Genomic DNA, 288358 nt, shown 5'->3' on the forward strand with positions numbered 1-288358 from the left:
ACATATTGTTGTGTGTGATTTGGTGAGTGAGTGCAAGCGAGCATTGAGTCGAATTTTATTTGTTCCTTTTACCCAAAGTGGGATAAAAGCGATATCTGTGGGCCCCTCAATGATTTAGTGATGACAAACGTAAATGCTCGGTCGGGCTAGGGCTAATTTGATTTGTTCAATTAGTCAGTCGTCATAAATCGGAAATCGGGAAACAACACATAGAATGAGAGAATGATTTCAATCCATGTCTCATGTCTATACGATATCTAGAATGGAGGAATATATGATGCCTTATCTAAAGGACAGGTTACTGATAAGATCAGAGTTTGACAGCATCTTTGAGAGCTACGATTGCTAATCGGATTGTACTTGCATTTATGGTTACTAGACTTATCCAAGTGGGAAACTATTGGATTAGTGTGTAAGCCTGTAACCATATTTGGTAAGTACTTGACCCAGTTGTGCATGGTCCTTTTGGGTTGCCTTCACCAAAGCGACTTGACTGGAGAAATAATAGAGAAAGAGGTTATTATGGTTTATTAATATATTATATAAATAATATATTAAAGGAGAAATCATATTTATTTAGTTAACATTGGTCAAGAATTAATTAAGAATTAATTTTATGATTAAAAGAAGTTAACTAAACTAGGGGGCTGAATTGTAATTATGTGATAGTTGCAAAGTAGGGCAATGGATGCCCTATAGGATAGGGAGGACGAATTCAAGGGGATAAGGCCTTAGAATTCGTCCATGATAAGGTTTCTAGGGTTATCCTTTGGGTTGCTTGGTGGGCAAGAAACCAGATAAGGATAAGGACTGAAACCCTAATCCCTAAACCTATATAAACACCCCTTGGCATATGAAATTCATCTATGACTTGATTCATAGGGTTCCTAGAGCCGAATTTCATAGCTCCTCTCTCTCTCTTGCCTCTCCATTTGCTCTTGGTGTTTGTGAGCCATTAGAGGTACTACACTTGTGGTACTTGCTTTCAAAGACACGAAGATTCAAGATTCAAGTTGTTATTACAATATAACAAGAGGTATGTATTTCATCCTTCTTTGTGATTTTCGAAATTACTAGAAGCATGCTAGGTTTCTTTATGTGTTCATAATGTTGTATAACTAATAGTGATAACATAGATCCAAACTCTAGGGTTGCATGCACACATAGGATTGTTTGTATAAAACCCATCAACTATAACCTAGATCCAAGTGTAACGCCCGCAGATCCGGGCTAGTCAATTTAGAGGCAATAGGGGTCGAAAACGACTTTTTGACAAAAGATTATCTAGAATAAATAATCTTAACCAAGTTGTGGAATATTTCATAAGGTTTTCGTACATATAAAGAACGCCAAAATCCGAGTTATAACGAAGAAGTTATGGCCCGTCGAAGTTTTACGGCAAAACCGGCACGACACCGGGAAGCGTAAATAGTGAATTTACGATAGAGCGAGATTTAGCCTTAGCAATCTAAATGAAAGTCGTAGAATATGTTAAAATAAGAGCGTCGATAAAAAGAACGCCCGAATCTGACTTTGTATGAGGAAGTTATGATTTTTCTAAGATTCAGCTTAGCAGTGCATGGCCCGAAACACGAATTTTTGTTCGAGCGGTTTTTGGCTTACGCGACCTAAATGAGAGTTGAAGATCTCATTAATAGGAATTCAATGGTAAAAAGATAGACGAAAACAGAGTCCGTATGAAGGAGTTACGAATTCTTCGCGGTCATTTAACAGTCTAAACGCCTCCTACTGTTAAATTTGAGATCGGTTGAGAATTAGCCGACGGAGTCTAAATGAAAGTTTTAGATCTTGATTTTACCTATGCGTTGAAAAAAATAACGTCGAAAACAGAGCTTGTATGCGAGAGTTATGATTTTTCTAAGTTTGAAGGCTGATACGCGATAAGGGTAACGTGGCACCACCAGAATTGGACACGTGGCACCACCAGAAGGCTGCCACATGCCCCAAATCGGCGAGTAGGTCCTCCTACTCGGCGAGTCCATCAGGAATTCAGCCTATAAATAGAGGTGCCGGACATTCACTTCTCTTCACACCTCTCCAACATTCTTTCTCTCTCTAGTTTCTCTCTCTAGCCTCCCAACCCCCCCCCCCTAAAGCCTAGGTAAACCCCCTAGCACCTGAAGGAAGCCCCGAGGCTCCCAGAGTCCCGAGAAAAGAGTCTTTCGGCTCGGGAACGCTGCTCCAGCGAAGCCCGGTTTTCGAGAAAACCCGCTGTTTTATCGAAGGAAAATTGTTTTGAGAGTATCGAAACGTTGTCCGAGTGCTGAGTCACCACCTTTCAGGTGAGTGCATGGTCCCTTTCATCTTACACATAGATATGAAGTATTTTATATAAATTACGTGCTATGTGTGCATATTATCTGAATACTTGCTGTTTTTGCTGGATGAACGATTTTATACATGTTTTAAATGATTTCAACTGTATATGTATTTTATATCTACGATAATGTTGGGGTAAAACATAGGTAGATGTCATAGATGGAATATGAGTTGGATGATGAGTTGAGAGGCGTTATAGATCACGAGGTGAGGGTGAGAGGTGAACGATGTGAGAAGCCTTTTCCTAAACGATGGCCCCGTCATTCAGCAGAGTATGGATGACAACCACGGACTATTCTAGACAATCCAGTGGAACACTAGCAGGCTCGCAGCCTGTAGGTGTTGTGAACGATGTGCTCACCCGGTGTACTCTAAACCTTGGCGACCATGCAGACTTGGTGCCTAAACCTTGGCGATCATGCCGACTTGATGCCTAAACCTTGACGACTATGTAGACTTAGTGCCCGTTGTGTAAACCTTGGCGATCATGCAGACTTGATGCCTAACCCCTGGTGATTATACAGACTTAGTGCCTATTGTGTAAACCGTGGCAACGATGGACTTCGTGCCGATTCCTTAGGATGATCCTTAGGAATAAATGAACGAGGAATAGCTGATTCTTAGGGTAGATCCTTAAGATTAAAGAAGATAATGGGGATGGGTAATTGGGTTGATTGTTTGATTGTTTAAACATAATAATTATATTATTGTGGGTTGAAAACCCTATTGACTCACCAGGTTTCCCAACCAGCCACTCAGTTTATTTATATCACAGGTGTCGATATGAAGTGACATTACACTGAGAGATTAAGGAGATATAGAACACTAGTGTAAATGAATGTAAGTTTTGTTTATGCTTATGTTTCTGTATTGACGATGACATCCCAAATGTTTTAAAACGAATAAAATACGTTTCTTTGGAAATTCTTTGATAACGTATTTATCGTGTTTTTCTGGGAATAAATTCCGCAACATTTTTATTAAAAAGGTACTCTGATTTTTATAAAGCATAAAAAAATCGGTCTTTTCTGGCCGAGAAAATGAGGATGTCACACAAGTACTAAGGATCATCTAGAACCATAAAGTCACCGACTTGGTGGCTTTGCATGCCCTAAAGGCCCCAACTTCAAGGTATACCATTCGACTTCCATAAAAGGGCTCAATCTCATGCATGGGACTTATACAACTCTAAAGATGCAAACTTTATGAATCTAAAACATCATAAACACCAAAAGAAGCAATTCAAAGCTTCTGGAGTGACCATAACTACAAGATCTAAGCCATGAGACAAAAAGGGACCAAAATACATAAAAACTTAGATCTAAGCTTCTAATGAGCAAGGTTAGAGCTTTATACCTTAAATATGCTAGAAATGGAGCAGAGAGCCCAGATCTAAAAGTTCTTATTTGAACCACCACCATGCACCAAGCTTCTCCTCCTTGAATGAGCTTAAAACATACACCAAAACACACACAATGAGATCGCAACTCATAAGGAGGCTTTAGGGTTTCGAGATTAAGGCTTGAGGCTATGGAGGCTGGAAATGAGGCCAACACCTGGGACTTAATGTGTTTAAATAGGGTCCAAGACCTTAAATTAGGGTCTACATATGGTCATACGAACACCCTGCATTCCCAAATCTTCCCACGTCCGCATTTCCTATGTACTCCCTGCGTACCTCCCTTGTATGCCATGCGTACCTGTTTTGGCCCAACACCCATCTAACTGCAAATGATCATAACTTTTGCATCCCTTATCCGTTTTCGACGTTCTTTATATCCACGAAAAGGTGGAGAGAATCTCTACACTTCTAACAACTCACCTTCATCTTAAAACCTCCCAAGCAAAACACAAAATCCATAAAAAGACCGAAATATCAAATTACGGTTATACCCTTGGCCTCCGAAGACACAATCGAACACTTGGATCACTTGGAACATAACACCCACACCCGAGAAGGGCCAAATTCTTCATTTCCCAAGGCCCTAAGCCTCATAACCATTGAATATTGGACCCTAGCCCCGAATAAAGAAGCAAATTTGAAACCGAGTGTTACAGTCCCGGATAGACTGCATGCCCGAGAGGCGTACCAGTCAGGTCGAAGGCCTGGAGAACGGTCTAGATAGGTTGAAGGTCCGGTGAGGCGTTCCAGTCATGCTTAAGGTTCTGTAAGCGTTCCAGATAGGGTGTAGGCCCGGTGAGGCGTTCCAGTCATGCTGAAGGCACTGTTTGCATGTTGTTTGTTATATGTTGTATGGTGGTACTTTGGGGGAACTCATTAAGCGTTGACTTAGAGTTTTGGTTATGGTTTCAGGTACTTCGGATGACCATGGGAAGGCGAAGGCTTGAGCGTACACATTCTCTTGTTTATGACTTATGATTCTAAGAGACTCTGATGTTTGAGAAAATATTTGCAACTGTGATTTGTAAACAATTTGTGAAATTAGGTTGATTTTAAAAAGTTTAAATTTATTATGATTTTATGGATGTTACATAAAACAACTACGAAACTTAATAAACGTTATAATTAATAATACATTTCCAAACAATTATTTTTATGGGAAATCTTCGAAAAAATCACAATATTTCGAGTCAGTTTACGGTTTAATCCGAATATTCAATTTTTGAACATAAAAGTCTCGAGTGTCTAATTTTATACGATAATCTGTCATTTTTGTTAAAAAATAAGAACTGTTTCATTAATTTGGGAAAAAATTAAAATAATAGAAACTTTTCTATTCAAAAAATAAAAGTTGGGATTAAACCGTTAACTGCCCAAAATATTGGGACTTTATTGGAGTTTTCGTTTATATTTATAGAAATATAGATGTTTTTTCGTAACTGTATAATTATTATTTGTTGTTAATTCTACAAAAGATTTAAAGTTATGAACAACGTTTTTTATATCTAAAAAACAAGCATTATAATCTAGGATGAGTAAAACTCTTGTATCATATCTTAAGGTATCAATACCGGCTAGCTTAGACCGAAGAGGATTTAACCTAAATGGTGCTCTAAAAACGAGGGATGGTAATTTTCGGCTCGACCCAAATCCCGACACGAACTCGGTCTAAAAATAAACGGGGTTGGTTGATATTTCTGATCCGCCCACCCGCCAAATATATAGGATTTTGAAAAAATATTTAATAATTAATAATTAATTGGTATTTGCTTTGAGCATGCTCTATAAGGCTAAAATCGAGAATCCTAAATCAATAACACCCTTCACAATTCACAATCCGCCTTTCCTTCGTCTCGTCCTCATCGGATCACCCTTTTCGTCTTGTCAGATACTCGACATGGTGCCGACGAACATGAGATCCATTATCGCCATTGGACGTTTTAGTAATTTGTCACTTTGTCAACAACATTGCTCCACATTCAATGTATATGCTTAAATGCTATTTAGTTTTTTATTTTAGAGACATGTATAATCCATATAAATTTAATACGTAAACAGTTAACTCGAAATAGACTCAATGATCATCTAACTTAAAATCAATCCACTGACCTGTGAACCTATATAACTAAATAGGTTATATGGATCGGGTCCAGGTTAATGTTTCTAACTTGCGGACCTGCAAACCTGAATAAATATATGGTTTGGGTTGGGTGGATGTATTGTGACCCGCCAACCCTAACCTGATCCGATTGCCACCCTTGCAAAAACTAATTTTCAAAAAAACCAGTCAATTTTTTCTTTTGCTTAAAAAAAACTGGTTCTTGACGTCCATCACTACATCACAAAATATTATTGGGTCGATATGGGTAAAGGATTTATTTTCAATATATATCCTTTTCTTGGAGCATAAGGCATCATCAATTAAAAAAAACTTTTTAATTCAAACATTTTATTATCTAGGGAGCAATTTTATTAAAAAAAATCAGGAAAGTGTATCAACATTGGCCGGCCGATTTAGTGAAACCTATATGAATCGTATAAAGTCATCGTTCTATTGTACCAATTTCTATTATTAGGTCGATATGGCTAAGGGATTTATTTTCAATATATATCCTTTTCTTGGAGCATAAGGCAGCACAATGTGTGTGTATTCCGCCAAAAGTTTATATCTCTTTTTAATTCAAACATTTTATTATCTAGGGTCACGAAAGTATATCAACATCGGCCGGCCCATATAGTGAAACCTATATAAACTGTATTAAAGTCGTCATTCTATTGTACCAATTTCTCGCAGAGCATTCGTAACTCGTAAGCGACAGCCTTCTTCCCGAATAACATTAGCTACGTTCTTGTGAATCGGTGACGGTATCGGTCTGTTCTTCCGCAATACTCATCCGATCTTCTTGATTGCAGTCTAATTCACCGGCGTTCCCCTTCTCCGGTGAGTGGTTTATATACCCTTTTAAAGTTAACGTTAGATTGTTTTTTGGCTTGTTATATTAATTTGTGATGACAATAACTTGTTTAGGTTTAAAAGATTCAATTTTTCAGAGTTACACCGTAGCATGTGAAAATAGAACACTAAATTAGGATCTTTATATATAGGAAAAACATGTTAACTTTATTAGGCTGGCATTCAGCATTGAATCTATGGTTAACTTGTGATTTTGTACGTGTGTCAGCCGCACGTAACTGGAATATACATCAAAACAATAGCAAAATAAGCAACAAAAAGACATCTTTTTAGAAAGAGATAAACTCTTACAAAAGGGAAAAAGCTGTTTAAAATAAGCATATTTTTTAAATTATGATAGGAAACATGATGATCTAATTCCATATTTCCTCCTACAGATATAGGATTTGTATTGAACTTTGAACAAAATTATATCAATAAAGTATATATATATATGTATATATATATATATATATATATATATATATATATATATATATATATATATATATATATATAGGGTTAGGTTATTTTGTTTTCACTATCTATTGTGTATATGTATGACTGATTTTGGACCAATCATTTTAGTTATTTTAAGAAAGTAATTAATGCATATTACATGTTAAAGATATAATGGATATTAATTACATCTTCAACATTTAATATGTATTAATTAATTTCTTAAAATAACTAAAATGATTGGTTCAGAATCAGTCATACATTCACACAATAGATAGTGAAAACATTTGAACCTAACTCTCTCTCTCTCTCTCTATATATATATATATATATATATATATATATATATATATATATATATATATATATATATAACTCTCTCTCTCTCTCTCTCTATATATATATATATATATATATATATATATATATATATACAGAGAGAGAGAGAGAGAGAGAGTTAGGTTCAAATGTTTTCAATTGTGTGCATGTATGATTGATTCTGGACCAATCATTTTAGTTATTTTAAGAAAATAATTAATGCATATTAAATGTTGAAGATGTAATTAATATTCATTTGTATGAAGATTCCTTCTTGAAAAGCAAGCAACAAAGATGGTTTGATATTTGATTACTACTACTAATTACTAATTTCTATCTTGTTGGAAAACACAGGATTACAGAAGAATGTCAGATAATTTATGTCAAGAGTTGATGGTTGAAATCTTGACAAGACTACCACCCAAATCCCTCCTCCGATTTAGATCCGCCTCCAAATCATTACGTTCTTGTATCGATAGCCCCGATTTCATCCGCAAACACACTTGTCGATCCCGACAAAGGGTCCTGCTCATACACAAAGTTAAACAAACTCATAAATACAAACGATACCGTGATGCCTCCTTTTGTACGTTACATGCAAAAGAGCAATTGCCATTGCCATTGTCATTGTGTACAACACTAGTCGTTTTACCATGCAGAAAGGCCACTCTTCTTGGTTCATGTAATGGAATTCTTCTACTGTATGAAAATGGTGTAATTAGTCTATGGAACCCTTCAATCATGCGCCAACTAACCCTCCCTGATTGTCCTCTTCAGGAATGCTTTGGTGGGATGGCGATCGGGCTTGGTTTCGACCCAATCACTGATGATAACAAGGTTGTGAGTATACTCTGGAAATACAGATCCAGAAATTATAAAAAGTTCATTTGTTTACGCCACCAAGATAGGTGCTTGGCATCCGATTGATTCTCCTATGCCTTTGTATTCTGAAGTGTTATCAAGTGCGTGTTATCTCAATGGGGTATTACATTGGGTGGTAGAACGTTATTATCCAATTTACAGAACATGGGTTCATGTTTTTGGGATGATTGCTTTGCCAAAACCTAGTTGGTACATTGAAAAACTAGCAACCATCCAAGGTTCTCTGGCTATGATTTCAAGTGTTGCTTACGATAGTTGGATTTGGGTGAGGGGTGAGGCAGAGGATTCTTGGTCTGTGGTTTCAAAATTGAAAACAAAAGATGGAGCAAAATTAAGGAAAGTGTTGGAGTTGACCAACAATGGTGATCATTTGTTGCTCGATTTCTTGCAAGAATTCTATGTTTACACTCCTAAGACAGGGTCACTATCAAGACTAGTGGACTTTTATGATGCTTCTTCCTTGGTTGACATGGATACGTATGTGGAAACCCTTCAGTTGCTTCACATAGGGACTGCTTGTGAGGAGGCAACCCCTCTTTTCTTGCAGGATTCTTCTTTCAAATGAACATCAAATTGTTTATTTTCTTTGTACGAATATATGACAAGTTTTTGGAATGATATTATTGCATCTTATATATTAATTACTACTGTTATGGGGTAATCTCAAATATTGCTTTTCATCATCAACATGTCAATCACCTTCAATATATCAATGCAATCATAAACCGTGTCAATCTTTTAAAAAATAACCCTTGACGAAATATTGTTCTGAAAGTTATATAAATAAAACTGGGAGGAAAACATAACATAGTATTAAAAACATAAGTCTGGATCTAATTTTTTTAATCTTGTAAGATTGATTATATTTTCTTATTAATCATAGCAACTTACTTACATTTCGTTACTGATATTGGAACATATATACTTCATGTTTTCGACTCAATAACAATGTACTTATATATATTTTTATCCATAGATGTAATGATATTATATTTTTCTTTACTGATAATATCAATGTACTTTATTTATCTGTATATTTTTAATCCATAAATGCGTTGTGTTTATATTTCGTTTGTTACATATGAGATCCACACCATTTGGTCGTATTATATTTAAACTTTCAATTATAAAACCGAAACATATAATCGAACTTTTATGTTAATGTGAAAACAAATGTATCAAATCTAGGAGATAAAAGATGTAATTTTGTAGAGATATACATAACATTCTAATTAATTTTTTACTATTATTTAGAAAATGATTAAAATTATGGTTATTATTGTCATTTTTCTTATCATATTCTCCTATCTTAATATGCATAAGCTCGAAATGTAATTGATCACCGTTCGGATCATAGTGGTTTGTCGACAAGTTTTTCATAGGGTAAAAGATAAGTAAATTTAACATTCTAAACATTTGGCATTTAGATCTTTAAATATAGGATTCTAAATTGGATTAACAATTTATCATAACAAAATAGTAATTGGAAATGCGTTGTTCCTATGTGATTTGCTTTTAAATTTAGTCATTTTGTTATTCATCTCTCCCTCTCATTATGATAGATTAAGCTAAAATTAATTTACTAAATATACTCATCAATTAAAAGATAATTCAATAATTAACGACTCAATCTTTATTTTTTCAATAAGTGTATCTAATTTCTTTAATTCTTTAAATCATAAAAGACATATTTTCATACAATTATGTATATTTAATTTAAATTCAAAATTGTTTCCAAAATAAAACTAATTGCTGCTCATAAGTTATTTGTCTAAACAATTTTTTCGCAGCTGATGCATTGCGCGGGTCATATATTGATTATTTTGATTATAACAATAGGTTATAACCCGTAGAAAGAAATGATATTAGGTTATTATAAAACACAAAGAAATGGAAGTATTTTGATATATCTTGCATTTAGCTCTACACTGCATACAAGTCAGAATTACACAGTCAATGGTAAATGATATTGTTTGGGTGTCAAACCAACAAATAAAAGGATAAAACAATAACAAATAAACACAAATCACTGCTATACTATACTAAAATATAGTATAGAATAAGCAGGACCGGACCACAGAGATACGTGACTTACTGTTTAACCGTATTTTCACATGACACACTAATACCAATTGTTAAAAAAGGGAATTTTGTTAACATTAAATGAAACTTCATGCATTAATTAAACAAAGATTAAAATTCAATAATAAAAAGACATTTTCGAATCCAAATCCTTTCAAGTACTATGTTGTAAGATTAATATGACTTTAATTTATGTTCAATCTAGGTTGGTAATTTAGATCTTAATAAGCTCTAATATCTCTAAATTGACAAAAATATTTTACTTAAAACATGATCTTTAAGTATACTTTATTTAGTTGATTAAATCAAAACAAGCTCTTAGATTAGATCACTAAAAGACTTTAAGGTCATACAATTAATACCAACAATGTCCAATAGTCCTCATTTGGCTTGGAAATATGAGCATCTAATTAGGAATCTAGTACCGGAAATGAAAATAAAAGTTAGCCACACATGATTAAATTGAAGTACAAATTCAACAAGTTTGATCTTGATAACATAGTATGATATCATATAGAGACAATCATATTTCATATATATATATATATATATATATATATATATATAGGAGGGTTCAATTGAGAAAAAAAAAGGTTGAGAATGAGAGAATCATTCTCAGCTACACATTTGCTTTGCCGCAAAACATTTAGGCACACCGACAGAAATGGTATATATATATATATATATATATATATATATATATATATATATATATATAGGAGGGTTCAATTGAGAAAAAAAAAGGTTGAGAATGAGAGAATCATTCTCAGCTACACATTTGCTTTGCCGCAAAACATTTAGGCGCACCGACAGAAATGGATAATGGATACATATGTGTTTTCCAACCAAACATGTTTCCGTAAACTATGCTAATCATTACCTTAATATACAAAAAAAACATTTTTTTGTTTTTTTATTTTTAGAAAACTATTTTTATCAAAAAATTATTTTAAATATAAGAAAATTCATAATTTTTTTGTAACATCTCAAAAATACGACCAAAAATTTCATTTTTCAATATAACCAAAAACCATAATCTGAGCGTCATATCATAAAACCATACGTGATGTATCCCAACATGATAAAAACACTGTGCGGAAAAACTGTATCATATCTATGCCATATCAAAATCAAAGAAACTAAATCAACTCCCAGGATAAAAGTTGAAGCTATGGTGTGTGCGATGCCATCATCCCGAGCTCTTCCCTCTGCTTGCGGAAGTACCTGAAACCAAAACTGAAACTGTAAGCACGAAGCTTAGTGAGCTCCCCCAAACTACCACATACCATACAATACATATATAAAGCACATATTGGGCCTTGCCCACTGCATCAGACCGAAGTCTGGAACTAGCTGCATTGGACCGAAGTCCGGAACTGACTGGGACCTTGTCCCCTGCATCGGACCAGAGTCCGGAACTAACTGCATCGGACCGAAGTCCGGAACTGACTGCATCGGACCGAAGTCCGGAACTGACTGATCATGGCATAGCATAAAATATAACAACTATTATAAACACATAAACTGTATACTGCGTCGGAACAGAGTCCGGAACACATAACACAAACATGCTTGTATCACAAAGACATCAAGCACTCTAACTACTGCATCAGACCAAAGTCCGGAACTACTGATAATTAAACGGGCCGGCATTGTGGCCGTAGACCCGTTCCTACCGAAAGGAAACTCACCTCGTGAACTGGCTGCTGAGTGTATGGCTCTGGAAGCTAACTGCTACTGCTCCGGTATCTCCCCGGCTACAAGTCCATAAACACACTCAATCAAATACTGAACACTGAACTGGGTAAAATGACTCTTTTACCCTTGGTCAAAGTCAACTCTCGGTCAAAGTCAACTCTCAGTTGACCTGACTCACCGAGTTGGGCCGCCAACTCGCCGAGTCCCTATTCTCACTCCTCGACCCTACTCGCTGCTACTCGTCGAGTATGGCATCGACTCGACGAGTACCCTCTCGATCCAAGAACTCAGACAATCTTCATCCGACTCGCCGAGTCATATGAACAACTCGACGAGTTGTTCTTGAGTCTAAGGAGATTGCCTTGGACTCGCCGAGTTGTATGAACAACTGGCCGAGTCCCTCCATTACTGAGTCCACCCTCAACTCACTAAGTCCACTCCACTACTCACTGGACCCACTCGACACCGCTCAAAAGGAAGAAATCGGGGACTCGCGACTCGACTCGCCGAGTCGTTCTTCCGACTCGCCGAGTCGCCGCCATGCAACTATTCTATACTCGATTCTGCTCGAATCCAACACATACAAATGATAGATCTGAGTCCAATAAGCTGATTTACCACGTAAAGTTTCCAACTTTACGTGTACAAACACATGAACAAGGGTATAAAGGCTAAAAAGGCACTTAAAAGGGGTAGATCTAGGGTTAATATGCAAAATAGCTCCATAAAGGCAATAGATCTGGGCTCTACAACTCCTAAATGAACAGATCTAAGGATATCTCGGCATAATAGAGCTTCCATCACAACATAAGGCTTGAGAAAGGCATTAACAAGATCTAGAAAGGGTTTTAAAGCATAAAAGGGAAGGAAATCTGAAGAATACCTCAAAGAGCTCTTGCTTTCCCTTGAATCTCTGCTCTACAATCCTACTCCTTGCTCCTTTCTTCTTCTCCTTCTTCAAGCCTTCACAAATGCACACAAAATCACTTAGAATCACTCAAGAACGAATTAGGGTTTTCTCACAGCTTTTGAGGGTGAAGGAGGCGAGGTTGGGGGCTATAAGGTGGCTTAAATAGTGGGCAACCCGGGGATTTAGGGTTTCTCCCAGACGGACAGACTCGCCGGTCCAGAATATGGACTCGCCGAGTCGCCAACTAACACGTGCTCGAAATCCCGTCCCTACTCGGCGAGTCAGGCTATGAACTCGCCGAGTCCCTTTAACAAAACTAAAAAAAATAAATACCAAGGAATTATCATACCGGAGACGGGTCGTTACATTTTTATTGTCTATAAATAGATATCCATGTTGATATAGTTTTAAGATAAAATAAAATTTTTTTTTTTTTAGAGTTTCAGTTCTCGTTATTCATAAATAAATAAATATTGATCAAATTTTTCTTACAATACATTCGTTATTCATTTATGAATAAAACATATGTTCAACTTTTTTATAGTTTAAGTATCATTCATATATAAATATAACACATAATAAAACTTTTTTTACCTAAAATATGTTATTTTACATCATCTTTCGTCACACGTTATATTTATATATGAATAAAATATGTATTAATGGTCGTTATATGTTATATTCATATGTAAATAAAAAAATTATCAGATTTTTGTTATAGTTCATTTGTTATTCGAATATGAATAAGTAGTATGTTAATAAAAGACGACGTGTTTTAAAATTTTAAACTACTTATTCTTATATGAATAACAAATGAATCGTAACAAAATTATGATAAATGTGTTTTTTCATATATAATAATGACTTGTGTGGAAGACTAATACACGTTTTATTCGTATGTGTTTATGACATGTGAGGAGAGCTGATGTAAACTGTAAAGAGTTTATATATGTTATATTTATATATGAATGATATTTAAACTCTAAAAAAATTAATCATACTTTTTATTCATAAGTGAATAACGAATGTACTGTAGTAAAATCTGATGCATTTTTATTCACTTATGAATAAAAAGAGCTGAAATTATAAAAAAATTAAAAATTTTATTTTATTTTAAAACTATATCAATATGGATGTCTATTTATAGAGAATAAAAAAGTATGAACTTTGATGTATTTAAAATCATGTTTTTGTTGGAAAACATATGTATATTTCTTTCGCATTTCCGCCGGTACATTGAAGGTTTTTGCGGCAAAAATAAATGATTGGTTGAGAATGATTCTCCTATTCTCAACCTTTTTTTTCTGTCAATTAAATTTTTACCTTATATATATATATACATATATATATATATATATATATATATATATATATAGAGAGAGAGAGAGAGAGAGAGAGAGAGAGAGGAATGATCATTTGAGAACTTAAAGTTTCCCGAGAATCTGAGAACTAAAAGTGGACCGTAAGATCAAAAAAACTAAAGGCTAAGATTAAAGGTGTCATTTTTGTAATTATTAGCAATTGTAATGGCATATTTGCTTTTAAAAAACAAATTAGAGGGGAATTTAGGTTTAAGAAAAAACAATTCTCTCTATCACAGTTTCTCAGACTTCAGACGTCATCTCCTCCGTCTCCACCTCTCGTTCTCTCAACACCGCTGGCGATCGATCTTTGCATCATCTCTGACGGCCGATTTGCATCTCGGCCTTAAATCCGACAATCGGTTCGAAAATCGATTGAATTACCGATCTCTCGATCCCAATCTCGGTCCACAATCTGCCCTAATCCACAACTCACACGATAAAGATTGACAATCGACCACAATCATTTTCGATTTAAAAAATAATCACTACACATTTCAACCGGAGGCACGCAATTGAAGTTAATCATTCTTCCTAGTGTCGTAACCTAAGAGCTTGTTACACATCCAGATTCTGATTTCCCTGAATAACACCATCCGTAGTCGAACTAAATCTTTGTTTTCTTCTTTTCCTCCGTTCATGGCGACAAATCTCACTTTCAGGTAATGCTTCACTTGCATTCTCGTTTTCACTGAATCGATTATTGTTTTCATTAGTTCATCTTCTTTATTGTTAATCCGAGCTTCGATTGTTGATTTTAGATTCTTTATATACTAGTTTCATTGTAATGCTACTTGAGTTTGATTATACAATGCTTATTTGGTTTTCTAGGTTGCGTCTGTGCTGTTGAATCTTCTCAAGAACGAAAAACCTGTACAAATTTCCTTCGTCAAGGGCTTGAAATGCCTTTATAGATACATGGTGGTTCAAGTGTAATTCATTGTTATATTAATGCTTAATAACAAGCTTATGATGTTTATGTAGTTTAAACATTTATGATATATGATATCATTTGTCCTTGTCGGGACTCCAGAATCTTTGGTTGCTGGATTCATGTGGCTTGGTATAAAGGATGGACGATATTTTATGCGACATGTCTGCCAAGATGCAGATGCTCTTCAAACATATGGTTGGAATAAACATAATGGAAGAGACTATGGACATCAGGTTCTAATTGATCATGACATGGCATTGACCACAAGTTTCTTGAAATCCATGGTAGATGGAAGTGGCTATAGAGGAGACTGGGCTTTTTGTGACATCCCCATTTTCACGGCCAGACAAGACCGATTTGTTTATGCTTCATTTTCAAAATAAGAGTATACTTTTAAAAAAAAGTGTTGCAGAATTTTGTTCCCAGAAAAACATGATAAATATGTTATCAAAGAATTTCCGAAGGAATGTATTTTATTCATTTTAAAACTTTGGGATGTCAACGTTAATACAGAAACATAAGCATAAACAGAACTTACATTCATTTACACTAGTGATCTATATCTCTTTAATCTCCCAGTGTAGTGCAGTTTTATATCGACACCTGTGATAAAATTAAACTGAGTGGGTCAGGTTGGGAAACCTGGTGAGTACATAGGGTTTTCAACCCACAATAATATAATTATTATGTTTAATCATCAAACAATCAACCTGATTATCCATCCCCATTATCTTCTTTATTCTTAAGGATCTTACATAATAATCAACTATCCTTCATTCATTCATTCCTAAGGTTTATCCTACAGAATACGCGTAAAGTCCATTACTGCTAATGTCATCTATTAGGCATAACTGCCAATATTATCCTTTAGGTGTAGCTGCTATGATTGTATTGTTCTCAACTAGGTGCATCTGCCAATATCATATATTAGTCGCAGCTACCAGTATTATGATGTTCTCTATTAGGCGCAACTGCCGATATTATCCTATAGCCGCATCTGCTAAGATGTTTAGAGTGCATCGCATTTCAAAATCATCTGTAGGTTGTGGTGCAGCTACTAATATTCATCTATATCATCTTTCATACCTCATCATTTTTCTACCTATGTTCTACCCAACATTTTTGTAGATATAAAATACATCTATAGCTTTAGACTTGAACAAAAAGGCTCAGATCTGAAAACAAAATACATCTACTGTCTGGATCTGAAGAAAAGGTTCAGATTTGTAAACAAGTACATCTACAACCTAGATCTGATGACAAAGGTTCAGATCTGAAAACAAAATACATCTACAGCCTAGATCTGAAGAAAAAGGTTCAGATCTAAAAACAAAATACATCTACAGCCTAGATCTGAAGAAAAATGTTCAGATCTAAAAACAAAATAGATATACGGTTTAGATCTGAAAAACAAAGAAATTTAAATATTTCATCTAGCACAGATCTCAAGTAAATTTGCACACATAGCACGCAATTTATATTAAATACTTCATATATATGTGTAAGATGAAAGTAACTATGCACTCATCTGATACAGAGTGATTCAGACAACACCTCGCTTCTAAAAATAATATTCTTTGACGAAACTGGGAAGTTTGCTTGAAAACCGGGCTCCGCATGGAAAAAGTTTCAAACAGAAATACTCTTTTTCTTGGAGACTCCGAGCTCTCTGAGGCTTTCTTCTAGTGCTAGGAGGTTTTCCTAGGCTTTTTGGGGGTTTGGGGGGGGGGGGGGGTGTTAGAGAGTGTTTAGAGGAAGAAAGAAGTGATGAAAGGTGTGAGGAATAAGGCAACCCCGAGCCTCTATTTATAGTGCTCCTGGAGCGACACCACGTCGTGGTGTTGCGTAGGCTCTAAGGTTTCCCCTGGTGCTGACACGTGGCACCGAACACAGGGGGTAAAACAACCGATTTTCAAAAATTCATAACTTTCGCATACGAGCTTCATTTTCGAGGTTCTTTATATCCACTCATAGGTAAAAATAAGATCTACAATTTTCATTTAGACTCCGTCGGCTAATTCTCGACCGGTCTTAAATTTAACAGTATGAGAAGATTATATTGATAAGTGTCTGTGTAAAATTCATAACTTCTACATACGAACTCTGTTTTTTCTTCTGTCTTTTTACCGTTGAGTTCCTATTAATGAGATCTTCAATTCTTATTTAGGTCGCGTAGGCCAAAAACCGCTCGATCTAAAATTCGAGTTTTGGGCCGTGCACTGCTATGCCAAATCTTAGAAATTCATAACTTCCTCATACGAAGTCAGATTTGGGCGTTCTTTTTATGGACGCTCTCGGTTTAACATATTATATCAAGAATTACGAAAAATAGCAACATACTTTAATCTTTCTACTACTATAAACAATGTACTTTACTTCTTACTCATTATAGCAACATAGTTTCAGAAAGGTTAGAATATTATACTAGAAGCTAATATATAAAACATAATTCCTAGAATATTTTACTACACAAATCAAAATGAGTAGAATAATATGATATATAAAATCATAATGACTAGAATATTGTACTAAACATCAATGTTTAACAATTCATCTTCACTTTCTCTATTATAGACATCTATAAGTAATTAAAAGATTACCTCAGTTTTCAACAATTCATCATCAATTTCTCTATTACTGAAGGATTATCATAAATAATTGATTTTAGACATTGATTTTTTGTAATCTCATATCAGAACATCGATTTTCAGTAATTCATCATCAAAATTTTTTGCTATTACTAAAGGATTAAAAACAATGATCAATTTTCAGCAATTTATCATAAATTTTGCTATTACATAAGGATTATCAACAACTCATAATAAATCGATTTCATTAATTCAACATAAAATGAGAATGAATACCATACTAACTCTAATTTACAAAACCAGAAGGACTAGAATATTATACTAGAAGCTAATACACAAAACCAAAAAACTAGAAATTTTTACTACACAAATCAAAATGATTAGAATAATATGTTATACAAAATCAAAATGACTAGAATATTGTACTAAACATCAATGTTTAACAATTCATGATCATTTTCTCTCTTACATACACTAATAAGGAATTTCTAGATTTCAACATTTATTTTCAACAATTCATCATCAATTCTATATTATCAAAGGATTATCGTACATGATCGATTTTCAGCAATTATTCATCAAATTTTCTATTATAAAATAAATATCAACAAGAATCAATGAAAAACTCATCAACAATTTCGATATTTAGCAATTCATCATCAAAATTAGAATGGATAGAATACTAACTCTAGCATACAAAACTCAAAATTACTATAAAAGTATACTAGAAGCTCATATACAAAACAAAACAGAATGATTAGATATTGTACTATACAAAATCAGAACTAGTAGAATATTGTTTTGAAAGAAAAAATTGAGTTTTTGTTGGAAAATAGCTTTATGTCCTTTATTTTTGAATTAACTACTTCTCTTTGGTTCTTTAGACTAGATTTCAGTACATGTTATTTTAATCACTCTATCTACTTCATATAATAACATTGGTGATTCATCTTTTATACTGAAAAGGGGAATTGGAATCTGATTCTCTCGAACAAGACATTGTTGAAAGGTGAAATCAAAGCCTTTGATGGGTATGAGTTCTAAAGTCGATTCTTAAAACTAGAATGAAACAATCTGAATAACATAATTAAGGTTTATGATTTTGAATGGTCGTCGATTCCTTCTATTTAGAAGGATAGGGTTTATGTGAATTTAAAGGATGATAGATTAAGGAAAGAAAGAACCTGTATATATGATTTTGATTCGTTAGCGATCTTCTAGGTTTGATCTTCAGTTTTTGTAAACAAGAAACCGAAATTAACTCTCTTTGGTTCACTTTGCTTCAATTGGGAGAATGGTTAACAGCGAGGATATGATCTATGGTTTTGATTTGATATAATAGGGTTATTCGACTTAGAATCTGTACAACCCAAATTATTCATCGATTCAATTACACAATCCAAAATTTAAATATCTTAAATTAATACCTGTTTTGTGAAGGAATGGTTGATAATCGAGATTGAATAAGAAGGTTGAAGTTATGAATTTGAAGTAATAAGAATTTGTTGATAATCGAGATTGACCTAGGGTTTTCTGATCGTTTTTGGCTATGTGAATCAGTTAGGATTTGTTTCGAGTATGAATCAGAGGATGAATTCGAGCTAGAATTAGAATAAAGAGCTCGACTTTGCAATCGATTTAGGGTTAATCTGAAACAAATTTGTGATGGAAGGGTTTCCGATTGATGAAAGGGTTTTGGGAAATGAAAATCATATGAATGCGTTTGTGAATGTGCCAGGTTACGTTTCTACCCCTTCGTGTTTTCTAGTTAATTACAAAGTTTGTGTTATTTACACAAACTGCCACCGGCAGTATTTTTTTTTTTTTTTATTAAATCTAAACCACATATCAGTTTTGATCAAGGGCTAAGATTTGGTCCTAGTGTCTCACAAAATATAGGTGGTCTCAAATGAACCCAACACTATATATATATATATATATATATATATATATATATATATATATATATATAGGGTGTGGTTCAAATGAGAACCAAAAAATGTTAAGAACCGTAAGAACCTCTAACTTTAGATGTTTATAAAGGGTTTAGGGTAACCCTAAACCTTAAACTGTAATGCCCGTAGATCAGGGCTAGTCAATTTAGAGACGATAAGCGTCAAAAATGACTTTTTGATAGAAGATTATTTAGAATGAATAATCTTAACTAAGTTGTAGTATATGTTACAAGGATTCCGTACATATAAAGAACGCCGAAATCCGAGTTATAACGAAGAAGTTATGACTTGTCGAAGTTTCGCGACGGAACCGACACGACACAGCGCAACATAAAAAGTGAATTTACGTTAGAGTGATATTTAGCCTTAGCAATCTAAATGAAAGTCGTAGAATACGTTAAACCGTGAGCGTGCATAAAAAGAACGTCCAAATCTGACTTCGTACGAGGAAGTTATGATTTTTCTAAGTTTTGCCTTAGCGGTATGCAGCCCAAATACTCGATTTGAGATCGAGCGGTTTTTAGCCGAAACAATCTAAACGAGAATCGAAGATCTCGTTAATAGTAGTAAAACGATAAAAAGTTAGGCGATAACGGACGTCGGACGAAGAAGTTATGAATTTATAACGAAGCTTTCCTGTCCTGGCCTACTAAAAATAAATAATAAAAATAAATTCAAAATTAGCCGACGGAGTCTATACGAAAGTTGTAGAGCGTAGTCTCGCTTACGTGTGGATATAAAGAACATCAAAAACGGAGTTCGTATGAAGAAGATATGAATTTTTTGAAGTTTATTAAATAATTAATATTTATTTATTTAATCTTAATTCGGATAATATCCGAGGAGTCATCAACCTGATCCGAAGGGTACGCCCAACGTAGCCTTCTGTACGCCCAGCGTACCTCGGTCGTATGCGGTCCGAGAACAAGCCACGATTCACCACCGAAACCTCGCCACGTGGAGCCCTATCCGGAGTACGCCCAGCGTACCGAAGCATTACGCCCAGTGTAATGCGAGATCCAACGCCTATAAAAGGGGCATGCGAGGCTTCCGATTTCTTTTGGCCAATTTCTTATTCTCTCTCTAGCTTTTGCCTCGATTTACGTGCCGTTTATACCCCGAAGCCCCAGTATTATTCCCGAGCCCCGAAGCGAGACCCGAGGCCCCGAAGATCCTGAGAAGTACGATTCCCGAGCCGAAGCTCTACCCGTGAGAAGCCGGTTTTTTGTGAAGATCTTCCAGATCTACCGAAGAATACTACTTTTACAAGCCGTAGCGCTGTCCGATCATCTTCTGATCAAGTGAGTGTGTAGTTACTTTCTTCTAACACATAAATATGAAGTATTTGCTATGAAATACGTGCTATGTGTTTATATATTATTTGTCTAATTGAGATGGATGTGGAATTGATGTTGTATACAAGTGTTAAATGATTTAAATTGTGTAAGTATTTATATCTACGAAAATGTTGGGTAGAATTTGGGTAGATGGGATAGTTGGTGACTATGGAGTTAGCGCCTATTGTATAAACCTTGACGACTATGGAGTTAGCGCACGTTGAGTAAACCTTGGCGACTATGGAGTTAGCGCTTGTTAAGTGAACCTTGGCGACTATGGAGTTAGCGCTTGTTAAGTGAACCTTGGTGACTATGGAGTTAGCGTCTGATAACTATGGATTTAGTACTTGATAAATAAACTTTGGCAGCATTGGATTTCGTACCATATCCTTAGGAATAAATGATTGAAGGATAGTTGGTTCTTAGGGTAAAACCTTAAGAAGATAATGGGGATGGGTAATTGGGTTGATTGTTTGCTGATTAAAAATAATAATTATATTATTGTGGGTTGAAAACCCTATATGCTCACCAGGCTCCCAAGCCTGACCCACTCAGTTTTCTTTGCATTACAAGTAATGACACAAGAGTATAAGTCGGTGGACTTGACGAGAGGTTTTGGATTATAGATCAGTAGTTGTAAATAACTGTTGTAAGGGCTATTTTATATTGTTTATGCTTTTGGTCTGTATCGTAACATGACATCCCGAGGTTTTATTATTAAATGAAAATACATTCTCTTTGAGAAATGTTTTGATAAATGGTTATCATATTTTATTTTGGGAACAAATTCTGCAACCGTTTTCTTTAAACGGTCACTCTAATTTATAAAACAAAGCATAAACAAATCGGTCTTTTCTGGCCGTGAAATTAGGGATGTCACAGTTGGTATCAGAGCATTAGTTTAAGCGAACTAGGAATTTGTAGGATTTCTAGACTTAAACTTAGAATGCTAAGCGATGATTGTGAGATGAGTGTCTACCATATTTTAAGACATGAGCACTAGTATATTTTAGGAAAATTGCCTAAAATGCTATTATGTGCTAATTGTTATATGTTTGCCATATATGATATTATTTGTTCGGATCTATGGTCTGTTGCCGACCGGATCTGGAAACCTTATGTGTTTAGGATTCTAAGCGTATGTATATGGTATTAGGACTAGCATGTAAACATTTCAGAGTGATAAGAATGATTTGAATATCTATTGTGGATAAAGATCTAAAATCACCTTATTCGGTGTATAGATCAAAAATGACAAGAACCAGGAGTGGAGCTGGAAACATGAACGAAAATAGGAATCAACCACCTGTGGTTGAGCGAGTGGCTGTTGTAGCAGCAACCCCTGAACCAATCACAATGGCTGGAGTGCGAGCCATGATGGCTGAACAAAAGGAGGAAATGAGACAATTGTTGCTGAACAACAGGAGTGAACCCTCAATACCAGTTGAACAGCCTGAGCTGAATGAGGGGCAGTCAGAAGAAGGGAACTATAGTGGGACCATTGGTCAAGCCAACCCACCAATAGTTCGCCGAAACAATCAGGATGGAGACAATGATGGACGTGGATGCAAGTACAAGGATTTCATGGCATCCAAACCACCATGTCTTTCTGGGAGCTCGACACCGGTGCAAGTCATGGACTGGATCTCCGAGATGGAGACAATGTTTGAAAGTTGCGAGTGTAGCAACAAACAGAAGACCGCTCTTGCAATCCATCTGTTAAAACCTGGAGTACTGAGCTGGTGGAAGTTACTGGCTGGTTCGATGCCCAAGGGGGAAGCTAGCATGATGTCTTGGGAAGAGTTCGTGGTGCAACTGAAAATGCAATACTGCTCTGAGCAAGATCTTCTGGAAATCAACAATGAGTTCCAAAATCTGAAGAAGGGAAAATTGAGCGTCACTGAATACGCTACAATCTTTACGGAGAAGATGAAGCTTATTCCATACCTAATTCCAACTGAACTTTCCAAGGTCAACAAGTTTGCCAATGGATTACCAGCGGACTTTGGTCTGATAGTCAAGCAAGCAACCACTCTGAAAGCCGCCATTTGGGCAGCCAAGAATGTTGAGACCCAAATAAAAGAAAAGGGTCTGGAAAGAGCTGAAGTTGGAGAGAAAAGGAAGCGTGAAGGATCTTCAATAATCGACAAAGAAAGCAAATTCTCGAAATCTGGGGGAAGAGAGGAAGCTAAGTGGTGTGAGAAGTGTAAGAAGAAACACTTCGGGAAATGTAGCGAGGAGATGACTTGCTACAAATTTGGGAAGACAGGGCACTACGCCAACAAGTGCGCACCTATCAAGAAGGTGTGTTATAGACGTAACGAAGAAGTGCATATTTCTAAAGACTGCCCAAAGAAAAACACACCTCCACATCCAAGGGCATTCCACATGCTCCTCGATGAAGCAGAAAACGATGGGAGGATTAAAAGATGAAGACTTCATATTAATATATAAAGTCTGTATCAGGAAGCATAGCCTGTTAGAGGCATAGTATAGGGTGAACTTGAACTTTTGTGTAATAGTTTCAAGAAATAATATAAACCCTAGTTTTGTTATCTGATATGTTGAATGATTATATGATTTATGTATGGTGACTTGGTTAACTGCGAGATAATACTTGGGACGAGTATGAGTATGTGTGAATGGTAGTAGAGATCTATACTATCGGAAGCACATGACTCACACTTGGATCATGAGAAGTCGCAAGGTTACCAAGAAGCTAGTGATTGGTCTCGTTTTACTCAAGTATGTCATTACCATTGTTTCGGTAATGACTAGTAAGATGGTTGTTATTCCGACCCTAGTGGTCATATCAATTGAGCCCGACTACGATGAGAGGTCATCGGGACACGACCCATCGGTATATTACAATAGATAAAGGAATGTATTTATCCCAGGAAGAAGAAGGAGTCTGCAATAAGGATTTATTTTGTAACTTGAAGGTTACGATTGAAAGTACAACATAGTACGAAAAGTAGATGCAAGATTTGGGCATCGTCTGTAGTCAAGAAAGCCATAGAGTTAAACACTCTTTCAAGAAAACGTAGAAGTTATGGTTATTACCTAGGATGAAGAAACAACGTGTGGAATCATTATGCAAGCCCTATTTCATTGATGATTCCGGGACGTAATCATCATAAGGGGGAGATAATTGTAACGCCCGTAGATCAGGGCTAGTCAATTTAGAGACGATAAGCGTCAAAAATGACTTTTTGATAGAAGATTATTTAGAATGAATAATCTTAACTATGTTGTAGTATATGTTACAAGGATTCCGTACATATAAAGAACGCCGAAATCCGAGTTATAACGAAGAAGTTATGACCTGTCGAAGTTTCGCGACGGAACCGACATGACACAGCGCGACGTAAAAAGTGAATTTACGATAGAGTGATATTTAGCCTTAGCAATCTAAATGGAAGTCGTAGAATACGTTAAACCGTGAGCGTGCATAAAAAGAACGTCCAAATCTAACTTCGTACGAGGAAGTTATGATTTTTCTAAGTTTTGCCTTAGCGGTATGCAGCCCAAATACTCGATTTGAGATCGAGCGGTTTTTAGCCGAAACAATCTAAACGAGAATCGAAGATCTCGTTAATAGTAGTAAAACGATAAAAAGTTAGGCGATAACGGACGTCGGACGAAGAAGTTATGAATTTATAAGAAAGTTTTCTTGTCCCGGCCTACTAAAAATAAATAATAAAAATAAATTCAAAATTAGCCGATGGAGTCTAAACGAAAGTTGTAGAGCGTAGTCTCGCCTATGCGTGGATATAAAGAACATCGAAAACGGAGCTCGTATGAAAAAGATATGAATTTTTTGAAGTTTATTAAATAATTAATATTTATTTATTTAATCTTAATTCGGATAATATCCGAGGAGTCATCAACCTGATCCGAAGGGTACGCCCAGCGTAGCCTTCTGTACGCCCAGCGTACCTCGGTCGTATGCAGTCCGAGAACGAGCCACGATTCACCACCGAAACCTCGCCACGTGGAGCCCTATCCGGAGTACGCCCAGCGTACTGAAACATTACGCCCAGCGTAATGCGAGGTGCAGCGCCTATAAAAGGGGCATGCGAGGCTGCCGATTTCTTTTGGCCAATTTATTATTCTCTCTCTAGCTTTTGCCTCGATTTGTGTGCCATTTATACCCCGAAGCCCCGGTATTATTCCCGATCCCCGAAGCGAGACCCGAGGCCCCAAAGATCCCGAGAAGTACGATTCCCGAGTCGAAGCTCTGCCCGCGAGAAGCCGGTTTTTTGTGAAGATCTTCCAGATCTACCGAAGAATACTACTTTTACAAGCCGTAGTGCTGTCCGATCATCTTCTGATCAAGTGAGTGTGTAGTTATTTTCTTCTAACACATAAATATGAAGTATTTGCTGTGAAATACGTGCTATGTGTTTATATATTATTTGTCTATTTGAGATGGACGTGGAATTGATGTTGTATACAAGTGTTAAATGATTTAAACTGTGTAAGTATTTATATCTACGAAAATGTTGGGTAGTGTCACACCCCCAAACCAGAACGGCGGAAACGTTCGGGGGCGGAGGACGTCATATTCAGTATCATAACAGTTCATAGAAAGGAAAGTACACACCACCATATATAATAAAGTTTCCAAAATGTTTACATAATTGTATTCGTTACATGTTCAAAAGTTAAATACATAAACATCTTTCAAAAGAAGTAATTAACGTCAGCACGTTAATCCCCAAAAGTTGATTTCCAAATCTGCTTAGCGGATCCCTGAGAATACAAGTTATTTCAAAGAGAAAGTGTCAACAATTAAGTTGGTGAGTTCATGAGTAGTGTTTTTGAGAAAATGTACGCCATTCGAAAGTTCGTGTATGTTTTCCAGAAAACGCAGTATTTCAAATGTAAAGAGTTATGATCCGTTGTGTTGAAAATGAATGTATTAGATCCAGAAAATCCCATATTTTCCCTAATAGTTGAGATATGAATTGATGTGTTTTCCAATAAAAACCCTTATTTTCCTATAAAAGTATGAAATGCATATGGATGTTCGTGTTATAAGTTGTAAATAATTGCACCAGGAAAATCCCTTATTTTCCTATTAGTTGTTTGGTTTGTGTACAGGAAAAACCCTTATTTTCCTAACATAACTGGCAGTCTCCAAGACCGAAAATCGCAAGCAACCGACGTGCTTGTAAGTTGTGTCATAGTTTTACATAGTAAAGCTATACGAAGATCGCACTTGTTAGATGAAGAATAGTTTTAATAGCTACTCGTTCATAAAAGCATAATACCATAATAATTGTATATCCGGTGAGTTTTATAACCATACTAAACATAATATGCCTGTAGCAACGTTCTTCAGGCGTCGTAGCGTTATGACAACTGTCACCCCAAAAGACGGATTGTAGCTAACAGTCAGGGAGCGGGATCATGACTTCCCGTATAGATCTATACACATTTGACACGTTCTCCGAACGAGAGACTCTGGTTATAGACAGGACTTAAAGCGATACCTTTTAGCAAAAAGGTAGTATTTGAAGATGTACACGTCTCACGGATTCTCAACTAAGTCTGTATTAAAGTAGTAGTTTTGTATGCAAAGCTTATCCTTTTTCACAATGTTTAACAAAGCATAAATCATAAGTTCTTTGAATGCATAAAATGGTTTAGCAAAGATGGTTACCCTTGATATAATGTATTTGTATGTATACGTATAAATAAAACATATTTCTATTTATAAACATATTGTATCCCAAGAGGGTAAAGTTGTGTTGTGAGGTGTTTTGCATGATAATGACTTCATAAGATAGTTAAAACAGCAGTATGAAAAGTATATAAAAAGATCGATGTTTCACACGATTTTAGTCGTGTGTTTACTTGTATTCCCCCCCTAAAAGAGTATAAAAAGCATTTAAAAACGTATTAAAAGTGTGTTTGCAGGGGTATGAACTCACTTGGAAGTTTGAAGATAGCGAGATGGAAAACCGGGCAGAGTTTCGTCTCGGGAAACGGATTTTTCTCGGGATTCTCGGGAATCTCGGGGGTGTAAAACTTTCTTCCCACCTTGGATATGAAAACCGGGCCTTTGGGACGACTCCGAGGGTTGAAACGCAGAGCTTCGGCGCGAGAAAGGAAGGAAATTAGCAAATTTGGCCGACACCCTCGCAACCCTTTTATAGGGGCTGAGAGGCCTCGCGTACGCGGGGCGTACGAGACGTCATCGCTTACCGCATCCTCGGAAGAAACATCGGAGCAACGTGGACAGTTCGGAGCCCTTGATTTGAGTACGCGATGCGTACGAGGGTACGCAGGGTGTACTCCGGTCCTATCTGCTGACTCCTCTTCGGATATTATCAAGGGTTTTTAATTATTTTTATATTTATTTTAAATAAACTTCTAAAATTCATATCTCCTTCATACGAACTCCGTTTTCAACGTTCTTTATATCCACGCGTAGGTGAGACTAAGATCTACAACTTTCGTTTAGATTCTGTTGGCAAATTATAAAATTATTTTTATTATTTATTTATTAAAATGACGTGATTAAGGAATTTCTTTAAAAATTCATAACTTCTTTATCTGACGTCGGTTTTTGCCAGAATTTTTACCGCTGAAATACCATTGACGAGACCTTCGATTCTCGTTTAGGTCATTCCGGCCAAAAGTCGTTCGATCTCCGATTCGAGTTTTTACGTAACTTCGTATTGCCGGTTTTTGTCGGAAAACTTAGAATGGTCATAACTTCTTCGTTATAACTCGGATTTTAGTGTTCTTTATATGTTTGGAAACCTTAAGACGATATCTATTACATAGCGTATTCCAAACAGAGCCTTTGAATACTTCATTTTTCGATGATATTCTAATTACTTTTTTTTGAGGTTACAAGACTCGAATTTCAAGGACCTGAAATGACGGGTTGTTACAGGTAGAACTTGGGTAGATGGGATAGTTGGTGACTATGGAGTTAGCTCTTATTGTATAAACCTTGGCGACTATGGAGTTAGCGCACGTTGAGTAAACCTTGGCGACTATGGAGTTAGCGCTTGTTAAGTGAACCTTGGTGACTATGGAGTTAGCGCTTGTTAAGTGAACCTTGGTGACTATGGAGTTAGCGTCTGATAACTATGGATTTAGTACTTGATAAATAAACTTTGGCAGCAATGGATTTCGTACCATATCCTTAGGAATAAATGATTGAAGGATAGTTGGTTCTTAGGGTAAAACCTTAAGAAGATAATGGGGATGGGTAATTGGGTTGATTGTTTGCTGATTAAAAATAATAATTATATTATTGTGGGTTGAAAACCCTATATGCTCATCAGGCTCCCAAGCCTGACCCACTCAGTTTTCTTTGCATTACAAGTAATGACACAAGAGTATAAGTCAGTGGACTTGACGAGAGGTTTTGGATTATAGATTAGTAGTTGTAAATAACTGTTGTAAGGTCTATTTTATATTGTTTATGCTTTTGGTCTGTATCGGAACATGACATCCCGAGGTTTTATTATTAAATGAAAATACATTCTCTTTAAGAAATGTTTTGATAAATGGTTATCATATTTTATTTTGGGAACAAATTCCGCAACCGTTTTCTTTAAACAATCACTCTGATTTATAAAACAAAACATAAACAAATCGGTCTTTTCTGGCTGTGAAATTGGGGATGTCACATAAACCCTAAACCCTAACCCCTAAACCCTAAACCCTTTATAAACACCCTAATCCCTAAACTCTTTATAAACACCCTAAACCCTTTATAAACGCCCTAAACCCTAAACCCTAAACCCTAAACCCTTTATAAACACCCTAAACCCTAAACCCTAAATCCTTTATAAACACCCTAAACCCTAAACCCTAAACCCTTTATAAAACATCTAAAATTAGAGGTTCTTACGGTTCTTAAACCTTTTTTGGTTGTCATTTGAACCTTTACCTATATATATATATATATATATATATATATATATATATATAGAGAGAGAGAGAGAGAGTTAGGTTCAAATGTTTTCAACAAATATTATGTGCTTATATACACCAATGAGAATTCAAGAAATAATAAATAATTAAATAAATCAATAAAGGGTATTTTGGACCTTTTGTACTTTTAATTAAGGAAATCATTTAATTGAAATCCTACAATTATGGAAATAAAGTAAATATATTTGACCTAATCCTTCACCTTCATTTCTTGCCTGGAACATCACCACTACAAAGAAGAAATTCAACGACTTCCCACCGCCGATTGCAGCCCTTCCTTGCGATCGATTAAGAGTCATTGACCATTTTCTGAATGTTTGTGTGTTTCTTTCTTCTGCGATCAACTGAGGATCGAAGTCTTTCCCTCCTTGCATGATTGTTGTCGGATAGAATGAGCAGCCGTCGCTGCCACTTGACGGCAACACTGCTGCCTCCGTTCCATTCCTTTCCACGATTGGTGGCTGACGGAGACGGAGATAGTGAACCAAGGGAAGCCTGCCAGAGATTAGATCTCCCTTCCTTGCGATCTGTTCAACCACCAGTGAACCCATTGGAGATGCATTCAGGGGCTTTTTCATGGAAGTTGTTCTAACACTATATGTAAGTGTTTGATTTTTCCTAATTTTATTTACCAATTTGATACTATATTCTTGATTTTTTGAGATTCATCATATAAAGATGGTGAAGCCTTCAGTCAATGATTCACTTGCTCAACCTGAATTTTACCAGTACATTAAAAAATCAGATGGTGAAGTCATCCAACTTCAGGCACATAGAATTTTAGAATAGTTTTAGATAACCTATAAACAATTAGTTTATCATGTTTGTATTCTATCTTGTAGAATTTGATATTTGAAAAAGACATTGATGAAAAATTTATTTCTTATCTTCCTCATGAATATCAAGCACCAAAGGAATAATCTTCAATTAGTAGCAGTAGCAAAATCGTCTTAGTATCTAATATGATGAGGGAAATTCTGCCAGAATGGAATCACGAATTCCAGTTTTGTTAGAATGAAATCTAATATGTTGGTTTGATAAAATGTTCACTTCAAATTATTCTACTTATTCTAATGTATGTTGTATAAAATCATGCTCATGTTTATCTCCTTTTTGCAGCTCCTTGAATAAAATCATTCTCATGCAATACAATTCTGACAGAATGCCAATCGCACAAAATGTCAATCTCATAGAATGCTAGCATATTTTGAAGTGGCTTAGAGGTCAAACATACACAAAATGTCAATCTCACAACAAATATATTTGTTTAACTGGTAATGAATTTGTGATACTTTATGGTTGACTTTATAGTCTCTACTACATTCTGTCAGAATTTATAGTTTTTATTTTTCTACTATATTCTGTCAAACTTTATAGTCTTTAATACATTCTGTCAGAATTTATAGTTTTTATTCTATTAGAATGCATTGAATTGTTTAATTTTTGAAACTTGATTATGTCTTCTTTGTGGATTTAGGTTTTGAAGAGGCTAACATTGATGTGGAGAAGGAAGAAAACATATAGAACGAGAGTGTATTATACCAGAATGTGTTATGCTACAATGTATAAAGTGTTGCTTAAAAATCATTTCTTTCAGAATGTTGTTATTATTCAATGAATCACATATATACAATGTAATTATTTGTTATATTATTAGTTCAAGAATTGATTTTGTGTATTCTTTTAGAATATATTTACTAGTTTATGGTTGACATTCTGTCATTCTGACAGAATAAAATCGAAAAATATATTTACTAGTTTATGGTTGACATTGTATCATTCTGACAGAATAAACCGGATTTTTAAATTTGAATTAATTTAAAATATTCATATTTTTAAAAAAGAAAGGAATTAACTATCCCTAAAAATCCGAGAATTTCCTTTTTTTAATATAGGGTAATTGACTAAAATGCCCTTATGCTGAAATTTGTGTGATTATATGGTACATGTTATCCTATTCTACTATCATAGACCCTCAAATCATGACCTTTGATTATATTCCATCCGATGGTCCAAATCTGTGCATTCTGGTACACAATAGTTAGTAAAAACAAAATAAGATAACCATATATATATATATATATATATATATATATATATATATATATATATATATATATATATCTCCCTATCTAATAAAAGAATAGTTTTATTCTCCTTTTGACATGTGGCATCTTATTAAGCCTCCTAATTAATGCATATTTTATTCTCATTTTGCCATGTGTCATCATATTATATCTCCTAATTAATACATGACATTTGAAAACCTATTAATTCTCCATTTCAAATTTCAAATTTTAAATTTTTCATTCTAATTATATTAAATTAATAACATTAAAATAAAAATTAAAATAAACTTAATACACATTATAAAGTGATATAATTTCACATATTTATTTAAATCAATGATTAAAATTTATATAACTAAAAAAATCTCTTAATTAATAATTTATTTAAAATAATTAATTAATAATTTTTAGTTTTATTTTAAAAATTTAATTAATTGTATAATCGTGGTTCCCACGATTATAAGTATATAGATAACCTTGGTAACAATTTTGTTAACACTAATTAGCAAAGTATATTGGCAAATAATAACTTCTCTAGTTAACGTACTGTTTGTATTGAAACAAATAACGAGCCAGCTCATTTAGTTGAAACCTATGTGAATTGTGAAACATTCCGACTTCAAAGCCCTATAAACCCTTGCACCGACCGGTACCTTTTCCTTGATCGCACAACTGTACCAATTTCGCCCCAGCATTCGTAAGCGACGGGATCTTATCACCTTCTTCCCAACTTGCATTTGCTAAAGTGGATCCACGTTCTTGTGAATCGGTCTATTTCTTCCGCAATAGTCCCTCATTCCTCCGATTTTTCTTAATACATGATTGCAGTCCAATTTACCGTTTCTCTTCTCCGGTGAGTGATTTATCTACCCTTTTAAAGTTAGATTTTCTTGGCATTTTATATTTGTGATGATAATCATTTGTTTAGGTTTTAAAGATTCAATTTGTTTAGGCTGGCATTCAGCTTTGAATCTATGGTTAACGTGTGCTGTTGTACGTGCTAATGTCAGCCTTAGGTAACTGGAATATACATCAAAACAATAACAAAATAAGCAACGAAAGACATCTTGTAGACTTTTACAAAATGGAAATTATTGTTTTAAATAAGTATCTTTTTAAAAGTATGATAGGAAATATACATGATGAAGTCCTTATCTCTTCTGTATAGATATAGGATATATCTAATACAAAATCACGTGGTAGAAATAAGATTTATATTGATCTTTGAACAAAATTAGTTCACTTTAAGTACATATATAAATAAATAATGCAACAAGTTCTCATCAATCCATTTTATCTTTTTGGAAAACGCAGAGTTACACAATGTTAGATAATTTATGTGAAGAGTTGATGGTTGAAACCCTTGAATTGCTTCACATGGGGACTGCTTGCCAGGAGGCAAACCCTCTTTTCTTGCAGGCTACTTCTTCACTCAAATGAAAATATCAAATAAATTATTAACAGACACATTATTGCATCATTTGTCATAGTTACTTTTGGAATGATCCTTATTAGTGTGCACATTATTGCATCTTATATATTACTGTCTTGGGGTAATCTAAAATAGATATTATATTTCCGTAATGCAACGTGTTTGTATTGCTTCTTTGAATTATGTTACATATGAGATCCACACCATTTGGTCGTATTTTCTTAAATTACCATCAAGGTGTCATTTAAGCAAAAGAAGAGTTGATCAACACAATTAGGAAGGAGTCATTTTAGAAAATGACATAATCTCACCAATATGCTTAAGTGAGGAGGAGTATATCGCACACCAAAAGATAAAGAGAAAAAAAAACAAATAAAACCATAAACCATAAGTAGGCTGCATAAAAACCGTCAGACAATACTATAATTGAGCTTTTTTCTTATTAATTTTTTTATGTTGAAAGTACAATGCTATAATTGGGTGGATTTTCAAAGTATGTCTGATTATTGCATTGTACTTTAATGCAAAATAACTTTCGAACATAATAGTTGGACCGTTTTCCTCATTATTTACCAATACCAAAAAAATTGGGTCAAAAAGTAACTTAAAAAATATATTCAATGCAAGAAATAACAACACACTTTGCTTATTTTTTGTATTTAAGTCAAAATGGTGGGGTCAAAAAAATTAAATGCGACAAATACAAACGTACTTTGTATATTTCTCACATTTAACTCAAGAAATAACAACATATTTTGTCCTTTTGTTTATTTCTAGCATTTTACTCATGAAATAGCAACATACCTTGATTTCAAATCCTTTCTTTGCACATAATAGCAAGATACCTCAATTTCACTGTTTCTTACATCACTATAACACTATTTTACTATTTTTTAGCAATGTACTACTACTTTTTATGTGTAACACCTCTTTTAGCAATTTCACTGTTTATTAAATAAAGTATGTTACCTTTCTGTGTAATTTAAGAGATACTGGTGAACCTGAACTTGTAGGTTTTAATGTTTCCTTCTGTTCCAAAAAGTTAAGTTATATTCATATTACAACCAAATTAACAATATAGATACATGCTACATGATATCAGGGGCATTTATTAGCTCAATATGCTTGAATCACTTTATGTATTTCTTTTCATGTTGTGATATTTTTTTTAACTTTAAAAATATATAAAAAGAAAATATCTCATAATAACATCGTAATACAATAACTAACAAATATCAACAACATTTTTCAACAAAATATGTAATTTTATCACTTTAGTGGTTTAACTAATTATTAAAAAGAAAATATCTTATATTTCGATACTAAAACAGTTGCATCCGTTTGTAGTGATGCCACCACAACACACACAGTGACACATATACACACACATTAGGGACATATACACATAAGAGTTCTATTTGATGTTTCAATCACGTGTTAGTCTCCTTTTGGACAGCATTTGATCATATAATACTTTTTTTTTCTCTATTTGGATATGTTAAGCAATAAGTACAAATTCTATACACTTGCTTGTTCTTAAATGATGTTGTAGTTTCACATTTCCTTGAGCGAGGTGATATCATAAGGCCATATAAGTTTTATCCTATATTATAATCATTAAAATGGGAATACCAAAAAATAAACAAAACAATTTTTCCAAAAAAAAAAACCCAAAATTCAAGATAATGGTCGAAGAGTGAAGAAACATATATACTTGAAATTTCTTCAACTCACTAGTGAATGAAGTTGGCAGAAAATCTGCAAGTTAAACATCTTTGAAAAAAGAGTCATTTGTTTTTTCTTCAAATTAACAAACAAACCTTTCAATTGCACATCTATAGGATTTATCTAATATAGTAGAACCAAACGTGTGTGCTTTTTCATCTGAATCATGGAGATAAGTTCGAAATATCGGTTTACTAATGTATTACTTTCTCTTCCTATTAAGGAGGTATCATGATGCAATCTTTTATTCAGCTTTTATGTTGTAATTATACAGATATCAAAGAATGACCTGAGTAATGGAACTTGCCCCCATTGTTCTAATATTAGATGTGGTCTGCTAATTATACCTCTTGCTAATTATACCTCTGATGGGCCATTGCCGCCCATCCATCCTATAGGCTGTCAGAATGTCGCCAGCGGGTCCTATTTCATCTCCAAGCTTGGTCTGCTCCAATATGGTTTTCTCGATTGAGTCTGCTGCAATTACGACCTTTCTTATGGTTATGTTTGCATTGACCTTGACTCATTTTACAAATAGACTTTATTTGATTTTGTATATCGGAAAATAAATAAATAAATGAAGGGATGTTGTAGCACATGGTTCTTGGTACGTGTTCTTTTTATTAAATCTTTTAATAATTTTGCATTTGGCCTTAAACGCGGCGAGTTGAAGGACCAACTCGCCGAGTAGAAGCGGGATGAGGCGCGGAGTTAAGTTGTGGACTTGGCAAGTAGGTTGGGCAAAAACCCTAATCCTAGGGTTTGCACCCTATTTAAACACCTTAACTCGGCCTCCTTAGTCCCAATTGCTCCCAGAAGACCCCCATAGCAAACCTTAGCCGTTATTGAAACAATCTAAGGCTTTTGGAGTGATTTTGGTGCTCTTGTGATCCAAGGAAGGAAGGAAAAGCTTGAAGGATCAAGAGGAGGCTAGAAGGATTCGATTTTGAGCATCATTTGCTGACTTCAGAAGGTATAAAGTCTATACCTTGCTTGCTCTTTTGATAGATCCCATTTTGTGGAGTTTTAGAGCTTTTCTAAGCCATTTTGGTCACCAACCATGATTGCAAGCATGGTTTGAGATTGATGTTTCAGATCTAGGTCCTTTGAGGGGTTACAAGGCAGAAAGGAGTGACTTTTGCACTCAAAGAAGGCCCCATGCATTGTGAGAGCTTGTTTTAGGACCTTTTGAGCTTAAAGTCCCATGCAAGCACGGAAAGGTTGTAACTTTACGTGCTAGATCGATTGTAGAAGCTTAGATCTACATTTTGATCAAGTGTTGTACATTAGAAAGCAAAGATTCAGCGAGTGGTTGTGACCAACTAGGCGAGTCCAAGGTTATGTCCCATATCAGTTGAGGGTCATAAGGACCCAGTTGAGTGAGGAAAGGTTTTAAGGGGGTCCCAAGGGGTGAACCAACGTTCTGGACTAAGCCATTGTTCTGGAAATTCATGGGACTCGGCGAGCGCATGAACAGATTCGGCGAATCCAAGGCAATCTTCTTAAGGATGAAGATAGACTCGACGAGTTGTTCATACAACTCGGTGAGTCAAGGGCAGGACCTGAGTATCAGTTGATGATGAACTCGACGAGCTATTCATACAACTCGGTGAGTCGGATGAGGATTCGGTCGATGTTCATTTAGAAGGAAAACTCGTCGAGTCATCGCTAAACTCGACGAGTAGAGACGCGTATGAGGTCTAATGGAAGGATAGGGACTCGGCGAGTTGGCGAGCCAACTCAGCGAGTCAGGTCAACTAGAAGTTGACGTTGACTTTGACTTGGTCAGGGGGTAAAATGGTCATTTTACCCTAAGAGTAGATGTCAGTTTCTGACTAAGTGTTTTGTGGGAATTTTAGCCGGAGGATTTCTGGAGCAGCAACAGCAGCAGTCAGAGGATTCCCGCACAGTTCAGCAGCTACTACGATGTGAGTTACCTTCCAATATCGGTGGGTCTACGACCACAATGCCGGCCCACCAGTAGGGATCGTATGCTAGATGTTTGTCTTTGTGATATTCATCTGTGTTGTTACTACTTGATATGTTATATGCTAGCGTGACATGGTATGTGATAGTTATAGAGTTCGGTTGTTAGGACCGAAGGGTAGGTTAGGCACCCCAAATATGCCTAACAGTATGTTATGACATGTTTAGCTGCTAGCATGATATGTTACATGAGATAGAGGTAGTAGGAAGGGGAAGAGTCCCCGAGATTCGGTTGTTAGGACCGAAGGGTAGGTCGGACACCCCAGATATGTCTGAAAATAGATTATGCTATGATATATGTGATAGTAGTAGTAGGGGGTGAAATAGTCCCCGAGGTTCGGTTGTTAGGACCGAAGGGTAGTCAGCACCCCAGAATGGCTCGACATGAGTAGGTCAGCGCCTCATAATGGCTTGACACGGGTATGACGGCACCCCAGAATGGCCGTACGGGTAGGTTGGCACCCCAGAATGGCCGTACCGGGTAGGTCGGGCACCGTAGAAATGTCTGGCAGTATGTATATGATATGATTGTATGGTATGTGGTACGATGGGGGAACTCACTAAGCTTCGTGCTTACAGTTTTCAGTTTTGGTTTCAGGTATCTCTTCAGCGAAGGGGAAGGAGCTGGCGCGGTAGCGGCACATCATACACACACACACTTTGGTTTTCCGCATTATGAGATGTTTTGGGATTGTACTTTGACATTATTATTATTTTCATGTTTTGGGTTTTCAGACACGAGATATGTTTTATGAAATGATATGATTGGATGATGTTTTACTACAAATGTTTTACAAACAACTTAATTTAAATGAAATTTTTGGGCGTGAAAATTGGGTCGTTACAAGTTGGTATCAGAGCCCTGGTTTGAGGGATTCGGACACACCTTCGGGGGCATCTGGACTCAAACCGAGGGATTAAAAGATTTTATAAGAAAGTGGTTTTCTAAAGAATAAAACAGAAGAGCTTTTTTAGAAAGAACAAGTGTGTGATGTGCACAACCGGCCGAGCTCAAGTAAGTATTCCCCAGAGTACCCTTACAAGCTTATGTTACGTTTATCAGTTTTAGTAGAACAGCATGCTAGAATAGGACTAAGGATCTAGGAGTGATGCTTTATATGCCTGCTTTATGTGCTTCAGCTTATGAGAGTTGCATGCTAGAATTGAGTAGACAACAGTAGGATAGCCTGACTAGGTTATGCCTGATAGTATGAGCTTAGCATTGTATGCTAGTGCAGTTCTTGTTATGAGGATAGAGTTGCTTGATATTGTTCCCTTTTTGTCCGAATGGTGTTTGCTTTGTGCCATGAGGGCTTTGAGTGATGGGAGTTAGCTGTTAGGTGAATACGTTAAGGTCACATGTGATCAGGGTTGAATAATCTCAGTGTTGGATTAGACCCTATTGCGTAGCTCTTATTTGAGTCCTAACCGTTGTAGGGATGAGTCCTTTACTCGAAGGATTATCCGAGCCTCGTTGCATGTGATTGTATTAAGGTAATGGCTAATTGGCATTACAAATAGACCTTCAGCAGCTGAGGACTGGGTTGGGTGGAGTCAGAGGTTTCCTAGGGTAAGCCTAGAATAAGAGTAGCAGAGACCAGCAGTGGTAAAAGGGATCTGGTGGAGTCAAGGCAGTCCTTGAGGAAGGTACGGATAGATGTGGAAGGTAGTATGGGCCCGTACTATTGAAAGCAGGGATCCGTACCCGAATTGAGGAAGGCTAAGACAAGACCGTGGAACTTGTAATAGATGTGATCCCTTTAGAGGTATCAGTATCACTATTACTTGCCTGTATGTATTGCAGAATGGTGGTACTACGTCAGAGGCCAGTAGTTGGCAGTTCTGGAGAGGGATCGGGTTCGGGATCAGGTTCCAAACCAGTAGATGAGAGGCTACGCGACTTCATCGCGTCAGAGATCACCAGAGGCATCCTTGAGTCGACCCCATCATTTTCGGGTTGATCAAGGAAGGGATAGTTGAGCTGATGGAGGACCGCCTCAGGGCGTTTAGGAGTGACATGGCATCTGGCCAGTCAGGATCTCGCACACTGTCCTTTAAGGACTTCAGGGGCAGTGGTGCGCCGGATTTCCATGGGCGAAGGACCCCATTGCTGCCAGACAATGGATTGTCTGCCCCGAGGGGTCGAAGGTGAGATATGCAGCAGGATGTTTACGAGACTGAGCTAGAGATTGGTGGGAGTCCGTCGGTGACTCATTGGGAGCCTCGGTTGTTGAGGCTATGACCTGGTCGGACTTTGTGACTAGGTTTAGGGCAGAGTTTGTGCCGGCTGTCGAGCTTCAACAGCTGGCTAGGGAGTTTTTAGATATGAGGCAGACGATGGAGACTGTGGCGGAGATCACCGCCAAGTTCCGGGAGATGGCGTTGTTAGTGCCCTAATATGCGGGGGATGAGGATATGAGGAGGACCCGCTACCATAACATGCTACAGGCTGACATCCGAGAGCATGTTAGCTTTTCAGCTTGCCCTACCCTGGAGTCCATGATTGGCACGACGAGGGAGAGGGAGATCGATCTGGAGCATGTCCGGAAGAGGAAAGTAGAGGAGGGGCAATCAATTGGAGCTTCGGGGAAGAAGCCCAAGGGATCAGATGGTAGGCCGAAAGACCAGTCAGGACCGGGCCGCTGCAGGAAATGCGACAGGCCACATGAGGGGGCGTGTAGACTGGGATCGTCAGGCTGCTACAAGTGCGGCAAGACGGGACATTTCAGCAGGGATTGTACTGCCCCTGCACCGGTCATTTAGACGTCTGAGTTGTGTTTCCACTGCAACCAGAGGGGCCACAAGAAGGCCAATTGCCCCCAGTTGACAGCAACATCATCGCCAGTGAAGGCGCCAGCTCCAACGACCCTACGGATCACTGATGGCAGGCAGGGCAAGGCAGAGGCTCTAGTGGTGAGGAGCCGGGCATTCCAGTTGACTACCGAGGAGGCACGCGCTACACCCGATGTGGTGACGGGATCGTTCCATGTGAACGATATCCCAGTTCAGGTATTGTTTGATTCGGGTGCTACCCGATCGTTTGTTTCTCTTGCGCTCAACAAGAGATTTTCCGAGTCTTCAGGCATGTTGGATTGCACTCTAGACGCAGAGATTGCAGATGACCGTTCGGTGCGAGCATCGACGGTGTTCCGAGATTGTGTGCTGAGGTTATTTGAGGAGCGTTATCTGGTGGATCTGGTTCCCATACCTTTGCAGGGGAACAAGGTTATTATTGGTATGCATTGGCTAAGCCCTAATGGGACAGTGATCGACTGTGCGCAACAGTTGGTGCGGATCAGGACCCCAAGTGGGGGAGAGTTGGTGATACAGGGCCAGAGGCCGCAACGAGGACCAGCCCTATGTTCAGCAGCGAGAGTTAGGCGTTACCTCTAGCAGGGTTGCATAGGTTATGTCGCGTATGTTATGGATACCCGGGAGGCGGGTAGAGCGACGGTGGGCGAGGTGCCCGTAGTACGAGAGTTCGTGGACGTTTCCCCGATGAGCTGCTTGGGATACCTCTGGAGCGCCAGGTGGAGTTCAGGATCGACCTAGTCCCTGATGCAGCTCCGATAGCCAAGACACCCTATCGGTTGGCTCCTCCCGAGATGCAGGAGTTGTCTACGCAGCTGCAGGAGCTGCTAGACAAGGGATTTATCAAGCCAAGTAGTTCACCTTGGGGAGCCCTGATTCTGTTTGTGAAGAAGAAGGACGGGTCGCATCGTATGTGTATAGACTATAGGGAGCTGAATAAGGTAACGGTGAAGAACCGTTACCCACTCCCGAGGATTGATGACCTCTTTGACCAGCTACAGGGAGCATCTTGGTTCTCCAAGATTGATCTGTGTTCAGGATATCATTAGATGAGGGTCAGAGAGGAGGATGTGCAGAAGACTGCGTTTCGGAGACGCTATGGCCACTACGAGTTTGTGGTGATGCCCTTCGGGCTCAATAATGCTCCTGCCGCGTTCATGGACCTCATAAAACCGCGTGCGTAGACCGATGTTAGACCGGTCAGTGATAGTGTTTATTGATGATATCTTGGTTTATTCCAAGACGCAGGAGGAGCACGAGGAGCACCTGCGGGAGGTGCTGGAGACTTTGAGGAGGGAGAGCTTGTATGCCAAGTTCTCCAAATGTGAGTTTTGGTTGCGTGAGGTGCAGTTTCTTGGGCACCTTGTCAACTAGAACGGGATTTCAGTAGACCCGGCCAAGGTGGAGGTCGTGATGAGATGGGAGGTTCCGAAGTCTCCATCTGAGATTCGGAGTTTCCTGGGATTAGCGGGCTATTATCAGAGATTCATCCAGGATTTCTCCAAGATAGTCGTACCATTGACCAGGCTAACGAGGAAGGCCGTGGTCTTTCGTTGGGGGTTTGAGCAGCAGGCAGCGTTCGAGACACTAAGACAGAGATTGTGCGAGGCGCCAATCTTAGCCCTGCCAGATGGCATGGAGGATTTTGTTGTGTACTGCGATGCGTCCATCTCAGGTTTGGGCGCGATGTTGATGCAGAGAGGGCATGTCATCGCCTACGCGTCGAGGCAACTGAAGCCTCACGAGGCGAATTACCGACGCATGACTTGGAGCTGGGGGCTGTTGTGTTCGCCCTCAAGATTTGGCGTCATTACCTCTATGGGGTTCGCTGTACCATTTACACGGACCATAAGAGTTTGAGGTACCTCATGGATCAGCCGAATCTAAACATGAGGCAGCGTCGGTGGATGGATGTGGTAAAGGATTACGATTGCAAAGATGTATAGGGATCTTCGTCTGGAGTATTGGTGGCCCTGCATGAAGCGGGATGTGGCATGGTACGTGGAGCAGTGCTTGACCTGCAGGAAGGTCAAGGCCGAGCATCAGAGACCTCATGACAAGATGCAACCATTGGATATCCCACTGTGGAAATGGGAGGATATTACAATGGATTTTATCACCAAGCTTCCCAGAACCGCGCGAGGAGTGGATTCGATATGGGTCATCGTGGATCGATTGACCAAGAGCGCCCATTTTATCCCAATTCAGGAGAGCATCTCGGCCGAGAAATTGGTCGATATCTATATCAGAGAGGTGGTGGCCCGACACGGAGTGCCAGTTTCGGTGATTTCGGATAGGGATGTGCGGTTCACATCCAGGTTTTGGAAGAAATTCCATAATGAGTTGGGTACTCGTCTGCATTTCAGCACCGCCTTTCACCCACAGACGGATGGCCAGAGTGAGCAGACCATCCAGACTCTGGAGGACATGCTGCGGGCATGTGTTTTAGACTTCGGAGGTAGCTGGGATACCTACCTTCCATTGGCGGAGTTCTCGTATAATAATAGCTATCATGTGAGCATCAACCGTCCTCCCTTCGAGATGTTGTATGGGAGGAGGTGCAGGACCCCGATATGCTGAGGCGAGGTTGGCCAGAGGGTCATGGGGAGCACCGAAGTAGTGCTCAAGACGACAGAGAAGATTCAGCAGGTCCGGGGCAGGCTTCAAACTGCTCAGAGTCGGCAGAAAAGTTATGCCGATAAGCGTCGATCAGAACTAGAGTTTCAGGTCGGAGATATGGTTCTCCTAAAAGTGTCGCCTTGGAAAGGCGTCATTCGATTCAGGAAGCGGGGCAAGTTGGGCCCAAGGTATATTGGACCGTTCAGGGTTATAGCCCGGGTGGGCAAGGTGGCTTATAGGCTGGATTTGCCAGCCGAACTCAGTCAGATACACATCACTTTCCATGTTTCTCAGCTGCGAAAGTGCCTGGTGGACGACTCAGTAGTGGTACCCTTGGAGGACATTCAGGTTGATGGCAGCCTGAATTACATCGAGCGGCCTGTAGCAATCCTTGACCGGAAGTCGAAGGATCTGAGGAACAAAAGAGTAGAACTCGTGAAGGTGCAATGGCAGCACCAGAAGAGGTCGGAGTGGACTTGGGAGCCCTTGGATGAGATGATGGAGCACTACCCCGAGCTGTTTCAGGATCGAGTAGCAGACTTCGAGGACGAAGTGTAAAATAAGTGGGGGAGATTTGTAGCAGCTGGTTCTTGGTACGTGTTCTTTTTATTAAATCTTTTAATAATTTTGCATTTGGCCTTGGACTCGGCCAGTTGAAGGACCAACTCGCCGAGTAGAAGCGGGATGAGGCACGGAGTTAAGTTGTGGACTCGGCGAGTAGGCCCTGTTTGGGCAAAAACCCTAATCCGAGGGTTTGCACCCTATTTAAACACCTTAACTTGGCCTCCTTAGTCTCATTTGCTCCCAGAAGACCCCCATAGCAAACCCTAGCCGTTATCGAAGCAATCAAAGGCTTTTGGAGTGATTTTGGTGCTCTTGTGATCCAAGGAATGAAGGAAAAGCTTGAAGGATCAAGAGGAGGCTAGAAGGATTCGGTTTTGAGCATCATTTGCTGACTTCAGAAGGTATAAAGTCTATACCTTGCTTGCTCTTTTGATAGATCCCATTTTGTGGAGTTTTAGGGCTTTTCTAAGCCATTTTGGTCACCAACCATGATTGCAAGCATGGTCTGAGGTTGATGTTTCGGATCTAGGTCCTTTAAGGGGCTACAAGGCAGAAAGGAGTGACTTTTACACTCAAAGAAGGCCCCATGCATTGTGAGAGCTTGTTTTAGGACCTTTTGAGCTTAAAGTCCCATGCAAGCACGTAAAGGTTGTAACTTTACGTGCTAGATCGATTGTAGAAGCTTAGATCTACATTTTGATCAAGTGTTGTACATCAGAAAGCAAAGATTCAGTGAGTGGTTGTGACCAACTACGCGAGTCCGTTCTTGGAATCGACGAGTCCAAGGTTCTGTCCCATATCAGTTGCGGGTCATAAGGACCCAGTTGAGTGAGGAAAGGTTTTAAGGGGGTCCCAAGGGGTGACCCAACGTTCTGGACTAAGCCATTGTTCTGGAAATTCATGGGACTCGGCGAGTGCATGAACAGACTCGGCGAATCCAAGGCAATCTTCTTAAGGATGAAGATAGACTCGACGAGTTGTTCATACAACTCGGCGAGTCAAGGGCAAGACCTGGGTATCAGTTGATGATGAACTCGACGAGTTGTTCATACAACTCTGCGAGTCGGATGAGGATTCAGTCGATATTCATTTAGAAGGAAAACTCGTCGAGTGATCGCCAAACTCGACGAGTAGAGACGGGTATGAGGTCTAATGGAAGGATAGGGACTCGGCGAGTTGGCGAGCCAACTCGGCGAGTCAGGTCAACTAGAAGTTGACTTTGACTTTGACTTGGTCAGGGGGTAAAATGGTCATTTTACCCTAAGAGTAGATGCCAGTTTCTGACTAAGTGTTTTGTGGGAATTTTAGCCGGAGGATTTCCGGAGCAGCAGCAGCAGTCAGAGGATTCCCGCATAGTTCAGCAACTACTACGAGGTGAGTTACCCTCCAGTAGCGGTGAGTCTACGGCCACAATGTCGGCCCACCAGTAGGGATCGTATGCTAGATGTTTGTCTTTGTGATATTCATTTGTGTTGTTACTACCTGATATGTTATATGCTTGCATGATATGGTATGTGATAGTTATAGAGTTCGGTTGTTAGGACTGAAGGGTAGGTTAGGCACCTCAGATATGCCTAACAGTATGTTATGACATGTTTAGCTTCTAGCATGATATGTTACATGAGATAGAGGTAGTAGGAAGGGGAAGAGTCCCCGAGATTCGGTTGTTAGGACCGAAGGGTAGGTTGGACACCCCAGATATGTCTGACAATAGATTATGCTATGATATATATGATAGTAGTAGTAGGGGTGAAATAGTCCCCGGGGTTCGGTTGTTAGGACCGAAGGGTAGTCAGCACCCCAGAATGGCTCAACATGGGTAGGTCAGCACCCCAGAATGGCTTGACACGGGTAGGTCGGTACCCCAGAATGGCCGTACGGGTAAGTCGGCACCCCAGAATGGCCGTACCGGGTAGGTCGGGCACCCCAGGAATGCCTGGCAGTATGTATGTGATATGATTGTATGGTATGTGGTACGATGGGGGAACTCACTAAGCTTCGTGCTTACAGTTTTCAATTTTGGTTTTAGGTACCTCTTCAGCGAAGGGGAAGGAGCTGGCGCGGTAGCGGCACATCACACACACTTTGGTTTTCTGCATTATGAGATGTTTTGGGATTGTACTTTGACATTATTATCATTTTCATGTTTTGGGTTTTTAGACACGAGATATGTTTTATGAAATGATATGATCGGATGATGTTTTACTACAAATGTTTTACAAACTACTTAATTTAAATGAAATTTTTGGGCGTGCAAATTAGGTCGTTACAGATGTACTCTCGAGTTCTTTATGGTTACTATGATGTGATTGCTTTTGGTGGTATGTGTGGTGTAATGGTAGATAAAGCGGTAGAGAATTTTAGAGGTTAGCCGATGATGGTGGTGCTGGAAATGGTGGTAGGAGTTAAGTTTCTATATAATGGGAGGAGCTTGGAAATTGCAATACTTTACATGAGATGGAATCGTGTAAGAAACCCTTTTAAAAACTGAAGGTTGATGTGGTCAGCCTTCAAGCACAGTGTTCTTACATTTACTTTGATGTGCTCTTATCTAAGGATACTGAATAAATAGTTGTCCCAATCATATTGGTCAAAGGATGAAAGTTTGGGAAGACTCAAAGTTTATAAAATGAGTCTAAAACATTGGTTTCAAAGCACCCTAATCATGACATTTCAAGTGTTTGATTTTTTATTTTATTTTATCTATTTATTATTATTTTTATTTGTTGTTGTTGTTCTTTAAAGTGTAGAAAGTGTTTGTCAAACTTTGGAGATGTGAGTGCAATATTGGGGGAGACTTGGAAATGAAATTGATTTATCATATTTTCCACAAAATCAATTACTTAAACTATATTCTTGTTGAATATTTCGATTAATTATTTTTAGGTATTAACTAACATCCATTTATTTAATATATGTCATTCTATACCCTTAGAATTGAAATAACCTTACAAAAAATAATTATTGAGTAAAAAAAAAAGATAACATCGTTAATTGAAGGATTTTCGGGTTGTTACGTGATTTATTATATCAGCATACTCTCATTACTTCTAGAACAACGTTAGACTCATTTTTTTTCTTACTACGCCATTTCACTATGAACATTCTATCTAGAAATAACATCATACACTTCATAGGCCATGTAACATCACATTTAAGATAGAATAATTAAATAATAAACCTGAGAATCCAAGAAGTAATTTTATTATTATTTTATATTATTACGGTCCAAAAATCAAATAATAATTAGTGGGGTGTTGGTTTTGGGGAGTCAAATGGCATGATTTAGAGTTTGGGGGTTAAAGTGTGATTTCGGGACTTATTTTGTAAGGATTTATGGAAACAAGGGCTAAAGAGTAAATTCTGGACCTAATTTGAAAAGGATTTGTAGAGGGAGGGGCTACTTGGTAAAATCCGGCCTTAAGTTGTAAAGGATTTCAGGAGGCAGGGTGTAAATGGTAAAATATGGATCTGTTGTGAAAGAAAAGGGAAAAGGAGGAGCTAATGTTGCCATTGTAGGGTGTAGTTTATTAGAACCGGGTATATAACCCTCAATCTTCCGTAACACTAACCCTAACCACTTTATGCTTCAGCCGCCATCTCTCCTTCCTCCATCGTCCGGCCGCCACCACCCTTCACTCCCGTCTCGTCTTTTAGATCACCCAAGAGAACCGCCGTCAACCCCCATTCTTCCCCCACGTCGGGTTGGTTCAAGATTGTCGTGGAGTGGCAGACCACGAGTGCCACTGTTCCATCGGCCACCGGTATCATCCGAAACCTCGCCGCCATGTTGACCCGTCGTTTTCACGTCGTCTTCTCGTTGCTGGCGACGACTCGGAACGCAATGGACGGACGTTTGTTATGCTGCCGCTACTGCTACACTTGGAAGGAACCACAACACCGTGTCTTTTCTCTATTTCGTTATGCTATCGTACCCTTGCCGCCGCCGCCGCTGCCCCAGTCGTCGTTTACCACCCAAAGTGGATGAGGTGGGTGCATGCTTCGCGAATGAACTTGGGTTGTGAGGGTTGTTGCTTCACCGTGTCGTGCTTATGGGCGTTCGCTTAGTCATAAAAACCCGAGACAATCCACCATGGCCACCAACCATGGTGGCTGTCGTCCTTAGCCGCTACTGTGTCGCAGTTAACACCGCCGTTAGCCACCTTCTTGTGTCATTATCGCCGCCATACGCTACCAGGTGGGTGGCTGGGTTTGTTTAGCAAACATAAGAACGTGTTGTATGAGGTTTCATTGGCCGTAACTCACGAGAATAGCCACCACCACCACTGTGAGGTGGTGGCTGCCACTATATACCACCATAAGGGTGGCTGTGTGTGTGTTTATATTAGTGTGTATGTTATCGGGATTGTGTTGTAAATTGTAATCGGTGTCAGAATGATAATAAAAACTCAAAACCACCACCGTAGAGTAGTGGTTGCCGCCACCAGCCGCTGTGTTGGGTGGCGTTATGCCTCGTTTATGTTTTGACTCGTTTGGGATGCTTGGATAGAATGGGCCTAATGAAACCCTAGTGGGCCCAATGAAACCCTAATGGGCCCAATGAAGCCCTAATTGACCTAAAAGCCTAACCATGTGACTAATGGGCTAGTATTGGGTTGGAAACCCTAATTAGGGTTTGGAAAACCCTAATGACATAAAACCCTAATTTTGCAGAATTATCGGGACCCGCACTTGAATTAATTACCAAACTGAAAACGTTAATTAATAATCATTTGCAAATTAACCTAAGGCAATATTGGACTTAATGGATTAAGTCCTTAATGGGTTAAGTAGGAACACTTAACCCTAATTGTCATTTCATGTGAAAACCCTAATTTCACTTGGGCCTTCCTATTGAGCCTTGGTGATTAGACTATTGATGGGCTATCCAAGAACAAGTAAATGGACCAAAATAATTGGATGAGTTTTAGGATAAGGCCCATGTGAAGGACTTGGGCCCAATTTGAAAAATTAGGCCATAGGTGGGCCATAATTGGGCCTTGATGATTATGTGCTATTGGCCCATGGGAATACCATGAGTTTGGACTAGAATAATTGGATGGGCCTTAAGGAAAGACCATGTAGAGGTCTAGGCCCAATTTGGAAAATTGGGCCATATGTTGGGCTTTGGCCCATTACTTGACTATTGGGCCTTTGGGGTGTGAGTTGGACTTTAGGCTTGGAACCCAATTATTAATTGGGTATTATTTGATGTTGACAGTTCGGGAATCCGTCAAACAGCAGCTGGAGTTTTATTCACGTGACTTCTACAGAGCTAGGTAAGTTATCCTCACTATACTAAGGGGTCGAAGGCACCAATGCCGGCCTATTGGATATTATATCCTAGCAGTTGGTATTATGTTTAGTATGAGTTAGTTATGCATGCTAGTTGATATGCCAGTTTGGTAGATCAGTAGGATTACCTGTGTTGTTACCTGATTATCTGTATGTGCATTAGTTCTGATATATGTCAACATATTATGTGGGTTGGGTTGAGGTTGTACTGCTCCGTGCGGTAGCCAACAAACCCTAGAGTATTCCAGATATGAGCTGAGGGCCGGGCAGGGCATGCCAGACTCATACTGAGGACTCGGGAGCATTCCAGATACGAGCTGAGGGCCGGGTGGGGCATGCTAAAATCGTATTTTGGCCTCTGGAGCATTTCAGATATGAGCTGAGGATCGGGCAAGGCATACAAGAGTCGTATTGTGGGCTTAGAGGCAATCCAGATGTGAGCTGTGGGCCCGTAAGGCAAGCCAGACTCACACTATGGGCCCATGGGTAATCCAGTCTGTAAAGTTGTGGACCCAGTAAATGCTGTTATTTGTATATGTTTTATTTGCAGTGTATCGGTATTTTGGGGGAACTCACTAAGCTTTGGGCTTACAGTTTCAGTTTTGTTTCAGGTACATCAGATGATCGTGGGAAGGAAAAGGCGTGATCATATAGCTCCTCACTTTTATGACTTTGTTTATGGGATACTTTAATATTACACTATTTTGAAAACAACTTGTGTAATGATTAATGGTGTTGAAATGTTTTAAAAAGTTTAAATTTGACATGATTTTTATGGGTGTTACAGGCCATGTAATGTCTTGAGGAACTCTTCATTTATCCGTTCGTGTTTTTCCTGGTATGGAAAATTTTGTGAATTACCTACATGTAAAAGCATGGTAGAATAAAATGTGTGTTTTTCATCAAGATCTAAATAAGCCTAAATGGTATATGAATCATTAAAATCTAATATTTGAAATTAGTTAACAATACTACCTAATTATAATTAATTGTTTTATAATGAATATATTAAATGGTTTTAAATTTCTATATAATCGGTCTTCCCATAATTTTTGAATTATATATATATATAGATATATATATATATATATATATATATATATATATATATATATATATATATATATATATATATATATATATTCTATAATTATTGTGTGCATGTATGAACCAATAAGAATTTATAAATAATTAAATAATTAATAATTCATATAAGGGTATAAAGGTTGGATCAACATAGAACCAAAATAAGTCATAAAACCATGGAACCACCTACAAAAATCAAAATCTATTAATTCTATTTAATTACTATCCAAAATAGTAGGAGATCATTAAAATACTCATTTATGAACACACATATATGTTCATTTCTAAACATATGTATGTGTTCATATCCAAACATAAGTATATGTAAATAACTTGTTGTCAAATTAATATTCATAATTGAACATTTATAGAAAAAGTCATAATTAGTCAAGTTCATACACTTTCACTTATGAACATTTATACAAAAAAGATAAATTAAACAAATATACAGTAGATTAATGCTCATAATTGAACATTCATATTCATATACATTCATAAGTGAACATTAAGACAAAATCATACATGGTCATACAAAATCATGTGTGTTCATAATTAAACATTTATACAAACTCATACATGTTCTATATTCAACCTTTGTTACATTACTAACATATATACGAAATCACACATGTTCATAACCTGAAAATTGGTCATTTTCATACATGTTCGTTATCGAACATGTATGAATATAACCATCATATATGATATTAAATATATACAATGTGTCTATGTTAATAATTGAACATCTATACAAAAACATAGAAATTAGTAACATTCAGTTATGAACATTTATACATAAACCTAAAATTTGGTGATTTTATACATGTTCGATGTTGCACATATGTTTATCGATGAAAATATACTCATAGATGAGCATATGTTTATGGACAACGTAGGTTCATGGATGAAGATTGTAATTGCGAAGATAACACATATGTCCTAAAGTCTTCATTTCAGAATTGTTGTTGCAGAAACTAGACTGAAGCTCACAACTTGCATCATTGGTATCGCCTAATATATCAAATTGTAGCAAAATTAATATAACAAATATTGTTAATGATATAATCAAGTAAGGAAAAGAAGTAGCTCACATTGCAATTGCTTTTCTAGTTCAACCAACAAAATCTCGTTTGGCATCTCCTAGTCCCCTTTTAAGTCGCATCACCTGCTATTCATTCATACACAAAATCAATCTATATAAATCACTGTTGAAATACCTAGTCAACAAAAAAGTTGAAAATGTGGTTGGAGTCCGTCGATAGCATTAGGTGGGGAAATGTTGTCAATTAAGGACCCGCTTAAAATCAATAAAAAAGAATAAGAAATCGATTAAGGATACCCCAGAATTTTTGCAAGGTAGAAGGATAGACTAGAGAGAGATAAATTAGCATATGAAAAATCGATTATTTTTCTTATAACACTAATCGATTGAGCACACGCCTGTTGACCCAGAACCTACAAAGCAAGAAACTAATCAGATCCAGAGGAGTTCGTCGACGAGAATGTGTTAGCGGTGACGTTGTAGAAGTAACATCAATTGTATATGAATAAAGTGGTGTTATCATGTATTCACACAACTTAAAAATCAAGATCTTTTGGGGTTTGATCTTTGGGGATCTTGATTGGTCTTGTTGATAAACACAACAAAGGGTTCTTTGGTTTGGTATGGGGCAATTTGGGAGGAGTAAATAGAGAAAGCTTAAAGGTTATAATTTAGTTAATTTCTTCCGTTTTTAATTACCTTTTTTTAGTCATTTAATGTTCGACTTCATTGAAAAAAATTATTATTCTTATTATATATAGGTGATTCAGTGTATAATGGTCTATGATATTATTATGCACCATTATATTCTAATCCCATGATTGATAGATGTAAGGGCTAAAAAATCAGTTCTATGGTTCAATGAGTTTTTTATAGTTCTACATTGATCCTTCATCTAAGGGTATAATTGTAGTCTTATCTTTAATTAATTATGGTAAAAACTAAACTCAATTAATAACCATCTAAATCAGGGTATCAGTTTTCACGAACCCTATAAACAATATCACCATCATCATCTTCACTCCCACAACCGTATTCTTCATCTAATCATCTTCTTCAAAAAAAATTCTAAAGAACACTCTTCAGTCTTTTTTACCTCACCATTGGCTACAGCCAGGATCTCGTCATTGGGAATTTTTGGCCAAGTGCCTTCAACCTCGACGATATATATATATATATATATATATATATATATATATATATATATATATATATATATATATATATATATATATATATAGGGTTAGGTTCATGTGACACGGCCTAATTTTATGAGACCGTGAGACACATTTTTTTATTTTTTTATTTTGTTTTTATTTTTTTTAGTTAATTCAAGTTCCGAAAATAATATTTAAAAAAAGAATTTTTTGATTTTTCCATTTATTTTTCATTTTAAAATTATTTTTAGAATATGTACAGTGTAATATTCTATTTAGAATATGTCATGTATTTTAAAAAAAAATAGAAATTTTTTATATTTTTATATTTTTTTTAGTTAATTCAAGTTCCGAAAATAATATTTAAAAAAAGATTTTTTAGATTTTTCCATTTATTTTGCATTTTAAAATTATTTTTTAGAATATGTCAGTGTAATATTCTATTTAGAATATTTCACGTATTTTTCAAAAAAAAAAAAAAACGGGATTTTTTCTTTATTTTCTTTATTTTTTTTTTAATTTTGTTTAGTTAATTCAAGTTCTGAAAATAATATTTAAAAAAAGAATTTTTGGATTTTTCCATTTATTTTGCATTTTAAAATTATTTTTAGATTTGGTCTCACAGTCTCACAAAATTAGAATGGTCTCAAATGAACCTGAACCTATATATATATATATATATATATATATATATATATATATATATATATATATATATATATATATATATATATATATATATAATAGGCTCGAACGAACACATGCTCAATGATAATGAACTGAATAATAGTTTACCATATACACACAAATACCAATAAAAATAAAATCAAAAAAATTACTAAACAACAAATATAAACATTGTATAATATTAAAAAACTTTGTACATTACAGAAGTAAGACACAAATCTAAAATAATTAAATCCATATATCCTAATTATTGAATCAAAAACATTTATTAATATTATTCATTCGGTTCGATTTGTAGTGATTCGGTTATATCAATTAATTTGGTTTTGCTTAGTTTTTTCGATTAATATGTTCACCCCTAATTCGCTTAGTGTGTGTGTGTGTGTATATATATATATATATATATATATATATATATATATATATATATATATATAGAGAGAGAGAGAGAGAGAGAGAGGGTAAAGTGAATATATGACTATCATGTATGTACTATTAGATATAGAACCATCAAAATTGACTTCATTTTGCTTTAAAAACGCAATTTTCTTTCATTGTTAGCTTCTTCTTATTGCTTTCGAACTCATATTATTTATGATTTTGTGATTCATCCCCAACAACTGTGTATTTCGAATGTGTTCTTTTATTACACGTGTAATAGGCTTCATAATTTTCTCTGACACCTACCTTATGTATATTTGCATGTTTTTTATGGGTTATGGAAAGAGGTTTATTGAGTTTTTTAATCAACACTTCCAACCTACCTTTCACCGTAGTGTTTTATATTAAATTTCAATATGGAACATATAGGTAGTTGGTAAATATTCTTATACACGATTTGTGATGTAGAAATTAAACTTATAATATTCCATAAAAAGTATATACGAAGCCAATCATAATCTCTAATGGAGGATGTAGGATAGATACTAGGGAAATTTGATTGCATTTTGTGAAAACTAAGTAGTTTTTGATGGTTCTATACCTAATATTAGGTATATAACAACCACATATTCCCTAAGCCTATATATATATATATATATATATATATATATATATATATACTAGGTGTGAGACCCGTATATTACACGGGTTGATTAAAAAAATAATTATATATTAAAATATGAATATTAAGTATTTTTTTAAAGAAAATGTTAAATATCAATGTGTAAAAATTTAATATTTTTTAAAGTGAAATTCAAAATATATACAAACAAAATGATGAATAAATATATAATTTAATTTATACTGATAAACTACATAAAAATAATTATATTTTGGCCATATAACCATTTTTTTAGTTTATCAATAAAAAAGAACAAAATTTGATTATTTTTTACATGTAGACCATTTTGCGTAAAATGATAATGAACTTTAAAAAAAATATCAATTTTGAATTGTATATATTGAAGGAATTAAAATTTAAAAATATAAGGAAACTAATTAATAGCACGTTAAGTACTTTCTATAACATAAAAATTAGAGTAGTTAATTAAGAAAAATCAAAAATTACCACAAAAAAACAAGTGGAAATTAATTTTCTAAGAATTAACTACAAAATTACATGTGTCAAAATACATGAAAATGTGACATGTGGCAAAAAGAGTTTCATTTATTAGTAGGGATATATATATATATATATATATATATATATATATATATATATATATATATATATATATATATATATATATATATATATATATATAAAGGTGTAAACATTAAGCTTTTTATAGTAAAATTATGAAATAAATACAACCGAATGAATAGGTAAGCACTTTAATGTATACTAATAAAAGAACTATTCACAGATTTTTAAGAATTGTTCGGAATCACAAATTTTCAAAGACTTATTTGATTACAACATTAGATGTCCTATTATTAATTTGTTTTTCTCTTTCCTTTGGCTAGTTTTTTATATAAAAATCTAGTTAAAAAAAGATGTCATATTGTTAAGCTTACCGTCATTGTCTAAAATTAATATTTTTAATCCATTTCTGTTTTTAACTCTAGAAAATGTATCATACAACTACCCATGAGTGATTTTAGTCGGGGACAAAGTAAAACTACGAAGCTTAATAAACGTTATAATTAATAATACATTTCCAAAAAATGATTTTTTATGGGAAATCTTTGAAAAAATCTCATTATTTCTAGTCAGTTTACGGTTTAACCTAAACATTTAATTTTTGAACAGAAAGTTCTGATTATCAATCTTTATACAATAATATGTCATTTCTGTTAAAAAATAAGAGTCGTTTCATTAATTTGGGCAAAATTTAAAATTATCGGGACTTTTATGTTCAAAAAATAAAAGTTGAGATCAAACCGTTAACTACCCAAAATAATGGGACTTTATCAAAGATTTCCTTTATTTTATAGAAACATAGATGTTTTTTCTTAATTGTATAATTGTTATTTAATCTGTTGTTAATTTCACAAAATGTGAACAACGTTCTTTATGTCTAGAAAACAAACATTATAATCTAGGACCACTAAAACTCTTGTGTCATATCTTAGGGTATCCATACCGGCTAGCCTAGACCGAAGAAGATTTAACCTAAATGGTTCTCTAAAAACGAGGGATGGTAATTTTTGACCCAATCCAGAACTCGACACGAACTCAATCTAAAAATAAATCGGGTTGGTTGAGATTTCTGACTCGCCAACCCACCAAATATATAGGATTTTTAAAAAATATTTAATATTTAATAATTAATTGGTATTTGTTTTGAGCATGCTCTATAAGGCTAAAATTGAGAATCCTAAATCAATAACACCCTTCACAGTCTACAGTCCGCCCTTCCTTCGTCTCGTCCTCACCGGATCACCCCCTTCGTCTTGTTCGGCACCGACGAACACAAGATCCATCATCGCCATCAGACATTTTAGTAATTTGTTACTTTGTCACCAACATTGCTCCATATTCAATGTATATGCTTAAATGCTATTTAGTAATTAATTTTAGGGAATGTATAATCCATATAAATTTAATATGTGAAAAGTTATCTCGAAATAGACCCCCTGATCCTCTAACCTAAAATCAACCCACTAACCCGCGAACCTGTATAATTATACATGTTATGGGGGGGGGGGGGGGGCAAAGTGGGCAGGCGTACAGGGCTTAATGTTTTTGGGGCCCAAATTATTTTATTTTATTATATATAGTATATATTTATTTAAAAATAAAAATTTCTAATAGTGATAAGGACCTTTTTTTTCTGACTCGTCCTAAACATTTGAAAATATTTGAATCTTCAGCACCGACCCTGGTAATGTGGGTCGCGTCCGGTTTAATGTTTCTAACTTACCAACTTGCAAACCTGAATAAATATATGGTTTGGGTTGGGTGGATATATTGTGACTCGCCAACCGTAACACGATCCGATTGTCACCCCTGCTACAAAAACTGATTCTCAAAGAAACCTATCGGTCTTTTTCTTTTGTTTAAAAAAAAAACCGTTCTTGATGTGCACCTCTACATCACAAAATATTATTGGGTCGATATGGCTAATGGATTTATTTTCAATATATATCCTTTTCTTGGAGCATAGACATCATCCATTTTAATTCCAATATTTTATAATGTAGGGAACAATTTTATTAAAACAAACCACGAAAGTATATCAACATCGGGCCGGTCCATTTAGTGAAACCTATATGAATTGTATAAAGTCATCACTCTATTGTACCAATTTATCGCTGAGCATTCGTAACCCGTAAGCCCATTCACCGGCGTTCATCCGATCTTCTTGATCGCAGTCCCATTCACCGGCGTTCCCCTTCTTCGGTGAGTGATTTATATACCCTTTTAAAGTTTAGCGTTAGTTTTTTTTTTGGCTTGTTATATTTGTGATGATAATAACTTGTTTAAGTTTTAAAGATTCAATTTTTCGGAGTTATTCCGTAGCATGTGAAAATAGAAAACTAACAAATTAGGATGTTTATAGGAAAAACATGTTAACTTTGAAAAGCAAGCAACAAAGATGGTTTGATATGTGATTACTACTACTAATTTCTATCTTTTTGGAAAACACAGAATTACAGAAGAATGTCAGATAATTTATGTGAAGAGTTGATGGTTGAAATCTTGACAAGACTACCACCAAAATCCCTCCTCCGATTTAGATCAGTCTCAAAATCATTATGTTCTTGTATTGATACTTGTATTAATAGCCCTGATTTCATCCGCATGCACACTTGTCGATCCCCACAAAGGATCCTGCTGACACACAGAGTTAAACGAACTCTAAAATACAAACGATATCGTAATGCCGCCTTTTGTACGTTACATGCAAAAGAGCAATTGCCATTGCCATTGTCATTGTGTACAACACCAGTCGTTTTACCACGCAGAAAGGCCACTCCTCATGGTTCATGTAATGGAATTCTTCTACTGTCAGACGCAGTTTATGGTTGTGGAAATGGAAATGGTGTAATTAGTCTATGGAACCCTTCAATCATGCGCCAACTAACCCTCCCTGATTGTCCTCTTCGGAGATGCTCTGGTGGGATGGCGATCGGGCTTGGATTCGACCCAATCACTGATGATAACAAGGTTGTGAGTATTCCTGCATATGGAAATACAAGAATTTTAAAAAGTTCATTTGTATACGCCATGAAGACAGGCGCTTGGCATCCGATTGATTCCCCTATGCCTTTGTATTTTAAAGTGTTATCAAGAGCACGTTATCTCAATGGGGTATTGCATTGGGTGGTCGAACGTTATTCTACTGATTCAAATTACATAAAACTTGGTTATATAATGACATTCGATTTGAGCAGTCATGTTTTTGGGATGCTTGATTTGCCAAAACCCGGTTGGAAAACTCAAGAACTAGCAACCATCCAAGGTTCTCTGGCTGTGATTTCTAGTGTTTCTAACGATAGTTGGATTTGGGTGAGGGGAGAGACAAATGATTCTTGGTCTGTGGTTTCTAAATTGAAAACAGAAGATGGAGCAGAATTAAGGAAAGTGTTGGAACTGACCAACAATGGTGATTTGTTGCTCGATGTTTTATTGAAAAAATTCTATGTTTACACTCCTAAGACAGGGGCACTATCAACACTAGCGGACTTCAATGATGCTTCTTCCTTGGTTGACATGGATGCGTATGTGGAAACCCTTCAGTTGTTTCACATAGGGACTGCTTGTGAGAAGGCAACCCCTCTTTTCTTGCAGACTTCTTCTTTCAAATGAATATCAAATTATTTATTTTCCTTGTACGAATATGACAAGTTTTTGGAATGATCCTTATTAACTGACACATTATTGCATCTTATATATTACTACTGTTCTGGGGTAATCTCAAATATTGCTTTTCATTATCAACATTTCAATCATCTTCAACATCAATGCAGTCATAAACCATGTCAATCTTTTAAATAATAGCAATGTAATTTATTTATTTGTATTTTCTTAAACTATCATCAAGGTGACATTTAAGCAAAAGAAAGGTTGATCGCCACACACTACAAGAATAACCGGCAATAGCAGCGACGCCTTTAGCGGCGGCAAAAAACAAACGCGTTTTTTGTTGCCGCTAAAGGTGTCACCGCTAAAGGCTTATTTTGGCGATCCGCGTCATTTCAATCTCATCCCTCGATTTAAGAGATGATCCTACGACTAGGATGACATAAGAAATCCCGCGTTGTTTTCCCTCCGGTCTGTCGCCACTAAAGAGTGTGCGTCGCCGCTAAAGACTTATTTTGGCGATCCGCGTCATTTCAATCACATCCGTCGATTTAAGAGATGATCCAGCGATACAGAAAACCCCGCATTGTTTACCCTCCCATGTGTCGCCGCTAATGAGTCCCCGTCGCCGCTAAAGGTCGTCGACAATAAATCCCCTCTCTGCTCCATTTTTTTGTGTTCTCCCTTCTTCTTTCTCACCATTGACGACCTCATCGCAATTTCACCCATCTATGCTCCATTATCTCCTTTTCCTTTTCCTTTTCACTTCTCCTTACTAAATTTCTAGCATTGATGTGTATTTATATGTGTATTTTGTATTTGTAGATATGGATGTGTATTTGTATGTGCATTTGTATGTATATGTGTATTTTGAATGTATTTTATGTATGTATATGTGTTTTTGTATGTGCAATCCTATGTATATATGTATTTTTATGTATAAGTTTGGGTATTATGTATGTGTATGTATTTTCGTATGCATATGTGTATTATGTATGTGTATGTATTTTCGTATGTATATTTGAATTTTGTATGTATATTATGTACGTATATATGTATTTGTATGAATAGAAATACATATTAATAGCAGCGACGCCTTTAGTGGCGACGGAGAGTATTAGTGGCGACGCAACTTTAGCGATGACGAATAGAGCATCAGCGGCGACAAATGGAACATCTGCGACGAACCAACAGCGACGACCCTTTAGCGGCGATGCCTGTCGCCGCTAATACTCTTATTTCTTGTAGTGACAATTGGGAAGGAGTCATTTAAGAAAATGACAGAATCTCACCAATATGCATCAAGTGAAGAGGAGTATATTCGCACACCATGTAGATAAAGAGAAAAAAAAACAAGTAAAACCATAAACAATAGGTAGGCTGCCTAAAAATCATCAGACAATACTATAATTGAGTTTTTTACTTTGCTTATTTTTTGTATTTAAGTCAAAATGGTGGGGTCAAAAAAAATTAAATGCTAGAAATACAAATGTACTTCGTATATTTCTCACATTTAACACAGAAATAGCAACATCCTTGATTTCAAATCCTTTCTTTGCACATAATAGCAAGACACCACAATTTTACTGTTTCTTACATAACTATAACACTATTTTTACTATTTTTACTATTTTTAGCAATGTGCTACTAGTTTCATGTGTAACACCTGTTTCTCATAGTAGCTAATATTATGAGGGGGTGTAAGTTAAATGAAGTATGTTACTTTTCTGTGTAATTTTAAGAGATACAGGTGAACCTGAAGGTTTTAATGTATTCATTTTACAACCAAATTAACAATATAGATAAGGCTACACGATATCAATGACATTTATTAGCTCGATATGCTGGAACCACTTTATGTATTTCTTTTCATGTTGTGATATTTTTTTTGAACTTAAAAAATATATAAAAAGAAAATATCTCATAATACAATAACTAACAAATATCAACAACATTTTTCAACAAAATGTGTAATTTTATCACTTTAGTGGTTAACTAATTATTAAAAAGAAAATATTTTATATTTTGATATTAAAACAGTTACATCCGTTTGTAGTGATGCCACAACACACACAGTGCCACACGTACACACACATCAGAGACACATACACATCAGAGTTCTTATTGATATTTTCATCGTCTGTCAGCCTCCTTTTGGACTACATTTGATCATATAATACTTGTTTTTCGTTACCATTTGGATATGTTAAGCACAAATTTTACACACTTGCTTGTTCTTAAATGATGTTGTAGTTTCACATTTCCTCGAGCGAGGTGATATCATAAGGCCATATTAGTTTTATCCTATATTATTATTAGATATCGCTGTATTTCAGCATGTATATCCTGTAGAATATTTCAAATATTGTAAAGATATTGTAGATTATATTGCCTAGCTAATTTGAAATATTCACAACTTCATTCCCATCAAACTCGAGATGGAAAACAGCTCCTACACCACCTGGTCCGAACTCTTTAAGATTCATTGCAGGGCCTTTGAAGTCATCGACTTCATCATCCCCCCTACACCTGCTACCTCATCTTCTGAAAGAGATAAAGAAAAAGCACCGGCTGATCTTCAACTTCATTCCCGCCTCAATGCCCTAGTACTTCAGTGGATCTACAACACCATCTCCCATGACCTTCTTCACACCATTCTTACTCCTGACTCCACTGCTGCCAAAGCCTAGGCAACCCTTGCAAACATCTACCAAGACAACAAACATTCTCAGGCTGTTTATTTGGAACAAAAGCTGACCACCACCCGCCTTGACAGCTTCTCTGATGTTACATCCTATTGCCAAGCCATGAAATTACTTGCAGATCAACTTGCTAATGTGGGAGCTCCAGTCTCTAACAAACGCCTTGTCTTACAAATCATTGCAGGTCTCTCCGAGCAATACGATGGGATTGCCATGCTGGTTCAACAATCTGATCCTCTTCCAGATTTCTATGATGTCCGATCCAAGCTTATTATGGAGGAAACCTGAAAGTCCAATCAAGCATCCAACACGACTTTGATCTCCACTACTCACCCGGGGACGTGGACGTGGTAAAGGACGAGGCAGCAATGGGCGAGGTCGTGGCTCGCAACATCAATACCAACATTAGGGGTCGTTTTCTCAAACTCGTGGACCTTCAACAATCCGGACAACAACTGGTACATGGATATGGGTGCCACATCCCACATGGCAAACAACTCAGGTACTATCTCGTCTTATCTTAACAATAATACATTAAATGATATCACGGTTGGTGACGGTTCCAGAATACCCATACACGGATCCGGCCATACCATCTTAAAACCCTATTTTCCACCTCTTAAACTTAACAACATTCTTCACTCTCCTCATCTCATCAAAAATTTATTATCAGTTCGTCGATTCACAACCGACAACCAAGTTTCCATTGAATTTGATGCTTTTGGTTTTCTTGTGAAGGATTACCGGACGCGGACACCTATCCTTCGATGTAATAGCACCGGAGATTTGTACCCGCTTCTTCCCTCTTCAATTTAAGATATCACTCCTTTTGTTTTTTCAGTCATCTCTCAACAAGTCTGGCACCAATGCCTAGGGCACCCGTGACTAGATGTACTTTGTCGTTTAAACAGAAATAATGTTATCACTTGTCAAACTACTTCTAAAATTCCTCGTTGTCACTCATGTATTTTTGGCAAACAAATAAAAATGCCCTTTTATGATTCTATGTCATCTATTCACTTACCATTTGACATCATTCACAATGATTACCTGTACCATCTAGTGGAGGACACAAATATTACATGTTATTATTAGATGATTACACTAATTTTTTGTGGACTTACCCCCTAATCCGCAAGTCTGATGTATACAACATCTTTAACCAATTTTCCACTTATATCTCAACTCAATTTGAATGCAAAATTAAAACTTTTCAATGTGATAATGGAACCGAATACAACAACGTTTAGTTTCACAATTTTTGCAAACAAAACGGAATGATGTTTCGTTTTTCTTTTCCTCATACATCTCCTCAAAACGGGAAAGCGGAAAGAAAAATTCGCTCTATTAATAACATCATTCGAACCCTTCTATCCCACTCCTCCGTCCCTCCCTCGTTTTGGCATCATGCCCTACAAATGGCTACCTATCTTCTTAACATACTTCCCACCAAAACCAAATAATATTTAACTCCTACCTCCATCTTATATGGTAAACACCCATCCTACACCCACCTACGTACTTTCATATGTCTTTTTTTCCCGCTCAACCCCTCTTCGTCCATTCATAAACTCGAAAATCGGTCCTCCCCATGTGTTTTCCTTGGTTACCCTTCAAACCACCGGGGGTACAAATGCTACAATTTCGCCACTCATAAAATGATAATTTCCCATCACGTTGTGTTTGACGAAAATGTTTTTCCTTTTAAATCATCCTCTACTCCCACCCTGTCCTACTCTTTTCTTCAAACCGACCCACACCCATTTTTATGGTCCTCCGCTGCCCCAACAACCCCTAATACCACCCCTCCATCAGCCGAAATAGATCAGGTTGCCACCTCTCTTCCTCCATTGCTTCATACTTACTCTCGTCGCCCAAAAATCACCACTCAAACACCTCAAACTGCTGATCAGCGGCCTCCTGTCTCGCCTATTCCTCCCCTCACTAAAACAGCCCCAAACCCACCTCCGCCACCTCCTACCCGGACCATTCATACCCGTTCCATGTCCGACATCACTAAACCAAGCCAACCACTCAACCTTCACACCAACACTTATCCCGAACCCATTCCAAAAACTCCTGTTGCTGCCCTCTCTAGCCCGACCTGGAATAAAGCCACTCGTGATGAATTTAATGCAATTATTTCTAACGAGACTTGGGAACTTGTACCTCTTCAACCTAATGTGAATGTAATCAGATGTATGTGGGTTTTTAAGCACAAATTAACTTCCGACGGTCACCTTGAGCGGTACAAGGCTCGTCTTGTTTGTGATGGCAGGTCTCAACAGGTTGGCGTTGACTGTGGTGACACTTTTAGTCCGGTCGTTAAACCGGCTACTATACGGATTGTACCCACTTTAGCCTTGGCTCATTCATGGCACACTCACAGAAACCGTTTACATGCATCAACCTTATGGTTTTCGGGATCCGTCCTATCCGTCTCATGTGTGTCGTCTACGAAAGTCTCTATATGGTCTGAAACAATCCCCTCGGGCATGGTATCAACGTTTTACTAACTTTGTGTCTTCTATGGGCTTCAATCATAGCCAATGTGGTCACTCATTATTTATTTACAGCAAAGGCGATGACATGGCTTTCATTCTTCTATACGTTGATGACATCCTCCTCATCACATCATCTGACCGATGAATTTGCAATGAAAGATCTTGGTCGCTTGAGTCATTTTCTCGGCACCTCCGTTACTCACACACCAACCGGCCTATTTCTCTCTCAACAAAAATACGCTTTGGATATCCTTGAACGAGCCGACATCTTATCATTTGAGCCAGCCCTCACTCCTGTTGATGTTAATGGTAAACTAAGTGAAAACGACAGAGAACTCATGGACAACCCTACATTATATCGCAGCCTGGCAGGGGCCCTCCAATACTTAACCTTCACCCGACCAGACATAACCTATGCTATTCAACAGGTTTGCATGTTCATGCATGCACCTCGCATTCCCCACTTCAATGCCCTGAAGAGAATCCTTCGCTACATCCAAGGCACCATCTCCTTTGGTCTTCACATGACAAAACCTAGCAACATGTCTCTCAGTGGCTACACGGACGCCGATTGGGTTGGTTGTCCAGACACACGAAGATCCACATCAGGCTATTGTCTATACTTTGGGAATACCTCATATCATGGTCATCTAAAAGGCAAACCACCATTTACAGGTCTAGTGCGGAAGCCGAGTACCGGGGGGTAGCTAACATTGTCTTCGAGTTGTGTTGGGTTCGTAATCTGCTTCTCGAACTCCATCACCCTCCGCTTAAAGCCTCTATTGTTTACTGTGACAACGTTAGCGCTATCTATTTGTCCAGCAACCCAATTCAACACCAACAGACAAAACATGTTGAAATTGACATGCATTTTGTTCGGGAGAAAGTCCGCCAAGGCCAAGTTCGAGTTTTTCACGTTTCCTCTCGGTTCCAAATTGCAGATATTTTTACGAAGGGGCTGCCACGTGTTCTGTTCGAGGATTTTAGGTCCAGTCTTAACCTCCGATCTCCTCCAGCTACGATTGCGGGGGCGTATTAGATACCGATGTATTTCAACATGTATATCCTGTAGAATATTTCAAATATTGTAAAGATATTGTAGATTATATTGCCTAATTTGAAGGCACTCTGTAATTGTATTTATTCAGAGGATAATGAAATCAAAGGCACGATTCCAAAACCTATTTTATCAATTATAATAATTGAAATGGGAATACCAAAAAATAAACAAAGAAATTTTTCTAAAAAAAACTAAAATAAAATCAAGATAGTGAAGAAACATATACATTGGAAATTTCTTCAGCTCGCTAGGGAGTGAATTTGGCAGAAAATCTGCAAGTTGTACATCTTTGACAAAAGTGTCATTTGTTTTTTTCTTCACATTAACAAACCTTTCAATTGCACATCTTTTGGATCGATTTATCTCATATAGTAGAACTAAACGTGTGTGCTTTTTCATCTGAATCATGAAGATAAGGTCGAAATATCGGTTTACTAATCTATTGCTTTCTCTTCCTGTTAAAGAGGTATACAATCTTTTATCTGGCTTTTATGTTGTAATTCTAAAAATATCAAAGAATGACTTGAGTGATGGAACTTGCCCCCGTTGTTCTAATGTTAATAAATGTGGTCGATCTGCTAATTATACCTCTCATAAGCCATTGCCGCCCATCCATCCTATAGGCCGTCAGAATGTCGCCAGCGGTCCCGCTTCATCTCCAAGCCCGGTCTGCTCCAATGTGGTTTTCTCGATTGAGTCTGTTGCCATTAAGACCTTTCTTATGCTTGTGTTTGCATAGACCTTGACTCATTTTACATATAGACTTTATTTGATTTTGTATATTGGAAAAAAAATAAAGGGATGTACTCACCAGTCTATGATGTGATTGTTGTTTGGTGGTGTGTGTGTTGTGCAATGGTAGAGAATTGTAGAGGTTGGCCGATGATGATGGTGCCGTAAATAGTGGTAGGAGTTAACTTTCTATATAATGGGATGAGCTGAGAAATTGCATTATATTTACATGAGAATGGAGATAGTTTGCATTACATTACATGAGATGGAATCGTGTCAGAAACCCTTTCAAAACTGAAGGTTGATGTGGTAAGCCTTAAGCATAATGTACTTACACTTAGTTCGTTGTGCTCTTATCTACAGGATAATAACATTTCATAAATGTTATAGTTGTAGGTTTTAAGTTTTTTTCTTACGAAATGAATAGTTATTTCCATCCCATATTGGTAGAAGGATGAAAGTTTGAGAAGACTGTTAGTTTATAAAAGGAGTCCAAAGCTTTAGTTTCAAAGCACCACAATCACTACACTTCAAGTGTTTGATTTTTTTTTTGTTCTTACAATGTTGAAACTGTTAGTAAAACTTTGGAGACATGAGTGCAATTTTGTGGGGGTCTTGAGAGATTAGTCTAAGTGATTGTAATATTTTATCATATAGTGGATCATTCCCATTGGAAGCTCGTGGTTTTTCTCATGTTTTGGAGTTTTCCATATATATTCTTATGTCCATTATTTTCTCTATTATTGTTATTGGGATGGTTGTTAGGGATCTTTGAGGTCATCTTCTCAACAATACCATACAATTCGGTTTCTAGTATTTTTTTATTCCCCTATTATTGGTACCGTTCCACCTTTTTGATTTTAGACTTCCAATGATTTTCTCCATTCATAACATAGTTGAACATTTAAATGGCAATTTCATAACATAGTTGAACATTTAAATGGAAATTTTTAGGCTTGGGAAATGAGAAAATATTTTCTATCTAGCTGCTACTACATATGACCAAAACCTTGAGGGGCCCTTGGAAGGATGGGCCATGGGTAGTCGCAAATGTTGCCTGTTTCGGACTACTACCTGTGTGGATTTTATTTTTGGTCTTTCTGTGTATGAAGCTTTTTTGCTCACAACTTATACCGGTATGGTATTTTTTTTGGAGAAGATGAGACAATCCTTAAATTGGTTTAAAAACCATAATTACCAACTGATATATTCCATTAATTGTTAAGTCACCAATTCTATATTCAATACATAAACGCCGAGATATTAGAATTGTTTCTTTTGAATCTTTGTTTCAAGATAACTACAAAATAACAATTAAATCGTAACAAGGTTGATGAGCGTTTACGAAGAGCTATCAATTTTGTTGATGGTCGGTCAAAGTTCGTTCTAATGGAAAATGAACTTATGGAAAATGAACTTGTGGGAAGATGTATCCTTCTTTCAGATACAAGAAGTATATGACAACGTAGTAGAAATATTTGATCACTTGCCAACCATTTTTTCGAGGTCTTTTGAGTCTCCATCGAACTTTGATCCACATGTATATGCAACAAGACATTTTGTTTTGAATTTGTACAGAGTCTAGAAATAAAACTGCCTACCGAGTATGTGATATGTGCATAATTAGTAATTATTTAGTATACATTTTTATTCATTTTTAACTAATTATGTGAATAATATGGACAAAAGGTACTTAATATTGTTTAAATTTTGTTTTCAGTTCAAAAGATATGCTTGGGAGTAAAAGGGAGCGAGGGAAAGCAATTAAAGACCAAATAATGAAGATCGAGGAACAAAAGTCCACCTACTCGGCGAGTACACGCGTCTACTCGGCGAGTCCAGCTGAATATTCCAGAAGATAGCCACGACTCCTGATCTAAGACGGATAACAACGAGTCTACTCGGCGAGTTGGGTCTACTACTCGCCGAGTACTAGGGATGAGATTTAGAACCGGAACCGAACCGGAACCGGACCCGTTAGAACCGGAATATATAGAACTGGGTCCAGTTCCGGGTTTAAAAATTGGCTTTATCCGGGTTCCGGGTAATCCGGGTTTGGGTCCATTGGGTCCGGGTAAACCGGGTCTAAAATCCGGAACCGGTTTTTGGAACCGGAACCAGTTTTAGGGCCGGAACCACTTTTTGTGAAACGTTTACAAGGTGCATATCTTATTCGTTTCAACTCCAATTGACATACGGTTTTTTCCAACATGTAGTTTAGAGTTTGTACATGATTCTAGACTATAAATTTGTCATTTTTAGTTTTATATTCATTGACTTACAATCCTCAAAAGTTGAGATACCAAAGCTGAAAGTTTTTAGTTTTTTAGTTTTTTTGTATTCGGTGAAAGTTTTAAAACATGCATATCTAATTCGTTTGAAGTCGGATTGACATGTGGTTTTTTCCAACTTCTAGTTTACAGTTTGTACATGAGTTTAGACTATAATTTTGTCATTTTTGGTTTAACATTCAATGATTTACAGTCCTCCGAAGTCGGGATATCAAAACTGAAAATTTTCAACTTTTCAGCTATTTGTTTTTGTACTTTGTATTATGTGAAAATATTAACACAAGTATATCTCATTCGTTTAAATTCGGATTGACATGCGGCTTTTTCCAGAGTGTATTTTAGAGTTTGTACATGAATTTAGACTCTAATTTTGTTAATTGTGGTTTCGTATTCAATAAGTTACAACCCCCAAAGTCGGGATACCAATATGAAAATTTTCAAAGTTCAACCCACTAAGTAGTAAGTAATTACCAAAAAATTCCGGTTTTTTCGGGTTTTCCGGGTCTAAACCCACTTTATCCGGTTCCAACCTACCCACTTTGATGTTTCCGGGTTTTCCGGTTCTAGACCCACTTTACCCGGAACCATACCCGGAACTGAACCGGAACCAGTTCCTATATACCGGTCCGGTTTCCGGTTCTATAAAATCCCGTTAACCGGTTCCGGGTTTTCCGGGTCCGGGTCCATCCGGTCCGGGTTTGGACCCACTTTCATCCCTACCGAGTACCCCCTGTTTTGAGATATCTATAAAAATCGAACCTTTATCCGAGGAGAACACACTTTTGGCGATTTTGGAAGACCCTTCTGCGATTAAGAGCACTGGAAGACGCTGAGGAATTCTAATCTCCAACCTTTTGAAGAATTGAAGCAACTAGGTTAATCATTCCACTTAGCTTTAGGATTTAATGATGTCTAATCTAGTTAAACTTGTTTTTGTGTGTGATTTTACTGCAACTATGAACTAATTTCGTTTTTGTTTCTGTTTGGGGAATACCAAGGACCTCCTATGGTTTAATTCTAAGTTTTGATTAATTGTTTGTTGGTGATCTATTAAATTAAGTTTGTTAAAGACCCTTATGCATTAATCACGATTGTTTTCTGTTAATTGGAAGACAATTAAGCTGCATGAACATCTCTTAGTTGTTAACCTCATATGTCTATGTGAACACCAATTCATATGCTTAGGAATAATGATTATGAAACTAAGATTAATAAGGCAATAATTAGATTAATGTGTGAGCTTGTTTGAGAAACCATCAACAAGAGGTTAATTGATTTACTAAATTGATTTACCACTACAAATCTTATTTAATCCAAATCATTAATCTAGGGAATTAATTAGTTTAAACATTTGATCACCGCTTAAATTAGTTAATTGTCTAAGGGCTAGGAGCAATGAACATTAACCTAACCACTTTAATTGGTAGCCAATAACAATTAATCTATCATAAATACAAATAACCATAGGAGTGAATTGGTTGAACCTAAATAGAAACATCTTTATCAAATTTGGTGAATTAGTTGTTTGTTTTAGTCATTTAGTTAATTAGGTGTTACTTAAGTTTCTAGTCTTGTAAAACTAGAAGAAAAACCTTTTACTTTCATTAATTGTTTTAGTTAAAGTTAGTTGTTAGTTTAATTTTCCGTTCCCTGAGTTCGACACCTTACTTACTAAACTATACCACTAAAAGACAGGTTCACTGCCTTTGTGTGCTAAATATATTAATAAAAGTAGGGAATAAAACAAGTGCATTCAACACACATCAAGTTTTTGGCGTCGTTGCCGGGGAACGGTTCTAAATAATTAATCTAATTCCTAATTTTTTCGATCCTTTGTGTGAGTTTACTTGCATAAAGTTACTTTATTATAGTTTAGTAGTCAGTAATTAGGTTTTAGCATCTGTTTTAGTTTTTAATATTTAGTTATAATTTTTTCAAAAATACACTGGTACTCGCCGAGTGCAGTCGCACCTACTCGGCGAGTAGCAGCGTAATCAGCAGTTAAATTTTCGATTTCTTTTAGTACAATTTTTTTTGTTCTTTTTACGCTTTTATTCTGTTTATTTCAAGACTTTCATGACCAGAGGATCAAACACCCCGCTGGGTACCCCCGTTTGAAGATCCCGAAACCGCATTGAAAAGAAACAAGGGAAAGGACGTCGAAAGTTCAAGTACACCAAAGAAGTCACCCTTGTCCAATTTGAAGACTGTTTTTGGGAAAAAGAAGAGCAGTAAATCAGGAGCATCCAGCGCTTCCTTAGTAATTGACGAACCGGCTAAGGAGGATATCGAGTACGAGACTGAGGAAGAAGAGGACCCGACATACGAGCACGAAACCGAGTCCGAGGAAGAGTTAGCTGTCACAATGGCTAACATTGATGAAATGCCCATGGGAGAATGGAAGAAGAGGATGCGGGACGACACTGGCCCGGGACTTGTGCAACCCGCAATTCCCGCGACTGCTACCTTCGAGCTAAATGGTCATATCCTAGCGTTACTTAAGGAAATACCTTTTTATGGAAAAGACCATGAAGATGCCTACAAACATTTGGATGAAGTCAATGATGTAGCTGATTACTTCAATGTTCCAAATGTGCCCCGCGAGACTCAGCTACTTCGTATGCTTCCGGTGACATTCAAAGGTGCTGCAAAAGACTGGCTCAAGTCACTCCCCCCCGGATCAGTCACCACTTGGGCCAAGATGAAAGAAGAATTCATTGATCACTTTTGCCCACCTTCCAAGATAGCCAAGTTGAAGAAGGCCATTGCTAACTTTGAACAACAAGCTAGAGAGTCGCTATATGAAGCATGAGAGAGGTATAAGAGCTTACTAAGAAACTGCCCACACCATGACCTTAACAGCCAACAAGAAGTATCCATCTTCTATGATGGAGTCAATGTCACAACCAGGCAATTACTAGACTCGCAAGGCCCGCTCACAAAGAAGCCACCCCCGGTGATCAAAGAATTGATTGAAGAATTCTCTAAACACTCTAGAGAATACCATAACCCTAGGCATGATGTCACTAGGGGAGCTGCTTATGCAGCTACTGAAGACTTATCCGCGGTCATGGCTATGCTAAAAACAATGGATAGGAGGATGGATAAGATGGATCAAACAATCCATGCTATTCGGGTGGGTTGTGAAAACTGCAATGGGCCTCACCTCACTAGAGACTGTGATTTAGATGAGAATGGCAACAAGAAGGCGCAAGTGTGTTATTCAAGTGGAGACCGATACGATGAAGACTGGCGCAAACAAAAGAAAGATTGGCTCCCTTATGAAGAGTACAAGAAAGCCAAGGAGGAAAGGTTTAGGCAAAAAGGGAGAGGGTTATACCAAAAGGAGGAGCCGATGCAAGAAAGGAAGCCCAGCTTGGAAGAAATGCTCACAAAATTTGTAGCTGCTTCAGAAAAAAGACATAGTGACCATGATGCTGCAATTCAAGAAACAAGGACCATGCTAAGGAACCAGCAAGCATCTATCCACAATATAGAGACACAGCTTGGACAACTTGCTCAACAAATCAACCAAAGGTCACCGGGCGAACTTCCTAGCAAAACTGAAAATAACCCACGAGGCGCGCAAATAAACATTGTCACAACAAGAGGTGGGAAGATAATCACTCCCCTGGCACCTATTCAGACTGAGTTATCCAAGAAATCACAGAAGGAGGAGGCAGAAAAGCAAGCAGAAAACCAAGAAATGCACTCTGACAGTCCTACTCGTCGAGTACCATGTATGGACTCGGCGAGTACATCACAAAATCCCACCGCACAGGTTCCTGAAAAACTTTACCAGCCTCCCATGCCATACCCAGCCCGAGCTAAGAAGGAGAAGCAGGAAGAGGAGTATCAGAAGTTTCTAGATCATATCAAGACTCTTCAAATCAACATACCCTTCATTGAAGCCGTCATGCAAATGCCCAAGTATGCAAAGTTCCTTAAGGAACTTCTCACCAATAGAAGGAAAATGGAAGAAGTGAAGAAGGTAGTACTCAATGAAAACTGCTCAGCTGCTATGCTAAATAAGCTACCAAAGAAGAAAGGCGACCCGGGGAGCTTGACCTTACCTTGCCAATTTGGCACCTTGACCATCATTCATGCCTTAGCCGATTCGTGAGCAAGTGTGAATCTAATGCCATATTCGTTCTTTAAGAAGCTGGATCTCCCGGAACCAAGGCCAATTCGCATGGCAATACACTTGGCAAACAAAACAGTCACCTTTCCAAGAGGCATATGCGAAGACATACTAGTCAAGGTCGACAAATTTGTCTTTCCCACTGATTTTATCATTCTAGACATGGAGGCGGATCCACAAGTGCCAATCATCCTTGGAAGACCCTTCCTCAACACGGCAAGTGCCATAGTAGACATGAGGGACTCAAAGATCACCTTGCGGGTAGGAGAAGATTCAGTCAGATTCGGAGTGGACCAAGCCATGAAGTATTCAAGGAACAGTGACGACACGGCATTCTCAATCGATATGTTAGATGAATTACTGGAGGAAGGCATAGCTGAAGATTCCATCAAGTTCACAGCTGAGGATGAAGAATTTGATCCAGAAAAAGACTTGATGGAAATTGAAAGACTGCTGGAAGAAGACGACTACGAAGAATTGGTAAAGAGCACAAACAGTTCTACTCGCCGAGTAGGACCGATATACTCGCCGAGTACCTCTGAAGAAAAGGCAGAAGTTGTGAATACAGCCACAAACTCGCCGAGTACCCTACCTGCACTCGGCGAGTCCAACAGTTAGAGCCAAAAATCGGAGCTTAAAACTTTACCAGATCATTTGGAGTATGCTTTTCTCGAAGAAGGCAACCAAAAGCCAGTAATTATAGCCTCTGACCTAACCAATTCTGAAAAAGAAGAACTCGTGCAAGTATTGAAGAAGCGGAAACGGGCCATAGCATGGAGCATCACCGGCATCAAGGGAATAAGTCCATCCTATTGCTCCCACAAGATCAACCTGGAAGAAGGAGCAAAGCCGGTTGTACAGCACCAAAGAAGACTGAACCCGAATATGCAAGAAGTAGTCAAGAAGGAAGTGGTCAAGCTTTTAGATGCAGGAATTATATATTCCATTTCCGATAGTCCATGGGTGAGTCCGGTCCAAGTGGTGCCTAAGAAAGGAGGGATGACGGTCATAACCAATGACAAGAACGAGTTAATTCCGACACGAACGGTAACCGATTGGAGAGTGTGCATCGATTATCGAAAGCTAAACGATGCCACTCGTAAAGACCATTTTCCCTTACCTTTTATTGATCAAATGCTAGAAAGATTATCGGGCCATAGCTATTATTGCTTTCTAGATGGATTTTCGAGGTATTTTCAAATACCCATAGACCCAATGGACAAAGAAAAGACCACATTCACTTGCCCAAGTGGGACTTTTGCTTATAGACGCATGCCTTTTGGGTTATGCAATGCACCCGCGACTTTTCAAAGGTGCATGACATCTATATTCCACGATATGGTGGAAAAATTCATGGAAGTTTTTATGGACGATTTTTCCGTATTTGGATCATCTTTCCATGATTGTCTCACTAATCTTGACTTAATGCTTGCTAGGTGTGAAAAAAACCGACTTGGTACTAAATTGGGAGAAATGCCATTTTATGGTCAAGGAGGGTATAGTGTTGGGCCACAAGATTTCCAAAATGGGAATTGAAGTGGATAGGGCAAAGATAGACACTATTGCCAAATTACCCCCACCAACCAATGTGAAGGGCATTAGGAGTTTTCTAGGACACACGGGTTTTTACCGGCGTTTCATAAAAGATTTTTCCAAAATAACTAAGCCTCTAACACAACTACTACTAAAAGATGCACCATTTAATTTCACTAAAGAGTGTTTAGAGGCATTTGAATTTTTAAAGGAAAAACTAACTAATGCCCCGATCATTATTGCACCAAATTGGAACTTACCTTTTGAGATTATGTGTGATGCTAGTGACTACGCATTAGGAGCTGTCCTTGGTCAAAGGGTTGATAAGCACTTTCAACCCATATATTATGCTAGCAAGACTCTAAACCCAGCCCAAGAAAATTACACCACCACTGAAAAAGAATTACTAGCTGTGGTGTATGCCTTTGACAAATTCCGCCCCTATTTAGTTTTATCTAAAACCACTGTTTTTACTGACCACTCGGCTATCAAGTATTTGTTTTCCAAACAGGATGCCAAGCCAAGACTGATATCATGGGTGCTACTTCTTCAAGAATTTGACATAGAGATACGAGACAAGAAGGGAATGGAGAATGTGGCAGCTGGCCACTTGTCAAGGCTTGAGAACCCGCAATTGCAAGAAGATAAAGTTGGAGACGACTTCCCAGACGAGTACATCATGGTGACAGTGGGAGAAGAGGCATGGTTCGCGGACATAACTAATTATTTAGCTACAAAATACATCCCGAAAGACTTTAGCAGTCAACAAAAGAAGTAATTCTTTGCTGAATTAAAATATTACTTTTGGGATGAGCCATACCTCTTCCGAAGCTGTGCGGATGGGATCATATGAAGATGCGTATTTGGGAAGAAAAGCCAGAAAATACTAGAGCATTGTCATAGCGGGCCCACGGGTGGACATCATGGAGCACATTACACGGCGAAGAAGATCTTTGACATTGGGTTTTATTGGTCCACAATTTTTAAAGATGCAACCCAATTTGTCAAAGAATGTGATGCTTGTCAAAGGGTGGGAAACATTTCATCTCAAAATGAAATGCCACACATAGTATCCAAGTATGCGAGGTGTTCGACGTGTGGGGAATTGACTTCATGGGACCATTTCCCATGTCTAAAGGAAACAAATACATACTAGTGGCGGTAGATTACGTATCCAAATGGGCGGAAGCACAAGCATTACCAACAAATGACGGACGGGTGGTAGTACGGTTTTTAAAGAAACTATTTTCACGATTTGGAGTCCTGAAAGCCCTTATAAGTGACCGAGGCACACACTTTGCCAATGATCAATTGGAAAAGGCGTTAAAGAAATATGGGGTCACCCATAAGTTTTCCACATCATACCATCCACAAACTAGTGGACAAACCGAAGTGACCAATCGAGCCTTAAAGCGTATTTTGGAGAAATCGGTGGGGAGCAATCGCAAGGAATGGTCGGATAAGCTAGATGATACACTTTGGGCCTTTCGTATAGCTTTCAAAACACCTATTGGTACCACACCATATAGGTTAGTTTATGGAAAGCAATGTCATTTACCGGTGGAGCTAGAACACAAGGCGTTTTGGGCTTTGAAGAGGTGTAATTTTAACATGGAGGAATTAAAGAGCAACCGGTTAATGCAAATGAATGCTCTTGAAGAACTAAGGAATGATGCATACTCCAGCTCATGGCTATATAAAGAGAAGACCAAGATGTGGCATGATAAGAGGATCAAAGATAAACAAATTCATGAAGGCCAAAAAGTGTTGCTCTTCAACTCAAGACTAAAGCTTTTCTCGGGAAAACTCAAGTCAAGGTGGGATGGGCCTTTTATAGTGAAGACGGTGTTTCCACATGGTGCTATAGAGCTATTATCAAGAGATGGCACACCTTTCAAGGTCAATGGTCATAGGGTTTAAAAATATGAAGGAGTCCCCCGGAATGAAGGAATGGAAGAGTTGCTGTTGCTGGAAAAGATTGCAGCCACGTAGAAGGGGAGGAGTCTAGCTAATGACTCCCTAAAAAGAAGCGCTTCTCGGGAGGCAACCCGAGTTTCAAGTTTGCATTTTCTTTCCTTTTCTTTTACTTTATTTTTTCTTTTCTTTCTTTTCTTCATTTATTTTGAGAACATAACTGCTTGAGGACAAGCAATGCTTAGAGTGTGGGGTGGATGGTTTAAAAAAAAAGAGAAAATACATAAACTTTTCAAAATTGCCACAAAAATTTCAAACTGTAAGGTTTACTCGCCGAGTAGGCACGTATACTCGGCGAGTACCTACCCGAGTAACCCGAAGAAACGCGTATTTGAATATGTACTTGGCGAGTAGGTCCTTTCTACTCGGCGAGTAGCCGATTTACACGGGTGAATTATAAGTCTGTAAAAAGAGGGTTTTTCACCCATTACACCTCATACTCGCCGTGCACAGCATATCCTCGAGCAGTAGGCGATTTTCGCGATTCCAGTTCTTCGATTTTCTACTTGATTTGCATCATTCAACCAAAAAGGTAACATCTTTACACTATAAACTCCTTAAAGGTTTGATCTTTATCATGGATTTGCCCCGATTTTACTTGATTTCGGATTTGGGGGTTTCCTCAAATTCTAGGGTTTCGAATTAGCCATGAATTACGTGATATTATGATGAATTTCTTTATGATTTGTGGTTAGATAGGCTATTACAACAAACCCCTGTAAAAAAATTGGATTATTAACTGCTATACACAGGTCCGAGACAATACAGTCCCGCAGTTCATCCTACTCGCCGAGTAGGTCGTGTACTCGGCGAGTAGATGACTTTTTAGACCCACTTTCTTGTTTTTAATTACTAGGTATTGTTTGCTGGTGTGTTTGTTGGTGTTTGTATGTAGGAACCATGTTCAGAAGGGGGCAGTCTTCGCGCGGGGGAAGTCAAAATGATATTCCATGGCTTTCCTTTCAACACATAACTTCCAAGTCATTCCAAACCCGGGCTAGAAACAGGGTGGAAGCCCTCAAACAAAAGGAAATTCATCTCCCAAATGCGGTTGACTGGGGTTGGCTGGGCAATGTCGGGTTAGAGGAGGAACTTACACCATATTTGGTGAAAGAGTGTAGTTTGGGGTACACCACCATTACGTGTGATGGGTGGTTATAATTGTTCAAAATTCAGGAGTCCGTGTATGCTGAGTTGTGCTGGGAGTTTTTCGCTACCATCTCATTCTGAGGTGGTGGTGACTATTACAATCCCAACGTAATCTCTTTTTCTTTGGGTGGAGAGCTGCGACAGTGCAGCATTGCTGAGTTCTCGTGGAGGTTGGGAATTTATGATCAAAGCGTGATGTTGACAGAAGATTTTGAAGCATTCCTGGAAAACAACCACAAAGAACTTCCCGAGGCAGTGGTGGCCTCGACATGGTGGAACACAATAGCCAACCGAGTTTATATTCCGTCCACCGCTCAAGAAGGCCACATCCGCTCACCAATCCACCGCCTTATTCACCGATTTGTTGCCAGAACCATCAACCAAAGGAAGGATTGGGACAAGGTCCCAACCCTTGACATCTTCTATTTATGGAGTATCGTTACTCCCGAACCCTTTTGCAACCTCCCGTACTGCATTGCCAAATTCCTTGCCGAAGGGGCGGTCAAGGAGAAAGTTAATTCAAAAATCAATGGAGGAATGTTTATAACTCGACTGGCCAAGTCGTTTGGGATACTTGATCTACCACAAGCTAGGGCGTTCACGGTGATCCACCCTCCACCATTCAACACGACATTATATCGGTGGGCGAGGATAGTCGAGAAGTTTGGTGACTCATTCACCATCCCATATGAAGATGAGCCGGCGATTCCGGAGGAGCCGGGGAGGCGGGTCAGACAACGTAGCGAGCGGGTGCGAGAAGACCCACCGGTTATTCCGGTGGAGGAGGATAATGACGGATGGAATCAATTAGAGTACCGCCGCTACCTAGATGACATTGGGCAAGGGGTGAACTACAATAACCAATCTTTTGAATATCTTTTTCAACAAATGGATATCACCCCAAGGCCCGGTCCCGGATACCCATATATCATGAATTAGGATGAACGGATGAGGAGGAGAGCCGGAGAAGGAGGAAGTTGCACGGGAGGCGCCGATATGGAGGATGAATGATGAAGAATTGTTTTCTTTTATGTTTTTTTTATGATGTTTTAATTATGTTATGGACAAATGTTAAAACACTTGGATGATGTTTGTTTTGGTGGTTTGATTATTAGTATCACTTTTAGTTGTTCAATTTTTTAAGGAAAAAGATTAGGAGGAATGCTAAGTTGAGGATCAAAAAGGAGATTAGGAGATTTTCAAAGAAAAATGGAGTGTTGTTCTTAGGATTGAGTCCGTGCAAGTTGAGAGTGATGGAGTGTGCTATTACTGAATGAATTAGAAGAGAGGGTCAGGTTGCATTTCCAAACTAGAGTCGAATGAAGCATCAGCTGTATTAATTTTTGGAACTGTCAGTTCTACTCGCCGAGTGCACAAATTCTACCCGGCGAGTACCTGAGTTATTGCACGACATTGTTCTGAGACGAGATCTACTCGCCGAGTAGGCTTCCAATTTTCGAATTCCAGAACTGCTTTGGGCACTTTCACTGCAACATTTGACCATTTTTTGGACGAATTGTATCTGGAGATATTCTAAAGAAGCTTGTTCCTTTAAATTTTCGAGCTATCAACCACACGAGGTTTGACACCCAAGGCATGGATGCGCTGTTCCCATGCCAAAGTCAGCTGAAGTTGGAGCCTTACATGAAGAGTATCAACCTATCGACTGCTACCCCAGGGGAGTTTGTTCCAATTCCCTCTTTATTCTCTTTTTATGTTTTTATCATACATAATATGCAATGAGGTCATTGTATAAAATAAGTGTGGGGTAGGGGGTTGGTCACATAAATAGAAAATTTAGAATCTTAATTTAGGCTAATTTTAAAAAATTTGTTGCATACCAAAAATATTACTTAGAACTTAATTTAGAAAATTTTGGTAAAAGTAAAATTAGGATTCCATGTTAGAATTATGTTGATAATTGCATGATAACCCAAATGTTTAGTTGAGCCTATATACGTTCTAGTGCATTTGTGGCTTCCTTATTCCAGTGAAATCATGGGACAAAAACACAACCCCGTTCAGCCCGAGGGATGCATTATGTTTAGCAGCCTAAACCTGAAATGTATCCAGGAAGATTGTTATCGTTAGCCAATAAAGGTTGAGATTGAGCGCCCCTGCTTAAGCATGTAGGGATTTGAGTGAAAAAAGTGAGTACACGTAAAAAAAAAGAGAGGATTACAAGAAAAGTTTGAAGAATTTTTGGAGCATCAAAGTCAAATATGAAATTAGAAGATCAAAAATTCCAAGAAATTCAAAAAGTTGAAGATACCAAAAATCAAACAATAAAGGTGGTGAATTCAAAGAGATCAAAGATCAAATTACCAAAGAAAGTGAAGAATTCCAAAAGAGCTCCATAGTGGTATCGAAAAGTTGTAATTCAAGATTATGTATGTTTGGGTTGCTCAATTAAAAATACCTTGAGGGTAAGAGGTTTTCTGAGGATGGATTCGGAGGGTTGCATAAAATGAGCATAGTTCGCGATGAGTGGGCAAGTGTTTATGAGGATTGTGAGTATTTGGAGTATGGGAGGTCCTTAGGAAAAATTTTAGACACAAATGCATGCATTGCGGTCTCGGCATAATGGCTGGGTTAGATTGGAGTTGTCATATGTGATTCTAATATGTTTAAAATTTAGTTTTGCTTGGGGGCAAGCAAAAGTCAAGTGTGGGGTATTTTGATATGTGCAAAATTAGTAATTATTTAGTATACATTTTTATTCATTTTTAACTAATTATGTGAATAATATGGACAAAAGGTACTTAATATTGTTTAAATTTTGTTTTCAGTTCAAAAGATATGCTTGGGAGTAAAAGGGAGCGAGGGAAAGCAATTAAAGACCAAAGAATGAAGATCGAGGAACAAAAGTCCACCTACTCGGCGAGTACACGCGTCTACTCGGCGAGTCCAACTGAATATTCCAGAAGATAGCCACGACTCCTGATCTAAGACGGATAACAACGAGTCTACTCGGCGAGTTGGGTCTGCTACTCGCCGAGTACCCCCTGTTTTGAGATATCTATAAAAATCGAACCTTTATCCGAGGAGAACACACTTTTGGCGATTTTGGAAGATCCTTCTACGATTAAGAGCACTGGAAGACGCTGAGGAATTCTAATCTCCAACCTTTTGAAGAATTGAAGCAACTAGGTTAATCATTCCACTTAGCTTTAGGATTTAATGATGTCTAATCTGGTTAAACTTGTTTTTGTGTGTGATTTTACTGCAACTATGAACTAATTTCGTTTTTGTTTCTGTTTGGGGAATACCAAGGACCTCTTATGGTTTAATTCTAAGTTTTGATTAATTGTTTGTTGGTGATCTATTAAATTAAGTTTGTTAAAGACCCTTATGCATTAATCACGATTGTTTTCTGTTAATTGGAAGACAATTAAGCTGCATGAACATCTCTTAGTTGTTAACCTCATATGTCTATGTGAACACCAATTCATATGCTTAGGAATAATGATTATGAAACTAAGATTAATAAGGCAATAATTAGATTAATGTGTGAGCTTGTTTGAGAAACCATCAACAAGAGGTTAATTGATTTACTAAATTGATTTACCACTACAAATCTTATTTAATCCAAATCATTAATCTAGGGAATTAATTAGTTTAAACATTTGATCACCGCTTAAATTAGTTAATTGTCTAAGGGCTAGGAGCAATGAACATTAACCTAACCACTTTAATTGGTAGCCAATAACAATTAATCTATCATAAATACAAATAACCATAGGAGTGAATTGGTTGAACCTAAATAGAAACATCTTTATCAAATTTGGTGAATTAGTTGTTTGTTTTAGTCATTTAGTTAATTAGGTGTTACTTAAGTTTCTAGTCTTGTAAAACTAGAAGAAAAACCTTTTACTTTTATTAATTGTTTTAGTTAAAGTTAGTTGTTAGTTTAATTTTCCGTTCCCTGAGTTCGACACCTTACTTACTAAACTATACCACTAAAAGACAGGTTCACTGCCTTTGTGTGCTAAATATATTAATAAAAGTAGGGAATAAAACAAGTGCATTCAACACACATCAGTATGCCAAAACAATATGATACATACATACCTACATATGCTAAATTGTGCAATTCAGACTATTTTGGTCAACAATGCTAAAAACAATGGATTCTTAATACCATACATAGCTAGCAAAGTTGACATTAACAACATAAATCCATTCGAGATTAGAGATCTCTTTAGAAACTTTGTAGAATTTAAAATTTTGTTCATAACACTAAGAAGGACAAGACTTTTCTATTGGGAGATGATTGATAATAAAATAGCAACAGGTAGTAATGTGTAACAACTCGAAATGTCATGTCAATTCTTGTACCACAACTTGTAATTCGATCCGATCAACCAAATGTCATTTTCAATTTTCATATCATCTCTTGCATCAAAGCTCGAAAGCTTCTCCGAAAGGAGTGCGTTGCATTCTTAGCTCATGTGATCAACAAGAATCAAGAAGTTAAAAACCTCGCGAGCATCCCCAAGGTCTACAATTTTCCTGATGTGTTCCCTGAAGAGCTTCCAGGAATTCCTCCCGAACGTCAGGTCGAGTTCCGTATTGACCTAATTCCTGGAGCTACTCCTGTAGCAAAATCTCCGTATCGTCTAGCTCCAGCAGAAATGCAGGAGTTATCTAGTCAACTCAATGAGTTGCTAAGTAAAGGATTCATTAGGCCAAGTTCCTCACCCCGGGGAGCTCCGGTTCTGTTTGTCAAGAAGAAAGATGGATCCTTTCGGATGTGCATCGACTATCGTGAACTGAACAAATTGACCGTTAAGAATCGATATCCTCTTCCACGTATAGATGACCTCTTCGATCAACTTTAGGGAGCCAGCTACTTTTCTAAGATAGACCTTCGGTCAGGGTACCATCAGTTGCGAGTTCATGAAAGTGATGTGCCCAAAACAGCTTTTAGGACTCGGTATGGACACTACGAGTTCGTAGTGATGCCCTTCGGTCTAACCAATGCACCGGCTGTGTTCATGGACCTTATGAACCGGGTGTGCCGTCCCTTCTTAGACAAATTCGTCATCGTGTTCATTGACGACATCCTCGTTTACTCCCGAAGCGAAGAAGACCACAAACAACACTTAAGGCTAGTGTTGGAGACCCTTAGATCTGAAAAACTATACGCGAAGTTTTCAAAATGTGAGTTTTGGATACGGAAGGTAACTTTCCTCGGTCACGTGGTAAGTGAGGAAGGTATTCATGTAGATCCTTCCAAAATCAAAGCAATAGAGAATTGGTCGGCACCAAAAACACCCACAGAGATTCGTCAATTCTTGGGTCTCGCCGGCTACTATCGACGATTCATTCAAAATTTTTCCAAAATCGCCAAACCTTTAACCACTCTAACACAAAAAGGTGTACCCTTTTGTTGGAGTGATAAACAAGAAACTGCATTCCAAACATTGAAGAAAGCCTTATGTAGCGCGCCTGTTCTATCTCTGCCCAAAGGGACAGAGGATTTCGTCGTCTTCTGCGATGCGTCTAATCAAGGTTTAGGCTGTGTGCTTATGCAAAGAGGAAAGGTGATTGCTTACGCCTCAAGGCAGTTGAAAGCACACGAGGTCAACTATACTACACACGACTTGGAACTAGGAGCTGTAGTCTTTGCATTAAAGATTTGGAGACATTATCTCTACGGAACCAAGTGCACAATCTTCACTGATCACAAGAGTCTGCAACACATCTTTAATCAAAAAGACTTAAACATGAGGCAACGGCGATGGGTAGAATTACTCAGTGATTATGAGTGTGAAATCCGTTATCACCCCGGCAAGGCCAACGTGGTAGCAGATGCCCTTAGTCGAAAGGATAGTGCAGGCCACAAAGTGAAGAACCAGACAATGACCATCCATTCCAACCTACCCATGCAAATCCGAGAAGCTCAGTTAGAAGCCTTGAAATCTGAGAACATGACAACTGAAGCTTTGAGAGGGATGGAAAAGAAACTTGAGATCAGAGGTGACGGAGTTCACTGTTTCATGAATCGAATCTGGATTCCCAGATCCGAAGGATTCAGAGAAATAGTCATGGAAGAAGCGCACAAAACTAATTACTCTGTTCACCCAGGTTCTGATAAGATGTACTTGGATCTCAAGAAACAATATTGGTGGCCAAACATGAAAGCTGAGATAGCTACGTTCGTGGGCAAGTGCTTGACTTGCGCCAAAGTCAAAGTCGAACATCAGAAACCTTCAGGTCTGCTTCAACAACCCGAGATTCCTGAGTGGAAATGGGAGATGATTACCATGGACTTCATCACCAAACTACCCAAGTGTTCTAGTGGGTACGATACCATTTGGGTAATTGTCGATCGTTTGACAAAATCCGCTCACTTCATTCCAATTAAAGAATCATACAAAATGGAAAGACTTGCACGAATCTACATCCAGGAGGTAGTACGTCTACACGGTGTACCTGTATCCATTATCTCTGATCGAGATAGCAGGTTTACCTCCAGATTCTAGCAATCCATTCAGAAAGCCCTTGGAACCAAACTAGATATGAGCACGGCATATCATCCTCAAACCGATGGACAAAGTGAAAGAACAATTCAAACCCTGGAAGACATGCTTAGGGCATGTGTCATTGACTTTGGAAAATCATGGGACACTCATCTATCCTTGATCGAATTCTCGTACAACAACAGTTACCACACCAGCATTAGGGCTGCTCCATTCGAAGCCTTATACGGTCGTAAGTGCAGATCCCATCTGTGCTGGGCCGAGGTGGGGGATGCACAGTTAGCCAGAAGTCGAATTCCCGACAGTGCTCTTACTGGTCCTGAAATCATCTGCGAAACCACCGAAAAGATCATTCAAATCCGTAACCGACTGAAAGCCTCACGTGATCGTCAAAAGAGTTACGCTGATAATCGTCGGAAACCCCTTGAATTTCAGATTGGAGATCGGGTTCTGTTAAAAGTCTCGCCCTGGAAAGGCACTGTACGTTTTGGTAAACGTGGGAAACTTAATCCAAGGTACATTGGACCCTTTGAGATTCTCTCCAGGATCGGTCCAGTTGCCTATAAACTTCATTTACCTCACGAACTCAGTAACATTCATCCTGTCTTCCATGTTTCAAATCTCAAAAAGTGCCTATCCGATGAAACCCTAACGATTCCACTAGACGAGATCGAAATCGATGAAAACCTTAACTTTGTGGAGGAACCGATCGAAATCATGGATCGAGAAATCAAACGTACGAAACAGAGTCGCATCCCGTTGGTGAAGGTTCGCTGGAATGCCAAGCGAGGACCGGAGTTCACTTGGGAGAGAGAAGATTCGATTAAACAAAAATATCCACAACTCTTTTCTAATCCATGATTTGCATCTTGTATTGTGTCTTAAACTTTGAATTTCGGGACGAAATTCCCTCTAACGGGGGGATAATGTAACAACCCGAAATTTCATGTCAATTCTTGTACCACAACTTGTAATTCGATCCGATCAACCAAATGTCATTTTCAATTTGGTTTCCAATATTCGCCATTTTATTAAGTCATTAATTTATATTGATTTAAAATGACTTAATGGGTGTCTTAATACATTTAGAAATCATTTTAACACCCAACTTTAGTGATCGGAATATTTCTAGAATTACCATATTGGGTTACGTTAACTCAATCGGGTACGACCAAAAACCTCATTTAACATCGGTATCGGGTAGAATTCGATCGTGTCCAATTCCCGAACACTATATAAACATGATTTAGACTCCATTTGAAGCCTTTGGCCAAATTCACACTAAACTCTTACAACCTCTCTCCTCCAAGCTAGAATTAAGGTCCAAATTTCAAGTTTAAGGCTTCAAATCTTTAAGGTAACCTCTCTAGCATGTTATTCAACATCTTTAGCCTTCAAATTGATGAATTAATTGAGTTTTAGGGTCAAGAACATGAGTTTACGGCCAAGGAGCAAGCTTGGGCCGTAAACTCCATTTTATGGGGTTTTAAGCTCTTAAACTCCTTCCAAAACTCAATTGGACTTTAGATATGGCTAAGGGACTTCAAGTTATGGACTTAGAACATGTAAATCTTTGATTTTGAGGACTTTGAAGGAGTTTACGGCCAAGGCATAAGCTTAGGCCGTAAACTCATGTTAATGGGGTTTTTCATGCCCTTAAACCCTTCCAAATCACCTCTATGGCTTAGATATGAATTATAGGATCTTGGTATAAGCAATTGGACACTTGAAACATGATTTTTGGGGGATTAAGATGAGTTTACGGCCAAGGATAGTGCTTGGGCCGTAAACTCCCCAAAACTTGACATAAAACCAATTCTAAGGTGTTAGAAAGCCATCCAACACCACCAAAAGCTTTGGAATAAATCAAGGGACCAACCAAAAATACTTTGAAGGCCTTAAACACATCTTTTATGGGGTTTCTAAGAGTTTACGACCAAGACCTGTTCTTGGGCCGTAAACTCCAAAATTTTTGGTGTTAGAATGCAAACTAAACACTCCTATAGCCTTTAGATGAATTTTAGAAGCCCTTCTATGCAAGTTTTAGACCTTGAAACACATTATATCACCCTAAATTAGAGTTTACGGCCATGAAGAGGGTCTCATGGGCCGTAAACTCCATAATACCCCTCAAATGTCCCATAAAATTCATAATAGGTCTTAGAATAAACCCTAGAATCACATGTGATTGTCCCTTGTAGCTTAAACTAACCATTCTTGGCCATGGGTGAGTTTACGGCCGTAAACTCTAAGAGTATGGCCGTAAACTCATGTTTAAATGTTGTAAATTCATTCCAAGTGTTCCAAGGCATTTTAGATAAATCATTCTAGCATTTCCCATGTCCATATAAGCTATTTAAGCAATTTAAGCACCCAAAACCACACCCACATGAGTTTACGGCCGTAAACTCATGTATGTGTGTGTTTTGTAGTTGTAAAGTCATATAAATGTTTACTTATGGAGAGTAAACTAAAGTCCCAAGTCCCTAGTGCCTTTACAAGTCCTTAAACGCCACCCGAGTCACTCCAAACGCTCATTTTAAGGTGTTTAACCTCATTGGAGTGAAATGTTCCATATAATTAGTGAATGTATCCCTAATTGTATATATATGGACATTATTTCATTTTACATAGGGTCATCGCGAGTAATCAAACACCGAACCAACGTCTAGCACTCAAAACCGACACGTTTCCGAGTCCGGTGAGTTCATACCCCTACCCTTTTTCACTGTTTTCACTGTTTTTAGGGGGGGGGGGGGGGGAACACAAGCAAAGTACAAGGAAATTCTCGTACTCAAAACATGTTTTTAAATGTGTGTTTTATAATTCATTTGCTTTTATTACTGATTACCACAACTGATAACCATTTGAACATGCAGATCACGTAACATATACTTGTGAAATAGGTCTTTAAAATGTTATGTTTTACATATATTTCACAAATGATTTTCCACATTTTATCAATTAAAAGCATTACATAAGACATTTGAATATAATACCTGTACACTGTTTTGTCCACGGTAACACTTCACACATATATATACGCGAGTGGAGGACTATCATATTATTACTAGTAAATTTGTTAATCCTGTATAATTGGAGACACGTCCTTGGAGAACACTCCACCAAGGTACGCGAGTGGAGGACTACACCCATAAGCAGAATCTCTGGTATTTAGAGAGCGTGACTTGAGTGTATAGATCTATACGGGGCTGACTACCCCACACCTGGCTGCTAGCTACAGCCGAACCGAAATGGTTCAAGGGTGACGAAAGTCATAAGTATGTGGACGACTTATTGCCACATGTGGACTACTTATTGCCACAGGTTTTAGTCTATTGTATGGTTATGGAACTCGCAATTGGGATGACAGAGATTTACTTATAGTAATAATAAATCACTTTATACATCTTTTACATCCTTCACATCTTTCGTAACACTGTAACCAACATTCAGGAAAGTACGGGACTTTCCTGGGGAAAACATGGAAACCAACATACAGGAAAGCATGGGGCTTTTCTGGGTAACACTTACCTAACTAGAAAGAGTAACAAACTGGATAACATTACATCTTTTACAATTTGTAATACACAATAAGGAAAGTATGGGACTTTCCTGGTAACACATGATAAGCAAATAGATCAGTTTAATCAGTCAGATAACCAACTATACATTTTCACATGAATAAACATGTTTTCAATGTACAAACTTATCATACCTTTCTTTTGTGAATCAATAACTAACTATTAAGAAAATATGGGATTTTCTTGGTGCATACAACATTTCAGAAAACAGAAAGGAAACTCGAATCATGTTCACAACCAAAAATCGCTTATGAACTCACCAGCTTTATGCTGATTTTCAAACCGCTTGTGATACTGAATATGACGTCCTCCGCCCCCGAACGTTTCCGCCGTTCTGGTTTGGGGGTGTGACAGATTGGTATCAGAGCATTGTTTATAGTGAACTAAGTATATCAAAACCATTTTTGATATACAACTATAAACACAACTGGGCAAAAACACTCTGAGTAAGAGTCATACTTTTAAAATTAAATTTATTTAGTTTTTATAAAGTAGGCATGCATTCATTTCATATTAATAACAGGGTTAGAGTCATAATTAAAACAATATAGAAGTATTATAGATGAGCTGTGCAATATTGGTATGCCTTGGCATATGTAATCGGGACTAGGATAAATATAGCCTGATCAACTATATTTGTCCGAGAGCCGAACTGTGTATGCCAGGGGATAGCTACAATGGACAACAAGTCTAAAACTTACCAAACTTATAAACTTTAGAATCAAACATAACATTTAGAATACTATAGGAGTATTTTATGAATACGATAGTTTAACGTTGATGTCAACCTTGTGTGCCTTAGTTCTAGACAATCCTTATCTCCCTATTCTCGTACAAACACAATGGCTGGATTTCCACCTAGCAGGAGACCCCTACTACCCATACCAGTAGACCCTTTCACTTTAACCAACGACTAACGAAACTCGATCGATTTATCACGACAAACCCGACACTAAACCCAATTGGTTTCAAGTTTCAAAACCCCGAGGTACTCATGTGAGGAGTACTATATCTTTACAACCTTCCCGTAGTATCCCCCAACAGATCATTTACAAATACCACACATACAACAAGTCAAATCCAAGCTCAGAAACTAGGAGTGAATTTAACCATGAACTTCAGAACGTAGTTGCCCTAATGCATCGAGTGAATATGCTAACATTTAGAAGAACATAAGTAAATAAACCCAAAACCACATGATCCCGATCGATCGAAGTGATAGGCGGAGTAATGAAGATCCGCTGAAACACGCACGTTAGGATCTAGATTCATAAAGGAACAAGAGGAACAAATCGACCAGAAGCACTCACGCTTGCCCGCGAGAATTGGAGTCCCAGTCAAAATGCGAATTTCGGGACGAAATTCTCTCTAACGGGGGGATAATGTAACAACGGCAAAATTCAGGTCAAAATTTAATCTTTTATAAAACCGTAATTGAGTATACTAAGTGGTAAATATCGTAACAAGGTTTTCATACATATAAAGAACACAAAAATCCGAGTTATAACGAGGAAGTTATAACCATTCTAAAATTCCCGACAAAACCGGCAACACCGATTAAACGAAAAACGCGAAGTTTCAATACAATATTTAAAAGCCTTAAGTATCTAAATAAAAGTTATAGATAACATCAAACCGCGAGCGTACATAAAAAGAACGTCCAAATCTGACTTCGTATGAGAAAGTTATGATTTTTCCAAGGTTCGGGTATAGCAGTAGACAGCTAAAAACTCGAAATAGAGCTCGAGATACTTTTGACCAAAACAACCTAAATGAGAATCGAAGGTCTCAACATTAGTAGCGCAACGGCGAAAAGTCTGACGAAAACGGACATCGGATGAAGAAGTTATGGAATTTTATCGGACTTTTCGTGTCCCGGCCCGTTAAAAATAAATAATTAAAAATAAAGTCAAAATTTGCCGATGAAGTCTAAACGAGAGTTGTAGATCATGTTTTTAGCTACGCGTGCATATAAAGAACGTCGAAAACGGAGCTCGTATGCGAAAGTTATGGATTTTACAAGTTCGGGGTCCAAAATCCGAGGCTGTCAGGCCCCACGACGTGGCACAAGCCTGCCGCGACCCGGCAAGTGACTGAGGGCGTCCAATCAATGGAAGAGGATAGGTTTGACTCCCCACGACGTGTCCATCACTTGCCACGACGTGGCACACCCCAAAAATGCCCCTATAAGTAGATTTCAAGGGCTCCGAGTTCCGTTGTTCAGTTCCTTTCTTTCTCGCGCCGAAACTTTGCGTTTAAGCCCCCGAGACCCTCCCAAAGCCCCGGTTTTCACCTTCAAGTCCCGAAGGAAGGTTTTGTGTTCTCGAGATTCCCGAGATTCCCGAGAATCCCGATATTTTCCCGCGTTTCCAACTCTTCCTGTCGAAGTTCTGCTCGATTCTCCTCTCGACTACTTCAAATCAACCACTTCAATCAAGTGAGTTCATACCCCTACAACCACACTTTAAATGCTTTTGAAACACTTTTAAGGGGGGGGGGGGGGGGGGAATACAAGTAAACACACAACAAAAATCATGTGAAACATCAATCTTTTTATATACTTTTCATACTATTGTTTTAAACTATCTTATGAAGTTATTATCATTCAAAACACCTCATAACACAACTTTACCCTCTTGGGATACAATATGTTTTATAAATAGAAATAGGTTTTATTTATACGTTTGCATACTACATCATATCAAGAGTAACCATTTCAAATATAACATGATGCTTTTACAAGAAAACTCAACTCATCATCACGTTTTTGTAACATGGTAGAAAACGAAATCATTTCATACGAACGATTTTCATCATATTACTCGTGAACTTGTTGTTAGCAATCATGTGATGGCATATGGCTTTGTTTGTACCAAACGAAAGTCCTCACCTATAACCAGAGTCTCCTGGAGGGAGAGCGTGACAAGTTGTGTATAGATCTATACGGGGCTGACAACTCCGCACCCTGACTGTTAGCTACAGTCCGTCATTTGGGGTGACAAACGTCAACATTAGGTACTGCGTCTAGTATGGTTATGAGGAACTCACAACCCGCGGAAACAATGACTCATGCACGTAGTAATACTTAACTCAATCATGCTCGAGGGGTAATAACTATATTCTAGGGTATTATCGGCATGATCAAAACTCAGGTTAAAACACTTCCACAACTAGTTTTACTTAACAATAAGACTACACTTCATACTTACAAAACATTCGGGTCTTGGTAGAAGACTACACTTCATACGTACAGAACATTCGGGTCTTGGTAGAAGACTACATTTCACTTTTAGGAAAATAAGGGATTTTCCTGGTTCAAATACATTCATTTTGTACAATAACGATTTACAACATCATTCTTTTGAGCATGTCATAGTTTCTTATAGCTTACAGTCTTGGTCATTTGAGACTGCATTTCACTTTTAGGAAAATAAGGGATTTTCCTGGTTCAAATACATATAGTACATACAACAATCTTTCAAACTCATTTCATACATCTAATAGAAAATAAGGGATTTTCTGGAAAACATACAAGCACTTTCGAATGGCATACATTTTCTCAAAACACCACTTATGAACTCACCAACTTAAATGTTGACACTTTTTTTTCTTTGAAATAACTTGTATTCTCAGGAAACCGCTAGACCAAGTAGCAACTACTTTTGAAGAGTAACGCGCTGGCGTTAGTAACATATTTTGGATCACCATATTGTATTTGATTTCTTTTGCAAACATGTAACATATACAATCATGTAAACTTTTCAAATATATTTATATTATGGTGGTGTGTACTTTCCTTTCTATGAACTGTTATGATACTGAATATGACGTCCTCCGCCCCCGAACGTTTCCGCCGTTCTGGTTTGGGGGTGTGACATCAGGGCTCATTCGTGATTCAGAAAGCCGGATTCTTGAGAAGACTGATCAGTCTGATAGTTCTACTGAGAATAGAATCAATTCTCTTAGAACTGATTTTCTGAAGGAAGTTAAAGATTTGAAGATGATTACGAAGGAGCATCATGTGCTCTTCGTACAGGAGGTGAAGAAGGTTAGAGAGGATGTGAATATGCAGATTAGAGAACTTCGGGAAGAAATGACGAAGGAAGTTAAAAATATTCATCAGGGGTTTGAGTCAGCACATCAGAAGATCGACATCATTTGTGATGCAGTTGTTCAGTGTGTCAAGATGTTTGAACAACTCAATCCTCAAATGGTCTCTCTTTCAGCCAATGAAGTTCAACATTTCGGAGAGTTGGTGAATCTTCTGAAGGAACTCAAAGAAATCTCTTCGAAATCCTCTTCTTCGATTATCTCTCAAGAATTTCTTTCTCAAAAATTTCTTAATTTCGAAGCCATTCTTCAAAAGCATCTTACTTCGCTACTTCGAATCTCAAGCCTATTGCCAAATGTTTCAGATGCCCCACCTACTGTTACAAGGGTGCAAGGGGGAGAAAAGAGTGTTCAAGCAAAGGCTGGTGAACATGGGATGAAAACAGAAGATTCGAAGGCTCCAGTCAAACCAACAATTGTTAATCCTTCGAAAACTCCAGTCAAACCAACAATTGTTTCAGCTTCTCCAGTCATTTCGACTATGACTACAACTGTTCCTATTCCAAGACCTAGTACAAAAGGTATTGTAATTGGGAATGTTGTTTCTTCGAATGTTTCTTCATCAAAGAGTGCAGCTCCTTCGAATGTGAAAGACAAAGGAAAAGGAGTCTTGATTGAGAAGACAAACAAAGAAAAGAAAGCTGAGGTGGCAGCTGAAGTGGAACGAATGAGGCATGTAGAGAGCATTATGCGACAAAGAGCTCTTGAAGGTTTGAATGTCGATAAGGGAGATCCTTCGAAAGTTTTTAACTATGAAACTATCGAATCAAGGGTGATGTTTGACCATATGTACTCTTTTGAGAAGATTCCTAAGAAGAGTTATGTGGTGACAAACACTGATTATGGGCAACTCGACTTTCCGATTAATGAGATGATGTTCGTCATGCCACAGTTTAAAGCAGAGTCAAAGAATATGGATGTCAAAGAAGGAAACAAGATGAAAATTCGATTTCATGCTGTGTTAGCTAAAGCTCAAGAAGAAGTCTGGTACTTGGAGAAGATTAAGAAGGTGATATCCATAAAAAGGGATGTCATTTTCGAAGGAAAGTTTCAAAACTTGAAGTATGTGGTGACAAGGGCAAGTGGGAAGATACAAGAGTTCACAATAGCTGACTTTCCATTGATGAACACATACGATCTCATCAATGTTGCACTGATTCTCAAAGACAAGTCCTTTTCTTATCTCCAAGAAACAGAACCTGATGTCTTCAATCTTGGGTGTAGGCATATAAAAGTTTTCTTGGAAAATTATTTCGAATGCCTAGCTCAAACTGATATCGAGCTTGCTATTGTCAAAGGCATCGACATCACTGCTCCAATGGCTCCTACGAAGAAGCAGGTGGAGTTGAAGAAATACGAAGATGGAGAAATTTGTTTAAAGCCGTTGGGGATAGTCTTCGCTGGAAAAGACAAAGCTGGAAGGGCCAAGAGATTCTTGTTTCAAACCTCTGAAGTAGAAAGATATACAAACTCGCAATATACGAACTTAATTGTTCGTATGAATCATTGCAAGAAGAATTCAGAAGGAGACAAGAAGGAGATAAAGAAAGTTATCTCTTGGTACATGGAAATTCGAAGAGTGCTGATGTATGCTGTACAACTACTTACTTCATGAAGACTTCGACCTTTATTCCAAAGGGGGAGATTGTTAGGGTTTGTATTGTAATATGTTGAAGTATTGTTTTTGTTACGAAGGGTTGTTAGTCTTCGTAAGTTGTGTCTTCGAATGTAACGTTATATTTACTAAGGCATTTTAACGAAGCTTTATTGTGTAGTCCTTAGTATTTTATTATGCTTTTGTACGCCTATAAATAGGAGTCTGTACGATGTGAGAATAGAACTTTTTCACACACTTTACAGAGAATTCTGTTATACTCTGTAAATCAGAAAGCATAATATAAGCTGATCAAAGATTATATTTACTCTCTTGTTCATCGTGATTTTTCTTTCTTAATTCTTACACAATTTGATCTTTAAACTCGATTACAAATCTCATCAGAACGTTGTCATGATTATCATTTCTTCTCAATATCATTCATTATTGTGCTATTTTGCTTGCCAATATCATCCACGTTGTCTTCCATTATTGTGTTAATTTTCTTGTCAATAGATCCTATCTCACTGAATTGTAAGATTGGAGGGAATGATGCTAGGATTGTGTGTGCTTTTAGGTACATTTATGTTATTTATTTGTCACACAAAGGAAATGGTTTATAATGATAGACATTTATCTTCTTTATTTTATTTAAACAACTTAATTTAGATATTCACTAAAAATAATTAATTAGGGTTCGGTTAATGACAATATTAGTGTTCACCTAAACGTGTATTGCAATTTGTGAGCATATCCCAGCTTTAGTTGACTTTACATTCACAGAATAGAAAATACAATTATAAACTTTTATGTATATTTATTCGTATTTTAGATCAAGTAAAAATGTATTGTTAAGCTAAATAGATATTTTAAAATACATTTTTTTAAAGTTGGAAAATATAGCATTTTATTTAAGTTGATTTGTTTAAAATATAATTTATTCCTTATGAATAATATAGTTTTGTATTTTCCTAATTTGATCATAAAAGTTTTTTATTTCATACTTTGCCCGTAAATCTATTTTCTATTTCATATTTTGGTCATAAAACTTTTTTACATTAGTAGATTTGGTCCCTAGACTATTGTACATTGGCAATTTCTACCCGTTACTTTATAGAATGACATTTTCCACCTCTTAACATTTTTCACCCACTTACTTTGTAGAATGATACCCATTTACTTTGTAGAATATCACTTTCCACCAATCCCTTTACTTTATAAATTATCACTTTTACCCCTAAACTTGAAAGATGACAATTTCTATCCCTTCAACTTTTGTATACTATCATATTTGAAGGTTTGTTCCTAGACATTCGTACATTGGCAAGTTTGGTCTCTTACCAAAAACCGTACACATAAAACGATAAAATGATAACAGTAGTACTTCCCTTTTGTGTGACTAGAACTGTAAAACATAGTTAGTAAAAACTTAACATGTGTTCTTCGTGAAGCAAAGAGGGGGCAATTTCTAGTTGGAAATAAAAATGATAAATATATAAAATGTACTTTAATTTATTATTCTTTTTCCAAAGGAAAAAAAGGAATAAAGAAAGAAACTAGAGAAAGAAAACATAAATAGAGGAGGAGGAGAGATGCTTGATATTTGCTCGTCGAGCTCAGTAGAAGTCACACCCCAAGGACGAGGTGTGCCACTGTCCACCGTGGCAAGCACCATGGTTCACTTGTGATTTGCATGTGAATCATTTGTAATTTATATGTGATTCACTTATGATTTACATGTAATTCATATGTGATTCACTTGTGATTTACATGTGAATCACATGTAATTCATATGTGATTCACTTGTGATTTACATGTGAATCACATATAATTAATATGCGCTAACTTGTGATTTACATATGAATCACATGTAATTCATATGTGATTTACATGTGAATCACATGTAATTCATATGTGGTTCACTTGTGATTTACATGTGAATTTTATGTAATTCAAATGCTCAAAAGTTGTTGTAACATTCCAAAAATATGACCTAAAATTTTCATTTTTGATTTAAGTAAAAACATTATTCCAAAACATTGTTCATACAACCCAATAAAATAAGTATGTCAAACATCACAAGAATAAGAGCATGTCCCACAAATAGAATCCATATGGTGTGTGCGATGCAATCAACCTGAGATCTTCCTTTTGGATCTGGAAGTACCTGTACCATAAACTTAAAACCGAAAGCACAAAGCTTAGTGAGTTCCTCAAACTACCACATACCACACATAACAAAACATACACTGCCCCCCGCCATATATTGGGCCCCGCCCTCCATTAGGCGCCGCTCGACATCGAGCCCTGCTCGGTATACAAATCTGTTATTCTTAGGCCCTGCCTGACATTGGGTATCGCCCACTAAACACATGAAATACATATCATACAATCATGCTAACACATATCTTACCATAAAACAATAACATATGTTCCAATCATCGGGCCTCGCCCGATATCGAGCCCCGCCTGGCATAAATAACAATCATAACACATGTAAGGGTCACACAGACTCCTAGCATCCTAACATAAACAGTAAGGGTCGGCATTGGTGCCTTCAACCCGCTAAACCCAGTGAGGAAACTCACCTCGAAATCCGAACAATAGCTGAATAGCTCCCGTCTCGGAATATCAACTCTAACCATCACCTAATAGACAACCAGTGACCAATCCTTAGATACAAATAAGATTACCTTAAGTACCCCTTAGGTCTTACTTGGTCAAAGGGAAAAGTCAAGGTCAACAGTCCATGTTAACCCAACACACTGTGTTGTTCTTCAACACGCCGGGTTTCTCCATCAACTTCACGTCTGGAAAAACCAAGCCAACACGCCGTGTTGACCAACAAACACGTCGTGTTTGCCTGGAATCCAACGAATTAATACATTAAGCTGCCTTCATCGAATCCAAGAGCTCCAAAGCTCAGAAATCGACCAAAGTAAGATCTAGAAGGGTAAAGTTTCCAACTTTACATAGGAACCACCAAAATGGGTCCCTAGGCTTAATAGAGTGTGGGCTTAACCATTAAGCACTTAATCTTCAAAGACATAGCCCCAAAGTGCAGATCTGACACCCTAGAGTTGGAAGACCATGTAAAGTTGCCAACTTTACGTTCATGCATGCCAAAGAGAAGCTCTAAAGCTCAACAGTGGCTTAATAAAAGACTTAATGCATGCATGAGACCTAGAATCTTATAAATCTTGGACCTTTTTGCTCAAGGAGTTCAAGACAAGCTCAGATCTAAAATGACAAGACCTCAAAATGACTTTACTCCATCATCAACTCAAAAAGGACCAAAAACATGAAATAAGAAGATCTAAACATCTATAAGCCAAGGTTCAAACATGATACCTCAAAGATGTTACAATAAGTGGAGAGATTATGGATCTACAACCTTCCTTCCAAGCTAAGAACCTTCAATATTCAAAATTTCCCTTAGAAAATGAGCAAAATAACCACAAGAATCCACTCAAGGCTTAAGAACACCACCAATAAAGTTCAAAGCTCGATTTAGGGTATTAGTGACAATGGAGGCTGGTAAGGAGGCCAGCCAAGGGGACTTAAGGCATTTAAATAGGGTACAACACCCTAAAAATTAGGGTTTCCTTCCCATTAGCACGCTGTGTTGGTTCATTAAACTCCGCGGCCATGGGCATCTTGACACGCTGTGTTAAGGCTCCAACATGTTGTGTCCCAGAGAGAAAATAGAAACCACTTGGAATTAAATTCATACCGGGAAATCAAGCATTACAATTATCCTCCGTTTGAATAAGACTTCGTTCTCGAAGTCCGTCATCCCAAACAACTCCGTGTAGTGCTCCCTCACCTTTCCCCCCGGCTCCCAGGTCCACTCCGAACCCTTGTGGTGCTGCCATTTCACATTCACCAAATCAACTTCATTGTTCCTCAAAGTATTCGTCTTTCTATCCAGAATCGCGACCGGTCTCTCAATATAATTCAGGCGGTCATCCACCTAAATATCCTCCAATGGAACCACTACGGAATCGTCCATCAAGCACTTCCACAGCTGAGAGACATGAAATGTGCTATGAATATGACTAAGCTCATCTGGAAGATCCAATCGATAAGCCACCCGACCCACCCGAGCTACAACCCTGAAGGGACCAATATACCTGGGGCCTAGCTTGCCCCGCTTCCTGAACTTGATGACACCTTTCCAAGGTGACACCTTTAGGAGAACCATATCTTCCACCTGAAACTCTAAGTTTGACCGGCACCTGTCGGCATAGCTCTTCTGCCAACTGTAAGCTGTATGGAGCCTACTGAATCAGCTCAATAGTCTTGAGTACTACCTCAGTACTCCCCATAACTCGTTGACCGACCTCACCCCAACAAATCGGGGTCCTGCATCTTCTCCCGTAGAGCATCTCAAAAGGAGGTCAATTGATGCTAGCATGATAACTGTTGTTATACGAAAATTCTTCTAACAGAAGATACGTATCCCAACTCCCACCAAAATCCAACACACACGCATGCAACATATCCTCAAGAGTCTGGATAGTCTGCTCGCTCTGACCATCATTATGTGGATGAAAAGCCATACTAAAATGGAGACGAGTACCCAACTCGTCATTAAACCGCTTCCAAAATGTGGAAGTAAATCTGACATCCCTGTCGGAGACCATTGATACTGGCACCCCCTTGACATTCTACCACTTCTCTGTTGTAGACCTCGGCTAACTTCTCTGCAGAAATACTCTCCTAAACTGGGATGAAATACGCGCTCTTGGTCAAACGATCCATGATGTCCCATATCGAATCCACTCTGTGCACAGTCATAGGAAGCTTCGTGATAAAATCCATGGTGATGTCTTCCTATTTCCATACGAGAATCTCCAAAGGCTACATTTTCTGTGAGGTCGTTGATGCTCGGCCTTGACCTTTGTTAACATGCTGTCGCGCACGTATTAAACAAGTAATTATCACTGCTGGTTGCACTAAAAAATATAACAAAGGGAAGCAGGGTCGAATCCTCAGGGACATAGCCTAAAAGTCAATACCTTTTTGCATCAGGCACATCTAGTCAAGAAACAGAACATAAAAGGTGGGGGGGGGGGGGTTGATTAAAACTAATAACTAGAAATGCAGTGATAATAAAGTAAACGAAAATCAATAATAAAAATGGTTTCAGCTCTTCTGTGACTTTCCTAATCATGCAACTAACCCATATCTGATTATTTGAGATGCATTCTGTCTAAGATGGTACAGAGAAAAACTAACAAGCTCTAGTAATTTCTCTTTTACCTTATTTAGTTAACTAAAACAAGCTCTTCAATTAACCCTAACTTTTTGTTGTCTAATCAAACAAGCTCTTAATCAAGATCATAAAAGTTGCATTAAGTTCTATGTAAAATTCCCAACAATACTCAATACTTCTCACAAGCTCGGAAGCGTAAATGTATGATTTTTCAGTTTATAATAAAGTTAAATCCCAAACATGGAACCGATTTATTACTTGTTACTTTTACCAGTTGATAAGAACAATTACGCATTTTATAACTGATTAACTGGAATGATAAAACCCTAGCTAGGTGATCAGACTAACAAGAATCAAAATCAAACATTCGTTAAGAACAAAACTGAAGAATATAGATAGAAACACAAAACAAAAACCAGATCTAATGATCAATCACATGAAAAGTACTTGTCTTTGTAGAACTGAAAACTAGGGTTTTAGCCAGACATGACTAAAATCTGATAAGAACAAATGATAAGAGACATCAAACAACTAATCTTACTAATCTACTTGATGGAGATGATCCACAGTCTTCAAATCTTCAGAAATCGTTGAAATCGGAGAAGAAACACCTCCAAAATCGTATTTTCGTCATCTGGAACCTCTGGAATCACCAACTTAGGTTACTAGAAGGTTATTAGGGTCTATTTATACGTCCAACAGCAAAAACGATGCGCATGCGATCGCATGTACACAACCTGCGATCTTAGGTTTTGATGTAAACGTGTCTCATGCCTTTTTAGTGATGTAGGATACCATTTTAGCACTTTTTGGCCAACCTGCGATCGCATGTACACAGCCTGCGATTGCAGGTTTTCATTTTTTGCTTCCGGATGAATTTTTGGCACTAAAAAACCTTGAATCCAAGCTGCGACCTAACCCGCAATCGCAAAAAGGCCCCATGCGATCGCATGAATATAACCTGTGATCGCATGTTGTGCTTAAGATGTTCGAAATTTCGTCTACTTTTCAGATCATTTTGAATCGCGTCAATCGGAGTTACGGTTCTCGAGATATTGTCAAAATACTTATAGGGGGTCAAAGCTGCCAGCAACATCCTTTAACTTTAGATTGCAGATTCTTTCTTCGTGTGATCAATTCGATCGAATGTTTCTTGACCAAAGCATCTTCCAGTCATTCTGCAACATAGTCCATAAGTTCCAAGCTCCATATTAAGCTCCAAACGCACATCCAACTGGTCCTAAAGCAGTGCTCCACTCGAACTATCTGAAAATGACATAAAAACATGAGCAGTACGGGAATTCTAACGAAAGACATGAGTTGAACATTTTTTATCTAAATGACATGAAAATTTACAAAATATGATGCTAAAATGATAATGAAAACTACCCTATAAGTTGCATAAAATGGCATTTAACAACCTTCCTGTAGGTCAAGCACCGCTCCACATACCATGCCACATCTTCATCACTCCAGGATGAATGGAGAACCTCGACTTGTGGGCCTACTACATCAGAACCTGGCGTACACCTCCAAATATGACACTCAAACCCGCCGATGCAGAGTCAACAATCCACAACTATCATAATCGAAGGAAGCCACCTGTCCTACAACGCGCTCACTCTTCTGGTGCTCTTCCTTCATAGCCTCGACCTGAGCCTCGCGGATCTTCTCCAACAATGAAGTAATCACGATCATCCTCAAACATATATCTCTGATCGGAGTCGCGACCGCATTGTGGATAAGAGAATCGACCACCACATTGTCCTTCCGTGTGAGATAAAGGATCTCGCAATCATAATCCTTCACCACAACCAACCATCGACACTTCCTCATGTTCAAATTCAGCTGATCCGTAAAATACCTCAGGCTCTTAGGTCCGTGTAAATACTACAACAAACCCCATAGAGGTAATGTCACCAAATCTTGAGGACAAATACAACAGGCCCCAACTCCAAATCATGTGTCAGATAGTTCGCCTCATGAGGCTTTAGCTGCCTTGAAGCGTAAGTGATCACCCGACCCCACTGCATCAATATTGCCCCCAAACCTATGACCGAAGCATCAAAATAAACCACAAACCCATCAACACCCTCTCGCAGAGTCAAAATCGACGCCTCACATAACCACGGTCTCAAGGTCTCAAAAGCCGCTTGTTGCTCAGGCCCCCAAAGATATGTCACCGACTTCTTGGTCAGTCAGGTCGGAGGAACAACTATCTTGGAGAAATCTTGGATGAATCTCCGATAGTAACTAGCTAAACCGAGAAAACTCCGAATCTCAGATGGAGACCTCGAAACCTCCCACTGCATCACGTCCTTGACCTTGGTAGGATTGACCACAATACCTTTTTGGTTGACAAGGTGCCCCAGAAACTGCACCTTGTGCAACCAGAACTCGCACTTGGAAAACTTTGCAAAAAGTCTTTCCCTCCTCAAAGTCTCTAGCACCTCCCTAAAGTGCTCCACATGCTGCTCCGGAGTCTTGGAATAAACCAAGATATCATCGATGAACACTATCACAGATCGGTACAGCATCAGTCAGCACACACGGTTCATGAGATCCATGAACACGACTGGAGCATTGGTGAGCCCAAAAGGCATCACCACGAACTCATAATCCCCATCACGAGTCTGAAAAGCTGTCTTCGGCATATCCTCATCCCTGAACCACATCTGATGATAACCCGATCGAAAATCAATCTTGGAGAACCAAGATGCACCGTGAAGCTGGTCAAAAAGGTCATCAATCATCAGGAGTGGATAACGGTTCTTTATCGTTACCTTATTTAACTCCCGGTAGTCAATACACATGCGGTGATACCTGTCCTTCTTCTTCACAAATAGAATCAGTGCTCCCCATGGCAAACTACTCAGTCAGATAAACCCCTTTGTCTAGCAGCTCCTGCAGCTATGTACACAACTCCTACATATTAAGAGGAGCCAACAGATACAGTGCTTTGGCTATCAGAGCCGCACCGGAAATGAAATCAATCCTAAACTCCACCTGCCTCTCCGGAGGCACCCTAGGAAAATCAATCAGAAACACATATGGGTAACCTCGCACAACTGGCACATTATCCACAATTACCTCACCCTTATTTTGGGTATACATGACATAAGCGAGATAACCTAAACATCCATGTTGCCAATAACGCCTGACCCTCGTTGCAGAACATATAACCGGCCCATGTTGCAGTCTCTCCCCATGAATCCCCAACTCTCCCCCACCTGGTTCTGAACCCGAGACAAATGCTACTCACAATCGATCACTGCCCCATTAGAGCTCAACTAGTCCATGCCCATGATAACCTTGTTCCCACGCAGCGGTATGGAACGAAATCAATAGGATACTGCTCACTAAATAACTGAAGAGTGCAACCCCGATGAACCCTCGCAACTTGAATGGTCCTATCATCCTCAATCTCCACATCTAGAGGACAATCTAGCTCTCCCGGAGCCCCGATAATTCTCTTGCTAAGCGCAAGCGATACAAAAGATCGAGTAGCCCCCGAATCAAACAAAACAAGAGCAGAAATACCGTTCATAGAGAATGAGCCGAAAAATACAATACATAGAGATAAGAAGCAATACAAAATAAATAAAGAGATTAGGAGAAGATACATACCAGTCACCACATCAGGAGACGCGCGAGCCTCCTCGTCTGTCAACTGGAAATCCATGCTCTTCGCCACAGGTGCATCAGCCCGGCCCTGGCGGCCGTTAATAATCCTCAGTGTTGCAGGAGAGGGTGCTGACACCGGTCCTACTACTGCTGCTAAACTTAGACATTGGGCCTTCTTGTGGCCCCTCTGATTGCACTGAAAGCAAATCAGATATGATCCATGGGTGGTGGTGGCAGTACTGTTGGATAAGGTGTCTAAGTCCATAACTATATTTGAGATGTACTTGACCCGACCCGACATGGTACATTTGGGTTGCACTTCACCCGAACAATTTATATGGATAATCTTTTGATAATAGTAGAGGTTATGATTTATTAATATATTATAAGTTCTAATATATTAATAAGAAATCATAGTATTTAATTAGTATTGATCTAAAATTAATTTAGTGATCAAAAGTATGACTAATTAAATATGGACTCTTATATTTATATAGTGTGGGTTAATGCTTATTTAGAATAGGCTAGGCTTGCATGGTAAGGCCATGGATAGTCCATGAAGATTTAACCCATGCATCTCATGGAAATGAAAAGTCATGGGTATTAGGGTTTACATGGATGTAACCCTAATCCACCACACTATATAAAGGAGTCCTTGGCACTTGAAATGAGGCTAGTTTTTGTGTGAAAAATAAGAGGGCTGATTTCAAGAAGAGTTCTACTATTCTCTCAAGTTTCCAAGGTTTGTGGTGATTTGTGACTTCTGTTTGAGGAATTCACATTATTGGTGTTAGGCTCTCAAACTCCAAGCAATCAACCACTACTAAAAGGTATGTAACTCTACTAGCTTATTAAGTTTCAAAGTATTTAATCATAGTATTTAATTAGTATTGATCTAAAATTAATTTAGTGATCAAAAGTATGACTAATTAAATATGGACTCTTATATTTATAGTGTGGGTTAATGCTTATTTAGAATAGGCTAGGCTTGCATGGTAAGGCCATGGATAGTCCATGAAGATTTAACCCATGCATCTCATGGAAATGAAAAGTCATGGGTATTAGGGTTTACATGGATGTAACCCTAATCCACCACACTATATAAAGGAGTCCTTGGCACTTAAAATGAGGCTAGTTTTTGTGTGAAAAATAAGAGGGCTGATTTCAAGAAGAGTTCTACTATTCTCTCAAGTTTCCAAGGTTTGTGGTGATTTGTGACTTCTGTTTGAGGAATTCACATTATTGGTGTTAGGCTCTCAAACTCCAAGCAATCAACCACTACTAAAAGGTATGTAACTCTACTAGCTTATTAAGTTTCAAAGTTCTCCATGCCATGCTAGTTAGGTTAAGAACCTTGGAAAAGTAAATTTGCATGTATCATAGTAAAACATAGATCCAAGGTTTCTAGGGTTGCATAACCCTTCAGTGGTATCAGAGCCTAGGCTTGTTTATTTGATACTTGATGCAAATTGTTGAAAAAATTCAAGCTTTCTGCATTCTGCAGCATGAACTCATCGAGTCCATGGGGGGACTCGACGAGTCCATGATTAAATTCATCCAACTCGTCACGTAGGTTCGTGCACTCGACGAGTAGGAGCCCTAGAATGCAGATTATCGAGTTTTGCTGCTGGAAATGGACTAGAAAATTACCCTAAACTGTTTTGGTGTTATAAAACTTGTTTTAGATGGTGTAATGGTTATGCTAATCCATTTTCAATAGCTATTATCAAAATTTCAAGTTTTATATGGTTAATTTATGATTCTTGAAATTGTTGATATGCATGTTCATGAACTTATGAGTTTAGAAGATCAAAGGAATTATTTGTAACTTGCTTGTTAGTTTAATTCTTTATCATTATGTGTTTTAATGGAATCCATAATTTGTCCTCAAGTTATGGACTACCAAAAGTGATTCTTTTAAAGTCCATTAATGAAACACATGAGTTACATGAAATGAAAAGTCTCTCATTTTAATAAACCATTAACTCATAAGTTATGAAAGACGAAAAGTTTTGAAAGTTACAAAACTTCCCTCAAGTTTTGGAACATGTAAAGTCACTTTAAAAACTTTAGTTCCAACCCCTAGAATTTTAAAAGTTAAAATTCAACTCTTATACTTTATAATATTATAAGTTTAATAATTATTATATATGTATAAGAACAAGTCGTTTTACCGTTAGTAGGCCTCATTCACGAAGCCAGTCTATAAGGGGGGAGGTGGTACAAGGTTGCTGCCTATAAAATGGAAGTTTAATGGGTGTCCACTCTCACCCACCGCTTCCTTGATCGGTGGAGGGTCGTTAGCCGAACGAGTAAGACAATGACTTTAAATCTTCATTAAAACTATGATGAATATAAAGTAACTAAATGTTTTATAAATTCCCATCTTAGTTACTTTCGGAAAATGTGAATAAGGTGCTAACCCATGAAATTACACTTTTCACTTTGATTAAGTCATTAGTGGTGCGTGTGTGGTTAACCGACACACTAACCTGGACTTAACAAGGTAGGCAAAGGGTGGCTTAAGGTTTATCATAGGTCGGCGGTGCGCGTGTGGTTAAACCGCACATCGATTGAGTGATAAACATTAAGAGTACCAAGTAATTTGCATGGTTACTTCACACCTTGTTTTGTGATCCTCGGCATCCCAGTCACAAAACCTGAAGGGCACACTCAAGATTGAAACATGCCATTGAAAAGTTCAATGAATCTCAAAGGATCTAGGAGTTTCAAAACCAATTAAAACCTAATAATTTATTTCGTTTTTCATGGTGGAAATTGGTGAATCGTCATTCACCTACCTTCAAATATTTTATAGCTTGGATTATGGCATCCCTCTTCTAAGTTATAAAATATTGTGTTGGGTCCTAGCCTTAATATTACATTTGGGTGTTTTATTAAGGACTGTCTTTATCTAATCTAAACTCGTCCTTCTTTCTTTTCAGATATCGTCAAACAATGTTGCTTCTAGCTCAAACCTTACTGGCTCCTTCTCTCTCATGAACCTTTGTGGGAGAGTCATCTTTGATGGATCCAACTTTATGGATTGGATCAAAAACATCAGGATGGTCACTCGGTATGAGGACAAGCAATATGTGCTCGACAAGGAGCTTAAGGAACTAGAATCATCTGGTACTCCTGAGGAGATCGCTGAATATTAGGCACATGATAAAGATGCTACCAAAGTGGCATGTATCATGTTGGCCACTATGACAACAAAGCACCAAAAGTCCTATGAGGACTACTATCCTTTTGAGACGCACTAGGACTCGATGGACCGCTACCATCAGAGTGCTCATCAAGAGCGGTATGAAATAATATCCCCCATGATAACAACCCGAATGAAGGATGGTGAACCCATCACGGGCCACATGAAGAAAATGCAAAGGTATGTGGACCATTTGCTGAAGCTAAATGTGAACTTCCCTGAGGAGTTGGCAATTGACATCATTTTGCATTCCTTAGCTTCGTATTATGATTAATTTCGGATGACATACCACATGAACAAGGAGGAAATTACACTCAAAAAACTTCAAGAACTTTTGAAGACCATTGAAAGTGGTCTTAAAGGTAAGTCGGGTGTTACTACTCCTACTCCTACCGCGACCCCTGTCTTGGCAATCAGGCAAGGCAAAGGAAAGAAGAGGAAGAGCCCTTCGAAGGGTACCAAGGGTAAGACCCTTGATGGCTCCTCTTCAAGTGGAACCAAGAAAGGTTTCGTCACTCCTTCTACTAACCCTAAAGAGGCTGAATGCTTCTATTGCCATGAAAAGTCACACTGGAAGCAAAACTGCCCAAAGTACCAGCAAGATGTGAAGGATGGGAAAGTAAAACCCAACCATGCAGGTACATACACTTTATTGTCTAATAATTCGCCCCATTCTAATTCTTGGGTCCTTGATACAGGTTGTGGTATTCACATATGTATTGATTTGCAGGGACTAAGAAGAAGTGAGAATGTGGAGCATAGGAAGATAAACTTGATCATGGGGAATAGAAAAGCTTCATCTGTCACCAAGATTGGAGTTTATTCTCTGTTGCTAAGTAGTGGATTAGTGTTAGATTTGAATAAGTGTTGTTACTCGTCTGAAATGGCAAGAAATATTATTTCCTTTCATGGTTTGTACAAACAAGGTTTTACCTTTTCATTTGATAATGATAGTGGTGGTATTAATGCTTTCTTTAATAATGTTTTTTTATTTTAAAGCATTACCTTGTGATGGTGTATATAAAACTGTGCTGGTTATTAATAACCTAGGAAATAATGTATTGTGTATCGATTCTTCCACTAGTTTGGATAAAGCATCATTATGGCATTGTTGTCTTGGAAATGTAAGCAAGAAACACATAAGCCCACTCCAAAAGGATGGAGTCGTGGAGTCGTTTGACCTAAACTCAGATGATACTTGTGAATCTTGTTTGCTTGGGAAAATGACAAAGTCACCCTTCACTGGTACTTGTGCTAGGGGTGAGATTTTGTTGGACCTCATACATACTGATGTGTGTGGACCCTTCAGAACCGGCACAAGAGATGCTAACCGCTTCTATGTGACTTATACTGATGATTTTAGTAGATATGGATATGTCTACTTAATTAAGCATAAGTCAGAGACCTTTGAAAGATTCAAAGAGTTCAAACAGGAAGTGGAGAATCAGTTGGGTAGGAACATTAAGATGCTTCGATCCGTTCGAGGTGGTGAGTATCTTAGTGCAAAGTTCCTTGACTATCTTAAGGAATGTGGGATTATCTCACTGACACCTCCCAGGACACCACAACTTAATGGTGTGGCTGATAGGCGCAATCGAACCTTGTTGGATATGGTTCGTTCCATGATGAGTTGAGCTTTGATATCAATCTCATTTTGGGGGTATGATTTAGAGACTGCCACCCATATCCTTAATCTAGTCCTTACAAAGAAGGTTGCCAAAACACCTCATGAGATGTGGACCGGAAAAGTTCCCAATCTGGACCACATCAAGATTTGGGGTTGCGAGGCTTTCAAAAGGCACGAGTCTGACAATAATCTCGAACCTCGAAGTAAGAGGTGTATTTTCATTGGCTACCCACAAAGATCCTTTGGTTACCTCTTCTACAGACCTAGTGATAATGTGGTCTTTGTAGCAAGGAGAGCAGTCTTTCGCGAGAGAGAATTCATGAGCCAAGGAAACAGTGGGATGCAAATTGACCTTGAAGAAATTCAAGAGTCAAGTGGTGAAGGAACCTTAAACCCTAGCAATCAACCTGAGGAGGAAACTCATGTTGATCCAACATAAGAGTTTGTACCTCTGAGGCGTTCCACGAGGGTTAGGAATGCACCCGAGCACTACTATGGATTCCATATTACTACGGAAGGTGATACACTTTTCAATGATAGCACACTGGTAAGTCTGGATGAACCTAACAGCTACAAAGAAGCCATGGCAGGCCCTAAGGTTGCCAAATGGAAAGAGGCTATGGACAACGAGATACAATCCATGTATGACAATCAAGTTTGGAACTTGGTTGACAATGTACCAAGTCGTAAGACAGTCAGGTGCAAATGGATCTTCAAGAAGAAGATCGACATGGATGGTAATGTACACACTTATAAGGCGCGACTGGTTGCAAATGGCTTTTCTCAAACTCCGGGAGGTGATTATGATGAGACCTTTTCACCAGTAGTGAATATTAAGTCTATTAGGGTTATGTTATCCATTGATGCATTTCATGATTATGAAATATGGAAAATGGATGTCAAAACCGCTTTCCTTAATGGAAGGTTGGATGAGGATGTTTACATGAGTCAACCAGAGGGTTTTGTCAGTACTGAGTACCCTAATAGAGTGTGTAAGCTTGAAAAATCCATCTATGGATTAAAGCAAGCACCTCGCAGATGGAATCTTTGTTTCGATGATAAAGTCAAAGAGTTTGGCTTTTCGAGGAGTGAAGATGAATCTTGTGTATATGTCAAGGCTAGTGGGAGTATAGTCAGCTTTTTGGTATTGTATGTGGATGACATACTACTCATAGGAAATGGCATCCCAAATTTGCAGGAAGTAAAATCCTGGCTTGGCAAGTGTTTCACTATGAAGGACCTTGGAGAAGCTGCCTATATGCTAGCGATAAGGATTCTGAGAGACAGGAGTAAAAGACTAATTGGACTTAGTCAAAGAACCTATATGGATAAAGTGTTGAAAAGGTTCAACATGCAGAACTCCAAGAAAGGTGAGTTACCGATCCAGAGTAACGCCAGACTGAGTAAGACTTAGAGCCTGAGTATAGAGGCTGAGATAGCAGAGATGAGTCGAGTTTTGTATGCTTCCGTTGTAGGCTCGATCATGTATGCTATGAATTATACTCGTCCTGATGTGGCCTTTGCACTGAGCATGGTCAGTAGATATCAGGGGAATACTGACAAGGATCAGTGGACTGCAGTAAAAAAAACATTCTCAAGTACGTGCGGAGGACTAAGGACTGTGTCCTTACCCTCGATGGGAGTGATAACTTGAGAGTAGTAAGGTATAGTGATGGTAGCTTCCAGACTGATAGGGAGAATTTCCGCTCTCAGTCAGGCTGGGTATTTACCTTAAACGGAGGAGCAATAACTTGGAAAAGTTCCAAGCAGGAGACAATGGCCAATTCAACTTGCGAATCAGAGTATATAGCAACAAGCGAGGCAATAAAGGAGGCTATATAGTTAAAGAATTTCATCAGAGACCTTGGAGTTGTACCAGCTATAAAGGAGCCTATGGAGATTTTCCGTGACAGCAATAGTGTGGTTGCCTTAGCGAAGGAACCAAGAGATCATGGCAGATCTAGACACATTGACAGAAAATATCATTTCATCAGACACCGAATAGAAGAAGGACTCCTCGTGGAAAAGAGGGTATCATTGGATGAGAACCTGACAGATCCCTTCACGAAGGGACTAGGCAGGGTTAAACATCTCCAGCATGCGAGGCGCATAAGGATGAAGGATGATATTACTTTTAGTAGTTAGATAGCTTTGAAATGTGTAAAGTGTAATTGACATTTGATGATGAATAAAAGTTTTGTTTATTCATGAGTAAAGTATTTCTATCTTTTGTCAATTGTTTACTATCATTTTATTTGGCATGTTTTGACTTCCAGAATAATTATGTTATGATATATCATATTATTCAAATTCTCCACAGTCGGTCATATGTCGGAAGTAGATATGAATCAAGACTGTCATGTAGTTGGTTGTAGATGTCTAAGATGTAGGACATTGAAAAGTGTTGCTACAACACTCATGAGTGCTCATAAGTTCTGATTATTAGATTCAACCCACGCTCACTGATATCACTTCATGGAATTTATCTCGAGTGATCGTGAGACGGTATAATCATATAAGTCTTCAAACCTAGAGATATGACTTGTTGCCTATGAGTTGGTTATACATTGATTGTACGAAAACGCATGGGTAACTCGATGTTATAAAACATGCCTTTGTGTATAATTCAACAAGTAGTAGAACAAGCATATGATTCGAAGTTTATCTATTCCTTCTTGGATTAGAAGCAATATCTAGGCCCCTCGATGATTTTGTGTTGACCCATGTACCAGGCCCGACAGAACTAAGTTGATGTGTTCAATTAAGTTCTATGTCAAACAAATAGGAAATCGAGAAACAAACCGTTGGATAATAATTAAGACATTGGTCCATGTATTTGTCCGGCTGATATCTAGAATAGAGGATTATATGATCCCTTATCTAAAATGGCGCTTCATAGTTCAACAGAGTTTTAAGAGCTACGATTGTCGGTCGGTTCCTAAAGTCATAATTGCAACTATAGTTATTAGACTTATCCAAGTGGGAGACTGTTGGATAAGGTATCTAAGTCCATAAGTATATTTGAGATGTACTTGACCCAACCCAGCATGGTCCATTTGGGTTGCACTTCACTTGAATAATTTATATGGATAATCTTTTGAGAATAGTAGAAGTTATGATTTATTAATATATTATAAGTTCTAATATATTAATAAGAAATCATATTATTTAATCAGTATTGATCTAAAATTAATTTAGAATTAATTTAGTGATCAAAAGTGTGACTAATTAAATATGGACTCTTGTATTTATATAGTGTGGGCTAATGCTTATTTAGAATGGGCTAGGCTTGCATGGTAAGGCCATGGAGCTTTGACCCATGGATCTCATGGAAATGAAAAGTCATGGGTATTAGGGTTTACATGGATGTAACCCTAATCCACCACACTATATAAAGGAGTCCTTGGCACTTGAAATGAAGCTAGTTTTTGTGTGAAAACTAAGAGGGCCGATTTCAAGAAGAGTTCTACTATTCTCTCAAGTTTCCAAGGTTTGTGGTGATTTGTGACATCCATTTGAGGCATTCACATTATTGGTGCTAGGCTCTCAAACTCCAAGCACTCAACCACTACTTAAAGGTATGTAACTCTACTAGCTTATTAAGTTCCATCTCCAGATCTATCTCCCTCTTACTGGCTCACTCAATCATGTCCTACAATGTCTTGCAGCTGGATCGGCTCACAAACTGTTGAATGTCACTCCTCAATATATCATGATATCGGTCCTTCTTTATCTCCTCGTTTTCCACATACTACGGAACTAGAAGCCCCCTCTCCCTGAACATAGCGGTGATCTTAACTACCGTCTCCGAAGTCTGGTGAAGATCCTGGAACTTTCGCGTCAACTGCTTCACCTTGATAACTGGTGCAAACTCAGCCCGAAACTGAGTCGAGTAACCATCCCATGCCATCACATCAACCACATCATCACCCAACACACGCGCCACCTCTTCCCACCAGTCGCGAGCCTTGACATTCAAAAGGCAGGAAGCTAATCTGACCTTGTCCCCCTTGGGACAACGAATAGTGCAGAAAGTGTTAGCGACATCTACTAACACCGCATGCTCATAATGGGGTACTTCTTCCCATGATAGTCCGGAGCCCCACAAGCCTGGAACTCCCTGAACATCAAAGAACGTGTCCTTATCATTGACACCATCTCCGCACGAAAGGTGCTCAACCGCTCATCAAGCAACTCCAAGATACCCTCCTTGACCGTGCCAAAGATCACAGGAGTCTACTCTAAAATATTGCACGTAACCTCAAACACAATGAAATCCCTCATCTGCTCATCGAGATTCCCGGCTCCAGATCCTAAGCCTGATCCCTCACCAGCACCAGAGCTGCCTGCTGTCCTCTCTCGCAATGTCAGCATACTAAAAATATACCATATAAACCATTAGAATACACATCATAACACATATATCGAGGGATCACAACTTTACAAGTTCCCCGGTCTCATCGCAACCTTCCTTGAATCGAGTACGGATCCTCTGCTTTCAGTAGTACGGGCCCCTGCTACCTTCCACATCTACCCGTACTTTCCTTAAGGATTGCTTTGACTCCACAAAGTCCCTTATTGCTAATAAATCTCCCATCACTATATCTCATCCTAGGTTCCCTAGGGCAACCTCCACACCACTCTCCGCCATCAGCTACAAAAACAACTCCCGCTAACTTCCTCTAACTATCTCACAAATACTATTACATATTAATACAAAGGATAATGACCTAAAAGGGTAATGTATTTTTTTTGTACACATTTAGTCACTGACTTTTATTTTTGTCCATATTTACCCCTTCATCTTGTTAAATTGTACACATTTAGTCCTTATGGACCGGCTACTCTAGGTTAGCCGGGAAAAATGACTTAATAGGGTAATGTATTTCACACTTTGTGCACATTTAGTCCTTAATATTTTTGTACACATTTAGTCCTTAATATTTTTTTGTTACAAAATAACTCATTTTTGTTTTTGTACTCATTTAGTACTTATGAAAGATTTATGTAGATTTTTCTCACGACATCTTACGTGGGATAGCCATATGGTGGCGGGATAGGTTGAGGTGGTCCTGTTATATGTTGTAGGCCAAGATACCTGGTGCGGGCCAACTATAAGGTGTAGGCACGGAGGCTCGAGAAGAGCAGTTGGGTTAAGGTGGCATGCCGACAAACCTTGGGTATTCTAGTCTAATGACTGATTGGACCTATTGCATGTTGGCATTCCAGTCTGATAACTGATTGGGACAACGTATTCCAGTCTGATGAGTGTGGGCTCGTTATGCATGATAATACGTTTGTTGTATCGAGTATTTTAGGGGAAAATTCACTAAACTTTGTGCTTACACAGTTGTTTATGTTTTTGGGTTCTATCATTGATCGTGGAAAGGCGAAGGCATGATTGTACACACTCATCAACAGTATTGAGGATTCCGTGTTTCTTATATTACTCTGATTTTTAATAAATGTATTTTTGAATAAACATTTTTTCTTAATAATGGATTTATAATTAGGGACTTTTTCCTTATTTAGAAATGAAAATTTTTTATTGTGAAAATAAGAGGTTACACATAAACATCAATATCCCCACACACTTCATCAATGATTGTCCCATATAAGATATCGTGAGAAAAACCTAAAGAAATCATTCATAAGTAATGAATGAGTACAAAAACAAAAATGACTTATTTTGAAACAAAAAAAATATTGAGGACTAAATGTGTCAAAAATATTAAGGACTAAATGTGTACAAAATGAGAAATATATTACCCTATTTAGTCATTTTTCCCGGCTAACCTGGAGTAACGGGTCATTAGGATTGAATGTGTACAGTTTAAAAAGTTGAAGGGGTAAATATGGACAAAAAAAACTCAGTGACCAAATCTGTACAAATCGAAAAATATATTACTCTTTTAAGTCATTATCCCTTAATAAAACCATATAATTCTTCGAATGAAAGATCTCACACTATAACGGTTAGGACTCAAACAAGAGCTGCACAATTGCTTTGAAACCTAACCTTTTAAATTTATTTTGTTCCCATAATATGTAACTTAGCATATTTGCTTACTAGTTAGCTCAGGTTAGTAAGAACTCATAAAGTACAATGCACGCAACATTCGACCATCGAGTAATTTGAATCATACATAACCTAATCATGCCATTCTATGACTGAATAATTAGTACTAGCATGCAATTCTACAGGCTCATGCAACATGCATACAAATGCATCTCTCCTAGCATATTATCATGCAAAATTGAGCAAATCCTTAGCCCTAACAAGCATACAATTCACAGATTCACATATAAAATCATATCAAGTAACTTGTATGGGTAATTTGTGATAACTTACTTGAGCTCGGTCTATTGCATGCACCACACCCTTTTTCTTTCATTAAAACCTATTTTATAAAACTTTTTTTTAATTCTACCAAATCCTTAGTTTGAGTTCAGACACACCCGAGAGTATGCCCGAATACCTCAAAGCAAGGCTCTGATACCAACTTGTAACATCCCAAAAATATGACCCAAAATTTTGATTTTTGATTTAACTAAAAACAATATTCCAAAACATTGTTCATACAACCTAATAAAATAAGTATGTCAAACATCACAAGAATCAGAGTATGTCCCAAAAATAGAATCCATATGGTGTGTGTGAAGTCAACCCAAGCTCTTCCTTTTGGATCTGGAAGTACCTGAAACATAAACTAAAAACCGTAAGCACAAAGCTTAGTGAGTTCCCCAAACTACCCCATACCGTACATAACAAAACATACATTGGGCCTCCTGCCATATATTGGGCCTTGCCTTCCATCGGGCCCCACCCGACATCGAACCCCACCCAGTTTATAGATCTGTTATTCTTAGGCCCCGCCTGACATCGGGCCTCACCCACTAAACAAGCAATACATATCATACAATCATGCTAACACATATCATACCATAAAATAATAACATATGTTCCAGTCATCTGGCCCCGCCTGACATCGGGCCTCACCCACTAAACACAAGCAATACATATCATACAATCATGTTAACACATATCATACCATAAAACAATAACATATGTTCCAATCATTTAGCCTCGCCCAACATCAAGCCATGCCCGACATACATAACAACCACAACACATACAAGGGTCACACAGACTCCTAGCATATTAACATAAACAGTAAGGGTCGGCTTTGATGTCCTTTAACAAGCCGTGTTTCTCCATCAACTTCAAGTCGGGAAAAATGAAGCCAACACGCCGTGTTGACCAACAAACACGCCGTGTTCGCCTGGAATCCAAAAACTTAATACATTAAGCTGCCTTCATCGAATCTAAGAGCTCCAAAGCTCAAATCGTGACCAAAATGAGATCTAGAAGGGTAAATTTTCCAACTTTAACCCTAGGAACCACCAAAATGGGTCCAAAACCCAAACCCACGGCTTAATAGAGTGAGGTTGTAACATCCCGTTTATTAAATAAATAAATTGATAAAGATTAATAAATGAATAGTAGCCCTAAAATCCGTAATATTTATTGGGTTGTTGGTTTCAGGGAGTTGAAAGCCATAAATTGAGAGTTTGGGGGTTAAAATGTAATTTCCGAGTGTTGGCAAGGGTTTTCCCCGATGGTTTGGACGCGCTACAACTCGGCGAGTTGATGAGACAACTCGACGAGTTGAGTTGGATTTTCCCGATACTTCAGCAAGAACAAAGGAACTCGACGAGTTGGGTCAACATGGACTGTTGACTCAAGCGTTGACTTCCGTTGACTTTTAGGGTTTGGTCAAGGCATGAGTTAAGAAGACCATGGAGGGGTAAAATAGTCTTTCACCCTTTCCGAGAGTGAGAAAAGGGGTTAGCTTAACTTTTTAGAGTTGTGATTATAAAGTGTTAATTAGAGATGATTATATTATGTAGGCGGAGTCTAGACTGTTCGTGGTGTACTAGATCTACTTGCTTACTTGTGAGGCGAGTCTTCTCACTATACTTACCTGAGTGGTAATACAATGTGCCCAGAGGGTTTTTTTGTGTTATCGACCAGAGGGTCCTATGTACTTATACTGAGTTATGTGATATTATGCATTTTTGTCTTTGTGATATATGTTATATTATTTTGTGCCTTACTGAGTTAGGACCGGAGGGTCCAAACCGAGTTGTGAGACAGGAGGGTCTTCACCGAGATACAGGACTGGAGGGTCCAACACGAGCTGTGAGATCGGAGGGTCTTCACTGAGACACATGAGCGGAGGGTCCACATCGAGTCGTGAGACCGAAGGGTCCTCACCGAGACGCATGACCGATGGGTCCATGCCGAGCTATAGCCATGAGAGGCTTACTATTTGTGTATGTGGTATTTTGGAGAACCCACTAAGCTTCGTGCTTACCGTGTTGTGTGATATGTGTTTCAGGTACTTCTCATGATTGCGAGAAGGCGCCGACTTGATTGTACACACCAATTAGAGATTATGTTTTTGAGGATTCTGGGATATTACCAATCATTTGTTGGCTTGTGTTTTGACATATTATACATTTTTTGGTTTTGAGAAATGTGATATTAGGTCTTATGTGATTTTAAAAATGAAAATTTTATTTGAAAATTTAGAGTATTAAATTGATTTACAAATGTAATCTTTAAGATATGAAGGAGGTTGAGACCTTGGCATGAACTTATCTCTTCTAATGTGAGAAGTAGTGCACCATGATTAAAAATAGAGAGCTCTAGATATTTCCAATATGTGGTTTGTAAGATCAGGTTTATAGTTGTTAAGAACTTCATAAGGACTTTTAAAGGTGATGACTTTGGAAGGCATTCTGTTCATGAGATAAGTTGCAATTTTAATGCATTCACCCCAGTATGCTGCAGTTAGCCCTGATTGAAAATAGAGAGCTCTAGCTATTTCCAAGATGTGTTTGTGCTTTCTTTTAACTACCCCATTCTATTAGGTAGTATGAGGAATAGATCTTTGATGAATAATTCCATTATTAGCATATAATTCAACTCCTTCATTACTTGATCTCAATTTAAAAGCATTGGATGTTCTTATCACTTTAATAGACTTTGAATATTGGGTTTTGACATACTGCAAAAAGTTATTTATAAGAGTTATAGCATAACTCTTATGTTTTAACAAATGAACCCACATATTTCTAGTACAATCATCAATGATTGTGAGAAAAAATTTATATCCATCATGAGCAAAGTGCTTGTAGGAACCCCACACATCAACATGAATTAGATCAATTATGTTTTGAGATCTAGATTCACTTTGTGCAAATGGAAAACGATGTTGTTTTTCCTTGGAACAAATCAAACAAGGTGGAATATCATTACAATTTAAAGGAATGACATCAAGATTTTTAAGAGTTTTAGTAGGAGCATGAATAAATCGATTATGCCAAGTTTGACATTCAAATATTTATTCAAATTGAAATTGTTCATGAACACAGAATGATTGAAAACAGACAAACTTAAAGACAAATTTGATATAAGTATCCTATGATAAAACACATACAAATCACTAATATGATTCCCTACGACTCCGAGTGCTATGCTACTTTTCGTCGAGGGGCCCTGCGTTAAACAATGTTAATCAGTGAAAAGAAGAAAAGTATGAAGTTGAGAAACAAGTTTAGAAATGGATACAAGATTGAACTTCAAATGAGGAACATACAAGACTTGATGAAGAACAATGGAATCTTGTAAATGTACATCACCATAAAACTCAGCAGGTGTATTATGACCATTAGGTAGCCTAATCATGTGAGACTAATTGAATTTATGAAATGTTGAAAACAAACTCTTATTAGAGCAAATATGATCAATAGCTCCAGAATCCACAATCCATGAGAATTGTGGTTGTATTGTGAAAGAAAACATATGAACATTGCCAACAAAATGTTATGATGAATGAGATATATCTTCAATGTTGTATTCATTGTTCTTCATAGTAACATTGGCTTGAGAGAATGAATTGCTTGAATTGAACAACTGTAGCAAATGGTTATATTGTTCCCCAATGATTCCAAGATCAGTTTTGGTAGTAACATTTTGAATTGTTGACTTAGGCTCATCCTTCTTGGATTTTGTAAACTTTAAGCTTGACGGAAAACCGATGATACAATAACACTATGCCTTGGAATGACCATTATTATTACAATGAGAACATGTGATTTGTTTCTTGTCAGATCAAAACATGCATAGAAATTGAATCAAAATTGATTTGAGATGGATTGTTTATGCATCTTTGTTGTTTTTCTTGAACAATTAATGAATATGTTATAGAGACAGCCAGAAGTGTTTTCATCACTAAGATGTGGCCATGAAGAATTTTGTAGATGTCATTTAATCCCATTAAAAGTTGAATTAGACGTTGTTCTTCAAGAAATTTGTGAAGAGCTGGAGCAGTATTACATGAAAAAAGAGGTAAGTTATGGAAAATACGTAATTTATCTCAGATTTTCATCAATTTTGTGAAATATGATGAAAAATCTTTAGATCCTTGTGATAATGAGAACAATTGTTGTTAAATCTGATAGAGAAGAGATCCATTTGATTGTTCATATCGTTGATTAAGCTCAGACCAGATTTGAGATGTAGATTGAAGAAACAATATACTTTCAGGAATATTATTCGAAAGAAAATTAAGAATCTAACTAGTAACCATGGAATTAGCTCAACTCCAATTTGGATAATCATAAGCATTAATTGAGGTCTCCATAATTGTTCCATCAACAAATCCAAATTGGTTTTTAGCTAACAAAGCTATAGTCATTGAATGCTTCCATGAATTGAATCCATTACCACTGAACACAATGGTTACGAGAACAGAACTAGAGTTATCTGAAGATCCAATGAAATAAGGGCTTGAATGATTAACAATTTGATTTTGAACAGAAGTTAGAATAGAATTTGATCCAAAAAATTAGAATGAAAGAAAATTTGAAAGAGATAATTGAATCAATTACAAAAGAATAATGATCGATTCATGCTCTAATTCCATTATTCTTCATCGAGTCTTGTATGTTCCTCGTTTCAAGTTCAATCTTGCATCCGTTTCTAAACTTGTTTCTAAACTTTATACTTATCTTATTTTCACTAATCAACACTGTTTAATGCAGGACCTTTCGATGAAGAGTAGCATAACACTTGGAGTCTTAGGGAATCGTATTAGTGATTTGTATGTGTTTGATCATAGGATACTTCAATCAAAATTTTCTTTCAGTTTGTATGTTTTCAATCATTTTGTGTTCATGAACAATTTCAATTTGAATAAAGATTTGAATGTCAAACTTTGGCATAATCGTTTTGTTCACGCTCCTATTAAAACTCTTAAGAATCTTGATGTCATTTCTTCAAATTGTAATGATATTCCACCTTGTTTGATTTGTTCCAAGGAAAAAATTGTTTGCCATTTGCACAAAGTGAATCTCAAAACACATTTGATCTAATTCATGTTGATATATGGGGTCCCTATAATCACTTTGCTCATGATGGATATAAATTTTTTCTCACAATCGTTGATGATTGTACTAGAAATACTTGGGTTCATTTGTTAAAAAATAAGAATTATGCTATGATTTTTATAAATAACTTTGTGCAATATGTCAAAACCCAATATTCAAAATCTATTAAAGTGATAATAACAACCAATGATTTTAAATTAAGATAAGGTACTGAATGAGTTGAATTCTTTGCTAATGATGGAATTATTCATCAAAGATCTACTCCTTATACTCCCCAATAGAATGGGGTAGTTGAAAGAAAGTACAAGCACATCTTGGAAATAGCTAGAGCTCTTTATTTTGAATCAGGGTTGAATACAATATACTGGGGTGAATTCATTAAAGTTGCAACTTATCTCATGAAAAGAATGCCTTCCAAAGTCATCAACTTCAAAAGTCCTTATGAAGTTCTTAACAATTATAAACCTGATCTTACAAACCTCAAATATTTTGTTCTTCATAAAGAAGAAGAAAGATGAAATGGAATGATAATAGAGAGAGAAAGATTTATGAATGTTATTTCTCATTGATTTAGAACTGAATCAGTTACGACACATTTATATAAAGAAAGAAACGAGCTAACAAACTCTTGACTACCAAGACTAACTAAACATCAACTAACTAACTAAAAATAAATACAAAATGATAGTATTTCTTTTAATTAGTTAGTTCTAACATATGTGTGGTGCAATGGTAGAGAAAGCGGTAGAGAATTGTACAGGATGGCCGACCATGGTGGTGCCGGAAATGGTGGTGCCGGAAATGGTGGTTGGAGTTAAGTTTCTATATAATGGGATGACCTGGGAAATTGCATTAAATTACATGAGACTGGAGATAGTTTGCATTACATTAAATGAGATGGAATTGTGTAAGAAACCCTTTAAAAATTGAAGGTTGATGTGATAAGCATTTTAGCATAGTGTTCTTACACTTAGTATGTTGTGATCTTATTTACAAGATAATAACATTAAGATAATAACGTTTCATAAATGTTATAGTTGTTAAGTCTTTTTTTTACTAAATGAATAATTGTCCCAATCCCATATTGGTAGATGGATAAAAGTTTGGGAAGGCTCCAAGTTTATAAAAGGAGTCCAAAACATTGGTTTCAAAGCACCTCAATCACTACACTTTAAGTGTTTGATTTTTTTATTTTCTTTTTTGTTCTTAAAATTTAGAAAGTGTTAGTCAAACTTTGGAGATGTGAGTGCAATTTTGGGGGAGCATGAGATATTAGTCTATGTAATTGAAATAGTTTATCATATAGTGCATTGTTCCCGTTTCCCGTTGGAGGCCTGTGGTTTTTCTCCGGTTTTGGATTTTTCTATGTATAATGTTATGTCCATTATTTTCTCTATTCTTGTTATTTGGAGGGTTGTTAGGGATCTTTGAGGCCATCTTCTCAACAGTAAGGTACAATTCAGTTTCCAGTATCTTTTTATTCACCAATTTTTGGTACCGTTCCACCTTCTTTTTGAGTTTAGACTTCCAATGATTTCCCCCTTCATTTACAACATAGTTGAACATGTAAATGGCATTTTTTAGGCTTGGAAATGAGAAAATATTTTCTATTAAGCTGCTACTACAAAAGGCTAAAACATTGAGGGGCCCTTGGAAGGATGGTCCCTAAGTGGACGCCCATTTTGTTGTATGACCTTTTTTTCTCACTACTTCTACGAGTATGGTATGTTTTTAATGGAGAAGATGAGTCAAAATTCTATAAATTTGTTTAAAAACCATAATTACCAACCGATATATTTTGTTAGTTGCTAACGTCACCAATGCTATATTCAATACATAAAAGTCGAGAAATTAGAATTTTTTTTTTCTTTTGAATCTATGGTCGTGGGCGTAGGTAGCAAGAGGGAAGCTACGTAGGTCCTAGGACCTACCTTTTTTAATGTATCAAATATATATAACAAAAAATAAGGACCTACCTTATTTTTTTTAAAAGACCTACCTAATTTCTTTTTGGCAAAAAAAAATATGAATAGCCCGTATTTCTTATATTTAACAACCCATAATCTATTAGTTCATAACCCAATCATCCAAAAACAAGAAACGGGAAATAGAAAATAAGAAACTAGAAAGTCACATGGAGTATTGTCGTTCTCCCTGAGGCTATAACGTTGTCCTCTCACCTATGTTGCGTTCAGATCGATCATCTACCCAACACCCTGCTCGGCTGCTCCGTTCACCGTCTGACAAGGCTGCCGATTTCGTATCCCTCCAGACGTCCAAAACTCCAACGACAACAGGCCATCGGTGATCGCCTGATCGGCCAATGCCATCGATTAACACTCTGAGTATGATTCATTCGAAACCCTTTGTGCTTTGTATTTAATGATTGTATGAGTGTATGATTTATTGATTTGTATCAATTCATTGACCTATTGACCACTGATAAAATTTCAGAATTGTAAATTGTTTATGTTAGCATTTGATTAATATACATTGAAATTGCTATTGTTAACAGATTTCAAAATTCTTTATGTTAAGTGTTATTGTGTTAATACATTTCAGAGTTGTTATTGTCATTGTTTGGTTGTTATTGTATTGATTTTATGATTTCTCTATTTGATAACAAAATACTAATAATGGTTATTAGTTTGATACTTTTGTAACATTCAATTTCGTAATTCAATTTCAGAATCAAGAATGTCTTTGCATAAATTTTACAAAAAGAAAGAAGATAGTGAACAACAACATAAGTATACGAATGTTGATTTAAACTCACTACCCATTGCTCCATTTGAACGACCAAGTATAGAATTGTATCATGTAAACCAAAGAGATGAAATTAGAAGAGCATACCTGCAAAAAGGGCATTTCCAACCTCTAAATCATAAGTTCCAACCACATGATTTTGGAGGTAAACCTCGAAGATTTATTCAATCTTGGTTTGATGATAATAAATATTGGTTAGAATATAGTATAAAAGACGATGTTGCATTCTGCTTATGTTGTTATCTATTGAAATCAAGTATACCAAATCAAGGAGGGTCAGATCATTTTGTGAAAATTGGATTCAAAGCATGGAATAGGAAATCAGGAATATATAAATACAAAGAAGGAACTCCACACACTATTGATATCCAAAAGTGTCAAATATTGATGAATCAAAGATAATCCACTGCTTTTGAGAAACAAACTACTTTACAAGAAAAAGAATATCGTACTCGTTTGAATGCTTCAATTAATTGTGGTAGGTTCCTACTCTGACAAGGGTTATCATTTTGTCGAACAATGAGAAGGAAGACTCAAATAATAAAGGTAATTTTCTTGAACTAATATAGTGGTTAGCTGATTGATGTGATGTTGTAGATCACGTTGTGTTAAAGAATGCCCCAAAAAATGCACAAATGATATGTGGTGAAATCCAAAAAGATATTGTGCAAGCATGTTCAGATTTAATTTTAAATGTTATTACGGGAGATCTTGAAAATGATTTTTAGCAGTTTTAGTAGACGAGTCACGTGATGTGTCATGTAAAGAACAAATGGAATTGGTTTTGTAGTTTGTTAATAGAAAATGTGAAGTTGTAGAACGGTTTCTTGGCCTTAGAAATGTTAATGACACTTTAGCTTTATCACTAAAGGCTATCATTTATGATATGCTTTCAAAATGGAATTTGAGTCCTACTAGGATTAGAGGACAAGGATATGATGGTCCTAGTAACATGAGTGGTGCATTCAATGGATTGAAGACTTTGATTATGAATGAAACAAAATGTGCACACTTTGTTCATTGTTTTGCTCACCAATTATAGTTAGCCCTATTGTTTGTTGCAAAGAATCACACGACGATTAATGATTTCTTTGATATGGTTTCTCGGCTGTTAAATATTATTGGATCTTCTTAAAAATGACAAGATAACTTAAGAAAAAAACAAGCATATAAAGTTATGACAGCATTGGCTAAAGGTATGATTTATACTAAATTGTAAATTGTAGCTATTTTCAGTTGTTTATTCTAATTATTCGACTAAATAAATTCGGATGTGGTTTATATTAGGTAAGGTTGAGAGTGGTACCGATTTGCATCAAGAAGTCGGTATTAAACGACCATCTAATACTCGATATGGTTCTCATTTTTCATCTTTATTAAATATCTAGACCATATATGCTTCCATTTGTGATGTACTTGAAGACCTTGGTAAATTTGATACTAATCGTGATCATCGAGCTGAAGCAATTCGCATCTTAAAGTGGTTAAAATCGTTTGATTTTGTGTTATGTCTACATTTGATGGTTGATATATTGGGAGTGGCGGATCATTTGAATACAACACTACAAAGAAAAGACCAAGATATCATAAATGCGATGAATCAAGTAAGTATCTCAAAAAAGGAAATTCAAGAAATTAGGTATGTAGGATGAGAACCAATTTTAGAGAAAGTTACTTTGTTTTGTGCTAAAAACAAAGTTTAAGTCGTGGATTTGGAAGATGCATATTATAAGACGTTAATAGGTTAGTAATCTTTGTTACTATTAATTACCACATTGATTTATAAATTTATTGTCTTTTATCAATAGTTACTAATATATATATATATATATATATATATATATATATATATATATAGGGTTAACAACTTGCACCACTATCAAGTTGATATATTAAAGAGGTGATTGATATGCAACTTCAAGAGCTAAACCATCTCTTTAATGAAGTAAACATGAATTTACTTCTTTCTATTGCTTGTTTGTGCCCCAGTGAATCTTTCAAAGCCTTTGATTTAGATATATTATGAAAATGGCTACACTTTATCCGGAAGAGTTTCCATCGAAATATGATCTTCGAGTTCTTGAAGTGGAACTTGGAAATTACGTTAAAGATGTGCGAGAAGACGAACGATTTAATGATTTGAAGAGCATTGGAGACCTTGCCAAGAAGACTGTCGAAGAAAAAGAAGCATATACTATTTCCTAAGATTTATCTTATTGTGAAACTTGCATTGATCTTAGCCGTAGGAACAAAAAGTGTGGAACGCGTATTTTCAGCAATGAAGGTAATAAAGACTGATATACGCAACAAAATAAGTGATCAGTTTTGAGTGATAGTTTAGTGTTGTATATTGAAAAAAATGTCATAAAAAGTATCGGTAACGATGCAATTGTGAAAATGTTTCAAGAGATAAGACCTCGTAGGGTTCAATTGTAAAACCTTTATTATAACTATTGAATTGATGTTAAAATATTTCAGGCATGCAACCCGACCCGCCACCACTAGTATTTTTTCTCTTTTAGATTTTCACTTTTATTTACATAAGGAACCATATGGTTTTTGGTTTTAGATTTGCCACTTTTTATGGTGAAAGATAACTACAAACTAACAATTAAATTGTAACAATCCATAGATCCACCCTTCTACAATCTAACCCTCATATAAAGTTGCAAACTTTACATGAAACCATGGAGATAGAGGCCCAAAACACACTAGGGCTTGGGTTTTAGATAAAGGGGCTTCACCACAACTCAATGACTGAAACTTTATGACATCATGGACCATCACAAGCCTAGATCTGAAGTAGCAACCTCAGATCTAAGCCTCTAACTCGAAATAGATCTTAATCATACCAAAAATGCTCCAAATCTCACATGATAATAGATCTATATGCAAAAGAGCCCAAGCAACAGATTATTACCTCCAATATTGATGGGTTTGAGCAACAAGAACTTTCCTATGTGCACATGCAAACCCTAATTGCTTGGATCTAGGTTTCTCTAATTGAACATGCATTGAATCCAAGACTTACAATACTAGATCTAATGTAAACAAGTGATTCTAATCATATGATACTTCTTGATACTTCTTCTTCTTGGAGCTTAGAGTCACAATTGTCATTCCTTTAATGGCTTACAAACACCAACTAGTAAGAAGATGATCTTGAGAGAGACGGAGGAGGGTGAGAAATCGGCCCTAGGGTTTCTTGCCTTGCATGAGTGCCGATTTCCCTCACCCTAGGGTCCTATTTATACTATGAGCTACTAGGGTTTCACCTTAAACCCTAATTGAATAACTTAGGCCCTAAGCAATCCAAGATCCTCCTAGATATTAGCCTTGGACGAATTTAAGGTTCCCAAACCCTAAATTTTGTCAATCCTCATATCCATAAGGATACATAGCCCAAAACACAGCTATCACACATGTGACAGTCTATGCCCCTTTATTCAATTAACCTCTTTAAGTCACCAAATTAATTCTTAATTAATATATGACTTATATTAATCAAACAACAATATTATTCCTTTAATATATTATTCTCATAATATATAAACAATAATATTTCTTCTCTCTTAACAAATCATCCTGTCAAGTTGCTATGGTGAAGGCAACCCAAAAGGACCATGCATAACTGGGTCAAGTACTTACCAAATATAGTTACAGCCTTAGACACTAATCCAACAGTCTCCCACTTGGATAAGTCTAGTAACTATATATGCAAATACAAACCGATTAGCAATCGTAGCTCTCAAAGACGCTATCAACTCTGATCTTATCAATCTTCTGTCCTTTAGATAAGGGATCGTATAGTCCTCTGTTTAGATATTATGCAGACAATCTTATGGAACTTATTGTCTAGCAGTTGGTTTCTCGATCTCAGATTCATTTGACATAAAACTTAATTGAACACATCAATTCAGTCCTGACCGGGCCCGGCACATAAGTCAAATCAAATCATCGAGCGGCCGTGATATCGCTTTTATTCTCTTAGAATAAAAGTAACAGATAAACTTTGACTTATATGCATTTATTATTTACTAATCAACTATACACAATAATGCGTTTTATGACATCAATTTACTGATGCGGTTTCGCATCATCAATGCACAATCAATTAACAAACAATAAACCATATATCTTGGTTTTAAGACCATATGATATTATTGTCTTGCGATCACTTGTGTCACATTCCAAAAAGTGATTCCAGCAAGCGCAGGTTTATTCCAATGATCAAAACTTGTTCATAACCACTCATGCACATTGTAGCAAACCTTTGCTATGTCTAATACCCTTTTAGAAAATCTACACACCAATTCATGACAATCTTCATTCATACCTACTTCCAACATATGAATGATTGTGGACCATTCGAATAATTCAATTATTCTTAATAACTGAATTATTCAGGAAGTCAAAACATGCAAAGTGAAACAATAGTTAAACAATTAACATAAGACAGTATCCTTACTTATAAATAATACTCCTTTATTTAATCATCAAATGTCAATTACATTTATCTATTACATGTTTCAAAACTATCTAATCTAAACTAATATCGTCTTTCAGCCCAATGCTCCTAGCGTGCTGCAAATGCTTAACCCTACTCAGTCCCTTCGTAAGCGGATCTGCTGGGTATCCTCTGATGATACCCTCTTCACTACGAGGTGTCCTTCTTTTACCCGATGTCTAATAAAGTGATATTTTCTGTCGATATGTCGAGATCTACCATGATCCCTCGGTTCCTTGGTCAAGGAAACCGCTCCTTCATTATCACAGAAAATTTCCATAGGCTCTTTTATAGCAGGCATAACTCCGAGGTCACCAATGAAGTTCTTCAACCACATCGCCTCCTTTGACGCTTCACTTGCTGCAATGTACTCTGATTCGCACGTTGAATCAGCTACCGTTTCTTGTTTGGAACTTTTCCAAGTCACTGCTCCTCCATTCAGGGTAAAGACCCAGCCTGACTGTGAACGATAGTTGTCCCTGTCGGTCTGGAAGCTGGCGTCACTATACCCTCGCACCTTTAAGTCATCACTCCCTCCGAGGACTAAGAACCATTATTTGGTCCTCCGAAGGTACTTAAGTATATTCTTGACCGCAATCCAATGAGTTTTGCTCGGGTTCCCTTGATATCTACTGACCATGCTCAAAGCAAAGGCTACATCAGGGCGAGTACAAGTCATAGCGTACATGATTGAGCCAACTGCGGAAGCATAGGGTACTCGGCTCATCTCGGCTATCTCGACTTCGGTACTCGGACTTTGAGTCTTACTCAACTTGGCATTACTTTGTATCGGTAGTTCTCCCTTCTTCGAGTTTTCCATACTAAAACGTTTTAGTACTTTATCTAGGTAAGTATTCTGACTAAGTCCTATTAGTCTCTTACTTCTTTCTCTCACTATCCTTATTCCCAAAATATAGGAAGCCTCTCCGAGGTCCTTCATAGCGAAGCACTTCCCGAGCCTGGACTTAATCTCCTGCAAAGTCGGGACATCGTTTCCTATGAGCAGTATGTCATCAACATACAAAACGAGGAAGCTAACTATACTCCCACTGGCCTTGACATATACACATGATTCATCTTCACTTCGTACAAATCCAAACTCTTTGACTTTCTCATCGAAGCAAAGATTCCATCTGCGAGACGCTTGCTTAAGTCCATAAATGGACTTCTCAAGCTTGCACACTCTATTAGGATGCTTCGGATCGACAAAACCCTCTGGTTGAGCCATGTAAACATCCTCAGCCAACTTCCCATTAAGGAAAGAGGTCTTGACATCCATCTGCCATATCTCATAATCATGAAATGCAGAAATGGATAGCATCACTCTAATAGATTTTATCTTAGCAACTGGTGAGAAGGTCTCATCATAGTCAACTCCGGGAGTTTGAGTAAAGCCCTTCGCCACTAATCGTGCTTTATACGTGTGCACATTCCCATGCACGTCGGTCTTCTTCTTGAAGATCCATTTGCACCCAACCGTCTTACGTCCGGGCACATTGTCAACCAAATTCCAAACTTGGTTGTCATACATGGAATGAATCTCGCTGTCCATCGCCTCTTTCCATTTCACAGACTCTGGGCCTGCCATGGCTTCCTTATAGCTATTAGGTTCATCTAGATTTATTAGTGTACCATCACTAATATACGTATCCCCTTCGGTAGTAATATGAAAACCATAAAACTGGGGTTGAACTCTAACTCTTTCGGAACGTCTAAGAGGTAAGGATTCGTTAATTGGTTCAACCGGAGTTTCCTCCTCGGGTTGAGTGCCAGCGTTAAAGGTTCCTTCATCGCTCGATTCTTGAATCTCTTCAAGATCGATTTGCCTCCCACTGTCTCCTTGGCTTATGAGTTCTCGCTCTCGGAAAACCCCTCTCCTCGCAACGAAGACAACATTGTCACTCGGTCTATAAAAGAGATATCCAAAGGATTTCTGCGGGTAGCCGATGAAAATACATCGCTCACTACGAGGTTCGAGCTTGTCGTGAGTCTCTCGTCTTACAAAAACCTCACAGCCCCAAACCTTTATATGTGCTAACGAGGGAGCTTTCCCTGTCCACATCTCGTGAGGTGTTTTGGGAACCTTCTTTGTAGGGACTCGATTAAGGATATGGGCGGCAGTCTCTAAGGAATACCCCCAGAATGAGATAGGTAGTGAAGCACGACTCATCATAGAACGAACCATGTCTAACAGGGTTCGATTATGCCTTTCTGCCACACCATTCAACTGCGGTGTCCTAGGTGACGTCAATTGCGAAACTATTCCTCATTCCTTGAGATAGTCGTGGAATTCAAGACTTAGGTACTCTCCTCCTCGACAGTATCGAAGCATCTTGATTTTCCTGCCCAATTGATTCTCCACTTCATGTTTGAATTCTTTGAACTTTTCAAACGTTTCTGACTTGTGTTTGATTAAGTCGATATACCCATATCTTCTATAATCATCGGTGAAAGTCACATAGAAGCGGTTCCCATCCTTTGTGGTGGATCTAAAGGGCCCACATACATCGGTATGTATGAGAGCCAATAAACCCTCACCCCTCTCACAAGTGTCGGTGAAGGGTGACTTGGTCATCTTTCCAAGCAAACAAGATTCGCACGTGTCATCTTTCCTAAGGTCGAATGACTCCAACACTCCATCCTTTTGGAGTTTGGCTATGCGCTTCTTGTTGACATGTTCAAGATGACAATGCCACAAGGATGCTTTATCCATACTATTGGAAGAATCCATACACAACACATCATTTCCTAGGTTATCTACAACCATAACAGTTTCATAAATTCCATTACAAGGCATTGCTTCAAAATATAAAACACCATTTAGATAAGCATAAATCGAACCATTCTCATTATTAAACGAATATCTAAATCCTTGTTTAAACAAACCATGAAAAGAAATGATGTTTTTGACATATCTGGCGAGTAGCAACAATTATTTAAATCTAAATTCAATCCATTACTAAGCACTAAAGAATACACTCCAATCTTGGTAACAGGCGATGATCTTCTGTTCCCCATGATTAGATTTATTCTTCCAAGCTCCACATCCCTATTTCTTCCTAGTCCCTGCAAATCAGAACAAATGTGGTAACCACACCCTGTATCAAGAACCCAAGAAATAGCATGGGATGAATTATTAGATTTAATTGTGTATATACCTGCAAAAGATGGCTTGATCTTTCCATCCTTGATGGCTTGCAGATATTCCAGGCAGCTTCTCTTCCAATGCCCTATTTTGTGGCAATGATGGCACTCCGCCTCTTTTGGGTTAGGGTTGGGCTTAGCAGGATCAACCTTGGTCCCACTAGAAGAGGAACCATCTTGGGACTTTCCCTTGCAGTGGTTCTTTGAAGAAGCCTTCCTCTTCTTGTCCCTTCCCTGCCCAATAGCCAAAACAGGAGCAACAGATGGATTGGGAGATGGTGCAACAGTGTCCTTAAGGTTGCTCTCAGCAGTCCTTTGGAGACCTTGGAGTTTGCTTAGGGTGACCCATTCCTTGTTCATGTGGTAGGTCATCCTAAATTGATTATAACATGGGGGCAAGGAGTGAAGAACAATGTCGATAGCCAAATCTTCCCCAAAGTTGACATTCAACTTGCGAAGACGATCGACATACCTTTGCATCTTTTGCAAGTGCACGGTAAGAGATTCTCCACTTCCCATTTTAGCAGTGATCATATTCGTTATGATCTCATAGCGCTCTTGCCTTGCACTTTGGTGGTATCGCTCCATCAAGTCTAGATGCATCTCATAAGGATACATGTCCTCATAGGACTTTTGGAATTCGGAGGTCATAGTGGCTATCATGATGCAATGGACTTTCGTTGCATCACGCTCATGTGTCTCAAAACAGCCATTTCTTCGGGAGTAGCAGTTTTTGGATTGATCTTTTCGAGCTTCTCATCAAGAACATACTCCTTGTCCTCTTAACGAGATATCGTGCGAATGTATCTTATCCATTCGCTAAAGTTCGATCCATCGAAAGTCACTTTTTGACAAAGGCTCATTAGCGTGAATGAGATCGCAGTAGCGTTGTTTGCATTAGACATCTACAAATAGAAAGGAACAAAGTTGATTAGAGTTAAGTCCCTAATTAACACCCAAAATGGAAATTTAGGGCTAGGACCCAACAACATTATTTACATATTAGAAATGGGATACCGTAATCCAACATGCAAATAATTTGGAGTAAGTGAATGACGATTCACTAATTCTTCACCACGAAAAACATAATCTTTAAGTTTTAAATGTATTGAGAATTCCTAGATTTTGAGATTCATTGAACTTTTCAACGGCATGTTTAAATCTCGAAATGTCCCTCTAGTTTGTGACTAGGATACCAAGGATCACAAAGCGGGTGTGAATAACCATGCAAATCTACATGGTGCCTTCATTGTTACAATCACCTATTCGATATGCCGGTAAACCACACACGCTCCATCGAACTATGACAAACAATGAATAACCCTTTGCCACCTTTGCTTAGAACCAATTAGTGTGCCGGTTAACCACACACGCTCCACTAATATCTAAACAAGGGTGCAAAGTGTAATTTCATGGGATTGCATCAATTCACTTTTCCTAAAGTAACTAAGCAGTGGGTGTGAGTGTACACCCATTAAGCGCCATTTTATAGGCAGCAACCTTATACCCACCTTATAGACTGGCTTCGTGAATGAGGCCTACTAACGGTAAGACTAACATATTTAATCATATATATATATATATATATATATATATATATATATATATATTAATCTTGTAATACTATATTAGTATAGGTTGAATTTTAAACTTGTAAAATTCTAGGGTTTGAAATTTAAATTATTTAAACTTTTAATCACAAATCTAAATTTCAAAACTTGAGGAAAAATTTTAAACTTCTCAAAACATAAGGATCAAATAGCAAATAATGTAAATCATCAATTAGATTATCTCAATTTGATCTTATTCAATATTACTTGCAAAACAGTTCAACAATACAATTCAAATAATCAATTATTATCACATAAGGAAATTATTATTCAACTAATTCGTAATTATCTTTTGTTTGGTCAAGAATATACTCATATATATGGTTAAAATCGGATTTTAATGACCCAAAATAGTGAAGGCAAGTTTCCTCAAGTAAAACAGCAAGAAATCCCGAAACTCCCTCTTTCTGACGCTCGAACTTGCCGAGTTCCCACTATGGACTCGCCGAGTTGGAGCTACTCACCAAGTCCACAGTGGAACTCGCCGAGTTCATCAGGCAGAGGACCAAAAATCGAATTTTTCAAGTAACAAGCAATCAATCGATGCATCAATTTAATAGAAATCAATCAAAGCTCTGATACCACTGATGGGTTTAAGCAACAAGAACTTTCCTATGTGCACATGCAAACCCTAGTTGCTTGGATCTAGGTTTCTCTAATTGAAAATGCATTGAATCCAAGACTTACAATACTATATCTAATGTAAACAAGTGATTCTAATCATATGAAATTGGATCTAGAACAATACCTTGGATTACTTGCTTGATACTTCTTCTTCTTGGAGCTTAGAGTCACAATTTTCACTCCTCTAATGGCTTACAAACACCAACTAGCAAGAAGATGATCTTGAGAGAGAGGGAGGAGGGTGAGAAATCGGCCCTAGGGTTTCTTGCCTTGCATGAGTGCCGGTTTCCCTCACCCTAGGGTCCTATTTATACTATGAGCTACTAGGGTTTCACCTTAAACCCTAATTGAATAACTTAGGCCCTAAGCAATCCAAGATCCTCCTAGATATTAGGCTTGGACGAATTTAAGGTTCCCAAACCCTAAATTTCATCCACCCTCATATCCATAAGGATACATAGCCCAAAACACAACTATCACACATTTGACAGTTTATGCCCCTTTATTCAATTAACCTCTTTAAGTCACCAAATTAATTCTTAATTAATATATGACTTATATTAATCAAACAACAATATTATTCCTTTAATATATTATTCTCATAATATATAAACAATAATATTTCTTCTCTCTTAACAAATCATCTTGTCAAGTTGCTATGGTGAAGGCAACCCAAAAGGACCATGCATAACCGGGTCAAGTACTTTCCAAATATAGTTACAACCTTAGACACTAATCCAACAGTAGATCCTAGATCTACACCCCTCCTTTGCAGCAAACCTCTTGATCTTCAATCCCCTTTTCACCAAAATCACTTATCAAGGCTCCAAATTGCTTCTAAGGGCTCTCACTCACGATTTAGGGTTTCTAGATCTCAAAAGGGTAGCAAAGAGGCTAAGGGTGGGTTATAATGTGCTTTATATAGGGCACAACCCCCAGGATTAGGTTTTTCACTCTTCAACACCAACTCTTTGAGTCCAAGCCGCTGACTCGGCGAGTTGGCCACTTAAACCGCAACCAGAATCCCGCTCCGACTCGGCGAGTAAGCGGACCTACTCGTCGAGTCCCTTTCCTAAATTTACACTTTTGGCCCTTCATTGAACATTAGAAATTCGGGTCGATCATGCAAGGTATCATGGAGTTGATGGAGGATCGTCTTTGGATCTCCTGGGATGATATAGCTGCTAGCCAGTTAGGGGCTCGCGCACTCTCCTTCAAGGATTTTAGGGGTTGCGAGGCACCAGATTTCTTTGGGGTGAAGGACCCCATCGCAGCCAGGCGTTGGATAGCCGACATTAAGTGTGCTCAGATGATGAGCTTTTGCCTCAAAGGGTCGAAGGTCAGGTTTGCAGTAGGATACTTGAGGGAGTGATCCCGAGATTGGTGGGAGGAGGTCGGCTATACCTTGGGAGCCCCGGCCATTAAGGCTATGACCTGGCTAGATTTTGTGACTAGGTTTTGAGCAGAGTTTTCACCGACTATTGAGGTACAGCAGCCAGCCAGGGAGTTTCTTGATATGAGACAAACGACTGATACTGTGGTGGAGATCACCGCCAAGTTTAGAGAAAGGGATTTGTTGGTGCCCTAGTGTGCAGCTGATGAGGAGATGAAGAGGACCCGGTACCATGATCTGCTAAGATCCGACATCAAGGAGTTTGTTAGTTTTTCCACCTGCCCGACACTAGATGATATGATAGCCAGGCGTGTGAGCGAGAGATTGATCTGGAGCACATAGGACAGAGGAAGGCGGAGACTGGGTTGTCAGTTGGGATTTTAGCGAAGAAACCCAAGGGTTTCGACTCTAGGTCAAAGAGTCAGCATGGCTGGAGCCGTTGTGGTAAATGCGGTCGGGCGCATGATAGGGTTTGCAGTGTGGGTGGTTCGGGCTTCTACAAGTGCGACAAGTCAGGGCACTTTAGCAAGGATTGTATTGCTTCTATCATCACTACACACATCAGATTTGATTTGCTTTCATTGCAATCAGAAGGACCACAAGCAACCCAACTGCCAGAGTTTAGCATTAGGAGGACCAGTGGTAGCATTAGCCCCTACGACCCTACGGATCACAGATGGCCGCTAGGGCAAGGCGGATGCTCCTGTGGTGAGGATCCGGGCATTTCAGTTAATCGCCGAGGAGGCACGTGTTGCACCATATGTAGTGATGAGTATGTATCTTCTCCTTAACTCTTTATTTCTATTGATTTTGTTGCTTATGTTTTATGTGTTTTGTTTTAGGATCGTTCCTTGTGAATGATATCCCTACTTTGGTATTATTTGATTCGGGGTCCGCCCAAAAGGGGTTTGTCGGATCTCCAAGTGAGCTGGATCATCCATTATAGGTCGAGATTGCGGATAATCGGTTCGTTCGAGCATCGAGGGTTCATCAGGATTGTGTTCTGGGGATGTTTAGCGAGCGGTATCTAATTGACTTGGTTTCCATCCCTCTGTGTGGGAACAAGGCTATAGTGGAGATGGACAGGTTGAGTCCTAATGGGGCTGTGATTGATTGTGAGTACCAGCTGGTACGGGTTCGGACCCCAAGTTAGGGAGAGTTGGTGGTAAATAGAGATGGTGTACAACGCATTCCGGTCCTATGCTTAGCCGCTAGGGCCAGACGATATCTCTATCAAGGTTGTTTTGGGTTTGTTGTCTATGTTATGGATACCCGGGAGCAGGATATGTTGTCGGTTGATGATGTGCTGGTAGTGAGGGAGTACCCGGATGTGTTTCCAGAGGATTTACCTAGGGTGCCTCCAGAGAGGCAGGTGGAGTTCCAGATTGATTTGTTTCCTGGTGTGGCTCTGATAGCCAAGACATCATATCGATTAGCTCCACCTGAGATGCAAGAGTTGTTTACACAGCTGTAGGAGTTGTTAGATACGGGATTAATCCAACCGAATGGTTCGCCTTGGGTTGCACCGATCCTGTTTGTGAAGAAGAAGTACGGGTCGCATCGGATGTGTATTGATTACCATGAGTTGAATAAGCTAATGATGAAAAACCGTTATCCACTCCCGAGGATCGATGATTTGTTTGACCAGCTTCAGGGCGTGTCTTGGTTTTCCAAGATATCTGCGCTTGGGTTATCATCAGATGAGGATCAGAGAGGACGATGTTCAGAAGATGGATTTCCGAACTCGCTATGGTCATTACGAGTTCGTGGTGATGCCTTTTGGGCTCACCAATGCTCCAACCGCGTTCATGGACGTCATGAACCGTGTGTGCAGACCGATGTTGGATCGATCTATGATTGTGTTTATTGATGATATCCTGGTCTATTCCAAGACCCATGAGGAGCGCTTGCGAGAGGTGTTGGAGACCCTGAGGAGGGAAAGGCTATATGCGAAGTTCTCCAAATGCGAGTTCTGGTTGCACAGGTGCAGTTTCTAGGGCACCTTGTCAACCAGAACAGTATTATGGTCGATCCGGCCAAGGTGGAGGCTGTGATGAGGTGGGAGGTTCCAAGGTCTCCTTCCGAGATTCGGAGTTTCTTGGGTTTAGTTGGTCTTACCGGAGATTTATTTAGGGTTTCTACAAGTTATCGGTTCCCCTGACCCGACTTACGAAGAAGACTGCCACTTTTTGTTGGGGGCCTGAGCAGCAGACAACGTTTGAGACTTTGAGACAGAGGTTATGCGAGGCATCGATTTTGACCCCAGAGGGTGTTGAGGATTTTGTGGTCTACTGTGACGCGTCTATCATGGGACTGGTCGCGGTCTTGATGCAGAGGGGTCGCATTATTCTTACGCATCGAGGCAACTGAAGCCTCATGAGGGGAACTATCTGACACACGATTTGGAGCTAAGGTTATGGTTTTCTCCCGTAAGATTTGGCGACATTACCTTTATGGGGTCCGCTGTACTATCTACACAGATCACAAGAGCCTAAGGTACTTGATGGATCAGTCGAATCCAAACATGAGTCATCATCGGTGGTTGGATGTGGTGAAGGATTATGATTGAGAGATCCTTTACCACCCGGGGAAGGCTAATGTGATTGTCGATGCTCTTAGCTGCAAGGCAGCCACGACTCCGATCAGTGATATTTGTCTGAGGATGATAGTGATTACTGTAACGCCCGTAGATCCGGGCTACTCAATTTAGAGACGATAAGCATCAAAAATGAATTTTTGATGGAATATTATTTAGAAGGATTAATATTAACCAATTTTAGTATATGTCACAAGGTTTCCGTGCATATAAAGAACGCCAAAATCCGAGTTATAACGAAGAAGTTATGACCTGTCGAAGTTTCGCGACAGAACCGACACGACTCAGCACGACGTAAATAGTGAATTTAAGGTAGATAGATATCTATCCTTCGTGATCTAAACGAGATTTGAATATGTCTTCGATAGTAGTCCAATGATAAAAAGACAAACGAAAATGGAGTTTAGATGAAGGAGTTATGAATTTCGAACGGAGTTTTCCTGTCTCGGCCTACTAAAGATAATATATAAGTAATATATTTATAATATATTAAAAATAAAGTCAAAATTTGCCAATGGAGTCTAAACGAGAGTTGTAGAGCATAATCTCACCTACGCGTCGATATAAAGAACGTCGAAAACGGAGTTCGTATGCGAAAGTTATGAATTTCTGAAGTTCGGGGCGCGAAACCCCAAAACTGTCAGATACCACGACATGGCAAGTACTGCCACGACGTGGCATGTCTTCTGACACCTCCAGGAGTCCCCCAGATGCAACTTGAGATGATGCATGCAGTGACGACCAAGCCCACGATGTGGCAAGGGCAGATTTTTCCGTATAAATAGATTTGAAGGGCCAACCGAGTTTGGTTGCTCATTCTCTCATCTCTCTCCCATATTACATCGTTTTACGTGCAATTTTAACCCCCTGAAGCCCCGGTATCACCCCAAGACCCGAAGCAAGTCCCGAAGTCTGAAGATCCCGAGAAGAAAAGAGTTTCCAAGCCGAACCTCTGCCCACGAGAAACCCGGTGTGTGAAGTGATCCCGGTTTCACCGAAGAATATCTACTTGAAGAGTCGTAGTGTTGTCCGATCATCTTCTAATCAAGTGAGTGTGTGGTCACTATCTTCTAACACACAAATATTAAGTATTTGCTATGAAATACGTGCTATGTGTATAATATAAAGATGTTTATATGTGAGAGTGTGTGGTCACTTTCTTCTAACACATAAATATTAAGTATTTGCTATGAAATACGTGTTATGTGTTTATATATTGTTGTTTATTTGAGATGTTGGTGGAATGCATGAACTATATAGATTTTTATGAGTTAAACTGTATATGTATTTTGTAACTACAAATATGTTGGGTAGGACATGGGTAGATGAGATCCATGAGTATGGATCAGATCAAGAGATTAGTTTAGATCCCTGAGTAGGGATCAGATCAAGAGGCTAGTTTTAGATCCATGAGTATGGATTAGACCAAGAGGTTAGTTTTAGATCCGGGAGTATGGATCAGGTAAAGAGATAAAACTTGTTATTAGTTCGGGAGTATGGATTAAGACTAAGTTAATTGTCCCTAGTCCGGGAGTATGGATTGGGCACAGTTATAGATCCGGGAGTATGGATCAGATCAGGATTAGGGTATAGTTAATTGTCCATATTCCGGGAGTATGGAATTGGTACAATTATCGATCCGGGAGTATGGATCAGATCAGGAGGTTAGTTTTAGATCCGTGAGTATGGATCAAGTAGTTTTAGATCTGTGAGTATGGATCAGGTCAAAAGGTAGTTTTAGATCCGTGTGTATGGATCAGGGGAAAAGGTTACTTTTAGATCTGTAAGTATAGATCGGGTGAAAAGGTTAGTTTTAGATCCGTGGGTAGGGATCAGGTAAAGAGGAAAATTTTAGATACGAGAGTTTAGATCGTGTCGTTGTGAGGATCGATGGGGTGGGATAAGAGTTGCCTTTATATGGTGAAAATGTACAAGTTTGAATGTTTTATATTTATAAATATATGATATAACATTGTGGGATGAAAACCCTATATGCTCACCAGGCTCCCAAGCCTGACCCACTCAGTTTTCTTTTTATCACAGGTATCGATACAAAGACATATTTCACAGAGAGATTTAAAGGAGATATAAATCATTAGTGTAATTAAATGTAAGTTCTGTTTATGCTTATATGTCTGTATCGGAACATGACATCCCGAGGTTTTATTATTAAATGAAAATACATTCTCTTTAAGAAATGTTTTGATAAGTTATTATCATATCTTGTTTTGGGAACAAATTATGCAACCGTTTTCTTTAAAAGATTACTCTGATTTTAAAAACAAAGCATAAACAAATCGGTATTTTCTGGCCGTGAAATTGGGGTTGTCACAATTACTCCTCTTCTGGAGCGGTTTCGGGAGGCACAAATTTAGGCTATGAAGGAGGAGCACCGTAAGAGTTAACACATTGTGGGTTAGGTGGCTTCATTCGATATGATAGCCGAGGATTATTGAATCTATATCGGAGAGTGTGGGTTCCTTACTGTGGTGGTGTGCGTCAGGTTCTGATGAAGGAGGTGCACAAATCGAGATTCTCTATTCATCACACGGCGAAGAAGATATATAGGGATCTTCGTCTTGATTATTGGTGGCCCTACATGAAGTGGGATGTAGTCTGTACGTGGAGAGGTGCTTTACTTGCAAGAAAGTCAAGGCTGAGCGTCAACGACCTCACCGCAAGGTACATCGATTGGATATTCCTGTTTGGAAATGGGAAGATATTACTATGGATTTCATTATGAAGCTACCAAGGACTGTGCCCGATGTGGATTCGATTTAGGTCATCGTAGATCAATTGACCAAGGGTGTGCATTTTATCCCGATTCAGGAGAGTATCTCTGCGTAGAAGCTGGTCGAGGTATACATAAGGGAGGTCATAACATGGTATGGAGTGCCGGTTACTATGGTTTCTGACAGGGATGTATGGTTTACTTCCATATTTTGGAAGAGATTTCACGATGATTTGGGTACTCATCTGCATTTCAACGCAACCTTTCACCCACAGACGGATGGCCAGAGTGAGCGGACCATCCATACATTGGAGGATATGTTGCGGGCATGTGTTCTGGATTTCGGTGGTAGTTGGAATACGTATCTTCCGTCAGCAGAATTCTCATATAACAATAGCTACCGTGCCAGTATCGAACGACCTCCTTTTGAGATCCTTTATGGAAGGAAATACAGGACACCGATATGTTGGGGCGAGGTCGGTCAGCGAGTTATGGGGAGTACCGAGGTGGTACTTAAGATGACCGAGCTGATTCAACAGGTTTGTAGCAGGCTTCAGACAGCTCAGAGTCTGTAGAAAAGCTATGCCGACAAGCGCCGATCAGACTTGGAGTTTCAATTTAGGGATGTGGTTCTCCTGAAGGTGTCACCTTCTAAAGCTGTCATTCGATTCAAGAAAAAGGGCAAGCTGGGCCCCAGGTATTATTGTATTAGCTGTCTAAGCCCATAAGTATAATTGGTATGTACTTGATTTTATAGTAGCATGGTCATTTTAGGTTGTCTTCACACTAGCAACTAGACAGGATGACTATTGGAGAGAGAGAGGCTGATTTTTATTATTTGGAATAATAAATTGGTGCATAAAATTGATTTATTAATATATCATACGAATAATATATTAGAAATCATATTATTACTTAGTATTTAATAAAAAATTAATTTGGAATTAACTTCAGGATTAAAGGAACGGATTAAAAGAGCAGGGGCTGTTTTGAAATTATTTGATAATTGAGGTTTTAGGCCATTGGATCAGCTTATTAGGGAGGGCCAAAAATCCCTAGAAGGTCCTAAAGATTTTCATTCAAGCCCTAAGGAAGGGGTCCATGGACTTGCTTAGGCCCTAAGCTAAGGTATTAGGGTTTCCACATTAAAACCCTAGCTAGCCTCAAGTATAAATAAAGCCCCTTGGCTCTTGAATTCGTGCACCTTCTTGAAACCCTAGAAGAGCCAAATTTTTGAGAAAGTTACTCCTCTCTTCTCTCTCTCATATTCGTCATCTTGCCCTAGTGTTTTTGTGTGCCGTTAGAGGTACTACGCTTGTGGTACTTGTTCTCAAAAGCAAGGATCTTCAAGTTTTGGTTGTTATTACTATATAGCAACAAAGGTATGTGATCTAATCTTTCATATGTATATTTCAATTATTATATGCATATTAGATTTTTCCTTTTGTGTTCAATGCTTGTATGTCTAATAGAAAAAACATAGATCCAATCTAGGGTTGCATGCACACATAGGATTGTTTGTATAAAACCCATCAGTGGTATCAGAGCATTTGGTTTTGTTTTCAATTAGATTTGATACAATAGATTGAACTTGAAAAATTAGGGTTTATGGCAATTGAACCCTAGGGCTTGGATTTTTCGAAATTAGGGTTTCAAAACCCCACGTTCGAAATTTGATTAGGGTTTTTGAACCCTTTACTTTGACCCTCAAGATTTTGATTTTTAGGGTTTGCTAACCCTAGAAATTTTGAAAGATACTTCCCCAAGATTAGATTTCAAAAATCTAGGGTTTTGGGTATCTTTTAATTTTTTAAATGGATAATTGATGATTTTGATATATCCCTTCCAAAAAAATCGAAATCTAGGCGATAAAGGGATTAGATTAAATTATTTATTTAATTTAATGGATAATCTAATGAGATTTAATAATTTAAATTAATTGTTTAAATTTGGATAATTATTAAATCAAGGTTTTTAATATTTAAGATTTTAAATTAAAAGGTATTAATTTAGAAAATTTTAAATTAGATTAAAAACCCTAGTATTTTAAAAGTTTAAAATACACCCTTATACTATTATAATATTAAAAGTTTAATTTATATATATATATATATATATATATATATATATATGTATAAGATAAGTCAGTCTTACCGTTAGTAGGTCTCATTCATGAAGCCGATTTATAAGGGGGTATAAGGAAACTGCCTATAAGCTGGCGGTTGAATGGGTGTCCATCTCACCTGCCGCTTCCTTGATTGGTGGAGTGTCATTAGCCGAACGGGTAAGATAGGACATTAATTCTCTCATTAATATGCATAATGATAAATATAAAGTAACTAAATGTTTTTTTTTATAAATTCTCAATCTTAGTTATTTTAGGAAAATGTGAATTTCATGCGAATTCATGAAATTGCACATTGCACTTTATTAAGTCGTTAGTGGAGCATGTGTGGTTAATCGGCACACTAAATTGGACTAAAATTGAGTGGGAATGGGTAGCTCGTGAATAATCATATATCAATGGAGTGTGTGTGGTTAACCGGCATATTGATTAGGTGATAAATGACATCGAGGGTACAAGCTAATTTGCATAGTTATTCACATTTTGTTTGTAATCCTCGGTATCCTAGTCACAAACTTGAACGGCATAATCGAGATTAAACATACGATTGAAGAGTTTAATGAATCTCAAAGATCTAGGGATTTCATTTAAAAACCTAATTCATTTTATACATTTCATTTTCGTGGTGAAATTGGTAAATCGTCATTTACCTACCTTCAAATAATTTACAATTGGATTACGGCATCTCTTTTCCGAATTGTGAATTATTGTGTTGGGTCCTATCCTTAATATTTCATTTGGGTGTTATGCTAAGGATTTCCTATTTAATCAAAAACTTGTCTTTCTTATTTTTCAGATGTCTGGCCCAAACAATGTTTCTGGCTCATACTCCTCCAACAACAACTCCTCGAACGCACTCACTCCTGAACATTTGTGGGAGGGTCACATTTGATGGATCCAATTTCAATGATTGGATAAAAAACATTAGAATGACCCTATATTACGAGGATAAGGAACATATTCTTGACAAGGAACTCGTCAAGATAGATGAAGCCACTGCTACTCCCAAAGAAATGGCTGAGTATAGGGCCAAATGCAAGGAATCGACCAAAGTTTCATGCATTATGATGGCCACTATGAATCCCGACCTGCAACGGTTCTATGAGGACTCTTGAGCTTACCAGATGTGCCAGGACTTGATGGAAAAGTACCATCAAAGAGCACGTCAATAGAGGTATGAAATAGTCACCTCATTCATAACAACCATGATGAAGGATGGAGATGCATATGTATGTGGATCGTTTGCTCAAGATTAATGTCAACTTTGATGAAGAGTTGGCTATAGACATAGTATTGCACTCTTTTCCTCCCTACTATGATCAGTTCAAGATGACTTATTATCTGAGGAAGGAGGAAGTTACCTTGAGCAAACTTCAAGGGTTCTTAAGAACTGCTGAAAGTGGAATAAAAGGCAAAACTGTTGAATCCACTCCTGCTGCTACCCCAGTCCTGGATATTGGACATGGAAAGAGGAAAAGAGGAAAGCTCCATCAAAGAACTGGAAGGGAAAGTCTCATGATGGATCTTCTTTTAGTGGATCCAAAGCTAAAACTAGTTCTGCCATGAAAAGGTGCATTGGAAACGAAGCTGCCCGAAGTACTTGTAAGACATCGAGGATGGGAAGATAAAGCCCACCTTTGCAGTTATTTATGCTATTCTATCTAAAAACTCATCACATGCTAGTTCTTGGGTCCTTGATACGTGATGTGGTTTTCATATTTGTTCTGACTTGCAGGGACTAAGAAGAAGTAGGGATATGGAGCATGGGAAAATGAACTTGATAATGGGCAATAGGAAATCGTCGCCTGTTACCAAGATCGGAGTTTACTCAATTCCAACAAGTTAAAAAGGGTGGAATTTCCTTATTTCTAAATGGTTGATTATGAGATATTTCGATTTGTTTCTTATTTTTTTATTGAATTGAGTTATGTATATTTCGATACATCTAAATCGATACATCTAAAAGATCCCCAAAATAGTTTTTTTTATACTTGTTCCATATATGTCTGCTTTGACTCGAATGAATGTTCTGAAGAAACCTCAATTAAGTTATGTTATGGAAAAAGAGCATTCTTGCGTTTTTGCCCTCCTGCTGAGAAAGCATTCCGGCTCATTTCTTAAAATACTTCAATTGGTACACGCAAGAAATAGGCCAATTCAGCAGCTTTTTGTTCCATTTCCCGTGGAGTAAAATTCTCATCAGTACGAGTCAATGGAATGGCTCCCTGGCCTCTCTGATATCCATATAAAGGACATGACGAGCATAAATACCTTCTTTCACTTCTATTCTGACAGACTGAATATCTTTTATAAGAAATTGGAGGAAGACCCGACGATTTTTTCCAGGAAATCCCCAACGAAAGATACACACTATTCCGTCTTTTCTATCAAATCGATTACATAGAACTGATGTCCTTTATATGTAATTATTCCACCACTTTTTATTTATAGTATACGTAATTATTCTAAGATAAGAATAAATAAAATACGTAATAACTATAAAAAAACGTTCTGATACGTCTGTAAAAAATAGAAACTAACACTAGGAATGTTTGACGAACAGTATCAAGAATCATTATTATTTCGACACAAGAAAAGGATTTTTCACACCCCTTTCTTGTGTCGAAGACTAGGAAGACGAATAACCCCTCCCAGAAATATTTGTTCCCTTCAATTATCCGTTCTATTTTGCGTTTACTTTTATATAGGATCTAGCCGAAGTCCATTGTATTAGACTCAAATGCATTTTATGACATTTTAATCTGCCAATAGCAACATAATAACATCACCCCAAATTTTTATAAAAAAAAACAAAAACAAAGAAAGAAGGGGTCAAGTCAAATAGTCTTCTTCACAATCTACATACTGTGGCTAGGAATGTGGTACAAGGAATTCCCGGCATCTCGTAGAAAAAGAGTATAAACAAACAGAAGGCTTTTTAGAATTTTATTTTTTATCATAGATAATCATAATTACTAAAAAAAATTTGGTTCTTTTTACAAACTTGAGGTCGATAAATCCACGAGTCTAGAAATTCATTTCGGACAATTGAACCTTCTCGAACTGTTTCTTTTTAAGAACCAAAAATATTTGTGCCAAAATAACAGATGCTAAGAAGAACAAAAGGCCTTGTACACGTAATGGATCTTGAAGTACTATTTCTGCATCTCCCTGACCAAATCCGCCCACATTAGGATTACTTGTCAACGGTTGCTCAAATTTGATAGATTCGCCTTCTGAAACAAGAAGTTCTGGCCCCGACGGGATAATATCAACCACTTGACGTCCATCTGATGCATCCGCTATGGTTATTTCGTATCCCCCCTTTTCTTTTCGTAGGATTTTGCTTACTATACCGGATGCTGTAGCATTATAAACTATATTGTTACTCTTGCTCCCGTCAGGATAAATCTGGCCCCTTCCCCTGTTTCCGCCTACGTATATAGGATATTTTAAGAAGTGAATGTCTTTCTTAGTAGTGGGGTCCGGGGAAAGAATAGGAAACGTGATTTCACTATATTTCTGACCAGGAACAGGGCCTATGACAAGAATATTTTTTTGATTTGGGCGATAGCTCTGAAAAGACAGATTGCCCATCTTTTCTTTTATCTCGGGGGAAATACGATCGGGAGGGGCTAATTCAAAACCCTCTGGTAAAATAAGAACAGCCCCCACATTTAAAGCCCCTTTTTTACCATTAGCAAGAACTTGTTTCAGTTGCATATCATAAGGAATTCGAACAACTGCTTCAAATACAGTATCGGGAAGTACCGTTTGCGGAACCTCAATATCCACTGGTTTATTAGCTAAATGGCAATTGGCGCATACAATACGTCCAGTCGCTTCTCGTGGATTTTCATAGCCCTTCTGCGCAAAAATGGGATATGCATTTGAAATGGATGCACGAGTTATGATATATATCATGAGCGATACGGAAATAGATCGAGTAATCTGTTCCTTTATCCAAGAAAAATTATTTCTAGTTTGCATGGTCCAACCATTGATCCCGAAAATTTATACAATAAATTGGGGTAGGTCACTAATGGAGTTTCCTATCCACGATTCTGTTATTTACTGGAATAATTTGACTGGATTAATATATAGGATGAATCTCCGGGATGGGTAGAAAGATAAAGAGTGAGTACGATTTTCAATGCTTTGCTTATGTACAACTGCAAAGTAAGAAACATTCTAATTGGATTAGGTAGATAATTTTTCAGTCATTCATTGAATGATAAATCACTACAAGTGACGGAGATACGCGATTTAAATAACGGAAAATCCAATATTTGAAAATTGTATCTAGAATGACTGGAAAAGTGGAAACAAGGCCAGATATAATTTGCTCATTATGAACAAATCCAAAATCCTTGTAGACAAAGCCAATCATCAGTTCCCAACCATGGGGCGAATGAAATCCGATACATAAATCAGTTAATAAAAGAAGAGAAAAAGCTTTTATTGTGTCACTTAAGTTATATAGGAATTCCTGAACCCAAGAGTTAAGAATAACAAGTTCTTTATTACCCAAAAGAGAATAACCACTTAGAATAATGAAACAGATTATATGTGTCGAGAAGTGCAAAATCGTATGAATACGACCCTCGTTGTGTATCTTGATTAATTGGATTGTTTCTTTGTGAATTCCTATATGAAGGTTTTGTAGATGTGTCTCCGAGTATTCCTTAATCATTTCCTCTAAGAAGAGGAGTTCCTCTAATTCTATGAATTTTTCTAGAATACTCTTTTCTTCAATATCATTCAAAAAAAGGTTCGGATTGCCTAGTATTCCACCAATTAGTAACCCAGGATTCCATACTTTTTTGAAATGAGAGAGAAATCCACCAGGGCAAAAATACTATAGATGCAAGATATAAAAGAGGAGTGAATGCTTTCTTTTTTTCCATTTTTTCATCTCTGAATTGTTAATGAACCTATCTCATTCGTCGACTCTATGTAATCTAATATTTCTCTCCCGCATCAGTTCTATTACAAGTTATCGAACCTATGAATTTAGAAAAAAATACAGAAATAGACGAAAAATTGGAATGGATAAATAATCAAAAAATAATGTTTACCTATATCTCAATTGGTCAAATTCGAAGCACATATCTCCTTTCGATGAATGCCCAGAAAAATTGAAATAATGAATAATATTATTCAGATTTTGAGACGAAAGAACTCCTTTTCTATCATTATATAAAAATCTCTAATATTTCGAAAAAATTGAACTTACTATGAGTAGTCAGGGATAGAATAATTGAGGGAAATTTCTGAAGAATATTGTGAAAAATGAGTGGCAAAAAACGACATAAATTTGCTAATTATCATTATAAGAGATTCAATTTTTTGGTCATTAAGGAGCACAAAAAGTATAAAAATAAGCTTCGAAAAAATTACAAGATATGATCTCTAAAGTCTCAATTCCAACAAGTTAAAAAGGGTGGAATTTCCTTATTTCTAAATGGTTGATTATGAGATATTTCGATTTGTTTCTTATTTTTTTATTGAATTGAGTTATGTATATTTCGATACATCTAAATCGATACATCTAAAAGATCCCCAAAATAGTTTTTTTTATACTTGTTCCATATATGTCTGCTTTGACTCGAATGAATGTTCTGAAGAAACCTCAATTAAGTTATGTTATGGAAAAAGAGCATTCTTGCGTTTTTGCCCTCCTGCTGAGAAAGCATTCCGGCTCATTTCTTAAAATACTTCAATTGGTACACGCAAGAAATAGGCCAATTCAGCAGCTTTTTGTTCCATTTCCCGTGGAGTAAAATTCTCATCAGTACGAGTCAATGGAATGGCTCCCTGGCCTCTGATATCCATATAAAGGACACGACGAGCATAAATACCTTCTTTCACTTCTATTCTGACAGACTGAATATCTTTTATAAGAAATTGGAGGAAGACCCGACGATTTTTTCCAGGAAATCCCCAACGAAAGATACACACTATTCCGTCTTTTCTATCAAATCGATCATAACCACTACCTACATTCCACGAAATTGTGCACCATAAATAGGAGCTAATAAAAAGACCCGCGATTCCGTAGAAAGACATCACAATTCCTTGTGGAAAAAAAACTATTTCCTGAGACGGAAATAAAGATATCAAATTTCTACCAAGATAACTCAAAACTGAAAGACACTGGGGTAAGATAAGAATAAATAAGATAAAAATACTAATAGATTATCAACGTCAAATTCAACCAATGTCAAAACTATATGACACATACATGAAGATTTTAAATTATGCAATTCAAAATATTTTGGGAAACTATGATAACAACCATGGTCTATTAATACTAGTAATAACTAACAAAGTGACATTAACAACATAAATCCATTAGGGATTAGGAATTTCACCGAAAACTAATAAAATATCAAAATTTGTTGAAGGGAAAGACATTTCTATTAGGAGATGATTCATAATAAAATAGCAGCATGTAGTAATGCTTGGCTATATGACTGTCCATACCCAACACATTTTTGCGATCGGATCCCAAACCAATCTTCTCATAAATACTTTGCGTTATCATATGTCATAGGAACTTCAGTGACTAAGAAATAAAGAGTTTAGTGAAAGTCTAAAAACAAAACATCTTTTAATACAAGTCACGTCGTGCCCTTCCCCTTCTCGCAGGAACAACCTGAAAAACATTTAACTTTAAAGAGTAAACACAACGCTTAGTGAGTTCCCTAGTATACCACACATTCCACCGCACATACAATGCATATACTTACAAATTTGCACATACAATGTATACACTTACAAATCTTTTAGTCTAACTAGAGTCTTACATCGATATATAAATGCTATCGTCCAAATATAGTCTGGCGAATGCTATAGTCCAACTATAGTCTCACAATAACATACGAGTGTTATAGTCCAACTATAGTCTTATGGACAATATAGTCTAACTTTAGTCTTACAATAACATATAAGTGTTAGTCTAATAATAGTCTAATCACTCACATGGACATCCCATCGCAGAAAGGACATATAATGTTACACATAGTAGTGTGAGAAAGCTAATGCGAAGCAAGAAGTCTAAGTCTTACACACAAGACTCCTCAAACGAACCAACTAGCCTGAACCACATAAATTCACCATAAGACGCATCTTAGTAACCACTACTAATCAAATCTCCAACCTCAATCCAAAAACTCCATATCCATAACAGTTTGGCCAAAAGTCAAATGGGTCAAAAAGTCAACACGACACTAGAAGCCTCGGGTATGTTGTTACCACTATAGTCGAAAATAGTCGCCAAGTAGACCTTGCTTCACACCACGACCAAGCCTTGGTCGCATCACGTCTCCCGGGTAAAAAAAACACTTATATTAAGTGTTTAATTCATTAAGTCATGGGCGTTAACTTTCTAAACACCATCTTAAGAGGTTTCTAATGGATAAAAATCCAAATTTTCCTAACATGCCTAACTTAGAAGACACAAACCCTAGATCCAAAACACAGCCAAAAGAGATAATCCTTCTTTACATGGCTCAAAGAGTTGGCCAAGCACTCTTTTAACCATTTTAAGTCTAGAAAACCATTAAAAGCATCCCACCAACTTGAAGTTTTCCAAACTGAAATAAAATCATACCACAAAGGGACCAAACTGACTAAAACTCTAGATCCAGAAGTACAGAGTCATAAAGTTGCAAACTAGAATACTTACAAAGGTTATTGAGAGGACACGAAGGTTGGAAATCTCTAGATCTATCTTCTTATGCACCAAAACTTCTTACTTCTTCCTCAAACTTAGAAGATGGAGGATGATAAGAGAGAAAACTATAGAAGTTGGTGCCTTTAAATAGGGTTCAAAATCCAAGACCTGGGGTTTTGGGGTATGTCTATCATGCGTCGTAACCCACATAAGGTTGGGTCGCGACTAAATAAGTTGGAACGAACCATGACCAGCACTAATTGCATCGCAAAGTCAACTTTTCCAAAAACCTGCTTACTTATTTTCCTTAAAATAAATAAAGAAACATACCGGGATCTTAAGGAATTTGATCGTTTACCCCAAAAACGTTTAACGACTTGCTTGAGATTAGGAAATATAAGGTTAAACCTTATCATCAACTGCTCGGATTTTATTGATAATAGAGGATAAACGCTCAATGCTTGCGTGTTTTTGGTCAAATGTACCACAATGTTGTATGGTAACATCAAGGGAGCTTGAAAACGAGTATAATACTTTTAAACTCATCGATGCTTTTCCTTAACTAGAATGAAAATTTAGCTGAATACTTTTGAACGAGTTTAGAGTAAAATCTTTTGATACATGTGTCAAATTTTATGGATAATCTGGATTATTGACATATTTCCCCACGTGCTTAGATTTCATATGCTTACTTTTACTTTCCTCACGTGCTTATTGACATTATTGACATAGTTCAAATTAGAAAATTGTCCATATGACATACAATTGACAAATTAAGCTATATTGTAGAGTAGTTACTGATTCATGCATATTGGATTATTATACAAGCTTAGATGAGGTCGTTTATAGCATAACCTTATTATTAACTAGGTTACAATTGATAACTTAAAATATCATAGAGACAAACAAATATACAGACGCATACAAAACACAGAAACAAATCACACAAAATGATAGTTATTTTCTTATGATTAAAGGAAATATTATGATGTATAGAAACTTATTTTCTAAAGTTAGTTTATAATACCAACCAACTTTATAGAAGTAAGTTGTGACATGAACTTGTTTCATTTTTTATAACTTTTTCTTTTTTAAATTTGGTTTATTTTCTAAAATTAAATTTTACGATAAATAGCAATCAACTTTGTAAATTTAATCTATATTAGCAACCAACTCTTTAGAAATAGGTTGTGACAAGAACTTGCTTATTTTTGGCCATTTTTATATTTGGTCATTTTTGACAAGAAAACTTATGATAAATAGCAACTAACTTTGTGAAGTTAATGTATAATAGCAACCAACTTTGTAGAAATAGGTTGTGATAGGAAATTGTTCCATTTTTTTCATTTTCCAGATTTGGTTCCTTTATTTTATAGAAAATATAATAAATGATAAGTGATCTGGTATAAAAGAATAAACAACAAAACTCAAATCTATGTATATAAATAGAAAGTAAAAAAAACAAATTACAAATATTATTTAGATTGAAAATTGACCTTTTAGTAAGAGATACAAATATGAACCGCTAAAATTTGATAGACTCAAGATAACAACCACAATCATGCACAATAGTACCTTAATGTTCTATAAATGCCAAAATATAAGGTAACCAACACGCGTACACACACACTAATAATGGTAAACTCATATTTTCAAGTGAAAATTAAGTAAAAGAAGATCTCTATGATTAGAATCAATTAGTATTAAGTGTTACAAATTTGCTGACGTAAGTTGTACTTAATGTGAATTTGTTTATTAGTTATGCTAGAACTAATTAAGAGTGTAGTTCTTATTTAACTAAAAAAGTATGATGCATTAGAGTCAACCTTAACACAAGTCTCTTTCTTTGCAAAATCCCTTCAATGCCATCAATAACTCATCAATGGCTTTATCTGAGCTCCCGCCTTCACTTATTGCCTCTTTAGCTAATTCTCTCCATTTCTTCGCATTTTTCTTGATCTGTAAACTCTTGTCCCCTACATTCATAACCTCATTCAAACACGAAACAAGTTCTTCCCTTCCGACAATCCCAATTTCAGCATCCACCTTGACCCTCATACCCACACACCACACATCCTTTATAAACTTGGCATCAGTTAATTGGTCAGCCCATTTTGGGACTCCGATCATCGGGACTCCAAGGCTTAACCCTTCCAACGTTGAGTTCCACCCACAGTGTGTCACAAAACAACCTACCGAATCGTGAGCCAACAACTCAAGTTGGTTGCACCAATTCACAATCATACCCTTTTCTTGACTTTTTGTGGTTAATTCAAGAAACCCTTTGGGCAATTTATGTGTCTCCGAATCTTTGACAACCCAAAGAAAATTGAAACCGCTTTGTTGTAAACCCCATGATATTTCTTCCATTTCTTCTTGGGATAATGACACCATGCTCCCAAACGAGACATAAACAACTGAGTTTTGGGGCTTGGTTTCGAGCCATTTGGTGCATTGATGCTCAAGTGGTTTCCATAAACTTGCACCATACCCTTTGTCACCTACAATCCTTCCATCTAAGTAGGATGAAGGCACCATTGGTCCTATTAGTTTTGCTGACCATTGCTCCCCTATGCCTTTTATCACCTAGTTAATATAAGGTGAAAAAAGACGATAATAATTAGCAAAGACTAAACAATAACTGTAATTTGGTTATAAACCAATTTTGAAATATAAACTAAAAACAACTATGAACTAATTAGTAATAGAACAAAATTTGATGGTACATGTTTCCAATGAAAAAACAAATATGAATATTGAAATAAAAAATGTGATTTTATTCATTTTGTTTGATTAATTTCTTCAAATACCTAATAATTTATAAAGTACTTCATGTGACACTAATAATTTTCAGATGATGCATTCATTCACACGATAAAATTATGTAAACATGATGATGACTTTGACAAATTTAATGGATTTACAGTTAACTAATTTAAATTTATTTCATAATACTTATTTATGATATCTATATTTATTAAAGAGACAATGTAAATGAGGTCTTATGAACTATTCGGTTTTTGTTTAAAAGGTTTCTCATATTATTTTTGGATAATCAAGGGCATAAAATTTATATTTACTTACTAAAAAACTCCCCTAACATGTAAGAACATGTTTCATATGTGTGGCTTTAATAGCAAAAAAAATTAAATTAAATTCCAAATGTGATGGTTTGAGTCCAACCCTAATACAAGTAATGGAATATACACCCTGATGGTGAGCTTCTAACATCGAGGGAAGCTGCAAATCAAATAGTATAAATATTTGTAGTTAATTAGAAATCAAAATAATCCTGAACAGAGTCTCTAATTCCAAACTATTGAACCATATGTACAATTATTGGGTCAATCAAAAGAAAAAGGTTAAACCCTAATTGCTTCAAATCAACCTTTCAAAAATCAAGGTCAAGAATAATACTATACAAATCAATCCATGGAGACTAACCTATATGAGATCGTTAAGAAAGTAGGGTCATGAATAGATGCAACAATGATGATCGATGGCAATAAAATATAGAGTTCTACCGAATACCCGGTGAGAAAAAAGGGATGTGATGATAGTCAGAGATGGTGGAAGGGCCACTGATGGTGAGAATTAGATAGAGGGATGGTGGTGCAACCGGAGATCTGGTAAGAGAAGGGGATCAGGTGGTGATGGCCAAGGGGGCACTTAATTTTGCCTTTTGGGTTTGCATATGGTTTAATTGAAACTGCACTGCAAACAGACTAATCCATATGTGAAGAAAATGGACCAGAATAGGGGAGGAGCTTCTTTAGGGCCAGAAGGGGTTCCCCCCCCCCCCCCCCCCCTGCATTTTTGGTTAGAAGTATAAATACCTATTAAATTTTATACATATTAGGCCTAAAATATAAAATTTGGGTTGTGGTCTCCCCTATTCTCAAAATTTTATACATATCATACTCTCCCCCAAAAAAAAAATCAAAAGTTCAAGCTCCGCCACTGGACCGGAACTTCGAGTCAACAAAAAGGCTCCACTATTTATTTTAAACGCCATGACATCGGTGATTCATATAAGTTTGAGCAACAATTATAGGTACCAAACTCCAACTGGGATTTAAGTTTGAGCAATAATTTTAGGTACCAAACTCTAAATGGGATTTAGTTCGTTCTATCAAAGGCGATGCCACCATTGTTGCTAAAGACGTATGTGGTTGCACGAGACTGGTGAATAACGTGCTTGGAGGGATGCCATTTGTGATTGTGGCAAAGACGACTGGATCACAAAGCGTCGACATAAAAAGCCAATAGAATAAGATAAAGGGTATTAGTTTGGATGGAGTGGTAGCATTCTTAGCATTTTATCACATAAGTTTCTTTAGTTTTTTTAAACCACATAAGCTTAGCATGTCTAGCGCAATAAACATTAGGGAGTGGTAGTGTGGCAATTTAATAGGTTTTATTTTCGGGGAAAAAATTAAAAATAAATAAATAAACACAAATCAACCAATCACAGCACCCCTTTACACTTTCTGTTTCATATCTCATCTCATTATATCTACAACGAGGCTTGTTTGGCGAGGCCTTAGACATATTATCACTCTATTTAATAGGTAATGAATACTAATTTATTGGAGATACCCTTATAATTATATTAATTTTCAAATTAAACTTTTTATATTTTCAAAATTAAGTTTGAAAACTGCAAAATTAGTCTTCGTGATTGTCCAAAAAAAATTATGATTAAATATTCAAATTAAGGATCATAAACAAGTTGAACCAAAAGTTTTTTTTTTAATCATAAATATTTTAAATCATCAGATTTTGGATAATATTATCTTCAATATTTTTTTAAAAAGCTAATATTTCTTCAAATTAAAAATAAATACTTCAAAAACTTATTTTTGAAAAAGTCTTTTTACAAAGTCGCTATTTCCGAGACCGAATCTAGGTATGGAAGAGAACCGCGCATGGCAGGAATTTTTATATAATTTTGTTCGATTGATGTAGGACTGTTCACTATTTGAATAAAACCGAATTATCCAATTGGACAATTTGGATTGAACTATTTGGTTCGAATATTCGGATTTTTGGATTGGTTTTCAACAAAATCGAATTATTATTTTGGATTTCGGATTGGTTTGGGTTTATAAAATAAGAACCGAATAGTCCAAAAAAACCGAATAAACATTTATTATTTATATATTTTGTAATTTATTTTTTCAAATAGGTTCAAAACGTTTCACCCCGATAAAAAAAAACATTACTATGCATTTTCTCTCAAAAGTTTTTTATCTATAAAATATTTAATTATAATATATCGTCGTATTAGTTGTTTATAAATTTTAAATTACAACTAAATAATTTATTTTTGCTTCTTGTGTAAAGTTGAATAATATTATAATTATATGTTGTTTTAAAATGTTTCGGTTTTTGAAAACCGAATTATAAAAACCGATTTAACCAAATTGTAATTTGATCGGATCGGATTGAATTTGAATTTAGTTTAGACTATTTGGATCCATATTTTGAGAAACAAAATCAATTTGGATTTACTTGATTGGATCGGATCAAACTGATTCATCCAAACGAACACCCCTAGATTGATGTAAAAGAAGTTCATAATTTCCAAGACATCTTAAGGAATTTTTCTTCGTTGTCTAGCTTTTTAATATAAGACATAATCATTTGTTTCAAAAATTTATTTTCAAAAAAGATATTAAAACAATAAGATTGTTTTAAGTTTAAACAAATCCCTGAAATGAAATTCGAGTAGTTAAGAAATAAAAAAAAAACTTAACCATAATTTTTTTTTTTTTTGAGATAAACATATGACATTTGATCCTCCTACCACACGTGGTTATTATGAAAAGATAAAACATTTCATATTAAAATATTGTTACACTATATGCATACCTCAGGTTCCAATGATTGGAAAGAGTTGCAGAAAATCCAATCAGCTTTCTCCAAATTCGAAAACTGGTTCAATTTCATCTTCAAGTAGGCTGGATAACTTTCAGGTGCATTCAGAAAGCTCGGCAAGTCTTCCAAATATAACGGCGGAACCCCTGGCAGCAGCACCGGACAATCCTCCAATCTCACCGGCAACCTTAACGTCCCGCCATGTATCCGGCTGAAAATGGCAGACACAGTGGCGGAGTTGGTGAAAAACGGTGCCCCAAGAATCCCATTCTCCTTAGCCACGTCAAGAGCCCAAGGAAAGAAGGAATCATACACAACGCAAGTGATTGGATACTTGGTGGTTTGGTGTTTCTTGATGAGTTGGGTGAGTGTACGTGAGCCATGGGACTTGAAGGACTCTAGAAAGACTTCTGCGGATTGAGCTTGAGTGAAACCACCGTCATCAAAACCGTCGGAGATGGCCTCCACAGTGATGTATGGGGTGGAGATGGAGGAAAGGGTGTAGTGGGTGGTGGCAACGGTGGCTTTAAGTCCTTTGGAGGCGAGTCTTTTGGCAAATTGAAGGAGAGGGTTGATATGGCCTTGGCTTGGGTAAGGCAACACCAATACATGGCCTTCATGTGCTTTCTCCATCTCCAATGTTGTAGAAAGTTGTTGTTTATAATGTATTTATAAGTGAAAATATCAAGGAAATGAAAAGATATATAACAACTCATAACTATTACTCGACTTAAGACAGCTCTTTGGTTGGTAAGAACAGTAAATATACCTGTATATGAAAGCAATCTATAGTGATAATGACTGACCTAGGAGATCGATCTGGAGATTGTTGTCTTCGGATGAATGGATATAGAGAAGCCAAGGAGGTGGTGGGATCCCATGCATGTGAAACATGCTATGTGAGAGAGGTTTTCATGTCTGTGTAGGACCAGTATGTTAATGTAATCCAGGAATTTCAAACGTGTTTTAATTTCCCTTTAGAGTTTGAACTTTGAATAAGTCTAAGCCACTAAGGTCATTTCCGGTTCTTAGACGTCTTTTATTCCTTTATTAGGTTTAAATCCGTGGAAACAACGGTTGATATTTTTGAATAGAGATATAATTTTGATTGTCTAATAAAATAAGATATCATTAATTTATAAAAAAAAAAAAAAAAATGAATAGTGATAATGTATTTTTTTATTTTTTATATTAATCTTGTCATTTGTAAGTACTATGCACCCAAGACTTTGTTGCACTATTCAATTGACGAAGTAATTACCAACGGAGAGAATAGAATACCAACCAATAATGAAACAAACCTTCTATTTTGGAACTTCTTTGGGGCTTGTGGTATATATTTGTGGCACAAACTTAGGTCATACATGTTCCCATGAGTCCAATTATAAAGCACACAATTTGAAGAAAAAAAAACCTCTAAATTGCACACATGGAGATTTCTTTCACATGAATAGCAAATAAATTAATGAGTCCAATTATAAAGCACACAATTTGAAGAAAAAAAAAACCTCTAAATTGCACACATGGAGATTTCTTTCACATGAATAGCAAATAAATTATAAGGAGCTTAAAAAGCCGAAAAGCACACATGAAGATCACTTTTACAAATTTCATGTATCAAGAAAACATAAATTAAGATTATAGTTTGTTCAATTTAGTAATTTAGAGGAAACTGATCCCCTTCTAAATTAAAAAATCTTGCTTTAACCAAACCCAAAATCAAGCTAACACATACAATATCGGGATTCGACTACAACTTTTTTTTATGAAAATTTAACTCAACTTGATCATAGTAATCAATCTTATATTAGGATTAAAACAAACATGATAAAAATCCTGCATGTTAAAGAACTTACGGTCAACATTTCACCAAATGCTTATTGTGCACATAATTGGCCACAGTGAACCACCGGTGTTGTTGATAGTTGATGAGCCCCTGATGAACCAGATCTCCTGAAACAATTTTCTCCTCCTTATAATACAAATTACGTTGACCAGTGCTCAAAAGCAAACCTGATTTGTGAAATTGTTATCAAACCAATTTAACCATATATTAGAGTAAATTTTCAGAAGACAATGGAAAGAAAAAGTAATCGATGAAAAACACAGAGGTAGTATATGACTCACAATTAAATGTCGCACAACACTTCAGCTTCTCATCTTCAATGTCAACATAAACTTAATTTTGTCTTAGTATCCAAATAAACGGCACATTTTAAGAAATTGTTTTCTTCCAAAAAGCAATTATAATTGAAAAATGGTAGGAGAATTGCTCTACCGACCTGTCACATCGGAAAATATAGATATAATTTGTCAGGGAAAAAAGGAACACTATAAATCCCAAAAACATTTAAATGTTTTGTAAAGCTCGAAAATTTTTTTGGAGAAGAGCGTTCAAGAAGGTCTTTAGGCATCCGTGGTAGGAAACTGCAAACCAATTGTCTCAAAATCATTAAAAAAATCACAAAAAGAAATCAAGAATACGTTGATAAATGTTGAACTTGCAATGGAAAAACAAAACAGAGAGTCACAATTCTTTTTATAGAAAACACACCTAGCTTCAGTCTACATTAGGCGGCTTGATCAATTCGTTTTCGAAAAGTGATTAATAGAGAACGTACACAGTTTATCTGTTTTCGTTGTCATCTTTGTAGCCTCTCAAAACATGCTCAAAGTCGATAAATTTAAACCACACATCTAAACACATCTGATTGATTCCTAGATGTGGAAATAAGAATGTAGATGACTAATGGCTTGAGGAAAGAAATTGTCGATGTAGATAAAAGCACACCCATCAATTTTAAATACAGATAAATCCTTGATTTCTTGCCCTGGAATTCAAATTTCATGGCTAATTTTTTGGGATATGAATGGTGATTACCTAAAAGATGATCTAAACTTAAAAATGAAGAGTGTAATGACATGTGAGTTTTAAGGGCTATAAGGGTATTTTCGGCATATCACATTCTTGATTTTACTGCACTTTAAATTGACCAAATGGACAATATTGGAATTTCACTTTGACATGTGTGCGGGAAAAATAGCTTGGAGAAGGTTGAGAAACTGTCACGTGACACTTTGGTACTGTTTTATTAGTATATAGGGGATAGGAGATTCTAGGATTTTCTTTTTGTTGTATAGCTAGGCAAAGTGGGCAGCTGCACATGGTTTAATTTTTTTATTATATATATTTATTTAAAAATAAAAACTTATAATAACGATAAGGACTATTTTTATTTAGCTCGTCCTAGGCCTTTGAGGATATTTAATTCCTCAGGACCGGCCCTAGCAAAACTCATTGAAAGTTGTACTGTCTTTTGAATTTCTCTGTTGAATAAAGTGAAAACCTTAGCCTATCGTGTTCTTGTTTTTTTTTCTTCATTTTATCTCTGAAGTTGTACTTGCAGGTAGGCTGATATCCAACATTTGGTATCAGAGCATAACCAACCTTGTGTATGCCAAAATATCAACCTTGATCGACCGAAATGTGCGATAAAAACGAAAAATATGGATAGTTATGTTTCACTATCCTATGCTCTCGGGAAGCAACTATGTTGCTTGGGCCATTAAATGAAGGTGTTCATGCAAGCTCAAGGTATCTGGGATTCAGTTAAGCCAAGAACCACGAACACGGCTCTTCAAGTCAAGAAAGATAAAATAGCGATGGCTACTATTTACCAAGCAATACCCGAGGAGATGTTACTGTCAATAGCTGAAAGCTAAACAGCAAAAGAGGCGTGGGATGCTCTCAAAACCATGTATTTGGGAAGCTAATAGAGTGAAGATGGCAAGAATTCAAACGTTGAAGTCGGAGTTCGAGTCATTAAGCATGAGAGATTCGAAAGATGTAGATGAGTTTGTTGTGAAAGTGAACAATATTTTGAGCATCATCTTTGGGAGACACGGTAGAAGAATCATACGTAATGAAGAAGATCCTACGAGTTGTGCTGTCTAAATTCATGCAAATTACATCGACTCTCGAGCAATTCGGCTACTTGGACAGAATGACAGTAGAAGAGGTAATTGGAAGATTGAAGGCCCATGAAGAAAGAATGAAAGGTCATGGTGAAATAGAAGAGAAAAAACTCCTTCTGACACATGAAGAATGGTTCGAGAGAAAGAAGATGCAATCAGAAAGTGATTCAAAGAATGGAAGTCGAAATGGATCGGGATCATTCCGAGGATGTAGCGATCGTGGGAAAGGAGGCTCCCACCAACGAAGGGATGGAAACTATAACACATTCAATAGTCGAGACAAGAGTACTATTCAATGTTACAATTGTCAAGATTACAGACACTACGTCGCCGAGTGCATGAACCTGAGACGAGAGAGAAATCATGAAAGCAATATTGTTCAAGAAGATATGGAAGATGAACCTACACTATTTTTTACCACTCTTAATGCTTGTAAAGAGGTAAGTCTTCTTAAATGAAGATAAAGTACACCCTCAGTTCAAGACTAATGGGGATGAAGCAAATCACTCTAGTATGTGGTATATAGACACAGGGGCAAGTAATCATATGACGGGTGACGAAAGCTAATTTTGGGATCTAAATGGGATGATCAAAGGGTATGTAAAGTTTGGAAATGTGTCTAAGGTCCAAAATGAAGGGAAAGGGTCAATAGTATTTCAGTGCAACAATGGCGAGCAACGCCTACTTAAAGAAGTTTACTATATACGAGACTAATTCAGTAATATACTAACTTTGGGACAAATGGCAGAAACAGGAGATCAAATTCAAATACGGGGAACTTTCTTGTGGGTACGTGATATGAAGGTTAAGAGGTCGCCAAATCAACTGTATAAAGTCTTGCTGAAAGAAGTCGAACCAAAATGTCTGCTAGTCAAGAATGATGCAACAACGTGGCTGTGGCACGCAAGGATGAGCCACATGAATTTTGGTGCGCTAAAGAATATGTCAGACAAGAAAATTGTTGAGGGAATGTATAGAATAAGAAATATCACACATCCGTTTAGAAGTTGCTTAGTCGGGAAGCAAGCAAGTAAACCATACCCTTCACAAACTGAGTTCAAGGCTAAGAAAAAATTGGAGCGGATACATGGTGATCTATGTGGTCCGATCACGCCACCGACACCCACGGGTAACCAGTACTTTATGTTGCCCATTGATGATCATAGTCATCATACAAGGTTCATGTGGGTGTTCATGTTGAAGTCAAAAGACAAATGCTTGGATGTTTTTAAGAACTTCAAAACGACAGTTGAAAACGAGACAGAGGAAATAATGAAAGTTTTCCGAACAGATCGTGTTGGCGAGTTCCTATCGAAACAATTTGCTTCATACTATAGAGAAACGGGAATCAAACACCATTATACTGCACTATATGAAGTATTTAGGGTTGCTGTGAAAAGTATGTTTTTCATATATAAAATCAATGTACAGGGGAAGGCTATATAGCCGATGTATACAATTGAGAAGGAGGTAAACTAGGTAAGTATTGAATAATTTACAGCTGTATTTACTAAAATAATAATATAAAGATGGTAAATTAAATCATATAGATTTAATTATCTCATTGGTCCTTAATACGCCCCCGCAAGATGGAGGATCCATCGGAGACTCCAATCTTGGACCGTAGACGAAGAAACGGGCTTCGACTGAGTGGTTTGGTGAGAGCATCTGCGAGTTGGTCAGTGGAGTTGATATGCAGAACTTTGAGAGAACCAGCAGCAACTTTCTCGCGAACAAAGTGATAATCTAGTGCCACGTGTTTCATGCGTGAATGATAGACAGGATTGGCACAGAGATATTTGGCACCAGTGTTATCGCAGAAAAGTGTAGGAGATGATGTTTGTGAGACACCGAGATCGGTGAGCAAGTTTTGAACCCAAGCAATTTCAGTCGCTGCATTGGCTAGTGCTTTGTATTCTGCCTCAAAGGAGGAGCGGGAGACAGACTTCTTGCGTGATGACTTCCAGGAGATGATATTGGAGCCAAGATAAAGTATGTATGCAGTTGTAGAGCGCCCTCCATGCATAATGCCTCCCCAGTCTGAATCAGAGAAAGCCTTTAACTCAAGAGAGGAACCTCGTTTAAGATACAACCCATGGTGTATAGTACCCTTAAGATAACGCAATACTCACTTGAGTGCCTGCCAATGAATCTCGGTTGGGGAATGCATAAATTGGGCTAAACGATTAATCGCAAAGGAAACATCAGGCCTTGTAAAGGCTAAATATTGCAGCGAACCTACCAGTTTACGATACGGTGTTGGATCAACACTGGGGGAGCCATCCATAGGGTGGAGAACCTGAGACGAGTTAAGGGGAGTAGCAACTGCTTTTGCACCATCCATATTGAATTGGGTTAGAAGGTTCTGGATGTGACGGTGTTGGGATAGGAAGAGACCATGAGTGGTTGGAATCACTTCGATACCAAGAAAATGGTGAAGGTTTCCTAGGTCTTTGATGGAAAAGCGTTTTGCCAAGGTGTCAATGAACTCATTGAGAAATGAATTGTTGTTGCCAGTAAGAACAATATCATCAACGTACACCATGAAAAAGAGTAAAATATTGGCATGATTGTAGATAAAGAGAGAGGCATCAGCTTGGGATTTTCGAAAACCACAGGAGAGAAGAAAGGAGGTTAATTCCGTGTACCATGCCCTTGGTGCTTGTTTCAGGCCATAAAGAGATTTCCGCAACTTGCAAACATGAGCAGGAAATTGAGGGTGAGTAAATCCTGGAGGTTGGGTCATATAAACTTGTTCATGGAGTGTACCGTGTAGAAATGCATTGTTCACGTCTAGTTGACGGAGGGTCCAGTTGTGAGAGAGAGTTAGGGATATGATGACACGAATTGTAACCGGTTTGGCTACAGGGCTGAAGGTATCAAAGTAATATTTCCCGTGTTGTTGAAGAAAGCCTTTGGCAACTAAACAGGCTTTATATTTTGAGATTGTACCATCGGGTTTGCGTTTGAGTCGAAAGACCCATTTACAACCAATCGGATTGTGATTGCCACGTGGTACTAATTCCCAAGTGCCATTTTGCATGAGGGCATTAAATTCTTGATCCATGGCATGACACCAGTTAGGGTCTTTGAGAGCTTGGTTGTGTGTATGAGGTTCAATGGTGTGGGGAATTGGATGAAGTGTTGCAGCATTGATGAATGATAGGTTGAAATATTTTGGATTTTTCTTGCGTGGGCGCACAGTATGGGGAGGTGATGGGGTATAGCAGTATTAGTGGAGAGAGTATCAGGAGTTGTATCAGGTGAGATGATTGGGGTGGGTGGGTCGGAGGTTGGTGGTGGAGGGGAAAGGGGTGAGGACAATTGTCCAACAACAATAGGGGATGACAGGGATGAGGTGTTATTAGTATGCCTGGAGTAGACAAGGGGGTAGGAGGTAAAGGAACAATGTGGTGTGGAGGACTATTGTGTAGGTGAAGGATCGGACTGTTGTGTAGGTGAAGGATCAGAGATAGGGTTGGTGTTTTCGGTGGTTGTTGTTGAGGATGTATTGGTGGTGGAGGTGATAGGAGGGGTAAGATTTGGATCAAGTGTAGGTGGTAAAGGAGTATAGGAGGATGTTGGTGGGGTTGATTGTGTTGATGTGAGGAATGTGTCAGGTGTAGGTAAGGGATCATGAGATGTAGATAGGGAGGGGAATTGATTCTCAATGAACTGGACATGTCGCGAGTGATATAACCGGTGGGTGAGGGGGTCATAGCATTTATATGCTAATTTAGAGGTTGAATAACCAAGGAAAAGACATGGAGTGGATCGTGGTTGGAGTTTGGAGATAGTATACGGGCGTAACCAGGGATAACATAGACACCCGAAAGGTTTGAGTTTGTTGTAATTGGGTGATTGACCAAATAGATGTTGGTATGGGGTTTGATTATGGAGGATTGGTGTGGGAAGCCGGTTGATTAAATAGACCGCTGTCTCAAATGCGTGTGACCAAAAGGTTAAAGGAAGTTTGGCATAGTGAAGGAAGGCAAGGCCTGTTTCGACTATATGTCTGTGTCGCCTTTCAGCGACACCATTTTGTTCAGGTGTATGAGGTGGGGTTGTATAATGAAAGATGCCATGAGTTTTGAGGAAGGGTGATAGACCAATGTATTCACCACCATTATCAGTAAAGATGGATACAATGGGTGTTTGAAAGAATTTTTCAACCAAAAGTTTGAATTGAGGAAAAATGGTGGCAACTTCATATTTCTTTTTCATAGGATAAAACCATACATATTTGGTGAGATAATCCACAAAAATCACATAGTAGGTAAATTTATCAATGGAGTTTTGAACCGGGCCCCACACATCAGAGTAAAGTAATTGCAATGGTTTTGAGACAACAAAGGAATTAGATCGAAAAGGTAGTTTGTGACTTTTATTAACTGAACAAGATGAACAATGCATATCAGGCAGTTTAGAGCTAAGGCCTAATTTTGAGAGCAGACACCGGAAAACTTTGGAGGATGGCTGACCTAAGGTGTGATGCCAATGACTTGGGGATGCTTTAATGGTGAAATTCAGTTGCAGATGAGGTGATAGGTTGGCATAATAGACATCTTCATGGTTCTCCCCCCGCATGAGAAGCGCCCCCGTGCAAAGATCCTTCACAATAAATAAACGTGCAAAAAATTCAACAGACACCCAGTTAGTCTTGCATAACTTTGCCACAGAAATAAGATTCTTTTTCAATTGTGGAACACATAAAACATTAGGTAATTGTAAAGTTTTAAGTGGTGTGTGAATGCGTTTAGAGCCAACATGAGAGATTTGCAAGGTGTTACCATTCCCAAGAACTACTTCATCTGGTCCACCATAGTCAGACACACTGTGAAGAGTGGAGCGGTCACCTGTGACATGATTGGAGGCTCCACTGTCAAACATCCAAGATGGAGACACAGGAGAGGGACCTGACATTGTGACATTGGCAATTGGAGTAGATGATTGATTATTGTTGAAAGAAACATTGTTTTCTCGCAGGAAGCGAGATAGTTTCCGGCAGTCACGAGTGATGTGTCCTAGGATATTGCAGTATTGACAAAAGGTGTTGGGCTTGTGATTTCGATTGCTTCCTGAATTTGAAGAAGACCAGTTATGTCGATTGGTGAAGTTGCGTTGCTATCTTGAATGGCGATTAGTAGAGGCACGTTGAGAGTAGGAACCATCAGATTTTGCTTGTGATTGATTCTGTTTTCGACTGGTGTAGTCAACCGTGGTGATGACCAGATCAGAGGAGGTTGTGTTCTCCTTGAGGGCACGTTCAAAATCACTCAATTTGTCGAATAGTTCTGAGTAGGAGAGGGGTGTTTCATGGACTTTAATGGCAGCAACAATGGTTCCATATTCATCACCGAGTTGGGATAAATATGAACAAGCAGGTCTTCTTCAGAGATAGGACTTTGTGCAAGTGCAAGATCGTCAGCAATAGCGCGCATGTCTTGGAGATATTCAGCTATTGAGCGAGTACCCTTTGGGTTTTTGACAAGTTTGGATTTGAGGGAGATAACACGAGATCGAGAAGCACTGGCAAAGCTAGATTTAAGACGATCCCAAGCCTCTCGTGAGGTAGTGGCAGACGATATCAAGGGTTGAATGGAATCAGAACAGCAGCCAAGGATTGCACTAATAATAGTTTGATCTTGGCGGTACCAGGAAAGATACTCTGGGTTTGGTTTGGATCTGTCTTTATCATCTAGAAAGCGCTTGGGCGGCTGTTGATCGCCAGTGATGAAAGTGTCAAGTTCAAGCCCTATTAGGGTGGATTCAACTTGACGGCGCCAGATAGGAAAGTTATTGGTGGTGAGTTTGATCGGAAAATGAATCGCTGCTGTGACTTGGATTGTGGCCTTTGTCATTATGAGTGGCGAGGAAAGAAAGAAGAAGGAATAGATATAGGATCGACTCTATAGAGTAATTGGGGCTCTAATACCATATGAAGTATGATAGCTCCTTGACTACTCCTGGACCAATTAAGTGAGAAAAACTCCAAAACAAATCAATGGAATAGTGACAAATGAATGAAAACTCTGAATATTCAAATAGATAGCCCCATATTCGAGAGAGGGGAATTCCCCATGTTCTAGAAGAACTTTACAGTGATTTTTTGGATACCCAAAAGGAACAAAGGACCACCTATAAATAACCACTAACAGAGGAAATAAACAAAAGATCCTTCATGACAAAAGGATATTGCTCCCCCATTCAAAAAGCTAAACGCACAGAGATAATGGCACGAACAACTAACTAATAAAAGTAAAAGACAGAATTACCCTCCTGCTCCCCACTACAAACAAAAATCATTTCTTTGGGATATTCTTCCATTTGTTCCTTTGGTAAACTTTCAAGGGTTGGGTGTTATCATTACCGGCCTCCCAAAGTTTCACCTTGTCCTCAAGGTGAAATTCTGGGAATTGTGTGTCCACCTTGTCAAACTCTTCCCAGGTTGCTTCCTGTTCAGATAAGCCTTGCCACTGCACCAGGACCTCTGTGTTTCCTACTTTCTCTTGGCTATCTTCCTTGTGAATCCTTACTCCTTTGAGTGCAGCCGGTTGCACCACCAGTTCCAAGTCTGCAGTTAACTGAGGGGGCAGTGGGGTGGGGATATTTGGGATGCCATAGGCTGCACGGAGCTGGGAAACGTGGAAAACTGAGTGTATAGCGGTTGTAGGATGTAATTCTAGTTTATAAGCCACCTTCCCGATACGTTGTATGATCTTGTAGGGTCTGTAAAAACGTGCAGCTAATTTCTCATATTTTCTTTTCACCAAACTTTGCTGCCTGTAGGGTTTGAGCTTGAGATAAACCATATCACCTTCTTTGAATTCCACTTCTGTCCTCTTCTTATTTGCCTGGTACTGCATCTTCTGTTGGGCCCTGATCAAATTTACCCTCAAATCATCTAGCATAGCATCTTTGTCTTCCAAGTGTTGCTCCAGTGCATCCATAGGGGTGTGTTGTCCCTCAAAACGGATCAGAGGAGGGGGATCCCGGCCATACAGAGCCTTGAAGGGGGTGCTCTTGAGGGATGAGTGATAAGTGGTGTTGTACCAGAATTCTGCCCATGCGAGCCATTTAGCCCATGTCCTTGGTTTATCGGAAGAGAAACACCTCAGGTAGGTCTCGAGACAGCGGTTCACCACTTCCAACTGCCCGTCTGTTTGTGGGTGGTAAGATGTGCTCCTTTTTAACTCCACCCCATGTAAACGAAACAACTCCATCCAGAATTGGCTAAGAAAAATTTTGTCCCTGTCACTAATGATAGTCAACGGAAGACCGTGTAGTTTTACCACTTCTTTCATAAACTTATCAGCTACCACGGTTGCGTTAAACGGATGTCGGAGGGGAATAAAGTGGGCGTATTTGCTCAGTCGGTCAACGACCACCCAGATTGTATCCCATCCTTCGGATCGAGGGAGTCCTTCGATGAAATCCATCGTGATTTCATCCCAGGTTTGAGCAGGCAAGGGAATGGGTTGTAGCAGCCCAGCGGGAGAGGCGGTGATGTATTTCTGCTGTTGACAGATGGCACACCTTCGAATGTACTCCACAATATCATCCTTCATTCCCTGCCAGTAGATTTCTGCTGATGCGTTTTCTTTGTGCCCAAATGTCCCCCCATTGGCGAATCATGGAAGACCTTGATGATTTCTGGGATAAGTGGGGATTTTGGGGGAATATACAACCTTCCTTTGAAGAAAATGTTGTCACGGTACAGCCCAAAGTTTTTGTGGGAATTCGCATTTTCCAGCAATTCCTTCTTGACCTGTTGATGAATTGATCTTCTGTCAACTCCTTCTTCAACTTCTCCCAAAATTCCCAGTAACCCGCCACCATTTCGTTGCAGGTTATAGTGGGGTTCTTTCTTGACAAGGCGTCTGCCACTCTGTTGCTTGCCCCTATTCGATACTGCACCTCGAAGTCGAACCCCATCAGTTTTGAAACCCATTTCTGATAGTCGCTCCCTACCACCCTTTGCTCCAAAATGTATTTCAAACTCAATTGGTCTGTGCGAACCAAGAATCTTCTTCCGTGGAGATAGGGTCTCCATTTGATGACCGCCTTAACAATTGCCATTAGTTCCTTTTCGTAGATTGACTTCGATCGAGCTTGAGTTCCTAGGGTGCAGCTATAATAAGCAATTGGCCTCCCCTCTTGGATTAAGACTGCGCCCAACCCAAATCCTGAAGCATCGGTCTCGACAATGAAAACCTTGTTGAAGTCAGGCATAGCCAAAACTGGAACTGTTGTCATGGCCACCTTCAGTTCTTGAAAAGCTCTCTCGGCCCCTTCATTCCACCTAAATCTGTCCTTCTTTAGTTGATCCGTTAAAGGGCTGGCAATGTTGGCATATCCCTTGACAAATTTCCGGTAGTACGCGGTGAGCCCCAAGAAGCCCCGTAATTCTTTGATGTTTCGAGGAGTGGGCCAATCCATCATGGCTTGAATCTTTGATGCCTCAGCTGAGACTCCTTCTACCGACACCTCATTCCCCAAATATGACACCTTTGCCTTTCCGAAATCACATTTTTTAAAGTTCACATACAGTTGGTGCTCCCGAAGCTTTTCTAAGGTTGTCTTCACATGGTCATAATGACTGATTTCATCCCTGCTGTAGATCAAGATATCGTCAAAGAAAACCAGAATGAATTTTCTTAAGAATGGCCGAAAGACTTCGTTCATCAAAGCTTGGAATGTGGCAGGGGCGTTGGTAAGCCCAAATGGCATCACGCGGAATTCAAAATGACCATCATGGGTTCGGAACGCGGTCTTGGGAATGTCTTCCCTCCGGACACAAATTTGGTGATAACCCAAACGTAGATCCAATTTTCTAAACACCTTAGATCCGTGCAACTCGTCCAATAGCTCGTCTATTACGGGAATAGGGTACTTGTCCGAAACAGTTGCTCTATTGAGAGCCCTGTAATCTACACAAAATCTCCAAGAGCCATTCTTCTTTTTAACCAAAATAACTGGGCTGGAGTAGGGGCTACTGCTGGGTTGTATGATTTATGCTGCTAACATCTCCTTAATCATCCTCTCAATTTCATTTTTTTGGAAGTGTGGGTAACGATAGGGCCTCACACTTACAGGAGATGTTCCTTCCTTCAGAATAATCTGGTGTTCTTGCAGCCTTTGAGGTGGAAGCCCTTTAGGTTCTTGGAAGACGTCTTTAAATTCCTGGATGAGTTCTTTTAAAAATTCTGGGGCCTCTACCTCCTTCGGTTCTCCTAACTCATATTGATTTAGCTCAATTAGCACCCCCTCCTTTTTCTCTCTTTAATTCCCTTGACATTGCCTTCAGAGAGACTAGGGATTTTCCCAAAGATGGGTCCCCTTTGAGGCAAATTGATTCTCCCCCAAATTCAAAAGCCATCGTCTGATTCTTCCAGTTGGTTTGGGTCGTACCTAGGGTTTCCAACCATTTCACCCCTGGAATGATGTCTGAACTACCCAATCGCAGCGGAAGGAATTCCTCCACAATATCAATTCCTTCGAGTTGTAGTAAGATTCCCCTGCATATTCCCTTTCCAGCCTCCTTGTCTCCTGTTCCCATCTATACCCCATACGGTTCTGTATTGCTGATCGGTAGTCCCAACTGAGACACCAGAGCCGACGAGATGAAATTGTGGGTGGCCCCTGGATCTATTAAGGTTACTACGGGTTGGCCCCAAACTTGGCTCTTCAATTTCATGGTTTTAGGGGAAGAAAGTCCAGCAACAGAACTTAACGAGACTTCAATTACAGGTTCCACCTCTACCAGATCAAGGGTGGTCGGAATTTTACCTGTATCGTCGAGCTCCCGTTCGTCCTCCTCTCTTAAGGGTTCGTCTTCATCCACCAATACCACGTTAATCTGTGTCTTGCAGATATGCCCCTTATTCCATTTATCATCGCACTTGTAACAGAGACCCTTCGCCCTTTTCTCACTGATCTGCGCTGCCGTGAGGCGGCGGTCTTCGAAGTTACGATTTCGCTGGAATGATGCATTTGAGCGAGGCCAGGTTCCACTGTTGATTCCTGTGCTTTGTCACCGGGTGTGGGTTATTAGGGATTCGGGTAGCCAGAGATCCGAATCCACTTTGTATTAGAGCCCTATTTTTCTCCTCAATTTGTAGGGCTAAGTCTATGGCACGGCCCATATCACGGGGATCCCACATTCGCAACTCAGTCTTGATGTGGGGTTTCAACCCGTCCAAGAAATTTCCTTGGGCAACTCGCTCCGTCGCCTCATCTAGCGGTGCGGATAACTCGATGAATCGCTTCACATATTCCTCGGCGGTTCCCTTCTGTTCCACAGCCAACCATTGCTCATACAAATCGCCGCCATGAATGAGTCGAAAGCGGTGGAGAAATACCTCCTTCATCTCCTCCCAAGTGTTGATCGTCTTCTGTCTATTGGCCCAACGGAACCACGCTAGTGCATCCCCACTGAGAGCTAGAATCGCTGCTTCAATCTTTTCTTCGTCCAAGAGCTGGTAAATGGCGAAATACCGGTCTGCCTGTAGTATCCACCCGTCTGGGTCATTGCCATCAAATGTCGGCATGTCAATCTTCCGATTCCTATACTCATATCGACCTCCCATTCTTCCTCCGTCATTCTGCTGGAGGGATCCAAAAATGATTCCATCTGCACCACCGGGGTTTTGGCCACCATGCCCTGAACCGCTAGAACCTGATCCGCCATGGCCAGACCCACCAGGGCCAAATCCTATCACCACAGAGCTTGCAATACCCTTGTTCTTGCTTATTGGGTTCCCTGCCGGAGTTGAGTTACCAGCTTGAGGAAAGGTCGTCGTTCCTCTTCCTGTTCCAGCCATGAGATCCAAACGTTCCAGCACCTTCTTCATGGTTGCATTAGACTCCTCTTGTTTTTGAGTTATCTCCTCCTGGCCCTGCAGGATAGTGTCCATCCTTGCCTTTATTTCTTGAATTTCCCCATTATGAGACTGAAGCTGGATCTGTATTACCCCCACTTGATCTTCCAGCTTCTTCACAGCTGCTCCTTCCTTAGATGCACCTCCCATTGGATAGAACGGCTCTGATACCAAATGATAGCTCCTTGACTACTCTTGAACCAATTAAGTGAGAAAAACTCCAAAACAAATCAATGGAATAGTGACAAATGAATGAAAACTCTGAATATTCAAATAGATAGCCCCATATTCGAGAGAGGGGAATTCTCCATGTTCTAGAAGAACTTTACAGTGATTTTCTGGATACCCAAAAGGAACAAAGGACCACCTATAAATAACCACTAACAGAGGAAACAAACAAAAGATCCTTCATGACAAAAGGATATTGTTTCCCCATTCAAAAAGCTAAACGCACAGAGATAATGGCACGAACAACTAACTAATAAAAGTAAAAGACAGAATTACCCTCCTGCTCCCCACTACAAACAAAAATCATTTCTTTGGGATATTCTTCCGTTTGTTCCTTTGGTAAACTTTCAAGGGTTGGGTGTTATCAAAGTATTTAGGGTTGCTGTGAAAAGTATGTTTTTCATATATAAAATCAATGTACATGGGAAGGCTATATAGCCGATGTATACAATTGAGAAGGAGGTAAACTAGGTAAGTATTGAATAATTTACAGCTGTATTTACTAAAATAATAATATAAAGATGGTAAATTAAATCATATAGATTTAATTATCTCATTGGTCCTTAATACACCATACTCTCCACAACAAAATGGTGTTGTGGAGAGACATAATTGAACCATTATAGAGATGGTTAGAAGTTGTTTGAAGGCAATGAATGTGCCAGAAGTACTGTGGGGTGAGGCTATGAATCATGTTGTGTACATACTAAATAGATCAAATACGAAAGCTTTGAAAGATAAGACAGCATATGAACTCTAGACTAGAAGAAAGCCCCAAGTTGAACACTTTAGGGTGTTTGGTTTTGTTGCACACATGAAGATAGCCAAGAATTATCTAAAGAAACTAGACGACAGAAGTAAATGTGTTGTACATCTGGGAATCGAGAAAGGTATAGAAACTTGGAGGGTTTTGGACACAGGTACGATTTATGTAAGAAGAAATCTTGTTTTTGAAGAAGAAAAGATGTGGCCTTGGGAGAAAGCAAAAAAAAAAAATTAAAGTGTCAGGTGTTACGTTCACGGTATAGGGCTTTGACCTAGAAGATGATAGTCACTTAGAAGCTGGATAATTGCCCAACACACCTGATCAATCAGAAAGTAAGCCACATAATGTCAGTATGGAGTGGAATGATAATGGGCCTCAAAATGAAGACGTAACTTTGATTGAAATCGGGCCACAACCCACCTCTCCTCAAGCTACCACTCAAGTAAGTCCATATACAGACCCCAACGTCACTTCCCATCTGAATTACCGCACATCGTCGCCTTTATCATCTTCTGTCAATTCATCCACCACCACCTCAAGCTTCGCAGGTAGCAGTGCCCCAAAATGCAATAGACTCTTGACCGACTTGTATGAAGAAGCCGATAAACTATTTTTACTCAAGGATAGTGAGAAACCATCCACTTTTACAGAAGCAAGCATGAAAAGCGAATGGATGGATGCGATGAAGTTCGAACTAATATCGATTGAACAAAACAAGACATGGAGCTTGTTGGATTTACCGAAAGACAGAAGTCCAATTAGACTGAAATGGATCTTCAAAGTTAAAAAGGATCCAAACGGGAAGATAATTAAACACAAAGCGAGATTAGTTGCACGTGGTTATGTTCAGAAACACGGAATTGACTATGACAAGGACTTTACCCCGGTTGCAAGAATTGAAACGATACATATGATCCTTAGTCTTGCAGGTAAAAATGGTTGGTATGTACACCATCTTGACGTGAAGTCGGATTTTCTAAATAGAACTCTAGAAGAAGAGGTTCATGTAACTCAGACTGAAGGGTTCAAAGAGCAAGGAGAGATAGAAAAGGTGTATAGGTTGTCGAAGGCTCTATACGCGCTTAAGCAAGCACTAGAGCATGGAATGCTTGCTTAGATAAATATTTGAAGAGTTTGGGTTTTAACAGGTGCGCTCAAGAATACTCAGTATACATGTCAAAGAAAGCAGGGAAGATGTTAATTGTAGGAGTATATGTCGACGATTTACTCGTGTTGTTAGTCGTTTTATGGAAAAACCAACTATGAAACATCTTCAAGCTATGAAAGGTATCTTAAGGTATGTAAAGGGTACAATGGACTATGGTGTAGTCTATTCTAGAGGCAGAAATGAAGTCGCAATCATTGGTTACTCTTACAGTGATATGGCAATGGATGTAAATGATAGAAGGAGCATTGGTGGAGTGACTTTCTATGTAAACTGGAATTTAGTCACTTGGACATCTCAGCCACCATATAGATACACACTTCCATTTTATCATGGAATGTATACAGAATGGGGAGATAAGAGTGGCGTTTGTTTGAAGCAATAAGCAAAAGGCGGACATACTTACAATCATCCAATTTTCATTTTAATTCGTAGTGATTATAAAAAAAACGTTTTAGATCTTTAGAAAGCAAGGCTGCAAGAATCACAATCGCTTAAATTCCCCATAAGATCTTATTGTCAATTCATAATCATCCACCAACTATATATGAATGTGACGGATAAAGTTAAGATGGATTTGTTAGTTTATATAGTTGATGTATCATGATCAAATACGTCACGTGATAGACTGATAGACTAATACTTTATTCAAACTGGTAACTCAACATGATCGGTGGCGAGTTTAATTATAAAGCTCATATAATATATATACAGGGGCGGAGCCAGGAATTAAAATTAAGGGAGGCTTAGATCACAATAATAGACATGTTAATAATTTGTTGGTAGTTATTTTTAATTTTAAACCCAACGGGAAATGTCGATATTATTTTAGTGTCAATGTAAGTAAGTCAATATATGTCATTTAAACAATGATGAATCTAAATAGTAATATGGTATACGAATCATGATGTATCCCGGAATTTTTTTTAAATGTGACAAAGTAGATTTTCCACGGTAGATTATGGTTATATAATTATGATGAAATAAAATTTTAAATAATATCATGTAAAACCAAGTATAATTTAGATATACAAATAACTATTTGGATTAAATTCAATTAATGATATAGTACTACTATTATTATAAAAATAAGTAAATAACTATATATTATAATAATAATTCCTAAATACATATAAGCACATAGCAATAAACATAAACGGTAGAAAGAAATTAGGTCTCCTAATGCGAATGCACATTTATGATACCATATGATTTACAAAACAATCTATCTTGAAATAAAATTATAAACTAGATAGCAATCTAACTTTCTAAACATTTAAAATAAAAAGAATTAAAATAGAATAAAATGATGACCATGTAAAATTCAACAACACATTAGCACATCTAGGGCACAGATAACAAACAGTTGGTGTTGGAACTACAAGGAGCACATATATCAAAAATTGAAACCGTCATTTACCAATATTTACAGCAAAATGTTCTTTCATTTTTACCTTAAACAAAGAAAGAGATAGAGTTGGCGCTCACTCTACAAATAATTTTTCGAAGAGAGATAGACATGAAGGAGATCAACGCTTGTGTTTCTGGGATGATGAAAAAGCTGATGTAGAGAAGAGGAAAATGATGGCGGCAAAGGTGGGTAGGGCTGAGACGATTCATCCTAAGAGGATATGGTGGGAGCAAAAGACCGACTTGTTTTCTTTGATTTTCTTCTTTTTAACTTCTATCTTTTGCATTTTTTTTCATTCTTTTATCCAACCTTTTCCCCTCTTTTATCTCTTGCCAACTGTATTTGTTATTTGTTAAGATTATTTTTATTTTTTTGATGAGTAAAACGTGTATATATAACTTAAATAAATTTATTTCTTTTGAAATCTGCTTGGTCAAAGGATATCCAAGGATCAGAATTAGATTTATTGTATGCAATTTTTGGATGGATGCACCCACCCAAGTGTATGTACGTAATAGCCCAAATTACTAAACAAGTTGGAGCGTGTTGAGCACCGGCTAGCCCCCTTACTACCTCCGCCACTGCATATATGGGCAATTTGAAGTAGTGTTATAACAAGAAGCAACAAGATGAAGAGGTGATGTTTATTGTGTTATAACACCATGTTAAGAAGAGAGAGATAGAGAGAGATAATTTGGCAGCCAATAGGTGATCACGTTTCTTTTTTGTCATGGAGACAACAAGAAGCACCACAACAAGATGTAACAAGGAGGGGGCGGTGTTTTTGATGTTATAACAGCGTTATGGGCTGCCAAAATGACACTAACTTTCATTCGGAATCTAATTGTCGGAATAAAACAAATCGTCGCCGCCGCATCGCGCGAGTACGCTACTAGTATATATATATATATATATATATATATATATATATATATATATATATATATACACACTAGGTGTTAACCCCGTGTATTACACGGGTTGATTATAAAAAATATTAAATATTAAAGTGTAACATTAAATATTTTTGAAAATAAAATTTCTCAATAATAAAGAAGGAAAAACATATTCATTGCAATTTATTGTCACATTTATTACAATAAATACTTTACATATATAAGTATAAGTATTATATGATTTTTTAATTTTAAAATTTGAAAAAATCCATAAAATGACATGTGGATATTATTTATTCTAAAAATACTACAAAATAACAAGTGTCAAAATTAATAAGAGATTGACAAGTGGCAAAATTTATCTTCATTTATTAGGGAGGATATATATATATATATATATATATATATATATATATATATATATATATATATATATAAAAGAAAAGTGAATATACCTTTAAAGTTATATAAGATTAGGAACCCAATATTAAAAAGTTCATAGTTTTAATTAGTGGTTTCATTTTCAAAAAAAAAAAAAAACAATTACCTAAAACAAAATTATTATGTTTCCTTATTCACATTGAGTGACAACATCGAACACAATGTATCATTGATTTTCGAATGATTCATGGAAATCACAATTCAATATAAATCAGCCCAATTTATGAATAAGGTCAATCGATCGTCTTCTGCAACAAATTTATTTTTTGTGACACTATTCATCGGTTGAAACACATACACAAATTTCATTGAACTGGAGTTTTTGTTTATTTTATGCTCGTATTATTAATTTAATGAATCCAAAAACACAAACGGAAAACTTGAATCCTAGTGGGTGTGGATTTAGTCATTTAATCACTTTTTCAAGATTGGATTTGGATTTTCGTTTAGTTTATGCGAATATTACTAACTAGTTGTGAGACCCGTATATTATACGGGTTGATTAAAACAAAATGTTAAGTACGAACGATTAAATAGTAAATTTATTTGAATTTGAAATTTGAAATAAGTGAAAATTATGAGAAAAAAAACATGCAAAAAATAAATTAATTAAAATTATGAGTTTTGTTATCAAACTTGTGTACTAAACTGGTTAATTATAGAAAAATGATAAACACAACGGTTTAAATTGTAAAGTTATTTGAAGTTGAATTTAAAATTTGAAATTAATAGTCATTATGGTAGGTTTAATTTATGGAAACTAAATTAATGATATTTTGGAAACGAAAATTGAAATAAATGACAAGTGGACAATAAATATATCTCAAAATTATGACAAAATGACATGTGGCCAAATGCATTAAAGAAGGACATGTGGCAAAATCATTATCATTTAGTAGGGTAGATTCCATGAATCCAACACATATACATTAACATTAAACCTTACGCGCAGCTATAAACGTTTAATCAATTTTTTTTCCTCCGATTACTAACACCATGAAGTTATAAAAAAAATATTTGAACATGAATTAGAAGCCAAAGTAATTGATAATGGATTGAATAACATCGTTAGGTTTGGATGAAGGAATAAAATAAAACGAACCGATACACTTTACATATTGTTTTTGGGATTTTATTTTGTTTAAAAATTAAACCACTAATCAAAACTACGTAGTTTTCAGTATTAGGTTCCTAATCTTATATACCCTTAAGTGTATGTTCACTTTTCCCAATATATATATATATATATATATATATATATATATATATATATATATATATATATATATATATATATATATATAGAGAGAGAGAGTTAGGTTCATATATAAATCTAATTTACTGTGTGAATCTCAACCAATCATTTGATAATGATATTTTTGTAATTTTATTAGTTAAAATAATTAGCATCTAATATTAATTTGCTAAAATTATGGTAACCGATAATTTCCTACAATTAGAGTCTCCAGGAATGTACATGCCGACCAAACCCTTCCGTCGCCCGTCACCCATCGCTCATCGTCTATTGTCCATCACCATACCACAATCATACACAATCATCGCATCTATCTAGCGACGAACATGAGTGAAGTCTCTCTTAGCCTCTTCGCATGAATCAGCACCGCCATACAACAATGACCTACCACATGTTTGTTCTCGGACCTGTGTAATAAGGATGGGGTTCGATTTCAAGAGGGAGAATCTACAGCTGCATCTCGATACCTGTTCATCGATTTTTTTTTAAAAAAAAATACCCGATTTCTCATCTTTGTCTAACAATCCTTTGTTCATAGGTTTTAAGAAAAATCCGTTTTGGGCACTTTTATTCTTCCAATATCTACAATGTTTATATTCTACTTAAGAAATCATGTAAGTTGTTTTATTCTTTTTACTTGTATTTATTGCTTTTAGCTTTTATATACATTCTCTTTACTGGTCTTCTACGCATCTTATTGCTTGATTTGTATATTGATGCCTTTACTTTCTTATTATAATGTGTTTTGTACTTATCCTAGGTCTGTGTAGACCTTCACCTTCTATCTGATTTGGTATGGAATCCTAGATAAAAGCAATGCTTATATTGGTTGATTTTTGTGATTGATTGGTTGTCTTGAATGTTATTGAAGAATTCTTTTTTTTTTCATCATGGCACTATATTGGGGATATTGAGATCAATGATCGTGTCTCAATAACCGGGTTTACATTAGTTTAAATATGGTCTGATTCAACATCCATACATTAATTTTTTCATTAAAAGACCAAATTTTCCTCGTACAATACACCTATTAGGCTACAAACATGTTTATTCTTTAGTATAGTTTACTTTCCAATTTCTTTGATCGGTTTACAAATCAAACATAAAATAGAAAAGAATTGTGATTGAATTCCATTCCATTTCTATCCAACCAAAAACATGAAAGATCAGATTCCAATTATATTCCTAAAAAACATTATCCAAACCAAAATCCCTTAGTTGATTTAGAGGCTATTAAGCTACTCTTCTTTGAAGAACTAGTTCCTTAATCAGTTATTCAATTATAAGCTATAAAACTTGGGCTAGTCTATAACTTTAAATCTGATTTGCAGGTTGTGTTCAATGGTCGATGATGAACAAAGGTTTTGGTAGTTTTAAGGAATAAAAGACAGAAACTAGCATAAGATAAATGTATTCTTTAAGAATGGAATATTGAAACAATTTTTTATAGAATTTTCTTAAGTTATTATGTCTTTTTTTCACATTCTTACTGAGAATCGATATAATAATCTTTTGAAACAATTTTTTTGTTTTTCTTGTAGAAGAATGGAAAGCATAATGAAAACTAAATCTTGAATGGAACGCATAACAATGGAATGCAAAATTGAAATTGATTCTTGAAGAATAAATCGCTAAACTAACACTGATTCTTGAAGAATGGAACATGGAATTGACATTGATTTTGAAGAGCGGAATGTAGAAGATTATAATGTTTATTTGGATTTGAAATGTTAATTTGTATTGTCAAATTTTGATCTTTAAAGTTCCCTAAATTTTGGTTTTTGATATATTTTTAAAATGTTGTATATATTCTTGTTTCATGTTATAAAATGGTTCATATTTTAATAGTATATATTCTTGATTATATTGTAACATATTTTTCTTAAGGAATGATATGTTATTGTCTTATATATGAGGTGAATTCTTTTAGAATGTTACATCTAAAAAATGTATTCTTTAAGACCGACATAATAAAAAACTATTAAATAAGATCATATTCTCTAAAAATGAAAAAAAATCAAAATACTATTAAATAAGATTGTATTCTCTAAGAATGAAAAAAATCAAAATACGTGTTCATATGTGTTGAATCAAAATGTATTCTGAAAATACTTGATTTGATTTAAATTTGTTGTTTTTTTGTTAATTAATTTTACTTAATTAGTTGCCTAAAATGTAGATATTTGTCATTTCTCTCTCTTTAATAAAATGCCACATTTCCATTATAATTAATATTTGTAGTTATAGAGTACATGTTAGTCTATGTTAATAACATGTGCCCTAAGATCACATTTATTTATTCGTTTTAATCTAACGGCCAAAATTTAGTCATACATTCACACAATAGTTGTGATTCACATTTGATCATAACCATATATATGTGTGTGTGTATATATATATATATATATATATATATATATATATATATATATATATATATACTCCTTATTATGCAAATTTGGTCAAAGGCTTAATTTTAAGAGGTACAAATCATAATATAATAGGTACAATCAATTTATGCATATCAAAATAAATAAATCTTATCGGTCAATACGAATTGAATCGGTAAAACTGAAACAATGTTAATATAATATCTCGCAAACCACTCTTCTTCTCCATCCTCACTTGCATCCTCTCACTACAGATTAGAGATGACCATAAACCACAACAACCACCGCTAATCAGCACCTTCACCAGGCACTACCGCACCACCATCCATCGTTACCATCTTCCACCATCTCCAATATCAGTCACCACCTTCAATCTCCCTCAAGAAAACCTAAATATATCCAAGATTTATGGCTTTCTTCTTGGTTTTTGTGATATAAAACCCTCATCTATGATCCGAGGATTACTAAGGTAACATCGATTAATATTTAAATTTAGTTTCTAAGTTCATAAATGAACTAATTATCCTTTTTACTGAACTGTAGCACCTGGTTCCTGGTATGTATTTTATTCTAGTATCTTGCATTTTGGTCTTGGACTCGGCGAGTTGAGGTCCAACTCGTCGAGCCGGAGCGTGTTGGACACAGAAGTTTAATGACCTACTCGACGAGTCCGCGCGCGGACTCGGCGAGTAGGCGCTGCCCGAACAAAACCCTGGATGAGGGTTTGGACCCTATTTAAACCACTTGTTCAGCCTCCCTTTCATCTCCAATGCTTCCAGAACTCCCATTATGCAAACCCTAGCCGTTTTTTAGAAGAGTTAAGGCATTTTTGGTGGATCCTGCTAGTTATGACCATAATGAGGAAGGGAAAGGCTTGAGGAAACAAGTAAAGACCAAGGGAACCCGAGTTTGTGCATCATCCACAGTTCATTGGAGGTATAAAGTTGTAACCTTGCTCTTTCATTTATTAGATCCCTTTTAGGGAGATTTAGGGCTTTTATAAGCCATTTTTGGTGACCAACCATGATTGCAAGCATGGTTGGGGGTTGAGACTCCAGAATCAAGCCATTAGGGGAGTCACAAGGAAGTTGGGGATTGCTTTTGCACCCATCTAAGGCCCCATGCATCATAAGAGCTTATTTTATGACCTTTTGAGCTCAAAGTCCCATGCATGCATGTAAAGTTTGTAACTTTACGTGCTGGAACGATTAAAGGAATTTAGATCTACCTTTTGGTCAAGAGTTGTACGCTGGAAATCGAGAAATGAGACTTGGACATACCCGACTCGACGAGTCGTTCTTGAGACTCGGCGAGTCTGAGGCAAAACTCCCCTTTTTTGTTAAGTTTTGAAGGAACCCAGTCGAGCTCTAAAAGGGTTTTAGAGGGTCCAAGGGAGTGACCCAAAGTTTTGGACATAGCCTTAGATCTGGAGTTCATGGGACTCGACGAGTGCGAGAACGGACTCGGCGAGTCCAAGGCAATCTCCTTCGGTTGAAGATGAACTCGACGAGTTGTTCATACAACTCGGCGAGTTGAGGTCAAGACTTGTTTATCGGTGAACTCGACGAGTTGTTCATTCGACTCGGCGAGTCGGGTGAAGATTCATTCGACGTTCATAAAAAGGGAGAACTTGTCGATTCGTTGCTGAACTCGACGAGTAGAGTCGTGGATAAGGACGGGTAAAGAGTTAGGGACTCGACGAGTTGGTGGCCCAACTCGACGAGTCGGATCAACTGGAAGTTGACTTTGACTAGGATTTGGGTAGGGGTAAAATAGTCATTTTACCCTAAGAGTAGATATCAGATTCTAACTGGGTGTTTTATGGGATCATAGTCGGAGGGTTACCGGAGCAGCAGTCAGTCAATTGTCGAGCAGTTTTTTAGCAGTCAACCTTACAAGGTGAGTTACCTTCCAGTAGCGGCGGGTCTACGGCCACAATGTCGGCCCACCAGTAGGAGTTGTATATTAGATGATTGTCTTTGTGATATTCATCTAGGTTTGCTACTACCTGATATGTTATGTGCTAGTATGAAATGATGTTTTATGCCAGTAGCAGTAGGGGAGCTAGTCCCTAAGATTTTCGGTCGATAGGGCCAAAGAGGGGTAGTCATACCCATTTATACTAGATAGAATATGATTATGTGATACATGTTTTGTGGTAATAGTAGAGGGGTGAAATAGTCCCCATTATCCGGTCGACAGGGCCGAAGGGGAGGCCAACACCCAGATATGCTAGGCATTATCCGGTCGACAGGACCGAAGGGGTAGGTCGGGCACCAAGATATGCTTGACAGTATATGCATGATATGTGACTTTATGGTATGTTGTATGATGGGGGAGCTCACTAAGCTTTATGCTTACAGTTTTCAGTTTTGTTTCAGGTACCTCTTCAGTGAAGGGGAAGGAGTCGGCGCGGTAGCTGCACATCATACACACACCCCAAATCCCTCACTATGAGTTTCCTTGGGATTGTACTCTGACATTATCACTATTTTCCGACTTGGATTTTTAGACATGATACCTAGTTTTATGAGATGTTATGATTTTTCAATGTTTTTCCTATGAATGTTTTAATTAAAGTAATTTATAAAAATGAAAATTTTTGACGTGAAAATTGGGCTATTACATGAACTCTTACAACTTGGATTCTTTTCCTTTCTTTTTTGTTGTTCATAGAGTGTGATGTCAAAACCCTAGCTCCTAGATCGTAACTATTTGATGATATCATTGACATGCCTAAACGGTAAATTATGGTGATGTTGGTGATTTAGAGGAGGATTGTAGTCCAGAAAAGCTTCAAGGCAACATTAGATGAACATGATATTCTAATTTCACCTGCACCATATAAAATCAGCAATTTTGCACATTATAATTTTTTTTATGTGAATTCTTCATTCTTTCTTGATGTCAAAGCAATCATCTTTATTAACAGGTGAAAAGAAAAATGATCCATTGGCAATGTATACAGGGGATATCATGATTGTAAGTCTTTCTAAGCTTATTTCTTAACTGCTAGCTTTTGTTCGTTTTGTGTTAGTATGGATGCAATAAGTTGTTTTTTCTTAATATTGTTTCTGGCCTTTTGGTTTTCATTTGTGAAATTGCAGGTGAATGTTAACTTGGTTGGAATTCCTGTATTGGTTTTGCCATGTAGATTTGTATAAAATGGCATTCCTGCTGGTGTTTAAATTATTAGAGTTGCCTTTGATGAGGTGCGAATAGTTTATTGATAACAATAATTTTCAAATTCACATGTTACATGTCATGGGCCTAATAACAATAATTGGATTCGGTCATGTCTATAGGTATCTAAATTCATCTATTATTATTATATATCAATGTAGTATGTGGCCACTAGCCAAAGAAAATCCATCTTATAACCTGAACATATGACAAACAATTTCATACAGGTACTTGCTGCTATACTATTAGAATATGTCTATTTATGCTACATACTCGCATTTATCTATGTTTTATGCATTTCAATTGATAAAAGCTAACAAAAGTAGAACTTTTCTGGTAAAAGCATGGAGGCCTACTTGACACCATAATTGTTGTTAACATCATAAGTATGAAGTGTATCTCATACCCCTACTATGAAGATGGAGAAAGCCCACTTATAAATTAAATTGAAATAAGTTTAGTTATAAATATCTATATTTATAAATATATATGACTAGATTTCTATTTTCTTACTCTTGAAGGATTTGATGGTGTTTCAGGTAAGTTCTGTCCAAAGAGTCATTAAGATCATAGACCTTGCAAGACTTGGTTATTGTTTGAAAATGAAATCAACTATTAATCTTCTATTTTCTTTAGCGAGTCTTTTTTGAAATGTGATTTTCGGTACTTGATCACTGTTTTGTTTAACAAAACGCAATTAGGTAAGTTCACAATTCAATTGACAGGTTTTCTTCGAGGATTTCAACAGGAATATATTGAGATTATAATATTCGGTTGGGATTTAGAGTTGGAGGTTAATCTGCTTTGGGTTTTAATACCCTAAAATTCAGTTTCTAACTATTTTGTCTGCTATGTGCCACAATTCAAGAGTAAGTGGATTGAGGGGTGTGGCTATCTTTTTTTATAACACTTCGAATGGAGGATGTGTTTTAGTTGACAAAAATAAAATCAAATTGTTAAGTGGCCTTTATATATGAAGTTGTACCTTGTGTTGCTCTTATTTTAAGAATGATGAAATGGTAGTAAAATGTATTGGGAATGAAGTAATAGAACTTGGGATTTAATAAGAGATTTTTTTGAATGGGCCTCTTTGGAGTAAAACTCAGTGTTTTTGTGGAATTATAGTTTGTATCTGTTATACTACCATATATTATTTTAATTTGTTTAAGAAAAACATCAAAGAATTGATGCATATTTTCATTTTGAAGTGTTTTAGTACATTTATCTTTTTTTAATACATTGCTTAGTGATGACATACCTTATTCATCACTTAATATATATATATATATATATATATATATATATATATATATATATATATATATATATATATATATATATATATATATATATACTGGTGATGTGGTTAGAAACTAATTGCTAAAAGAAAACTATATGTGTATTCATTGTAATATGATATTTTTTTCGAAAAAGAAATATTTTTTTTGAAAGGAAACTATTTTTTAAAATGAAACAATTAGTTGGTTGCTAAAAAAGGCAACTAATATCCAGAACGAAAGCATTCGATAAAAGTAAATTATTCGTCGTCTGTTGTTTAGCTTCAGTAAACTATTTGTATAAAATAACTACTCGTCTCTACAAATTAATTTCTAAATAAAATATTTTCACCCAGCACTTGGTGCCGGTAAATTGTTAATATATACTCCCTTCGTTCCAAAATTATAGTCCATCTTTACTTTTTGGTTGGTCCCAAAATAATAGTCCACTTCTAAAAAAAATAACATTTTTTACCAATATATCACTCATTATTACTTAACCAACTAAGCATTTATTGTAACATTTAAATGCAAAGTAAGGACAAAATTGTCATTTTATTAAATAAAGTTAGTGGTAATTAATGTTTTTCTTAATCTGTGTGTTTTTTGTCTGTGGACAATAATATTGGGACAGGGGGAGTATATATATATATATATATATATATATATATATATATATATATATATATATACTATTTGCGAGTTTGGATTAAAGTCGGTCGCAAAAGCAAAAATAAATAAATAAATAAATAAATAAATAAATAAAGATTTAAAGTGTCTATAATTGTAAACGACGAGACCTTAATGTATTTTCACAAAAAGAATCGTTTATATGATAATGAAAAATCACAATAAATAAATCAAGTTAGTAATATTACAAGTTACTGACCTATGAACTTCTCATACGGCATACCGTCATGAAATTATAATAACAATGAAACAATAATAAAAGAATCCTAGTATCCTACATACAATGACACGGTTGTAATATTCATAAAATTTTTGAAAATTTTAAACTTTTTAAAACAACCCAAAACCAACATTGTTTACAAAATAAGTTTTATATCAGAGAAATCCCAAAATCATTAAAAAAAATGAGAAGGTGCACGATCACGCCTTCACCTTGTCGCGATCCTCTGAAGTACCTTAAACCCAATCCAAAACTATAAGTCCAAAGCTTAGTGAGTTCCCCCAAAAATACTGATACATAACAAATAGCAAAAATGTAATAACAACATGTAATGGGTCCACAGCTTAACAGACAGGATTACCCCTAAGCCCACAGCATAAGTCTGGCTTGCTCCCCTGCCCACAGCTTATGTCTGGCTTACTCCCCAGCCTGATCAGTCCTTGGACTGAATACCGCTAAGCCCTCAGTATGAGTCTGGCATGCCCTTCACATCCCTCATCTCGTATCTGGAATGCTCATGAGTCCTTAGTATGAGTCTGACATGCCCTCCCTTGCCCTCAACTCATATCTGGCATACTCCAGGGTTTGTTGGCTACAGCACGGAGTAGTACAACCTCAACCCAACCCATACAAAATGTCAGCATATAACAGATAATATCATATATAGATAAACAGGCGGAATCACAGGTAATCCTAAAGATCTACCAAACTAGCATGCATATCTATACCATACTTAGCATATCAACAATGTATGGTTATCAAACCAATGGGCCGACCTTGGTGTCTTCGACCCGAAAGTACGGTGAGGAAAACTCACCGCACAAGTAGTGCAGAACTGATAAGGTCTGACTCCAAATCTCGGCTCTCGACTCGAATGCCTACAACCACCATTTGACCAATTCCATCAAATTCTAAAATACCCAAATTGCCCTCAAAAGTCAAACTTTGTCAACCATGGTCAAAGTCAGAGTCAACTTGCAACACCCATAAAAATCAAGCCAATTTAAAACTTTTCAACCAATTAAAACCATTAATTGTTACAAAGTGTTTTCAAAATAGTTTCATGTCAGAGTATCCAAGAAATCAAAATCATAAAATGTTATACGATCACACTTGTGCCTTCCCACTAGAGATGGCAAAAAATCCCTAACACGACGGGGAAACCCGAAACCCGATCATTTCGGGTCGGGTAACGGTTCGTTATCGGGTTTTTTATCGGTTTCGGGGCAGGGAGTGGGTTATAATCGCCCCGCCCCGATATATATATATATATATATATATATATATATATATATATATATATATATATAATGTTCGAATCCTTTTGATGTTAATTGTATGCATTCAAAGATAAAATACTTACTATGGAAAATCTTCTTAGTTATTAACAATCTGGTGTGAATGATCATTTTTTATGTTTGGACGTATTACACTAAACTTAAATCAAATAATTTTTAGTATAACGTCCGGTTTATTTTATTAAAATGATTCATCATATTTTTAATTTGAAAGGGAGGCTAGAACATGTATTTTTTATAAGACATCAGGGTACCCTAAAACGGAATAAAGATTTCATTATGAATTGTTGTAAACCCGATAAGATACCCGAAACCCGATGGGAAAACCCGAAACCCAATGGGGCACCCTGATAAGATACCCGAAAGATATCGGGGTGGGTTGGAATACCCCAGGCCCTCAACCATCGGGTTGGAATACCCACATACTACAGGTCCAGTCATCCTCGGGATAGAATATCCCAGGCCCAAAACCATCGGGTTGGATTACCCAAGTCTGTTGGCTCTCGCACAAAGCAGATAAGCCTCAACCACCAATCAAACATGTGCACATATATCAGATAATCACATAACAGTCTATAGACAGACAAACCGATCTAACCGATCATAACAACATAATAACATCCTATCTACCAAGATACTGATCTAACATAGCATACTGGCATAACATCATCCTATCTACCAGGATATTGATCTAACAGATCATAACAGCATAACATCATCCTATCTACCAGGATACTGATCTGACAGATCATACTAGTATAACATGTCAGGATAACAATCCAAAAAGGTCGGCCTTGGTGCCTTAGACCCTTGAGTATAGTGAGAAAAACTCACCTCACAAATGTCGAACTGTAGTGATAAGGTCAAACTCTCAAATCACAGCCACGAACTCCACCACCTATATTCACCATAGGACCACTACCATAAATTCGCAATTTACTAAAATACCCCCAAAATTCAAAGTGGTCAACCCTTGGTCAAATTCAAAATCAACGGTCAAGGTCAACAGTCCATGTTGACCTGACTCATCGAGTGCAGTTTACTGACTCGTCGAGTCCTTCCAGAACTCGAGAAATCGTGAAAACCCCAGTTGACTTGCCGAGTTTCCAGACAACTCATCAAGTCCATGCGTGTCCAAAAGTCAGGAAAACCGTAACTGACTCGTCGAGTCGTCTTGCTGACTCGCCGAGTTCATGCAGAACCCAATTATGGCCAATCTTCATCAGACTCGCCGAGTTGACCATGCAACTCGTCAAGTCCCTTCAATCTATTTCCCATTCAAACGTTTTTAAGCTACCCAAAAGCTCCAAATTGTAGATCCAACTTCCTAAGGCACATATTCCACGTAAAGTTGCAAACTTTACTTGCATGCAAGGTCTTAAAGGCTTAGAACACCAAAACCAAGTCTAGAATGAGGTTTAGGGAATGGTAAGAGATCAATACGAGATAAAGTTTATTGCTTTATGAACTTGGGACCTAGAGGAGTCCAGATCTGAAGTTACAATCCAGTCTAAGGACTGTAGGCCTGGGGACAATCCAGTTTGGAGAATGTAGGCCCGGTGTACATGCATTGTATATATATATATACTGTTGTGTGGGGTATTTTGGTGGAATTCACTAAGATTTGTCTTGCATTTTTTGATTTCAATGTTTTCAGGTACTTCAGATGATCGGGCAAGATGATGACGTGATCGTACACATACTCATGTTGTTTTTTATGTTTGAGAGAATATTCTAATACTCTAATTTTTATGGATTTGATTTGAAAACAGTATTTGATATTTTGATGACTCTATGAAAATATCGTTTAAAATTAAAAAAATTTGGCATGGTTTTTGGAATGTTACACACGTCGTGCCATCGTGTTGGCCACGACGCGGTGAGTCGGCTGATGACTTTGACCATTGACTTTTTGACTAAGTTTGACTTTAGGTCAAACTTTAGGATTTAGGTCATACATTGATGTTTGACCCTTATAAAATGACTATTAGGTCAAACTTTAGGATTTAGGTCATACATTGATGTTTTACCCTTATAAAATGACTAGGTGTGTGTGTTGTACTGGTTTCTTTGCGTGTGACGAGATATAGGGATATATGTTTCCATGTGTGAGGTGAGTTTTCTTACTATATCTTGTACTACAATATGGATCCTCTGTATGTTAGGTGTTGTTTGTTTTTTCGAAGCGAAAATTCATGAAGTCTGCGGACCACCTCTGCAATCCTCTGTAGCAGAAGAGATGGAACAAACGGTTTCAGTCTATAATAAGAAGCATGTTTGTTTTTTAACATCTGCAGACTGCTGCAGTAAACTGAAATTTAAAAACAAATTCTAAAAAGAACATGTAAAAAAACAAAAATGTAAAACTTTTTAAAAATAACTTAAAAAATATAAAAGAAGCTAACAGTTTTATTCTGAAAAAAAAAAACTAATTTTAAAAAACATAAAAAGAGAAAATAATAAAAAAAAAATTAAGAAAATATTGCAAAAGATGTCTACAAAGTTCGTAAAAAATTACACACGTTCAAAAAGATGCAATTAAAACTGAAAATATTATTAATAGAAACGATAAAAAAAAATTAAATCAAATTTAAAAAAAAAAAAACAAAAAAAAAACAAGTTAAAAAATTTGTGGAAACAATAAAAAGAAATTGTATCAAATTCGTAAATAAAAATTTGAGAAAATCAAAGCTTAAAAAAATAAGTTATACCAAAATTCTAAAAAAATACTTGGAAAAAATCAAAGTTGAAGAGGTTAGAAGAGGCAAGTCAAGTGTTGTGCCAAGCAGCACACGCGCAGAGGTTTTGTAGTCTGAAGTCTTCTAAAAAACAAACTGTTGCGAAAGGGAAAGTGTTGCGCGTATGCTGCGCCGCGTAGCAGAAAGTGGTTTGAAGAGGTTTTTGTAAAAAAAACAAACAGCACCTTAGTATGTTGGTATGTTGTAGTGATATGTAAGGCATGTAGATTTTTCATAAATACTTGTGGTGTCTGTTTGGTAGTTTGTTGTTTATATGCATATGTTGACATGTTATGGTTGGCTTAAGGCGGTCTAGTTGTGTGCTAAAGGCAAAGATACCTGGGCGGTCCAGCTTTATATTATAGCCCAATGTGCAATCCAGCTTCATGTTGTAGGCCCAAGGAGGGCTGTCCAGCTTTACGTTGAAGGCTCAGGTAGCGGTCCAGCCCTGTGATGTAGGTCTTGTATGCATGCATTGTATGTGTACTATTTGTGTGAGGTATTTGGGGAACTCACTAAGTTTTTGCTTATAATTGTGGATTTAAATGTTTTAAGTATTTCTAAGGATTGGGGCAAAGCAAATGCATGATTGTACATACTATCCTGAAGATTTCATGATTTTGAGAGATGTTATGTTACTATATTCTGATTTGATTCCGTTTTGTGAAACAATTATTTTTATGGGTTTGACTTTTGTGAAAATGGCTTTTATTTCTTTTTTAAAAATTGAAAATTTTTATTATGATTTTTGGGACATTACATCGAGTTTTGACGGCGACAGGCTGAAGGACATGCACGAGAAAAAAAAAATCAATCGGTGGAAGCGGAGAGAACCGATGAGGCAGCAGGCGGCCGGAAAAAAATCACATGTGAAACATAGGCTTGATATCATATTGGTTTGTTACAATACCCGTTGGATTTTTGATGTATTACATTGCTATAAATAAACTAGTAGGTGATTCAGGCTTTGCCTATAACGTTTTTTTAGCTAAAAAAACAGAAGTGGTCCGAAACTGGTTCTTTGACTTAAAAAATGCCCAAAACTGGATATAAATTAAAAAGTGGGCCAAAACTGACAGCCTTAATAAAGTTCAGGGACCATTTTTGTCCAAAAAAAAGAAGAAAGAAAAAACAGGCAACCCTCACACAGTTATGCCTTTCATATATATTAATAATACCACTAGTATATAATGTTTATATAAAAGACCCTACACTATAAAAATATAAACAAAACATATACAAACTAACAAGATGATAAGCCCAAAGTATTTTGAAGAACATATACAAGATCACAAACTCACAGTAGTTTCAAGAACATATACAAGATCACAAAAATGATCCAAAAGATCATATGAACTTTATGGTTTATGTATGTATGAACATCATACTTTCTCAAATGCATTCTGGCCTGCAATTATTTTGTTTCATCTTTCTCCATATTCATGTGGACACCTTGACAAAATTACGTTGTGAATTATCACCAACTCTTTTATTATAATTAGGTTTTTTCTTACATGCATACATAGGAAGAAAACTTTTAAAATATTACATTATGGCCACATATTTTTAGACCAAAACTCAAAAGCACCACACATACATAAACACTACGGACACTTAGGCCTATTTCCATGAGTCAGCATGTCAGTGTAGCAGCTCCCACACTGTTCTCTGTTGCCATGTGTGCCAGGTGGCACACAGTTACACCTTTGACAGCACGTGCCACATGCCCTTGTGCACACGTTTGGCCTTGAATGCTTCCCACACCTTACTGCGCATAGACTCCCACAGTCTGCGTAATTAACACAAAAGACCCTCAACACCTTTCTCTATACATATTCAGTCCCAAAAATACCTTTAATATTTTGGAAAAATGCACAAAAATACCTACAAACCCCAAAAACCTGCGGTTTGGTCCTTTAACAACCTAAAAAATCACACCCATGAATTTCTATATGTGTAAGTACAACAAAATAAATGATAATATGAAATTAAGAAAGTATGAGTAAGAAACCTGGGGTTGATGGGCTTGGGCCTCTATCCCAGCCTCGGATGAAGAAGAAGAAGAAACCTGAAAAGCCCATAATAAAAAAATACGTGACAAATACACATATAAAGCTACAACAGTGAGAATGAGAACTAAAGGATTAAAGATTATAAAAATTGTTTTAGTATTGGAACTTCTTCTTAATACAATATTAAAGATATATATTTCAATCGTTGATAACTTGAAATGATATTCATTTTTTGTACATATAAAATCAAAATAAGTCATTATTAATTGTCCATAAACGTAATCTATATAGGGAACTATTTATAAATTTAGTTATGGTTCAGAAAAATACCTGAGACAAAGAAATGAGAAAGATGGAAATGATAAGCAGGAGGAGAAACTTTGAAGTGGAAGCCATTTTTGCATGGAATTGAAAGTAGTGAAAGAAATTATGAAGGTGGTTCGTTCTTATAAAAGAGGGTTATGGGCTTTGGGAAGTGAACCAGGTTTTGTCTTTATTTGCCAGCTGTCTTCTGCTAACAAAACTAATTTTATAATTTAATAAATAAAGAATACAGTCGTTCGACTCAGCTATACATTTACTTTACTATGTAACACTTGCTTGCCACGTGTCTTCTGCCCACGAAATGAAAGGCTACGTATTCTATTAAAATGGAAGGGTTCGTAGAACTATGAGTCATGATGTTATATTGTTATATTTACTTTGAGTTAATATATTTTGTTCTTATTCAAGTCTAATTTCTTTGTTTGCAAGTCGATAAAAGAAATGGTATAATTCATAGGATAAAAACCCTTTTGTTTATCAATTAAAGAAATTTATCAAAAGGTCAATTCCGATTTCCGATCATTCTCGTAAAGCTTATTATTTTTTCTTAACAGGAAGAAGTTTATTAATCCAATACTAGCAAAAGGCTAGTGGAAAACAACAAAAATACAAATTAAATTATAAAAGGTGGTTTTAATCTCACAAAAAAAAATTGAATTATAGTTCATCGCCTTGCCTTCGAAAATCCTATTGTTCTTCGTGCCACCATAGGACTCAAATGAAAGCCAATTAAGAGGATGATTCAAAACCTGTTGTTTTTCTTAATTTTCTCTTGAATCACGTTTCTTGATCAATTGGAACACGTCTTCTAAATAATCCATTGTTGTGGGGAAATCTTTACACCAAACATATATGGAGAAGAGCATATACCTCCGATTCCCAATAAAAATTGCAACGAATGCTCTTAGAAGATCAAATAGTAGTATAACATTTTGTTTTTGGATAGTGGAAATAAGTGAAGACGAGTGATCTTTTTGCTCAACTAGACTACAGAGATGCTTTAGATTCTTTTGTAGGTAAAACTCAGGCTACTTGTTCAAATCTGATATATATATTGATTCAAGTGAATTCCAAAGTTACTCAACACAACGTTTTGGTATATATCAAATAAGAAATCAAACATTAAGTTTAAAATGTTTTAGCTACAAATGTAGTCATTGTTCTTACACTTACTATGCTTGAGAAGTTTAAAATCACCAACAGTCTCTAAAACTTGAGAAGTTTATGTTAATACTCTTAATACAATATAATGTAGCCATATTCTTTCCGTGATCATACAAATAGATGTACAACATTGATAATAGTTACAAAACTAATACGATCAAAAAAATATCTTATTTATGGAACTTGAACAAGTCAAAAGTTTATTCCTAATAAATTTACATTTATTAGATTAAAGATATTTAAAAAAAAAAGTGCACCTTCGCAGCATATGTTATTAACGAGTCAATAAAAATTAAGAAAACAAAAATAGCTGCATGCAAATAAGTTCTTCACAAAATTTCTAAACACCCCACCCCTGCAGTCGGGATGCCTACCCAACCAAGTATAAATAAAACTAACAAAAATAATAATAAAATGTGGAAATACCTCTTAACAACACTTTTCTCCTTTGGGTATTATATATAAAATGAAATGATAAATCTCTAAAACCCAATACTTAATTCCTTTTCGTTCATCTCATACACATGATCTCTTGCATCGGTCAAAGCACTTTGACCTAACTTCGTAAGAAAATTGCTAGCAAGATTTAATGACGTCAGCCTCACGTCTTCATTAGCCTTCAACGCTTGCGAAATGGAAAAAGCCCCTTCATCCTATTTTTTTTAACAAAAATTAAATCAAAATTAACCCCAAAAAGATAAACTTTTTTTATCAGAAGTGTTATTATAGATAACACGTGTCATACCCTAATTTCATTAAACCCTAAATCCAATGACACAAGAGCTTCATTAACCACCTTCAAACTTCGAGCCAGGCTCTTTGCACCCTGCAACCACCCACTCACTATTAACTTTTTTTTTTAATTATAATTAAAAAAAATGATACAAAATTTTAATAATATAAAATATAAAATACCTCATCACTAAGGCCATTGGCTCGAAGATCTAAAGTGGTGATTGTATTGTTGTATTTTAAAGTATCCGCTATGAACTCTGCACCCTTTGCTCCTATCTGTAATTTTTTAAATTAATTTAATCAATTTAAGATTTTAAAACTCGATAAAGAAATTAAAAAAAAAAAAAAAAGTTTTATAAATTACCTTACACCAACCAAGCATCAAAGTTTTTATATTTCCATGAAACTTAAGAACTTCCGACAATGCCCTTGCTCCATCTGGGCCCATGGGATTATACCCAAGTTCAAGCTGTTTTCAATTTGCTATTATTATTAAAAAAAACTCGAAAAGTTTATAAAAAAATTGATTTTCTTACAGCTGTTATCACAGTATTATCTTTTAAAACTTCTGCTATTGCAGTGATCCCTTTAGCATGTATGTCATTTCCTCCCTGAAAATATAAATTTAATTTCAAATAATTATATAAAACAAACTTTAAATTTAATAGAATGAGTTTAAGCCATCTACTCACCAGGTCTATGTTTGTTATTGAACGATTCTCCTTCAAAGCATCGGCTATTTTCTCAGCTCCCTGATGCATTTTATATAATAAGATATTAATTATTGTTATGTATTTGAAAGAGAAAATATTAAAATAATAATGAAATAATGAATACCTCGTCTTTAATGTCATTCATGTAGACATTAAGCCACAATAAAGATTTACTTTTTTTCACATATTCAGCAACATGAAATGCACCTTTTGAGGTTATCATATTGTTTCCAATGTCAAGAGCTGTGAGTTTTCCTGCTTATAAAACTATACATGTTAAGTTAACAACATATATATATATATATATATATATATATATATATATATATATATATATAAAATTAAACGAAACGTATAATTATATATATTAAATAAAATAATAAATAAAGAAATAAAGAAACTAAACCTTTATGCAAAGATAATCCAGTTATTAATGCACGAACTCCTTCATCTCCTATTGAGTTCCCATGCAAAAAAAGCTCCTGCATTTTTATATTATAATAAACAAATTTAAGCCAACAAAGTTTTAGTGTTAGTTACAAAAAAAAAAATAAAGGAAAAGGAAATGACAAAAGTACCCTTAAAGCTTTGTTACCCTCAAGCCCTTTAGCAAGGGCAGAAGCGCCTAATGCACCACCATAATTTCCACTATGATAATTACAAAAATAATTAGTATTTTCGTGCATTATAAATTTCCAAAATATGTATAAAATGTATTTGTAAGATGACTCACTTTAGATATAAACTATTCAATGATTTATTTTCAAGAAGTGCTTCAGCAAGACCTGAGAAGCCCTGTCATCAATACCAATTAAAAAGTAAGAAGTATGTTATTAATTTTTTTTTAAAATAAGATGAAAAAGAAAAAAAAAATTACAGAATAATCAATCAAATTGTTGTTGAGTTCAAGTGTCCTCAAGGTTGAGTTCTTCTTTAGCAACTCAGCAATGGCCTTTGCTCCCTGCAACATGGAAATACATCAGAGTCTTTCACACAACAACTAACATGTTGAAATTTAAATAATAATAAAAATAATAATAACATAAAATACATAAAAAGCTAACCTCATCACCTATATTAGTACTATTTAGCTGGAGCTTCTGAATACCACTATTATCCACCAGCATATCACATAAAACCTGCATATATAAAAGCACATATAGTATTCAGTAATTATAAACATCCAAAACCTGAAATATTAAACAACTGTTACAAATTAAAATCCAAGAATTAGTTCACCTTAGCTCCTTCATCCCCAATACTGTTTCCTGATAAGTTAAGAACCTTTAGAGAAATGTTTGATTGTAAAATACCATCAAAAGCTTTAATTCCTTCTGCAGTTATTCCATTAGCAGCAAAATTTACTTCTTCAGCAACCTGGAAAAGGAAAAAGCAATGGTGCATTAAGAAAACAGAGCCAAATCGATAAAAAGTCATGACTTAATGGGGAAAGTCTCATTTACTTGAGTTTCTATTCAGGCATTTCAATCTGGATTAAGTCAACAAAAACAGCCATACATATAGTTTGATTCAATATGACAGGTGTTGGATGATGATTTGCTTCCATAGTTCACCCAAAGATCATACAAATCATAACATTTGAGACTTGTATTCAAAAAATTCATTACAACTCACAACCCTTTCACAAGCTACACAGATGCTAATGAATTGCACTCATTATAAAATATCATTGTATAAGAAGCTTGAGATGAATTATGCAGGATAAAAGTAAACATTATCATTAGAATAATCAAACCTGGTTATAAGCCAAGCTCTCAGCAAGGAAGAATAGTCCTTCATCTCCAAAGTTGCGACCTGCAAAAGATACATGATTTGAATAGTGGTGCTTTACAAGGAGTGTATAAGAAAATGTATGGAATTTAGCTTCACTCATTGCATCTTTATATGGTGTTATTTTGTTAGTACCTGACATGTCAACAATGCTGAATGACCTAAGTTCTTTGGAGAAATCATTGAGTCGAAGTTTGGATTCCCTTTCGATCTTTGCACCAAAATTAGGTAATAAGTTTGTCCCAGCAGCAAAGGACCATTTCACTCCTTCAGTCGGTTTTTTCTCTTGTACAGGAGCTTTTGATTTCTTAGGCATCATCAGTTTCTCCACTAATTTCCACATAACTGTCAGCTGAAGACATAAATTAGTGATCCATTGAGAAGTTACACAGATCCTGCTTTTGTTTCATTGTTATAGTTAAACTTAATTGTGTTCAAATGCGCAATCAATCTACTCTCGTATGAAATGGATGCAATGCATTCAAAAACGATATAAACAAGAAAACGTAACAGAAATATGTAGCAATTAAAAGCGATACCAAAAGTGACGACAATGAAGGAACCGACTGGCAACACAGAAGAAGCAATCTCCTTCACCGGAAAGGAAGTTGAAGGAGCTGCTTCGGATTGCGACTCCGTATAAACCTTCCTAGCTCTTCCCGAACGCCCAGACGAAGCCGAAGCATTTTTTATTGCAAATGTTTGGAATTTCAAACGTCGCCGCCCTGAACTCACATACTGCAACGACGGAGAAAAAAACAGCCGCCTGCGAAGCAGCACATAGCCACCTGTTGAGAAACTGCTGTTTGCGGTTGGTTTTGGATGAGAGCAGATGGAGAGAGTTGAAGCACAATCCATGAGTGAGTGAGAAAAGGAAATTTGGGGAAAATGGATAGAAGAGGACGATGAGGGAGGGAGCGAAGACGATGAAGAATATTCTAGGAAAGTCTGCAGCCTACTAGCCTCGTAGCCTTTTGGGCTCCTTCCATGTGGATAAAAATTTGGGCTTTTCTATATTAAACCATGGGCTGGGTTAGTGTTGCACAAACCGGTTATTTTTCTTTTCTGAACCATACATATGATGCATCTCTTTCAATTTTTTATTTTTTTTTCTTTTGTTTCTTGTTTATCAAAAATAGACATAGTTTTGATTTTTTTTTTTTATAAATTTGATGTTTGTGAATATGTATGCACAAAATTGTTCAACTTGAATCAACACATTTCTTTGTAGCAATTTTCAACTTTTTTTTCTTTTTTTTTTTTGTTTTTGACATTGGAAATACATAATACAATTTCAAACATAACAACACAGAACATCCAAATTGTCAAACTAATCCACCTTCAAATATAAATAAAGACATAAAATATTTGATATTAAAAATATATAATACAATTTCAAACATAAAAACACAAAACATCCAAATTGTCAAACTAATACATCTTCAAATATAAATAAAGACATAAAATATAAAACATCGTTGTTGTTGTAGTCTTCATTCCAAGTCCGTAGTCATTGTTGTTTGTATTTATTCATCATCTGTCGTCTCGTTGCGCAATCATCTCTCATACTTAAGCTATTCTAGGGTGAGTGGCATTGACATTCCCATCACTACTTTTTCCTCATGTACTCGTGGTTTGGCATGCAACGATGTGTCTTCTAGTATTTCAATGTCTTGTATCCGTTCCACACCATCAAGGTAGCATTTCAAGCAAATGCACACTTCCACCAACAAAGGATGAGTTTTGTTCTTCTTGGTAATATAACTTTGCCACAAATAGAAAAATCTGATTCTAAAGCTACCATAGAAGCTTAGGCGATTAGTAGATCATGGGCCATAGTAGCTAGAATCAGAAATTGGGTTTCCATTCCTTTCCACCAAGCCAAAATATTCAAACTCTTGAACACTCATTGGTGAAAAGAAAACAGAACCAATGTATCTTCTGAGCTCGCTACTAGGGGTGTTAGACCGAGCTCGTTTGGAATTTTCATTCCTCAAAGTATTATAGAGCTGAATTGTTTCGTTATTTTGGCGAGAAGTGGATCCAGATGCCCCCGTATTTTACATCATGCCATTAATGTTTGTTGAACCATATTTTGTTAAATAAACTTCAAATAAATTTTGAAAAAAATTGTTAAGTTTTGAAATTTCCTTTGATGCATAATTCATGTCATTATTTAATAAACCAAATCGTAATAAATATTTTCAATTAAAGTCTCAACCGTCCAACATTTAGAGTCTGATTCAAAGCGGCGGAACAAGTAATAATAGGAGGCATTTCTTCAAAATATTTTTTTAACTTTTGCATATTAGCAAACATTGTGCTTCTTATTTCAAACTCATTTATTTTCGCATACATTAAAAAAATTGGTTTAAAACTAAACAACTTGTAGGACAATAAACCCCCGATAAAAAAGTAGTTGTTTTTTTTTAAAAACATCAAGCGTGTCCGTAACAAGTTTGATAGTATCCCCACATGGTTCCGGATAAGTCGTAACCTTATTACGGTCCGCAAGCCTGTCATGAAAACATTTGTAAAGTATCTTTTTGACGTAAGACACATTCAAACATTTTTCAAGTGGAGTTCCATCAGGTATTATTTTCCCAATTCGGAACTAACAAGAGGGCATTCACATCGGCACAAAATTGCATATAATTAATTAATTATGATATCAAGCATTACTAGAACTAAAAATATCTCTTAACATGTCTTTGAAACCATCTTTTATAGTTTCAATGCTAGTGAGACCATCTTGCGCAACCAAATTAATGATATGTGCAACACATTGACTATGAAAAAAAACACCAACGCAAATTGGTTTATATTTTAGTTTTAGTTGTCCAACCGCGACGGTGTTGTTTGATGCATTATCAAATGATATAGAAAAAAAAATTCCTTCAAGTTTATAAGTTTTGATCACACAATCTAAAATTTTAAATAAATTTCTACTGGTGTGCGGATACTCAAACAATTCAAACGTAATCGTACGCTTCATCATTACCCAATTATTTGGATTAATCCAATGAGCGGCAACACAAACGTACGCATTCGGTGAATCGTGAGGAGTCGTCCAAACATTACAAGTTAAATTCACACCGGTTTCTAAAGAATGAAATAAAATCATTTCATTTTTTGCAAGTTTCCACATTTCAATACAATCACATATAATAGAAGTACGACTCACATGACAATATCGTGGTTGGAGAGTATCTTGGATGAGTGAAGTCAATCGTTTGTTGTCGAAGTAGTCAAAAGGTAAGCATTCTCGAATCACGAACTTCGACATCTTATTCTGAAATTTAGCCAAATCGTAACTCTACAATGTTGTATCATTCTCCATTGTTGTTTGATTATGTCCCGGCCCAATTTCACCGTAGGGCATCTCTTGGTCATATGAGTTTTCAATGTCGAATTCTCATCTTCATTGAAAAAATCACCACATTTCTTACACCGCGCTTTTCTTGGACCGCTCGACATTACACACAAATCAACATTGCCCCAAATAGTCGGATTTCTATTTATTTCTTTGACGCTAACAAAAGTAAGATTGTTTGATGCATCTCCAACAGGACCAACACTAACGGAAGTCGAAACCATTTCTTAAATTAAGAGCGTTTTTTTATCTAAGAGAGGTTTTTTAAGGTTTGGTTAACCTGATACATCTACTAGCTATTTGTACTATCAAATATTTGTGAATATGGCCAAAAGGGACCCAAAAACGAGATTGCAACAGCCATAAAAGGCTATATAGCTAGTAGAAGAGGACAAAAAAACATGCAGATCATCCCTTCTCGAAAAATCGGTCCAAAACCAGTTCAACGTAAATCGGTTCAAAACAGGTCCTAACGGTTGGAATGGCGATCCGGTTCAAATTGGCGGTTCGGTTCATGGTTGAACCGATTCAGGGCTAAACCAATTTTCGGATCGGTGGCCGGTTCAGTTCATGAACCGGTTTTTTTGCTCACGCCTAGGTTGGGTCATGATGCCTGGTAAAGTGACGAATGTTTACGGTTTGTTTGATAAACTTTCAGATAGTTCAATTTTGAGATGTTACTTTTTAATGGTTCGGCATCCAAAGACTTTATTAAACATAACTTCAACCTCAGAACAAATCAGATTTGCTGAATGAACGTTGAACGAATCAACGAATAACGTCTCTAAATGACCATCTGTGTGAAAAATCCCAAAGTTGCCCTTGTAACTTACATCGTTCTTTTATTTCTACTTTGTTAAGGCGAAAAATCATTTCTCCCCCATTTCATCAACAAGTGTCGGAGAAGGAGAACATCATCTCCATGATTCTAGCAGCTCGTAGAAGCATTAAAAAGATTATACTATAGGTGTGCAGAAACTAATCAAGCCAATTCGAACCAACTGATCTAATTACAAACCGATCGACTATATTGGATATTCAATCACAATTGGATTGGATTGGATTGGATTGGTGTTGAAATTTTAAATTTTGGATGACCCTGAAAATCCAATGGATAGTTGAACATAACTGAACAAATGTTTATCCAATTTGAAATCCAATATTAGCATCCAATAAATATTTAATTACTATGCAAAGTTATTATCTAATTAATACGTGTAACGCCCGTAGATCCGGGCTAGTCAATTTAGAGATAATAGGGGTCAAAAATGATTTTTCGACAAAAGATTAATTAGAATAAATAATCTTAACCAATTTGTAGAATACGTCTCAAGGGTTCCGTACATATAAAGAACACCGAAATCCGAGTTATAACGATGAAATTATGGTCCGTCGAAGTTTTACGGCAAAACCGGCACGACACCGGAAGACGTAAATAGTTAATTTTTTGATAAAAGACTTTTTAGCCTTAGAAATATAAACAAAAGTTGTAGTATAAGTTAAACCAAGAACATACAAAAAAAGAACGCTCAAATCTGACTTCGTATGAGGAAGTTATGGATTTTCTAAGATTTGGCTTAGCAATGCACAACCCGAAACTCGAATTTTAGATCGAATGGTTTTTGGCCTACGCGGCCTAAATGAGAATTGAATATCTTATTAATAGGAACTCAACGGTAAAAAGATAGACAAAAACAGAGTCCATATGTATAAGTTATGAATTTTACGCAGACATTTAACAGTATAATCCCCTCTTACTGATAAATTTAAGATCTGCCGATAATTAGCCGACAGAGTCTAAACGAAAGTTGTAGATCTTGTTTTTACCTATGCGTGGAAAAAAAGAACTTCGAAAACGGAGTTCGTATGCGAAAGTTACGGGGTTTAGAAGTCGGCAGGGTGCTGCTGCAAAAGGGGTGACGTGGCACAATGTAGGCCACACACATTTCGCCACCAGAATGCTGACACCTGGCCTGGAACTCGACGAGTTAGGAGGCCAACTCGACGAGTTTTTGGGATTTCCAGCCTATAAATAGAGGTGACGGGTTCCCTCATTCTTCACACCTTCCCAGCTTCACTTTCTCTCTTTAGTTTCTTTCTCTAAAGCCCAACCCCCCCCCCCCCCCCTAAAGTCTAGGTAAACCCCCTAGCACCCGAAGGAAGTCCCAAGGCTCCCGAAGCCCCGAGAAAAGAGCCTTTCGACTCAGAAACTCTGCTCCGGCAGAGCCCGGTTTTTAAGAAAACTCGCTGTAAGTGAGTTATGTCTACCCTATCTTTAGTATAAATTATGTTTTAATATAGAAATGTTATTAGGACCTTATAATAAGTATTTGAGGTATTATTATGGGTTATATAAGTATCATATAATATCTTTTAACCACTTGCGGTACGGGAGTTCCGGTTTGGAGGGCTGCTTGGGTTGCTGGATTCAGAAGTGCTTATATGCCGAAATGATCCTGCCCTCCGGTGTTCCATGTCTAGGCTCGTCTGTATATAGTGGATAAAAAGTATTGTGTTAACGCTTATATAATAGTAATAATAGTTAGACTATTAATTAGTCACGGTTAACGTCAGACTAAACCCTAGTGATATTGATACTAGGTTTTGTCGAGGAAATTGTTTTAAGAGTAACGAAGTGTTGTCCGAGTGCCGAGTCACCACCTAATCAGGTGAGTGCATAGTCCCTTTCATGAACATGATTTTAATACAAGTATTGATTGAAGTATTAATTATATGTTTATGTGCGAGTTAATTGATGTTGCCTGAAATATGTGTTAAAGAACATACCTGATTATATATAATGATTTAGGATAAAGAGTAAACCTAAATTAATTATGAGGAATATTAGGTAGTATTTTCTTACGAGTACAAATGAGTTATACTCAAAGAATAGAACTTTAGTATATGTTATTGATCCGGGAGCATGGATTAGACACAGTCATTGTCCTTAGTTCGAGAGTTTGGATTGGACATAGTCAACTGTCATTAATCCAGGAGTATGGATTAAGACATAGTCAGTCGTCCTCAGTCCGAGAGTATGGATAAGACATAATTATTCATCGTTAATCCAGGAGTATGGATTTACACATAGACACTTGTCCCTAATCCGAGAGTATGGAATGGCACAATTATTGACCCGAAAGCATGAATTAGATCTGAGAGTATGTGGTAAAATTTAAGGTCCGAGAGTATGGGTAGTCTTGTTGTAAGGATTAACGGGGTAGGGTAAGAGTTGCTTATATATATATATATATATATATATATATATATATATATATATATATATATTGAAATTGTATATTTTGTGAGTTTTAAATTATATATATGATATAATATTGCGGGATTGAAATCTCTATGTACTCACCAGGTTTCTCAACCTGACCCACTCAGTTTATTTATATCACAGGTGTTGATATGAAGTCACATTACACTGAGAGACTAAGGTGATATAAATCACTAGTGATAATGAATGTAAGTTCTATTTATGCTTCGGTATTGACGATGACATCCTAAATGTTTTAAAATGAATAAAAATACTTCTCTTCATAAATGTTTTGATAACATATTTATCATGTTTTACTGGGAACAAATTCCGCAACATTTTTATTAAAAGAGGTAATCTGATTTTTATAAAGCATAAACAAAACTGGTCTTTTTTCTGGCCATGAAAATAGGGATGTCACAATATGATTCAAATAAAAAATAAAACGGATCTGATTATCATAATTCTATATTTATGTTTGGTTGTTTAATTAAGGAGGTGTTTGGGATTTGCTTATTTAAAACAACTTATGTTTATTTGCTTATCTGGTTTTAAAACGGGGTTTTAAAAAATGTTTGGATCAGTTTATCCGGTATCAAAACGAAATAAGTTGATAAGTTATTTTTAGTTTTTGACAAACTCTTATTTTATGTGTAATAATGAAACAACTTATCAAAAATTAGGGCTAGCTCACTTGGCTAACACTATTTTTTTGACAAAGAGGTCATGAGTTCAATCCCAGACATATACTAACTTGCCATTACCGGTGGCAAACCGAAATAAGTCAATAAACACTCAAATAAACAATTCCAAACACCCACTAATTAGAAACTAAATAAAAATTGGATGTACATTGGATAACCAATCAAATTATCCAATAGATAAATAATCTAATCCAACATCCAATCGGATTGGTTTAGTTGCCTATAACGAATTGGATTAGATCAGTTGACAAAAATCCAACATTTAATGGAAAATTGGATTGCATCAAATTATCCAATAGATAAATAATCTAATCCAACATCCAATCGGATTGGTTTAGTTGCCTATAACGAATTGGATTAGATCAGTTGACAAAAATCCAACATTTAATGGAAAATTGGATTGCATCGGTTCCATCGAAATCCTTTGGATTTGAATTGATGAACACACCTAAATTATACAAATCCCTTATATGTTGTCACTCCATCCATGTCGCGTTCGTCATTGTCGACGCTTTCATCGATGATCGGGTTAGGGTTCCGATCTCTCTTTATGTTGTTTATCACATGTAACTAAATTTATTTTTTGGTATTAGGTTTAATTGTTCATATATTCATATGAATAATTAATTCTAATAATCAAATTTTAGATATTTATCGGCCATGTTCACGATATGATTCTTTTTCATGTGGTTGAATTTAATCACTCAACTTTGTTACCATAAATTTCGATAATCCCTAATTATACTCCAAGCAAATCCATCATCTGTTACAACTCCAAGATCAATGAAAATCATCAAATTGGTAATATTAACAAGGTAGAGAATGAAGAGATTAATAAGGTTTATTGCATAGTGCTTGATGAAATGCTTCACTGTAATATTGCTAAATGTTGCTACTTAGTACGTGATGATTACATGTTATATGTAAAACAATAATAAGATTAATAAAGCATGCAAATTGTTTTTGAAGTCCCATAAGGATAATACATTTTCCTATGTATTTGTGATAATGTGTTATATTCATGCGGGAAGGTTGAATAATGTAGAAAAGGTGTACACTCGTATGTCGTTGAAGTGACAGTTTCTTTTTTGTTCAAATACCTATATGGGTGGGTATTTGAAGAACGGAAAACTCGATGAGTCTATTCGAATTGGTGGAGAAGAATGTGTTTTCGTGGAGCTTAGTGGTTGATGGCTACTGCAAATTAGGGGGAATCAAGAAAGTAAAGAGCTGTTTGATGCAATTCTAGATAGAAATCAAATGTGGTTATTTGGACTGGAATCGTTGATGGTTATAAGAAAACCATGTCTTTTGAAGACGGTTTTTGTTATTTTTGCAAATGAGATGTGAAAATGGGATAAAACTTTTTTCAAACACAATGATTGTAGTATTTAGAGTTGTGGAAGATTTTATGATATAAATAAGGACTTAAGTCCATGCTTCGGTGATGCTTATTGGGCGTATTAGATGTATCAATTTAGTTGTTTACAATAATATTTTTAACATAATGGAGAAGCAATTCATGGTTTCTTGGAATTTTTTATTAATAGTTACATCAAGCTGGAACTTTTTCTTAGGTAATTTTGTGATTATTATGCACTTTATGTAGTAACCTTTTGTATTTTTCATCTTCATATTGCCTTCTTTTGTCCATATTTGTAATACAATGAAATGGTGTTCAAAAAAAAGATGATGTTGTACATGTGTTAGAACAATAGAAGTTATTATGCAAATGAATGTTGCTAGTTTTAGAAGGTGATTAACTTTGAAGCATTTATAAGAAATTTGTATGAACTTCTTAATTTTTTTTAGAGAAATTAAATTGTCTCCTACCTTTTATGCCTACAAATATTCTTACCCACTAACTTTATGACATGTGTCATCATTTCACCATTCAATTTAATTTTAATTGATATTTTCTTAATATACTCTGAATGAGATAGTTAAGTAAATATGGAATGATGACATATGTCATAATGTTAGTGGGTAGGAATATTTGTATGTCATAATGTTAGTGGGTAGGAATATTTGTAGGCATAAAAGGTAGGATACAATTTAATTTCTCTTTTTTTATGATTTGTTAGTATTTATTATCTATCTATCTATCTATCTGTCTATATATATATATATATATATATATATATATATATTAAAAGTGAAACATGATGACATCACATTCAACAATCATGGTCATTCATTGTGTTTCCTTATTTAATTTCAACCCGTGGATCATTTTTGATGATGTCATCCTAGAATAAAATAAAATAAAATTAATATTGACTAAATTTGAAAGTCTGACTAACTGATTTAATGTTGACGTCATTTATAAAATGAATTTATTCAACTCATTTAAACCTCATCATAATTTTTGAAAGTAAATTTCGTTTCTTCCTAATTAAAATCACGTTATTAGCTAGCACCTTTCGTATATTATTTCAATTCACATCTATTATATGAAACGTATATACAAGATTACGGGATATCGTTGCTCAATTTCAAAGAATCAAAGAATTCGAAATTTGATATCCTTTACATAATCATTGTTGAAAGTTATGTATAAATCATATGTTATTGTTCGTACATTATGTTTTATTCATACCCTTTGCCAGCATCACGTTCGAATAACATCACCCTTTGCAGCATCATGTTCTTCATCCAGGTTCCTTCTTTAATTTAATGTCCTTAATTTTTATTAATTGTATTCGATTTTTTATTCTCATTAGTGTTGTATTTTAACTGTGATCTTTGAATGCATGAATAATTTTGATTATAAAGGTTAGTATTAGTTTTTCAATCTTTTGTTTTGTCTTTTTAACATTGAATTTGAAGTTGCACTCTACCTGTTTGATAAAATGCCTATGAAAAAGCACGATGACTTTTGACTAACTGTATGTATGTATGTGTGTCTTACGTAATTAAATTTTTCTAAGATTGTTTGGATTACAAGGTAGTTGATGATTGAAAACTACCATTTACCTTTCAGTGTTTTTAATTATCAATATTATACTGCTATTAATTTGATATATTTGCCCACAATTTTTGGTTTTTAACATATTTATTTAATAACAATATATTTTGACTTTAATCTATAATATTTTGAATTGCAATTTCTAAATTTTTTTTAAGTTGTTGTAACTCTGTCCAGTAGATACAAAGTGTATTGTAATTTCTATTTTTTTTAACATATTTAGTTAATAGCAATTTGCATATGTGGTTTTTTTATTTATAAAGACAAAACTCTTATTTCAACATTTTTCCCTAATCTATTCCTATATTTGAAAGGTCATATATCGGTCAAGGGAAACCCTTTTTGGTCAAAATTAATGAACAAAATTTCGTATTTAAGACAATCAATCTTGAAAATAGAATAGTTCTGAAAAAATATAAAGTAAGATAAAAAAAAATTATAAGATATTAGGAGATTTGTAAAATGTAAAATCAATAAAAGCGTTACGATTATTAGGAAAAAAAATAAGACTGTTAACATTAATAAAATGCAATATATAAACTAAATTATCACAATATTAATGAAATGTCATCATTTGATATTTCATATAATTGAAAGATATATATACCAAATGTGATATTACCAAAATTATTCAAAGTTGCGCCAACTCTAATACAAAGTTCTTGCGAACACCAAATAAATAAGAACAGGCATAAAAACTAGCACTTATATTAATAATCAATTCAAAATAAACCAATCATGATTTAGAAAAGAATTTTTATTGATGATATACTAAAATTAAATGCATATAATATTTAACAATCCATAAATTATGCTCTATGGTTTTATTTGAATAAATGAAATAATTGTCAATATTTAATGCAGTAAAAAAACAGTATATTAGTTGTCAATATAGGTTTAAATTAAATAACTTTATTATGAAATGAACGTATTAAAATGTTTATGCTTATATAACAATAAAATTAAGTAGTATTTTTAAATAATTGAAAAACATAAAATAACGACAAGTAGAAAATAGTCAATTCAAAAATAACAAAAATTGTCATGTGGCAAAATAATGAGAAAATGACATGTTGTAAAATGATTCTTATTTATTAGGATATATTTTTATGTTCTTTTATCTTATTTTTTTATTGTGTCGGCTTTTTATAACTTTATATGTATTTTTTTATATGTTCCTCCCATTTAAAATTTTATATTTTGACGACTTATGCATTTCCTTCAAATTCAAACTTTCCAAAATTGGATTCCGATAGTAACCTACCAAATTAATCGTCATTAATTTCATCTATAACTTCACCCAATTTAAATTTGTATTTTCCTTATATGAAATTTTTAATGATCCCAACTTTTTCCCTCCAAAAACATTTCAAACATTTATATCTTACGCGTTCATTTATCAACTTTTTATTTGTATTTTCCTTATATCCATAAAAAAAATCTTTTGATAACTTACGCGTTTCTTTTATAAAATTTAAACTTTTCAAAATCGGATTCAAACGTAACCTACCAATTTAATCGTCATTAATTTCATCCATAGTTTCACCGAATTTAAATTTATATTTTCCATATATAATTTTTTTATGATCTCGATTTTTTCCTCCAAAAATATTTCAAGCATTTATTTTTAGATAATGTTGCCATATAATTACTATTTTGTCATATAAAATAACAAAACTTACCAATATGCTTGTGTGTATATATATATATATATATATATATATATATATATATATATATATATATATATATACAGAGACAGAGAGAGAGAGAAAAAGTTAGGTTCAAATGTTTCTACTATCTATTGTGTGCACGTAGTATTGATTCTGGACCAATCATTTTTATTATTTTAATAAAGTAATTAATCCATAAATGCTAAATATTTAATTAATACTCATTATATTTACAACATGTAATATGCATCAATTATTTTATTAAAATAACTAAAATGATTGGTCATAATCAATCGTACATGCATACAATAAATAGTTAGAACAAAATAATATAACCCTATATATATATATATATATATATATATATATATATATATATATATATATATATTTCGATTTTATAAACAACAATTAACACTAAAATAAAGTTATTACTTTTTTTTTGTATAACTTACCAACCTACTTTGTTTATCTTAATACAGTAACAACAAAATTTATAAATTTACACACACACACACACATATATATATATATATATATATATATATATATTGAATTTTGTCATACTATTATATCGTATAAAATACAATTCTCTCCAAAATAATATTCTTCAGTAATTTCATTCATAATTTCATCCAATCTAATTTTATATTTTTCTTAAATAAAATTTTTTAATGATCCTGATTTCCCCTCCAAAAGTATTATAAACAGTTATTTCTTAGATAATGTTGCCCCATTATAATTACATAATTATTATTTTTTCTCATATAAAATAATAAAACTTATCAATATGCCTATGTATTTATATTTAACTTTTATAAGCAACATTAACACTCAATGTTGCTTCACCGTTACGAAAAGTCTCATAACGTTGCTGTTAGGCATGGCGCGTGACAAGTCATGATATGGCGCGCCATGGCGCGTTATGGCGTGTTATGGCGCGTGTTTTTTCGTTTGAGACACGGTTTTTTGCTCTTTATTATGTCTTTTCTAATCGGAGATACAAGTATTGTGGTTTTTGTTAACTTTTTGTTATTAGTTATTGATCTAACACTTCTAAAAAGTAGTTATATTTAATATAAATTTATATTTATGTGGTGATATAATTTTAAATTAATACAAAATCATCGCCTTACATCACGCCTTGAAAAACGCAATGGCTCGCTATGGCTCTTTAAGCTTGAGGCTTGGCCTTGCCGCCACGCCACGCCTCACATCATTTAAAACCTTGTTAACACTAAAACAAAGTGATGGATTCAAGTGACGATTCATCTTCTTCAAGAAAAAAAAAACTAAAAGTCTTGTCCGTAATGTTTTACCCATCAATCTTTCGTCAAATTACACTAATGTAATTTTGAAGGTACTATACGTGACTATGAATACCGTTTAACTAATAAAACAAAAAATATTGTCTACAAATAGGTTATTCAACGATTATAGATATTTATCGATTTCAATTTATCTTTTTTAAATTTCAATAATACCAATAACCATAAATTTTTAATAATTATTATGCTATATCTGTAGACATTTGTATCATTTTTTATGCGTTTCTCCGCATGTAATTCGGGTTATAATCTAGTTATTTTCGAATAGAAAGGTAACTTTGTAAGTAGTCAAGCCTCTTTAGCAAAGACCATGATTTTGTTTAAAATCAATTCTATTCAGAAAATTTGAATAATTTAGTGCTAAATCAGAGATTAAAAAAAAAACCATAATTTCAAAACTCAAAATCTTTACCCATTTTGTAAATAAATTACTTTCTCTACTAATGACATATCATCTCTAATAAATGAAAGTTTTTTTTTTGTCATTTGTCACACTCTCATTCAATTTGCTAAATGTCATTTTGTGGTTATTTTGAATTAAGTTTTTTTTTTCTACATGTCAATTTATGAGTTTTTCTATTTTATTAAATTTCACATAATATTTTAATGTAATAATTGCAATAAATGTAGTAATAAATGAATATTAATTTCACTAATAGACTTACCTTTTAATTTCAAAATTCTCAAAATTAAAGCTTATTAGTTTCTTTTTCTTTATTTAAATTTAAAAAATAAAAAACATTTCCATTATGATAAATCATTATTTTTTTTATAAATTCAAATTTTCAAATATTTTGATATTTATATTTAACTTTTTTTTTTAAAATTAATTAATACATAGATCTCACAACTAGTTAACTAAAATATTTCATCAAGCCATTAGAATAATTAAAATTTAATTTGTGCAATAATGTCGTTAATTTAATTTAAAGTTATATAAAAAAAATATATATTATACAAGAGAAATAAGCAAATGATTAGTAATTTTTCAATATAACTATTTAATACATTTTGTATTCTCCGGTGAATGTACAAGTGTCATCTCTAATTTGTTTGGATGCCATAGAAACCTCAAACCAAGGTAGATGTCAACTCACCATTGATCAAGAAGACCATTAGCTTGGGTTTTCACGGCGGCCGGCCGACATCATCGATCAATACAAACACATTGCCAGTTCATAAACACACAATCACCCCATCGATATCTCAGTATAAAACCATGACATTTTATAACACTTTTCCTACAAATCACACAGCTGATCAGTCTTCATCACATACAACGCATTAACAATGGCTTTTGGGTCTCCAGCCACCGTATTTGTTGTCTGCTTTGCTGCAATGGTGGCAGCGACCATCGCCATGGATCCAAACATGCCCGGAATGGCACCTGCTCCTGCACCGTCCTCAACCACCATGGTTTCTCCGTCAGCAATGATCGGAGGTTTCGTTGCTTTGGCTCTCTCATATCTCATGATCAAAGAAAGGGTTTAATTAATTAGTTCTTCGATCTTGTATGTTGCTATGGCTTTTGTACGTGTGTTTTAGTGTTTGATTTGTGTTTTGCGGAAGTAATGTAACTCCGATGCTTACTATCTACATAATAAATATTTTGGTATTTTTGTACCTAAAAGTGCGTAAATCTCAGTTTAATATCAACTTTAACAGGAAAAAGTAACAGAAATATGTAGCAATTAAAAATGGCAACACAGAATAAGCAATCTCCTTCACCGGAAAGGAGGTTGAAGGGGTGCTTCGGATTGCGACTCCGTATAAACCTTCTTAGCTCTTCCCGAACGCCCAGACGAAGCCGAAGTATCTTTTATTGCAAATGTTTGGAATTTCAAACGTCGCCGCCCTGAACCCACACACTGCAACGACGGAGAGAAAACCAGCCGCCTGCGAAGCAGCACATAGCCACCGGTTGAGAAACTGCTGCTTGTGGTTGGTTTTGGATGAGAGCAGATGGAGAGAGTTGAAGCACAGTCCAGAGTGAGTGAGGAAAGGAAATTTGGGGAAAATGGATAGAAGAGAGCGATGAGGGAGGGAGTGAAGACGACGACGTACGAAGATTCTAGTAAAGTCTGTAGCCTTTTGGGCTCCTTTCATGTTGATAAAAACTTCGGCTTTTCTATAATAAACCATGGGCTGGGTCATGGTGCCTGGTAACGTGACGAATGTATATGGTGTACCATAAACAATAACAAAATAAGATCATACGGGATGTTTGATAAACTTTCTAATAGTTCAATTTTAAGAGGTTATGTTTTAAGGGTTCAACATCCAAAGAGTTTGTTAAACACAACTTCAACCTCAGAACGAATTAGAGTTGTTGAATTAGCGTTGAACGAATCAATGAGTCTCGTCTTTGAATGACCATCTTTGTGAAAAATCACAAAGCTGCCCTCGTAACCTACATCGTTTTTATTTTATTTTTACTTTGTTAGGGCAAAGCTGCCCTCGTAACCTTTCATGTTGATAAAAACTTCGGCTTTAATTTCTATAATAAACCATGGGCTGGGTCATGGTGCCTGGTAACGTGACGAATGTATATGGTGTACCATAAACAATAACAAAATAAGATCTTACGGGATGTTTGATAAACTTTCTAATAGTTCAATTTTAAGAGGTTATGTTTTAAGGGTTCAGCATCCAAAGAGTTTGTTAAACACAACTTCAACCTCAGAACAAATTAGAGTTGTTGAATTAGCGTTGAACGAATCAATGAGTATCGTCTCTGAATGATCATCTTTGTGAAAAATCACAAAGCTGCCCTCGTAACCTACATCGTTTTTTTATTTTTACTTTGTTAGGGCAAAAAATAACCCCCCCCCCCATCTTCTTCAACAAGTGTGAAAGAAGGAGAACGTATCACCATGATTGTAGCAACTCGTAGAAGCGTTCAAAGGACTATATATATATATATATATATATATATATATATATATATATATACACTACGGAGTGTGCAAATTTTAATCAAACCAATTTGAACCAGCCGATTTAATTACAAACTAATCGACTATATTGTATATTCAATCACAATTGGATTGGATCGGTTTTGAAAATTCAAAATCTAATTGTATTGGATCGATTATTGGATGTCCCTGAAAATCCAATGGATGTAGGGCCCTATTTAAAGGATGTGATGGCTAGGGTCCCCCCCCCCCTCTCAAGTCTATAAACAAACCTTAGCCTATATTGTTGACATTTTGTGTTGATTTGAGTCGATGGATTCTTAAAAATTGGCAACTTTATGGATCCTTGAGGTCTCTTTATGGATATATGTTCCAGATTTGAAGTCCTACGAAGTTTTGGTTCCATGTGTGAGGTTTTGACCACTTTCTTCTTAGTTTGACCTAACTTGAATGAATGACATGCATTGGACATACATGTCAATAAAGCAAGGGTTTTCATGATGGTTATGAGTGCAAGGAAGCCTTCAAGAAAGGATGAGTGTGAGGCTTAATGGATTAAGGGCTTAATACATTATGAGGTCCAAAATAGACCCCACGGCTTGGTGGTGTACTCACCACAACATGGTGGAATGTGATGGGTTTTGAGCATTACAACATTCCTATAGTGCACATGCAACCCTAATTGATTTGGATCTAGATTTTTCTCAAGTTGTACATGCATATCAATTATCCAAAGCAAGAACCCTAATCTAGCATACAATTTTTGGATTTAATAAACAAACTAGGGTTAGAAGAATACCTTTCTTATTGATAGCTTGATCTTGACCTTCAAGAGCTTAGTGCCTAAATTCTTGCATCTCTAATGGATTCACAAACACCACTCGCAATGAGGAAGAAGGAGAAAGGTTATGGAGCTTCAAAATTTTCGGCCAAAGGGTTCTCTAAGAATGCATAGCCAAAAACTGTAACCTAAGGGTTCCTTATATAGCTGAGTTGCTAGGGTTTTCCAACTGGAAACCCTAATTTCCCTTGCTTAGGCCCTAAGCAACATATGGCCCCTATATGGCAAGCCTTGGACGAAAACTCTATCGGCTTCCCATAGATTTTCGTCCATCCTATACCAATAGGATCCATTACCGCAAACTACAATTATTATTGATTTACATAATCATTCCCCGTTCTTTTAATCAGTCTCTTTTGATCACTAAATCAATTCCAAATTAATTTCTAATCATTACTAATTAAATAATATAATTTCTCAATTAATATATTATTGTTATAATATGTTAATAAATCATTAATTAACCTCTTTTTCCAAAACTCATCCTATCATATTGCTATGGTGAAGGCAACCCAAAAGGATCATGCTACTATCGTGTAACATCCTTAAAAATCATGCCAAATTTAAAAAATTTAAAAAATTTAAAACATTTCAAAATCAATAATTACAAACTTGTTTTCAAAATAGTTTAGTGTCAGAGTATCCCATAATCAAATCATGAAACATAAGGTGGTGTACACTCACGGCTTCGCCTTCCCACGATCATCAGAAGTTCCTGAAACAATAATCCATAAATGTAAGCTCGAAGGCTTAGTGAGTTAGCCCAAAAATACCAATGCCATATAGATATAACTATATCATATAAACAGCAGTATGCATAATGAGCCTTCAGCCTGAATGGACCGCCTCGCAGGCCTTCAGCCTATTTGTACCGCTCTCCGAGCCTTCGGCACGTATGGACTGCCTCGCAGGGCCTACAAGCTATCCGGACCGCTCGCCGTGCCTTCGGTGTGACTACTGTACCCTAACCGGGTCTGCAGTCAATCCGGTCCGCCCTGGGTATCTTGGCCTACCGCATAAAGCAAGACCCGCCTCAACCCAATCGTCCAAAGGAACAAACATTTGCACATAAATATCATACACTAGCTAGCATGTACATATAGTCATACAGATCACAAACATGGCAACCATCTTATAACCAGGATACCGGGCTAACCGATCACTAACATAGCAACCATCCTATACCCAAGATATCGATCTAACAGATCACTAACATGGCATAATCCAATAACCAGGATACCGATCTAACAGATCACTAACATGGAAACCATCCTATGACCAGGATACAAATCATAAAGCATAACATGCAATTAACCCAGATACAAATCCAAAAAGTGCCGACATTAGTGCCTTAGACCTTTTTGATATAGTGAGGAGAACTCACCTCACAAGTAGTGCAGAACTGGTCTAAAAGTTTCCGACCGCCGTCTTACTGAAAATCCCGAACTATCCAAAATAACGAATACTAAGTCAATAATTGGGATCTCAATATTGCCCAAGGGTCCCGCATAGAGTAATTTTCCACTATTGCCTCTTCTCTAATTTGGGCCAAGGCTCAATGCCGAATCTATGATCTTAAAAGTTAATATATCCAAAGCCAATTAATGGCCCAATTTTCCCGGTTGGGCCCATCTCCCTAATTGGGCCTTATTCTAGGATCCATTATCAAAACTTGCCCAAAACTCAATTATTCAGAACGTCCAATAAGGCCCAAGTCCAACTAGTCCAAAGACGGCCCAATCTCGAAGCCCAATTCGTCAAAAGCCCAACAAAGGGTGTACACGGGGTGTACTGCTCTGGTACGCTGGGTGTACTTCCGTTTTGCATCGACCACCATCAGGGTTGTTGACTCAGTATGTTGGGCGTACAGAAATTACGCGGGGCATACGCGAGTTTTACCAAAACTCTAATAAGTGCTTAATGACTTAAGCACTTAACCCCAAATTCCAGATCCATCGACCAAATGTGTCTTTGAACCATAAAGTCTCGAACTTTAAGACTTTGGACGTCCAGAAAGTTCTTAATACATGGTCTTAACCCATTAAGACCTTCCTACTATATGTATGGGACATTTTAAGCCATTGGGACATCATTTTTATCACTTAGGACCCTTCCTAGGGTCTAAAAGGACAGTTATTACGTTCAAACCATAACATGCACAAACTTGGGACTTTTGGGACAAGAAATGGTTCCATAAAGCTACTAAGGCTAGATCTACATCATACACACATAAAGGTTGGAGCTTTTTACCTTCTGGTGCTTCTAGAGCACAAAGAAACTTAAGATCTACAAGCTTGTCCTCCTTCTCCAACTCATTGATGCAACACGTTCTTCTCCAACTACTCAAAGCACACTCTTTTAGCTCACACACTCAAGAAAGAGGTTAGGGTTTGGGGAAAACGGCTCAAATCAATGAAGGCTGAGGTGATGGAGGGTTTTGAGATCATAAGGACATTTATATAGCACTCAAACCCTAAATATTAGGGTTTCCACCTTACGTAAGTACGCTTAGCGTACATAAGTGTATGCCCAACATACTAGGGCGCGCCTAGTACGCTTAGCGTACCTTATATACGCTTAGCGTACTTTCTTGATCCCAAAGTTGCAACTTTAGCCCTCAGTCTTCTAATGGCTTCACTCTTCCAACCCCATGGACTATAAATGACAAAATAAACAGAGGATTCGGAAATATCTACAAAATCTCAGGATGTTACATATCGTGTCAAGTACATACCAATTATAGTTATGAGCTTAGACACCTAATCCAATATAATGGTTCTTCGTGACTGTTTTTTTTTGTGAGGAAGCCACGTCGTGGCATAAGCTTGGCCACGACGTGGTGGACATCTATGTTGACTTTTGGCCATTGAATTTGACCGTTGGCCTTTTAACTAAGTTGACTTTTGATCAACTCGAGGGTTTTAGCCTATGCATTGAGGATTTTCTCTAATCGTTGTATAGGTGGGTTGTGGTACCGGTCCATACTTCCGTGTAAGCCGTGATTTGTGTCTAATCGTCGGTGAGGTGAGTTTTCTCACTATACTTTGTACGACAATGTGTATCCTTATGTGTAAGATGTTGTTATGCTGTAGTGATCTGTTAGTCTGACAGATCTGCTATGATTAATTATGTTTGTTGGTTATTGTTTATTTGTTTTCATATGTTGACATATTGTCGGTGGGTTGTGGTGGTCCTGCTGTGTGTTGTCGGCCAACATACCCGGGAGGTCCAGTTGCGACTGTAGGCCTAAGGAGAGCGATCTAGTTGATATTGTAGGCTCATGAGAGTGATCCAACTATATGTTGTAGGCTCAGGAGGGCAGTCCAGGTGTACAATAGGCCTTACAAGGCGGTCCAGTTAGACTGAAGGCCCAAAGAGAGTGGTCCATGTATACTATAGGCCTTATGAGGCGGTCCAGTCAGATTGAAGACTCATGTGTGCATGCATTGTATGTGTATTTTTGTGTGGGATATTACGGGGAACTCACTAATCGTTGGTTTATAGTTGTAGATTCAAATGTTTTCCAGGTACTTATGGGACTGTGAAGGCGGGGTTGTACACGCACATCAACAATTTTATGATATGAAATTTCGTATTTTTTTCCTTATAACTCTTGATTTTGAATTTTGGTTTATGAACAAATGGTTTGACTTGAAAGTAACTTCACAAAAATGGATGTTTATTCTATTTTAACAATGAAAACTTTATTATGGCATTTGGGACGTTACAAAGTGACTTATCAAAAACTTATTCTTTAAGTCAGTAAGTGCTTATAAATTATTTTTATATAAACACTAAAAACTCCTATTACCGGTGTCAAAACAAAATAAGTCAGTAAGCAATTCAAATAACTAGTTCCAAAATCCCACTAAATTGAAGTTAGATAAAAATTGGTTGTATATTGGATAACCAATCAAATTATCCAATGGATTAAACCAATTTAATCCACCATCCAATCGGATTGGTTCAGTTGGATATATCAAATTTGATTATATCGGTTGACAAAAATCCAATATCCAATGAAAAATTGGATTGGATCGGTTCCATCAACATCCATTATATTTGAACCAATGAACACCCCTAGACTATACAAATCCCTTATAAGGCGTCACTTCATCCATGCGACGTTCGTCATTGTCAAAGCTTTCCTCGATGAACAGGTTAGGGATTCAATCTTTCTTTATGTTGTTTATCACATATAACTTAATTTACTTCCTGCTATTAGTTTTGATTGTTTAGATATTCATACGAATAATTACTTCTAATAATCGAATTATGGATTGCTATCGGCCATGTTAGGAAAACAAGGTTATATCCATGTTCACGATATGATTCTTCTTCATATGGTTGAAATTAACCACTCGACTTTGTTACCATAAATTTCCTTAATCCCTAATTATACTCCAAGCAAGTCCATCATCTATTACAACTCCAATATCAGTGAAAATGGTCGAATTTGTAATATTAATCGGGTAGAGGATGGAAAAATTAATAAGGTTTAGTGCATATATCGATAATGGACATATTAATAAAGATCATAAAGTGTTTGATGAAATGTCTGACTGTAATATTGCTAAATGTTGTTACTTAAAAGAATAATGAGTGTATTATAGCAATTGTGTAACGTCCCAAAAATTATGACAAATAAAATCATTTTTAAATTAATAAAACTGTAATCCAAAACATCACCATGAGACCAAATTGGAATAAAGTGTATTAATACATCATAAAATATCAGAGTATATCACAAAATCTCGAATAATGTGGTGTGTGTGCTCTGCAATCATCATGAGCCCTTCTCTTTCGAACCAGAAGTACCTGAAACATAAACTGAAAAATGTAAGCACAAAGATTAGTGAGTTCCCCAAACTATCACATACCATACATAATAAACACATATTGGCCCCCCGCCCTTCATCGGGACTTGCCCGACATTGGGTCCCGCCCAGCATCAGGCACCACCCGGCATCGGGTCCCGCCTGACATCGAGCCCCAATCGGTATACAAATTTGTCAGTCATCAGGCTCTGCCTGGAAATGGGCCCCTCCCGGTACACATATAAATATATAAACATATAATCATACGAATACATGCGATAATCACAAAGACAATAGCATACAATACAGTTATCGAGCACCACCCGACATTAGGCCTTTCTTGGTAAGCATACCAACACATAACACATGCAAGAGTCATGCAGACATCTAGCATCATAAGATAATAAACCATGGGTCGACATTGGTGCCTTCGACCCGATAAACACAGTGAGGAAACTCACCTCAAACTGTCGAATCACCCGAAAGAATCTCTAACTGCTGGCTTAGAAAATCCCCGCGCTATCAAAATCAATAACATCCAATTATTAATTGGATTCCGAATCATAACCAAAAGTCTAAGTTATTTGGCCCATAACTAGGGTAAAAGACCAATTTTCCCTTTATCTAACTTGGCCCAAAACCAAGGCCCAACTCAACCATATAGAGGCCTAAATCCTAAAGCCCAATATATATGGTCTAATCTTCTAAATTGAGCCCAAACTCATCATGGTCCTAAAATCCAAGGAAGCCCAACATGCTAATCTAAAGCCCAAAACATGGGTCTAATGGCTCAACTAGTCCCAAACTTCCAAATCCACATTATGGGCCAATACCAAGGACAATAAGCCCAAAGGCCCATCTGCTGAGTACGTGGGGCGTACTTAGCTCCAACGCTTAACGTACTCCATCTGGGGCTAGTACGCTCAGTGTACCAGTAGGCCGTGCTGCAAAACCCTATTTCGTTACTATACACTTTAGCCTGATAAATATAGGAATCATCGTGTGTAAAGAGGTGCCTTTTCTTCATGCATTATGGTCTGCATTGATGATTTAAAGTGCCCCCACATGGTGCATCCTCTGTTTCCTTTGTCTTGCACACCGTGACTACATCTAGACGTGATCTATTCGCCCTTCAAGTGGTTCGAGAATGTGGTTTATGGCTCTAAAGTGGGTAACATTCTGAAGATGTGTAAGGTCCATGAAAAGCTGATTCTGACCATGTTGACTGATGTTGACCAAGTTCTATGGTATCTTTCTTTTTCCATTTTTATTTTAGCTCATCTCGGGCTCATTTTAGTCTTGTTCTAACTTGAGGACAAATTAGGTTTAAGCTTGGGGTGATTTGATAGTTTATTTTATTTCCTTCTTTTTATTAGTTTATTTTAGAATTTTTAGGTCTTTTTATTGGTATTGCATTGTATATTCTTTATTTTCTTTATCATGGATCGTGTTGGCTACTTTCTATTTTGCATGAGATATTTTGCAGGGTTTTGGAGCTCATTACAGTTTGACTGGAGTTGGGCTTGGTGGGCTTTTCGATGCATTATTGGGCTTTACGACTCCATCAAAGGAGATTTGGGTTTAAAAAGTTGAAGACTTGGATGAAGTGGGCTTGTGAAGATGGGTCGTGGATTCTTATTTTGGGCTTGGACTATCCATATTTAAAGCTTGAAGATGATTGGCCAAATTTGAATCATGTGAGGCATGGAGGGGACCAAAGGAATCTTGGGTAGTGGGGTGTGTAGTGGAGAAAACTGAGCCAATAGAATTCCAACAATATTTGCGAGGGTGGAGTCTCAGTCGCGCAACACTTGCGAGGGTACCCGTGCAACTGCACACTTTTAGGCATTTTGGTCATTTTGCTCACCATTTACTTGGTTGGGGGGGGGGGGGGGTTAGGTCTAGCAACTAATTATTCGATTTGACACCATTGGAGGCGATTTTTAGAGCTTGATACTCATTCTTCTCATCTTTCTAAGTAATTAGTAGTTTCTTGATGCAAATACATTTTTGTGATTGTTATTTTGTTGCCATGGGCGGCTAGTTTCTCTATTTTGGTTAACTTTGGCTAAAACCCTTGGATATTTGTGGGTTTTGAAGGATTCATGCTTAATTGTCATTTATCTTATGTTTATGATTCTAGTTCATATTTCTTATGCTTGTTTAATACTTTGATCTTGAGCTTGGTACTTGAATGAGCAATTGTTGGTTTATTTCTTTGATTTAGCATTGAATCTACTTAGAATAAGGGCTTTATGATGGTTGAAATCATCTCTAGCTTATGAATCATGAATCCTTTATGGATGTGTAAGCATTGACATCCTCTAAAATTGGGGTTTCCTTCACTCTTAAGGCTAATCAACTTCTTGGGTTCAACTGCTTCAATTGAATTCTTGATTTTGATTAAGAAGGTGTGTTGTGGGCTTCCCCAACCTCCATACTACCTATGGGGAATCTTGGCATATTATGCTTCATAATTGCTATAACCAATTTGGGATGAATGATAAGCTTCATATTGAATCCTAATAATAAACACACAAATGTTCATTGTGTTGAATTGCCTTAGTTGACCAATTATCCCCAATATTTGAGCATCTCACCATCTTGCTTAATTTCAAGATTTTTAGTTATTCAAGTCTTTTAGTTTTCAAGCAATCACAACACCCCCCCCTTTAGTTTAATTGTAGTTAGTTTATTTACACTAATTCTATTGGATTGCATTGGTGATTGAATACAACCATTTCCCCGAGAATCGATACCCCTTTTTTACCATTATATTAGATTTGATTTGCAAACAAAGGGTGTAATTTGCTTGGTGAACTTGACATCCCACCAATCGTCAGTCTGCGGATGAAAGGCCATGCTGAAATGCAGACGAGTACCTAAATCGTCGTGGAATCGCTTCCAAAATCTAGAAGTAAATCGGACGTCCCTGTCTGAAACCACAGAAACCAGCACCCCATGTCGTGCCACGAACTCCTTGATGTATACCTCAACCAACTTCTCCAAAGAGATACTCTCCTAAATCGGGATGAAATGCATGCTCTTGGTCAATCAATCCATGATGACCCAAATCGAATCCACTCCCTGCGCAGTTCGAGGCAACTTTGTAATGAAATACATGGTAATCTCCTCCCATTTCCAAACAGGAATATCCAACGGCTGAATCTTGTCGTGAGTCTGCAGATGTTCGGCCTTGACTTTCCTGCAAGTCAAGCACCGCTCCACATACCATGCTACATCCTTCTTCATGCAGGGCCACCAATAATCAGGAAAAGATCTCGATACATGTTCTTCTCCCCGGGACGAATGGACAACCTTGATTTTTTTCGCCTCCTACTTAAGAAATTGATGTACACCACCCCAATACGGAACCCATAACCTTCGATGAAGAGTTAACAACCCACGAATATCGTAATCAAAGGAAGCCACTTGACTCACAATGCGCTCACTCTTCCGGTGCTCTTCCTTTATAGCCTCGATCTGAGCCTCACGAATCCTCTCCAACAGCAGAGTAATCACGGTCATCCTCAAACAAATATCCATGATTGGAACCGCGACTGCCTTGTGGCTGAGAGCATCGGCCACCACATTGGCCTTCCTTGGGTGGTAGAGGATATCACTATCATAATCCTTTACCACATCTAACCATTGGCGTTGCCTCATATTCAGATTCGACAGATCTATCAGATACCTCAAACTCTTGTGATCTGTGTAAATGGTATAGCGCACCCCATAAAGGTAATGTCACCGAATCTTGAGGGCTAAAACCATATCCCCTAGCTCCAAATCATGTGTCAGATAGTTCGCCTCATGAGGCTTCAGTTGCCTTGAAGCGTAAGCGATCATGTGACCCCTCTACATCAAAACTGCCCCTACACCCGTGATAGAAGCATCATAATGAACCACAAAGTCCTCAACACCCTCTAAAAGGGTCAAAATCGGCACCTCACATAATCTCTGCCTCAGGGTCTCAAAAGTTGCCTGCTGCTCAAGCCCCCAACAAAAAGTTACTGTCTTCTTCATCAACTGAGTAAATGGAACTGCTATGCTGGAGAAATCCTGGATGAATCTCCGATAATAACCTGGTAAACCACGGAAACTTCGAATCTTAGATGGATGTAACGTCCGGGTTTCAGGGCTAAGCATTTTTGTCAATGTAATAGTCTATGTCAACTCTTGTAACTCTTTTTGAAGTAATAAAGATGAAATATTTGAGTATTATGTGAATTATATGTGTTTATTATTTAATTATAAATGTATAATTAATAAAGAATAAAAAATGAGCGTCAAAAATTAAAGTGTGAGATAATCCCGATATCTCTACATAAAGTTGTAGAATATGTCTCAAGGTTTCCGTGCATATAAGGAACGCCGAAATCCGAGTTATAACGAAGAAGTTATGACCCGTCGAAGTTTCACGACAGAACCGGCACGATACCGGGAAGCGTGAATAGTGAATTTACGATAGAGCGAGATTTAGCCTTAGTGATCTAAACGAAAGTCGTAGAATATGTTAAACTAAGAACATCGATAAAAATAACGCCCAAATCTGACTTCGTATGAAGAAGTTATGAGATTTTAAACAGACCAATCATGTCCCGGCTTGTTAAAAATATAACTTTAAAAAATAAAGTCAAAATTAGCCGACGGAGTCTAAACGAAAGTTGTAGAGTATGTCTTCACCTACGCGTGGATATAAAGAACGTCAAAAACGGAGTTCGTATGAACGAGTTACAAATTATAATAGCATATTTACGTATTAAAATAAAGTATAAATCATGTATACGTACACATATATATACATATGTATATATCATTATAAAGGTATCGACGATGCGGTCATTATAAGACTAATGTTGAGTTCTTTCGACATTAGTTTAGTACAAATATCATTAAATCCATTTATAATAGTATTATAGAGGGGTGTTTAGTTGTTTATATAACTAAAAGGTCATTAAGTAATTATGGAGGGTAGTTTTTGAAAATTCAATTAGTATAAATAAGAGCCTTGGGCTCTCATATTTCTTGCACCATTCTCTTGATTCAAGAGTTTTTCTCTCCTTATCCCCCGAGCATTTCGGTCCCTCGTGATTCGACTTCTCTTTCTGTAGTTTAGTATAGTAAGGTGAGCGCTGAAGCGCTGCACGAATCTTTCTTAGAAAGATTCAGCGACGAAGTCCTGCCCCTGCAGAGCCCGACTCCTAGCTAAAACCCCCTTGTAAGTAAGTTATGCTTACCTTATTTTAATATAGCTTATATTTAAAATTAGTATTGTTATTATGAACTTATAATAAATATTTGAGCTATTATTATAACTTATATAAGTGTCGTTATAATATTTTTTTTAACTACTCGCGGTACGGGGAATCTGGTTTAAAGGGCCGCATAGGGTTGTTGGATTTCAGAAGTGCTATATGCCAAAATGGTCCTGCCCTCCGGTGTTTTATGTCTGGCCCCTGTCTGTACATAGTGGTTGGAAAATATTGTTTAACGCTTATATAATAATAATAATAATAATACTAAGACTAATAGTTGGTCACGGTAAATATTAGACTAAAATTTAGCGATAATAATGCTAGGTTTCGTCGAAGGAAAATAGAATCGTTAGAAGCAAGCGCTGCCCGATTTTGGAATCATCACCTTAACAAGTGAGTGCATAGTTACTTTCAACTTACACATAGATATGAAGTATTTTATATAAATTACGTGCTATGTGTGCATATTATCTGAATACTTGCTATCTATGCTAGATGAACGTTGTTATACATGTTTTCAATGATTTAAACTATATATGTATTTTATATCTACGAAAATGCTGGGGTAAAACATGGGTAGATGCAATAGGTGATGTGTGATAAAATGATGAGAGGCCTCGATGTTGATGTTGTTGATTCTGTCATCTAGCGGAGTATGGATGACGACCACGGACTCTTCTAGACAGTCCAGTGGAACATTAGCAGGCTCGCAACCTGTAGGTGTTTGTGAACGATATGTTCACCGGTGTACTCCATCCCCCACATGGTTGCCTTTAGGACATTTATTGCTGAGGAATCCCCTTAGCAGTAGTGTCCGTCCCGATGATGATCCTTAGGCTAGGTCCATTATGATAGGTGTTTAGGGACGTAAAGTGAGGATAACGGGAACGGGTAATCGGGTTATTGTTGATCGATGAAATTAATAAACTTATTTATTGTGGGTTGAAAACCCTATGTGCTCACCAGGCTCCCAAGCCTGACCCACTAAGTTTTATGTATTACAGGTAGTGGCGCATGAGCATAGGTGTGATGTTTTGGACGAGGGATTACGGATATAGGCCTGTAGATATGAAATAATGTAGTAAGGCTTATATTGTACTGTTTATGCTTTTGATCTGTACGAACATGGCATCCCGAGTCTTTTAATGAAATACATTTCTATGGAAATGCTTTTGATAAATCTTTATCATATTTTTGTTTTGGGACAAATTCCGCAACACTTTCATTTAAAATGTAACTCTGATTTTTAAACAAAGCATAAACAAACCGGTCTTTTCTGGCCGTGATTTTGGGGATGTCACAGTTGGTATCAGAGCATTAGTTTAAGCGAACTAGGAATTTGTAGGATTTCTAGACTTAAACTTAGAATGCTAAGCGATGATTGTGAGGTGTGAGCACTAGCTTATTTTAGGAATTGTGCCTAAAATGCTTTTATGTGCTAAATGCTTTGTGCATAATATGCTGTTAATTGTTCGGATCTATGGTCTGTTGCCGACCGGATCTAGAAACCTTATGTGTTTAGGATTCTAAACGTACGACTACGATATTAGAACTAGCATGTAAACGTTTCGGAGTGATAAGGACGATTTAAAACGTCTATCCTAAATAAAGATCTAAATTCACCTTATTCGGTGTATAGATCAAGATGGCAAGGACCCGTAGCGGAAACGTGAACGCAAATGGAGGTAGGAACCAACCTCCAGTGGTTCAGCAAATACCTGTTGTTGAAGAAGTTGCACCTGAGCCAGTCACCATGGCTGGAGTTCAAGCCATGATTCAGGCTATGCTAGTTGAACAAAGGGAAGAAATGAGATGGATGCTCCACGAAAATAGGGACGAACCTACCATACATGTTGAACCGACGGAGCCAGTTCCCGAGCCATCTGAGGAAGGGAACTATAGCCGCCAAGTGAGTCAAGTAGGGACTCAAGGTGAGCAAAAGGATGGCTCAGAAGGGAGAAACAACAAGGATGGGCGGATGTACAAAAATTTCTTGGGTGCGAAACCACCAAGTCTCTCAGGAAGCCCGAAGCCTGTTGAGATTATGGACTGGATCTCCGAGATGGAGATGGTGTTTGAGAGCTGCGACTGCAGCAAGAAGCAGAAGACTATCTTCGCTGTGAGACAATTGAAAACTGGAGTCTTGAGCTGGTGGAAGCTATTGGCAGATACAATGCCACGGGGAGAAGCTCTGAAAATGTCATGGGATGAGTTCTTGGAACAACTGAAGGCGCAGTACTGTTCAGAGATAGACCTGATTGATCTGAACAATGAATTCCAAAATTTGAAGAAGGGGAGAATGAGCATCGATGACTATGTTGCTGCATTTACGGAAAAGATGAAGTTGTTTCCATACCTAGTGCCAACCGAACTTTCCAAAATTGAGAAATTCGCAAACGGACTGCCGGCTGACTTTGGCCCAACAGTCAAGATGGCAACCACTCTGAAATCAACTGTTCGAGCAGCTAAGAACGTGGAGACCCAACAAAAGGAAAGAGGTCTGGAGAGGGCTGAGGTTGGTGAGAAACGGAAGTTCAATGGATCCTCGAAGTCCAACAAGAAGAGTAGATTCTCGAAGTCTGGTTCGAGGGGAGGAGGATCAGAAGCGAAGTGGTGTGACAAGTGCAAGAAGAAGCACTCTGGGAAGTGTGACGGAGGGGTCACTTGTTACAAGTGCGGAAAGCCTGGGCACTACGCCAATGAATGCACCCTCAACCAGAAAGCCTGTTATGGGTGCAATGAAGAAGGGCACATTTTGAAGGACTGCCCGAAGAAGAAGGAGTCAGGGAGACCCAACATACCACCGAAGCCGAAGGCGAGAGCCTTCCAGATGACGCTCGAGGCTGCAAAGGAGGCAGCAGACGTCGCTTCAGGTACCTTTCTTGTAAATGGTTTGCCTGTAAATATACTATTTGATTCCGGAGCCAACTACTCCTTTGTGTCGCATAAATTTGGTGGGAAATTAGCATTGTCTGTAGAAAAACTAGATAATGCCCTGATTGTAGAAATTGCCAGTGGCAAATTCGTACCTGTTAGTAATCGTATTAGGAACATCGTCATTGACCTAAACGGAAACGAATTCCACGAAGAGCTATTACCCATAGAGTTAAACGGTTTCGACATCGTTTTGGGTATGGATTGGCTTAGCGCCAACGATGCTGAGATTCAATGCCGAAAGAAGATAGTAAAGGTAAACCCACCCGGAAAAGAATCATTTATGGTGTACGGGGACAAACGCAGAGTGAATTCTGGAATCATCTCCCTGATGAAAGCCAGGAAATGTTTGTCAAAGGGATGTGCATCATACTTGGCATTCGTAATCGATGCCAAGAAGGAGAAGAAAGAGGTGCAGAATATACCGGTTGTGTGTGATTATCCGGAAGTCTTTCCCGAAGATCTTCCCGGATTACCACCTGATAGACAAGTGGAGTTTCGTATAGACTTGTTACCAGGAACGACACCGATAGCAAAAGCACCTTACCGATTAGCACCGACGGAGATGAAGGAGCTCATGACGCAACTTCAGCAGCTGTTGGACAACGGTTTTATTCGACCTAGTTCATCACCCTGGGGAGCTCCGGTGTTATTCGTGAAGAAGAAGGACGGAAGTATGAGAATGTGTATAGACTACCGAGAGCTGAATAAGGCAACGGTGAAGAACAAGTATCCATTGCCGAGGATTGATGACCTATTCGATCAGCTGCAAGGTTCGAGCTACTTCTCAAAGATCGATCTTAGGTCAGGATATCATCAGCTGAAGGTGAGAAAGCAGGATATTGAGAAGACTGCATTCAGAACTAGATATAGACACTACGAGTTCTTGGTTATGTCATTCGGGCTAACCAATGCTCCCGTAGCATTCATGGATTTAATGAATAGGGTTTGTAAACCATTCCTCGATAGATCCGTGATAGTGTTCATCGACGACATTCTCATCTACTCGAAAAGCCAGGAGGAGCATGGCAAGCATCTACAAGAAGTGTTGGAAGTATTAAAGAAGGAGAAGCTTTATGCAAAGTTCTCCAAATGCGACTTTTGGATACGGGAAGTTCAATTCTTGGGTCATGTTGTTAACCAGGAGGGAATAATGGTTGACCCCGCAAAGATCGAGGCTGTAATGAAGTGGGAACGTCCAAAGAGTCCCACGGAGATTCGAAGCTTTCTAGGATTAGCCGAATATTATCGACGATTTATCCAAGGCTTTTCTTCGATAGCTGCTCCATTAACAACTTTGACTCATAAAGGAGCTACGTATACATGGAGTGAGAAACACGATGAGGCATTCGAGAAGCTAAAGAAGAAGTTATGTGAAGCACCGATACTTTCTCTACCCGATGGAGTCGAAGATTTCGCGGTTTATAGTGACGCTTCTGGAGTTGGGTTGGGTTGTGTTCTGACCTAAAGAGAAAAGGTGATAGCATACGCATCTCGACAATTGAAAGAGTACGAAAAGAACTACCCCACTCATGATCTGGAGTTGGCAGCGGTAGTTTTTGCCTTAAAGATATGGAGGCATTACCTCTACGGCACGAAGTGCAAGCTCTTCACTGATCATAAGAGTCTCCAGTATCTCTTTAATCAGAAGGAGTTGAACATGAGGCAACGACACTGGCTAGAACTTCTCAAGGACTACGACTGTGAGATACTTTACCACCCAGGTAAAGCAAATATTGTTGCTGATGCTCTCAGTCGGAAAGTCAATCTGGAAAGGAAAAGGCCAAGAGCGTTAAGAATTGAAGTCGTCTCGACGATTGTGGAAAGTATCAGGAAAGCTCAAGAAGAAGCTTTAGAGAAAAATGACCGAAAGGAAGAACGTTTGGGAAGAACGTTAGTGTTTGGTACAAACAGTCGAGGACTGAAGGTATTCCAAGATCGAATTTGGGTACCTAAGACGGGAGGAATAAGAGATCTTCTGATGGAAGAAGCACACAACACCATGTACTCGATTCATCCCGGTAGCACTAAAATGTATAGGGACCTAAAACCCTACTACTGGTGGCCGACGATGAAGCTCGATGTTGCGAAGTATGTGGCCGAGTGCGTAACATGTGCGAGGGTTAAGGCACAACATCAGAAACCGTATGGGAGTTTGGAACCTTTACCTGTACCCATGGGTAAATGGGAAGACATCACCATGGATTTTGTGACTAAACTGCCCAGGACGAAGAACGGTCACGACATGATTTGGGTAGTCGTGGATCGTTTCACCAAGAGTGCACACTTCATAGCAGCCAACGAGAAGTGGTCTATGGATAAGCTCGCAAATGCTTACGTGAAGGAAATTGTAAGACTTCACGGTGTCCCTCTTACGATTGTATCAGATCGTGATAGTCGTTTCACGTCAAGGTTTTGGAGGAGTCTACAAGAGGAGTTAGGTACAAAGTTGTGTTTGAGTACTGCTTATCATCCGCAAACTGATGGTCAGAGCGAAAGAACGATTCAGACGCTGGAAGATATGCTGAGAGCATGTACCCTCGAATTCCAAGGGAATTGGGACGAGCACTTACCTCTGGTAGAATTTTCCTACAACAATAGTTTTCACTCGAGCATCAAGATGGCTCCTTATCAAGCCTTGTATGGGCAGAAGTGTCGTACGCCGTCTTGTTGGCTTGAAGCCGGAGAGAAGCAGTTTATAGGCCCCGAGATAGTCCATGAGACTGCTGAGAAGTTGAAGGTGATTAGGGAAAGGATGTTAGCAGCCCAGGATCGTCAGAAGAGCTATGCTGACAAGAAAAGACGACCGATAACTTTCGAAGTTGGGGATCCCGTTTTGCTTAAAGTCTCACCGTGGAAGGGACTTATATGATTTGGGAAACGAGGAAAGTTGAGTCCAAGGTTTATTGGACCGTTCAAAGTTCTTCAGAAGATAGGGAACCAAGCTTACAAGCTGGAATTGCCCGAAGAACTCAATGGTATTCATAACACCTTCCATGTGTGTTATTTGAGGAAATTCACGGGAGATGTTCCCGACATAATTCCAATCTCAGAGTTAAGGATGGATGAAAATAAAGGTTGATCGAAGAGCCTGAGGCAATTGTTGACCGTAAGACTAAGAAGTTACGACGCAAGATGGTCGACTTGGTGCTAGTCCGATGGAAACATTCGAATGGGCCGAATCTCACTTGGGAAACAGAGGATGACATGATGAGTCGCTATCCACATCTGTTTGCTGATGCATGATTCCGGGACGGAATCATCCTAAGGGGGAGAGAATTGTAACGCCCGGGTTTCAGGGCTAAGCATTTTTGTCAATGTAATAGTCTAGGTCAACTCTTGTAACTCTTTTTGAAGTAATAAAGATGAAATATTTGAGTATTACGTGAATTATATGTGTTTATTATTTAATTATAAATGTATAATTAATAAAGAATAAAAAATGAGCGTCAAAAATTAAAGTGTGAGATAATCCCGATATCTCTACATAAAGTTGTAGAATATGTCTCAAGGTTTCCGTGCATATAAGGAACGCCGAAATCCGAGTTATAACGAAGAAGTTATGACCCGTCGAAGTTTCACGACAGAACCGGCACGATACCGGGAAGCGTGAATAGTGAATTTACGATAGAGCGAGATTTAGCCTTAGTGATCTAAACGAAAGTCGTAGAATATGTTAAACTAAGAACATCGATAAAAATAACGCCCAAATCTGACTTCGTATGAAGAAGTTATGAGATTTTAAACAGACCAATCCTGTCCCGGCTTGTTAAAAATATAACTTTAAAAATAAATTCAAAATTAGCCGACGGAGTCTAAACGAAAGTTGTAAAGTATGTCTTCACCTACGCGTGGATATAAAGAACGTCAAAAACGGAGTTCGTATGAACGAGTTACAAATTATAATAGCATATTTACGTATTAAAATAAAGTATAAATCATGTATACGTACACATATATATACATATGTATATATCATTATAAAGGTATCGACGATGCGGTCATTATAAGACTAATGTTGAGTTCTTTCGACATTAGTTTAGTACAAATATCATTAAATCCATTTATAATAGTATTATAGAGGGGTGTTTAGTTGTTTATATAACTAAAAGGTCATTAAGTAATTATGGAGGGTAGTTTTTGAAAATTCAATTAGTATAAATAAGAGCCTTGGGCTCTCATATTTCTTGCACCATTCTCTTGATTCAAGAGTTTTTCTCTCCTTATCCCCCGAGCATTTCGGTCCCTCGTGATTCGACTTCTCTTTCTGTAGTTTAGTATAGTAAGGTGAGCGCTGAAGCGCTGCACGAATCTTTCTTAGAAAGATTCAGCGACGAAGTCCTGCCCCTGCAGAGCCCGACTCCTAGCTAAAACCCCCTTGTAAGTAAGTTATGCTTACCTTATTTTAATATAGCTTATATTTAAAATTAGTATTGTTATTATGAACTTATAATAAATATTTGAGCTATTATTATAACTTATATAAGTGTCGTTATAATATTTTTTTTTAACTACTCGCGGTACGGGGAATCTGGTTTAAAGGGCCGCATAGGGTTGTTGGATTTCAGAAGTGTTATATGCCAAAATGGTCCTGCCCTCCGATGTTTTATGTCTGGCCCCTGTCTGTACATAGTGGTTGGAAAATATTGTTTAACGCTTATATAATAATAATAATAATAAGACTAATAGTTGGTCACGGTAAATATTAGACTAAAATTTAGCGATAATAATGCTAGGTTTCGTCGAAGGAAAATAGAATCGTTAGAAGCAAGCGCTGCCCGATTTTGGAATCATCACCTTAACAAGTGAGTGCATAGTTACTTTCAACTTACACATAGATATGAAGTATTTTATATAAATTACGTGCTATGTGTGCATATTATCTGAATACTTGCTATCTATGCTAGATGAACGTTGTTATACATGTTTTCAATGATTTAAACTGTATATGTATTTTATATCTACGAAAATGCTGGGGTAAAACATGGGTAGATGCAATAGGTGATGTGTGATAAAATGATGAGAGGCCTCGATGTTGATGTTGTTGATTCTGTCATCTAGCGGAGTATGGATGACGACCACGGACTCTTCTAGACAGTCCAGTGGAACACTAGCAGGCTCGCAACCTGTAGGTGTTTATGAACGATATGTTCACCGGTGTATTCCATCCCCCACATGGTTGCCTTTAGGACATTTATTGCTGAGGAATCCCCTTAGCAGTAGTGTCCGTCCCGATGATGATCCTTAGGCTAGGTCCCTTATGATAGGTGTTTAGGGACGTAAAGTGAGGATAACGGGAACGGGTAATCCGGTTATTGTTGATCGATGAAATTAATAAACTTATTTATTGTGGGTTGAAAACCCTATGTGCTCACCAGGCTCCCAAGCCTGACCCACTAAGTTTTATGTATTACAGGTAGTGGCGCATGAGCATAGGTGTGATGTTTTGGACGAGGGATTACGGATATAGGCCTGTAGATATGAAATAATGTAGTAAGGCTTATATTGTACTGTTTATGCTTTTGATCTGTACGAACATGGCATCCCGAGTCTTTTAATGAAATACATTTCTATGGAAATGCTTTTGATAAATCTTTATCATATTTTTGTTTTGGGACAAATTCCGCAACACTTTCATTTAAAATGTAACTCTGATTTTTAAACAAAGCATAAACAAACCGGTCTTTTCTGGCCGTGATTTTGGGGATGTCACAATGGAGACCTCGGAACTTCTCACCTCATCACGGCCTCGACCGGAATACCATTCTGGTTGACATGGTGCCCCAGAAATTGCACCTCACGCAACCAAAACTCATACTTGGAGAACTTCACATAAAGTATCTCCCTCCTCAAAGTCTCCACAACCTCTTTCAAGTACTCCTCATGCAACTCCTGAGTCTTGGAATAGACCACGATATCATCAATGAACACAATCACAGACTGATCTAGCATCGACCTGCACATGTGGTTCATGAGGCCCGTGAACACGTCTGGAGCATTGGTGAGCCCGAAGGACATCACCACGAACTCGTAATGTCCATAGCAAGTCCGTAAGGCCGTCTTTTGTACATCCTCGTCTCTAACCTCTCATCTGATGATAAGCCGAATGCAAATCAATCTTGGAAAACCAAGATGCACCCTGAAGCTGGTCGAACAGATCATTAATCCTCAGGAGTCGATAACGGTTCTTCACCGTTAACTTATTCAATTCCCGGTAGTCAACGCACATACAATGAGATCCATCCTTCTTCTTCTTCTTCATAAACAAGATCAGTGATCCCCATCACGAGCTGCTCAGTCGAATGAATCCCCTGTCTAACAACTCCTGCAGCTATATAGACAACTCCTACATCTCGGTAGGAGCCAACCGATATGGTGCTTTGGTTATCAAAGCCATACCAGGAACCAGGTCAATCCTAAACTCAACTTGCCTCTTCGAAGGCGCCACGAACAAATATTCTGGAAACACATCCGAGTACTCCCACACAATCGGCACAGCATCCACAGTCGCCTTACCCTTATCTCTGGTATCCATAACATAAGCGATGAATCCAGAACAACCATGTTGAATACAGTGTCTAGCCCTCGTTGCTAAACTCAAAATCATCGCATGTTGAGCTCCCTCTCACTAAACCACTAACTCTCCTCCACTTGGGGATCGAATTCAGACTAACTGATGCTCACAATTGATTACTGTCCCATTGGGGCTCAACCAGTCCGTACCTACAATAACCTTGTTCTCGTGTAAAGGAATGGGAACCATATCAATTGGATACCACTAACTGAACATTTGAAGACTACAACCCCGATGAACCCTCGCTACCTAAACAAATTGATCATCTGCAATCTCGACATCAAAAGGACAATCCAGCTCCACCGGAGCTCCAACAAACCTCTTGCTAAGCGCAAGCGATACAAATGATAGGGTAGCCCCCGAATCAAACAATATCAAAGCAAAAATACCGTTCACGTGGAACGGTACTAATAATAAAACACATAAATATAAGCAGATAAATCAATATAAATAAAGAGATAAAGAGAAGATACATATGCGTCACCACATCAGGGGTCACACGAGCCTCCTTAGCCATCAACTGAAAATCTCTGCTCTTCACTACAAGTGCATCCTTGCCCTGGCGGCCGTCGGTGATCCGTAGAGTCGCAGGAACAGGTGCTGACACCGGTCCTGCTGTAGTCAAACTCAGACTTTGGGTCTTCTTGTGGCCCCTTTGATTGTAATGAAAGCAAATCAGGTCAGATACCGAGGTGGTGGTGGTAGTAGCAGTACAATCCCTTTTAAAATGACCCATCCAGCCGCTCTTGAAGCAATCCGAACCACCCACCCTGCACGCGCCCTCGTGCATCTTGTCGTACTTACCACAGCGGCTCCAGCCCTGCTGGCCTCTCGATCTCAAATCATCTACCTAGGGCCTCATACCCGATCCCCCTGAAACTTGAGCCTGATCCGAATTCCTCTTCCTCCACATCTCATATCAATCTCTCTCTCTCTCTCTCTCTCTCTCTCTCTCTTTCTCTCTTTCCGTGTGGCTCTTGCTATCATATCTTCTAGTGTTCTGTAACTGGATCGACTCACAAACTGTTGAATTTCACTCCTCAGCATCTCATGGTACCTCACCTTCTTCATCTCCTCGTCTACCACATACTGCGGAACCAAAAGTGCCCTTTCACGAAACATCGTGGTGATCTCAGCCATTGTCTCAGTAGTCTGGCGGAGATCCTGAAACTCTCGTGCCAACTGCTGCACCTCAATCAATGGTGCAAACTCAACCCTGAATCTAGTCGTAAAATCATCCCCTGTCATCGAATCAACAACCTCATCACCAATGGAGCGCCCGAACTCCTCCCACTAGTTTGTCACATCATTAGCTTGAAGCAAAATAAATTCATTTCAATGTTTGAAAACACCATATTTGATGGACTAAAATGTATCATGTTTCTTACAGTTGGGACACTATTATTTAATCAAAGTTTTACCCCAAAGATATTTTCGGTAATAACTTATTTGAGAATGATTCTAAATCCGTTTGGTATGATATAATAAAATAAAATATGAATGAAATAAACAAAGTAATAGAATATGTAAAAGAATAAAATGAATTATTATATTTCATTTTCTTGTTTGCTTAGATCAAATCATTCATTCCATCTCATCTGTCAACTTCTGATTATAACCATTATATTCACTGGCAGTTTATTACGAAGGTTTAAATGGTCTTTCTGGAGATAAACAAAAACTGGTCATTTATTTGATTCAAATACAAGGATGGAATTGTTATTCATCAATGATTTTCAATGCCATGTATATGCAAATACTCACTCAACCTATTGTGTTACATAACTATGATGTTATTCATATGAGGTATCCACTTCACCCTCATATGTATATACATCCTGCCAAAACCATGGAAAAATAAGACCATTTTACCCCTACATCTAAATCTGATCCACCTGGTGACATTTGATACATATATTTTGCATTCCCAAAAGCTTTCAATATGCAACGGGTATGAATTATTTTGGATGCCATCTCACAATTGTCACCTCCAACAGATGCCAGATACTGCACTGTAAATTTTATTGTTTCTGTCTTCCCAAATCCACTGCCATCCCAACGACAATAAACTGATTTTTACCTTCTTAAAGAATTATCAACTTTAAGTGTTAACAATACGAATTATGATTTAACGATTCAATATGGACAATTTATTAAATATCACGTCTCATCATATTATTGAATGTAAATATTTCAATATTCATATATATATATATATATATATATATATATATATATATATATATATATATATATATATATATATATATATATATATATATATATATATATATATATATATATATATAAATGGCTTCATGTTGAAGTGGGTTTCACTAACAAAATGATTCTTGTTGTATGTTGTTTTATCTTTATTGTGATTTTGCCTTTAAAGTTTCTTTAATTAATCATAGGTGAATGATATGTTTGCTAAACACACATCCCCTTTAAATGCAATTCCAATAAAAGTGCTTCATCTGAATTTGATAAAATATATACAAGAATCAGCAGCAGCCGATTTAATGTTTTTAACTCTTAAAATAGTATAATCTATGGATTTGGAAGAAGTGCATGCCCACCAACTCCATGGAGGCGGACTCTTAACACAAAGTTTACACTGCAGTTACTTCCTCCATCATAGTGTGTGGCTGCAACTCTTGCTTAGGAGTGTTTTCATTTTCTCTAGATTCTCCTTGGACTTCATTATACATTGTTGTGTCTCAAACAAAGAAACAATGTTAGTTAAAAACTCATATGTAAACGTTATCAAATAAATAAAAGGTAATTCAAACAAGCAAGTGTTTGGAATTTTGTGATTTATAACAGTTATTTACAATATCTTAATAATATTTTTTATTACTTTGGATCGATTACATACTTATTAATCATACATTTGTACATATGTAAAATTATTCCTTTACGAATTACTTAAGGTTTATAAGTTCATATTTTTTTTAATAAACTCATGGAATACACGAGTCTCACATCTAATATATAGTATTTATAATTGGTGGTAAATTATTGATATTTTTTAAAAGGATAGTTACTATATTTGACACATTTTATTTTGATGGTAATTTTTATCAATACTCTATGGTTAAAATAGAAAGTTATTCAATTATTACTGAATATTAATATGATATTTTTAACAAAATAATAATAAAAAAATAATATGTGCTTTTACGTTGAATGTATATAAGCTCTGCAAATTAATCAAAATATTAAAGGAAAAAATATAAAAAACTCAACAACGGATATGGAAAGGTAATGAATATTTCTAGGATATTCACTTTCGGAGTTTTTCACGTGATGTTTTGCAGGTTTTCCACGTTTCAATTGAAAATAACATTAACGAAGGAGGATTTTATATTTGTTTAGGTATGCATTTATATATTTTTCTACTAATGACAATTGGGTTGATTATCATAATAGAGGGTGTATTTATGTAAGAAATTTAACGTCATTTAAAAGACATTACAAAATAACTAGTTATTTTGCAAAAGCTTTTTATTTGATAGACAAAACTGTAAGATTGGTCTCTGTGGTATTCGAAAATTTTTGGATGGGTCTAAAAACATTCTCACTTGCATAAAAGGTTCAAAATCAAGATTTTTCCGCGTTTTTTGTCTAAAAAAAACTTAAAAATATGGTTATACCTTTTTACTTTCTTTTTTGTATTGTTTATAAATTTTCAAATACTAATTTAATTTAACAAAAAAATAATAATAATAATTATCCCCTAACTCCACCTCTCTCTCTCTCTCTCTCTCTCTCTCTCTCTCTCTCCCTTGAATCCCAACAGGGATTTGATTTCATTCTTGAAAATAATCGTTCCTAGCATAGAAATAAGATTTCTCCCTTCTTAAACAATCGATTCCTGCAACTTAGATTAATCCAAACACTTCAAAATCATGTCATTGGGATGAACCCACCAGGTGAATAGATTCAATGAATGGAGAAGAGAGATGAGGTTTTTCTGGGATGTAGATTTACAAACAGAGTGTAAATCTATGAACCCTAGATGGTGTTGCAATGGCGACGCACAAGTGGTGATGGTGGCAAACAAATGGCAATAGTGGAAGAGAGAAGAGAGAAGAGAGGACGAGAGTGAGAGGGTGTTTTGTGTTTCACTGTTATCCACTCACTGGAGTAGAAATCTGCTACCTCTCACCGGAGTGTGGATCTCCACCATCACCTCCAGTTGTGGTGTTGTTGGGAGCCAAATGTAAGCTTCACCGTCTTTCTTGATATCTAAAGAATCACTGGTCCAAACAAGTGTGTAATCTGTTGGTGATTTGAGAGTGGGTTTCGAGGAGTTGTTTGATACGTCTTTTCCAGCGAGAATATGACCGGAAAATGATATGTTGTTTGGTTCTGCATACGAGCCTAAACTTGAAAAGCCTTGTGGGATCTCAACTGGGTAGTAAAATATGGCACCAAGATTTTCAGGTCCTCCTTCATTTGTTGCCCATATTTTGTTGACTTTTGTTACCTGACTTACTTGTACTCCTCCAAGATATATGATTTCGTTTTTTGGTTTTAGTTTGATTGTTTCTTAGAGATAGGATGTAACATCCCGAATTTCAGAAGTATGACTAAAGGTTTAAAGTGTAATTTCGAAGCTGGGACTCGACGAGTAGGTATGCTTACTCGCCGATTCGGAGCGGGTTTGGGTCGCGAATTAAGTGACCAACTCGCCGAGTCGGAAGCTGGACTCGACGAGTTGGTGTTGGAATGAGAAAAACCCTAATCTTAGGGTTTGCACCCTATTTAAAGGACTTTATGTCCTCCCCTCAGCTCCCTTAGCCCCTTTGAGATCCATAAAACCCTAAGCTCGTGTGTGTGAGGCCATTAGAGGGAGATTGAAGCTTTGAAAGGTGTTCTAGTGGAAAACGCTTGAAGATCAAAAGGGCTTGCATCAAGGGAGTGGTGTAGATCCAGAATCTACTTCAATTTGGGCACACATTGAAGGTAATAAGTTGTTACCTTCACTCTTTTGCATCTAGATCTATTCATGAGAGAGATTTGGGGCCATTTTGGGTATGTTTGAGATCTATTTCGGGTTTGGAGTTTAGATCTGAGGTTGCTACTTTAGATCTAGACTTGTGTTGGTCCAGAATGTCATAAAGCATCAGTTAATGAGTTTTTGGTGAAGCCCCTTTGTCTAAAACCCAAGCCCTAGAGTGATTTGGACCTTTAACTCCTTGGTTTCACGTAAAGTTTGCAACTTTACATAGGGGTTATGCCCTAGAAGAGTGGATCTACAGTTTGGAGCTCCTGCATGGCTCGAAAAGCCTCGGTATGGATTGAGAACTAGAGAGACTCGGCGAGTCACATGGGTGTACTCGACGAGTTGTATGAGCATGAGCATGGACTCGAAGAGTTGGAAGAACAACTCGGTGAGTTTGTTGAAGATTTCCTTGGACTCGGCGAGTCAGGTCGCAGAACCCCAACCTTTTGTGGTTAAACTTCGGATTAGTGAGTCGGTTGCCGACTCAGTGAGTTGGACATGATGAAATTTCGAGATCGTTCAACTCGACGAGTCTTGGGGCGACTTGGCGAGTTGAGTTGTGTTATGGGAGTTTTCTGAGTATAAGAACTCGACGAGTCAACGGGTTGACTCGGTGAGTAGAGTCAACCAGGAAGGTTGACTTTGACTGAGGACTTTGACTTTGACCAAGAGTTGACCAGTTTGACTTCCAAGGGTACTTTGGTAATATTGGTATTTATGGAATTGGTTCTTTGGTAGTGTTCTGTGGTGAAGTTCGTGTCGGTGGTCAGAGCGGCTTGGTCTTATCTCTTCAGTCGGCAATTGCAAGTGAGTTATCCTTACTATATCAACAGGGTCTACGACACCAAGGCCGACCCTTTATCGGATGGAAATCCGGGTATTGTTTGTTATGTTATTGTTTTGCTAGATCTACATCCCGGTATTTAGGATGGTGTTATGTGAGTGACCTGGTTAAGGTCAGTACCCGATATATAGGGTAATGTTATGCTAGTGACCGGTTAGGTTGGAATCCTGGTTAGGATGTTGATATGCTATGTGATTTGTTAGACTGTTTGTCTGGTTAAGGATTTGTTATGTGATTAATTGTTTTATGTGCACATAGTTGTTGACGGGGGTTAGGTTGAGGCGGGTCCTGCTTTGTGCTGTAGGCCAACATACCCAGGGCGGACCAGATATCTCGAAGGCCCAACGAGCGGTCCGGATAGGCTGAAGGCCCCAAGAGGGCGGACCAGACGTGTCAAGGCTCGAAGAGTAGACCAGGTCGATTGAAGGCCCGGTGTAGGCGGACCAGTCATACTGTAGACTCAGAGAGTGGACCAGGTGGATTGAAGGCCCGGTGCGGGTAGACCAATCACACTGTAGACTCGATGTACATGGCTAGACTCAGAGGGTGGACCAGGTGGACTAAAGACCCGGTGCGGGCAAACCAGTCACACAGTAGACCCGATGTGCATGGCTGTTCTATTTGTGATATGTTATGAGTATGATTATGTGTGGTTGGTATTTTGGGGGGTAACTCACTAAGCTTTCGGGCTTACAGTTCAATGTATTGTTTCAGGTACTTTAGGAGATCGTGGCAAGGCGAAGGCGTGATCGTACCGCTCCTCATGTTTTATGATTTATGTGATATGGTTCTGGGGGATACTCTGATGTTTAAACTAGTTTGAAAACAAGATGTATGAATTTAATGGTTTTTGAATGAATTAAAATGTTTTAATTTGGCTCAAATTTTATGGGTGTTACAAGTTGGTATCAGAGCCTTGGTTTGAGTAAATTGGAGGAACATTCGTGTGAATCCAGTCTCAAACCATTTTCAAAATGGTTTTCAAAAGGTTTTTCGATATAAGTAAAGGAGGATGCGGAGGGTACGATCAGCCAGAGCCAGTAAGTAGACCCCAAAATACCATACAAGTTATTTGATTATGTGATATGTTAGAACAGCATGCTAGAACTAGGCTAGGGATCTTCAGGAGTTGCATGATAAAATTGTCTGATTATATGATGCCTGCTAGCCTAGGGTTTCCTTTGTATGAAATTGACATAATTACTGTAGTTATTTAGTGTATGCATCACATAATTAAGATCTTATAGCTCGAGAATGTTTGATTTGGCCTTATGTTCTGTTCTTGTACGATTGGGAGCTTAGGGTAGGATTGAATATTCGAAAGTCTGTAGGGTCCAGCGTTATGTATGACTAGCATACATTAGTGTTGCAGGGTTGGTGGAAGTTTCATGGATGGGTGGGTTGCATGAGACCAGTAGGTCGATTATGGGATATTGATGCTCCTCTTGGAGTGGGGATCGAGTGATCGTTCTGTATATACTATTGACAAGGTGTTATGGTGATACTTGATACAAATATGGGTAGGTGTGGAAGGTAGTATGGGCCCGTACTACTGAAAGCACAGGACCCATACACGTATCAAGGAAGTCACAACCCTTAGGGTTTTGTTGGGATCTAGTTCTCGGGGTTATTATAAGGAATGCCTAATATCTTGTGGCGTATTTTTTCAGTATGGCGATTACGAGACGTTTCGAGGCAGGATCCGGTTCGGGATTGGGATCAGGAGAGGGTGGTCAGGATGGACCAGTACCACCCGAGGTCATTGGTCAGACGAGTATGGATGAGTTAGATGCCATGATTCATGAGATTCTGCATGATGAGGTTGCTGCTATGTTCCGGGATGAGTTGCCAGAGATGTTTAGGTCGATCAAGACCGCCATGGTTGAGTACTTTAATGAGCGTTATGTAGCTCTTGCGGAGACGGCTGCCGCGGCAGCTACAGCGGCTGTAACAACAATAGGGGGAGGAGCCGGTCGAGGTTTTCAGTATCGGGACTTCGATAATACGAAGCCCCTACTTTCGATGGAGTTCAGGATCCGATCGTTGCTATGAGATGGTTGTCAGACGTGGAGGGTTGTTTCTTCACGTGTTCATGCCCTGCGGATCAGAGGGTGAGGTGTGCTCTGAACCTTTTGAGGCTCGGGGTGAAGGATTGGTAGAGGTTGACTACGGGATCTTATTTTGATGCGCAGCGGGCTGCGGTTACTTGGGATCAGTTCCGGGAGATTTTCAGCACTCGTTATGTTCCACGGGTTGAGAGAGATAGGTTAGATCAGGAGTTCCTGGAGCTGAAGCAGGATTCAGACTCGGTGACGGAGATCACCAGGATGTTCACTGAAAAGGCGATGTTTTGCCCGAAGTTTGCTTCGGAGCAGGCTCAGATGTCCCGATATCTGAGTATGCTCAAAAGGGACATCAGGTAGTTTGTGTCCACGCAGAGATGTGATACCTTGTTAGAGTTACAGGAGGCTGCCAGGCGGCAGGAGTTAGAGATGGAGTTGCAGTTACGAGAGCAGAGGCAGGCCCCGGTACAGTCGCAGCCGGCGCCGAAACGGTCCAAAACCGTTGACTCTATGGTTGGAGGTCAAAGCAACCAAACTTGTGAGAAGTGTGGGAATGGTCATGTCGGAGTTTGTAGGTCCGGTGGTGCGTGTCGCAAGTGTGGGAAAGAGGGGCATTTTGCGAAGGATTGTCGTCAGTCGGTCCCGGCTCAGGATATGAGGATATGTTATCATTGTCATCAGGTTGGACAATTGAGAGTCAACTGTCCACAGCTTGTTGCAAGACCGGTGCAGGCTCCAGTACCGGCCACTTTGAGGATTACGGGTGGAGGTCAGGGCAGAGCCGGATGCAGCTGCGGGTATGTTTCCATTTTGATATCTTGTTGATTATGTGGTATTGTAAATATGTTCACCTTTTTCGCATGATTCATGGTATGATTGAGGATCTTAGTAGTCAGGGGTTGTAGTTGGTTAGCATCTAAGAGGATAGGTGATCGGAAGATAGGATATATGATCTCGTTACTAGGAATAGCAATTGCGATGCGAAAAGCGTTTACTTGAGATTTAAACTTCCTTGGAGTTCGGGATGTGTGATGTCGGGAGAGTGTTCTATGGAGATTGCTCACTCCGGAGGGATCTAGTTCCTGGAGAAGAGGGGGAACTTTATCAAGTAAGGTCGATCGAATTATGTCGGATTGTTAGCGGAAGTTAGTAGTTGGTACACTAAGTGGGGAGAATTGGAAAATTCCCCGGTAAAACAGCAAGTATCTAGAGCTGGTTAGCTGTTTGGATTCATTAGTGTTGTTAGCCGAAAGTGTGGTATGATTGAAGCAAGTGATATACAAGTGGGGCAGGGAACAAACCATGGTTTCCGGTAAGGTAGTGGGTCGATGTGAGGCCTGGGTTTAGGCCATGGAAAGGATTTCGGGAACGGAACGGGAGTTCGGAACCCCAAGAGGGCCCTCAAATTTATATGGACAAATACATAAAAATAAGCACGTAAAAATTAGTTTTTTATATTAAAGAACAAAAGTTGTTAAGAAAAATCTGATTATTTATACTATAGGGGGTAAACATGAAAGTTTACAAAATGGAGGGTGAAAGTGATATTTTACAAAGATCAAAGTCAAAGGAGTCAAAATAAAATTTTGAAAAGTAGAGAGGTAGAAATGACATTTTACAAATTAGAGGGTGCAAATTGTCAGTGGTAAAATTCAAGGAGGGTACAGTGACATTTTAAAAAATAAGAAGTGGAAAAAATCATTTTCCAAAGTAAACAGGGAAAAAAAGACGTTTTCTAAAGTAAATGGTGCAAATTGTCGATAGTAAAAATCAAGAGGGTTTAGGTGACATTTTAAAAAGTATGAGATAAAAAAATCATTTTCCAAAGTAAAGAGGTGGAAATTGTCAACGTAAACATCCATCGGCATTGTCTTTTAATATATACTAGGAAAAGACCCGTACGTTGCACGGGTCATTCTCTTTAGAAAAATAAGGGTAGAATAATATGATAGACGGAAACTACAAAAAATAAAGAAAAATGATTAATTTTAGCAAATTTTTAGAGAACATTTGACAAAAGTCTGAATGCTAAAAAGTTCGGGTTGATAATAGAATAAAAAAAAGTATCAAAATAGAATAACCTTGAAAAATAAAAGACAAAACTGTATATAGATTAAAGAAACGGAACACTTTTGAGAAAATATAAAAAACATGTGAGAAAAGTCAAAATTGAATCTTTTAGAAAAAAATAAAAATAAATGATACAAGAATACGGTAGACGAAAATGATAAAGAATAAAGAAAAATGGTTGTAAAGAAGTAAAAGTGAAAGTTTAGTAGCAAAAATATAAAGAAGTAAAAATAAAGTGCCAAAATTCTAAAGAGGAAGAGTTTGTTGAAACTTTAGTGGCCAAATTATAAAAAAGTAAAAATATAGTGGTTAAAAGTGAAAATTTAGTGGCAAAAATATAAATAAGTAAAAATAAAGTGCCAAAACCATAAAGATGAAAAGTTTGTTGAAACTTTAGTGGGAAAATTTAAAAAATAAATAAAAATAAAGTGGTAAAATTATAAAAGAATAAAGAAAAAGGGTTTTAAAAAATGTAAAAGTGAAAGTTTAGTGACAAAAAATATGAAGAAGTAAAAATAAAATGGCAAAATTATAAAAAGAAAATGTTTGTTGAAACTTTAGTAGCAAAATTAAGAAAAAGTAAAAATATAGTGTTAAAAGTATAAACATGAACAGTTTCGTGTTAAAACTTCTCATATCCTTTAATATATATATATATATATATATATATATATATATATATATATATATATATATATATATAATTGATACTTAAATAAAAAATATAATAGATCGAACAAAAAACATTAAATTCTCAAGAACAAATATTCTTCTTATATATAAGGTGGGTTCAATTGAGAAAATAAAAAAGGTTGAGAATGGGGGAATCATTCTCAGCCACTCATTTTATTCAAGCATAAAAAGACACGGTGACAAACTTGTAAATATGAGAACAACCTTCAATCTCAAATACGTATCTGTAGTTCAAACTCATTCATCGTTCATCATCCAAATTTCTTTTCCAACTTTCAACAATCATTCAGATTTTTTCAATTAAACCATCATCAACATCATCCAGTGCTAATCAATCATCGATCTTCGTCAATAATCAACACGATTTAATAGTTAACAACAAAAATTCGTTTTTGGTTCTTTTAATTCAACCATCAATTGTGCTTGAATACGATCAGATCTTCAACATCTATGATTAATTATACTCCCAACGTTATTAGATCAACATCATCGATAATCAACAAAAATCCACTTCATATCATTCATTCAACATCGATTATCAAATAAAACTTGAAAATTGAGGTTAGAAAAATATCAAATCGTTTTTTTTTGAAAAATTTCATATAATTCTCTATCAATCTACTCTTTTGTAAGATTTAAATGGTCAAAATATCATGTTTTTAACATTTTTAAAAAAAGTTAAATTGGATGCACTCCAACTGTTTGATGAAATGCATGAACTAAATTACCACGTTATATTCATATATGAATATGTTTTCTCAGTATATGATTATTAAAACAAAAAAACAAATATGCAAGTCTGTATGTTATTCATATGTGAATAACATATAAAAATTATATATATTTGTGAAAATACCTTGTAATATTCATATGTGAATATACTATGTAATATTCATAAGTGAATATATCATCTAATATTCACAAATGAATATACTATGTAATATTCACATGTGATATACCATGTAATACTATGTAATATTCAGATATGAAAATATTATCTAATATTCATAAGTGAATATACCATCTAATATTCACAAGTGAATATACTATGTAATATTCATAAGTGAATGCATCGTCTAATATTTAAACATGAATATACTATGTTTATTATATGCTATATTTATATATGAATGATACTTAAATTGTAAAAAAAAAAAAAATTAATCATAGTTTTTAATCATAACTGAATAACGAATGTACTGTAGTAAAACCTGATTCATTTTTATTCACTTATGAATAACGATAGCTGAAAATATAAAAAAATAAATTTTTTATTTTATCTTAAAACTATATCAATATGGATGTCTATTTGTAGAAAATAAAAAATCATGAATTTTGGTATATTTAAAATCATTTTTTGATAAAAATAGCTTATAAAAATTATAAAAAAAACGAAAAAAACTATGTTTTTGTATATATTAAGGTAATGATTAGCATAATTTAAGGAAATATGTTATGTTGGAAAACACATGTGCATTCGTTTCCCATTTCCGTCGGTACAATGGAGGATTTTGCGGCAAAAATAAATGATTGGCTGAGAATGATCCCCCATTCTCATTCTTTTTTTTTCTCAATTGAACTCTCCCCTTTATATATATATATATATATATATATATATATATATATATATATATATATATATATATATAAGATTATGTTATTTTGTTTTCACTATCTATTGTGTGCATGTATGACTGATTCTGGACCAATCATTTTAGTTATTTTAAGAAAATAATTAATGCATATTACATGTTGAAGATATAATAGGTATTAATTACATCTTTAACATTTAATATGTATTAATTACTTTCTTAAAATAACTAAAATGATTGGTTCAAAATCAGTCATACATGCACACAATAGATAGTGAAAACATTTGAACCTAACTATATATATATATATATATATATATATATATATATATATATATATATATATATATAGTTAATTGATACTTAAATAAAAAATATAATAGATCGAACAAAAAACATTAAATTCTCAAGAACAAATACTCTTCTTGTGGAGTAAAAAATTAATTGCGAATTCTTCAAAGGGTTTATTTTAAGGTTATTTTTTTGACTTTAGGTAATTATTTTTCTAGAAATAGTCGTGAAATTACAGGTTTCACCTGCAAAAATGGCATAGTACCTACTAAATTTTTATAGAAGTCATTTAAATATTAAAAAGAAATCTAAGATTTGACCTGCCAAAAAGTTGAAGAACAAATCTTTTGAATTTTTTGTGGTGGAAGTTACCAAAATCCATTTGCACTAAAAATCCTTATTCTTGTAGTTGACTTGCTGAAATAGCAAAAAGAAAATGTCAAAGAATTTTGTAAGATTGGCTTGCGAAAATGAATTATAGTATTTTAGTAAAAAATATTTTTGTAAGTTTTTTGTGATCCCAATCTTCAAATTCTATTTTCATAGAAAAAAAATGAGTTTTAACTTGTGTAAAATGCGTTTCTTTTATTTTTTTTTTGAATTTTTTTAGAGAGATTCCACTCAAATAAACGATGTAGAAATGAAGAAAAATAGAAATAAAAAATATCCCTTATATATGAGAGACAACTTACCGGGACCTCCAAATCATTGAGGGACCCGCTACTAGGTCTATTGGTTCTTCTGGTGGGGAAGCCCATCTCGAAACTGAATCTAGCATCGATTCCCCTCTTAATGTTGAAGCTGGGAGTTCGCATCTACCTATGTCTTCAAAAGGGGGAAAGAGGATGGTGAAAACCGAACGATTGTGTAACACCCCGATTCTCGAGTATCAATTTACGGTTATAAATTCTCATGATTTCAAGGTCTATTTGACGAGTTGGTTGCCTGACTCGTCGAGTAGCAGCGGGTTGGTCCACATGTTTAAGTGACCTACTCGCCGAGTCCAAGTAGGGACTCGACGAGTAGGAGCTGGAGGATGAAACCCTAATTTCCAGGGTTTTGCACCCTATTTAAAGGATCATTGGCCTCCTCAGCCTCCCCTTACAACCTCTTGATAGTCCATAAACCCTAATTCGTGTAAGAGTGCTCCATTTGTGTATTTTAAGCTTTGGAAGAGGATTCTTGGTGAGAAGAACTTGGAGAGTAAGTGACTAGGAGCAAAGAACCTGTGAGGATCTGTTATCTACCTCAGTTTGCACCTCTTGGAAAGTATCAAGTCGTTATCTTGGCCTCTTTTCCTTCTAAATCTCATTTGGGTGAAGTTAAGGGTTTTTCTAGCATTTATGAAGCTATTCTTGGGTATGAGCTAAGATCTGAAGTTGTAACCTCAGATCTGAACTCTCTGTGGTCCCTAAGTCCATAAAGCTATCAGCTTTGGCAAGTATGAACCCCACCTTAAGTGTAAAACTCCATTGCAAGCTTGGATTTGTCATTATAAGACTTTAGAGCCTTGCATGCACGTAAAGTTTGCAACTTTACATGATAAACATGCATTGGGAAGCTGGATCTGCAATATGGAACCTTAAGATGGCTTATAAAGCATCCGAATGGATAATGGACTGAAGGGACTCGGCGAGCCAGTTAGGGTTTTTCCGGCTTTTGGCATGCATGAACTTGGCGAGTTGTAAGGGGAATCTCGAAGAGTTGGCCAAGGAGTTTATGGCCGCAAACATTAGGAACTCGACGAGTCACTCAAGTGACTCGGCGAGTTGGCGAGTTATGCAAGGAACTCGGCGAGTAGATGGTTGTACTCGATGAGTCGGCTCAACATGGACTGTTGACCTTGACCATTGACTTAGACTTTGACCAAGGGTTGACTAGTTGACTTTTGGGGTATTTTTGGTAAATTGGAAATTTATGGATATGGTTCTATGGTGGATATAGGTGGTGGAGTTTGTGACGATGATTCGAGAGTTGAGCTTATCACTTCCGCACGCCAGTTGCGAGGTGAGTTATCTTCACTATACTAAGGGGTCTGAGGCACCAATGCCGACCCATTGGATATGATATCCTAATAATTGGTAGTATGTTGAGTATGAGTTAGTGTTTCATGCTCATTGCTATGCCAATTAGGTAGATATAGGACTACCTGAGTTATTATGTGATTATCGGTATGCACATTAGTTGTGTTATATGTCGACATATTATGTGGGATCAGTTGAGGTGATACTGCTCTGTACGGCAACCAACAAACCCGGGAGCATTCCAGATACGAGCTGAGGGAGACTCGTATTGTGGGCTCGGTGGCAATCCAGATGTGAGCTATAGGCCCGGAAGGCAAACCAGACTCACACCGTGGGCCTAGGGGTAATCCAGTATGTAAAGTTGTGGACCCAGTATATGTTGTTATTTGTATATGTGTTATGTGAAGTGTATCGGTATTCCAACCCGATGGTTGAGGGCTTGGGGTGTTCCATCCCGATGGATGATTGTACCTATAGTATGTTGTTTATTATTATATGTGTATTGTTGTGTGTATGGGTATTTTGGGGGTGACTCGCTAAGCTTTCGGGCTTACAGTTTCAGTTTATTGTTTCAGGTTCAGCGGATGACCGCGAGAAGGCGTAGGCGTGACTGTACACTTCCTCGATTGATGATTTTCATTTCTGGGAACTTTGATGTTTAAACTATTTTGAAAACAAAATGTAATAACTGAATGGTTTTAAATGATTTAAAAAGTTTTAAATTGGCTCGAATTTTGTGGATGTTACAAGTTGGTATCAGAGCCTTGTTTTGAGTGAATTGGAGGAATACTCGTGTGAATCCAGTCTCAAATCAAGGAAAGATTTTCAAAATGATTTTAAATGGTTTTCAAAATAAGTAAAAGAGGATGCGAAGTGTACGATCAGCCGGAGCCAATAAGTAAACCCCAAAATACCATACGGTTATTTGATATTGTGATATATTAGAACAGTATGCTAATACTAGGCTAGGGATCTTCAGGAACTGCATGATAGAATTGTCTGATTACATGATGCCTGCTAGCCTAGGGTTTTTCCTTATATAAGATTGACATCATTACTGTAGTGTTTGGTGTATGCATCACGGTTATACATAATTAAGATCTTATAACCTGAGAATGTTTGATTTGGCTTTATGTTCTGTTCTTATCTGAACGGGGGCTTATGGTAGGATTGGATATTCGAAAGTCTATAGGGTCCAGCGTTATGTATGGCTAGCATACACTAGTGCTACAGGGTTGGTGGAAGTTTCATGGATGGGTGGGTTGTGTGGGACCGGTAGGTCAGTTGTGAGAAAATTAGCCTTCCTCTAGGAGTGAGGTTGAACGACTACCATAAGCATGATCATTGTTAGGGTGTTGTGGTGATACTTGAGACAAATATGGGTAGGTGTGGAAGGTAGTATGGGCCCGTACTACTGAAAGCACAGGACCCATACGTGTAGCAAGGAAGTCACAACCCATGGGGTTAGTTGGAGGTTGGTTCCCTGTTATGATATGGATTATCCGAGACGTTTTGAGACCGGATCCAGATTAGGATCGAGAGCTGGCAGCCAGGATAGGCCAGTATTGTCAGAGGATCGTGTCAGCGAGATCATCCGGGAGTAGATGATCGAGATCGTTCAGGGGCAGATTCTGGAGATGATTGGGTCTTTCAAGACCGCCATGGTTGAGTATTTTGACGAGCGTCATGCAACCATTGCTAGATCGGCTGCCACAACAGCTTCATCAGCTGTAGCGACGATAGGGAGAGGAGTTGGATGAGTTTTCAAGTACCGGGACTTGTTCGGGTACATATTCTAATGAGCATAGGGCTGCAGTTATCTGAGATCAGGCAGATGATCTATACTCGTTATATTACGCGGGTTGAGCTGGAGAGGCTAGCACATGAGTTCCTAGATTTGGGGCTCAGGGGTTTGCTCGAGGACGGAATGTGAGTCGCGAGGGACTCCGGAAAGGAGTGATGCTTATGTTCAGCTAGGGTTTTGCAGCTGGAAGTGGAATGGTTAATCGATGGATTGGACTTTCGTTTTATAGGGCAAGGGTTGTGCTCTCTCAGTTTTTCAAGCTTGAAGGAGTGAGCAGACTTATGACCGCAGGATTAGGTTGTATTCCAGCTCGAGGTCAGTGGGTTGCAGGGATAGGCAACATTATTTTTAGCGCCAGTGAGCGCAGGTGGGTCGATGTGGCATAAGTATTTTGTGAGGTCCAGTTTGCCTCGGATCTCTTGTATTGAACGACAAGGATTGATTGTGTAATCTATTGCACTGTTGGGATTGTAGACTATGTCTTGGGAGTAGTTTGTAGCCCGGTTTAGGGCAGAGGTTGCTTCAGCTACTGCAGTTCAGTTGTGGACGTTTAAGCGGGTGAGTGAGTCAGGATGTGAACCCTGAATGGAATGATTTCTAGAGCCCGGGAGCAGGAGACTTGTTTGGAACACCTTTGGAAAAAGGGGTATTATGTGGGAGGTCTGCGGATAGGGTCCCACAGAAGGGTTATTCAACATTATCAGGATTCAGTGGTTTTAGAAACCGTTCGTGGTTGATGGACGAAAGCACCAAGGGAAGTAGCTCGTCGCCAAGGAAGGGTTCATCTCGTTCTTAGAAGTGTGTGATCAATTAGGATTGGCTAGTAATGGAGCACTAGTAGGAAAGAGTTGGTTGTCATTGGATCGATCGTTGGGAAGTGAGAATGATTGGGAATCCTCCAATTTTCATGTATTATGAAGGCTTAGTTGAATCTAAGTGGGGGAGAGTTACCACAGGATCTGGAAGCGGGTGAGGTTTTGAAGCGAAGATAAGTTTCACTAACCGACATGGAGAATGGAGGCCCCAGTGGCTGTTTGGTTTGAGGGTTGTGTTGGTTGGGGGTTCTGTAAAACTCCCCAGCATAAGAAACACGTCTTATTGGTGCTTATAGAAGAAGTTGGGGAACCAGGTTGGAGTTCTAGTTAGGAATTGAGTTCGGTTCGAGTATCCGGTCGAGGGTGTGCTCGACTCTGAGGGTTTTTGGATTGATAGATTGATGGCTTTGTTAGCTGCCAGGGCTCGCCAGTACTCTCAGCACAGGTGTGCAGGTTACTTATATTGGATAAGGTGTCTAAGTCCATAACTTATTTGGTACATACTTGACCCGACCCGGCATGGTCCATTTGGGTTGCACTTCACCCGAACTATTTATGGATAATTTTATGAGAGTTATACACATATGTTCATTAATATATTATAAGTTATAATATATTAATATGAAGTCATGTTATTTAATTAGTCTTAGTCTTAAATTAATTATGAATTAATTTAGAGATTAAAAGGAAGACTGATTAGATTGTGGGCTATTGGTTTTATATAGTGTGGGCTAACACTCATTTGTTAATGGGCTAGGCTTGTATGGAATTCCATGGATGATCCATGGAGCTTTTAACCCATGGATCCTTGGAAAAGGAAAGGTCATGGGTTATTAGGGTTTCACCCTAATCATGTACACTATATAAGCCTGCTTATGTTGCATGAAATAGCCACTAGTGTGGTTTTGTGTGTGTGGCCGATTTTCTATGTGTGTATACACTCTCTCAAAGTTTTCCAAGTGTTTGTGGTGATTTGTAATTCCATTTGAGGCATTCACACTATTGGTGCTTGGCTCTCAAACTCCAAACAATCAACCATCATCAAAAGGTATGTATTTCTACTAGTAGTTTTAAAATTCATAATCCTTATGCTATGCTAGTTAGGAAGAAACCTTGGAAATTATTATTTGCATGTATTTTAGAAGAAAACATAGATCCAAGGTTTATTAGGGTTGCATGCACACTTAGGAAGTGTTAGATTGCTCAAAACCCAACAGTGGTATCAGAGCCTAGGCTTGCTTTCTTGAATACTTGATGCAAATTGCTGAAAATCGAAGTTTATGTGCTGTCTGCACAGCTGACTCGCCGATTCCATGAAGGGACTCGACGAGTCCAAGACAAAATTCATCCAACTCGGCGAGTTGGAACCCCAGACAGCATATCTTCGAGTTTTGGTGCTGGAATTGGTCTAGAATCATTACCTTAAACTGTTTTGGACTCATAAAACCTGTTTTTGATGTGGTAATGATGATGGTGGACCAATTTCAAAGTTATAATCAAAATTTCAAGTTTATATGTGTTCATATGATTCTTGAAATTGTTGATGTGGATGTTCATGTTCATATGAGTTTTGTTAGATCATAGGAATTATTTGCAAATTGTTTGTTAGTTAATTCTTGATCTTAATGTGTTTTAATGTAATTCTTAATTTGTCCTCAAGTTATGGAATTCCAAGAGTTTTTTCTTTTAAATGTTTTTAAGAAGTTGTAGGTTACATTTTCTTGAAGAGTTTTTCCCATAAATGCTTTTATGGACTTCATAACTTGTCCTCAAGTTATGGATTTCCAAGAGACTCTTCATTAAAAGTTTTAAACACTTAATTAAAACTCATAAGTTATGAATATCCAAAAGTTTATGAATTGTTCAAAACTTGCCCTCAAGTTTTGGAATTTGTAAAGTCTCACACAAACTTTAATTCCATACCCTAGAAGTTTTAAAAGTTAAAATTCTACCCTTATACTATTATAAGATTAATGGTTAATTATTATATATATGTATAAGAACAATTCGTTTTACCGTTAGTAGGCCTCATTCACGAAGCCGGTCTATAAGGTGGGTATAAGGTTGTTGCCTATAAAATGGCAACTTAATGGGTGTCCACTCTCACCCACCGCTTGCTTGACTGGTGGAGGGTCGTTAGCCGAACGGGTAGGACAATGACTTTAAATTCTCATTAAAAGTATAATGATTATTATAAAGTAACTAAATGTTTTATTTAATTCCCAATCTTAGTTACTTTAGGAAAAATGTGAATTTGGTGCTAGCCCATGGAATTCACACTTTGTACCTTACCAGGTCGTTGGTGGAGCGTGTGTGGTTAACCGGCACACTAACTTGGACTAGTAAGGATCACGAAGGGTGACTTAATGTTTGTCATAGATCAATGGAGCATGTGTGGTTAACCGGCACATTGATTGGGTGATAATATTAAGGGTACCAAGTGAATTGGTATGGTTATTCACACCTTGTTTTGTGATCATCGGCATCCCAGTCTCAAAATTTGAGAGGGCACACTCGAGATTAAAACATGCCATTGAAAAGTTCAATGAATCTCAAAAGATCTAGGAATTTCAAATCCAATTAAAACCTAATAAATTATTTCGTTTTTTCATGGTGGAAATTGGTAAATTGTCATTTACCTACCTTCAAATATTTTATAGCTTGGATTACGGCATCCCTCTTCCAAATTATAAAATATTGTGTTGGGTCCTAGCCTTAATATTTCATATTGGGTGTTATATTAAGGACTTTGAATCAACTAACTTGATTTTCTCCCATTATAGATGTCTGGTTCAGACAACTATGATCTTCCTAAATCTCTTGAAGATGGTGTCCCTCAACATCATGCTTCACTTCCTCCACCTCCTCCAATTATTCTCCCTCACCCACAAGTTCTTGAAAAGTTTAAAGTCACTCAATCCCTATTGGCAAGCATAGTCTATGTGTGCTCACATCTTGGAGATAAAGTCACATATTGACAAGCCGGGAGAGTTGGGTGTCAAAGTCTCGTGAAAGTTGGATGTTCAATCACTTTCTTAGTAACATAGTGAGTCTCTTTGGGACTACTATGGGACAGACTATGACATGACGCTTAATGATGTTATCTATTTGCTTGGTGTTGTGGAATCAGCAATGATTTGGAACACCAGTAAAGCAAATTTGATTAAAAGAACAACTTCCCAAGTCTTAAATGGACATTGACAATGGTAGCATTGGATATCTAGAAAAAGATTTCTCTTCCCAATGGAAAGGGATCGGCCATAGTCAACTCGGTTGACCAAATGGTAAAGAGAAAGGCTAAGTCTGAGATAGTCTCATGTGCCATTACCAAAGGGTCCATGTGTTTTATTGCCAAAGGGAGGGACACTGATTGCGAAGCTGCCATATTTACCTGAAAGATCATAAGATTGATCAAGTCAAAAAGTTTGACTCTACTTCAGTTAAAGTCCACCGACTAACTCTATTAAGTTTCTATTTGGAGATTCTTATTACATAATGTGAATGGGTCACATGTTGATGTTTTTAAGAATCAAAGAAAAGATAGGAAGCTTAAAGTAAGTATATGTTGATTCTGATTGCGAAGGTGGGTTTCGATCGCATGGTTCGGTAATCAGAATTTTGAGCTGTTGCTTAAGAGTTATAATATATTGTTTATGAATAGGTAACAACAAGGTTTTCATGTGGATTGTAAGGATAAGTTTTTCCGCAAAGTTTTAAAAAAAAAAAAGAAAAAAAGGGGTTTTAATTTTATTTATTTTAAAAATATCCTTACAATGGCATCTGTAGAAAATTGTTGCTTATATGTTTCCAGTAATAGCAATATTGGAAAGTGGATTTGATTCTTTCATTTGTGGTAGTGTCTAAATTTACCAAATGAAGAAAGTTTTTCATCACCCAAGTTTCAATTGGGCAGAAACTTGGAATCATACAAGTGGTATTGTATGATGAATGAGAATTTTCATCTTTGAAAATTAAGACTAATTCTTTGATCACATGTATATGTGAGTCAATTGAAGGACTAAGGAATTAGGTACACTGGATGTGCGCTGGTCAAGGTCCACCACAAAGATTGATTTGTCATGATTTACTAAAGATTATTAAATATGATTATACTTATAAGGTTAAGTATAATTCTGTAACATTGGAAAGGTTACAATGTATGACAAAACAAATGAGAAGAATCAAATTAGGCAGAAAGATAAAAGTTTCTCAAATCTGAAAGGATGGGAGAGTACTTTAGTATCGTATTTCATGATCATCTTAATGATTATGAAGGCTCAAGGGGAGCAGTATGGTTGAGGCGGTTAGCCAAAAAACCCTAAGAATTTCAACTCGATAGTTGAATTGATTAGACATGTTGGTATTCCAACTTGAAAGGGGTTATACGGGTTGGATGTGAGTGTCGTACTGTCTGGCCGGTAGTGGTAGGTATGTTGTTGATGGTTTGAGTTATTGTGATGTGTCTTGGGTTGGTTTCATCTGTGAAGGAGCCATAGTGTGCCTGAAGTGAGGAGAAGATCGGTCGCTGAAGACCAGGTAGGAGGTGAGGCTGTCGTGGGTCATGTAGCGTTCGTTATGTTAGCAGAAATTGATGGCAGGGCGTGGAAACAAGTCCAACCAATCGATTTTCTTTTTAGGAGACGAGTGGGATTGTTGTTTGTGGGTGACTTTTGGTTCAGTAATCGGTGAGGCGTCCGGTGTTTTGGGTAGTGGGCAGACAAGTTGGGACCATGGAGGTTTCGACTTCGTCCGAGAAACCTAATATGGTAGCAGGAAGAGTTGAAGTGGGTTTATACTTGAGATTCATGTGTGGTAGAAGTGTTTGTATCGTTATGTTGTTTGTTGATGAGTGGGGCGTCGATTAGGCCCTTCGAGCGGCGGAGGAAAGTGGTCATCGGGAGCATTCCAATAATGAGCTGAGGGCCGGAGAGGGTATACCAGACTCATGTTGTGGACCACGTAATGGTATTCCAATCATAAGTTGTGGGCATAGAGATTGTGTTGGTTATGTCTTTTGTAGGAGCGCGTTCGTAATAGAAGTATCGTTGAAGACTCGAGGGAGTTTCACTCGGTTGTGACGAATCAGAAGATGGTGGATGAGACACAAGGATAGATCCTTGGATCTCAAGTTATGAGTTGACTCATGCTATGTTCATATAGGTATTCCAATCTAGGGTATTCCATCCTGAGGATGACCGGACCCTATGATTGAGTGGACCTAATGTGTTGGGTATTCCAGCCCGAGGCTGATTGGACCAGGCATGAGTGCTCGTGTGTATTGGTGGATTGATTTTGTATAATATTTCGGGACAAATATCCTATCAGCACAAAGGGTTTTCTTCAGCAAGAGGTAAAGTCGGGTTCCGATACTTTGGATCATCAGGATTTTGTCAAAGATGGCAAAACGGCATGAAGGATAGACCTTATGAAAAGGTTCGATTAGGATTCACATCACCTTTCATGTTTTGCAGTTGCAAAAGTGCATCATGGATCAGGAGGCAATAGTATCGTTGGATGACATTCAAGTCGGTGAGCGCCTGGATTCTATTGAAAGGCCTGTGGCCATACTGGAGAGAAGGGTGAAGATTTTGTAGAACAAGGAGGTGCCTTTGGTAAAGGTAAAGTGAGAGCACCAAAGAGGGTCTGAGTGGACGTGGGAGCCGGAAGCAGAGATACGGGAGCACTATCTGAGGATGTTTACTGCAACAGACTTCGAGGACGAAGTCTAGTTCAAGTGGCGGAGAATTGTAACACCCCGATTCTCGAGTATCAATTTATGGTTATAAATTCTCATGATTTCAAGGTCTACTCGACGAGTGGGTTGCCTGACTCGTTGAGTAGCAGTGGGTTGATCCACGTGTTTAAGTGACCTACTTTCCGAGTCCAAGTAGGGACTCAAAAAGTAGGAGCTAGAGGATGAAACCCTAATTTCTGGGGTTTTGCAACCTATTTAAAGGATCATTGGCCTCCTCAGCCTCCCCTTACAACCACTTGATAGTCCATAAACCCTAATTCATGTAAGAGTGCTCCATTTGTGTATTTTAAGCTTTCGAAGAGGATTCTTGGTGAGAAGAACTTAGAGAGCAAGTGGCTAGGAGCAAAGAACATGTGGAGATCTGTTATCTACCTCAGTTTGCACCACTTGGAAGGTATCAACTTGTTATCTTGGCCTCTTTTCCTTCTAAATCTCATTTGGGTAAAGTTTAGGGCTTTTCTAGCATATAATGAAGCTATTCTTGGGTATGAGCTAACATCTGAAGTTGTAACCTCAGATCTGAACTCTCTGTGGTCCCTAAGTCCATAAAGCTATCAGCTTTGGCAAGTATGAACCCCTCCTTAAGTGTAAAACTCCATTGAAATCTTGGTTTTATCATTATAAGACTTTAGAGCCTTGCATGCATGCCTTAAGATGGCTTATAAAGCATCTAAATGGATAATGGACTGAAGGGACTCAGCGAGTTGCATGGTCAACTCGGCTAGTCCGATGAAGATTTTCGTGGACTCGGCAAGTTAGTTAGGGTTTTTCCAACTTTTGGCACGCATGAACTTGGCGAGTTGCAAGGGAAAACTCGACGAGTTGGCCAAGGATTTTACGGCCGCAAACATTAGGAACTCGACGAGTCACTCAAGTGACTCGACGAGTTGGCAAGTTATGCAAGGAACTCGGCGAGTGGATGGTTGTACTTGATGAGTCGGGTCAACATGGACTGTTGACCTTGACCATTGACTTAGACTTTGACCAAGGGTTGACTATTTGACTTTTGGGGTATTTTTGGTAAATTAGAAATTTATGGATATGGTTCTATGGTGGATATAGATGGTGGAGTTTGTGACGATGATTCGAGAGTTGAGCTTATCACTTCAGCGCGTCAGTTGTGAGGTGAGTTATCCTCACTATACTAAGGGGTCTAAGGCACCAATGCCGACCCATTGGATATGATATCGTAGCAGTTGGTCGTATGTTAAGTATGAGTTAGTGTTCTAAGCTGATAACGACTTGTCATATCGATCCATGGTTATGGACCATAGTGATTTTTAGGTCGAACCATGGAATTAAGCCGATGGTAACTTATTATATCAAACAAAGGTTTTGACCCATGATTGCCTTTTAGGTTGAAACAAGACATTGAGACGATGGTGAATTATTATGCCCAACCAAGGTTATGAACCATGTTGATTTTTTAGTTCGAGCCATAACATCAAGTCGATGGTAACTTATTATGCCAAACCAAGGTTATGAACCACAATGGCTTTTTAGGTCCAACCATAGCATCGAGTCGATGGTGACTTATTATGCCAAACCAAGGTTATGAACCATGGTGTCTTTTAGGTCTAACCATGGTATTGAGCCGATGGTGACTTATTATGACGAACCAAGGTTATGAACTATGGTAGCTTTTTAGGTCGGACCATAGCATTGAACCAATGGTGACTTATTATGCCAAAACAAGGTTATGAAGCACGGTGGAATTTTAGGTCAAACCAAGGCATTAAGCCGATGGTAACTTGTTATGTCGAACCAAGGTTATGGACCATGATGGATTTTTAGGTTGGACCATGGCATTGAGCCGAAGATGACTTATTGTGTCGAACCAATGTTATGAACCATGGTGGCTTTTTATGTCGAACCATGACATTGAGCCAATGGTGACATATTATGCCAAACCATGGAATTGAGCCCACAATGACTTATTATGCCGAAAAAAGATTATAAACCATGGTGGCATTTAGGTTGAATCAAGGCATTGAGCCGATGGTGACTTACTATGTCGAACCAATGTTGTGAACCATGGTGTCTTTTTAGTTCGAACCATAACATCAAATTGATGGTGACTTATTATGCCAAACCAAGGTTATGAACCACAATGGCTTTTTAGGTCAAATCATTGCATTGAGTTGATGGTGACTTATTATGCCAAACCAAGGTTATGAACCATGGTGGCTTTTAGGTCGAACCATGGCATTCAGTCGATGGCGACTTATTATGTCAAGCTAGATTCTATGTCCAATGTTTAGGGTTCAGGTAAGAGGCCCAAGGTAGTTGATACGAGAGGGAAGGGTCAGTAGGGCCGAGGCTACTGTTGCAAGTGCGGCAGGTCGCACGAGGCGACGTGCAGGGTGGGTGGTTCTGGATGCTTCAAGCGCAGCCGGACTGGTCATATCAGCATGGATTGTACTTCTACCACCATCACCACCACCCCGGTATCTGATATGATTTGCTTTTAGTGCAATCAGAGGGGCCACAAGAAGGCCCAAATGTCTGAGTTTGGCTGCAGCAGGACCGGTGTCAGCGCCCACTCCTTCGACACTAAGGATTACTGACGGCCGTCTGGGACGGGCAGATGCGCCTGTGGAGAAGAACAGGGCTTTCCAGTTGACGGCAGAGGAGGCGCGTTAGCTCCCCATGTGGTGACGGGTATGTGTCGTCTCCTTATCTCTTTATTTATATTGAATTGTTGCTTATGTTTACGTGTTTTATTTTTAGGATCGTTCCTTGTGAACGACATCGTTGCTTTAGTCTTATTTGATTTTGGGGCTAACCGATCATTTGTATCTCTTATGCTTAGCAAGAAATTTGTTGGAGCTCTGGGAGAGCTGGATTGTCCACTAGATATTGAGATTGCTGATGATAGGTCTATTCGGGTTGCGAGGGTTCATCGAGGGTGTACCCTTCACTTATTTAGCGAGCAGTATCCAGTGGATCTAGTTCCCATTCCTTTGCGTGGGAACAAGGTTACCGTGGGCATGGGTTGGTTGAGCCCTAGTGGGGAAGTGATCGACTGTGAGCAGCAGTTGGTTCGGGTTCGGACCCCAAGGAGGTGAGAGCTGGTGATTTAGGGTGAGAGACCACATCGTGGTTCGAGTATGTGTTCAGCAGCAAGGGCCATACGTTATCTCCATCAGGGTTGTTCGAGTTTTGTCGCCAATGTCATGGATACCCAGGATAAGGTTAAGGCGACCGTGGATGATGTGTCAATTGTGTGGGAGTATCCAGATGTGTTCCCGGATGATTTTCCTGGGGTACCTCCGGAGAGACAGGTGAGTTCAAAATTGATTTGGTTCTGGGTGCGGCTCTGATAGCCAAAGCACCGTATTGATTGGCTCCTCCCAAGATGCAGGAGTTATCTACACAACTGCAGGAGCTGTTAGACAAGAGATTTATCAGGCCGAGCAGTTTGCCCTTGGGAGCCCCGATTCTATTTGTGAAGAAGAAGGACGAGTCTCATCGAATATGTATCGACTACCGGGAGTTGAATAAGGTAACGGTGAAGAACCATTATCCCCTCCCGAGGATTGATGATCTTTTCGACCAGCTTCAGGGTGCATATTGGTTCTCCAAGATTGATTTGCGATTGGGTTATCATCAGATGTGGGTCTGGGATGAGGATGTGCAAAAGACGACTTTCCGGACTCGATATAGTCATTATGAGTTCGTGGTGGTGCCATTTGGGCTCACCAATGCTCCAGCCGCGTTCATGCATCTCATGAACCACGTGTACAGACCGATGTTGGATCGGTCTGTGATAGTATTCATTGATGTAATCTTGCTTTATTCCAAGACTCAGGAGCAGTATAAGGAGCATTTAGGAGAGGTGTTGGAGACTATGAGGATGGAGAGACTCTTCGCAAAGTTCTCCAAATGCGAGTTTTGGTTGTGCGAGGTGCAGTTTCTGGGCACCTTGTCAACCAGAAGGTATTTTGGTCGATCTGGCCAAGGTCAAGGTTGTGATGCAGTGGGAAGTTCTGAGGTCTCCATCTGAGATTTAGAGCTTTCTTGGTTTGGCTGGTTATTATCGGAAATTCAATCAGGATTTTCCAAGATTGTTGTTCCCTTAACCCGACAGACCAAGAAGTCGGTGAATTTTCGCTGAGGGCCAGAGCAGCAGGAAACTTTTGAGACTCTTAGGCAACGGTTGTGTGAGGCGCCAATTTTGACCATGTTGGAGGGTGATGATGAATTCGTGGTTTATTATGATGCATCGATCACATGTTCGGGGGTAGTATTGATGCAACGGGGTCGAGTGATCGCTTACGCTTCGAGGCAGCTGAAGCCTCATGAGGCGAATTATCTGGCACACAATTTAGAGCTGGGGGCTGTGGTTTTTGCCCTCAAGATTTGGAGGCATTACCTCTACGGGGTCCGGTGTACCATTTACACGGATCACAAGAGCCTGAGGTACTTGATGGACCATATGAATCTGAATATGAGGCAGCGTTGATGGTTGGATGTGGTGAATGATTATGATTGTGAGATCCTGTACCACCCAGGGAAGGCCAATGTGGTGGCCAATGCTCTCAGCCGCATGGCAGTCGCAACTCCGATCCGACGTATATGCTTGAGGATGACAGTGATTACCCCATTGTTGGAGTGGATTCGGGAGACACAGGTTGAGGCTATGAAGGAAGAACGCCATAAGTGTGAGCGGATTGTGGGTCAGGTGGCTTCCTTCGATTATGATAGCCGCATACTATGGACTCTACATCGGAGGGTCAGGGTTCCGTATTGGGGCAGTGTGCGCCAAGTTCTGATGGAGGAGGCTCACAAGTCGAGATCCTCCATTCATCCCGAGGCGATATAGATGTATAAGGATCTTCGCACTGATTATTGGTGGCCCTACATGAAGCAGGATATAGCATGCTTTATGGAGTGGTGCTTGACTTGCAGGAAAGTCAAGGCCGAGCATCAATGACCCCATGACAAGATGCAACCGTTGGAGATTCTCGTATGGAAATAGGAAGACATCACCATGGATTTTTATCACAAAGCTTCCCAAACTGCGCGCAGAGTGGATTCTATTTGGGTCATCGTGAATCCGTTCAACAAAAGCACGCATTTCATTCCAATCCAGGAGAGTATTTCTGCCGAGAAGTTAGTCGAGATTTATGTTCGTGTGATGGTGGTATGTCATGGGGTGCCAGTATCCGTGGTATTAGAATGGGAAGTTCGCTTTACTTCCAGATTTTAGAAGCGGTTTCCTGACGAGATGGGTACTCGTCTCCATTTTAGTACAACATTTCATCCGCAGATCGATGGTCAAAGTGAACTAACTATTCAGACTCTTGAGGACATGTTGCGAGCGTGCATGTCGGATTTCGGTGGGAGTTGGGATACATATCTTCCATTGGCAGAATTTTCGTATAACAATAGTTATCACACTAGCATCGATCGACCTCCTTTTGATATGCTTTACGGGAGGAAGTTTAGGACCCCGATTTGTTGGGGCGAGGTCATTCAGCGAGTCATGGGGAGTACCGAGGTGGTGCTCAAGACCACTGAGCTGATTCAGCAGGTTCGGAGCAGGCTTCAGACATATCAGAATCGGTAGAAGAGCTATGCCGACCGGCGCCGATCAGACCTGGAATTCCAGGTGGTAGATATGGTCTCCTAAAGGTGTCACCTTGGAAAGGTGTCATCCGGTTTAGGAAGCGGGGGAAGCTAGGCCCTAGGTATATAGGTCCCTTCAGGGTGTTGGCTCTGGTGGGCCGGGTAGCTTATCGTCTTGATCTTCCAACCGAGCTCAGTCAGATTCATACCACTTTTCATGTCTCTCAGTTGTGGAAGTGTTTAGTAGATGATTTCGCAGTTATACCTTTGGAGGATATTCAAGTGGATGACTGCCTGAATTACATTGAGAGACCGGTGGCAATTTTAGATCGGAGAACGAAAACATTGAGGAACAAGGTTGTGGAGCTGGTTAAGGTGTAGTGGCTGCACCGCAAGGGGTCTGAGTGGACATGGGAGCCGAAGGAGGGGATGACAAAGCATTACCCCGAGTTGTTCGAGGTGATGTACTTCGAGGACGAAGTTGTTGGGTTATGAGCATTCTAACACCCCTAAGTGTACATGCAACCCTAGAAAACCTTGGATCTATGTTTGTCTAAAATACATGCAAAATATGATTTCCAAGGTTCATAATCCTATCTAGAATACATGGGGAACTTTTAATCTAAAAGATGGCTAGAATTACATACCTTGTAGTTGATTTGATTCCTTGAAAACCTTGAGAGCCTAGCACCCCAAGTGTGATGCCTCAAATACTTCACACAATACCAAATGTTTTGGAATGACTTTGAGAGAATGCAAACACTTGTAAAAATCGGCCTAGCCCTCTTGTAACTTTGTGTAGCCGATTTTGGTAGAGAACATGTTGTTTATATAGTGTGTCACATCTAGGGTTACACCATGTAAACCCTAATGTGACATGACTCTTCATTTCCATGACCCATGGGTTTGTAACTCCCATGGAGCATCCTATGGGTTTAATCCAACTTGATAATCCCTGGAGCCTTTTAGCCCACTATACAAGTTATGGATGATTTACATAATCAACCCATATATCTAATTAGTTATCTTTTGATCACTTAATTAATTCCAAATTAATTCTTGATCAATACTAATTAAATAATACTATTAATATATTAGAACTTATAATATATTAATTAACCACAAGTGTTATTTCTCTCATTTAGTCTATCCAAATGCATGATGCCATGCAACCCAAATGGACCATGCCAGGTCGGGTCAAGTATATATAAGAAATAGTCAAGGTTCTAAATGGCGTGAGGCGTGGCATGGCGGCAAGGCCAAGCCTCAATCTTAACGAGCCATGGCGAGCCATGGCATTTTTCAAGGCGTCATGTAAGGCGGCGATTTTGTATTAATTTAAAATTATATTACCACATAAATATAAATTTATATTAAATATAACTACTTTTTAGAAGTGTTAGATCAATAACTAATAACAAAAAGTTAACAAAAACCACAATACTTGTATCTCCGATTTGAAAAGACATAACAAAGAGAAAAAAACGGTGACTCAAACGAAAAAACACACACCATAACACGCCATAACGCGCCATGGCGCGCCATATAACGCCTTGCGACGCGCCACGCCTACCAGCAACGTTATGAAGCTTTTCGTAACGGTGAAGCCACGCCTCACGCCATGGTGCGCCTTGGCGTGTGCCATGGCGCGCCTTTTAGAGAACTGGAAATAGTTGTGGACTTAGACACCTTATCCAATAGTCTCCCGCTTGGATAAGTCTAATAACTATATCTGTAAGTATGACTTCAGGAACCGATCATCAATCGTAGCTCTTTCAAGGTCTCTCGGAACTGAGAAGATGATGATGTGCCATTTAAGGTAATTGATCATATAATCCTATGTTCTAGATATCAGCCGAACAAATACATGAAACAATGTCTTACTTATTGTCCAGCAGTTTGTTTCCCGATTTCCGATTTGTTTGACATAGAACTAAATTGAACACATCAATTCGGTTCTGACCGGGCCCGCTACATAGGTCAAAACAAAATCATCGAGGGGCCCATATATCGCTTCTAATCCAAGAAGAACAGATAAACTTCGACGCATATGCTTATTCTACTACTTGTTGAATCACACACAAAAGTACGTTTAATAACATCAAGTTACCAATGTGGTTTCGTACGATCAATGCATAACCAACTCATAGGCAACATGTCATTTCTCTAGGTTTTAAGACTTATATGATATTAACGCCTCACGATCACTCGAGATAAATTCCATGAAGTGATACCAGTGAGCGTGGGTTAAGTCCAATGCTCAGAACTTATGAGCACTCATGAGTGTTGTAGCCATGTCCAACAACTTAGACCTCTGCAACTATCTCATGACAGTCTTGATTCATACCTACTTCCAACGTATGACCCACTGTGGAGATTTGAATAATATGATATACCAAACATAATTATTCTCGAAGTCAAAACATGCAAAAGAAATATAGTAAACGATTGACAGGAGATAGCAACACTTTACTCATAAATAAACACAACTTTTATTCATCATGAAATGCCAATTACACTTTACAAATTTCAAATTATCTAACTACAAAAACTAATATCATCCTCCAGCCCTATGCTCCGAGCATGCTAGAGATGCTTAACCCGACTCGGTCCCTTCGTGAGGGGGTTTGCTGGGTTCTCACACGATGATACCTTCTTTGCCACGAGGAGTCCTTCTTCTAATCGATGTCTGATGAAATGGTATTTTCTGTCGATGTGTCTGGATCTCCCATGATCCCTTGGTTCCTTGGCTAAGGCAACTGCACTTTCACTATCACAGAAAATTTCCATTGGCTCCTTTATAGCTGGTACAACTCCAAGGTCTCCAATGAAGTTTTTCAGCCATATCACCTCCTTCGCTGCCTCGCTTGTTGTTGTATACTCTAATTCGCAAGTTGAATCAGCCACTGTCTCTTGCTTGGAACTCTTCCAAGTAATTGCTCCTCCGTTTAAGGTAAAGACCCAGCCTAACAGAGAGCGGAAATTATCCCTATCAGTCTGGAAGCTAGCATCACTGTTCCCTATAACTCTCAAGTCATCACTCCTACCGAGGGTAAGGACCCAGTCCTTAGTCCTCCACAAGTACTTGAGGATATTCTTTACCGCAGTCCAGTGTGCCTTGCCAGGGTTCCCCTGATATCTGCTAACCATGCTCAAAGCAAAGGCTACATCAGGTCGAGTACAGGTCATAGCATACATGATCGAACCTACTGTAGAAGCATAAGGTACTCGACTCATTTTTGATATCTCCGCCTCAGTACTCGGGCTCTGAGTTTTACTCAGTCTAGCGTTACTATGGATGGGTAACTCTCCTTTCTTGGAGTCCTGCATGCCGAATCTCTTCAGCACCTTCTCCAACTAAGTACTCTGACTAAGTCCAATTAGTCTTTTACTCTGGTCTCTCATAATCCTTATCCCTAGAATATAGACAGCCTCTCCTAGGTCTTTCATAGAAAAACACTTCCCAAGCCAGGACTTCACTTCCTGCAGGGTTGGGATGTCATTTCCTATGAGTAGTATGTCATCCACATACAATACCAAAAAGCTGACTATACTCCCACTAGCCTTGAGATAGACACAAGATTCATCTTCACTCCTCGAAAAGCCAAATTCTTTGACTTTCTCATCAAAGCAAAGATTCCATCTTCGAGGTGCCTGTTTCAATCCATAAATGGACTTCTCGAGCTTACACACTCTATTAGGGTATTCCATACTGACAAAACCCTCTGGCTGACTCATGTAAACATCTTAAGCCAAACTTCCATTAAGGAAGGCGGTTTTGACATCCATTTGCCATATTTCATAATCATGAAATGCATCGATGGCTAACAGAACCCTAATGGACTTAATCTTTGCAACCGGTAAAAAGGTCTCATCATAGTCAACTCCCGGAGTTTGAGAAAAACCCTTTGTAACCAGTCACGCCTTATATGTGTGTGATGGGTTTTGAGCATTCTAACACTTCCTAAGTGTACATGCAACCCTAATAACCTTGGATCTATGTTTGTCTAATAATCATGCAAAGTTGAATTCCACGGTTATATTCCTATCTAGCATACACGGGGAACAATTTTTAACTTGAATGAAAGATAGAATAACTTACCTTGTTGTTGCTTATGATCCTTGAAACCTTGTGAGCCTAGCACCCCAAGTGTGATGCCTCAAATGCTTCACACAACACCAAATGCTTTTGGAATGACTTTAGAGAGAATACACACTTCTAAAATCGGCCTAGCCCTCTTGTTTCTTATGTGTAACCGATTTTGGTGGAGAATATGTTCTTTATATAGTGTTGACAAATCTAGGGTTACACCATGTAAACCTTAATGTGTCATGACTCTTCATTTCCATGACCCATGGGTTTGTAACTCCCATGGAGCATCTTATGGGTGGAACCCAACTTGATAATCCATGGAGCATGTTAGCCCACTATACAAGTTATGGATGATTTACATAATCAACCCATATATTTAATTAGTTATCTTTTGATCACTTAATTAATTCTAAATTAATTCTTGATCAAACTAATTAAATAATATTATTAATATATTAGAACTTATAATATATTAATAATCCACAAGTGTTATTTCTCTCATTTAGTCTATCCAATTGCATGGTGCCATGCAACCCAAATGGACCATGCCGGGTCAGGTCAAGTATGTACCAGAAATAATTATGGACTTAGACACCTTATCCAACAGTCTCCCACTTGGATAAGTCTAATAACTATAAATGTAATACTTCAGGAACCGAACGGGAATCGTAGCTCTTTCAAGGTCTCTCGAAACTGAGAAGATGATGATACGCCATTTAAGATAAGTGATCATATAATCCTCTGTTCTAGATATCAGCCGGACAAATACATGGAACAATGTCTTACTTATTGTCCAACAGTTTGTTTCCCGATTTCCGATTTGTTTGACAAAGAACTTAATTAAACACATCAACTTAGTTTTGACCGGGCCCGGTACATAGGTCAAAACAAAATAATCGAGGGGCCCAGATATCAACTTCTAATCCAAGAAGGAACAGATAAACTTCGGCTCATATGTTTGTTCTACCACTCATTGAATTATACGTAAGAGCACGTTTTATAACATCGAGTTACCAATGCGTTTTCGTACAATCAATGCATAACCAATTCATAAGTAACAAATCATATCTCTAGGTTTGAAGACTTATATGATATTACCGTCTCACGATCACTCGAGATAAATTCTATGAAGTGATTCCAGTGAGCGTGGGTTGAGTCCAATTCTCAGAACTTATGAGCACTCATGATTGTTGTAGCCATATCCAACACCTTAGACCTCTGCAACCAAACATGACAGTCTTGATTCATACCTACCTCTGACATATGACCGAATGTGGATGTTTGAATAATATGATATACCAAACATAATTATTCTGGAAGTCAAAACATGCAAAAGAAATATAGTAAACGATCGACAAGAGATAGCAACACTCTACTCATAAATAAAACACCTTTTATACATCATCTAATGTCAATTACACTTTACAAATTCCAAGGTTATCTAACTAATAAATCTAATATCATCCTTCAGCCCTATGCTTCGAGTATACTGGAGATGCTTAACCCGAGTCAGTCCCTTCGTGAGAGGATCTGCTGGATTCTCTTCCGATGATACCCTCTTCGCCACGAGGAGTCCTTCTTCTATTCGATGTCTAATGAAATGGTATTTTCTGTCGATGTGTCTGGATCTCCCGTGATCCCTTGGTTCCTTGGCTAAGGCAACTGTACTTTCACTATCACAAAAAATTTCCATTGGCTCCTTAATAGCTGGTACAACTCCAAGGTCTCCAATGAAGTTCTTCAGCCATATCGCCTCCTTTACTGCCTCGTTAGCTACAATATACTCTGATTCACAAGTTGAATCAGCCACTGTCTTTTGCTTGGAACTCTTCCAAGAAATTACTCCTTTGTTTAAGGTAAAGACCCAGCCTGATTGTGAGCGGAAATTATCCCTATCAGTCTGAAAGCTAGCATCACTATACCCTACAACTCTCAAGTCATCACTCTTACCGAGGGTAAGGACCCAGTCCTTAGTCCTTCGTAGGTACTTGAGAATATTCTTTACCGCAGTCTAGTGTGCCTTGCCAAGGTTCCACTGATACCTGCTAACCATGCTCAAGGCAAAGGCTACATCAGGTCGAGTATACGTCATAGCATACATGATCGATCCTACAGCCGAAGCATAAGGTATTCGACTCATTTATGCTATCTCAACCTTAGTACTAGGCCTTTGTGTATTACTTAATCTCGCGTTACTCTGGATGGGTAACTCTCCTTTCTTGGAGTCCTGCATGCTGAATCTCTTTAGCACTTTATCCAAGTAGGTACTCTGACTAAGTCCAATTAGTGTTTTACTCCGGTCTCTCAAGATCCTTATCCTAAGAATATAGGCAGCTTCTCCTAGGTCCTTCATAGAGAAACACTTCCCAAGCCAGGACTTAACTTCCTGTAGAGTTGGGATGTCATTTCCTATGAGTAGTATGTCATCCACATACAATACCAAAAAGCTAACTATACTCCCACTAGCCTTGACATATACACAAGATTCATCTTCACTCCTAGAAAAGCCAAATTCTTTGACTTTCACATCAAAGAAAAGATTCCATCTGCGAGGTGCTTGCTTTAATCCATAAATGGATTTCTCAAGCTTACACACTCTATTAGGATACTCTTTATTGACAAAACCCTCTGGCTGACTCATGTAAACATCCTCAACCAACTTTCCATTAAGGAAAGCGGTTTTGACATCCATTTGCCATATTTCATAGTCATGAAATGCGGCTATGGCTAACAGAACCCTAATAGACTTAATCTTGGCCACTGGAGAAAAGGTCTCATCATAATCAACTCCCGGAGTTTGTGAGAAACCCTTTGCAACCAGTCGTGCCTTATAAGTGTATACATTACCATCCATGTCGGTCTTCTTCTTGAAGATCCATTTGCACCCTACAGTCTTACGACCTGGTACATTCTCAACCAAGTTCTAAACTTGATTGTCATACATGGACAATATCTTGATGTCCATTGCCTCTTTCCACTTGGCTGACTCAGGGCCTTCCATGGCTTCCGCGTAACTATTAGGTTCATACAGACCTATCAGTGTCTCATCACTGATAAGTGTATCACCTTCCGCAGTAATATGGAATCCATAGTAATGCTCAGATGCATTCCTAACCCTTGTGGAATGCCTCAGAGGTACATACTTGTCAATTGGCTCAACAGGAGTTTCCTCCTCAAGTTGAGTGCTAGGGTTTGAAGTTCCTTCACCGCTTAACTCTTGAATTTCTTCAAGGTCAACTTGCCTCCCACTGTTTCCTTGGCTTATGAACTCTCTCTCTCTCTCTCTCTCTCTAAAAAAGCCCTCCTAGCTACAAAGACCACATTTTCACTAGGTCTATAGAAGAGGTAACCAAAGGATTGTTGTGGGTAGCTGATGAAAATACACCTCTCGCTTCGAAGTTCGAGCTTATCATGAGTCTTGCGTCTCACAAAAGCCTCGCAACCCCAAATCTTGATGTGGTCTAGTTTGGGTACTTTACCAGTCCACATCTCATGAGGAGTTTTGGCAACTTTCTTTGTAGGGACTAGATTAAGGATATGGGCAGCAGTCTCTAAGGCATACCCCCAAAATGAGATTGGTAGCGAAGCTCGACTCATCATGGAACGAACTATATCCAACAAGGTTCGATTACGCCTCTCAGCCACACCATTCAACTGCGGTGTCCTGGGAGGTGTCAATTGCAAGACAATCCCACATTCCCTAAGATAGTCGAGGAACTCTGAACTAAGATACTCACCACCTCGATCGGATCGAAGCATCTTAATGTTCCTGTCCAATTGATTCTCGACTTCTTGTTTAAATTCTTTAAACCTTTCGAAAGTCTCTGACTTATGCTTGATTAAGTAGACATATCCATATCTACTGTAATCATCAGTTAAAGTCAAATAATAACGATTAGCATCCCTTGTGGCATGTTTGAAGGGTCCAGACACATCCGTGTGTATAAGATCCAACAAACCTTTACCCCTCTCACAAGAACCTGTGAAGGGTGACTTTGTCATTTTTTCAAGTAAGCATGATTCATAACTATCATCTGAAATTAGGTCAAATGACTCCAAGACTCTATCCTTTTGGAGTTGGCCTATGCGTTTCTTGCTTATATGTCCAAGGCGACAATGCCATAATGATGCTTTATCCAAGTTATTATTATTAACAGAATCAATACACAATACATTATTTCCTAAGTTATCAACCACATATACAGTTTAATACACGCCATCACAAGGTAATGCTTTAAAATAAAGAACATTATTAAAGAAAACATTAATCGAACCAACTTCATTATCAAATGAAAAGGTGAAACCTTGTTTATACAATGCATGAAAGGAAATAATGTTTCTTGCCATTTCTGGAGAATAAGAACATTTATTCAAATCTAAATTAAACCCACTACTTAGCAATAAAGTATAAACTCCAATCTTGGTGACAGGTAAAGCTTTCCTATTCCCCATGATTAAGTTTATTCTTCCTTGCTCCACATTCTCACTTCTTCTTAGTCCTTGCAAATCAGAACAAATATGAATACCACAACCGATATCAAGGACCCAAGAGGTAGAATGGGGTGAGTTATTAGATAAGATAGTGTAAACACCTGCATGGTTGGGTTTAACTTTCCCATCCTTCACATCTTGCTGGTATCTTGGGCAGTTCTGCTTTCAATGTGACTTTTCATGGAAATAGAAGCATTCAGCCTCTTTTGGGTCAGAAGAAGGAGTGACGAAACCTTTCTTGGTTCCACTTGAAGAAGAGCCATCAAGGGTCCTAGCCTTGGTACCCTTCAAAGAGCTCTTCCTCTTCTTCCCTCGACTTTTCCTGATTGCCAAAACCGGGGCGGAGTTTGGAGTAGGAGTGTCAACAAATGATTTCCCCTTAAGACCTGTTTCTACGGTCTTGAGAAGTCCCTAAAGTTTTCTGAGTGTGACCTCTTCCTTATTCATGTGACATGTCATGCAGAATTGATCATAGCACGATGGTAAGGAGTGCAAAATGATATCTATTGCAAGCTCCTCAGGGAAGTTCACATTAAGCTTCAGCAACCGATCCACATACCTTTGCATTTTCTGCATGTGGCTCGTGACAGATTCCCCGTCCTTCATCATGGTTGTTATCATGGAGCAAATGATTTCATACCTCTCTTGTCGTGCAATTTGATGGTATCTTTCCATCAGATCTTGGTGCATTTCAAAAGGGTAGAAGTCCTCATAGGACTTTTGGAGTTCTGCTGTCATCGTGGCCAACATGATGCATGCCACTTTGGTAGCATCCCTTTCATGTGTCTGGAAGTCAGTGATCTCCTGGGGAGTTGGAGTGGTCTCATCAATCTCATTAAGCTCCTTGTCGAGGACATATTCTTTGTCCTCGTAGCGGGTAGTCATCCTGATGTTTCTGATCCATTCATTGAACTTGGATCCATCAAAAGTGACTTTCCCACACAAGTTCATATGGGTAAAGGAGCCATTAGGATTAGAGCCAGAAGCAGCGTTGTTTGAAGACATCTGAATGAAGAGAACAAGCTTAGTTTATATATTAAGAGAGTCCTTAATAAAACACCCAAATGTAATATTAAGGCTAGGATCCAATCACAATATATTATAACTTAGAAGAGGTATGCCGTAATCCAAGGTATAACATATTTGAAAGGTAGGTGAATGACGATTCACCAATTTCCACCATGAAAAACAAAATATTAAATATTAGGTTTTTGATTGGTTCTTAGAAATTCCTAGATTCTTTTGAGATTCGATGAACTTTTCAAAGGCATGTTTCAATCTCGAGTGTGCCCTCCAAGTTTTGTGACTGGGATACCGAGGATCACAAAACGAGGTGTGAAGTAACCATGCAAATCACTTGGTACCCTTAAAGTTTATCACTCAATCGATGTGCTGGTAAACCACACACGCTCCACCGATACTATGATAAACCTTAAGTTACCCTTTACCTACCTTGTTAAGTCCAAGTTAGTGTGCCGGTTAACCACACACGCTCCACCAACGACTTAAACAAAGTGTAAAGTGTAATTTCATGGATTAGCACCTTATTCACATTTTTCCTAAAGTAACTAAGATTGGGAATTTAATAAAAGCACTTAGTTACTTTATAATATTCATCATACTTTTAATGAGAATTTATAAGTCCTTGTCTTACCCGTTCGGCTAACGACCCTCCACCGATCAAGGAAGTGGTGGGTGAGAGTGGACACCCATTAAGTTGCAATTTTATAGGCAACAACCTTATACCCCCACATAGACCGGCTTCGTGAATGAGGCGTACTAGCGGTAAGACGACTTGATCTTATATATATATATATATATATATATATATATATATATATATATATATATATATATATATATATATTAACTTATAATATAAAGTATAAGGGTTGAATTTTAACTTTTAAAATTCTAAGGGTTGGAACTAAAGTTTTAATCAAGACTTTACTTGTTCCAAAACTTGAGGGCAAGTTTTGTAAGCTTTCAAAACTTTTCATTTCTTATAACTTATGAATTTAATTGAGTAATAAAAATAAAGACTCTTCATTTTTATAACTCTAGTGTTCTTTTAATGACTTTAATAAAAATGTGACTTTTGGTTTTTTCCATAACTTGAGGACAAGTTATGGATTCCATTAAAACACTTTATGATCATGAATTAAACTACCATGAAGGTTACAAGCAATTCCTATGATCATCTAATCTTTATAAGTTCAAGAACATGAATATGAACATTTCAAGAATCAAAAATTACACTTAAAAACTTTGTAATTTTGATAATTGCCATTGCAAATGGATTAGCATAAACATTACACCATCTAAAACAAGTTTTCAAGTACCAAAACAGTTTAGGGTAATGTTTCTAGTACATTTCCAGCAACAAAAGTCGAATTTCTGAAGACTGCAGCCCCTACTCGTCGAGTGCAAGAACAGACTCGACGAGTATCTTGCATTTGTTCATGGACTCGTCGATTCCCCCCATGGACTCGGCGAGTTCATACGAGTAGAAAACAGAAAAATGATTTTTTTTTCAACAGTTTGCACAAAAAATCAACAAACAAGCCTAGGATTTGATACCACTAATGGGTTTTGAGCATTCTAACACTTCCTAAGTGTACATGCAACCCTAATAACCTTGGATCTATGTTTGTCTAATAATCATGCAAAGTTGAATTCCAAGGTTATATTCCTATCTAGCATACATGGGGAACAATTTTTAACTTGAATGAAAGATAGAATAACTTACCTTGTTGTTGCTTATGATCCTTGAAACCTTGTGAGCCTAGCACCCTAAGTGTGACGCCTCAAATGTTTCACACAACACCAAATGCTTTTGGAATGACTTTAGAGAGAATACACACGTCTAAAATTGGCCTAGCCCTCTTGTTTCTTATGTGTAACCGATTTTGTTGGAGAATATGTTCTTTGTATAGTGTTGACACATCTAGGGTTATACCATGTAAACCCTAATGTGTCATGACTCTTCATTTCCATGACCCATGGGTTTGTAACTCCCATGGAGCATCCTATGGGTGGAACCCAACTTGATAATCCATGGAGCCTCTTAGCCCACTATACAAGTTATGGATGATTTACATAATCAAACCATATATTTAATTAGTTATCTTTTGATCACTTAATTAATTCTAAATTAATTCTTGATCAAACTTATTAAATGTCACACCCCAAAACCGAAACGGCGAAATGTTCTGGGGTGGATGGCGTCATGTCAAGTATCACAACATATGCAGTATAGTAATCAAAGTACAACAACCATTGCATTAATAGTAATAATTTTACATCGGTTACATGTTATAGTAATATCAAAGTAATTACAGAACATAACATAGATGCAGCTCGGTACTAGGCTGTCTTCACAAAAGCTCCTTGGATGTACTTGTCTATCGCTTACCTGAGAATACAAGTTATTTTGAAAGCGAGTATCAGCATTTTATAATGCTGGTGAGTCCATCAGTATTTAGTGTCATTTGCATAAACACACATTTTTATTCAAAATAACTTTATGAAAAGTAGTAGTTTAGAATCTACGGTGTACTAGCGTCCTTTCCAGAAAATCCTATATTTTCTAAATAAAAACAGTCTTCTACCAAGACCCGAATGATTTATGTTTTAAGGAGTAGTTTTCCCCAAATTACTATCATTACCAAATACAAAATTGACTTTAAAAGAGTAATGAGAAAATCAAAAGTGAAGATACTAAGGGAAAAAATAACATATGCCTCAACAGTTATACTACTGACTAAGGCAAAAGAAATCGTAGACTCCAGGAGAGAATCGAATGAATGATACGCCGGACTCAGTCTAACAAAAGGAAACACAGACCCCAGATGGTATCAAATGAACGATACGGCTAGCAAGGTCTAAAAACAAAGAAACACAGACCCCAGACAGTATCAAATGAACGATACAGCTAGCAACGTCTAAAATAAAGGGTGAATGTGAACTCGTATGTAACCATGCTGATCGACGATAGAGTATCCGATGACCCTCCAGGTCATGCGTAGAGGTAGTGGCAGTAGAGGTTGTGGCATTATGTCACCCATGGGCCTTACCGGCGCGGACTGTAGCTAGTAGTCAGGGTGTGGGAGTGTCATTCCCGTATAGATCTATACACATGATGTTCGCTCTCCTTCCCGGAGACTCTGGTTACATGGCGTTGGCGCGATGAAGCCTCGTAGAGGGAAATAGTGTGTCACATTCTAAAGCAAAAGAGAGAGGTAGAGATAGAGATAGAGATAGAGTCTCCTAACTATTCCTATAATAGTTACTAGGGTTCCAGAAACATGAATAATAGAGGGAGGCTTTTACTACCCAAGGCGATGCACTGGCTGAGAGAAAGAGAGAGAGAGAGAGAGAGAGAGAGAGAGAGCTTTTATGTCTATATATATGTATACATGATATATATAACTAATGTTTAAATGAACTTCGGACGGATAAGCGATACCCACCAGACCACATCCCAACGAGGAAAAGGAAACTGGGAGAACTAGCCTTCCTAAGTCTTTTAAACATTATTTATATAACTATACAAATACAGGCATGCATTTAACGAAAGATCTATGAATGATGAATGGAAGGATGCCCTTGCTACCCAAGGGAAATGAACTGGTCGATGGAAACCTTTATGTCTATATATGTATACATGATATATAACTAATGTTTAAACGACCTTCGGACGGATAACCGATACCCACCAGACCACATCCCAACGAGGAAAAGGAAATAGGGCGAACTAGCCTTCCTAAGTCTTTTAAACATTATTTATATAATTACACAAATACAGACATGCATTTAACGAAATAAAAGCATAGAAGAAAACTTTGATGAAAACTTTGGAAAACCTTTACACATAAGAAATTTACGACTTGATGTCAGTTTGTAAAACAAGTTTGAAAATCTTTGGAACCCTTTGAAAAATCTTTCATAAAAACTTTGAAAATGATTTGTATAAAACAGATTAAGTGAAGAAAAACCTTTGGAAAACCTTTATCAAGAGTTGAAAGTGAGATTGGAAAATCTTAAGCTGGATAAAACAGTATAACATGCGAAAATCCATTATGCTATACAGTTATCAATCACATGTGATTTACATAGTAACTGTATAGATCAACTTGTATTCCCCCTATAAAAGCAGTTAAAATCATTAAAAGGTTCATTCAGGGGTACGAACTCACCTGTTGTAAGTGGATCGGATGGAGGTGCCGGTTGGGTGCTCGGTGCCAAGTAAAGACTTGAACACACTTAGTGACCAATTAACATTTGGTGACATATGTTTACATACAATTAGTGATTATAATACTAATTAAACATGTATAAGCATCCTAATGTGCGGAAAACACCTTGGTCAAGTGCTAGGAGGCTGTTGGGTTGCAATAAGGGAGTGTATGGCCTAGTTAGGGAGTTTACTCTTCAAGAGTAAACTCTTTATGGAGTTTTCGGCCCTAAGACCATATCCCCATGAGTTTATGGCCATAAACTCATGGGTGGTGTGTTCTTGGATTCTAAAAGGTCTTATATCACTCGTAGAATTAGGCTAGGTTCAAATCTAGGGCATAGGAAAGGGTTAAGACTCCAAATGGACCACTTAAGGGAGTTCACGGCTGTAAACCTAGAGTTTACGGCCGTAAACTCTCACTTGGTCATTTCCTTCATGAATTAAGGTCTTGAATGATAGAGTATAAAGTTCTATGCATTTTCCAAGTCAAATGGGGAAGTTAGGGCATCATTTGGCCTCATTTTGAGAGTTTACGGCCCATGGACCAATCCTTGGGGGGTTTACAGCCGTAAACTCCTAGGTCCTTGGTTTCTTTGAAGTTTAAAGCCCCTACTTCAATTGTGGTTGATTCTAGACATTTTCCCAAGCCATAGGAGGTGTTTAAGGGCAAGTTTAACACCTTAAAAGGTGTTCACGGCCCATGAAGAGGGGTTTACGGTCCAAAAGTGTTCTTGGGCCGTAAAATCATGTTTACTCTCCATATGATAAGGTTTTGGTGTTCTAAGCTCATATGTGCAAGTCCACAAGTCATATCTAAGCCCTAGGAGTGATTTAGAAGGGTTTTGGGGCTTCAAAACCCCACTTATGGGTGTTTACGATCCAAGAGTGTTCTTGGTCCGTAAACACATGATTTGGCCCCTATTGGATGTCTTAAACACGAATTTGCATGTTAAATGAGCTAAACAACAAGTTAGGGTAGATCACTTACTAGTTTGGGGCTTGAAAGAGGCGGTTTTTGGATCGAAAGCAACTTGTAGTGAGAGAGAGTAGAGAGAGAGAGAGTGAAAAGGGTGTAAATGAGGTTTACTCACCCTAATATAGGGGTTTGAGTTGGTGGCTCGGTGGAAATCTACCTGATACTAACGTTAAACGGGGCTTTTGGTCGCACCCGATTAAATGGTCATAATTTGACTTGGTTGTAACTAAAAATTTTCAAGGGAATATTGAGGGTGTTTATAATTTGTTCCAAACCTTACGAAGTCATAATAAAGTCCCTATTTAATTAACCTAATCCAAAAGGTTAACGGACGATTAATAAAGCGGGTTTTATTAACGGACGATGAGGTAAAAAAAATGACGGGATAAATTTCAGGTTGTCACATCATCCCTCCGTTAGAGGAAATTTCATCCCGAAATTAGGGTTTAGGCAAAGAAGTAGGCATGAACAATCGGGTAGAGGTATGAGGGTACTTCCTATTTGGTTGGTCCTCGCACTCCCAAGTGAACCCTGGCCTTTGCTTGGCATTCTAACAAACCTTCACTTGCGGGATGCAGATTCCGTTTCGTTCAGTTAGCGTTTCCTACAGGTGCGTATACGAAGTTAGGGTTCCTAATGGTTTCTATCAAGATGAGTGGGATACAAAGAGTGACGTCAGGAAAACACTTTTCAAGTCCAAGAAGTGGATTGATTTGGGGTGAAACTAATGGAATTTCCGAAAGTAGTCGTGGTCTGACAAGGGTTGGACCAATTTTGTAAAGAATCTCGGATGGTCCTAAGCTCTCGGAAAGGTAGATCTTTTCCGTTCTCAGAACATATTTTACTTCTATGGTAAGATCATCACTGGCGTGATCGTCATTCTGAAGTTCCAAACGTTCTCTTATATTGGAAGTGTAGTCCTTCTGGTTGGTTCTTAGAAAGCTCGGGTTGTCCTTGGATTCGTGTTTCCTGTCGATTGGCTTTCAGAGGTTTTATGGGTCATCGGATGAATTGGATGTCTACGGGTATCTGTTTGCTGCAGGGTGACTATCTCAATCCTGTGCAAAATGAACCTGCACTTCTGATTCTTAAGATGTTTCTAACAAAAAACTATCGTAGTTGGTGAGATAGGGTTTTAGCAGACGATTGTTTAGAAAGTTTTTAAACTTTTCATCATCGTCTAGTTGACGCTTTCACAATATGATTCCTAACGGGAAAGAATCATGCTCTTACTTGCTTTACTGTTTCATAAACAACAAGCTCTGCTCAGGGCTAACTCAATCCTTAGATAATTTTTCTGAAGTGTTGGACTATCTCGGGAAGTGTTTCTACAATTTATGTGTGAGGTAGTATTCTTGGAACACCTAGTAGTCCAATGAATCTCTAAAACATGCCCTAATCTCTAAGGTGTCGGTTTATTTCAGTTGCAGAAAGCGCGTGCTCTTGTATAACCCATCGACTAGCACCTAGACTGGTGTCAAGTCTATAATCTCTTCGGGATCTGAGTTATAACGCTTAATGCAACCTACTTTCGCACTTTATTCAAGTATTCTTGGCTGCGGAGGTTATCCTGTGGTTCTTGGCATTCTAGTATTCACTTTGGAGACTGCAGTCTATCGTCTACAGGGCGACGGTGACTTCTTCTACGTGAGAGGGCGGAGTGTCCTAGGGACTACTCGTCAGTAACAGGGTGGACGAAGTGGCTGAGTAGTGCGAGCATCTTCTGCAACTACTCTTCCGGGGGTTCTGAGTTTTCTTGATTTTAGGTTAAGTCTAGAAGTATAGGGTTTTGTTACTCGGAACTTCTAGTCTCCTCGTCCACTCTTCTCAGAGTTTATCTTATCGCAGCTTCCAAGTTTCTGGGATATCCACTAAGATGCTTAATTCGTGGGATTAAGCGTGAATGGATGGTCGTAGTCAATGTCTTTGACTCTTACGACTCAGATTTCTTTACCAACTGAAGGTGTTAGCTACTATGTTGGCTTAACCGGGATGACAACAAATTTCGGATTTGTGGTCATTATAGTAGCTCAACCCGCAGTGGTTCTCTTGACTCTGGTTCCTATTCTATGGAATAGGATGAAGGGTTTTACTATGAGGTTCGTGGTAGGTATCATACTTGGCTTAACCACTAATACTTGGTGTATGAAAGTCGTATATAATTGAGGTCGGCAGGATGTTCAGTTGTGCGACTCCACCCCAGACCCACAACCCAACGAGGAACAGGGAGTAGGGAGGAAGCACACATCTTAGATCTTTTTGATCTCAATTATATACCACTCTTATGCATATACTCAGTTAATAGTGGTCAATCCCATGAGTTCTTTCCTCTTGATTCACGAACCTGATTGTGAGGTGCTAAGGGTCTTTCTGGGAGATCTACGGAGTAGGTTTCGGGTGGTTACCGTCTTCTGGAATGCCTGCAGTGTCTTTCGCTTCGGTTCCTATCTGTCTAAGAAGGGGGTTGGTTAACAGCGCGTGATACCCTTCTCAGGGGTATTTCGGAAGGTTTTTAGATAAGAGCGACGACCGACGGATCGCATTACCTTTTATTATTATTAGGTTCAGGAAAACCTTTATTTGCCGAAATGGCTATGGTGAAAGTTCTTTTTACACAGCACTAGGGATTTACACATGGTTGCACTAAGTCAAACCATGATTGATAGAGGCGTCGAAGTTGGCATACATCGACATGACATATAATGAGGACCGATAGGACCATGTGCTGAACGGGCACACAAGTTCTTGGCGTCTCGGGTTTCGTCCCGTGTATCACTGCTGCGGATACTTGGACCGATAGAGTCGACACGGAACTATAGAGGATCCTGAGTGTTTCGAAATGAGGTACTTTTCCTGTATGGATTCTCACGAGGCCTCTCTATAATCGTCTAGTATACACTAGTCATGTATAATTAAGGTAGGAAGGACTGTTGACTGAGCGACTCCACCCTAAATCCACAACCAAACGAGGAACAAGAAATGAGGCAGCATCACTCACTCTAGGTCTATCCATCTTAATTATACATGGCTTTAACGTATATACCGAGCCATTATAGCTTTACCTGATGAAAACTTTGAATTCTTACAACAGTGCTGTGACTTTCACCTTAACGGGGGAGTAATTACATTTAGAATTCGCCTTTTAATGTTTTCGGTTAGTTATCTGAGATTGAGAGACGTACCAAAATCTACCGGGTTCCTTAATGCTTCTCCCTAGGCATTTAGAGTTAGACTCCTCCTGCACCTTTATCGTTCCTTTCAGTTGGGCAGTCCCGCATGAGGTGCCCAATCTCACCACATAGATGGCAAACTAGATTGGTTGCTACATTGGTGGTTGATGTAATGAACTCAATCGGGGTTCTACAAACGCGAGCGGTATGCCCCTTCCTATTGCACCTAGCACAAAAGAGTTCCCGACATATTCCATGGTGATGTTAGCTACACTTCCTGCAGTGGGGAAGGTTTCCTAGGTATGGTCTCCTAGGTGTCGGGATGGAAGGGCTGGCAGGGGTATTGACTGTCTCAGCTCGCTGCCCTTCGGAAGGTCCTTGAGCCGAGGTACTTCCCTCCTCGTTCTTGAACTTTCTCTTCAGTGGATTTGGTTGAGGTTCTTGGGTGGCTGGGTACACGGAAGTTGGTTGCTGTCGTCCATTGCTAGGATCGGAATCCCCGATAGGGCTCTTGCTAACATTGGCGTTGTTAGCATTCAGATGAGCCATGACAGCTGCTACGGCTACCGAGACTGCAGCTTGGAACGTAGCTTCATCGAATAGGAGAGTAGGTTTCTTGCCAACGGATTGGTTACGCTTCTTCGGAGGCATGGTTTTCCTACACGGAAAGGAACACAAGCTGATGAGAGACGATGGTTAACCCTGGACGTATCTATCCTTACTATATTAGGCATAAATTTTTCCTGCGCCTCGGATGTTGGTTGTCTGAGTGTCGACCTACATCCCTATGATGTAGTCCGGGTATTCAAGGTAGGAGTAAGAGTATCGGAAAGCCATAAGATGGGAATCGTTCCTACTAGGTTATCTTTATGCTGGAAGGTTCACCCTCCATCTTTGGACGGATTTGAGGGGAGTTCGGAACGAAAATCACAGAAGAAAAGGCTCATGAAGAGTTATGGCTAAACATTCTCAATCAAGGTTTTGAGATCCGATCTAATCGTATTACTTGCGACGGGAAAAGGCAATTTACCTAACACATACTATGAGCAGTGAAATCACTAACTCACTAAATTGTATTATTTTATGGGTGTCTTAGCGCGACAATAACGAGGAAAAGACACTTCTTGGGTTCCATGTATTGGCTCCCTCTGTCTACCTCATATCCTTGACTGGGACCGGCGTTGGTTTTCTTCGGGTAGTTACCTAGGGTTCTCTTCTCGTATAGACATATTGAATTTCTACTCCGTCTTACTTTCGATTCTGACTCTGGGTGTCATCACTTCATGATGGATGACTGGAAATCTCGGAAGTTCAGGCGAATTTCCCACCGATGTCCCTAAAAAGGTATTGGCACTTGGTGGTTTCAATAGTCTCGTCCTAGTTCATTTATTCCCGAACTGGAAATCTTCTCAATGAACTTCTTCTGGGTCTGAATCAACTCTTCTGCCGAACACTGAAGTGGATAGGGTTTTCTACAGGGTTCGTGCGAGAATGGAAATGTCTAAAGAATCCTAAGAGATTATTAAAACATTTCGCTGGGGGATCCATATCGAGTCCTGCTACAATTACATAGGATACACAAATTATATATAGCTTAGATCCAATAGGCCTTCGAATATGTGACACTACTCTACATCCACATCCCAACGAGGAAAAGGAAGTAGAGCGAAACCACACATTCTTAGTCTATGGGATCCTTATTATATATAACCTTGGGAGTACACCCTCTGTAATCGTAGGTATATCAATAAGGATCTTTTTAGTTTTTCACACAAGGTTATCTGTGGATCCTAAAATACCCATATGGTATTTTAATTTCTTGTTTGATTCTTAACTTCTGAATATGATTCTGGGATTAATGTGAGTCTTTTAGTATTCCAAAATACTCCCATAGTATTTTCAACTTTATGTTTGGCTCTAGAATTCCTATTTGGTAAGTTTCAGACCTGTTGCAACACCACCATCACTCCCAAGCACACGTTCAACGCATCTCGAATAAATGTAGTTGATCAGGTTGCATTTATTCCAACTTACGATTACATAACTGCCTAGGTTTGACGGTAATGCTCAACATCCAAAGACTTTTATTCTTGTTCTTCTTGTGATACTTGTGTTCGAGTGTTTAGATTTTGTATGTTCTTATACTTTGGTAAAATCTGGTTATATTTTATAGTATACTTCTTGCTCAGAGTGTTTTATCCCTATGTATTTATAGGCTGTATATCTTTTATGAATTGATATACTGAGCTCACTATAAACAATGCTCTAATACCAATCTGTCACACCCCAAAACCGGAACGGCGGAAACGTTCTGGGGTGGATGACATCATGTTAAGTATCACAACATATGCAGTATAGTAATCAAAGTATAACAACCATTGCATTAATATTAATAATATTACATCGGTTACATGTTATAGTAATATCAAAGTAATTATAGAACATAACATAGATGCAGCTCAGTACTAGGCTGTCTTCACCAAAGCTCCTTGGATGTACCTGTCTATCGCTGACCCGAGAATACAAGTTATTTTGAAAGCGAGTATCAGCATTTTATAATGCTGGTGAGTCCAAAAGTATTTAGTGTCATTTGCATAAACACGCATTTTTATTCAAAATAACTTTATGAAAAGTAGTAGTTTAGAATCTACGGTGTATTAGCGTCCTTTCCAGAAAATCCTATATTTTCTAAATAAAAACAGTCTTCTACCAAGACCCGACTGATTTATGTTTTAAGGAGTAGTTTTCCCCAAATTACTATCATTACCAAATACAAAATTGACTTTAAAAGAGTAATGAGAAAATCAAAAGTGAAGATACTAAGGGAAAAAATAACATATGCCTCAACAGTTATACTGCTGACTAAGGCAAAAGAAATCATAGACTCCAGGAGAGAATCGAATGAATGATACGCCCGACTCAGTCTAACAAAAGGAAACACAGACCCCAGACGGTATCAAATGAATGATACGGCTAGCAAGGTCTAAAAACAAAGAAACACAGACCCCAGACAGTATTAAATGAACGATACAGCTAGCAAGGTCTAAAACAAAGATTGGGAATTTAATAAAACATTTAGTTACTTTATAATATTCATCATAATTTTTAATGAGAATTTATAAGTCCTTGTCCTACCCGTTCGGCTAACAACCCTCCACCGATCAAGGAAGCGGTGGGTGAGAATGGACACCCATTAAGCTGCCATTTTATAGGCAGCAACCTTATATCCCCCTTATAGACCGGCTTCGTGAATGAGGTCTACTAATGGTAAGACGACTTGTTCTTATACATACATACACACACACACATATATATATTAACTTATAATATTATAAAGTATAAGGTTTGATTTTTAACTTTTAAAAATCTAGGGGTTGGAACTAAAGTTTATAAAGTGACTTTACATGTTCCAAAACTTGAGGGCAAGTTTTGTAACTTTACAAAACCTTTAACATTCATAACTATGAGTTATTAAAATGAAGACTCTTCATTTTATAACTTATGTGTTCTTTTAATGGCTTTTAACACAAAGAGACTTTTGGTTATCCATAACTTAAGGACAAGTTATGGACTCCATTAAAACACATAAAGATCATGAATAACATTTAAACAAGTAATTCCTATTATTTAACAAAAAAACTCATAAGAACATGAATATTCATATCAAAGTTTCAAGAACATATGAACACATAAGATCATGAAAAATTGATATTAGCCATTGTAAATGGATTAGAACAGCCATTACACCATCTAAAACAAGTTTTACAACATCAAAACAGTTTATGGTAATGTTTCTAGTCCATTTCCAGCAGCAAAAATCGAAATTCTGCACTCTGCCTAGCCAACTCGTCGAGTGCACGAACTGAATCGCCGAGTTGGATGCATTTTCACTTGGACTCGTCGAGTCCTCCCCATGGACTCGTCGAGTCCCCTGTGCAGACAGCTCAAAATTCAATTTTTATCACTATTTTGCATCAAGTATTAACAAACAAGCCTAGGCTATGATACCACTGTTGGGTTATGAGCATTCTAACACCCCTAAGTCTACATGCAACCCTAGAAAACCTTGGATATGTGTTTGTCTAAAATACATGCAAAATATGATTTCCAAGGTTCATAATCCTATCTAGCATACATGGGGAACTTTTAATCTAAAAGATGGCTAGAATTACATACCTTGTAGTTGATTTGATTCCTTGAAAACCTTGAGAGCCTAGCACCCCAAGTGTGATGCCTCAAATGCTTCACACAACACCAAATGCTTTGGAATGACTTTGAGAGAATGCAAACACTTGTAAAAATCGGCCTAGCCCTCTTGTAACTTTGTGTAGCCGATTTTGGTAGAGAACATGTTGCTTATATAGTGTGTCACATCTAGGGTTACACCATGTAAACCCTAATGTGACATGACTCTTCATTTCCATGACCCATGGGTTTGTAACTCCCATGGAGCATCCATGGATCATCCTATGGGTTTAACCCAACTTGGTAATCTATGGAGCCTTTTAGCCCACTATACAAGTTATGGATGATTTACACAATCAACCCATTTATCTAATTAGTTATCTTTTGATCACTTAATTAATTCTTGATCAATACTAATTAAATAATACTATTAATATATTAGAACTTATAATATATTAATAAACCACAAGTGTTGTTTCTCTCATTTAGTCTATCCAAATGCATGATGCCATGCAACCCAAATGGACCATGTCGGGTCGGGTCAAGTACATATCAGAAATAGTTATGGACTTAGACACCTTATCCAATAGAAGTATGATCCAAGTGGGGGAGAATTGTAACGCTTGATTTGTAAGGTATTTATTTTATTCGTTAATGGCTTATATATTTCTGGTTGGGCCTAGGAGTCCTTGGACATTTATTATTTTGGGCTATGGGGGGGGGGGGGGGGTGTTGTACGCTGGGTATACCACCCTATGTATGATGGGCGTACTGCTTGAAGTTGGACACAAATGCCATGCATGTATGCGCTGCGTACTAAGGAGTACGCAACGTACGTGTCCAGACCCAAAATCCTACATTTTAGGGTTTGAGCACTATATAAAGAACATTATGCCTTAAGGACTAGCCTCCCTCTTATCTCTAATCAGCCTCCACAAAACCCTAACTCCTATATTGTGTGTTCTTGTGCTTGGAAGGTCCCTTAAGTGCATAATTGGTGATTTTGATCCATTTTACAAGGAAATGAAGGTTGGAACAAGGTGGTGGTTCAAGGAGAAGTTTGTAGATCTGAGTTTTTTTGCTTCATTTCAAGCTTTTGCAAGGTATAAAGTCTTGAACTTAATACTTCATTACCTAGATCTCTTTTGGTTAAGTTTTTGGACCCTTTTGGTCCCATTATTGAGATCTTTTGAGTCTATGCCGTTTCTAAAGCTTTGAGATGCCACTCTTGGTATTATTTGGGTCCTAGAATCATAAAGTTGCCATATTTGAGACCTTATATCATCCATGCATGAGTATTGGTCATTTTTATGGAAGTAAATTGTCATATTTCGAGTTGGGTTCATTTGGGGGCATGCAAGTCACCAAGTTATCGACTTTATGGTCTAAGACACTTCATATGATTCAAATTTGTAATTGGAACCCTAGGTCTTAAAGATTTAAGTACTTTATGGGATTGTGGCTTAATGAGTTGGTACGTTGGGCGTACAAGCTTGTACGCTCCATGAAGCCTGTATGCTTAGCGTACAGTTGAGTACGCCCCGTGTACTCAATCGATTTGTGGCTTTGCGTTATTGGGCGTCGGTTTGGGTCACTTTCATGGACTTTGTGTTTTGGTCCTTAGTGGGTCATCTGGAATCAAATCTTTGGGCTAAGGACACATTATTGGGCCTTTGGGCTAAGGCCCATATAAAGGGATTGGGCCCAATTGGAAATTGGGCCATATGTTGGGCCTTGTTGGATTGTGTATCTCTTTTGGGCCATTGGATTGTGATTTAGGGTTTCATTCTTGGACCAAGTTATATTAGGGGTAAAATAGTCATTTTACCCATGTAGGGATTTTTGGTTAATGATGTAGATCCCATTGTTAATTAGCTTTTATTGGCAATTGACAGCTCGAGGAGTTGTAGGATCGGCAGTCAGCGATCATTCATTTCATTCAGCTTTTTCAGGTGAATTTCCTCACCGGGTTTAGTGGGTCTAAGGCACCAAGGTAGACCCTTGCTTGATTATGTTGATATACTTGTTGTCTGTGTGATGCTAGTATATGTTTGTATATGTATGATTCATTGGGCGGGGCCCGTTATGCAAGTGTGGGCGAGGCTCGTATCTCATTGTATGGGGCCCGTTATGCGAGTGTGGGCAGGGCACGTATCTCATTGGGCGGGTTCCGTTATGCGAGTGTGGGCGGGGCCCGTTATGTGATATGTTTGGTATGTGGTATCTTGGGGTAACTCATTAAGCTGTGTGCTGCCGACTTTTAGTTTATGTTTCAGGTACTTCCGGTTCCAAAGAGAAGAGCTCAGGTTGACTGCATCGCACACACCATAGAGATTTTGTTTGCGGGACATAATCTGATTTTCATGATGTTTGACACTTTTATTCATTTGGCATGTATAAACAATGTTTGGAATACTGTTTTTACTTAAATCAAAAATGAAATTTTTGGGTCATAATTTTTGGATGTTCCAAAAAGAGAATATGGTGTCTCAATAATGGCAACCGAATGAAGAGATGGTTTTAGCGCAATCATGAGTCGATATTTCGGAAGATTCCAAAAAAGGAAATGTGCAAAAAGATGACCACTATTGGCGACGTATAAAGGAGCGTTTTCTTAAGGTCATGAATCGTGGAGAGTACCGTACTAAAGATCAGTGTACTAGCAAGTTTTGCGAGATGAAAAAAGTTGTCACTAAATTTAATGGCATTTACAACAATTTGTTAATGCAACAGAAAAGCGGGGAAGACGATGAACAAATTTTAGAGACGACCCTTAAAATTTATCTTGTTTATAGTAATAAGTAGATCAAGTTTCTAAATGTTTAAGGGTTTTTATCCAAGTCCCCGAAATGGATAAAAGAGTATGGTAGCAAAGAAGGTGGTTCGAAAAGAACCAAGTTTCCGAGAAGTCTTACACTACTTCATCGGATGCACATTTTAGGGTTGATTTGAACGAAGTGAATGAGTTCAAGCTAAAAGAAGTAGTTCGGTCGATGGGTCGAGATAGGGCAAAAAAAGGACCGTAGCCGAATCATCAGGAACGGGAAGAGGAGATGAAGTTTGGAAATTTATAATTTAAATTTTCAGTGGCGTTTGAGTTTTGAAAAGGAGAAGTTGGAGGAGAAAAAACGATCAATAGAGGAAAAGCAACGAGCTCGAGAGGAGAAGCAACAAGGTCGGGATATATAATTTTTAAGAAATCCTTACGATCACCTCATCGGAGATGAGCTCGATATGGTTTTGAGGGCTAGAGCGGACATCATGAAAAAATATTACAACTAGTGTTTTTATTGAGGGAAAATGACATATATGCCCAATTAAGTTTTTGGGGTTTACCATTTAGCCACTTAACTTATTTTGTGGCTTTATGATGGAACGAACTTATGGGCCACCTATATATTTAGTCCCATCGACCAAGTTTGAATATTGACTTGAATGATGTGGCAAATAGTGTAGATGTGGCAAGGAAACCTGTTAAAACAAGTCTAGGAGACTAAATAGACAGGTGGCCCACAAGTACGTTCCCTCATAAAGCAACAAAATAAGTTAAGTGGCTAAATGAGTAAACCCTAGACACTTAATAGGGCATATATGTCATTTTCCCTTTTATTTACAATTTTTCGTTTTATGTATTTTTCTTTATTTTTTGTCTTCAGGAATGTAATCGTTTTTATGTATTTTTTGTCGGTTTTTAGGAATGTAATCGTTTTAAAGTATTTTTATTTATTTGTCGGATTTCAGGAATGTAATCGTTTTTATTAAATTAATAAAGTGTTTTTTTTATTTAATTATATTTTATTCAATTAAAAAAATATGGTATGACATCCATAGTTTTGTGGGTGAAACAAAAAAAAATAACATGACAATGGAAGTGTGGTAAATATGTCATGACATCTACCAACCTTAGATGCAATTTTTCCAGCCATATACTGGTTTTTATTTTGAAAAATATGAGCGAATTAGAAGTTTCATGGTTTTCGTAAATCTTTAAGTTGTCTTAAATCTCTCTCTCTCTTTATATATATATATATATATATATATATATATATATATATATAGGGAAGAGTTATATGGAAAATAAATGATTAAGGCAACACATATTTGAACCAATGAAAACATGACAACACATCACTTTTACAATAACTTCCACAATACATTACTTGTGAAGAAAGAAATGGACACGTGTCATTTGATTATTGGTTCCGGTAGATGTTGCCCTAGTTATTTGTTTTCCATAGAACTCATTCCTATATATATATATATATATATATATATATATATATATATATATATCCTAATAAATAAGAATGATTTTGCCACATGTCCTTCTCTCATTCAATTTGCCACATGTCATTTTGTCATAATTTAGAGATGTATTTATTTTCCACTTGTCATTTATTTCATTTTCCATTTCTAATATATTATTAATTAGTTTCCATAAATTAAACCTACCATAATGATATTAATTTCAAATTTTAAATTTTAAATTTCAATTTCAATTTCAAATAAATTTATAGTTTAAACCTTTGTGTTTAACATTTTGTTATAATTAACCTGTTTAGTATACGGGTCTGATAACTAAACAATAATTTTAATTTATTTATTTTTTGCATGTTTTTTCTCATAATTTTTATTTATTTCAAATTTCAAATTCAAATAAACTTCTCATTTAATTGTTTTTATTTAACATTTTGTTTTAATAACCCGTATAATATACGGGTTTCACAACTAGTATATATATATATATATATATATATATATATATATATATATATATATATATATATATATATATATATAATCAATCGCATGATTTTAGTTACAAAGAAGCTCTTCTTGATGTTCTTCCGCATCAAATGATCATACAGAAAGATGCATTTTATTTTCTATAAAGATGAACAAAAATTGAAGGGATTCTAGAAAAATATTTGTAAGTAGTTTTTCTCTCCAAGATCCCTACATCAAGGTCTTATTCCCAAATGATGTTATCTTAGTTAAGATAGCCGGTGTTGAAATGATTACCAAAAGAGAATGAACAATTACAAGGTGGCACTGGCATACGAGCTTAAAGCCAACTGAAGGTCCAAACTTTTACAAGATTGCTTTGAATCGTCTGGTAAAGAAGAAAGCATCCTTCTTGACCTACGTGCATGCATGTATCCAAAGCTGTTTGTATCCGTAAACGATAATAAATCATCATCATACAAACCAAAACTAATGTTTGGTTCGTTAAATGCACGATCTTTATAGCCATGGAAATTGATGTTAATCCCATGATTATCGATTATCTGGTCGTAGGGTTGGAGATAACTACTTATGTTGGCTTTTGTAGCTTGTAATAATAACCTTTTCTTCTTCATTCTTTCTCTTTTATGTGCGTTCTGATGACCACCCAATGCTTGCGAGGTTACGAACCCTTTGAAACAATACTGGCACTCGAATTTCTTTGTCTCTTTGGAATTCACCATGGGGGACTTCTCTTTCTCACAAGAGATTGTGGTGGACAATGATCCTTCTTTGCTTAGCATCGAGCCATTTTTAAGAGGATCAAGCTCAAACCCGAATAGTCTAATCTTTTTGTCTGTGGATACTGATGAACATGAAGAATCTGCATCCTCTCTTACCCATGTTGATGAAAGAAAATTAGACACAACTTCTCCCATCTGTATATCTTATGACTTTATATGCTTTTTAAAATGATTTACCAAAGGGAGTACCACTCCTCCCTTTTATAGCAAATCAATTGGCTTATGAGAGTAAAATAAAAAACAGCTTTCATAATCTTTTTTGGCATCATGCATGTAGCATACATGTTTATATGTACATGCTCGTATCTGTTTAAATGTAAAGAAAGACAAAATGAAAAAATAGAATAAAGGAGGGAATAGTCAAAGAGGTTTGTATAAAGCAGTATATGGTGAAGATCTCCCAGACATTATTGTAATAGATACAGCAGGAACATTTTCTCATCAAAGTGTATTAAATAGTGTTTGAGCATATCTAATGTTATAAACACATGGATTTATCGTACCATTTTTATCATTAAAGTAACGAACTATTCCGATTCTATGCTTAAAGTTGGGGACATGTTTTCTTAGTAATATTATACGAAAAAAAAAAGTCAAAAAAAGAGGTTATATTTGTAATCACCTGGGACGAACAGCTTCATCAAATCTAGCGTATTGTTCTTTAATTAATATATATATATATATATATATATATATATATATATATATATATATATATATATATATATATATATATATATATATATATATATATATATATATATATATATATATATATATATATTACTTTGATTGACAATTGCATACTGTTTGTTATCATGAAAAGACGGCAACCCTTTAATTTAAACAAGTCTTGTTGCACAAACATTAATAATACCGAGATTTTTTTATAGGATTTAAATACAATACATCCATGTATTTTTTTTACCTATATATATTGTAATTTATTGCAATTTAGGGTATTTGAATTTGTTAAACTTAGTTAAAAATAAACGGATTAATTAAATGGATCCCGCATAATTACAAGTTCCTAAATATCTTTCCAAATATAATTTTACAAGTTCATAAATTAACTTTTTTAAAATTAGATTAACATTTCAAATGTAAGCATAGAAATAGGATCCAACTACAAATTTTCTTTGAAACCCCTTATTGTCTTTTTGGTATTTCTAAGCAATTATAAATTGTGAGATTCTGTTTCAAAGTAAAAAAATGATTTTGTTTTTAACAAGGTGGGGTGTCAAATCTCACAAAGAATTATTTTTTTTATCTTAACTTTTACTTTTCCACAAAATATAACAAAAACACCAAACACGTTTACATTTCTTGATAATATATTAATATATTCCCTTTGTTTTTTAATTTGATAACAAGTTAAAGAATGTATTTTTCGTGTTATTTCATACAATGCATTTTAAAAATAAAAAGTTAAAGACCTCTGTCTAAATTTTTAATCAAATAAAAAATCAGCTAATTGAAAAATTGTCCAATCATAATTAATCTTTTGTTTGATACCCAAGACTTTTATTTAGTTATAAAGTTGTATCGTAACTTTTAAAACGCTAATTTTACATACATTTTCTAAAACAAAAAAGAAAATAAACGTACATTTTTCAAACAATTTTCTATAAAACTGAAGACAGCTAAAAGTCAATTGCATGTATAGTTTCGCCGGTTCAAACTTTGATATAAACAAGTTCAATTACTTTTTATTTGGAAAGTTAAAAGAAGATTTGGAAGGCAGCGCACATAGAGGTGCACAAAAAGACCGGTCTGACAAAATTTTATTTACTGATCGGACCGGATCAGGATCAAGCTTCAACTGACTTGTTTTGGCTTTAATTGCACAAGACCATGGACTTTGAATGGTTTAAAACTAATACTAGTCAGAGAGATTTGTGTATCTGGCCTTTTTTTAAAACCAGAATGTGCTTTAACCTAGCAATTTTGAACTCACGTGCGGTTAGACTTTAAAATTAGAGTAAATTACATTAATGGTCCCTATGGTTTAGGGTAATTTGTGCGTTTGGTCCCTAACTTATTTTTTAACTCGGAAGATCCCTACTATTTGTTTTTATTACGCGTTTGATCTCTGTCTTACCTAAAAAGACTATTTTGTCATTGATTTTTTCATTTATTTAAATAAACACACCCCGAACCCCACCCCTCACCTTATCTTACCTACCCCACAACTTTTCCATATTCAAATAATAGTCTTTTTAGGTAAGACAGAGACCAAACGTATAACAAAAACAAATAGTATGGACCAAACCCATAACAAAAACAAACATTAGGGACCTTCCGAATTAAAAAGTAAGTTAGGGACCAAACACACAAATTACCCCAAATTATAGGGACCATTCTTGTAATTTACTCTTTAAATTATTTGTAGTATTTTTTTATCATATATATATATATATATATATATATATATATATATATATATATATATATTAAAGATATCGTTCCTTAGCTACAGTACCTCAGCAGAGGTATTGTTCGTGGGTTACCACAGGTTGGCTGCTGTAGTGGAGTTTGTGACGTGTCCTCCATGCATTATGCACCGGCTCAAACTTCCAATAGCATTCATCCGGATACCCACCGCCTTCCTCTTAGCGCTTCAAAGTTCCATTCTATGAACTTCCCTAAAAATATTGGTGCTTTTCCCGTTCTTGCGTTGTTTCATCTTCATCGCCAAACTCTCTATCCTCCATCAATGACGAAATCTGATTCATCACCGAACCCTCAATTTTCCATCGGAGATTGTCGCCTGCTGCAAACGAACCTTACAAGTACTATTTCATTATTACAATTTTTTTTTTATCAATTTTGCATTGATTCCACCTCTGATATAGTGATATGCTTTCATCTATTCAGACCTCTACCCTACCCTCCGTCATAAACATCCCCAGTTATTCTTGTTTCTCTCCAGAATCGCTTCTCGGATACATGTTTTCTTTGATTGTGATGCAGTGATCTAAAATCTGTAAAATCGATCAATAGTTGGGTTTGCTCTTTTCCCACCATGAAAATCAGAAGACAACCCAAGAAAACGATGAAATCGGTAACTAATGTGTTTGTTTATGTGATTCATGCTAATTTTTAAGTTTTCCGCATCTACAATATAATTGTATCACTGATTTTTTTTTCAGGGCTTTTACGGGTGGGAGAGGAACGAACAATAAAAATGGAGAGTGAAAGGGAGTTTAATGATTAGTTTATTGATGTAAGGTCTAAATGTTTAAGGGTCATTGTTCTTCACAACCTTTCTCACTCCAATGAGTAAAAAATGAAAGGTTAGTTAGCTTCTTTCCTGATTCTTATGTTGGATTGCCTTGGATGTTTTAAAAATTACATGAGATGATTTCCACTTGCTGTTCGTTTGGGATCTATCAGGTTACGACTTAGATTTTTTTTTTAATTGATTTGTGCTTAGTTCATCTGTTTTTGTTTCGTGACTTGATTTGTGCTGGGCTTTCATGTATGAGGGTTTTCTTATCTACATTCTTATGCAACTTTGATGTGCACAACAACGTAGGTCAGATTGAAACTAATAAAGCAGAAAAAACATATACAGTTTGTTATTGATTATTTGTTTTTTTTTTTCAATTGAGTTGTTACAGGAAAGACTGTAGATGTTTGGAATTGTTATTACTCATTACAAGAACAGAAGAGGGAGTAATTAAACTGAATTTGCGTTTTTGAGGGTTGTTATGTGACAAACCAAAACTGAGCTGAAGAGCTCTACAACAATTTTAGGTGCTTACTGTAATAGTTCCATTGTAATTTTACTAAAATATTAACTTATTTTGTTGATTTGTGTTGGATTTTTTTAGGATGTCATATTTCATGTTTATTGGATTTAGGGCCAGCCTTTGATTTAATTTCACAGTACGATTCTAATCAAAACACAACAACTAATAATTTTTTGTGCATTCTTTGCAGTTAGATCTCTATAATTTGTGTACAAAAATATCAGAAATATTCTCAAAATCAGTTCACTTACAGTCAGGGGAATGAAGAGTTGTGGGGGAATGAGGATGTTGGAGTTAGGGTTATTAGAAAATAAAAAAAAGGAGCTTCCAAGACCGTTTCATCAACTTTTTGGCCACCAAAGGTATGTACTAGCCTTCACTCACCCCTAGCATATTTCTGCTCTCTTCCCTGCCATTATGGAGGCCGGAGTTGCCCTTGGCTCTTACATCCCTTTATATGCCTTTTGAACACATGTAATATTGGTATGCTTTTGTTGCTTATACACATGTGACAATGGCATCATCAGTAAAGAAGTTATCTTGTGGAAGAAGGATACACCACAATATATACTTTCTAATGCATAAGGTTAAATGAGTAAATTAAAATCAAGTACTCATACATTGTTGTAGGGGAACACCGTTTCACTTGCCATATTGGGGTAGGGGCTGTTAGCTTACATTTACATTTTTCATTTGATTGCTATCATTTAATAAACAAGCATTCTCATCTTGACTTTTTAATAATCATAACTTAGAAAAAGAAACACTTACCATTTTATTTATTTTTGACAGAGCCATTATTTTAGACCATGGAAACCCATCTATGAAGAAGGCGTTAGCTGCAACTGAAGGTATGATATTTATTCAATCATCACCATACATGGTTGCCATATATATGAATAAAACCAAATTTTAATATCTGAATGTTTACAATGTCTCTTTTTCTTTCATTGATTTCAGTGAATAATTCATGGATAAGGTCATTCAATAAGCAGAAAGAACCCCCTTTCAAAAAGATGAAAGGTGAACCTTCTTCTGGTGAATATAATAATTTTTATCTACGAACAAAAATATTTGCTATAAAGATATTTTAATTTACCTGTAATTGCTATTGTGTATCTATTACGACAATAATCCCTCCAAAATCTGGTGGGAAACCTGGATTATCCTCCTCAACACCTTCCAAAATCAAGGCTTCCGCTTCACCAATACTATCTATCCCTGAACAATCTGTTGTTCCATTGTCCCCATCTATAAATAGGAATATTACCAAAGTGCCCTTAAATAGAGAAGATGC

At 37.4% G+C, this 288358-nt stretch overlaps 5 protein-coding genes, 1 long non-coding RNA gene and 1 other non-coding gene across 8 annotated transcripts; 2 read left to right on the forward strand and 5 right to left on the reverse strand.

Annotated features, from left to right (window-relative positions):
- The first annotated feature begins 2117 nt into the window (after window positions 1-2117).
- On the forward strand, window positions 2118-218763 carry LOC145094491 (uncharacterized). The gene is made up of 2 exons (XR_013703381.1): window positions 2118-2303; window positions 218588-218763. It is a non-coding gene; the product is annotated as an uncharacterized LOC145094491 (long non-coding RNA).
- On the forward strand, window positions 55703-56851 carry LOC145094194 (putative F-box protein At3g16210). Its single transcript, XM_079032498.1, has one exon. The coding sequence runs from the start codon at window positions 55703-55705 to the stop codon at window positions 56849-56851; it is 1149 nt and encodes a 382-aa protein (XP_078888624.1).
- On the reverse strand, window positions 68884-68990 carry LOC145096353 (small nucleolar RNA R71). The gene has a single exon (XR_013703762.1). It is a non-coding gene; the product is annotated as a small nucleolar RNA R71 (small nucleolar RNA).
- Window positions 146676-151568, reverse strand: LOC145092516 (UDP-glycosyltransferase 74B1-like). Its single transcript, XM_079030460.1, has 2 exons — window positions 150887-151568; window positions 146676-147598 (listed from the first exon to the last, which is right to left on the reverse strand). The coding sequence occupies exons 1-2, from the start codon at window positions 151523-151525 to the stop codon at window positions 146840-146842; spliced, it is 1398 nt and encodes a 465-aa protein (XP_078886586.1). The 5' UTR covers window positions 151526-151568; the 3' UTR covers window positions 146676-146839.
- LOC145094490 (peamaclein-like) lies at window positions 185173-186149 on the reverse strand. Its single transcript, XM_079032665.1, has 4 exons — window positions 186048-186149; window positions 185717-185773; window positions 185590-185629; window positions 185173-185494 (listed from the first exon to the last, which is right to left on the reverse strand). The coding sequence occupies exons 1-4, from the start codon at window positions 186111-186113 to the stop codon at window positions 185310-185312; spliced, it is 348 nt and encodes a 115-aa protein (XP_078888791.1). The 5' UTR covers window positions 186114-186149; the 3' UTR covers window positions 185173-185309.
- Window positions 187475-191380, reverse strand: EMB2004 (RNI-like superfamily protein). 2 transcript variants are annotated; one of them, XM_079030461.1, is made up of 16 exons: window positions 190984-191380; window positions 190580-190789; window positions 190410-190468; window positions 189893-190030; window positions 189718-189792; window positions 189531-189614; window positions 189387-189448; window positions 189232-189301; window positions 189060-189135; window positions 188778-188908; window positions 188633-188692; window positions 188477-188551; window positions 188305-188409; window positions 188121-188216; window positions 187951-188031; window positions 187475-187858 (listed from the first exon to the last, which is right to left on the reverse strand). In XM_079030461.1, exons 1-16 carry the CDS (start codon window positions 191300-191302, stop codon window positions 187688-187690), a joined length of 1812 nt encoding a protein of 603 aa, XP_078886587.1. In that variant the 5' UTR covers window positions 191303-191380; the 3' UTR covers window positions 187475-187687. The 2 variants fall into 2 exon arrangements, with proteins under 2 accessions (XP_078886587.1, XP_078886588.1); XM_079030462.1 differs by having other exon boundaries at window positions 190580-190796; window positions 190984-191123.
- A 64054-nt stretch (window positions 218764-282817) lies between the features above and the next one.
- LOC145095347 (zinc finger protein 5-like) lies at window positions 282818-283441 on the reverse strand. Its single transcript, XM_079033246.1, has one exon. The coding sequence runs from the start codon at window positions 283439-283441 to the stop codon at window positions 282818-282820; it is 624 nt and encodes a 207-aa protein (XP_078889372.1).
- Between the last annotated feature and the right edge of the window lie 4917 nt (window positions 283442-288358).

Source organism: Lactuca serriola, chromosome 3, assembly GCF_051521515.1.
Source record: "Lactuca serriola cultivar US96UC23 chromosome 3, Lser_US96UC23_V15, whole genome shotgun sequence".
Lineage (NCBI taxonomy): Eukaryota > Viridiplantae > Streptophyta > Magnoliopsida > Asterales > Asteraceae > Lactuca > Lactuca serriola.

What these genes read in the sequence shown, in the direction of transcription:
- LOC145094194 (XM_079032498.1), top strand. Translation starts at nt 55,703, where the DNA reads ATGTCAGATAATTTATGTGAAGAGTTGATGGTTGAAATCTTGACAAGA.
- LOC145092516 (XM_079030460.1), bottom strand. Translation starts at nt 151,525, where the DNA reads ATGGAGAAAGCACATGAAGGCCATGTATTGGTGTTGCCTTACCCAAGC. An exon ending in TCCAATCATTGGAACCTGAG is followed by an intron (nt 147,599 to 150,886) that starts GTATGCATATAG and finishes TATATTAACTAG; the next exon opens with GTGATAAAAGGCATAGGGGA.
- LOC145094490 (XM_079032665.1), bottom strand. Translation starts at nt 186,113, where the DNA reads ATGGCTTCCACTTCAAAGTTTCTCCTCCTGCTTATCATTTCCATCTTT. An exon ending in CCCAAGCCCATCAACCCCAG is followed by an intron (nt 185,630 to 185,716) that starts GTTTCTTACTCA and finishes GTGATTTTTTAG; the next exon opens with GTTGTTAAAGGACCAAACCG. An exon ending in CAGGTTTTTGGGGTTTGTAG is followed by an intron (nt 185,495 to 185,589) that starts GTATTTTTGTGC and finishes TTAATTACGCAG; the next exon opens with ACTGTGGGAGTCTATGCGCA.
- EMB2004 (XM_079030461.1), bottom strand. Translation starts at nt 191,302, where the DNA reads ATGGATTGTGCTTCAACTCTCTCCATCTGCTCTCATCCAAAACCAACC. An exon ending in TGGATTATCTTTGCATAAAG is followed by an intron (nt 188,909 to 189,059) that starts GTTTAGTTTCTT and finishes TTTTATAAGCAG; the next exon opens with GAAAACTCACAGCTCTTGAC. An exon ending in TGATGCTTGGTTGGTGTAAG is followed by an intron (nt 188,217 to 188,304) that starts GTAATTTATAAA and finishes AAAAAATTACAG; the next exon opens with ATAGGAGCAAAGGGTGCAGA.
- LOC145095347 (XM_079033246.1), bottom strand. Translation starts at nt 283,441, where the DNA reads ATGGGAGAAGTTGTGTCTAATTTTCTTTCATCAACATGGGTAAGAGAG.